The sequence below is a fragment of the Pinus tabuliformis genome, chromosome 1_1 (genome assembly GCF_031772625.1).
Source record: "Pinus tabuliformis cultivar Carrire ecotype Pingquan chromosome 1_1, CPIR1, whole genome shotgun sequence".
In the NCBI taxonomy this organism is placed as follows: domain Eukaryota; kingdom Viridiplantae; phylum Streptophyta; class Pinopsida; order Pinales; family Pinaceae; genus Pinus; species Pinus tabuliformis.
The window spans coordinates 716,620,933-716,909,290 of NC_142297.1; the positions used below are offsets into that span (position 1 = coordinate 716,620,933).

The window sequence follows — 288,358 nt, forward strand, 5'->3', positions numbered from 1 at the left end:
CTCATCTCATGGCAAAAATGTCCTCTGGTTGTTGGAATCGGGTGATATGGAAAATCACAGTTCCAATTGCTAGAGTTTGGTGATAAATGAATCACAATTACCATCGATTTGGAGCTTTGATCAAATGTTCAATGATTTAGGATGATTCAGACTTGGAAAAAAACCTTGTGGACATCACTCCACCATACATAGAACTTGCAACATAAAACTCAGATGTATCACTGTGTTGATGAAGTTTGAAGAATTTGTCCAGTCATATTATATCACAATCTCATTTACAGGTTTTTGTTGAACTTGAATCTTCAGGTTTGAAATTTGGTTTTGTTTAACTTGAATCTTCATGTTGGAAATTCGGTTCAGGTTTGTTGAACCTCACAGATAAATCTAATATTGAATCTGAATCTAAAGACAATTTTGAACTTGACTATGAATTTAATCGGAAAAAAATTGAGGTTTGGTTTAAGGTTTGAACAAAAAAATTATGCAAGCCATGCAATAATTTTGGTAACTTAAGGCATTGGCACCCATCTACTACCAATGCTTCCTAGTCTAAGAATTTTGAATATCAATATGAACAACCTCACAGGTCGAGAGAACTATTTCTTTCATCACACACCCACTTTCCTTATTGGAATCTATTTTCCAATAACTTCTTTTGAATTTTGATTTCCTCCCTAACAACAAAATTGACCAGTTGGTCGCATTGTTATTGTTCATATTTCTAGCTCGATATTGTTGTAGATGATGTAACAATAAGAGTAAGTTGAACCGAATAAATGAGATGAAGTTTTTTTGTACAATAAGTTGGGCAGAGTCAATCCCCAGAAGGAACTTGAACCAGAGAGGATCAATGCAAAGCTGATGATAAGTAAGCAAGCAACCTTGTCCATCGTAACATAGAAATGCATCCCAACTTTTCATATTTCACAAATGTTATTATAATCATCCATTGGGATGCTTCTTTGAAATTGTTGGTCTGAGAAGATGATGGTGCACTAGTGTTGATATTCTCCTCAATACCAAGTGTTACGTCCCCGTATCACACTTATGACCATTTTACCCTCCACTGCATTGTCTTTTGAGAAAGGTAGCCATTCATCCCCTTTGCAATACATTGTAGCCATCCTTTCATGTAACCAAATCACAAACACATTGCATTTCCAAGACAAGTAGGGTATACAAGCCTTCAAGCTGAAAATTTTCTAAACCGATAAAAAACAATTATATCAATGAAAATGTGATTTCTTGTTTTGTCTGTTGTCAAATTTGACGTGCCTGACTCTAATCTAGTGATGGGAATCATCTAATTATGGATATCATATTCCTATTTCAGCAAATATACATTTTCAAACACTATGTTTTGTTTTCTTCTCTATTTGCAAGATTTTGTCACAGAGGAAATATAGAGAAATTGGATAAGTGGAAGAACAATTGGATCAATGAAAATGTGATTTCTTGTTCTGTCTGTTGTCCAATATGATGTGACTTAGTCCAATCTAGTGATGGCCATCATCTAATTATGGATAGAAAATTCCTATCTCTGCAAAAATACAGTTTCAAACAATATATGTTTTGTTGTTTTCTACTCTATTCGCTAGATATTGCCACAAGGGAAAATATAGAGCAATTGGATAAGTGCTTATATTGAAATATGTAAGGGAAAAACAATTATATCCATGAAAATGTGATTTCTTGTTTGATCTGTTGTCAAATATGATGTGCCTGAGTCTACTCTAGTGATGGGCATCATGTGATTATGGACATCAGATTCCTATCTCAACAAAAGTACAATTTCAAACAATATATGTTTTGTTGTTTTCTAATCTATTTGCAACAAGCACACCCTCTTGCATGGATAAAGTGTCAGATGTAGTTCATCTTAAGTGGAGGACAATATTCACATGAATGCATGCACACCCCCCCCTGGATATGCACCCTCCTCAACTCCTCGTGCGAGTAACCTAGCATATCTAGGACTCTACAACCCACTCTAACGGTAGATAATGCATTCATAAACAAACTTTGAAATAGAAAAGCTAACTTAAGTGGATCAATAGTCCAAAATAGGTGCTGGAAGAGGTTGGCACATGCATACTGGAGTTATGCATGCACCCTTACTCTCTCTCCCTACATAACACCAATGCCGCTCCAAAGAACACTAGTGTTGCACCATCATATTGATCTGTTGTGCCCTCACTCTAACTGCATTGGAATAAAAGTATCCTATGATGGAATTGTTGTGCCATAGAGAAGGATAACAAAAAAAAAGATAAAAATATAACGCTGCAAGGCATTTGACAAGGAATCCACATCCTTAGTTAGTCTAAAGATTCAAGATTCAATCTAAGGATCCACATCCTTAGTTAGTCTAAAGATTAGTTAGTTAGTCTAATTTTAGTTAGTCCAACTAAGGATGTGGATCCTTAGTTAGTCTAAAGATTCAATTTTACAAGGGCTGATTGGAAGACTTCAACCTTTTTCAAGTGAATATTATATGAAAGATCGACAATTTCCAGCCTAGGGCAAGCATTAGCAGGAATGGTTATGTCGGATATGGTCGTGTATAAAAAAGGCAAATTTTTTAAAGCATCCATGACATTGTTATCCAAGGCAAATTTTTCTATTGGACAAATGTATATAGTCAAAACTTTCAGATGTTTCAACAGTGCAACTCCTCTTTGGTAAAATGCGCATTTTAGAGCCACATATTTCTAACCTTTCCAAACATGTGAGATGTTCAATACATGCGTTGATATACTTTAATTTGAAGCATTTGACCAAAATCAACTCTTTTAAGTGCACTAAATAGGCCACAAAACATAGTAACTCTTTCAAGCTTACGCTCCCTATTCTTAGTTGTTCTAATTGGCATAGTGGTTCTTGATTCAAGGGAAATTTTCTTAAATTAGTATTTAGTATATTCAGGTATCTTAAACGCCTCTAATAGACGATTCCCCTTGGCAAGTGTTCCAATTGAGCACAGCCTTTGAAGTCGATATGCTCCAGTGTGGAAATCTCTCCCAAAATATCCACTGGGATGGATAAGTTACTGCAGTCTCGCAATGCCAAATGTTGAAGTTGCAATAATTGAGAGAAGGAATTGGGCAATGTGGTTAGTTTAGTAGAGCCAGATAGATCTAAATGTCTTAAGTTTTTAAGTCCCCAGAAGTCAAATGGGAGTGATTGTCCATCTATGGCACCTTTCAATACAATCTTATTCAAGTTTTTCATCAAACTGCCAATCGATAGAAGAAAACGAGAAAAATATGGCATGACGTTTTTTTCCGCAACTGACTGAGCACTGCTTGAAGTACTTGAAGATGCTCCCTGCCCCTCGCATCAATGTTGACCTCATGCAACTCCAAAGGTATCTGCAATGAGCATAATTAGTTAATTAATTTCCAAGAACTGACTGTTTTAGTCTAACTATCACGGATGCACATCGTCAGTGATGCATGACGAACTGATTAAATGATCTAACGCGAGCTTGGGACAAATACTTCTAAAAGATTCTGGGGTTACTTACCTCATCAATAAAATCAAAAAACTTTCCGGTGAGGTCAGCTTTACAACCTTGAAATTCGCAAACTCTCAAATTTCTCAGTGAAATGGTACGAGGAAGGGAAATGAAGGGAGCATTACGCCAGTGAAGCCATACCAACTCCCCAGACATACTAAGAAACCACGATGTTGTTCTAACTAAGGATGTGGATCCTTAATTAAAATTCCAAACCAGGGCTTTTGACATGGTACCACCCACGTCACTGATAGAAATTCAATACATGAAGTTGTATGTAGATTTGTAGCAACACATTGGGCACTGCAAGGGGATCAACCAACGATGAACTACCTGTGGAGTTGTAGCAAAGCACAATCATCACAGGGAGTTGAACTCAAGACAAACTCCATGCTAATATGGATCCTTAATCAAAATGCCAGACCAGGTTATTCAGCAAAGTACCCATGTCATTGGTGGATATGGGATTATTGACTGGTGGATATGGGATTGAAGTCAAGAAGATACAATAGCACAACTTGATGAATATCCAATGAGATTATTGTTTTTAAATATACAATAATACAAGCTGATGAATATCCTATGTTTTTGGTTGTCTTGATAGATGGTCCTTCGTCTATAGATGCCACAATGAAGGGGTATATGTTAGTTGAGATAGGCCACATCTGTGGGCCACTAAGGTCCAATCCATTGAAGTGTGCCACATCGATGGGCTATTAAGATAGCTAGTATTTCCACCTGGCTTCAAATGCATCGGTTAACTCTGTCAACCATATTACAGCATAAACATGTCTATGGGGGTTTTGAAACTGGAGCAGTGCTCTGATTTAACCACAGAGTTCAAAAGATTGTTTGCAGCATTGGATCAGTGCTCTGGTTTAACCACAGAGTTTAAAAGATTTTTTGCAGCATTATAAACACCTTTGACTTTTCGACAAGAATCCATTTACAGAACTCACGCCCTGCCTTCTCTGTTCATCATAGGATCACTTGAGTTTATAGAGTGAAAAACTCCTCTGCTCAACTCAACATTTACAGAACTCACGCCCTGCCTTCTCTGTTCATCATAGGATCACTTGAGAACTCCTCTGCTCAACTCAACATACTACTTGGATCAGTTTTGTCCAAAAACCGACGACTCAGTAGTTTTAGTTTTCGAATTTGTTCGAACTTTTGACAAGCCTTTGACTGCGCAAATCGTTCTCGTAGATCTCTCTTGATTCAACTGAATCTGTCAGTACTAGCTCTCGATCTCAAATTGGTTTTCACCACAGTCCATGCTTTTAGGCTTGCATTGCAATCGCCCAACACCCTTCAAGTATGGCAGGGACTTGCTGCTTTGCAGCTCGTCTAGTTAAAATATATTAATTACAATTTGTCACATATTTGAATGTAAGTTCTTGTAGCAGGACATATTGTCAGTGTTTTTAGATTACCGCTTACAAAATACAACTGCCATCCGAAACATACAGTAGAATACGCATCAAGGAATCGATGCTACTACCCCAGATGACAAAAGTTAATAAATTATCGGATATCTTCAATTCGAAAGATTGGATGTGCAAAAACCTATTTATATCCTGTTAATTTACTGGAGTTGGCGGCCAACTAAACCAAACCGCCATACATATATTAAAAATTCTCAGCATTTATAACTATTCACACTATGATGGCATTATCCAGCATAAAAGTATCTCTATATATAGATGCCTCATAATTGTGTTGTTGAATCCCCTTATTTAGGCCTCTTTAAATCAATGTTGTAATAAAATTTCAAATATAATCTAAATCCAAATTTTCAAATCATAATGATATTTGAGCTACCCAATTTCTCCATATGGCTACCTATTATGAAATTTAGGCGTCCGACCTAATTCTTAACAGTTCTGAGAAGGTAGTTGTGTCTTGTATTGATTAATCTTGTTCCACAGCTGTAGCTTCAAAATCTTGGTGCAAAGGATGAAGGTTTTGAATATCTCTAGAAGTATAGAAAGCATCATCTTTGTTAACATGCTTTTGCTCTTTATTGAACTAGTAAAATCATGAATGGGTGTGGAAACAAACCAACTGACTTTGACTTTCCTTTTAATTCTTCAAAACAATTTCAAAGCTCTTGGTATATATATGGCCCAAACAATACAAATAAAAAGAAATTCCAGTGCATTTTATTGTAGACATAGATGAGTATTGAACAATAACATTGATCTGCATGAAGTTTTCCTAAGATAAAGATAGGGTATTCTTAAGATAGGGATAGCATATTCTGTGACTGCAAAAACATTCAAATGCACTTTTTATGGCATATCCTTGTATTTCACAATCACATGCATCCGATGACAGACAAATTATATAGAGAAGGAAAGCAAAATAAGATGCAAAAAAATGTGTTGCATAAAATAGATGGACCTAATGACAATATACTTAAATTTCTTCATGGTTTAGTTACGCAACCGTTAGTTCCTAGACTAGAATGTAGAAGAACTTTGGTTGTCCCTAGTATTGTTCTGAGTGATATAATTTGTACTTCCCAGTAGATTGAAATTTTGGAATGCTAGTAACTCCCAAAAATGTCTCTCTGATGCTTTGCAGTGTACCCACAATGTCCATCATAGTAGGTTGTCCTTCAGGTGATTCTTTTGTGCATAGCAAACCCACATTTATGCATTGCTTGAGGTAATTGAGATCATTATCTTCTCCAGTGTTCGTACAAGTTCTCAATAGATTCTTGTCCACCACTTCACCTATTTAGTTTGAGAAACCACTAGCCACCCATTTCTGGAAGTGCATTCCTTCCACAAACATGTTGTTGGTGGGCTTCTTTCTAGTTAACATCTCTAATAGCATTATTCCATAGCTATAGACATCACCTTTTGTTGTGACACCCCCACCCAATCCATATTCTGCATTCAAAAATTCTCATCTTAATGTTTTGTTCACAATGTTTATTATTAATATGAAATTCATGACATTATATAGCATGCTATTAGTTCAAATAATACCCGGAGGAATTAGCCTATGATCCTTTAAGTGCATGTGTCGAAGTGAGTGCTGAATCTTTGAGATTTTCAAAACATATGGTAGCAATACCAAAGTCTATTAAATATGTTGTCATATCTTCACCTAGAAGCACATTCATAGGTTCCAAATCACAATGGAGCACCTGCATTAAACAATCGTGATAGAGATATGCCATGCCCTGTGCAATGTCTATTGCTATATTCAACCTTTGAATCAAACTCAAACAACTTTCTTCTTCACCATTGGGATATAACCACTTTTCTAGGCTTCCATTTGGCATTAATGGAAATATTAAAGCTTTGGTTTGGAGATCTGAATAAGTGGTTATGATTCTAATCAGGTTTCTGTGCCTCACTTTACCCAGAACTTTTCACACTCTGTCAAAACTCTTGTAAGCCCCTTCATTTTCCAAATTGAGAAGCTTGATAGCAACACTTGTGCCATTGTTCAAAACCCCTTTATAAACTTTCCCAAAATTACCAACACCTAGCAAGTTGGCATCATCAAATTCATTTGTTGCAATGATGATCTCTCCATAGGAAATTCTCGGATGCTCCGCATTTAAGGATGTCCCAACCTCTCTAAGAATATGTCTTTTGCAATTTAGAATCCAAAATATTCCCAAAAACAAACATAATACAACAATGATTACAACAGCAACAATAGGTAAGATATTTGATATGCCAAATGCTTTTATGTTTGTGACTAGAGCATGGTGACAGAGCTGCCCAAGGTCCACAGAGGCGAGGATTTCCCATAAATCTGTGGCACCAAGCTTTTTGAAAACTCCTCCCTTAGGGACTTCTCCTGACAACTTGTTGAAAGAAAAATTCAAGTGCTTGAGCATTTTGAGATTTGCCAATGACAAGGGTATTCCACTGGACAAAATGTTAAAGGAGAAATCCATGACCTGAAGATTTTGAAGTTCACCAAGTGAAACTCGAATCGGACCTTGAAGTGCATTGTAGGAAAAATTCAGGTATTCTAGTTCTTTGCAATTTCCAAGTGCACTTGAAATGTTACCAGTGAACTGATTAGCAGAAATATCAATGGCTTGAAGCATAGTCATCTTGCTTAGTTCCATAGGCACTAGACCATCCAATAGATTGTTTGAAATGTTGAAATAGAAAGCTAAATTTGCAAGAGGTGCAACTTCTTGAGGTATATGCCCGCTGAGGTTGTTGTATGATAGGTCTCACGTTAGTAAGTTCACACAATTCCCTATATTTGCAGGGAGTTTGCCTGATAACATATTGTGGGCCAGATTTAGATATCTTAGGGAGTTTGCCTAATAACATATTGTGGGCCAGATTTAGATATCTTAGGTGTTGGTTGCTGGCAATAAATTCAGGGATTCTTCCCCAGAGATTATTTCCAAAGAGATTTATGTACCCTAAGCTTTTAAGTTGCCCTATTTGTATAGGGATATTTACTTCTAAAAAGTTGGAATCCAGATATAATCTCTCCAACCTTTGAAGCAAAGTAAGTGAAGAAGGGATTACCCCTGTAAATTTATTGCTGTCTAGAGCAAGCAATGTTAAACTAGTCAGGTTTCCAATCTCTGGAAGTATTTCTCCATTCAATTCATTGAAACATTGAGGGAAACTACTCTCTGTCTTCGCCGACTGCATACGATACCTGTCCATTCGCAGAACGAGACATTTGGTTTCCAGACAGTGGGTAATGATAGGGATCCATCGTAATCGGTGATTGCAGACATGAATCCAAGCAAAGCCTCTTGGTCTGAAGCATTGCTGAGACGAGGATGCCCACGATTAGATAATTTGTCGGTGGAAAATACAGGACTGACACAAAGAATGAAATAAAAGAACAAAATCATTCTCGTAATAAACCAGAGAAATGAAGGCACGTGACGTATCTCCATCTCCTCCTCCAAGAAGATGGTTTCTGAAGTGTAACTAACAATCAGACAGAAACGATGGAAAAGAAAACCATTTTGATTGGAGTTCTCTCATTTATTTATATGGCACAGATTCTTGTATTAATTTCATATTAGGAAAAAATAATTGCCGCGTAAAATTAAAGATAAATCGTTATTACAAGTGCATAATTTATATGATCAAAACAAAAGTGAATCTGACAAATCTGTTGGTATAATTGCATAATTTATATGATAAAAATAAAAGTGAATTTGACATATCTCTGTTTAGTGAACTATGTTTTCTTATTATTCAAATATATTTGAATATTTTATATTTTAGGATAAAGATAGATTTATTTTAATTTTGAATTTGAATTTATAAATATCTAAAGGAATCAAATTTTTTAAGATGTATAAATTTTGAGAAAAAAATTACATTTGTTCAAAAATTTACTCTTCAAGATGTGTAAAATTTGATATTTTTTTTAGCTCTTTACTTAGAACAACTATTTTACAAGTGTTGAGAAGGATCAAATCTTTTTTAATGTGTTAAATTTGAGAAAAAATTGACACCCCGAGATGTGCAAAACTTGACCTTTCTTTTAGCTCTTTACTTAGAGCAACGCTTTTATCTTTCTTGGTTAACTTGCATATCTTTGTGTTTCAATGCTATGCTCTTTTCTTTATTGGCCCAGATCTCACATTACTTATTGCTTGCTCACGCTCTCTTCAACTTGATATTCAAATTGCAACTCAGATCTACATTTTGTTTGCTTGCTCACGCTCTCTTCAACTTGATATTCAAATTGTAACTCAGATCTACATTTTGTTTTGTTTGTTCTGGTTAACACACTCAACACTGTCACCACATCACTTTGCAATTCCAATCTATTAAGACTTCATGTGCCTTAGTTGGCTTACCCTTCTTCACTTGGTCCATTCTAGCTCTCTTAATCTCATAGGTTTTTGCTATTCTCCCCAACATGGAAAATTTTAGGGGCGAATGTTCGCCCTTTGGCGAAATTAAGGGGTTTTAAATTTTTAGTGGACAAATATTTTGTATCATAGTACATTTTTACAAATCACCTCAAATAGCCCACCTTTTTTTAAGGGAGGGTAAAAAAGGTAAATTTAGCCCTTGAAATTATGAGTTACAAACTTTCATTCGCCCTAATTTTCAAGAATAGGTTTTATTTAAGTAAATCCTATGGGCCAAATACCATATTTATAAAAGAGGTATGGTAAATTAATAAAATATAAATAAATGAGAGGTATGGTAAATAAATAAAACATTTTTTATATTTACTCCATAAGTCACCTTATATACATGCAAGGGTGTAAACAAATAAAAATATAAATAAAGTGGAGGTATGGTAAATAAATAAAACCTTTTTTTATACTTACTCAAAAGGTATGGTAAATAAATAAAAATATAAATAAACTAGACGTATAATAAATAAATAAAACTTCTTTTTATATTTAGTCAATAACCCTCTTTCTATTTATGAAGGCTTAAAAAAGAGGTTTTATTTAAGTGAATCCTATGGGCCAAATACCATATTTGTAAAAGAGGTATGGTAAACAAATAAAACTTTTTTTTATATTTACTTCATAAGTCACCTTATATTTACGAACACTCAAAAAATGTGTTATATTTAGGTGAAACCTATGGGAAAAATACTATGGGCCAAATACCATGGGCTAGATTATTATTAATACCATGCAAAAAAACATTATTAACCCTAATATTATTAATAAAAATAAAAATGGCACAAGGTATTGACCCATGGTATTCACGTGGAATGTAGCCTATTTAAATCGGGGAATTAAACCAGCATAGATTCATCTTTACTTTGGATCTACTAAGCCCCGAGAGGTATCAAATATCGTGATATGCAAACTAGCATAGAATGAAAAAATATTTGATCCATGTCGGGGTTAGTGGATCAAGAGTAAAAATCAAATATCGTGAAAAAATATTTGATCCATGTCGGGGTTAGTGGATCAAGAGTAAAAATCAAATATCGTGATATGCAAACTCGCATAGAATGAAAAAATATTTGATTTATGTCGGGGCTTAGTGGATCAAGAGTAAAAATGGATGTTGAAATAAAAAATAAAATAAAAATCAATTATTAATTTTTATAAATTACTAATAGTAATTTTTAAGCTCCAATAACCTATGGTATTGACCCATGGTAATACCATGGTATTCATGTGAGCATAGACTATTTAAAGGGGAAATTCTATCATCTTAATTCTGGGTCTACCAAGTGCTCAGAGGGATAAATAGATTTCATCCCCTAAGAGTGGTAGATGTGGAGTTAAGATGGATATAGGTTGGTTTTTATGATAATGAAGATATTAAATAGACTTAGAAAATTATATTGTAAAAACATTTTAAGGTGAATGGTTAAAGCTACATTTAGTCACTTCACACAATTTAGTAAAAAATACCAATATCTCCATTAATATTGGTTTTTAACTTTTTCTGATTTAACAAAAAGAATTCAAAACAATGAAACCTTATCACTCTTTCCGCATCACCCTCACAGAAGATTTCTCACCATTTTTCAAACATTCTCAATGTGATATCTTCATGAAAAATTTTAGGTACTGATGTTGGATTAGTTGTTTGAAAAATAAGTTGGTTTGTACAACCTTTCACCTTCTGTGCTATTCTTAGTTTGTCCTAATGATTTGTAGCGGTTGGAGCCACTGCACCATATTTTCCTAAAAGGTGGAGATTGTTCACCAAAAAGGAAATAAATCTACATGTTACAACGCTGTTAAAAAATGCGAGACCTATGAGGGTAGTGAATTATGCTAATAAGCAATTTAGATTAGGAGAGACCTAATTAAATTTTATTATTTAATTAAAGATTTCCAATGAAAATAATAATAAATTTACATTTATATATTCATATATTGATTGGAGGGATTCTCACAATGGTCACTTCTTTCAATTAGATCCCCTTCAAGCCCTTGGGATACCTAATACTTTCTGATATAATATAGTTGGGGCTTGGTACTTGTTGGCGTGTTGAGGTAAACAAACTTGATGTGTTTTTTTATCTCACAGTTGGAGTCTATGGAATAAGAAAGAAATTTGATAACTTGAAAAAAGTGGTAGCTTGACAAAAGTTGTGGAGAAAAGATTAATCTTTCCTACCTTGACAGAACTTGTTGTCAATATCAACACCTACAATAACTTTGTTGTGGAATATTATCTAAACTAATAGAAGGATATGAAAGAGTGTATTGTAAGAACCTTGACAAACACGGCCACTGAAACTTGGAACATTGTTTGTAGGAAGAGAAAATTATGTTTCTTTTTCCAAACATGTATGTTAGTATATTACAGTTTAATGAATATGTTTTCTTATTATCATATATGGTTTCATACTTTAACAAAACATTCGCCAAGACTTCACAATGTTTTATTATTCAGTAAAATATTTTCCAAGATCTTACAAGATTTTATAATTCAGTGAAAGATTCTCCATCACTATACAAGATAATATAATCTGGTGGGAGATTCGCCAAAAAAATTATATATACATATTATATTATTGATAAAATCACCTCCCATTTTTCCAATGTATCATGGGGATTAGCCCATTTATTATACATATAAATTTAGGGTGGTTCTTAAAATTTTCCCTGCTCCCCAAGTATTAACACTATATTTATATATTATTTCTTCGTTACCATTGATATTGATCTATGGTATTGGCCCATGGTATCATGGATTCACTCAATCGGGCTACTCCTATTACACGCCAAACTACTTTGTTCCTTTCTTTGCTCATTGCGTAGAGTTTATGTTTCTTGTTACATGCATGGTGCACTTCAAACAATAGTTGTTGGTGCCTTTCACATATGCTCATGTCCATATGCTAGGGATCTTGAATTACAAATCCCTATTTTTGGACATTGAAATATTTTGTCATGGTTAGCGCGCACACACACATTTCTCTTTTTTTTCCCAGGAAAAAAGCGTAATTTTATTAATGAAAACAAAATTACATGTTGCATCTTACTAAGAAACATAGCATCACCAAATCCATGACTCATGGTAATCAGAAACCTACAAAAAGCAAACTAATATACATATGAAGAGAAAAGCTAGGCTTTTCTCCCTTTCTTTTTTTGACCTTGCGCCATTTCGCTTGAGATGACACCGAAGAGACAAGTGCGAGTTGATTCCCAACTTCAAGCCTTGCATTGTCCTTGTCTGAATCTGAATTGTCTGATGAGTGTATACTCTTGTTCCCACTATTATCCCTTTCTTTAGGTATCATGTCTGATTGCATCAGATGGTTTTGAGGTTCAATTGGGTCTTGTGGGGTTTCCCCCTTTGTTTCTAGTTCATTTGGCGTCTGGTTGTTCCCATTGGGTGAGGGTTCATCCTCAGCTTCATCCTCCTCCTCTTCAGACTCAAGCGGGGGAAATTGCCAACCTTTGGGTTGTTTCCCAATCCTCTTCTTTCTTCGGGTATCTTTCTTGGCTTCAGGACACGTATTATGAAGGTGCCCTGTCTGCCTACAATTTCTACACCTGAAAGTTGTGTTCTCATAATCTATAGTCTATGTCCACTTTCGTTGTCTGTGGGTCAGTTGAATGTGATTCAGTAATCCTTTGTTGAGATCTACTTCCACACATATTCGTGTGAATGTGAAGACCCTTTCCTCCATTCTTTGGGTGTTTGTCTTGATGTACTTCCCAATGTTGTTCCGTATGCCTATTAGGACTCTATTGTCTCAGTAATGAAGGGGGAGATTGTGCAGCCGAACCCAAACTGACATCCTAGAAACGACCATGGTATTTACATCAAAATCTAGAAACCAAGGTGTGATGAAGAGGTCTGACGATCCCGAGAACCATGCTCCTTCCCATAGGATAATATCTCTTTCCTCTGATGATGGGAATTTTACAATGAAGAAACCTTTGGAGCATAGGTGTATTTCACACTGTAGAGTCCAATTTTTAAAAATCCAGTGAAAAAGATCTACTGGTTTTGGCCAGAAGCAGTTGAAACAAAAAATAATGGCTTGTGTTTCAAATGTGACACAATGCTCATCTATTTCTGGAGTGTCTATGTTTAGTTCTGGAGTATAGTTCAGTTGCTCCACCATGTATGGACTGGGTGATTTACCAGCTTGTTTTGTTGGTTATGTGTCTGTGTTTTTTCCTTGTAGAATGTTCTTGAAGGATGGTCCTCCATTTATATTCTTTTGTTTTAATACTGTGCTTTTTGATGTGATGTTCCCAATACCTCCTCTTGCACTTTTAATTTTACTGGAAGTCGCAGCTCCTCCTCTAAGTCTCAGGCTAACAGTTATGGAGGATGCTGAGAGGATGTAATAATTCATCAGGAGCAGGTAATCTTGCATTATTCTACCCCCGTATATCAATTTCTCCATATGTGCAGGGTATCCAGTTTTTTGTGTGATGTAATGCTTCAATTGTATCACTCTGCCTGATGTATTCACCCAAATTAATAAGGAATGTTCGACAGGGATATTTAGAAAGATTTGAAAGAAGGCAGAATTTACCAGATGTCGGGCATCGATATCCTTCTTGTTGCTAAGAATCCAATCTACTTCAGATGTTCCATGTGTCCCCGTGCTCTGACTGGTCCGATCGATGAAACAGGTTGAAACAGGGAACGCCCCTTCTGAGCCAAATCACAGTTGTTGATCAGGTTCTATCTTAGTAGAGCGTGAAATAATGTGGCCATCCTGTATCCGTGGGTCTTTTTCCCCTTTTACCGCAGAACCCTGGGAACCCAAATTAGTTATTCTCCCCTCCAGCATAGAGGAAGCGCGCAGGTATGGTAGTTTCGAGTGCTCGGCCACCACAACAATATCGATATGCAATAATTTCATCATATCTGGGCAAAATGTAGTTTGTCCAGATAGGTAAACAGAGACAAATAAAATGAGACCGCAGTGGAGTCCCGGAGAGGGAACTGGAGATACCCAAAGACAAAGGCCACAGTATAATTTGTTGTCGCCTCCGTCCAAGTAACCTTGTTCAACCAATCCAATAAGGGTGTGTCAACTCCAACAATCTCGAGTACGGTTGTGAAACACTTGCACCGGAGCAAAAAAGCCATTATAGCCCTGAGTATGAGACTCGCCGCTTGGCCATGTTTTCCTCCATCTGAATGTTCTCGGTCCCGTGCACTCCATCAACCAAGATGACCTCGCCTCTTTGGAGAAGCTGCAAGCTCCCACCCAGATTTGAGCGCCCACGAGAGGCCTATTGCCTTGGTCCCGTGTTTGCCCTTCGCATCCACCGAGAGGCAGTTCCTGGTTTCCAAACCTCTTCCTGCATTTCCACTCAACGAAACCCTAATACGTACAAGCGCCATTTTTTCCCCACTCCACAAACTCAAATGTTCTTGATTCCACACACACATTTCTCTGTATATATATATATGAAATTGAATTGAACTAAAATAGTTAACATGGATATTTAAATAGTTTATAAATATTATGGATCTTTTTCACATTCAAAAGTGAATATACAGAGAGAAGAAGACATCATTTCTAAAATTAATATAAATATGAGAGTAAAATATTCTTATCACATCTCCCTTATAGTAAGTTATAATATAATTAATGTTATTAATATTTTACAATATTTTTAATTAAAATTAATTAAAGAATTTTGTTTTTAATTATAATTGATATTATTTTTTATTTTAAGAGAAAAAGACTCACGAAAAAAATTACAAATTTTATCCACCTTTGTACATAAATGATTATTTATAATACAAAAAAATTTTGATTTCATTTATGTGTAAGGTGGAAGGTGTATTCGTTTTATCTTTATCAATGTGGCTCCACACACTAGAAGACTCTGAATATCGGTCCAATTCAAGTCAAAGTCTTTGAAAACAAGGGACACAACAACGTATTCTTTTAATATTTAATTTAGCCGAGACTTTGACTTGGACTTTGTTCCTCATTTAAAGTTGTCCACTAAGTGATGTGACAGGAAAAACCAACAACTTCGACGACTTCGACTTGGACTTTGTTCTTTATTTAAATTTGTCACTATCCCTGTCCCTCAGAATTGCGCAATGCAAGACTGGAGGACAGTCACTGGGTAGAAATGCACATTTCCTAAGAGGAAGATAGAGCCTTCCCTTTCAAGATTGCGCAATGTTGTCTTGGTGAGGCAGAGTCCAGGCCAAGGCTGCCCAGACCTGCCGACGGGCAACTGAAAGCGAATGTGAATGTGAATGCATGGCAATATTGAGTGTAAGCATAAGTGAATGGTCGTGCATGCAAACAGTGAATGATAGATTCAGAAAACGGAACAACATGTATGTGGGTGAGGTGAGTCGTTGAATCGGTAATTGTTCATGAAAAAAAATTTCATGCATGCAACACAGGTGAGATGTTGACGAAAACTGAAACAGTTATAATACAAGCTAGTATGTATCAAAACAACAACAAGCGCTCATTGAAATAAAGCATACATCATTCATACAAAGCGAAACACAAAAAGCACCAAAAATGCAACACAAGACATGGAAGGTGGGCATAACCCAAAACAGTTGAGCTGAATGTGCCGACAACTCCTAGATGCGATGTGGGATGTCAAAGCTACAAGGTTGATGTGAGGAATGAGCTCTGCAACGTCTGGTTCATGAGTTTTGATGAAATTGAAGATGTGACGCGCATGCCACAAATCTAGCAAGAGCGACACTTGGTGGGAGGTTTCTGAAATGATCCTTGCATGCAACCTCCAACTGTTAGAAGGAGATCCCTGAATCAAGGGATGCCTTTGCATGCTGCCTTGGGAGAAGTAGCCCATGCATGAAAATCGGTTTTTCTCGGTCCTAGAGGTAAGTAGTCAACTCAACTGCACATGCAAGAGGCTGCTCAACTATTGGGAGAACATGCGTATTTCTGGATGGGAGTTGGGCTGACTGCCCAAGAGAAGCACAATTTCTAGGCAAAGCAGCTGACAACTACCCAGGATTGTGCAATTCCTGACAATTTCTGGAGGGAAGGCTAGTTTCCCTCCATAATTGCACAATTTCTTGAAGGAGCTACTCAGCCTGCAGCTGGACCCAGTCCGGAGAAACATCCTATGAGAGGAATGCATTAAGATTTGATTGACAGGTTGTCTTTCTGCAAGAAAAACACTAAAGCTTGTGTACTTGACGAAGCAAGACAAGGTGTTGTGAAAGGTTGGTAGGGAGGCTCCAAAACGAAGCTAAGGAAAATTTTTGGAGGGTGGTTGTAGCCACTACAACACTTGGCGACACACTGGTAGAACTCTAGCTCTCTGAATGGACCTTGTTCATGAAAAGAAAGTCTAACACCTCTGGAAGTATTGTTAAGTTCTCCTTTCATCTTGGCTTCACACTAGCTTGATTGTAAGATGTACCTACCTTTGTTTAATAAATAATTTTGTTTGTAGAGAGAAAAAGGGGTTGAACCCTAATTACGTCGAAAGGCGTTCTCTTTGTGAGATTGGGTGGGTAAACACTATTTTCCCCACCCAATTAGAGCGCTTTATTTTCACCCTTCAACCAAATTATATTTTGACATGTTTGGCAGAAATTTGGGCGAGTTTTGGTCCATGATCAGTGGGAATCCATCGTCCTAGCGGAGATTTATGAACCCATCGTAAGACTCAGTGAAAACCTGTGCAAACCTGCCAAGAATTTATTAGATTGCGGGTGAAAGGTCATTTGCAGATATGAAAAGATGAGGAACGAGAAGAATTTACGTTTCGAGTTAATGGAGAGATAGAGAATTGGGAAGAAGCACCATGTCTCCAGTTGTAATGGTGTCGCAAGTGGCATCAAGAATACGAATGATAGCTGGAACATGGATGTTCAAATCCCTCGTGGAGGAAGCAAATCAAAAGAAGAGTACGATGGGAGGAGGGGCCATGCCCATGCCCCAATGCCCCACCTGCAATGGCTCCAGGAGGGTTCCATCTATCTGCAAGTGTTGGTTTGATGGCGAGGAGGGATGCACTACATGTGGCCATACCGATATGAAACCTTTCTCCTCCTGTGGTGGCTCTGGAAAGGGCTGACCAATTCCGGTCAAGCTACGGATCACCAATGCCCGCAATAAATTTTAACATCATCACTATTTTATTTATCTGGGGACTCTCTGGACATCGTTATTTATTGCGAACAAGCCTGATCTTAATCAGGTTCGCTGCTATGGTTCGATATCATCTCCAAGCCCCTTCTTATATGTATACTATGTAATATGTTGTAATATGAAAAATTGAATCCAAAAGGGTTCGAATTATTGATTCATCTGTTATGCAACTGCCATGTTCACTCAACATTTTGTGTATTCATACCATTTCATTTATGTTTTGACAGCCAATTCTACTTAATTATTTTGGAGGGGAGAGCAAGTAATGGATAAATTGTGCCAGGAATGAATATATGTGAGTAGATGCATCACGTTTATTTCACACCTGTGTTCTTCCCATTGAATATTGGGGTTTGCAATATGGGCATAAAATTCAATCTTGTCAATTTCAAAGAAGCTAATTTATTTTATGGAAATCGTTGAATCTTAAAATAGTCTAGAATGACTATTAGCTACAGGAAGTCACACCCTAGTAGTTTAATTATTAGTAATTTTGGTTAGAAATGGTTGGAGAAAATGGCGCCATGGACTGCACTACAGAGTGGACTAAATTACTAGGTCTGAGGAGTGATATGCTAAACTTGCATCCAGCCTCATCATCCTTAAATGGGAAGGACCACATGGAATCAATACTTCAATGAAGATGTCAAATGGGGTAGACCACATGGACACAATCTTTCAACTAAGACATCAAGACTAGGGTTTTGCCATATTTTCTTAGGACTTGTCCCTGGCCCTAAATGTATGAAACATACTAGACACTTAGGTGAGCTGGTCCACTAGGTGTCAATATAAACATGTCTCTAGAGTCGTATATCATCTCATGGAAAAAACGTCCTCTGGTTGTTGGAATCGGGCGATATGGAAAATCGCAGTTTCGATTGATAGAATTTGGTGATAAATGAATCACAATTACCATCGATTTAGAGCTTTGATCAAATGTTCAATGATTTAGGATGATTTAGACTTGGAAAAAAAACCTTGTGGACATCACTCCACCATACATAGAACTTGCGACATAAAACTCAGATGTATGACTGTGTTGATGCGTTTTGAAGAATTTGTCCAGTCATATTATATCACAATCTCATTCACAGGGTTTTGTTGAACTTGAATCTTCAAGTGGGAAATTTCGTTTTGTTTAACTTGAATCTTCATGTTGGAAATTTGGTTCAGGTTTGTTGAGCCTCACAGATAAATCTAATATTGAATCTGAATCTAAAGATAATTTTGAACTTGACTATGAATTTAATAGAAAAAAATTGAGGTTTGGTTTGAGGTTTGAACAAAAAAATTATGCAAATCATGCAATAATTTTGGCAACTTAAGGCATTGGCACCCATATACTACCAATGCTTCCTAGTCTAAGAGTTTTGAATATCAATATGAACAACCTCCCAGGTCGAGAAAACTATTTCTTCCATCACACACCCACTTTCTTTATTGGAATCTATTTTCCAATAACTTCTTTTGAATTTTGATTTCCTCCCTAACAACACAGTTGACCAGTCGGTCGCATTGTTATTGTTCATATGTCTAGCTCAATATTGTTGTAGATGATGTAACAATAAGAGTAAGTCGAACCGAATAAATGAGATGAAGTTCTTTTGTACAACAAGTTGGGCAGAGTCAATCCCCAGAAGGAACCTGAACTAGAGAGGATCAATGCAAAACAGATGATAAGTAAGCAAGCAACCTTGTCCATCGTAACATAGCAATGCACCCCAAATTTTCATATTTCACAAATGTTATTATAATCATCCATTGGGATGCTTCTTTGAAACTGTTGGCCTAAGAAGATGATGGTGCACTAGTGTTGATATTCTCCTCAGTCTCAATTACTACATCCCCAGTATCACACTTATGTCCATTTTACCCTCCACTGCATTGTCTTTCGAGAAAGGTAGCCATTCATCCCCTTTGCAATACATTGTAGCCATCCTTTCCTATAACCAAATCACAAGCACATTTCATTTCCAATACAAATAAGGTATATAAGCCTTCAAGCTGAAAATTTTCCAAACCCAAAAAAAACAATTATATCAATGAAAATGTGATTTCTTGTTTTGTCTGTAGTCAATTTTGACGTGACTGACTCTAATCTAGTGGTGGGAATCATCTGATTATGGACATCATATTCCTATTTCAGCAAATATACAGTTTCAAACACTATGTTTTGTTGTTTTCTGCTCTATTTGCAAGATTTTGTCACAAAGGAAATATAGAGCAATTGGATAAGTGGCAGAACAATTGGATCAATGAAAATGTGTTTTCTTGTTCTGTCTGTTGTCCAATATGATGTGAATTAGTCCAATCTAGTGATGGCTATCATCTGATTATGGATAGCAAATTCCTATCTCTGCAAAAATACAATTTCAAACAGTATATGTTTTGTTGTTTTCTGCTCTATTCGCTAGATATTGCCATAAGGGAAAATATAGAGTAATTGGATAAGTTCTTATATTGGAAATATGCAAGGGAAAAACAATTACATCCATGAAAATTTGATTTCTTGTTTGGTCTGTTGTCAAATATGATGTGCCTGAGTCTACTCTAGTGATGGGTATCATCTAATTATGGACAACAGATTCCTAACTCAGCAAAAGTACAATTTCAAACAGTATATGTTTTGTTGTTTTCTGCGCTATTTGCAACAAGCACACCCTCTTACATGGATAAAGTGCCACAGGTAGTTCATCTTAAGTGGAGGACAATGGTCACATGCATGCATGCACACCCCTCCTTTGGATCTGCACCCTCCTCATCTCCTCATGCGAGTAACCTAGCATATATAGGACTCTACAACCCACTCTAATGGTAGATAATGCATTCATAAATAAAAAAATTGAAATAGAAAAGCTAACTTAAGTGGATCAATAGTCTAAAATAGGTGCTGGAAGAGGTTGGTACATGCATACTAGAGGTATGCATGCACCCTTACTCTCTCTCCCTACATAACACCAATGTCGCTCCAAGGAACACTAGTGTTGCACCATCATACTAATCTTTTGTGCCCTCACTCTAACTACACTGGAATCAAAGTAGCCTCTGATGGAACTGTTGTGCCATAGAGAAGGAGAACAAAAAAAAGATAAAAATATAACACTGCAGGGCATTTGACAAGGATCCACATCCTTAGTTAGTCTAATTTTAGTTAGCCTAAAGATTCAAGATTCAATTTAAGGATCCACATCCTTAGTTAGTCTAAAGATTAGTTAGTTAGTCTAATTTTAGTTAGTCCAACTAAGGATCCACGTCCTTATTTAGTCTAAAGATTCAATTTTACATGGGTTGATTGGAAGACTTTAACCTTTTTCAGGTGAATACTATATGAAAGATCGACAATTTCCAGACTAGGGCAAGCACCAGTGGGAATGGTTATGTCGGATATGGTTGTGTATAACAAAGACATTTTTTAAAGCATCCATGACATTTTTATCCAAGGAAATTTTTTCTATTGGACAACTGTATATAGTCAAAACTTTCAAATGTTTCAGCAGTGCAAATCCTCTTCGATAAAATGGGCAGTTTAGAGCCACATGTTTCTAACCTTTCCAAACATGTGAGATGTTCAATACGTGCGTTGATATACTTTAATTTGAAGCATTCGACCATAATCAACTCTTTTAAGTGCACTAAATAGGCCATTGAACATGGTAATTTTTTCAAGCGTGCGCTCCCTATTCTTAGTTGTTCTAATTGGCATAGTGGTTCTTAGTTCAAGGGAAATTTTCCTAAATTAGTATTTAGTATATTCAGGTATATTAAACGCCTCTGACAGGTGATTCCCCTTGGCAAGTGTTCCAATTGAGCACAACCATTGAAATTGATATGATCCAGTGTGGAAATTTCTCCCAAAATATCCATTGGGACGTATAGATTAATGCAGCCTCGCAATTCCAAATGTTGAAGTTGCAATAACTAAGAAAAGGAATTGGGCAACATTGTTAGTTTAGTAGAGCTAGATAAATCTAAATGTCTTAAGTTTTTAAGTCCCCAAAAGTCAAATGGGAGTGATTGTGCATCTATGGCACCTTTCAATACAATCTTATTCAAGTTTTTCATCAAACTTCCAATTGATTGAAGAAAACGGGAAAAATATGGGATGATGCTTTTTTCCTCAACTGACTGAGCGCTACTCGAAGTACTTGAAGATGCTCCCTGCCCCCTCACATCAATGTTGACCTCACATAACTACAAAGGTATCTACAATGAGCATAATTAGTTAATTAATTTCCAGGAAATGAGTGTTTCAGTCTAACTATCACGGATGCACATCATTAGTGAAGCATGACAAACTGATTAAATGATCTAACGTGAGCGTGGGACAAATACTTCTATAAGATTTTCAGGTTACTTACCTCATCAATAAAATTGAAGAACTTTTCGGTGAGGTCGGCTTTACAACCTTGAAATTCACAAACTCTCAAATTTCTTAGTGAAATGGTACGAGGAAGGGAAATGGAGGGAGCATTATGCCAACAAAGCCATACCAACTCCCTAGATAGACTAAGAAACCACGATTTTGTTCTAACTAAGGATGTGGATCCCTAATTAGAATGCCAAACCAAGGAATTTGACAAGGTGCCACCCACGTCACTGATGTAAATTTAATACAAGCAGATTTGTAGCAACACATTGGGCACTGCAAGAGGGTCAACCAACGATGAACTACATGTGGAGTTGTAGCAAATAGCAATCATCACATGGAGTTGAACTCAAGACAAACTTCATGCTAATATGGATCCTTAATCAAAATTCTGGACCAGGTTATTCAGCAAAGTACCCATGTCATTGGTGGATATGGGATTCAAGTCAAGAAGATACCATAGCACAACTTGATGAATATCCGATGAGATTATTGTTTTTAAATATACAATAGTACAAGCTGATGATCCTATGCTTTTGGTTGTCTTGATAGATGGTCCTTCGTTTATAGATGCCACAATGAAGGGGTATATGTTAGTTGAGATAGGCCACATATGTGGACCACTAAGGTCCAATCCATTGAAATGTGCCACATCCATGGGCTGTCAAGATCGCTGGTACTTCCACTTGGCCTCAAATGCAGCGGTTAACTCTGTCAGCCATATTAAAGCATAAACATGTCTTTGGGGGTTTTGAAACTGGATCAGTGCTCTGATTTAACCACAAACATAACCAACTTGACAAGAAAATGGATACCCAGAAAAATTTTAACACTTGAGAGTTATCCGAATTTTTTTCCCCATCGCAGTATTTCACGAATAACCAAACCTCGCAGCTCATGGACACCCAAATCCTTATTTCTTGGATAACCAATACCTGACAATTGCAATAATATTTAGTCTAGAATACCTAACGTTTTTCAAAGTCGTCTGGAATTCTTGAATACACAACATTGGTTAAAGTTATCTTCTTGCCAATGCAATAGATGCAAACCCGAAATTGATGAAAATGAGGAGGAATTCCTCTGCCAAAAGTTGTTCCATAGCAATTGGATAAGTGCTTATATTGGAAATATGTGAGGGAAAAACAATTATATCCATGAAAATGTGATTTCTTGTTTGGTCTGTTGTCAAATAGGATGTGACTGCTTTAGTGATGGGAATCATCTGATTATGGATAGCAGATTCCTATCTCAAAAAAGTACAGTTAAAAGATAGAGCAATTGGACAAGTCCTTATATTCGAAATATGCAAGGGAAAAATAATTATATCCATGAAATTGTGATTTTTTGTTCGGTCTGTTGTTCAGTATGATGTGACTTCGTTTAATCTAGTGATGGGCATCATCTCATTATGGATAGCAGATTCCTCTCACAGCAAAATACAGTTTCAAATAGTATATGTTTGATGTTTTGTGCTCTAATTGTTAAATGGTTATGATACTTATACATAAATTCATCTCTTTGTATATTTTGTTGTTACAGGAGTTGGAGTCCATAGTCGTGGCAGTGTTGCTCTTCCTATTGCAATTAAAAACTTTTTTATCAATAAGGGGTATATATTCATCTCAAACTTTTAGCATGAATTATCTTGTATTAGTGCTTTTAGTGAAAGTAACTGCATGTGGTTCAGTTGTGTTTCATTAATCATATTATCTTAGACTCTTATTGAACTATGCATGATTTCATTTTGATTAAACTTCTAGAATGAATAGGGAAAATTAGATATCCACCGTGCACATTTCCTTACATCGAGTCTAGCCAGTTATCATATCTTTTCAGTTAGCTATCACTTTGAAAGTTTTGGGTGGATAGGAATGTTGATAGTTGGCTTAGCATATCCATTTCGAAAGTTTTGGGTGGATAGGAATGTTGATAGTTGGCTTAGCATATCCATCTCACTGTGTAAGTACAAATTTAGTGAAGCTAGAGCAAGAGTGATTGTTGTTTGCCCCTAGTTTCGCTACAACTAGATTTCTCTTTTTAATTGCCCAGCATAAATGATGTTTGTATGTACATTAGAAGTCAATCTAAAGATTTGTTGCCTGATTTAGGCAAATGCACTCACCCATTGCGGTGAATTATTTATTTTAATTGATTTCATTCCATGAGAAAATTTTGACTACAAAGTACTTCTTCTTCATGAATTGTTGTTCTATATTTGTTTTTGGAATTTGATATTTGTAATTAAACCATACAACACTACACTTCTCAAAATAATTTGTATAAAATAAGTACGACGTTTTTTAGTTACTCACCATTTCTTTTTATATTATATATTTTATAAAAGATATATTATGTATATTTTATATTATTGTATAATAATCTTAAAACCAAAAAAAACAAGGATTAAATTATATATTGATAATTTAAAAAAAATGGTTTTTCCATTAATGTAATTTTTGAAGATTTCATGAGCATATTTTTCTTGTAATTTTTAGAACATTTCTTTATATATTATGTATTTTATAAAAGATATATTATGTATATTTTATATTTGTATAACAATTTATATAAAAAAACAAGACTTAAATTATATATTGATAATTTTTTAAAGAAATTGATTTATCCATTAATGTAATTTTTGAATATTTTCTAAGCATATTTTTCATGTAATTTTAGAAGATTTTAGCATATTTTTCAACCGATAATATTTATTGAAATGAATGCATGATTGACAGCGAGAGCGCCGAGCAGGCATCCAACCAGTGGATTGCACTAATCCGGCGTCCAACCAATGACTCCGACCGCGCCAACATCCGCGCCAATCACAGTTGATGGCTTTGGGGATCCTCAGATGAATGTTGAGTTCTATATTTTAATGCCACATCGCAGCTTCACGACCTGTCCATCGATGGAGCTTCATGCTCGCATGTAGTCTTTCGCTCTGCCTCCCGTCCAGCGACGTGGTGTTCCATCAGGACATCCTTCCTTCTTTAGTCGCACTATCCTGCACTGAGCGAGTTTTGGCCTTCCCTCAGCTCCGCGCGCCCCTGCGCGGGGGAAAATTTCGACTGTCTTTACTGCTCTCCGTCTTGGTCTCACTGAATCTGTGTTTCCATTTAAGAAGACCCTGATTTTTTCTCGGCCCAAGCATTTTTCCGGGAATCTCTTTGCTCATTTCCCTATCCTGTTTCAACATTGTCCACTGATATTATCTCTGTTTATCTGAGCCGGTCTGACCCTACAATTCTGTTATTTCTCCGATTGTGCTAGCGGCTTGGTGGCGGACTGCGTCTGTGGTGTTTCTGCGGTGCTCTTGCTCTCGGCGGCAGCTCTGTGATAAGGTTAGTATATATTCGGTCGAACTCCTAACAGTCTGTATTATTTTTCCTTGTCATTTCTGAAATTTCTTTGGTCCTAGCAGTGTTAGGATAAAAAATTGACTGCTTTCTTGCAAAAAAGTAGCCGTAAAGGACCTGATAAAGGATGTCTCTGTGACGGTGTTTATCATCATCCCTTATGTTATTGAATGAGCTAGATATATTTTGTTAGCCCTCTCTGTTGCTTCGTTTTTAGAGGTATTATTTTATTTATTAGACTTCAGGAGGGTCCTCTGTGTTAGTCTTTCATCCTTCTATCTGTTTAATAGATCAGTGTTATTTCTTTTTGGCAAATATTCTATGCATGTCTTTCTCACTTTTGCCGGGCTCATATTTCTGGGCTTTTTTCCTAAATTGGATCTGGGATCCTATAGTCAATTTGAAGCACTATTGTGTTATATCAAATCCCTGCTCTGATTTTAGCCTAAAAATTGGGCCATGGTGGTGTAAGTGCAAACACTGTTATTGCTGTTGTATCATCTTTCCGAGCCATTCTTGACTTCCTCCGTACGTTCCTACTTCCTCCCTCGACTCCCCTGGTTTTTCCGATCACGAAATTATTAGGCTGATTACCTTTTTCGGTCGACCGACATAGTCATGACGTAAGATGGTGCGGGATTGTTTCTCTTTCCCCTTAAATGGGAGCCGTCACTATTGAAGTCTTCCTGTCCTTTCTTCTGATTTGATGTCTAATCCTTCTTTTATGGATGTCAGTAGTGGAGCTTTCCAAGAAGGCCATGCTCCAGTATGTCCGGGTATTTTATGCTGATCCCTAGATTTGGTCTGATTTTGAATTTTTCCGTAGGCTGTCATTCCCATATATTACCTGGAGGTTTATCTTCCGTATTTCTCGCACATTCGGGCACATTCGGTCACTCTGTCACTCCTCTTTTTAGTATTGTCTGATCAGCGCTCTAACTCCCGCCCTATCCTTCTCATTTATAACTTGGAGGTTTCTTGTTCGTTCCATCTTTCTTTTTTGGCCCTTCTGTCTCTTCCTCATTTAGTGTAGGCTGTTCTCATTGATTGAATGGAAGCTTTTTCTGACGTGTCTGTCACGTCAGCTATGGTGCGGGCCACCATGGAAGCGGAGGAGAAATTTGGCAGGACGTCCGCCAAAGCCGATTGGCAATCTTCCCTGGCCGATATTTTTATTACCCATTCTCTGATTTCGGACCATGACCAAAAAGTTGGCGGCTCTAATCTCCCGCTGCGCAGAAGAAACTAGCGCCCTGCGAAGTCTTCCCCTACCCCCGCGCCATAAATCTGGATAGTTCCTTTCTTTTGGACAGGATAGCTAGCCTTCACTTCCCAGCAATGGAGGACGGCCAGATGAGATCTTGAATTGGTTCTAAATGGAACTCTCTTTTGGGGTATATCCCAACTATCGTCAGGCTCATGAACAACTGGTACAATTTCCATTTTCTAAGTGATCGTGATCTGGAAGTTATCCTTGCTCTCCCTTGGTTTCATGACAAAAGCTTTCTTGCTCTGCATAAATGGTACATTGGCTTCAATCCTCTGCGTAGTACCCCATCGAACAATTTTATCTGGGTGAAGCTTCCGGGTCTTCCCATCGAACTGTGGACTAAGGAGACTTTAGCAGATATAGGCAACGCCATCGAGAGATTTATCTTTGTTGATCCTAAATGTCTCAGGGCAAAGGACAAAAGAGTTGCTTGGATTTTAATCGAAAAGGAATACAGAGGGGGTTTCCCTGAGCATATCGACCTATCTTGGGGTGATTTTAACATACAACAGAGATTGGATTACTAGGGAGTTCCTTTCCGATGCTCCGTATGTCATAAAACAGGTCATTTGAAATTGAACTGTCCCTGTCGCCCTGGTGGAAGACAAAAGGGGAGGGACCATTATATAAATCCTACTGTCAACCTATCGGGGAAGGGTGGGGAAGATCAAAGGGGGAATAGGGACCATGGCTTTGGCTGAGATCTCGGACTTGAGAGTACCTGCCTCTCTCCCCCTCGGGTTTTTCACCGGGAGGATCGTCAAGCCTATCACTGAAGAGGTCTCATTCCTTAGAGTACTTTTGCCGGAATATCAGTTCTCTAAAGGAGAATATCAACATGCGCAGATCATCTTGCAAGTCGAGGTCCCTGGAACTGATAAGTCATTCTCCTTCTAAAAGACGGATGTTATTCTCAGTCAACCCTATGCCCCTTGAACCTTTTCCGGATAAAGCATTACCTTCTCCATCCCCTATTCCACATCCTATCCTAGATATCCCATCCGCTTCGCACATCACATATATTTCATCATCACCTCAATCACCTGAAAATCCCAAATCAGTGCCTCAAGGGAACACAACACCTCCTCCCCTCTCTACTTACTCCAATCCTAACAAAGCCATTGCAAATATAAAAGGAAAGGCTCCTTGTATCTCTGTCACTCCCCTGAACTCTCCCAAATCTTCTCCTGTAAATTCTTTCGAATGTGATCTGGATCTTCTGTTAAAGAGAGAATCCCTCAATCTCCATCCTCTAACTGTTCACAAACCTCAAAAGTCTCCCTCTCCTTCAATCAGCCCTACCTCGGCAGGAAATATCACAGTAAGAAAAAAGCAGAACAGAGGAAGCAGACATTTTCGTGGCAGAAAGGGTAGGCCAGATTTGAACATTCAGGATCTATCTCTGGTTGACATTCGTATCATCAATCTTGCTATAAAGGGGCAGCTTAGAGCAAGCAAGCCCGGGGATATGACCAAATGATCAATATTCTCTCAATGATTATTAGGGGTCTAGGAGTGAACCCAAAATTTTTGGCTCTAAAGGACTTTTTTAGATCCTCAAAATCAAAGATTTTACTCATTCAAGAGACTATGCATGGCTGCCAGGAAACCATATCTTATTTCAGACGCATGTTCCCCACCTGGCACATGGCTGCGACGGGTGCTACTGGACTATCCGGAGGCCTTGCGGTTTTGTGGGATCCGGCTTGGATTTCGGCAATGGCTTTCAATTTCAAGTGTTTTGCTGGAATTCTCCTTCTCGACTATATTAGGGGCTCACCCAGGCCGTTTCACTTCCTAAATGTCTATGCCCCGTATAAAGAATGCTTTCCCTTCTGCGATCACTTTCTGTCCTCTCAGATCTTGGATTTGGATTCTTTGCTGATTGGGGGGGACTTAAATTGCACTCTGAGCAATGATGAGATTTGCGGAAGGGGCAGGAAAAATGATCTGGTGGGAGGTATGATCAGAGATGTTGTCCTCCAGCGCAATTTTGTTGATGTTTATCCTTTCATGATGGGTCCTATGTGGGATAAGGGGAGATCGAATGATGCTTATCTCGCTAAGAGACTCTACCGTTTCCTCATTCATCACAGGTTGATTGATCGTTAGGGATTCCCACTGCAAAGATTATTCCGAGCTTCATCTCGGATCACAGACCTATCTCCATCCAATGGAATCACGTGGGTCATAGGAATGGTTTTCCATTCAAATTCAATAGAGTTTGGTTAGAGGATGCACAGTTTAGTAATCTCATACGGGATATTTGGTTATCTTCTTCCTCTGAAAACTGATCTTGGCATACCCAAACCTTCTTGGATCGCTTGTCTACCCTCAGGAAATGTGTTAAAATCTGGCAGCGGGAAAAGGTGATTTCTAATAGGGAAGCTCTCAAGGAGATAAATGTTAAACTTGAAAGATTATCTGTATGTCTGAATGCAAACAATGTGTCTCTGGATATGAGAGCTCATATAAGGGATCTGGAGAGAAAAAAGCAAAACATTCTAGTAATTGAAGAGGCTTCCTAGAGATTGAAGAGCAGAGCAACCTGGCTTAAAGAGGGTGATAGAAATACAAAATTTTTCCACAGGTATGCAAACCATTGTTTTACAACCCGGCCGAGTCAACTCCGAAACGGCCGTTTCGAACCGAGCCAACACCAAAATTTATGACCCGGCCAGCAACCCGGCTCGGTTGACCGAGTCAACTATGACTCGGTCAACCCGGCCGGGTCCGTATTGACTCGGCCGAGTCAAAGAACCAACGGCTGGGCAGCGTAAAACATGAAAAAAATTAACTTTTTTTGTGATTTTTGGTAAAGTGCAATTCAGTTTATGGATTCCAAAGGGTAATGGTAAATTGTTAAATGCTTTTGGGGTCCATTTCCCCCTCCCAAACCCTATTTAAGACAGCCAAATGCTCTCATTCACTCACAGCAGTCTTATGCATTTGAGTGAGAGTCTTCTTTGAGAATCAGTGAGCAGTTCTTGAGCTTGTTTTGGAGCAGCAATGAGAAGTCTTGGAGGAGCATTGTAGCTGGAGTGAGGAGCTTCTTGGGCAGCCATTTGGAGCAGCATTGAGGAGCTGATTCTTGGAGCAAGCTTGAGGAGGCAGTTTGTGCCTGGAGGTATTTTTTTCCACCTCTATAAATCTGTTTTTGCTTAGTAAATTTTAGGTGCATATCAAGAAAGCTTAGAGAGTGTTTTTTGTCAAATAAATGAACATTGAATCAATTTTTTTTTTTTTTTTTTCATTTTCAGATTGTTTTCCTAGTCAAAAAATGGCACCTAGAGCAAAAGATCCTGCTTGGGCATATGTTGAAATGGTTGATAGTCAGATGCATTGCAAGTTTTGCCATAGGAAAATTAAGGAAGGTCCTGGGGGGATTCATAGGCTGAAACAACACTTGGCAGGGATTAAAGGCCAAATTACCGCATGTCCCTCTGATGAAATTGAGGAGATTAGAAAGAATTTGTTGGCCAGCTTTGAAAAATTTAAAGAAGATAAGGCTAGGCAACAAGAGATACAGGCTGAAATTGGGAGGAAGAGGGAGATACAAAGAATGATGGCTACCAACCCCCACTATGATTTTGAGGGTTCTTCCTCTATCCCTCAAACTGAGGCATCCAACCCTTTCCGTTATGTTCCTCCCTCTTTTGGTTCTGTTCAAGATAAGGGAAAGGGTAGAATGAAGGGTGATGTGACTATCAAAAGTTATTTCACTCCCTCCTCTCCATCAGATGCACATGGTCCTGAAGCTAGTAAAGGTCAAATTTAGCCCACTTTAGATGACCATTGGAAGAAAGAATTGAGGGAGACTGCCTGTGACTACATAGCTAGATGGTGGTATGATGCTGATATCCCCTTTAATGTTGCTCATTCACCATATTATGAGCCTATGTTTGATGCCATACATGCTGCTGGAAAAGGCTTCAAAGGCCCTACTATGCAAGAGCTAGGGGGGTTTCGTTTGCAGAAAGAAATTCAATCCATTAATGAGTATTTGCAAGAGTTCAGGGACTCATGGGCAAGAACAGGGTGTACCATCATGTCAGATGGATGGACTGATCAAAGAAACCGTACCATCATAAACTTTCTTGTCTTCTGCCCACAGGGAACCATGTTTTTAAAATCAGTTGATGCATCTGATAAGGTAAAAGATGGCCACTTGTTGTTTCAGCTATTGGATGAGGTTATTGAGGATGTGGGGGTCGCTAATGTTGTTCAAATCATCACAGACAATGCCTCTAACTATGTTCTTGCTGGTAAACTGTTAGAGGAAAAACACAAGACCATATTTTGGACCCCATGCGCTGCACATTGCATAGACCTCATGCTTGAGGATATTGGAAAATTAGATTGGGTCAGAAACACTGTAGATAATGCCAAAAGCATAACAAAATTTATCTACAATCATACACTGGTTTTGAGTCTCATGAGGAAACACACTGGAGGCAAGGATATTATTAGGCCTGCCATCACTAGATTTGCTACACATTTTTTGACATTGCAATCTATGCTTTCCCAACATAGAAACTTGCAAAAGATGTTTTCCAGTGATGAATGGAATCAAAGCAATTGGTCTAACAAACCAGAAGGCAGAGAATTGAAAAGGAAAGTTCATGATGAAACTTTTTGGAGAAAGGCAGCAGAGATTGTGAAGCTTGCTGAGCCACTAGTTAAGGTGTTGCGGTTGGTGGATGGGGAAAGGTTGGCTATGGGCTTCATTTATGAGGCTATGGATCAAGCAAAGGAGCAAATAAAGACAGCATACAAGGATAGAGTGGCAAAGTATGGGCCCATTTGGGCAATCATTGATGAAAGATGGAACAATCAACTCCATCGCCCTATACATGCAGCTGGGTATTTTTTGAACCCACGGTATCATTATAAAGCTAAGGAGTCAGGAGCTTTGAGGGGGGAGGTCAGAGATGGACTGGTTGATTGCATTGAACGCATGATCCCATCGGAGTCTGATCAGCTGCAGATACATCAACAGGTCACATCCTTCAGCAATGCAACAGGTACCTTTGGGAAGAACCTAGCAAAGATTGCAAGAGAAGCAGATGAGCCAGGTAAACAAAAATTTCGATTTTCAATTTCTTAATGGTTTTACAGTTTTACTTTTTTTATTAAAGACTAAAGTTTGTTAAATCATTTATAATTTGAAAGTTAGATATAATTTGTAATTTTGTTGAGCTTCAGCCTTCATCTAACTCATAATTCATTACACTGCTATGTTTTTTGCAGCACAATGGTGGGAGGCCTTTGGTGGCCAGTGCCCTCAATTGCAAAAGTTTGCAATTTGTATTTTGAGTCAAACTTGCAGTGCATCTGGGTGTGAGCGCAATTGGTCTGTCTTTGAGAGGATTCACACAAAGAAGAGAAACCGTTTGGAGCAAAAACGGTTGAATGATCTAGTTTTTGTCCAATACAACCTTCGGCTCAGACGGAACCAATTGCTGAACAAAAGACCTGATTCAGATCCCATTGTGTTGGAAGACATTGATCCAACATCAGATTGGGTAGTGGAGAGTCGTGCACCAGAGTTTGATCCCGATGAGGATCTTGATGAACTTGAACTGGAACATCAACTTCAGCCTGTTCAGTTGAATGCAGATCCCGATCCACCAGCCTCAGTCTCACAGCCAGCAAGGAGTAGGACTCCAGTTGTAGGTGCTTCCTCTGCTCAGCCACGACAGAAGCGCAGCCGCATATCTACTCTATCTCAGCTTGCATCTGCTGCACAGCCTGCTAGTGGTACTGGCACCACTTCTACAGTTGCAGTTGGAGACGATGATGATGAGGAGGAGGCATGGGGCCCCTTGTTTGACTCTGATGATGATGATCCAGAGATTGGTCGAGATGATCTTGGCTCCTCTGGCAGTAGCTACTAGCCAGTAGTACTAGTACTAGTATTGGAGTCTGGTCACCATCACAGTTTACTTTTGTTGTAGAGGCCATTTCTAGCCTCCTTGGTTATTTGTATTTTGTTTTGAGTCTTTGATCATGTATGACAGTTGACTATGTATTGCCATTGGGTACCATTTTGATATAATGGATTGGTTCATGAGCCTACTTTGATCATATGTTGTCTTCCATCTATATTATAATGTTGTGTGTTTGGAAACATGAATGAAAATCTTTAAAATTATGTTTAAAATATTTAAAATTATGTTTTTTTATAAAAAAAAATAAATATTTAATGTATTTTTTACAACGACCGAGTCATTGAAATCGAGCCGGCCGAGTCATTACCGAGTCAGAGTCGATCCTCGGCCGAGTCGGAGTCGGAGTCGGAGTCGTAAAACATTGATGCAAACAAAAGGCGGGAATTAAATTCAATTTGGGAGATAAAAAATCAGGAGGGAATCTCGGTGGTGTCACAGGAAGACATCACAAAGGAGGCTGTAATTTATTTTCAGAAAGCATACAGTAGAAATAGGGGCAGTGACTTCGAAGACATCTTGTGGGGCATTGAACCCTATCCAACAATGTTTGATGAGGAGCAGAATGACCTTCTATTTGCAAAGGTCACTAAGGAGGAACTTTTGTCTATCATGAAATATTTTAAAAAGGACAAAAGTCCGGGCCCTGATGGATGGACAATTGATTTTTTCATTCACTTTTATGATCTGATCAAGTCTGACCTTCTGGAAATGGTGGAGGAGGCCAGGATCAAAGGCAACATCAACCATATTATATCCTCCACTTACATTGCTTTAATCCCAAAAAAGAAGGTCTCTCACACCTTCATGGACTTCAGGCCCATTTCCCTTTGTAATACCCTCTATAAGATAATCTCCAAACTCATCACTAACAGGATGAGAAATATTTTATCATCCCATTTGACCCAAGAGCAGCATGGTTTCCTTAAGGGTAGGAACATTCTAGAGGCTGTTGCTCTTACTCAAGAATGCCTTCACTCCATGCACACTAAAAATGCTGAAGCTGCTTTATTGAAATTAGATCTCAAGAAAGCATATGACTACATTGATTGGGGTTTCCTTAGGTGTCTCCTTTCCAAAATTGGCCTCAATGACAAATGCTCAAATTGGATAATGGCCTGTGTTGAAAATGTAAACTATACTGTTCTTATAAATGGTTCCCCATCTTCTTTCTTCCCTGCCGCCAGAGGCTTGAGGCAGGGATGTTCACTATCCCCTCTCCTTTTTATTCTGGTCATGGACTCCTTAAGTCTTCATGTAAAAAGGTTGTAAGAGAAAAGAGATGTCGCCCTTTGGCAATCAATTGGGATATTTCTATTTCGCACAACTTGTTTGTTGATGACATCCTGCTTTCTACGATGCTTTGTCGAGCCTCATGGACCTGTTTGTATGATCTATTGGGAAAGTTCCAAAGAGCTACGGGGCTATGTATAAATGACGACAAGTCATCTTTCCATCTGGAGGATGTTAATGCGGAACTTATAGTTCATCTGGTCCAACTCTTCAATATAAAAGCTAAACCACTTAAAGATGGCCTGATATACCTGGGATTTCATTTAAAACTTGTGGGCTACACATCTACTAATTGGATGTGGATCCATGATCGGTACTACATGAGAATAGCTGGATGGGAATTTAAATGTCTTTCTATCGCTGGGAGAGCGATTTTAACTCAAGTAGTTCTGGTCTAATTAATGGTCTACTAGGCACATTTATTTTTCATTCCTGTAAATATAATCCACAAACTAAACAGATTAACAACAAATTTTATCTAGGGGGGAACAAAGAGAGAATAAGATTCCACCTTACTAAACTCTCAAAATTGACTTGTCCAAAGAAGTTGGGGGGTTGGGGAATCATGGACCTTAAAAAGTTTGGCATAGCACTTCTCTGCAAATCTTTATGGAAGGGAGTTTTAGGGGATAGTCTTTGGAGCATAGCCATCAAATCGAAATATATGGACAGTAGAGACATATCCTACTGGTATAGAAAAGGGACAATAGGAACTTCACAGGAATCAGCCATATGGAGGAGCTTTCGAAAAATTGAACAATTTTTTCTTCAAAATCTGGTATGGAGTTTTCAATTGGGGAAAATATCATCATAGGACTTGATCCCATTGCGGGAGGTGACAAGGAAATATCCTTCCCTCGACAGTTACTTCGGGCCTTTCAGCAAAAAGGAATCTTCTATTGGGAGCAGACCATTGATAGATGGCTGGGGTCTCTCCCTATCTGGAAATCGGCCTCGATGTTGGACCTCAATGGTGATCTTGCTCTCCAATGGAATCAGATTACTTGGTCTATGAGGAATAGGGGAATTTACAGATCAGAGGTGGAGGATAAACTAATCTGGAAGGGGTATAGGGGAAGGTTGATTGTATATGTAAAAGATATCTATTTAGAACTTCAACAGGACAGTCCAATTCATCAGGATAACATTTTCCCTATTATCTTTTGGAAATTTGGATGCTCCTATAAGATAATCATATTTGCATGGCTTGTTTTCCATAATAAGAACCTAACGTGGGATAACCTTCAAAAAAGAAACTGGAGCGGGCCTGCTATCTGTCCGATTTGTAAATCTGAAGAAGAAAACAACATGCACATTTTCCTAAACTGTCTTCAATCACAGGGGATATGGAAGAATTTGGTAGTCCATTTTGGTTTCAGTATGGTTTCTTTTCTCTCTCTTAAAGAAGCTTTTGAATGGTGGAGCAATCTAAAATCGGACTGGAGGCCTATTCTGCTATTAACCTTATGGGCTATATGGAAATGGAGAAACAGAGCCCTTTTTCAAAATAGCAAGGAAAATTATAACACAGTTTATGAATCCATTCTCTCCCAGTACTACTCCGGTTATTCCTCCAATACCCTACAGAGATTTGGAAAGTTGAAGACAAAAAATCTTAATCCGACAGGCATACCTCGTGCTTATTTTGATGGGGCGGCTCAAAATGGTATTTGTGCATGTGGTGTATTTATTATTACAATGGAGAACCAACATATTGACATTTTTTGGAACGGTGGAAAAGGGTCAAACAACAAAGCAGAGGCAATGGCATTGGTTGGTCTCCTAATGTTTTGTGACTATCTAAACATCCAGGATTTGCAAATTTTCGGTGTTTCCAAGGTCATTATTGACCATGTGAAGTCTATTCACTCCATAAAAAACCACAATCTTTCGGGGTGGCTGAACAGAATTGACTCAATCTGGAAATCTTGAAAGGACTATTTTATTAGACATATCGATAGAGCAAAAAACAAAGAAGCTGATTCTCTGTCAAAAAAAGGACTTTCTTCTCAAAATGAATTCTAGAAGATGAGCATATCAGTGGGGGATGAATTGCACCATATTCAGGATTTCATTCTGCCGGGTACTTAATACTCTTTCATCTCACTTCCATTCTGGTATGTATCAAGTACCCCCTTTTTTTCCTATTCTACTTGCACTTGAAGTTTTCTGATCCTGCTTACTTTTGTTGATCCTTACAATGCCTCCATTTTATCCTGTATATTTTTTATGAGGTTTTGTGTTTATGGTTTCGATTATGTATTTCACTGCATTGGCTTGGTTGCCTTATCCGGCTACACTTATTAATTATCATAACCGTTAGATGATGTACTGTTATCTATTAATGAATGAATAGTAATCTAGCGTTTTCCGTACTGAAAAAAAAATAAAAATTGCAATAGATGAGCAAACACTGGAAAAGAAACAATCCTGACAGTTCCTCAAACCCAACCCAGCTTGGTTGCCCCCTCTATATGTTGCTCACAAGAAACCCGAACCACTTAAACAAGGAGGCCCTTCCAAACTACTCGAAGAACCAACTATTCAAACAACCTCGAAGAATCCAGTCTAAGCTTTCGGCGTTACTTTGTACCTCTCGGTGCAATGGTTAGTTATCGATCTGCTCAGCTTGTGACAGGTTCTAACCCTCAAATTTCGTTGACACTAACCAAATTTTTTATTTAATTTTCAATCTTCTGTATGCCCCCATCTGGTTTTTAAAAATGTTATCTTGAATATTGGATCCTTTCTGATTGTGAGTCTTCATTGTTCAACAAATCAATTACGAAGGCAACGATGGACCTTCGCAAGTCAACAATTTTATTTTCACCTCCTTGCTAAATTATTTTATTTTCGTGAGTGATTTTATCTTTCTCGCTCACTCACCTTTGAAGGCTTCTTCACCTCTAACTCCAGCGATCTACCCATTACTTTCACAATGAGAAAAAATTCTTGAATAATGGATTGCTGCCATGATGAAAAAATATATCTGTTTAGCTTCGCTTTCACTTCAATTATTTCAACGCAATTTTGTTTTACAGACTTTAATTACTTGTTTACCTTCAGTTTTAGTTCCACTTTCATTACTTGTTTACCTTCCAGTTTCACTTCAATTACTTCATTACGTTCAGGTTTACACTCCCAAACATGTAAAATTTGAGAGGAAAGAGAAAATAATAATTTTTATATTATAAAAAATAAATTACAAATACAATATGAGCACATAAAAAAATAATTATCGCTTACTGCTGTTCTAATTTACATTGAAGTTTCTATGATATCTTTTTACCATGCAATTGTTTACTTGTTTAATATTGAAGTCTCCTTCCCACTTGTGTTGCATAACAAGTAAATAAGTTCACTTGGTGTATCAAGCTGGATTGTTTAAATCAGCTCATTTGGTGTATCAAGTCATACCATTTGCAGATATCAAATTGTTACAACAGATATTTTGGAATCATTTCCGTCCTATATATTATCTGCAACAACATTCTCTAGAATCATGGAATAAGCTAGTTGGCAGTAAATTCGTTCATATCTGCTATCAAGGTTCAAGTTCACACCACATCACTGATATTGAATTGATTTGTTTCAGGTATAAAGTGCACACCTGATTAACAAGTTAAAATCTTTCAGAATCAGTTCATTTGGTGTTACATAACAAGTAAATAAGTTCACTTGGTGTATCAAGCTGGATTGTTTAAATCAACTCATTTAGTGTATCAAGTCATACCATTTGAAGATATCAAATTGGTCGTTTTGATATTATGAAGTCATTTCAATGACAAGAGCAATGTTACTTGGGAGCGGGAGCGGGAGCGACCATTTTCAGAAGCTCCCGGTTTGGGAGCGAATCGGGGAGCGATTTTTTAAAAATATATATATTTTTTAATTTTTGATACATATATGTCAACAAAAACATGTAGAATGATGAAATAGACATAAAAAACATAAAAAAACATAAATTGATCATTGAACCATATCACATCAATCATCTAGAAATTATAATTGTCATCAACCATGTCCACAAGTTAGTAAAATACATATTACAACTGCAACATATTGAGTCTTATAAATCATGATTCATCAAATTCAATATTAAAGTTTCAACTTCAAGCTTTCAGAATTGAAAATTCAATAACATTTATCATCATTGATCACCAAAGTAACAAGTTGTACTTGTAAGCCAAGTTTAACCATTACAAGAAGTAATATCGAAGATATTTCTAAGTCCTAACTTCTAACTGTTAACATGATATGAAATGTTAAAAATTTATAAAATGAAACATGAATAATGAGATGAAATGAAACAACTTTAGTCTTTCACAAAGCATCATATTCATAATTCACAATCATTACCAATGAGTTATAATTGCCAAGGCCCAACTTCAAACTTCAAATTTTCATTGTCATAGTGATATAATGTTTACAAAAAATATCATAATGTCATAATGATATGAAAGAGTCAAGAGTCAAGAGTCAAGGACTCAAAACTCAACAGTTATGAAAACTAAAGTCTAATAGAAACTAAAAAAGACAAGTAAACTGTAAATCTACAAGTGGCCCTTGCCACGAGAGTCTCCGGGAGTATAAGCAGGTCGTGGTGGTCTTCTAGGAGTCTCCCGCACAGACCGACGACCAGAACTAGAGCCTCCACGCGAGGGTGTCGATGGAAGTGGCGACAGCAATGGAACAAGACTCGGGCCCCGAGAACTGCTATTGGATGGTGGAGGTGGAGGTGGCATGGCTGCTGCAGCTGCTTCATTTTCATCCCGTACAAGCTCCTCTTCTAGTTCTTCAATATGTACAATGCCATCCTCCAAATTGTCGTCCTCAGGGTGATTGTCCCAAATTTTATATGTGGGATCTTCATTAGCCCGATCACAGTAATGGCTCAACAACCTCAAGTTGTAGTGCACATAAACCAAGCTTTCTGCTCGGTTTTCGTTGAGTCTGTTTCTTTTCACATTATGTATATAACTGTAGGTGCTCCAACACCTCTCTGCAGAAGAAGAATTTACAACCTGTGAAAGAACTTTTTTTGCCAATTTTGGCAAAAGTCCGTGGCCGCCATATGTTTCCCACCATGTGAGAGAATCAAATTTATCTTTGTCATCCATTGCATGGAAGTTACCATACAAACCACTGCCACTGAAGTATCTGCCTATTTCAAGGTGCACAGCTGCACATTCCTCCCTGTCAGGCACCAACTTTTCTAATGCTTCCAGATATCCTCTAGTTACCTCTTGATCTAAATGGGGTTTGGTCCTAACACCACCCCCTGCTGCAGGTTTGCCCAACCAAGATTCTGAGTAGTATTTTGGCGTAAGGATATACGCCAAGCAATGTAGTGGAAGGTTAAGCCTATTCCACCGTTCACACACACAATCATGAATCAGTTTGTACAAGTTGGGATCTTTATTATGAACAATGTCTTTTATTTCCCCCAACATGGTATCCATTTGCTCATACACCTCGCCAATCACTGGTTTGTCTGTATCTGCAAACCAAATCATGTTATAAATTGGCTTGGTGAAATCCAATACCTGTCTCACAGTTGTCCAAAACTGCCCATCAAGAGCGGCCTCCTCCACCGTTTCAAAACCTGCCATGTCAGCTACATTTGTAGCCCTTTCCTTTAACACCTGCCAATGTGGACTTGATACCATGCTAGCTAATGCCTCTCTTACCTTCAAAAGGCGCCTGAAGGTGAGGTAATAGCTACCAAATCTAGTCCTCGCAATCTTCAGCAACTCCAATCTCGAGTGACTGCGGAAAAGGCCATGGGTATTGCTATGATTTGTAATAAATTTTATCATTTTTTTTCCTTTCTTGTACAAATCACCAATCCATTGGTATTGTTCATTTTTGTTTTTGACAATATCATGCAACAGAAGGTTCAATGTGTGAACCAAACATCCAGACCAAAATATGTTCGGGTATTTATCCTCAATAATTGCTCCCGCTGCCTTACAATTAGGAGCATTATCAGTGATGACTTGGATGACATTGTATGGGCCAATACGCTCAATTGTTTCAAGCAATGCTTCTGCAATGTTGATAGCGGTCTTGAACTTGTCTGAGTAATCATGTGCAGCTAGAAAGATGGGACCACTAACAGACACAGCAAGAACACTTATCAATGGCTTGCCTTTTACATTTGTCCATCCATCAGATACAATGGACACCCCATTGTCAGTCCAAGAACTTGTCATTTTATTCAAAGAATGTGATATTTTTGCTTTTTCATGATCAAGGCCAACAGTTCTTGCCTTGTCATACCCAGGGCTCTTGTATCCTTTAGGGGCATCATTTATGGCAGAAACCATTTCGTGCCAATAAGGTGAGCGTAGAACATTGAATGGTATCCCACATGCATAGAGGAACCTGTAAACTTTTGAATCCACATCATTCCTACACCCCTCATCAAGGAAATCTGATATGGTTCTACGCCTTAAAGATGATGACCCTGTGCCTCCATGTCCATATCCACTGCCTTGGGAGGATGCTGAAGGAGTTCTTTGTGATGGTGAGATTGGTTCAAAGAAACCCCTTGATCTTTTTGTTCTGTATTGGGCGTCCTCCTCTTCCTTTATGTATTTGGCTCTATCTGCTGTTGACACCGCTGCACAAGTTTTGATTCCTATTTGTTTCTCTCCATCCCATGGCCTTTTCCCGCAGAGGTGTCTTCTAGCACGGGTGTATGAGCCTGTGTAATCAGTGTTGCAATGGGAGCAATGAAATTTAGTGGTTCCACCCCCTCTCCCTGTTTCAGCTCTGTGAACATATTTCCACAATGGAGTTTGGTCTTGTTTAGTTTTTTGAGGGTCATGTTCACCCTCCTCCACCTCCTCCTCACTGGGGTTTTCACCCATTTGACTTCCTCCGGCTTCTTCATCCACCTCTTCAGTTTCAGGCCCCCTCCGTTTCCTACTCTCCACCACCATAATAACCATAAAAGGGACCAGGAAGAGGAAAATGCCAATAAATATCCCCAGGTCCATGGTGTTTGATGTTTGTAGGGTTTGAGTCTTGAATCTGCAAATTAATTTAGTTTATTGGGATTAATTCATTTAATTTATTAATTTAATTTAAATACATGATTTTTAAACTCAAACAGCTAAATTAAACTAACCAAATTAACAACCTAACCAGCTAAACTAACTAAATGATTAAGTTACTTACCTCTGCAGGCTTGCTCCTCGCTCCTCAGCTCTGGCTCCTTGCTCCTCAGCTCTTGCTCCTTGCTCCTTTGCTCTTGCTCCAGCTCTCAATCTCTTGCTCAATGAAGTTGAAATGAAATTTTTTTGGCCCATTGGGCTTATAAAATAAAAAAAAATTTCTAAATTTTTTGGAAATTTCGGGTCCGGCGGATTTTTTTTCCGCCGAACCGCTCCCGGCCCGGCTGAAATCGCTCCCGGAGCGTTTTTTAATGCCCGGGAGCGATCAGGGAGCGATCGCTCCCCGATCGCTCCCGGGCATTAAAAAACGCTCCGGGAGCGCGGGAGCGATCGCTCCCTGAGTCGCTCCCTAACAGACCAGGGAGCGTAAATTTTTTTACGGGAGCGCGCTCCCGACCCGCTCCCTCCCGGAGCGCGCTTCGGGAGCAGGTTCGAAGGGGGGGGGGCGCTCCCCCGCAACACTGGACAAGAGTATCAAGTTGGCTCTTTTGATGATATCAATTTGGTTCATTTGGAGACGCTGGAAGTACTCATAAAAACCCAATGCTTTTGACTAATCTGTTTTAAACAATCTTGATTAGATTTGATTAGATTGATTTTCTTTATCACGAAGAATATTTCCTTGGACTCCAAGGTTCCTTTTGTTCATGTTTTCTATTAATATTCTTGAGACCTACCCGGTCTATGGGACGTCTTCTCTTAGAATCAAAAGATAGATGTTAATATAAACAGAAATTTTGATACAGAAATTGTCTCTAAAATATTTCTGCTTGAACGATATTAACTTGTAAGGTTTCACCTCTTAATGTTTAAGATCTTTACTGAAATTATCTAAACATTTTAAATTCCATTACAGGCTCCTTTGAGTATGCAGGCTTCTTTGAGCTCACTTCACTTCTAGTGAGTTAGGTTTCTCTAAGATGAAAGTTTTCTTTTTTTAGAAGTCCCTTGCACAGTTATTACAATTGATCTCGACAAAAGGCCAGTGGTTTCCACGTTTCCTGTAGCAGGGGATCCAGTCCCGACTTATTTCCAAGACACCATTCATGAAAGGGCTTACTCTGGCTATCGAACTGTAAAAGATGCAAGGGCAACTCAAACTGGTTAGGATGCTTTTTCAATTGGTGGTGCAGCCATGAATCCATACTATCCCTTTCTTGGCCATCTGCCAGTAGCTTCAATTCCTCCAATCATGGTACCCTAACCTCCCATTAATGTCAATCAACCTGCCAGCGAAAATTAGGAGAATTGGCTATTAGCCCTCTGTCAACGCCCCTACTCTGTCAACGACTATTGACTGACTGACACTAGCTTAAAAGCATGAAAGAGAGCACCCTACATATCAATAAAAACATCAATATACTGGGTGCAATGTATATAAGCACCGAAGTTTCACTTGTCCATTTCACAAAACCACTCTGCATCCATCATAATTGAATGACAGCTTACCTTTCTTGGTAACAAACAAATTCTATCGTAGAACTCAACAACTTTACATCTAAGATCTTGATACAACCCTACAACAGAGCTTGGAATACATTTACAGAGTTTGGAACAAACAAGCGGATTCGAATGCTCCACTCTACAGTTGAAATGAACTTTAAGGATTTCACATTAAATCTTCTTGGTTACAGTCTACAGGGATGGTATAACGCATAGTTATGGCTCCAGAATTTACTGGTGGTGGTTTACATAGCTTGGAATCCAGACCTGGAAGATGCTACCAGTGCTCAAAATGACCTGAATGAAGAATATAAAGAATATAACTTTTGATTACTTTTTTACAGGAGAAAAGGGTTTTTCATTTCCAGAATTACAGTCAAACAAACCTTACCTGTAGTCTTAGCTAATGTCCAGGTTCTTAGCTAATGCATACCAGATCCTAAACTAAACAACTCACTTTTCTTCCAGCACCTCATATCAGAGATCGACAGTCAATCCTCTGGTGCTTTTGAAATAACCTCACTCTAGGAAACTTAAAACACTAGTTTCTTAAGCTGGAGAACACTAGTTTCTGGTTTGTTTTTTCGCACTTCTCAGCCTTTGGGAATGTTTTTTAAGTTGCAGAGAGCAATAATCTACAGGATTATCCAAGAGAACAATAGTCACTGTGATTGTTGTACTTGTGGACTATTCCATCCTTGAAGCACAGCTAAAAATGATGCTTCCTGTAGCCATTAAGATTGATGGTGGAATTGTCAACCAAAGATTTAGCTCTGTGCTCAACAAATTTTGCTAATAGAATAGCGAACATGCCTTCGTAGAATCCCTGAGATTGCCCACTGAAGTTGATACTTGCTATTTGCATATAGATCATCTACGCATAGTTCTTAGGGCAGTGCAAATCTGAGTTCAAAAGATTGTTTGCAGCATTATAAACACCTTTGACTTTTCGACAAGAATCCATTTACAGAACTCACGCCCTGCCTTCTCTGTTCATCATAGTATCACTTGAGAACTCCTCTGCTCAACTCAACATACCACTTGGATCAGTTTTGTCCAAAAACCGATGACTCAGTAGTTTTAGTTTTCGAATTTGTTCGAACTTTTGACAAGCCCTTGACTGCGCAAATCGTTCTCGTAGATCTCTCTTGATTAAACTGAATCTGTCAGTACTAGCTCTTGATCTCAAATTGGTTTTCACCACAGTCCGTGCTTTTAGGCTTGCATTGCAATCGCCCAACACCCTTCAAGTATGGCAGGGACTTGCTGCTTTGCAGCTCGTCTTGTTAAAATATATTAATTACAACTTGTCACATATTTGAATGTAAGTTCTTGTAGCAGGACATATTGTCAGTGTTTTTAGATTACCGCTTACAAAATACAACTGCCATCCAAAACATACAGTAGAATATGCGTCAAGGAATCGATGCTACTTTCCCAGATGAGAAAAGTTAATAAATTATCGGATATCTTCAATTCAAAAGATTGGATATGCAAAAACCTATTTATATCCTGTTAATTTACTGGATTAAGCGGCCAACTAAACCAAACCGCCATACATTTATTAAAAATGCTCAGCATTTATAACTATTCACACTATGATGGCATTATCCAACATAAAAGTATGTCTATATATAGATGCCTCATAATTGTGTTGTTGAATCCCCTTATTTAGGCCTCTTTAAATCAAGGTTGTAATAAAATTTCAAATATAATCTAAATCCAAATCTTCAAATCATAATGATAATTGAGCTACCCAATTTCGCCATACAGCTACCTATTATGAAATTTAGGCATCCGGCCTAATTCGTAACAGTTCTGAGAAGGTCGTTGTGTCTTGTATTAATTAATCTTGTTCCATAGCTGTAGCTTCAAAATCTTGGTGCAAAGGATGAAGGTTTTGAATATCTCTAGAAGTATCGAAAGCATCATCTTTGTTAACATGCTTTTGCTCTTTATTTGAACTAGTAAAATCATGTGGAAATAAAACAACTGACGTTCCTTTTAATTCTTCAAAACAATTGCAAAGCTCTTGGTATATATATGGCCCAAACTACACAAATAAAACGAAATTCTAGTGCATTTTATTGTAGATATAGATGAATATTGAAAATAACATTGATCTGCATGAAGTTTTACTAAGATAAAGATAGGGTATTCTTAAGATAGGGATAGCGTCTTCTGTGACTGCAAAAACATTCAAACGCACTTTTTATGGCATGTCCTTGTATTTCACAATCACATGCATCCGATAACAGAAACTATATAGAGCAGGAAAGCAAAATAAGATGCAGAAAAATGTGTTGCATAAACTGGATGGACCTAATGACAATATACTTAAATTTCCTCATGGTCTAGTTATGCAACCACTAGTTCCTTGCAATAGACTAGAATGTAGAAGAACTTGGGTTGTCCCTAGTATTGTTCTGAGTGATATAACTTGTACTTCCCAGTAGATGTGTTATATCTGATTGAAAATTTGGAATGCTAGCAATTCCCAAAAATGTCTCTCTGATGCTTTGCAGTGTACCCACAATGTTCATCATAGTAGGTCATCCTTCAGGTGATTCTTTTGTGCATCGCAAACCCACACTTATGCATTGCTTGAGGCAATTGAGATCCTTATCTTCTCCAGTGTTCATACAAGTTCTCAATAGATTCTTGTCCACCACTTCACCTATTCGGTTTGAGAAACCACTGGTCACCCATTTCTGGAAGTGCATTGCTTCCACAAACATGTTGTTGGTGGGCTTCTTTCTAGTTAACATCTCTAATAACATTATTCCATAGCTATAGACATCACCTTTTGTTGTGACACGCCCACCCAATCCATATTCTGCATTCAAAAATTCTCATATTAAAGTCTTGTTCACAATGTTTATTATTAATATGAAATTCATGACATTATATAACATGCTATTAGTTCAAATAATACCTGGAGGAGTGTAGCCTATGGATCCTTTGAGTGCATGTGTCGAAATGAGTGCTGAATCTTTGAGATTTTCAAAACATATGGTAGCAATACCAAAGTCTATTAAATAGGCTGTCATATCTTCACCTAGAAGCACATTGCTAGGTTTCAAATCACAATGGAGCACCTGCATGAAACAATGGTGATGGAGATATGCCATGCCCTGTGCAATGTCTATTGCTATATTCAACCTTTGAATCAAACTCAAACAACTTTCTTCTTCACCATTGGGATATAACCACTTTTCTAGGCTTCCATTTGGCATTAATGGAAATATTAAAGCTTTGGTTTGGAGATCTGAATAAGTGGTTATGATTCTAATCAGGTTTCGGTGCCTAACTTTACCCAAAACTTTGCACTCTCTGTCAAAACTCTTGTAAGCCCCTTCATTTTCCAAATTGAGAAGCTTGACAGCAACACTTGTGCCATTGTTCAAAACCCCTTTTTAAACTTTCCCGAAATTACCAACACCTAGCAAGTTGGCATCATCAAATTCATTTGTTGCAGTGATAATCTCTCCATAGGAAATTCTCGGATGCTCCACATTTAAGGATGTCCCAACCTCTCTAAAAATATGTCTTTTGCAATTTAGAATCCAAAAGATTCCCAAAAACAAACATAATACAACAATGATTACAACAGCAACAACAGGTAAGATAACTCTTTTCATATGCCAAACACTTTTATGTTTATGACTAGAGCATGGTGACAGACCAGCCCAAGGTCCACAGAGGCGAGGATTTCCCATAAATGCCGTGGCACCAATCTTTTTGAAAACTTCTCCCTTAAGGACTTCTCCTGACAACTTGTTGAAAGAAAAATTCAAGTGGTTGAGCATTTTGAGATTTGCCAATGACATGGGTATTCCATCGGAGAAATTGTTGAAGGAGAAATCCATGACCTGAAGATTTTGAAGTTCACCAAGTGAAACTGGAATTAGACCTTGAAGTGCATTGTAGGAAAGATTCAGGTATTCTAGTTCTTTGCAATTTCCGAGTGCACTTGAAATGTTACCAGTGAACTGATTAGCAGAAATATCAATGGCTTGAAGCATAGTCATCTTGCTTAGTTCCGTAGGCACTAGACCATCCAATAAATTGTTTGAAATGTTGAAATAGAAAGCTAAATTTGCAAGACGTGCAACTTCTTGAGGTATATGCCCGCTGAGTTTGTTGTATGACAGGTCTAACGTTAGTAAGTTCACACAATTCCCTATATTTGCAGGGATTTTGCCTGATAACATATTGTGGGCCAGATTTAGATATCTTAGCTGTTGGTTGCCTGCAATAAAATCAGGGATTCTTCCCCACAGATTATTTCCAAAGAGATTTATGTACCCTAAGATTTTGAGTTGCCCTATTTTTATAGGGATATTTCCTTCTAAAAAGTTGCAATCCAGATATAATCTCTCCAACCTTTGAAGCATAGTAAGTGAAGAAGGGATTACCCCTGTAAATTTATTGTTGTCTAGAGCAAGCAATATTAAACTAGTCAGGTTTCCAATCTCTGGAGGTATTTCTCCTGTCAATTCATTGAACTCCAAGATTAGGGCATCCATGCTAGTAGAGAGTTGGCCCATACAAGGAGGCAAACGTCCTGTGAGATGATTCGAGTATAAAAGTATTTGCCGTAGGCTGGAACAATTAGTAAGAGCAGAAAGAATGGGAAAGCTTGTGGTGCTACCACTAACCAGTTTATTATCACCTAAGGAAAGCCGCTGGAGATGAGTCAGCTTACAAAACTTAGTGGACATTACTCCGCTGAGCTGGTTAACCCCTAAGTCAATCTCTCGAAGATTTGTACAGTTGAATAAGGAATCAGGAATCGTGCCATTCAACAGATTGCTTTCCAGATAGAATATCGTCAGCCAGCTATTCTTGCGACACAACTCCGCTGGAATATGACCAGACAACTGGTTTCCAGATATATCCAATTTTTGAAGATTGGTGCAGTTGGACAAGAAACTAGATGGAAGTTGTCCACTGAAATGGTTATCAGACAGAGCTATAATGGTCAGCTTGCTTAGCATACCCAATTCGGAGGGAAGACTGCCATGAAAGTTGTTCTCGTACAAAGTACAAAGCTAAGACATCCAAAGAGGATATGTTTCCCAAGCAGTGCGGTATTGTACCCGTCAAGTTGTTTCTCTTTAAGTTAAAGAATTGTAACTTGGGAAGGATGCAAAGTTCTGACGGAATATTTCCTGTGAGATTGTTTTCGGACGAAGAGAAAAACCGTAATCTACGGCACCCACCGAGAGTGGGTGGAATAGAACCTTGGAGTTTATTGAAATCCAAGTAAAGTATCTCTAACCTAAACAAATTTCCCAATTGATAGGGAATATGACCATGAAAACCGTTATTACTAAGGTCGAGTAATGTAAGAAAGGAGAGATTGCCGAGACGAGGAGAGACTGTACCTTGTAATCCAGTGCTTGAAACATTGAGGGAAACTACTCTCTGTCTTCGCCGACTGCATACGATACCTGCCCATTCGCAGAACGAGACATTTGGTTTCCAGACAGTGGGTAATGATAGGGATCCATCGTAATCGGTGATTGCAGACTTGAATCCAAGCAAAGCCTCTTGGTCTGAAGCATTGCTGAGACGAGGATGCCCGCGACTAGATAATTTACCGGTGGAAAATACAGGACTGACACAAAGAATGAAATGAAAGAACAAAATCATTCTCGTAATAAACCAGAGAAATGAAGGGACGTGATGGATCTCCATCTCCTCCTCCAAGAAGATGGTTTCTGAAGTGTAACTAACAGTCAGACAGAAACGATGGAAGAGAAAACCATTTTGATTGGAGTTCTCTCATTTATTTATATGGCACAGATTCTTGTATTAATTTCATATTAGGAAAAAATTATTGACGCGTAAAATTAAAGATAAATTGTTAGTATAATTGCATGATTTATATGATAAAAACAAAAGTGAATCTGACCAATCTGTTGGTATAATTGCATAATTTATATGATAAAAACAAAAGTGAATCTGACAAATCTGACAAATCTGACAAAAGACTCGACGTTTTGTTTAAAATTATTTTGATTTTATTGAGCTTAACTACGGTGTTTTCAATCACAGAAATGAAATCTTAAAATCCCCATGCTTTTGGTTAAATTTTGATTTTATCTCAATGAACTTAATTATATCCCCATGCTTTTGGTTAAATTTTGATTTTATCTCAATGAACTTAATTATGTTGTCAGATATGGAATCTTAGGAACTCTAGGCTTTTGATTGATTTGATTTTGACCCTAATGAGCTCAGGTATGACATTTTCAATCATAGAAACAAAATTTTGAAAACACATTGTTTTTTATTAGATTTTGATAAAAACCTCATGTTTATTGCATTTTGATTTTTTAATCTGGGAGAATAGGCATTTTGATATAATTGCAATCTGAGGTTTATTTCACTTCGATCATAATGAGCTCCATGCTTTCTTTCAATCACAGAGAAGAAAACTCAAAATCCTGATGCTTTTGGGTAATTTTTGGTGAAAAGCCATATTTAAATATTTTTTATTAAACACAATATTTGATTCTGGGAGAATAGGCTTTTTGTTTTGTTTCAATCACAATTCCAAGTTTGTTTCAATTATAGCTCTGACCTTAAGGCAGTTTCAATGACAGGAATGTTACACACGGAGATATAAAACATAAACGGGTAATATTTGTATTAGAAAAAAGCCACAGCTGAGCTGGGCAGCTTAGCGCAATACAAAAAAAAAGATGTTGTTAACAAAAACCACCATATCTATCTAGCTGTATGTGTTGGGTATAGAAGATCCAAATCATCATTTCACAGAGTATTTAAAAAAGTTTTTGCTAGGATGAACTCTATAAAAGACACCTAAAATTGACATTGTTTTACATAATATGAAACACTAATGAAAAACATGCTTGCTGAGAGCTTCATCTTGACCGGTATTAGTGGGATGAGATTCCTGATAATCGAAGTCCATCTCTTTGATAAGAGCACATGATTCACTCACTCTTGATCTCAAGTTAACTCCACCATCATCTCTGCCTTATTTAAACTTATATGAAGACATTGACATTATGAACACTGACTTAGCCTTCTTTTGGAATTAAATTGGCTAGGGAATCATGTGGTTTGGTGAAGGAAATGCTTGTGGACAACAATCTCTTGATATTGCATGCGATCTTTCCCTTTACCTTTGACAATGTACTATATTCTGTTAGTTGATTTCTTGCTGGAAATACTAATCTATAAGAATACTTGGTACAACCTAGTGTTATCTGTCTAATTATGTAGTCTGAAACAACATCATTCATAAACAACATTGTGCTTCCTTGTGTTGTTTGGCTCTTGACCTCCTTCTCATGTTCGACACAGATGCCTCTTGATAGTCTAAGGAGTCTCAGACAGAGAATCCTCTGCATTTGCATTTGTATTTACATTTGCAATTACATTCGTATTTGTATTTCTCTTAGCTTGCTTTGCTTTGGGATTGGATTTGATTACCACAAGGTCATGTGAAACAACATGTAGAACTCATCCTCATTGTGATCAACCATTAAAACCAACAACAAAAAACAAGAAAACTCTGACAAAATTCTCATTATCTGCCTCCAAAATGCACACGTCTTGACCTGCTAAGACCTAGTCTTGAATAGTCCGATCAGATTGATAGCCTTTAAGATTTTAATACCTTGGATACCTTGGATTTTATTTGTATCGAAGTGTTTGTTTGGATTTATTTAGAATGGAGTTGTGTTGAATGCAACTGACATTTCGTGCTAAATTTCTTGATGTCTTCCTTATTCTCAGGCATTAATGCTCAAAATATACAATGAAACTATCAGAGATCTTTTGGTTACCACTAAATTTGGTAGTGTAGTGGTTCTTGTTTTGCAACGAGTGCCCTAGCTACATCTTTCCCTAACTAGGTTTTTGAGGCCACCCTTTCAGGACACTGATTAAAAAGAATAAGAAATGCAGATCCCTTCATGGAAGGGTGCAAAACTACACCATCATATGGTTGGTTGAATGTCCTTAGACGATGAGAATGGGATGGTGCACAAAGTTCCCCCACACTGGGCACACCACACCAAGGCAGTTCAATTTACTAGCACAAGAGCACCTGATTCACTCACTTGTTGATCTCAAGTTAACTCCACCATTATCTCTGCCTTATTTAAACTTATATGAAGACATTGACATTATGGACACTGACTTAGCCTTCTTTTGGAATTAAATTGGCTAGGGAATCATGTGGTTTGGTGAAGGAAATGCTTGCGGACAACAATCTCTTGATATTGCATGCGATCTTTCCCTTTACCTTTGACAATGTACTATATTCTGTTAGTTGATTTCTTGCTGGAAATACTAATCTATAAGAATACTTGGTACAACCCACTTTTATTTGTCTAATTATGTAGTCTGAAACAACATCATTCATAAAAAAACATGGTGCTTCCTTGTGCTGTTTGGTTCTTGACCTCCTTCTCATGTTCGCCACAAATGCCTCTTGATAGTCTAAGGAGTCTTAGACAAAGAATCCTCTGCATTTGCATTTGTATTTAAAGAATGCTTTGTCCTCAAAGCATAGTAAATTGGATGCTTAGTAGTTAAGAATATTTTTTGGTGGTATCATCTTTATCTAGTTGTAGGGTTTTGATTTGAGTGTTACCAAGGTTCATTTGTTGTGTGTGCATCATAGTCTGAAGTCTTTTGACCTGGTTATTTAACGTGAAACCTTGATACTCGTTAAAATATTTTCCATATTTCCATCATTCTATGTTTCTCTATGTATCTTGCTCCTTTTTTAGTAATTGTAAATCAATTCTTTGAGAGTGGAACTTTCAATGCCATGTTATTTATAACACTCTCCTTACCAATCAAATCCCATGAATTGTTCTTTGCGGTTGGAGGTACAAGTGCCCAATTGAATCAAACATTCAACACTTAGTACCGTACCCATCTAATTGATAGAGCATCCAACCCTATTTGTAATTTCAATTTTTGTATCTGAATAATGATTTTAGGACATCTTCATACTTTTTTGACATTCTATTGGTGATCATAACCATGAGATCCTTGATGGGATACACAAAATAATTAAGTTACTTCGCAAAATTGATGTCTAGACAATTATGAATACCACTGTAATCTACAAGTATATACTATAAATACATCACTATCCTTTTATGATTCCTTTAAAGTTTAAACTTTATTAGTGTTTTAGGTTGTAATTTCCATGGTATATTTACAAGTGAACTATAAGTTTGCTTCTCTTTTTTGGGTACGTGTTGATGAGTGGGGTATATTTTGTAGTGTATTGACGAGGGTTTAAAAAAATCTCATACATCTATAGATATAATTTATGCTTCAGGTTTTTTATGGATAAAACTTAATATGGATATATATTTTATCGTTTTGGTTTTTTATGGATATATATTTTATAAATATTAGTCTAGTGGCCCACATTTTTAAGAAATATTTTTTTGACTTTGTCTAAAAACGGGGGAAATTGTTCTGCTGGTACCTATAACTTCATGGCCAATTTTACAGATATTATCACTTCACATTTGGCTTTCCAAAAATTCAGGAAGGTTATATTATAGAGGACATTATCAAAGGAAAAAAGCATAGATAAGAGTGTGGAAAAATAAAGAAGAAAAGTTTAAAAAAGCAGAAGAGTATTGTGAAGATACCTGTTGTTCATAAAAGGTAATATTCAATGAATCGATTTCTCTGTTGAATCCTTTGAAAAGGATCCATCCAATTTGCAGACCATTATAGGACGATCCACATAAGCTGTGTTAATTAGTTGACAGTTTTTTTGGTACTACCGTTATTTGGCCAAAATAGGATGCACCGAGAACTTGTTTTTGATCCGTGTGTTCTGACTGCAATTTTGATAGGCAGCAGGAGGAAGCTGACCTAAGGGCGTGAGGAATGACCAGTGGAAATTAACAACCAATTACTGCCTCTGTTCCTCTTCATGGGCATCTACGCTAGACTGTGACATGACTGCAATAAATGTGGTCCTCGTCCATTCTGCTAGCTCCTTTGGGCTGCCCTTAATAAGGTTCCACATTTCCATTTTTAGAATTGTGCTGTACGAGGTAACAGTCATCGTCAATCTAGATTATGGTTCACCAGTCTCAACCTGACACACTTTGTGGCGAATCAAAATCCATTCCAAATGATAAAATTTTATAAGGTTTAGGGTAAAGAATCATGATTGTCTTAAATGGGAATAAGTTCCAGAATTAAGTGCATTTTGAAAATTGAAACAGGTATGAGAGCTCAGGTGTTATGTTTAATTTTCATAAGGGAGGTTGACTAATATTCATAAGAGAAGAGGTAGTAAGGGAAAAGAATTGTGTAGCTACCTACTTGGAAGGTGTTAAATAAATTTGAAAATTGAAAAGAAGTGAGAGTTCGAGAGCTTATCTAGTGATAATGGAAATACAGTAAATTAAATAAGAGTATGAAGGGGTGATGGAAGGAAATTAAGTAAATTTAGATAGGAGGTGAGGATATTTATATATTGAGTGTGACCCATTATAGTTAATCAAGTAATTTAATGAAAGAGGTACGAAAGATGGGCTTAAAAAGTGGGGACTTGTGCTGAGGTGACAGTGGGCACTTGTCCTATATGGTGTCACTTGGTGCTTCGTGAGGACCTTGACAAAACCAGTAAACCGGTTGGCATTAGATTCTTTAGGGTACAAAGCTAGGGCAAGAACAACGCTCAAAGTTGTTACAACAAAATATTCATTGTGAGTTCAACATGTCACTCAGGAAAACAGACCTTGGGTTTGTAGGATAACTTACATTCCACAACCAGTTGGGTAAACCCAATTGAGAAAGCAGTGTTTTATATGGAACAATCAAAACTATATTTTTTCAAGATTAAAGTTCTAAGACCACTCAGGACATGCTTAATTTTTATAGGAGCATGTTCAAATTTGCAGAGTCATACCCCTCTCAAAGTTGTCATCTATGAGCTAGGGCAGAGTTATGATCTTGGCATGAAATTGGGAGTGCTTTGCCTTTAGTTCTGAATAAATTTAGTTTCCAACCAAATGGCTGTGCTCCTAGTAACAGTTTAGCAAGCTGCATGTTTCTTACAAAGTGCCAACCAACGTTACTAGCAAGGTGTGGAAACTGCATTTTCCTAACAAAGTACGTCGTAAAAATTACTAACATGGTGTCTCAACTATATTCTGACTATCACAGGACTTGTCTTTTTATACATCCAGAACACAACACCCATCTCTTATTCTATGGTTATCAAGGGTTTACAACCTCTAAAATCCAGAAAATAAATTGGTCTTGTCGCAACAAACAAAACTTATAATGAGGATGTGAATCCTACCTCCAATCTTCTCGTTTTGAATGGAGCAACCAGCGATGGTTATTAAGGTTGGGTTTAGAACCTCTAGAACCCCGATAATAAATTGGTCTTTTTGCAACAAAGAAAACTTACAATAAGGATATGACTTGTGCGTCCAATTTTCTTGACTTTAAATGGTTCTTCATGCCTTTCTTAACTGTCAGACATCTCTTTCAATTTTTCCTCTATTGCTTCGAATACTATATATTGGAAGAGGTTGTGCATCAAACAATGTTATTATCACCTCACATTTATGATATGCCATATTCAGTAAGTTACTAATGGCATCAGAATTTGGATGTTAAGGTTGGTAAGTTGTGATTGTGGCAATAGTTTAGGATTCTGTGTGAAAATTTCTGGAGCTCATACTAGCATAAGAGCACCTGATTCATCCACTCATTGATCTCAAGTTAACTCCACCATTATCTCTGCCTTATTTAAACTTATATGAAGACATTGACATTATGAAAATGCTTGCAGACAACAATCTTGCCTTATTTAAACTTATATGAAGACATTGACATTATGAAAATGCTTGTAGACAACAATCTCTTGATATTGCATGCCAACATTTGTTGTCGTAGATTTTCCCAAATATATCGGGCCTCCTTGGGATGAAAGAAACCCCACTCACTTGCCTAATCCAGCAATAAAAAAGAAATGGACGTGCACAAATTCCACTGAAGATGGCTTGGGCTTTAACCATACATAAATCTCAAGGTATGACACTTCCAAAAGCAACAATTGACATTGGAAAAACAGAACGTCAAGGTCTCACATTCGCAGCAATTTCAAGAGTACCTTCTCTACAAGATCTCCGGATTAGCCTCGCATTCAGTTTCGAAAGTTACAATAAAATGAAGGACAACAAAAACATTACTCGCAGAAAACACGCGGAAGAAATTCTCTGTTCAATGCCACCTCCAGATAATCTGCTCCAACCCATACTTTAACAACACCAAAAGGTTTCCTCTATTTATTTAGCTCATTCTATTTCATAACATACCTTTCATATCTTTCAACAACAACCAAATTTAATCATTATTAATAATTATGCAAATATTAGAATGTCCTTATATTATCTGTACATCTCATTCTAACATTTTCTTTCTTTTGCAATAGGACATATGGACTCAGAAAAAGCACACCTATGCAACTATGAGCAGAATACCAAGCAAGAAATATGCATCTCCAACTACGCATAAATCTCTAGTGGTGTTTAGTATGCCATCATTCACCATGCATTTTCCACTAACAATATATAAATCCCCATGGCAAAGGTAACTTCATTTCCATTCATTCCAAATTCATTTTAACACAACTCACCTGCAAAGTATTACTAATAAATTTCCACAACTGATTTACATATTACAACTTCTAACAAAATATACAGTTTGCAGGTTCATTGCTTCTTCAGGTCTTCGATGCCTCCAACAAGTTTTGATACAACTTCAAATATGGAATGACAAGCACAATGTTCTTTAGAATATTATATTCACTATTTGTATTTTCCATTTGAAACTTGAAAAAGGATGTTTCAAGATCAAATACCATTTTGATAGTTTATGTCTTCACAACCGATTCATTATCAATGGGTTTTAACATATTTTGTTAACAAAATCAATTTATTTCAATGAATATAATGCATGTTTTAAATATGTCTTCATATTAATTAAATTTCCCATTTGAATAATGATTTCTTAAATAACCCCATCCAAATCGATATGGATACCCAGCGCTTGTTCGCGTTTCGTGTGAATTCATTCCTTTACCTTCACCTTCAACTACGCAATTTTAATCCAGATACGAAGGTGTCTAAACAAGTTCAATGGATATTTAAGACTACTTGCATTCCATTTCGTAGCCACTTTAACCCCCAAATACACTTTTCGACATGGCTTCCTCAAATTAAAACTCAAATACATCGACCCTTGCTTTCAAAAAAGCCCGTAAAAGCCCATTCACATTTCAATATTCTTCCACAGACTATACCTTACGACGTCTCCTTTGCAACATTAGGTGCAAATGCTAGTAATAAACCAGAGAAATGAAGGGACGTGATGGATCTCCATCTCCTCCTCCAAGAAGATGGTTTCTGAAGTGTAACTAACAGTCAGACAGCAGAGAAAACCATTTTGATTGGAGTTCTCTCGTTTATTTATATGGCACAGATTCTTGTATTAATTTCATATTAGGAAAAAAATATTGACGCGTAAAATTAAAGATAAATTGTTAGTATAATTGCATGATTTATATGATAAAAACAAAAGTGAATCTGACCAATCTGTTGGTATAATTGCATAATTTATATGATAAAAACAAAAGTGAATCTGACAAATCTGTTAGTACAATGGCATAATTTATATGATAAAAGCAAAAGTGAATTTGACATCTCTGTTTAGTGAACTATGTTTTCTCATTATGCAAATATATTTGAGTATTTTATATTTTATGATTAAGATTTTGAATTTGAATTTACAAATGTCTTTATATTTTATGATTAAGATTTTGAATTTGAATTTACAAATGTCGAAAGGAATCACATTTTTTAAGATGGGTAAATTTTGTTTAAAAATTTATATTTATTTAAAAATTTACATTTCAAGATGTGCAAAATTTGATTTTCTTTTTAATTTTTTACTTAAAATAATTATTTTATAAGTGTTGAGAAAAATCAATTCTTTTTTAATGTGTTAAAATTGAGAAAAAAATTGACACTTCAAGATGTGCAAAATTTGACCTTCTTTTAGCTCTTTACTTAGAGCAACAATTTTCTCTTTCTTGATTAACTTGCATATCTCTGCACAACTATGCGCTTCAATGGTATGTTCTTTCCTTTATTGGCTCAGATCTCACATTACTTATTGCTTGCTCACGCTCTCTTCAACTTGATATTCAAATTACAACTCAGATATGCATTTTGTTTTGTTCTATTCTGGTTAACACACTCAGCACTGTCACCACATCACTTGGCAATTCCAATCTACTAAGACTTCTTGTGCCTCAGTTGGCTTACCCTTATTCACTTGGTCCATTCTAGCTCTCTTAATCTCATAGGTTTTTGCTATTCTCCCTAAATATTAACACTATATTTATATATTATTCCTTCCTTGCCATTGATATTGATCCATGGTATTGACTCATGGTATCATGGGTTCAGTGACTTACCCTTCTTCACTTGGTCCATTGTAGTTCTCTTAATCTCATAGGTTTTTTCTATTCTCCCTAAATATTAACACTAGATTTATAGATTATTGCTTCCATACCATTGATATTGACCCATGGTATCATGGGTTCACTGGATCGGGCTACTCCTATTACACTCCAAATTGCTTTGTTCCTTTCTTTGCTCATTGCGTAGAGTTTATGTTTCTTGTTACATGCATGGTGCACTTCAAACAATAGTTGTTGGGGCCTTTCACATATGGTCATGTCCATATGCTAGGGATCTTGAATTACAAATCCCTCTTCTTGGATATTGAAATATTTGATCATGGTTAAGGCGAACACACACATTTCTCTATATATATGTGAAATTGATATTGAACTAAATTAGTTAACATAGATATTTAAATAGTTTATGAATATTATGAATCTGGTTTACATTCAAAAGTGAATATAGAAAGAAGAAGACATCATTTCTAAAATTAATATAAATATAAATATTATTTTTGCATCTCCCTCATATTCAATTATAATATAATTAATGCTATTGATATTTTAGAATATTTCTAATTAAAATTAATTAAAAAATTTGTTTTTAATTATAATTCATATTACTTTTTATTTTAAGAAAAAAAGACTTACGAAAAAGAATTACAAATTTTATACACCTTTATACATAAATGACGACTATTTATAATACAGTAAAATTTTGATTTCATTTATGTGTTAGGTGGAAGTTGTATTCTTTTTATCTTTATCAATGTGGCTCCACACACTAGACGACCCTGAATATAAGTCTTGTCCCAAAGTCTTTGAAAACAAGGGACACAACAACGTATTCTTTTAATATTTAATTTAGCCGAGACTTTGACTTGGACTTTGTTCCTTTTAAAGTTGTCCACTAAGTCATGTGATAGGAAAAACCAACAACTTCGACGACTTCGACTTCGACTTTGTTCCTTATTTAAAGTTGTCACTAAGTCATGTGACTAGAAAAATGATAATGTGAATGCACGCTGAGGAAATAACTCTCAATCCTAGTCTAAAAAACTTATAACTAGCATTTGCATCTAATGTTGCAAAGGAAATGCCGTAAGGCATAGTGTGTGGAAGAATATTGAAATGTGAATGGGCTTTTTTGAAAGCAAGGGTCGATGATAATGAGTTTGAATTGAGGAAGCCATGCCGAAAACCCTATTCGGGGGTTAAAGTGGCTATGAAATAGAATAAAAGTAGTCATAAATATCCATTGAACTTGTTTAGATACCTTAAATATTGCCTAGTTGAAGGTGAAGTTAAACAAATGAATTCACGCGAACAACAACTGGGTATCCATATCGATATACAAAATTTTAAGGAGAGGTATGTTAATCTTTTCAAACAACATTCTAATGTATTTGCCTAGAAATATGAAGACCTTAAACCATATCACATTGTGATGAACTGAATCCCTGCCAGGATATATTCCTTATGATGCAGAGAAGCCACAGGTGGTTGATAAGGAGGTGAAAACAAATGCTTGGGCTCATGAAGGAGCTATGTATTGTCCTCCAGCCCACACTGTTCCTATGCCTATTATATTCCATGGCAACATCGTACACAGAGACATCTCTTTCTCATTACTCCTAGTATGGTAATATTGACTAACTCTGCCTGTGTCACAAATCATATAAAAATGGATTTCAGTTAGCTCCGTGGTCCTTGGAGAATAATAATATATACAACTTTCATCCATCATGGCCTCTCAACAGTCCAATTACTTAGCTAATTGCAGACCTATCTTGAAACATTCTATATGATGCCGCTTTTATTACAGGGATGCAGAAATTAGATTTTAGAATGGGAATTGTGCTTTGTGCCAGCTATGTCTTTTGGACAATTATGGTTATTCTAAATGGTAATGTGCTAGCATTTTTATTTTATGATGAAAGCTGCATATTATATCAGTTTAAACAAGCATAATCTGATTTTCATGCTACAGTGCAATCTTTTTCATAGGCATTGAATTGTTTTTCTGCAGAGTATCCAGAAGTCTGAATGCCCTAAAGAATTAGAGCCAGCAGACAAGAGGGTTCCAGTACATGTCAATCTGATCAGGAGGGATGAAGACTGTCCTGTATGTTTTCATTCCATTGTCCAATTCATGGCGTGCTAGTTTTTCTAAGGTTATGGTGTTCATGCATGTGCTGTTATACTAATTGTGAAATGGGGGAATTTAGTTGTTTCATACATTGTTTTTATGATCCTTGCAAAACCAAATCCAGTGGAGAAATCAAACAATGTGCGAAGATACAGTTTGTTGTATTTATCATAAGCCTCAATGTTCAATTCAAACTCTGGTGTGATATGAAGACCTTAAACCATATGACATTGTTATCTGAAACTCTATTGTCAGCTAGTATGGTAATATTGACTAACTCTGCCTGTGTCACAAATCATATAAAAATGGATTTCAGTTAGCTCCGTGGTCCTTGGAGAATAATAATATATACAACTTTCATCCATCATGGCCTCTCAACGGTCCAATTACTTAGCTAATTGCGGACCTATCTTGAAGCATTCTATATGATGCCACTTTTATTACAGGGATGTAAAAATTAGATTTTAGAATGGGAATTGTGCTTCAGCGTTATTTTCATTCAAGCGGCATTTGTGCCAGCTATGTCTTTTGGACAATTATGGTTATTCTAAATGGTAATGTTGTGTCAAGTAGTATGTGCTAGCATTTTTATTTTTATGATGAAAGCTGCATATTATGTCAGTTTAAACAAGCATAATCTGATTTTCATGCTACATTGCAATTTTTTTTACAGGTATTGAATTGTTTTTTCTGCAGAGTATCCAGAAGTCTGAATGCCCTAAAGAATTGGAGCCAGCAGACAGGAGGGTTCCAGTACATGTCAATCTGATCAGGAGGGATGAAGACTGTCCTGTATGTTTTTATTCCATTGCCCAATTCATGGCGTGCTAGTTTTTCTAATGTTATGGTGTTCATGCATGTGCTGTTATACTAATTGTGAAATGGGGGAATTTAGTTGTTTCATACATTGTTTTTATGACATTTAAACTCGATAAAGATCAAATCACTGTTCTAGATATATTTCTTGTGTGTCAAATGTGAGTGGCTTTGCAGCTGTTGAATTTTTTTTTTTGTCTGTTTGCTTAGGTGGTCCAATGCATGTTTTGAATGTAGGGAAGTCTGAAATTCTGTTGACTGTCATTCAATGCGCTTAGGAAGTTCCGCTGTTGGAAATTTTGAATGGGCTGCATTGAATTACGCAAGGCTGAAACATTATTGTTGGCATTGTAGCTGTAGTTGTTCTGCATGTTGTTGAATCTCTTTTCAGGGTTGGTTTCATCATCCCCATATGTTAAGGAGAGGGTCCTCTTGAGAGAATTGAATTTGTTGTCATTCTCTATTGCTAATTCTTCTTGTTTTGGGACAACTTCATATCGGAAATCGCTATTGTTGTCATTGTTATTGCTGAAATTGTTGTGAGAGAGGTTGGAGGACTGGACTTGAGGTAATCTGTTGTTGTTTCCATTGCCATCCATGGCTTCATCGTTTAAAAAACCATCTATGAAAGGATCGTCACTCTCCAACGACCTACTGAAAGAGGCAATTTTGGGCAGTTGCAGTTTGTTTTGCTGATCAATATCAGGCAAAGAAGCCATCACTTCATCTGCACTTGGTGATTCATCTCGTTCTACCCCTTGTACTCTCTGAGAATGACCATTTTTCTTGCAAATTCTACACAGCACCCAATCATCAAGCTGGAGAACAGAAGTGCCATCAAAATCAACAATACCAATTTTAGTTGAATGAATCAATTCCTATTCATAAAGAATCAAAACACAAGAACTGTGAAAGGAAAATCATTCATATTGATCAATATTCAAGAAGACATCACTTTGTAGGGTGTGTTATGTGTATTTACACAATTGATTTTTTTATTCAATCAACTATGATATTCTCTGTGCTTTTGCTAAGTTCCTTCATCACCACCATCATTGGGAAATTCATTTCCCTCTTGAAGTATGAAACGAGTAGCAATTCCCAATTGATCTCACACTACCACCACAAAGAAGCTGGCAATCCTGATATACAAATCAAACTAGCCATCCTATCAAGCAATCCATGTAGTTCTCAATCTATAGCTTTGATAACCCAAAACTCAAATATTTTATATCTAATATGCACAGAAATTTTCACATTAATATGTCTGGATCTCATTCTAAGATCTTTACAGATCTGATACAAAGGTAAACTAGATTTTTCATACTATGACAAGTAATATTAGCAAGTCTTGGAGTCTCTCTTATGTAATGTCTCCTCCTTATTTGATAGAGTTGAAGCTGTATGAGCATCGACTGCACTGAAGGGATCATCCAATAGATAGATGTCAGCATCGTTATATACTGCTCTAGCCAACTGAATCCTCTGTTTTTGTCCTCCACTCATATTCAATCCTCTCTCCCCAATCTCCGTCATATCTCCATGAGCAAAACTCTCTATATCCTTGTCTAATGCACAAGCTTTTATTGCCTTCTTGTATTGAATTTTGTCCATTGGTTTCCCATAAAGTATGTTATCTCTGACAGTACCACTCTGAATCCAAGCTGTTTGTGCCATGTAGGCAACATTTCCATATACTTCAACCTGCACGTAGTCCAATCAAAAAGTTTATGGAAGAATTTATGTATATAGAAAGCAAAAAAGCTGCATCTACAATCTTGTTGAACTATGAAATGGTTACTTTTGCTCAAGAAGAGTAGTTAATGTTCAACTTACATCTCCTAAAATTTTTGGGATTTCTACAAGAATTGTATATAGCAGAGCAGATTTCCTTGATCCCTCTGAGCCACAAATTGCTACCTTTTCTCCAGTTTTAATGTGTAGATTTATTCCCTTCAATGTCGGCTTTGTCAATGAAGATTCTGGATCCCAGCTGAGTAGGGTTTGATGAATTTCGATGGTATACTGGGATCCGGCAAGTGCTTTCCTCACAACAGAATCTGGTCTCAGCTCATCATCTTGTAAGAACTTGTCCAGACGATCTAAGGAGACTTTAACCTGAATTAATATAGGCAAAACTTCAGGTAGCATTGTCACTGGATCTTGTATCACACAGAATGTTGCAAGCACTGTAAATATGGTTGTGGCAGTTAACGGTGGATCCCCTATGATAGCACACCCGGCAAAAACTATAGATGCAGTAATGATGCGTGACATCTAGTAGAGTATGGCACCATGTGTTCTATTAAACTGTGCTGAAGACAACCATTTGGACTCCATAGCTCGGAGATTTTCTATCAGCGCTTTAAATTTTTCTTCCCATGCTTGTAGTTTGATTATTTTCATACTATTAAGAATTTCAGATGTTATTCTGAGTCTCTCATCTTATGCAGTCATGAACTCAGCATGGCACTTTTAGAGGGTTTTGGCCAGAGGTTTGTTTAGAATGAGAGTAAGAATGATGATGAGCAAACCTGGAATAGCTGCCCTTCCAACTGTGGCAAAAAGGATGCCAATTGCTACACAAATTTGCAAAGGGACAGTCCAACCCCAATGCAGCCACCACAGAAACTCTCCAAAACGATATGCATCTACAACTATGTAGTTTACAATCTCACCAGTGGCATGTCTTCATCTTCCTAGACTGGACAACCGAAGTTGTTTCTGATATACAGTTGCCATCAAGGCCGAACGCATTCGCTTACCTGTGCGTCTGGAATTGAAGTATTTTTTTTTTGTTTCTGTTTGCTTAGGTGGTCCAATGCATGTTCTGAATTTAGGGAAGTCTGAAATTCTGTTGACTGTCATTCAATGCGCTTAGGAAGTTCTGCTGTTGGAAAGTTTGATTGGGCTGCATTGAATTAAGCAAGGCTGAAACATTATTGTTGACGTTGTAGCTGTAGTTGTTCTGCATGTTGTTGAATCTCTTTGCAGGGTTGGTTTCATCGTCCCCATATGCTAAGAAGAGGGTCCTCTTGAGAGAATTGAATTTGTTGTCATTCTCCACTGCTAATTCTTCTTGTTTTGGGACAACTTCATATCGACAATCGCTATTGTTGTCATTGTTATTGCTGAAATTGTTGTGAGAGAGGTTGGAGGACTGGACTTGAGGTAGTTTGCTGCTCTTTCCATTGCCATCCATGGCTTCATCATTTAAAAAACCATCTATGTAAGGATCGTCACTCTCCAACAACCCACTGAAAGAGGTAATTTTGGACAGTTGCAGTTTGTTTTGCTGATCAATATCAGGCAAAGAAGCCATCACTTCATCTGCACTTGGTGATTCATCTCGTTCTACCCCTTGTACTCTCTGAGAATGACCATTTTTCTTGCAAATTCGGCACAACACCCAATCATCAAGCTGGAGAACAAAAGTGCCATCAAAATCAACAATACCAATTTTAATTGAATGAATCAATTCCTATTCATAAAGAATCAAAACACAAGAACTATGAAAGGAAAATCATTCATATTGATCAATATTCAAGAAGACATCACTTTGTAGGGTGTGTTATTTGTATTTACACAATTGATTTTTTTGGAGTAGTCTACCTAGGTGGAGGAATTGCCCGGTTTCCGTCGCTGCCCGGAAAATCGTCCGGCTCCGGCCGTCGGCAATCCCTCCGTCCTAGCTCCGCCACCCTCCCCTAGCTCCGCCACCCTTCGTCCACTGCTCCACATTCATTTCCTGACATTTCCTGACAGATCGGATCGGAGCTGGCAATCTTGACATTCCCTGATAGATCGGATCAGAGCTGGAATTGCCGCAGCGGAGAGTTGATTCCATTTCCAATTCGAAATGGAGGAATTGCTAAACCGCGGGCTGCTCCCCCAACCAACACGACTCGGCCCCTACAGCTCACTCACCTTCCTCCTCGACTCGGCGCCTGTAGCTCACCACAAAACTCCGGCCCAGGCAATTCCTCCTCTTTGCAGCTCAACACCTAGGGGATGTCCCCTTCAGGTTCAGGCGTAATTGGGTGAGTGCCGATTTTTAAATATTTGTTGGTAAATTGAACAGTGGGTGCTTCACAAGGAGTCCATCCACCACGAGGTGAGCAGAGTTCATTCTATCCACCACAGGCTAATGTCGAGCCACAAGGACATACGGTTAAGATCCATTGTGAAGCCAACCCAGAGTTTTTCTTGGTTGCTCGTGGTGATGTTGCAGTGCTTGCGCTGGAAAACCCACATGATCCTCATCAGGTATGTTCATCAGTTTGAGCTACTTTATTTGAAGCTCGCTGAAAGCATTTGTTCATCTAATAATTGATGATTGATCACTATCCTTATTCCCCTGTTTGATGGAACCTTTTGTCAGCAATGGATCAAAGTAGATTCATGGGGCCTTCGAGTCAAGGATGAAGCTGCCTTCCCAGCGTTTGCCTTGGTGAACAAGGCCACCAAACATGCTCTGAAACATGGGGATAAAGAATGGGACCAGGTAAAACTTTCTGTTTCCCTTTTCCTTTTAGTTTCATTGTTTAATATAGCCTCTCCTCTGGATATGTAGAGAAGTCTTATTCACTGCAATGCTATAAACCACCTTAACTCAGGGTTTTGGAATGCTAGGGTCTTGGGCATTATGGGCTGCAACAGAGCTGTTTACAACGGTGGTCCCCTAATCCATAGTTTTTGTTGAATGTTGTTGAACAGATATACTTGGCAGATTATAATCATGACAAGGCAGAGCAGTCTGTTCTGTGGACCTTAAGTGCAGATGTTGGAAATAGGTATCAATGTCTGAGGCCTGTGAACAACATTAATTTGAATATGGATGCGAAAGCTGCAGATGGCCATGTTGGAGGAATACGTGATGGAAATGAACTCATCCTCTTTGAGTGGAAGAAACAGAGCAACCAGAAATGGAAGCTCCAACCCATCTATTGTAAGCAATCTAACAATAACAAGTTGTCTTTCAAGCTCTTTATTGAAAGTAGCATCATTTCTGTAAGTTTATCAATAGAAAGGACGAAGGGTTCATGCTACTTGAAATTTTATCATTTCTGACATTTTCTGTAAGTTTTTCTGGCATCATTTTCCACATTCTTTTGTTTGCAGGTTTGGGTGTTCATCATAAGTTTGCTTGGCCTTGCACCTCTTGCTGAATGTATAGGCTTTGTCACTGAGTAAGTGAAAAATTGCATGGTATATGTACATAGGTTACGTGTAATCTATACCTTGTACTGCAATTGTTTATACACTTGGAATGGTCACTGCAGTGCAGTGACTTCATAAAATATTATGTTTGTTGGTTCTACAATCTGATGTTTTGTTGTAAATTGTTGCAAACAAATTGCATTCTACACTGGACCAACAAGTGAGATTCTTATATGTATATGGACTATGTACTCATATTTGTGGATACAAGATATGAGCTAATTGATATATATGAGAAAGTGTTTGACATTTTGAAGTAACTGATGCAAATATATTGTTAATTAATTCTCCTATAGTTGGCGGGCTGCTCAACGCCACATGTGGAAATGCAACAGAGATGCTCATTGCAGTGTTTGCACTTTACCATGGCAAGACCAATGTGGTCAAGTATTCTCTACTAGGCTTTGTGCTTTCCAACTTACTTTTTGTGCTTGGCACATCTCTCTTTTGTGGAGGAATTGCCAACATGAAAAAAGAACAACGGTTTGACAAGGCATGTGATATATTTTTAGTTTTTCTTTAACAACCTAGGCCACCAAAACAAGTCTGACCTGCTCATGATATTCATTCATTAGGGCCTAACCATGGGTGTTGTATTGCTATATGACGTAGGTTATTTCTGGAATCAACTCTAGTCTTCTCATGATGGCTTCACTGTGTCTCATGCTACCCTTGGCCCTTCAACAATCTATGGCATATAGTGAAGCAACTGTATCAACATTACAGCTGTCTAGAGTCAGCAACATCATCATGTTGATAGCCTATGTTGCATATTTTTTCTTCCAATTAAGGACACACAGACAATTGTTTGAAGAATGCTCAGAAACAAAGGAGCTTTTTCTCTGAATCCTCAGCAGCAAGAATTCTTTGTCTTCGGTGGTTCCACTCCATCCCCATCTCCATATACATCCATAATATTAACTTTGTTGAGAGACAATTGAGACTTATAGGAATCTGAATTTAGCATTTTCTTGCTCACATTAGTGTAAATCTCCTTGACCACAATTTGGAATGCAGGCAATACATTTGTATTATCTAGAGCCAATTCATAGTCAAATGAATCCATGCATGATTGACTACAAGAAATGGCTTATCTAATCATGATTCAGTGTTTGGAGGCTGCCAATTTGACTCAGAGGGAGAGGTAAGTGACGCTCCAATAGTAATTGGGGATCTCCTTCTAGATTTGCAGGACATCGGCTTGGAGCTTGCAACTTTAGATGAATCTACGTCAAATGGAAAATTTTTGTATCGTCTCAGATCAAAACTAGAATGTGTCTTGGAAAGGAGAGGCAAAAATGGTGATTTTTGTCACTCTAAATTTCTCGATTTCTTAGTGTCATTGTCTGATAGACGACGCGATTGTGTTGAAAAGTGGCTTCACTACAACACTGCAGAATTTTCTGGGAATGCTGATGTACAAAAGTTGAAATTGGAGGCAATTTTATCACTTGCAGAACTGAAACAGGGACTCTCTGTATGTGTTTGTAAATGTTCTGTATGTTTTTGGCAATGTGTTCTAGAGAAGGGCCATTCCTCTGATCACTCTTGTATGGGTAACCATTGTTGCGATGAAAAGTGCACATATTGCTCTCTTGAATCACACCAAGGAAATGAATTGGAGGAATGCCGAAATTTGGCAGGTCATGATGGGAGTCATGATTGCAAAAAGAAAATTCATACATGTATGAAGCTCTGTTCTTTATTTGATAAATCATCTAATTGTAACAAATTTTGTTGCTTGAAGGTTGGCCATGAAGGTTACAAATTGCTACAAATTGGCAAATGCCTACAAATTGGTCATTCTAATAAAATGAAAAGTTATTTGCAGGTGGGATGTTGTCTTTTAACAAGCAGACTTCCAAGGGTTGCCAAAATAAAGTCCCCATATGGATTATTAAGCAATGATGCATTTGAGATTAGGACAAATTCTATATCAGCATATTATTATACAACCTTAACTAATGCATTGACTAGCTTTTCCACTAGGCAATCAACTAGTGTAATGGATTTCACTTCGAGTGGATCTTTTCCAATATAATTGACTACAAGCAATGGCTTATCTAATCATTTGACTATGAATTCTCATGGTGAATCTGATACAAAATTTCCATCTATAAGGGACATTTGTCTTCTCCAATGGTTGACTAAGACAATTGAAGTTGTCGATGTTAATGTAGGTACGATAAATGACTCAAGAAAGACTTGATAGAAATAGTGTGTTAGTGTTGCTTTCATGGCATGTATCCTAAAGGAATTGATCTCAATAGACATTCAAATGCACAAGTTTAATCTAAATGGGAGAATGATATGACTAAAGAGTGCAATTCCTTTGATGAAAAATAAAAGTTGAGACTTAGTTCCCCAGGCATAAAGAAAGAATGTGATGAAATGTCTAATGGTCTACAAGACTAAATTTACCATCTGCAAGTGTTATTGAGAAACATAAATTTACTTGTGACAAAAATCTTCTCTCAACAAGATCATATTCATATTGACTACATTGAAATCTTTGCACCTATTGCAAATATGAACTCTTATCTACTTATTATTTCACACATTATTCATTCTGTATAAGTGTTATAACATACATCAATTGGATGTCAATTTTTTTTTTACATGGTGTTCTCACTGAGGAGATTTATATGGAGCAATTTTTTTACATGTTCTCAATGAGGAGATTTATATGGAGCAATCCAAGGCTTTGAGAAGAGCCACAATCTTGTTTGTCTACTAAAGAAATCCTTTTACACTTTGAAGCAAGCCTCCATAGTGTGGTATAAGAAGATTGATTGATTATTAGTTTTGGTTTCAAGCATCATGAATTTGATTGTAGTGTTTATATTTTGCAAATGATGATACTTACATGTTGGTGACTTAATCATAAATTTGCAAGTGATAATACTTACATGTTGGTGACTTAATCATAAATTGAAGTAGTGTCAACCTAATTTTGGGTTTGAAAAAACAATAATAGAGATATTTAGAATTACAAACCTGAGTGTGTTGTATTTTTCCTTATGGAAACCAAGTTTTGCAAATGGATAACAATATATTTATTTACCTAAATATAAATCGCCATTCATTATACATGTTTAGGATGGAACACTATAAACCATTTTTGGCACCATATCAATCAAGAGAGAAATTGACTGAGTGTGCCTTTGAAAATTAATGGTACTCTCTACAAGAAGACTACTGGAGCCTCATTTACTTGATTCATAGCAGATTTGATATATTATTTGATGTTAGTGTGGTCTAGGATATGAAAGAGAGCTGCTTAGAGGCCACAAAAAGGATTGTTTATGAAAGATACATATTAGCATAGTATGAAGTACTTCATTAAGAATATGAAACTAGTCAGTTACTTTGGTCTTGTAAGAAGCAGACATAACTATTGACCACTAAAATTGAATATAAGGGTGCATTTAATGTTGACAAAATCAATGTGAATCCACATAATGGATGAGGTTGGCTTCTCGTTTGAGCAATAGATTCCAATGTATTATGCAATACAAAATCTTCTTGTTCATAGTAAAATAGTGTATGTGGAGTCTTCATGCCCATTATTTGAAAAAATAAAGATATTGTGAATCTTCTTGTTCATAGTAAAATAATGTATGTGGAGGCTTCATGCCCATTATTTGACAAAATAAAGATATTGTTCATAGTAAAATAATGTATGTGGAGGTTTCATGCCCATTATTTGACAAAATAAAGATATTGTGAATCTTATTTATTGTAAGATAAGTGATCACATCATTAATATTTTTGCAGAGTCATTAACAAAAGACAAGTTTACGAAACTTTGAACTATGTTTTGGATTTAAAAAATTGCAATCATGGTAGAGTGTACATAAGACAATTTCACCTCTAAAAAGTTTCAGATAGTTGTGTTGACAAATGAGCTTTGAAACATCAATTTCATCATACAATTTGACCTTTTATGGATATTGTTGATTCACAATGGAAGGTCAAATTACTAATTGGTTAGATTCATCCAAGGTCCCAAGTTATGCAAGTCGAAGTATCTAAGATAGGTCCCCAAGCTTTGCAAGTCAAAGTATCTAAGATAGGTCCCCAAGCTTTGCAAATCAAAGTATCTAAGATGAAGATCCAAATGCATTTAAGATGATTAATGTTGATTTTTTTTCCTATTTTAGATGAGTTACTTTTAATTTTAAGCCATATATAAATCATACCAATTGTCTTATCATTAAAATTATTTAGTTATCCATTTTATGTCAGGAAATGCTTACTTGTAATTCAACACTGTAAAGATATCTTTGAACACAACATTTTCTTGAAATTCATTATTCTTCGTTCCTGTGGACTTAATTCAACACTGTAAAGATATCTTTGAACACAACATTTTCTTGAAATTCATTATTCTTCGTTCCTGTAAGTCCACGGCTCTCTAACAACCATTACCATTGACTTGAGGACATTTAAAGAACATTGTGATATACTTAAAACCCTAGTTTTAAAAATAAGACATAAATTCCTTGAGAATTCACTTTATTCAGATCCTTTGAAAGCTCATTTTCCATAGGAGTTCACGATTTGTTGTTAACTATCCTCGGCTGCACTTGGAGATGATATAGTGCATAGCAACCTCTCGTGAAATAACAACAGAAATCTTATAAATCAGACAGAGCAAATCAACATTGCCACGATATACCTGAAGTATCATCATCGCGGTTACTTCATAAAAAGTGCCAAACATAATACAAAGAACAATAGCACAAACAAGCACCACCCACATTTGTAATAAACTTTTATTATTATGGGCTGATAAAGAAATAGAGGATACAGAGCTATACAGAGGCCAACCCCAGTCAAGTCGATCACAAACAATGAAATATGATCATCCAGAGGCCAACTCCATTGAATTTGCTATATAATTATTTACATATTTTACATCATCAATACAACGGTATAAGAAGTTCAAGTGATCAGAAGTGCCAGTGGATTCAAATGATTTAAGAAAGAAGGGGGAAGCACTGTATTCACTGATCCAGCGAAAACATACCACTGGCCAGGAATCTCTAAACAGAAAGGTGGGGTGCAGTTCCTATTCGATGAAGGAAAGCAAAAAATACCAACAATTGCCCCAAATTGTCACCTCGTGCTGTACCAATCTCCTACCAAATCACACTCCTTTCAAATTCAGATGTTCAGCAAGAAGTCCAGTAGTATCCAACGCCTTCTCCATCAGTTCGCCCAATTCTTGCAGATAGACTTGGGATCGTGCCTTCTACTATTCAAAGGAAACCTCCAGTGGCTAAAAGGAGTATTTTACTTCCTACAAGGCCAAGAAGTGCTAAGAATCTATGTCAAGCACTAGAATCTATGTTAACACTATGATTCATTAATGGTCTTTACCTGTGTAGTTTGAAGAGTTGTCATTCTGTAGAACAAAGACTATTTATCAGCTTGTAATTTGTACAACTTGTATAAGCAATTCTAGATTAGGTGGATTTAGTTCCTTTCTCCTACCACCATTGTAATTAGCGTTGTCTTCTTTCAGTTCTACCAATTTTGCACACTTCTCTATGATGAGGTCAATTTCGCAATTCTTGGGTCATCAAATGACAGGGCCATGTTCGGCTAGTGTGGTGAATAGTTCTCCATTTCTGGTCTTCTGTTCGATGATCAACAAATCATATTTGGCAAATCCCAGTGGTATTGTGCTTTCCAGATCCTGACATTGCTGTACCCAATTTCTGTATTTAGAAAGGTAATTGTCACAGTGGAAAACAGATGAACGACGATGGTTTTTAGAGAACCATTGTCCATACATACAACCTTCAAAGGCGATTACTTAATTCCATTGCAAGAAGCCCAAAATACAACATCTAAGAATAGGATTTTATCAATCCAAGACTGTAGAGAAAGCTAACACAAACAAACCATGTAAGAGCTTACCGCAGTGATATCCAAGATGCAGCTGCAATCCGACGACGTGATCCGCGTGGAGGCGCAAGTGGAAGCACTACGTCTCCATTTCGAATCCCACTACCACGCCCTTGACCGCACAGCAAGGCAGGACGTGCTGCAAATCCTGACGCCCGCCTGGAGAACACCTCTGGAGAAACCCTACCTTTGGATTGGGGATTGGCACCCCGCGCTCTTCATCAATCTCTTCCACGGCCTTGTCGCGCATTACCTGGACCGCCTCAGTCTCGAAACTGCGACGTCGGAGAAGAATTATTATCGCAGGGGCGGTCTAGCTTACGTGTCGGAGGACTTGTTGAACAAGGTTGAGAACATCAGAATGGTGCTGCGCACCATGGTTCTTGCCCTTTTTCACAGAATGCGCCACGTTCAGCTCGGCCTAGGAGGCCCCATTGCCAAACACTGGTTGTTGGCCCTGCTCCGAGACCACCAAGAAAGTTCCCAGGGATCGAGTCGCCGAGAGGATCAAGACGTCGTGGTGGCAGTGGAGAGTGGATTCACGGTGCATATCCAGGAATTGAATAGGGAATTACAAGATTCAGAAGGCGTTGGACTCTGCATCCTCCAATCTAACGCGTAGAAAATGAATCTGCCAGAGCGGCCTGGAGGGATCCAGGGGAGGCAAGTCCTAACGCCTGCCTGGAGAACACCTCTGGAGAAACCCTACCTCTGGATTGGGGATTGGCACCTCGCGCTCTTCATCAATCTCTTCCACGGCCTCGTCGCGCATTACCTGGACCGCCTTAGTCTCGAACCTACGATGTCGGAGAAGAATTATTACCGCATGGGCGAGCTGGCTTACGCGTCGGAGGACTTGCTGAACAAGGTTGAGAACATCAGAATGGTGTTGCGCACCATGGTTCTTGCCCTTTTTCACAGAATGCGCTGCGTTCAGCTCGGCCAAAAGACTGGTTGCTGGCCCTGCTCCGAGACCACCAAGAAAGTTCCCCGGGATCGAGTCGCCGACAGGATCAAGACAAATTTGTAACTGTTTTGATCGACGGTTCAAGTGTTTGTAATCATCTAACATCTAATCGTACAGTGTCCAAGGATGACACGTAGGCAAAAAGGGGATGGATTTCAGAGGGAAACGCCTTACGGCGTAATTAATTTTAAGCACTCTAGCAATCTGATTTTTTTTTTACTAAGTTCTAACAAAAAAATTTACCACCAGACTAATTTGTGGTGTCGATAGAGAACGCCTATTATATTATGTACAAGTAGTGAACGCTTTCCTGTTCTATACTTTCGCTTTCGGCGACAACACATCATTCAAATCAGTTCAGTGTCAATTCAGCTCTATTTCCTTCTCCATCGTCTTGACTCTTAACCCATCATCACTGGAAAATGGGTCAATGTGTATTCCCTCCGCCTGTCCCAGATCTTATGTAGTGGTTTCTTGAATGCAGTGTCGTGGCCTTGATGGCCCTCCGTATCGATGCCGGCCAATGACAATTGCCATCAAAGTTAGTGGTCAATTTCGTGAACTTATGATCGTGAACCGATGATGAAGGGTTGACGGTATGGTCGGTACATCGAGAGTCATTTGTGCTCAACAGTTTTGAGCCGATGTTTACCGCGTAGTTTAAGGAGGTGGAGGAGTTGTTCGGGAAATTATGGAAATTTGGGTTATAGGTAGAGAAAATTGGGCAAGGATTTTTGTAAATTCAAGTTATAGTTGTTAAACTTCAAAATTTTAGGTGTCCTAAAAGTTTTCGATGGTGTTGAATCTATTTCCACTATAAAAACACGATTCAAACACTGCATCTACAAGATTTTTTGAATTTCTTTTACTCAAATTCCAACTACTTTTGACTGCCTCGTTAGACGACTCCGATGTTCAGTCTTTTGCACTTCTCCTTTGGGAAGCAATTTGACGTGACTCTAGAATCATTCATACTCAACAGCTGGGAAGCAACTTGACTTGAGATGGTTGCAATGTATTTGTTTTTCAAAACAGTCCCATGTTGTCTCAGAATTTCACTCGTAGTGGGCCCTTCTCAGTTACTCCTCAATTGTTACCATTCTGTTAGTTTGACAACGAATTAGTAACTTTAGGTAAAATGTAAATAGACAGTTGTATACCGAATAATTAGTTATGTAACGATAGTTGGTGATATAAAACTATCAAATGCCCATGAAATGTAATGCGGAGAATCATTGATGAATAACAAATTCAGTTTCTAATTCACTTTCTTATCTTGGTTATTCTGTTGAGTTTCTTGTTTTCTTCATTATTTCACTTATTCATCCTACAAGTGGTATTAGAGCCAGTGAATTGAGTTTGGAGTCCATGAGTGCTGTCGAGAGGCTGTTCTCAGCGTGAAGGCTATGTGTCTCTACGTCTCTGCGTTCAGTGGTCAGCGTGAAGGTGTCTCTACGCCCAGCCAAGTTCCACGCTGCCAGACCTGTGTGAAGGAAGCGCCGCGTCTCTGTGTTCAGCGGTCAGCGTGAAGGTGTCTCTGAAATCTGCCTGTGAGAAAGCGTTGAAGAAAAGGCGGATGTGCATTGAAGAACAGGCAATCCAGCCTGCGTGAATCTAGAACCGGCAGTTTTTTGGCGTGCTGGGAACCTGCAGCCGTGTGAAGACCCTGCGCGTGATTCCAGAGAGAGAATCTAGAGTTTTCCTTGCGTGCTGGGAACCTGCAGCCGTGTGAAGACCCTGCATGAAGAATTGGTGCTGCCGGCGTGAATTTACCTGCGCTGCGTGAGAATTCAACCTGCTGCGTGAAGGCTGAAGGGGGCGTGAAGGCTGAAGGTGCTGTTGCGTGCTGCCAGTTGCGTGTTTTATCAAACCCTCTGCGTGATTGCCGTACTGAGCCTGTGTTGGCTGCCAGAACCTGTTCGGAAGAGGAAAAACCTCTGTTTTCAGTGTTGGCGACCAGAACTTGTTCGGAAAATCCGGGATTTTTTTTTTTTTAAAGAAATTTTGTCTCAGAACTTTTCTTTTCAGAAAGCAGTGAGAGTAAAATTCTTTTAAATAAAAAAAAGGGGTCGATGTGAGTAAGTTGAAGGAAAGATTTTAATTTTTGAATTGAAGAAAAACAAAGGGGGAAAGGAAACAAAGGATCTGAAATTAAAAAAACTGTTGAGTTGGGAATTATTATTTTTTTTTACAGTTTTTTAGAAAGACAAACAAAATTATAAATAATTCCTAGAAAGACTGAAACCCTAGGAAGGAGGAAAAATGGCCAAGATGTCGAATGCAAAATTCGAGGTGGAGAAATTCACCGGAAAGAGCAATTTTGCTCTTTGGAAACTGAAAGTTAAGGATCTGCTTGTGCAACAAGGATTGCACAAGGCAATGGATGGGGTAACTAAGAAACCTGCAAACATGACTACTTCAGACTAGGAGGACTTGGATGCCCGAGCTCTTAGTACCATCCGTTTATGCCTAGCGGATGAAGTTCTCTTCAACATTGTTGAAGAGACTACGGTGTCAGGATTGTGGGAAAAACTTGAAAACCTCTATATGACAAAATCATTAACCAACAGAATTTATCTGAAACGACAATTATACAGTCTTCGAATGAAAGAAGGTTCAAGCGTTGCAGAACATTTGAATGTTTTTAATACACTAATTTGTCAATTAACAGATATGGAAGTCAAAATACAGGAAGAAGATAAAGCCATAACCTTGCTGTGTTCTCTGCCTGAATCATGGGATCACTTCGTAACTTCAATCAGCTTCAGCTCTGCTGATTCTTTGAAGTTTGAATCAGTCGTGGGAGCTCTTCTGTCTGAAGAAGTACGAAGGAAATCCAGCACTGAAACAGCTGCATTAGAAGCCATGGTCGCTAGAGGACGCTCAAAGGAAAGAGGAGAAAAACCAAGGGGGTCTTCCAGGTTGAAATCGAAGGGCAAGAAGTGTAAGGCAAAACGTTGGAACTGCGGTAAAGTTGGACACTTGAAGAAGGACTATTGGAAATGGAAGGAATCCGAAAACCTGAAGAACGAAGCGAATCAGGTCGATTCAGGTATGATAGACGAAGTTTTATCTACTGAAGAATTATGTATGATAGATGAAACTTCACCTGAATGTAATGTCTCTCAGAGTTTTGATAGCTGGCTGTTAGACTCTGGTGCTTCGCATCACATGTGCCCACATAGAAATTGGTTTACCTCGTATGAAAATGTAAACGATAGTTCTGTGTTTATGGGTAACAATGTGTCATGTCATACTGTTGGGATGGGAGATATCAGGATTAAGATGTATGATAACACAGTTAGGACATTAACTAGTGTTAGACATGTACCTGATTTGAAGAAACGAAGCGAATCAGGTCGATTCAGGTATGATAGACGAAGTTTTATCTACTGAAGAATTATGTATGATAGATGAAACTTCACCTGAATGTAATGTCTCTCAGAGTTTTGATAGCTGGCTGTTAGACTCTGGTGCTTCGCATCACATGTGCCCACATAGAAATTGGTTTACCTCGTATGAAAATGTAAACGATAGTTCTGTGTTTATGGGTAACAATGTGTCATGTCAGACTGTTGGGATGGGAGATATCAGGATTAAGATGTATGATAACACAGTTAGGACATTAACTAGTGTTAGACATGTACCTGATTTGAAGAAAAATTTAATCTCTTTGGGAGTGTTGGATTCAGATGGTTATAAGTTTACAGGTTAGGATGGCGTCTTAAAAGTCTTTAAAGGAGCCCTTGTGGTTATGAAGGCAGAAAAGGTCGGAAATCTTTACAGGTTAAAAGGAAGTACTCAGGTCAGTGAAGCAGCGGTTGCGTCAGAAAAGGAAGAAGCAGGTACTCGTCTGTGGCATCAGCGATTGGGTCATATGAGCGAGAAAGGTCTTCATATACTGATGAAACATAAATCTCTTCCCGGTCTGAAATCCTTGACTTTAGATTTCTGTAAACATTGTGTGTATGGAAAACAGTGTAAACAGAGATTTAAAGTTGGAAATCATAATAGTAAAGATGTTTTAGACTACATTCATTCTGATATGTGGGGGCCTTCCCCTGTTGTGTCATATGGAGGTGCATTGTATTTTTTAACGTTCATTGATGATTATTCCCGTAGAGTTTGGGTCTATATGCTAAAAAGGAAAGTTGATGTATTAAATGTCTGTAAGCAATTTAAAGTAATGGTAGAGAAAAGAACAGGCAAATCTATTAAATGTCTAAGAACTGACAATGGTGGTGAGTTCACTTCTGTTGAATTTGAACAATACTGTAAGGATGAGGGCATTGTTAGACACAAAACTGCTGTTTATACTCCTCAGCAAAATGGTGTTGCTGAGCGTATGAATCAGACTCTTATGGAAAGAGCCAGAAGCATGATCAACAATGCTAATTTGCAAAAGGAGTTGTGGGCAGAAGCAGTATCTACGGCTTGTTATTTAGTTAACAGATCACCTTCAGTAGCAATTGATTGTAAAATTCCTGAAGAAGTTTGGACAGGTCAATCTTGTGACTATTCACATTTGAGGATATTTGGCTGTGATGCTTATTCTCTTATTCCGAAAAATCAGCATTCAAAATTAGATCCAAAGTCGAAATGTTATGTCTTTGTTGGGTATGACTATGCAGTGAAAGGATATAGGTTGTGGGATCCTACATTGCGGAAGATAGTCATTAGTAGAGATGTAACATTTGATGAATCCTCTTTGTTAAAATCAAATGTTGAAAGAATTGAACATGAACAGGTATCGCCGAGTCAACGAGTTCAGTTGGAGGCTAGACCTTTCGGTGACAGTCGAAAGGAAGGAGAGACTTATGGAGAAAAAGGTGTTGAAGACACAAAGGAAGCCGTTGAAGCTTCTGAACCAGTGCAAGTTTCTGAACCAGTTCGGCAACCAGTCGCTCTGAGAAGGTCTACAAGGAAAAGGAAAACTCCCAAAAGGTATGAAGATTCTACTTCATCTTTTGCTTTGATTACTGAAGATGGGGAACCTTCTTGTTATCAGGAAGCAGTATATGATACAGATAGCGAGAAATGGAAAATGGCTATGGAAGAAGAAATGGACTCCTTAACCAAGAACAATACCTGGGATCTTGTAGAGCTTCCTGAAGGGAGAAATGTTGTTGGATGTAAATGGGTCTTCAAGCTGAAACGGAAAGTTGATGGTAGTATTGAAAGGTATAAGGCGCGACTGGTAGCAAAAGGGTATTCTCAGGTTGAAGGTATAGACTTTCATGAGATTTTTTCTCCAGTTGTAAAACTTGTTTCTATACGTATTATGTTGGCACTAACTGCGTTGCTTAATCTTGAGTTAGAATAGTTAGATGTTAAAACAACTTTTCTACATGGTGATTTGAACGAAGAGATATATATGGAACAACCAGAAGGTTTTGTACGAGGTCGCAGCAGAAGATTAGTTTGCAAGCTCAGGAAATCATTGTATGGTCTGAGGCAGTCTCCCAGACAATGGTACAAGAAGTTTGATTCCTTCATGTTGAGCCAGAACTTTATAAGAAGTGAGTATGATCATTGTGTGTACTTCAAAAGTTTCAATGGCATATTCATTATCTTAGCTTTGTATGTTGACGATATGCTTATTGCAAGCAAAAGCATGGAAGAGATCAACAGGTTAAAGGCTCAACTCTCTAGGAAGTTTGATATGAAGGATCTTGGAGCAGCAAAACATATCTTGGGCATGGAGATACACAGAGACAGGAAAAATGGTAAGCTTTGGTTGTCACAGCAGAAGTATGTGGAGAAGGTACTTGAAAAGTTCTCTATGAATAATGTGAAACCTGTTAATGTTCCTTTAGCTTCCCATTTTAAGCTTTCTTCGTTTTTGAGTCCTAGAGCTGATGAAGAAAAGCAGTATATGTTTCATGTACCATATGAAAATGCTGCAGGCAACTTAATGTATGCGATGGTATCTACAAGACCTGACATTTCACATGCAGTTGGAGTTGTCAGCAGGTTCATGGCAAATCCAGGTAAAGAACATTGGCAAGTAGTGAAATGGGTGCTTCGATATCTAAGAGGCACAAGTGATCATTGCATCGTCTTTAATGGTAGTGAAGGATCAATCTGCGGATATGTAGACGCTGACTATGCAGGTGATTTGGACAAAAGAAGATCTACTACAGGTTACGTCTTTACTCTTGCAGGTGGAGCAATTAGTTGGATGTCAAAGCTTCAAGACACAGTTGCATTGTCCACTACCGAAGCCGAATATATTGCTGCTTCAGATGCTAGTAAAGAAGCAATCTGGTTAAAGGGTCTGCTCGATGAAATTGGAAGAACGCAGGAGAAAGTGAATGTACTTTGTGACAGTCAAAGTGTTATTCACTTGGCTACAAACCCTGCCTATCACAGCAGAACCAAGCACATTGATGTAAGGTATCATTTTCTGAGACATGTGATCGATGGCGGAAAAGTAGCTCTTAAAAAGGTCCATACACGAGAAAATTGTGCAGACATATTCACAAAGCCAGTTACAGTAGAGAAGCTGCGGTGGTGTTTAGCTTCTCTTGGCTTGCAGGAAATATGATGAATGGGAAAATTGTTGTCAAGGTGGAGTTTGTTAGTTTGACAACGAATTAGTAACTTTAGGTAAAATGTAAATAGACAGTTGTATACCGAATAATTAGTTATGTAACGATAGTCGGTGATATAAAACTATCAAATGCCCATGAAATGTAATGCGGAGAACCATTGATGAATAACAAATTCAGCTTCTAATTCACTTTCTTATCTTGGTTATTCTGTTGAGTTTCTTGTTCTCTTCATTATTTCACTTATTCATCCTACACATTCAACCCATATTAATATATGACTACGTGTTTATGAATTCACGTACTCTTGTTGAAATAGCAGGCATTATATAGTGCCCTAGTGCTAGGTTCTATGGAACTAACGGCACCAGTGGTTTTGGGATGTCCCCTGTAATGATTCATTGGAGTAGGGCCAGGGCCGTTATGCATGCCAACTCCTCAAAACATTTTGTCATCCAATTAAACAATTGAAAATATGTAGAAGACGTATCGCATACCCTAACCGTCTTCAAGTCATTGGGTTGGGACTGCAAGTAATCTTTGTAAACTTCAAGAGAATGCGTAAAGGTGAGAGTTCATGCTTGATATGTAGTCGGACGGAGTATTTTCAATGTGAGGTTCTTTATAGACCATTTATATAATGGGGACAAGTATTTGGAGAATGCTTAAAAGGGAGAGTGTTCATGCTTGAGAGGCAGCCTGCCCAAGTATTTGCAATGTGAGGTTCGTTATAGGCCGTTTATATAATGGGCACATACATTTTAAAAGTGACTGGTTGGTTCATTAAGGACTTAATATGTAGGTATGCTATGAGTTTATTAGAATTTAAGAAGGTTGATTGGTAGAAAATGTTCATAATAGTTGGTTTAAAGTTATAGAGGTTCTATTACTAGTCCACTTGGTTTGCAAAGTTAAAGTGCATCTAGGAGGTTTTTAAGTTCTTTTAATGCAAATAGGCATCCAATAATATTTTTTAATGGGGAAGACTAATAAAGTGACATCATGAACAAGGAATCCCAAATCATAAAGAGGGAGGCTTCCAGCTTTATAAAATTCATTCAAATTGTGGAGTGGAAGCTTCAATACTCCATATCCCCATGTAGGAATGAAGTCTTCACATTTACTATTTTACGTTAAGATAAAAAACAACAACAAATAAAAGAAATCTAATAGAAGTTAACTTGGTAATATGAGATAAAATATCACCATATTCAATTCCTTTTACTTGGGAATAACCCTTTACTACTAATTGAGCTTTGTATTTCTCCACTTTGCCTTCTGCATTCTACCTCTTACTAAACACCTATTTGCTACTAAAGGGTTTTCTTCTAACCAGTAACTCCACTAAATACCAAGTCGAATTTTTCTCCAAGGCTTCGATTTCTTTAACCATGGCCTTTTTTCCAAAGTTTCCCATCCTCTAAATCCATTGTCTCCCTAATAGTTTTAGGATCATCATCAATAATAAACAAAGAAAAACTGGAATGAAAATTAGGTGGAGTATACCTTTCTGGCTACCTTTTTTCCTAAACTGATCTCCTCAGTACCAAAGTTTGTGGTTCTTATTCTTCTAATTCTTTTTCTTTTATAGAGTTTGATTCATCATCCTTCAATTCAAATGAGCACTTTTTTGGTTCTCTCCCTTGGTAGGACTTCCTATTGAACAACATCTTTGACTTCTCTAAATACCACATCTCGACTATACACCACCTTCTTAGTTTTTGGGTTCTAAAGCTTATGACCTTAAAGACCATCTTTATATACAATGAAGATACATTTCTCAACTTTCTTATCTAGCCTATTCCTATTCTCCTTTGAAACATGTACATAAGCATTAGAGCCATATAACCTAGGCTGTTTAAGAGAAGTTGTATTATTAGTCCACACCTCATGTAGAGTCTTATCGTCTTTTGCTAATGAGAGTAATCTATTTACTAGGTAACATGAAATATTTATTACCTTTATTCAGAATTCTTGTCCTAACTCAACACCGTTCAGCATGCTCCATGCTTTCTCCATCAAGGTCATGTTTTTCCTTTCTACAACTCCATTTTGATGAGGTGTGTATGAAGTAGCCTCCTGCTTTGTTACACCACATTTATTACAAAATTCTTTGAATTTATTTTTGTAGAATTCTCCGCTATTATCTATCCTCAACACCTTAATTTTCTTCTCTATTTAATTTTCCACAAGAGCCTTAAATTTTTTGAATTTCTCAAAGACTTTATATTTCTTCCTAAGGAAATAAATCCATATATTCTTCAAGAATTCATCTATAAATGAGACAGAATACACATGTACGCAGTGACAAAACCAACACAAGTCTAAACACATCATTGTGCATCGATTGTAATATTCCCTCTAACCTCGTAGAACCAAAGAACAATCTTACCTAATTCTTCTTTCCATATAAAAAATGTTCACAAGAAATCAAAATCCAAAGAGAAATTAGACATACCTTCTACCATACCATTACCATGTGGTACCTAAAGACCTTTTTCTCCAATATGTCGCTATATTTAATGCCACAACATTGTCTTTTCTCAAAAGGCCAAAGGAGTTTTTCCCTCTTTAGTTCCACTTTTAGGAACAATGGAGTTGTTGCACCCATCATTAAGAATTCTTCCCAACAACTAATATAGAGTTACATTCTGAACTCTCCTTAGCAATACCATTGCTCCTCAAACCATCTTGTAGGTATCATTTTCAAACATTGTTTTTACACTTACATCACTAATCTTGCTTACAAAAATAAAATCTATTAGAAATCCTAGGATATGTAGTACAACATGGTGTGTTTTAATCCTTCCACCCATGAGCTTCAACCAGACTTTTCCTTGTCCTATGATTCAGGATGATGACTCATCTCCAGTGAAAACATCATCGTCATCATATTTTCGTATTCACAAAACCACTCCTTGTGAGGAGTCATATGAAAGGGCCTAAGTTGACTAACCATGCCTCATGATCTACATGTGCAATTTGAAAAACCAAATACACTTTTTCTCCTTTATCTAAGGATGTTTTCTCTTCTACAAAATGAGCATCTTCAGGTCTTTTCCCTTTCTTAGCAATTTTGCAGCTACAATCTTTCTTATAATGCCCTTTATTTCAACATCTCCATCATAACTATACAAACTTTCTTGGGGATTTAGAGATTCGTACTTGAGGACTTATTTTTATTTCTATTCTAGGAGTGTCCTCTTATAAACAAGGCATATTTGTTCTAGTTTTCCATGTTTTTTTGTCTCATCTCCTTTGATAATAAATATAATACTATTTCATTAAATCTTAAAGTAATTTCTTTACCACCTATGGAAACAACTAGACTATCACGCAGGTTTGGTAGAGAACATAACAAAGTAATGCACTTACCATCACCTGAAATCTTATTATCAACAATAACACCCACCCCACATTTACACACTTTAAACTGCTCACCAGGGTAAACATGAGATGAGAGTTACTATGTGTGACCTAATTTCCAAGATGCACTTATGGAAAATGATGTCCACATGTTTAGAACCGACTACAAACACCTAGTGCCACATGATCACATTGTTACTAGCTTAAATTGACCCAACGATATTTATTTTCAATTTTGTTTCCTTAGATTTAACACAACTTTCTATTTTTGGTAGTTTTTAAGGTTCTAAACTTCTCAGTCCATTTTGAGGTACTAAACAACATTTTCAAGGAAAACGGAGAGACTCGAAAAGTGTCAAAATATTTTTCACTAACTCTATTTGTTTCCTCGTCGAGGAGATCTTCGAAACAAAGTATCAAGATAGCCAAACGAAGTTTTTATGCCAAAGTTATGACCCTGAGAAGTTGGAGGTCCAAATTATTCATTTATACAAACATCTATTTTCATTAGTTTCATCAGATGTTCATCAAGAAGGCTCAATTCCTTCTCAATCTAGTTGCATCAAACACTAGTTAGCCCATGCATTCAGATAATCATTCATTAACTTATGAATCCATAAGTAAGATCCATAACAAGAGCACATTATACTAAAAGAATTTGCCATGCTTATAACCAACATTTAACCAGAATGAATCCATCACAAACCAGTCATAAAATAAACACAATAATCAATACATCTGATCATTGATCACAATAAGAAAGTAGCTCATCTTAACATATGAAAATTCCAACCAAGTCAGGGACTTACCCGACCATAAATTAGGCTGAACCAAATCTCTCTTTTAGCCAATCATCCTCGTGCCATATTCCAACCATGAATGTGAGATCTTATGGGTTGAACCAAAATAGAACCAACCAGGGCTTCCAAAGGCCAAACCACCTCGACCCTCAACCAAATTGATTTCACCTAAACCAATCTAGAAATCACTAATACCAAAACAAGATCCAATGCCTCTAACTTTCTTCACCATACCTAGAGGATTTTTCCTGTCTCGACCCTTCTGTCAAGAGTTCCAAGAGAAAGCCCATCGTTACCCTCGACCATTGGGAATTTTCCTGAGATCACCACAATCGAAGTCCAAAGTCTAAAAGTCATCTAAAGCTTAAACCAAAACAAGGAACCCAGTACACCATGCCTATCTAGGAAATGGAAAAGCAAGGTTGAAACCACTGTCAATCCAGGAAAATCCCATGCCAATGATAGTAAAACAACCAAATAACCAAATTCATGTACCATGCATTCAAATCTCAACAATGAAATCACACATGTAACATGTTACCTGCAATTTCCACCTATTGTATTTGCTCTTCCAACCTTCTTCTTCGTTGCCCACGAATTCCCTTGCTCGCTTCTCTCCAAGTCCAAGTGAATGCTAGAATGCTCTAAGTGTGTGAGTGTGTAAGAGTATGGAAGAATGTGGAAGAAGAGTATAAAAAGAGAGCTACAATTATTTCTCTCCTCTTTTATTTGTTTTCATTTCCTTTTTCTTTCAATTTCCTTCATTTTCCTTGGCATCCATATTTGTGTCTCTTCACCTTCCTTTTCTCCTATTTTCCTTATTTCTTATATTAAATTGTCATTTATTGCCTCTTTGCCTTTACCAATTTCCATAGTCATTGATAAACCACAAGTGATGCCCACTATAATGTTTTCCTGCAATTTAGCTTGGAATATATGTCCCATGACCTTGGTTTTATTTTATTTACATGGAAAATCAACCCAAGGTTGTTACATCAACATATAATGTATTGAAGGCATTCATATTCTCTATGATCAAGTCTCCATCGTTAATCCTCAAGTTATATAGTTTTTCTTGCAGAAACAATTTGTTCACTAGGGACATAGATTGGTACAAAGCCCCTAACTTGTCCCACAAATCCTTTATTGTAGCTTCCCTTGAAACATTCAATAATATTGAATCTAAGAGACACAATCGTATTGTTTTGTTTTCCTTTTGATCCAACTTGGTCCATTCTCATGTTTACATCTCCATCGACTCAAAACCTAAATCCACAAAGATCTATTGATCTTTGTCCACCAACAAGTCTTCCATTTTGAGCCTCCACAAATCAAAACTCTACCCATTGAATTTCTCGATCTATAGCTTTAAGCCTACTAGCCATTTAATTTTACCTCAAGAATCACTTCCATGGATCCACTACTGTAACAAGTTCTACCATAGATATGATCCAAACCCCTCAAACAAAAAAAGTGTCCCATTGAAGCTAAAATTTCTCTAATACCAAATTTAGGTTTTAACCCTGTATAATTAATCACTGCAAACATGTTCTTAAAAACAAAAAAGATGCCATGAAAAATACACGCATTAACGCAACAATTTTATCCTCGAAACTCAAACCAGGAAAACCAACAAGATATTTGATATATGTTAAAATATTACAATACAATATATACTTTAACATCCATATACCATTAATCCATTTACACTAGATTTGAATACAACCATAGTTTCTTAACCAAAACTACAAACCCATGAGAAAAATCGCTTTTAGCCAAACTCGTGTGCTGGAAACAAATGCAAAACTACCCAAAAAATAAAATTTGGGGCACTATTGCCCCTCCCCTTCCCCACTCCCATGACCCCCCATTGCACATCACATATTGTATAAAGTGTATGGATAGTTGTGCAAAGAATATAACACATATGCAAAATGTCCATTTTAAAGCTTCATTAAAAGCATATCTAATGTTTTTTTCAAGCAGTTTTACATTCATTAACATACCAAGGGTTGGTAGTTCTATTTTTTGTTTTATATGACATTTTGATAGATAACTTGTTAATGGAAGTAGAAAGGGTTGTAGAAAAATTATAATAGAGGTATTTGATGTTTTCGTTATAAGTAGGAGGTTTAAATTCCTATTTAAACCCTTTAAGAAGATATCAAATTTACTTTTATTAAAAGTGATGTTCATTTGATTGTTAAAAATTTTATAATAAAGAATTTTATACATGACAAAGTTAAGACTTAGGGTTAAAGGTCTATGATAGGATTCAGGCTCATGGTCATTTAAGACGTCAAAATTAACTATTTGGTTGGACATAAGGGTATTTAATATCACATATTCCAAGACATTACCATCGAGACCATGAATACAAGTCATCTGGCTGGAGTCTGGTTACTTCGTTACACCATTGAAAATTATAAGGTCTAGAGAACTACAAAGCTTGACTAGCTCAATATCAAGCACATTTTTTGTCAGGTATTCATATTTTATTTTGTATCTATTAGCTAAAAAAGGTCTTCATCTAGCCATAAATGATTAGGGTTGTAATTATTGCTTAGAAGAAAACTTGGTTAGTTGTAGTTATAACATTAATGTCTCCCAATAAGAAGATATTACCTTCATTCCTTAGACATGAATATATTGTTAAAGGGTATAACTAATAGGTTCGAAAAAATAAATTACTATATAAATCATCTTAGCATTGATGTCTTAGATATCTATCGAAATGTATTCATTGAAAAGTTATATCTTATGAGGTTGAATGTGAGGAGAAACATTCTTTTTATATAACATGTTATTTCTCCAATCTCTCTACGATAGGATTTCTTGTTCCCTGCTAACCACAAAAAATAAATCATTCTATGTGAGGGACCTTAGACTCATCACACTCTCAGGTTTCCACTAGAAAAAATAGCAATTTCACTTTGGATCCAACACACCATAGGACCTTTACACCATGGAAATCAACGAAAATTCCAAAAAAGGATTTGTAGAATCCCAAATTCCAATTTGTTATTATCAATATGGTCTCTATCTCTAATAATAGATTTTTTATTTATAATAATTTCCCTCTTCCCTTTCAATCTAGCTTCCTTTACCTTTTGAACTTCTTTTCTTAACTCAACTTTGTTTGTTGGAATGAGGTCTTCATTTATAAATATTTTTAAACCCTTTTATATTTGGAGATTAATAGGTCTTCCATATTTATGGTCATTACAACTTACCTTAACATGGATCAAGTTATCTTTATTTTAGATTATTTTTCCCAACCTCTTTCCTTCTAGGAGATAAGTTTTTTGAATTTGTTAATTATTTTTAATTTCATCTTTAATATTTCTAGTGTTTCCTCATCTTTTTGCTCTTTTACACCAACAATTATGATATTCAAAGCTCTTTTTTATGCTTATGATTCAACTTAATAAACCTATACTTTTCCTCTTTAATGGATTTGATATCCAATTTATTTTTCGTATTACTTAGTGCCAAATTATTATTTATTTTTTCTTCAAACTCTTTAATCTGATCAATCAATTTTCAATTTTTTACACCTCTCCTTCTTGGATTGATTTTTTTATGTTTTCCCTTTTTTTTGTAATCTAGCCTCCATTTTTGTTCTCCTTTTTTCTCATGATTTTATATAATAATAAGGACTATATATAGTGACTTGCTGGGCCTACCCTTGCTAGGTTGAGGTTTTGGCATATGTGGTGAAGTGCTCATAGTTGAAATAAAAAGAACATAAATGAGAAGAGAAGAATATGCACCCATATGTGAACTACAAAGTATAACCATAACCTTGCACAAAGTTGAAGAATTAAAAGCAATACAACTACCACCATAGAAAGAAAATAAATGTAAATCTTTACTACAAATGACTATAGATATTCACCACTGATCACTTCAAATATATCACCTCAAAATCATGTTTCTGTTACTACATAACTTGCAAGTCAATAACATTGTAGTGTTACACATAATTTTGTTACTGATGACAAACAATGTCATTTATGTCAAAGGGGATGCCTAATGAAGCAACAATGTCATTCATAAATCAAAGGAAGTGGTAGGATGCCCTAATCTATTGCATGCCCTCAATTTTGTCATTGATGACAAACAATGTCATTTATGTCAAACGGGATGCCTAAGGAAGCAACAATGTCATTCATAAATCAAAGGAAGTGGTATGATGCCCTAATCTATTGCATGCCCTCATCAAGTGAAGTAAAAGAGGTTTTAATTTTATTGAGTTTTTGTCAAATTCATGATGTCCTAATGAGACTATGGATGGACTTATTGATAGTGTTATGTAAGACCTTTGCAACAGTATATCACTCTTGCAGAAACACCTCCTGAATGAGAAGTTATGATTGTTTGAAGTTGGTAGTTATAATGAGGACCAAAAACACAAAATTTATTAAACACCACAAAATTTATTAAACAACGAACATCTTTTGGGTGGATCTATGGTTATGTGATGAATTTTATGACAAATGTCTCATAAACATGCATACCACATAACCCATTAAAGATCAAGCATCTTCTATTGGATATGGTCATTAAAATTCTCATGAAAAACCAATGATGTATCAACTTTCCCGAGGTTTAATGTGGGTCGCCCCTCCACATTGACCTAGTCTCATAGTGACACATGGACTGTTAATTTTGATGCCATGTGGTCTCCCTTGCACATTCAATTCTAATGTGGTAGACATGAAAAGGATGATGACAGTGACACGTGGTGGGTTATGCTTAAATTAAGATAATGACATGGTAGTAAGTGATGACATGGATTTTTCTGATGATGTGGCAGCATGAGTACCGCAAAGCCTAATGACATGGAAATATTATGACACATGAAAATTTGTGGTTGGATGCGGTGATGACAATGCGGTATCATGACATGTGGCGACTGCCTACAAGTTGAGAGGAGATGACCTTGAAGTAAAGATAAAGTGGCAATGACATGGCTTGACACATCATGATGATAACATTAACAAGTTGACATGGCACCACTAGGGACCATATGTCAAGTACAATTGATGATTTTTTATTTTTCAAATAGTCACAAATGCATGACACATGGCACCAGTCATGGATCACCACATGGTATGATGACATCATGTTGACATCACCATATTGATGGTCATGTGACTCAATATTAATCCTAGGAGTCCACAATGGGGACCTTGACTAATATACTGATGACCTAAGCATGAAACCCATGCTTTAAAAAGTCATTGATACAATAATAAAAAAATATTTTATTTATTCTTTTGACAAGTACATTTTATGATGACTCAAATACATTAATGAAGACCAAACCTAGTTACATTTCCCAACACTCCCTCTTAGCTAGGGAGGTATTAAAAGTATACAAATACGATGGAAGATCTCAAACTATATGAACAATGAAGAGTTTAGGCACCATAATCTCATGGACTAGATTCCTGACTAGGGAAATCTATCCATCGGTCTCTCAACAGTTTAGGCACCACAATGCCACAAACTATATTCCTGACCAGGGAAATCTATCCAAGTGGGAATAAGGTGGACTCAAGCTTTCAGCCTCTCTAGGTACCATTAGTCTTACTTTCTATCCACCAACCCAGGGACCTAGGTGCATATCCATGGTCAGATCTCTACGAACCATGTCACCCCCCCTACTTTGGGACCTAGAATTCAACACAAATTGTTGGCGAGATGTCCTCCTAGACAATGCTTCACTCACAAAGCCTCAACAAATCTCTTCCAATCTCTTATCATCAATACAATCAGTAATATTTGCTAAACCAAGCATGCTTCTTAGATATTCAAACTTCTTATTAAGAAAAGACTTAATTAGTATGTCTGCTACATGTTCATCTATCGAGACATACTCTAACTTCACAATTCCATCCTACACCAAGTTCCTAATAAAATGGAACTAATTATCAATATGCTTCGTTCTAGCATGTAACACAGGATGTTTAGACATCTCGATACAACTTTGATTGTCACAATTAATCACAATAGGGCCTAGAGACTTCTCGAACAAATATGTTAGTAGCTTCCTTAACCAAAAAACCTTCTTTCCGACTTCCCATGCAACCACATATTCTGCTTTAGCCCTACTTAAAGAAACGATATCTTACTTCCTACTCATCCATGAGATCATAGAAGCTCCAAACTAAAACATCCTCTGGTAGTGCTACTTCCATTGGTCTCACTTCCACCCTAATTGGAATATGTATAACCAATTAGCTTGACTTCCTTACTATCATACTTTAGGCAGTGATGTATAGTGCCACGAAGATACCTCAATATGTGTTTGGCAACTAACCAGTGATCATAACTAAAATTGACTAAGAATGTTTATTGCAAATCATATATCTAGCCTAGTATTTACTAGATACATTGGGTAACCCACCAATTGATGATAGGAGGTAGGATCCAACAGACTATAGTCAGATCCCCTCAACTTCTTGAGATTGGTTATCATAGGAGTAGTCATCAGCTTGGAATCCATCATCCCGAATTTCTGCAACAAATTTATAATGTACTTTCCTTACCCAAAATATATCTCCCCAGGTCTCTTCCATACTTCTAGACCCAGGTAATAGTGCATTAGTCCTAGATCATTTATTTCAAATTCAATTGCCAACATCTTCTTACATTATTGAATTCTTCACTCCACACCTGTAATGAATAGATCATCCACATTTAGTAGAATAGTGATGTGATCATGATTCACAACCTTGATGTAGATATTTGGATCAATAAAAATATTTACGAACCCATTTCTAAGTAGATATGCATCCATTCTTGCATACCATTCCCTAGGTATTTGCTTCAAACTATATAGGACCTTCTTGAGACTACAAACATGAGAGTCCTTGTTATTAAATTCAAAGCATTCGGGTTGTTTGATATCAGTGGTCCCATTTAGAAATGTAGTCTTCACATCCATTTGATGGATATTCCAACCCATTGTAGCAACCAATGAAACCAAAGAGCTAATGGTAGTGTACCTTATTGTGGGTGCAAAGGTTTCTACATAATCAATGCCTTCTTTTTTAGAGAAACCCCTTGCAACAAATATTTATTTGTACTTGTCTATACTTCCATCAACAACATATTTGATCTTATGGATCCATTTGGAGGTGACAACTCATTTTTCACTAGGTCTAGGAACGATTTCCCACGCCCGATTCTTCATAATGGATTGATATTCTTCCTGCACCGCTTTCTTCCAAACCTCTTGATGAACATCTTCTTTGAATGTAGATGGTTCAACTTCAATTAAATTCGTCATTTATGCAGCATAACAAGAATATATCTTCGGTATTTTACTTTCCCTAAAGGTTCCTTTCGTAGCTTCATGTCCTTCAACAACTTCTAATGTAGCTTTTAACCAATTTGGCATTTTCCTTGTGGTTGGGATGACCATAGATTGAATAGGATCACTTGGTCCTTCTTCTTCTTCTTGATTTGTAGTATGGTTTTCATGATGATCTTCTTCTTCTTCAAATATTGGAACTTCTTCATCATCAGAATCAATAGGAATATGCTTTGATTTCATGTAGGATTTATTTTCATCGAATAAGACATCCCTTCTTACTTCGATATGTCTTCCTTCCTTAATGTAGATTCTATATGCTTTTGAGGAGAGATTATATCCAACAACTATTCCCTTGATACTTGTATAATTTAACTTCCTTCACTTGTCCTTTGGAACATGGATGTATGTTGGACTTCCAAAGATTAGGAGGTGACTCACACTTGGTTTCTTTCTTGTGAAAACTTCTACGGTTGTAACATTATTAATACTTCAATGAGGACTTCTATTTTGAGTGTACACGACTATCATTACTACTTCTCCCCATAAGAATTTTGGTAGGTCTTGATCAAGGAGCATTATTTGAATGCCTTCTTTAGTTGACCTATTCTTTCTTTCAACCTCTCCATTTTGTTTGAGATAATAGGGAACAATGAGCTCCCTCTTAATTCCTTATTCCTTACAATATGAAATCAATTCCTTAGAAGTATATTCCCCACCATTGTCAGACCTCAGAATTTTTATCTTTCTTTCTGTTAGGGTTTCCACTTCGAATCTAAACTCCTTCAACTTTTCAAATACTTCATCTTTTATTTTGACAAGGTAGAGCTATCTCTTTCTAGAATGGTCACCAATGAATGTTACATAGTAGAGATGACCTCCAAGTGATTTTTCTGACATGGGCCCACACACATCAGAATGAATGAGGTATAATATCTCTTTAGACCTAGTTTCACTATTCGGAAATGGCTTTCTAGTATGCTTTCCCAAAGAGCATCCCTTGCACACATCTTCATGATCTAACTTCATATTGGGGATGCCATGAACCAATTGACTAAGAGTAGGGAAGACCTTATAATGAAGATGACCATACCTTCTATTCCATAGCTCAATGGTATTGATCTCCATATGAACCAAAGATTGAGGAGGTGGTGTGATAACTCTATAAGGCTTCCTTCGCGAACTCCAATAATCATAGCTTTTTCAATGCTAGAGTATTTTCCCCAAACCAATACTTTTCCATCAACAAAAGAAACTTTGTCCCCTTTATCTTCTAAACAATAAATACAAAGAAAATTCTTTTTTAAACCTAGAACATATAGAATGTTGTTGAGGTGTAGCTTCGATCCATTTTCTAGCTTCAAAGATGTTGATCCCAGGCCTCTAACAACATAGCTTTTGTTGTCACCCAATTCCACTACATGAGAATATTACTCCTTTGATAGTGTATGAAGTTGTTTTCTTTCTCCTATCATGTCTTGATGCTCCAATATCAATGATCCATGCATTGTCCTCACTAGGAGAACCTGTAAGAGAAACCAAGAACCCTTGACTTTTGACCTTGTTGAATAAGTGGTAGATGACCTTCTTGATCCAACTTCTAGAAATATTGATACCCATTATTATGTAGTTCATCAAAGAGGGAGAATCCGTGTTCATTCCTGTTGATCCAACAAAGTGATCTTCAACCTTTCCTGACCCTAGCTCTGAAACCATGTTGAGAAATCAATGCAAGTAGATTAGGATTTGATTCCTCTTTCTTGACAATTACTTGTGAGTTATGTTGGCTTCTTTTACTTTATTATCTTATATTTCATCAATGAATTACCATATTATGTATGTATGAATATCACAAAAAAACACAAGGCACAAGACGTAGGCACTATGCCGACGAAAAACCCCCCTTAAGGGGAAAAGCCAGTCAAAAATTCTTTTCTTTCAATAGTATTCCTTGAGACTCTTCAACTTAGACAAAGACCAAAACTTCCCTCCACACCAAGTCAACCTTCCAGATCTTCGACCCCTTTGCAACAACACTTCTAACCCATCAACTTTGACTATGCAACAACTTATGACATCATGCAGCAATTGGCAGCAACAACACTTGGAAGACTTTGATCTCCCAAACTAGGGAACGAAATAGAGAGAGTAGCTCCAAAACTTAGATTTCTTCATTATCCTTAGACTTGAACCAACTCACACTTCCTTTAGACTTCCTTGACCCACTTCACACTTCTCCATCTTCCTTAGAGATATTGAACTTGCCTGAGATGAGATGCTCCAAATGAATTCGATCTCCTTGTTTTTATAGCCTCTATGTGAGGTCTAATTGGTGTCCTTAGGCCGACTTGGTGTGGGGGTTACATAAATTACATTTGACTCAATAATAAACCTTTTTACATGATTGAAAAGCCCAAGAATGGTCTCTTTAAATGTACAATGACTCTATTGACTCAATATTAATCCTAGGAGTCCACAATGGGGACTTTGACTAATATAATGATGACCCAAGCATGAAACCCATGCTTTAATAAGTCATTGATACAATAATAAAAAAATATTTTCTTTATTCTTTTGACAAGTACATTTTATGATGACTCAAGTACGTTAATGAAGACCGAACCTAGTTACATTTTCCAACAAGAGCAAGGTTCCTTTAGGAGAACTTAACTATTGGAAGTTAGATCATGGCCAATAAAGGTAAGAGTGAGAAGAAGAAGTCTCAAAAGAGGAAGGACTGAAATTATGTGATAAATACATCATATCCCAAAGAAGACATCTTCTTCATGATCATGGATGTTGAAAATAGTTAGAAAGAGGAATCGGGTATTGCATATTGTTTCAATTGTTGAAATCAAGGTTATTATACTTCTATTTTTCCATGTCATGTTACAAATAATGAAGATGTTGTTCCTCATCTAGTTGAGGATAACCTTCCAGAGGAAGAAAATGAAAGAAAAATTGAAGAAGAAAAGTTAGAAATAAAATCAATCACTAGTTTGAAGCTTCAATTAGAAAATGAAAGAAAAGATGAAGTTGCTTTTATGAATCAGTTAGAAAATCATGAACAAGAGCTTATGGTGTTGATAAAAGTAATGTTACAAAAATCTATTCAAAATAATTTCTCTTTCGCTCTAGAATAAATAAGAAGTCTCATAATTCTAAATAAAAATTAGAAGTAGTTAATGAAGAAGTATGAAAACCACAATTAAGAAAACACAACTGCGGAGGGCCTTCTAGAAGAAGCAACAAGGATAGAAGAAGCAAGCTAAAAGAAAAAGAAGACCAATGTAAAACTATATAAGTTGAGAATATCTTCTTGAGAAACAATCAAATGATGAATGAAAGAAAAGGGAAACGAGAACGCCTTCTAGAAGAAGCAACAAGGATAGAAGAAGCAAGCTAAAAGAAAAAGAAGACCAATGTAAAACTATATAAGTTGAGAATATCTTCTTGAGAAACAATCAAATGATGAATGAAAGAAAAGGGCAACGAGAATTCTTGGAAATTAGGGACTATGATGTTGCTTCTCTAAATGCACAATTGGAAGACTCTAAAAGGAACGAGGACACTTTGGTGAATTAGTTAAAAGAAAAGATGCAAGACTCTTAAAAAAAGAATAAAAAAAGCATCAAAGAAGAAGAAGAAGTTGGACACTTACTTCTTGAGGTGAAAGAAGTAGGAAAGAGAGAAGGGATTTTGACAAGTCATCTTAAGGAAAGGTGTGAGGACTTGAACAAACTTGAAAAAAAATTCAGTCAACAAGAAAGAAAATTTGAGGAATAAATCATCTCCATGAAATATAGCTTGAATAAGGAAAAGGAATGGAATAAGTAATAAATATCTGGATGGCTAAGAAAGAAGAAGAATGTGAGGAGCTTGAAGATTTTTTTTTATTGAGGGTTGAAGTTGACAAGCTCAACAAGAAATTGAAGAGCTCGCAAGTATTGGATGAAATTCTTAGCTATAAAAGATCGCCATGCAAAAAATAGGTAGGTTATATAGGTAAGTCTCCATACAATGATGAGTAAAGCTCAAGTCTCCAAAGGTTAAATTTGGAAAATTCGAAGACAAAGTTTCCATTCTTCAAAAGCTAAATCATAGTGAAAGTTATAAAAAGATTAGAAGTGTTTCCACTCCATGAAGTTATGCCAATGTTATCAAGATGCCCCATAAAAAATAAGATAGCAATGTAATGAAAGATTCTCAAGTGGGATTATTTTGGGTGGTTGAAAGATTCTCCTACCAACGTTCAACACCTGCAAATAGAATGATAAACTTTATTACAATAGATGAAATATATATATATATATATATATTTCTCATGTGAGATATATAAACATGTACCTATCAAAGAAAATCATCATTATTTGGTAATAAGATATAAGATTTATAAAAATTATATATATATATATTAATGTTATTTGTTATTTTTTATTTATATGGTAATTTTATAACTATATTAGACAATAATGAAATGGTTAATATAAAAAATGATGTTAATGTTCTTTTTTAATAGTGAAATGGTAAATATGAATTTAAAGATAAATACAGATTAATATTTTGAAATTCTATTAATTCATATAAAACGTAAAACAAAATTGTCTAAGCATATCTCATATTATTAAGTATTATGAATAAAATATTTTTACACTGACAAAATATCAATATCAATATCAGCTTACTACACTTGTTTCAATATCAGGTTACTAAACTTGTTTCAGGTGGAAACTAGTTCCTTATAATCACCCATTAAACTTGTATCCAAGAGAACCATGAATAAATCCGGTTCACAAATCAATCTTTATCTGGGTTCCAACTCAGAAATTGAAACGTTGGCGTTGGATGCTAGAGGAGTGTGCGATGAAGATGATGCAGTAGCTGCAGATGTATGTGACGATCCATGCTGTGAAGAGCCGGGATTATTGGAGGCAGCTACAGAACTCACAAAAGCAGGTTTCGTGGGATCTGGTAACAGCATTGCCCCCGTTGAAAGCATCAAGTTCACTGTAGACATAGATGGACGGAGTAATGGGCTGCCTTGTGTACACAGCAGTGCAACATGGACGCATCTCAAGACTTCTGTCTGATCGCCACAGGTTTCATTTATTACTGGATCAACAATGGCCTCAATATTTCCTCGTGTATATAATCCCCATGTCTGCATAATCAAAATATATCGTGCAATTCAGAAAATATATGTATGGTCACTACGATCGATCACTAGTTTATGATGAATTGCACTAAGTAATAGCTGCGGATTATCCATATGCCATGACTATAGTCATGTCAAAAGAGATCAGAATCGGATCAATAATCTTAAATCTCATATGACACGGCCAAATGATCTATGGAACACCTAAATAACATGGTCCGGATAACGTGGATGCTGCCAATTGGAAATTTAATGGAAACGTTAGCTTACCCACTGTAAAAGGATCTGCATTTCAGGTGGTAAATTAAAATCCATGTTCCTTTTTCCACTGATAAGTTCCAGAAGAAGAATCCCAAAACTATATACATCAGCTTTAGCAGACAGTTGCCCATGCATGACATACTCTGGTGCCATATATCCTCTGCAAATAACAATTTCACTTTATAAATACCTCTGCCCATCGTTAAAAAAAAAGTGTACTTCATCATAGGAAAGATGAGTAGTGCAATGCCATTAATACCAATCGTTTACTAAGTATGCCTGTATTTTAATTCCACTATGCTTTTTTCTCTTGGTTGAACATATCTTATTTTAGGTAGTTTTGTTCAAAATTTAACGTGAATTTGTGGCAATTGCAATTTTGAGTTTTGAGTTATGTAATCTGTGTAATTTGAATGTTTTAAAAGTTATTTAAGGTGTTGTTTTAGTATTATTTACAAACTTTTTCAGGTAGATTTTTGACAAATTTTGCTTAAATGAAACAATTTATGACATTTACAAGTCTCTATTCAAAGAAAAGAAAAAAAGAAAAAAACAACCAAAAAAAAGTGATTAATAAATAAAATATCAGGAAGATCACCAAACTCCCACTTCAACTTAAAATAGTTAAACAGCTTTTCTGAAACCAAAATTATAATCCTAAAATACTAAAACATAAAATGGCTAGACACTGTTTCTGAAACAAAACAGTATAATACTAAAATGTAGTTAATGTAACCGAGTGATGCATGGTTAGAAGTTTCACCGAGTTCCAGCAATTCCTGTGCCCACAGAAGTTTCATCTTCCTCAAAGAGTCTCGCCAATCCGAAATCTGCTATCTTGGGATTCAAGTTTTTGTCTAACAAAATGTTGCTGGCTTTAATATCCCGATGGATAATCCGGAGATGAGAATCCTCGTGCAAGTAGAGAAGCCCTCGAGTTATACCAAGTATGATGCTGCAACGCTTCTGCCAATCCAGTTGCCTGCGTCTATCTGGAACTGTATCGACCATGCAGGAAAATAAATTATCATAACCGACTTAAAGTATGTATAAACATTTCAGGGAATGATTTCCATTACGTACACAAATGTTCCATTTTGTCTTCAATAAAATAAACCATACTTACTGAACAGAATTTTATCAAGGCTGTTATTGGGCAAGTACTCATAAACCAACAACCTTTCTGATCCCGCTTCGCAACAGCCAAGTAATTTCACCAGATTTCGATGTTGAACTTTTGCCACCAGCTTAACTTCATTCAAAAATTCCTTCTTGCCTTGCCTAGACTCTAAGGAAAGCTTCTTCACCGCTATCTCTTTACCCTCTGGAGTAGTTCCCTGAGAAATTGAAAGAAAACGGTTAAGAAGATTTTGTGAATTATCCATCTACACTTACACAGATGCCGGCGACCATATTGTAAGACATTTCAAAACCCTCCAAAACAGAATGGACGACGTTTACGTAAAGTATGTTACCTTGTATACAGCACCAAATCCTCCCTCCCCAAGCTTGTTATTATCATGAAAATTTTCTGTTGCAGCTATCAATGTTTCCATTTCAAACACTGTGAAACCTAGGGATAGGTTGGGAATCCTTGCTAGGACAAGCCCCTCGCTGGCCTGTTGCTGATTTTCTCTCATTCCTGAGTATCCTACAAAAATGAAACTTTACTGCTATATCCAAAAAATGAAAAAAACGTAATGATTTAATTCAATGAACCCTATTAGTAGGAAAGCTGCGCAAAACGAAAGCTTCTGCAATACCTCCACTCCGCCTTCCAAATAAGGTAGATTTCATTTTTTTTCGAATTCCAAACAGGAACATGATTAACAGGAGAAGTAAGCCGCCAATAACTCCAAAAATTATGGGTATTTTGCTTGAAGACTTTTCTGGTGGTGATGCAGGTGGAGCATTGATTTGTGGTGCTGGTGAAGGCGAAGGATTAAAGAAAATATTCGCATCATATTGAATAATGCAGCTTCTAGCCAAACCCCTAGCTCCACGTCTTCCAGGATTATGTTTGAACAATTGATCAATCTTTGTTGAGAGACATGTCTTGCAGTCGGCAAGAGATATATCTCCCCAGCACTGGGCCAGACCGTAGATCGTGTGAAACTGCCCGGAGTCTACAATTGAATCTGAGGCATACCGATTCGTTGCAGATCCAGATGTAATCTCGGACGACAAATCAGACAAAAGCTGCCGAGCGGCCTCGGCATAGGCAGCAGGATCGGCGGAGGCGTTATATTCATTGAAATAATTATCTCCAAAAGTATCCATATGTCCAGTGAAGTTATAGTTTCCATTATAACGTAAGAAACAGAACTTGGACCAAACATTACAACCAACGTAATTCCCACAATAATGAAGAACATCGATCTTTGCTTGACGCGAGCAATTGTAGCATTCATCGACTGTTGCATCTCCCCTGCATTGGAGGAGGGCATATATTTTGTTAGGAGTTTGGCCATAAACAGAGGTGTCAAACCTGCCTTGGGATGTCTTGTTAACGTCGACATGCAGATAGTTCAAGGTTGTATTAACGTTGCTCACAAACGTGCTGTCGTTTGTATATTTGGTGGTCAAGTTGCAGTAAGGAGTAGGCCACCACTCATCTTGTAAGCTGCTGCATCTGCGTGTTTTAACGGAAAAGATAACAAGAAGACATATAACCATGAAAGGCCAGTAATGCTTCTCATCGAAGTTGATCATCTTGTTGTTGGGTGAGCGGAGGAGGGGACTTGTCATGATACTTGGAGAGGCTTATGTATAGTCGGCTTGAAGGCACCTAAATCTATCATCCTCCATCTGGAATGAATCTACAGGGCGGCTTCCATTACTAAATGACAAGACCGGAGCCTTTGAAGTATTCTGTTGAGAAAATTCTATTCCTCGACATTCTACAGGAGGCTTGCATTACTAAATCAGAAGACTGGACACTTTGAATTATTCAGCACGACTTAAGTTTCAAAAACATTTATTGGCTATGAAATGTAACATTGGAATATGGCTGACTGCATAGAAATAATTTGAAGATATGAGTTGGAAGGAGGTAGGCAGATGCGTGAAAAGATTAGGGTAATTAAGCAACTACGTAACTTCCATATTAGCACTCGTATGGCTTTATGCAGGCTATCTCTCCGGTATTTTATTTTGAACAAAACTTCACAATGCCTGCAACGTGGTTGAACGAGATTGCATTTCTTTTAAATTGACCGCATCCTGAATTTGTAGCTATGAGTTTAAATCTATCAAATTTCATGCGGGCCAAGATACGCAGGACAACTGGCAGAATTTTGAACGTATGATTATCAGTATGATTATCAATTTAATATATCATATTATAAATTAAGTAATATTTATATCAAATTTTATTGTGTATTTAGTAATAGAAATTCTAGCAAAAATATCATGTGATATTTGTATATTTTGCTATTTTAATGATAGGGATAAATGTGAATCTTTTGAAATAAGTAACAAAGATTGAATAATGAAAATATTTTTAATTTTTAATTTAAAATATTAGATTCATATAAAAATTAGTAGTTTAATTATTTTATATATATATATATATATTTTTTTTAATACAAAATATTAAATGTATATAAAAAATTTAGTTTAATATATAATATTAAATTTATAGAAAAAATAAATTATTTAATAATTATATTGTTATATATTTTTGATTTTTTATATAGAATTTGGTTTAAATAATTTTTTTTATTTAAAATATATTTTAACTTATACTCTAAGGAAATTGAAACAGCTAGATTGGAAAGAGTTTGTGATTACAGCAAATTAATTTGATTAAATATGTTAGAAGAGTTCAACACGCTTGTGATTCCAACCAATCAATTTGACTAAATATATTAAAGCATATGAAAAAAAAAAGGGCGTAAACATAGCATCGTAATATCACTCTAAATAAAATGTTGCCACTTTGTCCAAGTTTCAAGGCAACACGTCACGTCGATGGTTTTGATATATACCTACAAAATTTGCTTTCCATGCCGTGTGATAGATGGGTATAATTATTGCTTAGTCTAATGAGGTTGACAAATGGTTAGGAAAGTAATTAAGTAATTAAGTTATATTTAGAGAAAATTTGGTAATGATTTTTGTAAATTTAAATTATAGTAGTTAAAGTTTAAAATTTTAGGGGTCCTAAACATTTTTGATTGTGCTGAATCTATTTCCACCATAAAAACACCATTCAAATATTGATTTTACAAGATTTTTTGAAATTTTTTTACCTGGATTCTGACCACTTTTAACAGTCCTAGCAATTCCTACATCTAACTAGATGACTCCTATAATTATAACTTCAGTGTATACGGCAGAGTTGGAATTTCAAAACATACTCACATGTTTTCAACTTTCCAGACCCGTTTTCACAAATTTAACAAAGTACTGTGTTGGTTTTGTATTTAATTTTTTTTTATTTTTTTTTTTTAAATTACTAAATTCCATCGCTGTATCAGGGGCGCTCTCACGGTCTCCCCTACACTAATGTCCGAAACGGCTGGGTCAGGGGTCGGCTGCAGCGACAACAATGGCCTGGTTTTGATTTAGATACTTGAAATTCATAGAACAGCGTGACACGTACGTTTGACTAACGCTGATTTAAAGACGTGAAATCCACGGAACAGCCTTTGATCAAGGCTGATTTAAAGACTTGAAATCTACAGAACAACCTGTCACGCTTGAGTAAGACTGACTTGAGTACTGGATCTACTCTTCAACGAGTAATCTAAGCGTTTTGCCAAGAAATCTATCATCATTAACAGAACACATTGGTATGATAAAGTTCAACGATTTAAATTAAGTTAATAATTAAACATTGAAGATCCCCACTTGAATGACTAAAGCGTTTTGCCAAGTAACCGGTCATCAAGATTCAAGAATAAGAGTCGTGAGTACGAATGAATAAGTGGCGTGGATAACATTAAACTAATTGATTAGCAATTGTCTTAAAAGGTGTAAAGAGAGGCCGATAAGATTTTTAAATTGAAAAAAATGTATTTTAGTTTCTATAATCAAGTCATAAATGAACTTTGATTTGGAATATTGAATTTTGAATGATGCAATTTTTTTTGAGCTTCACATTGAAGGTAGCAAAGCATATCTGTAGGTGTTCATAGTACATTATAGATCACTTTACTCAAAATCATAATGCAGAATAACACATAAAAGATTCTATCCATGAGATTAGAGATTGATAATGAAAAATAACACACAAAATATTATATCCATGAATTTGACAATCTTCTTGACATCTAAACAAATTTTTCCAACCTAAATTTACTTTTCTTGTTTTTCTCTTTTGGTCTTTCTCTATGTAATCTGTGTAAAGCTCATATGCATGTAATTTGTGTACATTTTCTAGAATACAATGTCTTCTAAGTTACCAAAATAAAAAACACACTATAAGATATAATATAATTGATAATATTTATTTATTTTTGCAAAAATACTCAATATGCTTCTTATATACAGTGAGGAAATACCAAATTTTTCCACTAAATTCCCATGTAAAAGACAAAAACATAATCAAATTTCAATATAAAAAACAAAAATATAATACTAATTCAATTTTTTGTCAAATCTTAATTGATTCAAATAATGGAAATATTAAATTTGTTCCCTAATTAATTATAATTTTTAATCTTTCTCATATTCTTAAACTTTAAGCTAAAATCACCTATATAAATTTAATAATATAGAAAAAATATTTTTACCTTTCTTACCTTCATGGAAAATGAATATTTCCTAATTTAAAAATATATAAAATAAATTTATAATATTTATACTGTTGGAGCATCTACAAAATGCAGTTGGAGAAAAAGCAAGAGATCATTGTAGCAAATTCCTACCCTTATCTATAGAAACATGTTCCAACATAACTCACAAGCACACTAGCGATCAAATACTGGAGTTGTTGAAGAATCCAAGCCATAAATGCTCTTGTAGATCATAAGCTAACTTGCAAAAATCTCATGGAAAACTTTCTAAGCTGTTTCTTGGCCACCTCCTAGAGGCTAACTATTTTCAACCTAGAGGGGGTGTTTCCAGTCTTCTAATGTGGGATGCACACAGACCCTACAAACTTAAAAAGCACATTGCTGATAAAAAGAAAGAATCATAAAAAGAAACCCTAAAAGTTATGTTTTGTCTTGCATCTTTGCATCTTTCTTTCAGTTTTTAAAATTACAGGTACTACAACCTTGATAGGTGTCACCATGACCTACTGTCATGGTAGTCGGCATACAAGGACAAGTAGTTGCATATTCTAGAAGAAATCATCCTCTAATAGTAGTGGAGTTCTAACAAGGTGGGTAACTTAGACTAAAACTTTCTGAGCATTGTTGGATGCCTTTGATGTATGGTTTGGAAATTTAATAGGTTTAAAATATATGGGGATTTAATATATAATATTTATACTGTTGGAGCATCTACAGAATGCAGTTGGAGAAAAAGCAAGAGATCATTGTAACAAATTCCTACCCTTATCTATAGAAACATTTTCCAACATAACTCACAAGCACACTAGCAATCAAATACTGGAGTAGTATGCTATATCCATGGTTACAGTTGCTACTTATACCGATTGCAAGGCAAGGAAAATCATATCCACTTCCAGTGTCAGAACCCCTTATATATCCGTGTGTAGTTGGAAGGAGTCATTCTGCAACTGCCTTGAGATCTTCGGGACCTCTATATTTTGTAGAAGGCTTTGCTGTTGGCAACTGAACTCTGTGTACTCCTTTGCAAGTCATAAAACAATATATGAATCTAGCCATTTCGGTCAAAAATGTGCTTCAAGTAATGTTAAGAATCACGGTGTTAAGAAAGTTAAATATGTATCTCTCTAGAATGATGGTCCTATGGGAAATGTAACTGCAAGTGAAGAGCTTATAAAGGTACGTGGCATATAAGTGGCCCCTAAATAATTTGGTAAGGATGAAGGAACACATGCAAACAATTAGAAGAGCACAAATGATATCAATTCCAAGAATTCTACGGAATTTCGGAGTCAGGATGATCATATGACAGATCAATGCTTGTCATTGACTTAATCATGACAAACGCCACAACTTCAGATCACATGTATATTCCAAATTTTAGACAGCTGAAGAACCTGCAAATCTGTTATTCATTCTCCAAGTCCTAGGAGTTGATTGATTCTTGACGTCTAACTTACCTAGAGTAATTTACTAAATGACAAAACTCATGACTGCTATAGATATTGCATCAAGAAAACTTCAAATTCAATTTGGGTAATGCAACTCTCATGTATGACCAAGCGGGCTTCTATGGTTTAGCGTTGTTACTTTTCATAAGGCTCACTAACTAATTTATACGGTTTTCCCAATAATTATGCTTTAAAGGCAACACCAAGGGAATTAAGAGAGCAAAACAGAAAAACACATTGTTTTCATTCAAACGTATAACTACTGAAAAAACAATTTAAAAAATGTAGAGACTTGCTAAGGCACGTAAAATCCCTCAATAATCTCAACTATACATATCTTGACGCACAGGATGGCCGAAGCATATTAAACATGGAAAACTTTATGGTGTATGATATATTAGAGCTACAAAAATATTAATTATGTTTTGATTTATCAAACTTTGATTAGATTCCTTTTGAATGGATTTGTTTTAGGGCGGTTTCTAGTCTATTTTATTAGATTCCAACTTTATGGAATCCTGGTGAAATTTTTTTTTGCAAGTATTAACAATTTGAATGTTTATGCCTGGATTCTTGGTTGGTCTATCACATGCTGATAAATAATTTTTATTTGCCATTTTGTCTTAGATGTTTTGGTTTTGGGATTTTGATTGTAAGGAGGATGTTTTCATTTGTTTTTCCTAGAAATGAAAAATTAGAAATGGAGTTTCTTGAAGAGTTTCATGATTTGATTTTTTCAATCAGTGGTGTAGGCTTCTCTAAATCTATGGATGTCATTTTTGGTGCAGTCAATTTTATGGAAAGACCATGCAAAGTTCACAACATTTGCTTAAGAAGTACTGCCCAACTGTATGAATTATACAGTTTGTTGGAGCTTCATAGTGTCAATGGTATGCACTGTCCATTGTGAAAATGCTACAAGGATTTACGATTCCAACTGTGAAGGAGAAACTATTTCTGAAGGAAAAAATGACCCCCTTAATAGGGCCAGCCTCATGAATAGGTCCTTCAATAGTTCTATAAGTTCAATGGAAGAAGATAGAACTCAGGCATTTGAGGAGGTCAAAGAACCTTACATAGAATCAGTTCACATGCAGAATTTGGCTATATTTAACAAGCTGAAAGATGGGATCCCACATAACATGCTGCAGAGGGATCTGAATGAGTTTCCAAAAGATATTACTAAAGGTGAGTCTCCCAGCAGTGATGAGGATAGTTGGGTTGATGTAAAGCTTTTGATTCCCTTGGCTTGGATTCTTCTTGTGAGGCTAAAGCTGCTTATTGTCTTGAAATATTGAATGATAAGAGAAATATTGAAGGTGCAATGAACAAGAAACTAGCAATATCAGTTGATCAGGATCATTGGAAGATCAAAGATCTTAATGATAGGACTGGGCATGAACATCCTACTAGTAACATATATTTTCAAGTGCATTCTCTAGTAGAGAACATGGGAATAGTAAGCACCACTGAATGTTCAAAAGAAAACAAACGGGTTGAAGAAGCTAGACAAGAGGTTATTTCAATCCCTCCTTTTTTTCGCAAACAATTTAAGGTCGAAAAATCCATTCTACAAGGCAAAAAGTGAGATAGTAAATGTTAAGCCGTGAATGTCTCTGACTATTCTGCTGCCATATGCTCAAGGCAAACATTTTGTTGAAGTTGAAGAAATTTGTATCCATGCCATCCCTGTTGCAGTAGTCATGGAAGGAATGGAACACATGGGTTTCAGCAGTCATTTCAATCCTTTTCGTAGCTCAGTTGGAGGCTCTTTACTGGCAATTCTTGTTCCAAGTATTTTACAGATGTCAAAGGGTGGGTTTGGTCAAAGGCAAGAAATGTTTTTTATAGGCCCATTCAATGGCAGTGAAGCGAGTGATTCTTCAGAATGTGAATCTTATCTGTCATGATTTCATCTACCTCCCATTCTTCCTAGTCTTCCATGACAGAATTACCAGTTTCAACAGGAGAACATGCATCTTATGGTAGGTATCCAGATGAAAGATATTTAACCAATTTACTTTTATATCAAGACTAGGTTATTTCTAGTGACAAGGTGTTGATAGAAGGACTTTGAGAAGTGTCTATCTGATTGGGAGAATCACTCCAATTCTAGGCACTCCCTGAGGAAAACTTTAAGGTCAAAGTGGCTAGTGCATATCCAAGGAGGTTTGCTAGAGTGTTGGCAACTAAAAACTACAGGCGTATGTTTGAATGTTGGTCTCACCAATTCAAACTAAATTATTTTAAGATAGATGTTTTTTGAACTAATTGGATGTTATCAAGGCTTGCTCTCTAATTTGTTTGTTTCAAAGCTTATTAGTGTTGAAATTAGTAACAAAACATTCTGAATGTTGTTATCACCAATTCAAACTAGATTCTTTTAAGATAGATGTTTTTTAACCAAATTGGAGGTTATCAAGGCTTGCTCTCTGATTTGTTTGTTTCAAAGCTTATTAGTGTTGAAATTAGTAACAAAACATTCTGCATGCATGCATGCAACTCAAATCTATCCCAAAACAACTGCCAAAGAGATTTGTAACTATAACCTGCAATTATTGCAATGACCCAAAAGCATAATACAATGGATAGAAGCTAAGGAGGACTAATATGGAGTGTTATTTTGTAATGTCTATTTGGAAATGCATCAAAAATTTCTCTTTGACAAAAACATGGAAATATTATTCTTTTTAATATTCAATGACAGATTTAGGTACCTATCACATGATGTTTTCTAAAGGGAGAATGAAATATTATAAGACACAACACTCCAAAAAATCAGAACGAAGCTCTCGACGCAACTTGCCATTTGATGATGACATTCCTGTGTCCAGTATTCTTCTCTAAATTTTGCTGAAATTAAATAAAACACCTTCGATATCACATTTGATTCTTACACGCATGTGTACAAAATTCTAGAAGAACTTTTTTGAAATTAAATAAAACACCTTTGATATCACATTTGATTCTTAGCTGGAAAATCTTACTGCTCCATTTCTGGCTATTAGTTACCTATGACTGCACAAGTCTCACGGCAAGTGCTATTTCATGGACTATAGCATCATTAATGCACCAGATTGCCGTCACCCAGAGAGCCCATCGCATGGATGCATGGATGCACATCTCATCGCTCAGCTGCGGCAATGCCCGTTCCTGCCGGCGTCCGGCGCCGGTGTCCCTGCCCGCCTCCGGTTTGAGGCCAATGCGATTGTAAGCTGTAAATTTAAAAAATTCCAACCTGCAGTTTACCGCTCAAAATTTCAAAATTTAAAATCTGCAGTTTACCGCTGAAAATTTAAAATCTGCAGCGGGTGGTTTGAATTTGCTATTTCTCGGCGCCCATTTGAATTTTGTTGGTAATGCCTCGACCAAAGCGAGTGGAGCTATCCATGGAACTGGGAGGGTCTTTCATCCTGGAATTCAAATGGATCGCAATGAGAGCATGCAGATGCCCTTTTGCCTTTTGCCAGCTATTTCCATGGTGGTTCTTTCACTAAGGGTTCTCTAGCCAAGTGTTGTTGGTTTCATGCGAATGTGCAATGGCCATGCGGCAGGAGCAATTGTCGTTTCTATCAATTACAGGTTGCTACCAAACATAGCCTCCCGCTGCCTGCCAATGATTACCCACTGTTAAATTATTTTGAGAAAATATTCCCGTGGAATCAGAATGGCAATCTTTAGGTAGATACTAGAATGGAGGATCCAGATTATATGATGGATAAGTTAATGGAATGGGTTCACGAAGTTGTAGCTTATGTTTGTTGCAAATATAACCTAGAAATAGCGAGCAATAAATGGAGCGAAAGCCCAAACTTGGTAACAGGCAACTTTGTTGAAGAAATAAATAACCGCAATCCTTGCATATTTCAGAAGAGCGAAGAGGAAGGAGATTGAAGAAACTAGAAGACAGCGAGTGAACTAGACAAGAATTTTGTCCAGTTGATACAGATCCATTTTACACAAGGAACATGTGATCTCGATGGTGGAGGTGAGACAAAGGTAGTGGTTTGGTTTCTATTTCGTTTACGGATTTGTGCATAAGTTCAATAAAACTTCACAGTGAAGCTCAGACATTTGGGCATTTACTCAATAAAACCTGTGCAATAAACTTGAAGCATTTTGCCTGCATGTCTTGGAACATCATGTGACATGCCTGTACTCTATTTCATAGATTTATGGATTGTGTACTTGCCCAATGGTTTGTCGTTGAGCGTTAATGTAATATGTCCCTCGATGATTTTGGCAATTTGTTGGAATATCATATTTGGTCGTGTGTGCCTTATTTTGTAAAATCATAAGGTAAAATCCAGTAACAATCCAATTATTTTGTAAGTAACTATTTTGACATGTAATATTACAATATGCATAATATCAAGGTTATTCATATGTGACATTTTAGTGCCCAAATCAAACACGAAATGGAAGGATGTATGGCTTTCCTTACTACGAGTAGAGGGAATTTCACAACTTTCCAATGGAAAAGTTAATGGGGTTAGTAAGAGGTTATAGTGAAAGTTTAATGTTTCGTTAGTATTACTAAGAGGTTATATATTTAATTTCAAACAAATTTAAAATAATATTATATAAATTTTTTAATTTTAATGGTAAAAAAATAATATTTTTAGCTGTTTGGAATTTTGTTTTTAAATTCAATTGTGATTTTAAAATAAAATTATTATTGTAATAAAATAATAAATATTGTGTATGTAATCATTATGTAAAAAGTATGGAGTGAGTTTTCTATTGGTAAGAATATGTGTTTTTCTATAAAAAGCTAGTTGTTCAAATTCTCCATAAATTTTACTAATAAAATTCTTGTGTGGAGGGGATCTCTTTTCCTAAAAGCAAGCGAATCTCATTCATGAATTTCGTAGTAGAAAAAATTAATATTTGATTATGATGATTAACATCCATTGAGGTCAAACTAGTGCATTAAGGAAATGATTTAAATTATTAGATTTTCTTTTGCAAATCAATTTGGTTTATCAAATTAAGTGTTCAATTAGAATTTCTTAGAAAATTATTTTTATGTTACGAAAATATTAAGGGTAGTGTCTCAAAATCCCCATAATTTTGTTGACTTAAAAGGTTAGGAGGATTGGTCATGTGACCAATCTTTTGAAAATGAGATATAACCTCTATATACTTGGGATATTTGAAGAGAATTTGTTTATTTATCTTCAATTTTTTTTTTAAGAATTTTTTTTTCATTTAAAATCTTTTTAGTGTCACAAAAACTACAAGTTCTTTGAAAATATTTTCGAGAAATAAGCAATACCCTATTTCACTTTAAAACTCTCATAAAAATTGTTTTTATTTTGACAATAAAAATCATAAAATATAATTATTTCTATAAATTTTAAAAATATAACTATTTATAATTTAATTAAAAAAATTTATTCATATACATTTACTTTAATCTTAGATTTATTAAAAATCTAAAAATATCCCAAAACACATTCAATTTGAAAAAAAATTATTCATATACATTTACTTTAATCTTAGATTTATTAAAAATAAAAAAATATCCCAAAACACATTCAATTTGAAATCATTAATAAACATATTTATTTCTCTTATGGTTTATGAAATTAATGTTACAGTGTATTTGTATAAACAAAAAATTAACTCTTTATTTAATAAAAGATATTATTGTTTATCATTTAAGAGTTAATTTTCTAAAATATTGATGTGAAAAAGTTGTTTTATTATTCTTATTATGTGTTTTTTATAATTTCATATGAAATAGATGTGCAATTTCCTCCATGATCAACATGAAGTTGACACATGAAATTTAAAAGAATATTAATAAAACAACTCACTCCATTGAAACCAAGGTAATAGAAAGTAGGTTAGATTGGGTTCATGAGAAGGGGAGTGTAAGTCAAAGGGACATCCTTGGGATCCACCTTATTACCAAACACTATCTTGTTGTTGTTGTTTAGATAGTCAAAGGCAATACGTAAATTCATCACTAATGAGAGGACTAAGTTGGGAAGGCATAGAAAATCCTCCTTTGCAAAGCTTGTAACACCAACAAGCTTGGATGAAATCACTGAACATCCTACTACAAAGTGTCATATTTCTCATCTTCGTCCATCTTTAGATGCAAAATTCAAGTGAAACTTAGTAGATTCCCAATCGTGTTTCCAATGCCACAAGTAAGGCTAAAATTTGGAAAAATCCACAAGCACTTTTGGAAGCTTTCAACACAACACTGATTTTGGCACAAGTCTTTGCACTTCGCATCTGCACACTTTATGGATACATGAGAGGATGGCCTTCTTGGAAAAAAGACGACGTTGTACTCAGGGTATCACTTACATGTATAATTTTTGGTACATGGTACACATCATTGGTCGTGTCCATGACGAGTGATACATTGTGTGCAAGAATACCCACCAATGATTTGTGTAATACTTGATGAAGTGGTTGGAATATATTCAATTATTTTTATATTAATATTTTTTAATCATTGAGATTCACCCCTATTTTAATATGGTGATTTTTAACCTATAAATAGGAATCTTTATAATACCATGATTCAATACCCTAAATCCATCTTAACTCTAGATATAGTAAGAATCAACCGATTCTATCAATATGCAAACCTCTTTTTAAGTGCAAAACATGAAAAAAAGTTCACATCTCGAGATTGATTCCTCTTAACTCTTAGTAGATATGAAGAATTTATGCTCATAAAATGTTCTAATAATAATACTTTTTATTTTATATATAGAATGTTGGCATTCAAATATTTTATTTATGATTCACAATTTTCACATTAAAATGTTAATACATGCTCCCTCATATTCAGAAGTAGAAACCATCTCTCTCTCTCTCTCTCTCTCTCTCTCTCTCTCTCTCTATATATATATATATATATATATATATATATATGAAAATAAATATAAATGTTACATGTTAAACTCCATATTAAACATTAAACAACTACAAATATCCCTCATACCTTAAATGAGGAAGAAACTTCTAACTTCATCTTCCTCTATGTGATGGACACCAAAATAAACTTCTAACTACTGCAAGTGGTGATTTAATTTCAAAGGCATCAATCTCACCTTGATATGTCTTGATGTCCTTCACTTCCATCTTGAACAGGGAATGTGAATGGTTCATGGAACTTGAACTAGGTTGTTATCTTTAAGGTTCTTTCCTAGATTCCTTCTCTAGTTCTTCTTGATCCCATGATGTTCCCTCTATGTTGTAGCAACTACAACCATCCTCCAAAAAAACTATTTGGCTTTGTTTTGGAGCCTCCCTACTAATCATCCTTAGCAGCATGTCTTGCACTGCCTAGGTACTTATGCTTTTAGTTGAGTTTCTTTGGCTTATCAGCTTGTGTTTGCTAACGTGTTTTCCTTTCACCTACAAGCTGACTTCCTATGACTTGGTCTTCAACCGGTTCTTGTGTTGATTTGGAGAATTACACAGAACTAGAGGGAAACTAGCCTTACTCTCTGGAATTACGCAATGCGCATGGTAGCCAACTACTCTCCAAAATTGAGTAGAGCATGCAGGTTGCCTTCCCCAAGAAAATTGCTTAGAGAAAACCATCATCAGGCTTGCTCTCAGAATTTGCGCAGTTCTGGCTGGCAGCCTTGGCATCAGTCTAGAAATTGTGCAGAGCATGAGGGGAAGCCATAGCCACTCAACCCAAAAATTGCGCAAAAGCCATCCCAAGGCTTGATGTCTATTGCATGTGCCCACAAGTTGACTGGTTCCCTCTAGGACTGTGCATTGATCTTTCCTGGTATGCATGGGCATATTTTTCCCAAGAAAGAAAAAATCAAAATGCATCTACATTGCCTGTTATAATCATGTCATCCACATACAAAGAAATCAAAATTATTTTCCCTTGTTCATCATACATGGTATATAGATTTGGATCATTCTTATTCCTATGAAAACCATGCTGTAAGAAAAATGAATCAATATTCTCGTACCAAGACTTGGGTGCCTGTTTTAAACCATAAAGGGCCTTTTTCAATCTACAAACTAAATGATCCTGCCCTTGTTTAACAAACCCTTCAGGATGCATCAACTAAACCTCTTCCTTTAAATCACCATTTGGAAATGCATACTTGACATCTAATTGGTGTAGCTTCCATTGATGTTTTGTAGCTACAACAATTAACATTCTAATAGTATTCAGTTTGGCTACCAGAGCAAAGGTTTCTTCATAGTCAGTTCCCTCTTTCTGTGAATAACCCTATGCTACTAGTCTAGCTTTAAACTTTTTTATGCTCCCATTTGCATTAAATTTAGGTTTGTAAAGCCACTTGCAACCTATGGGTATTTTTCCTTCAAGAAATTCAACTAGTTCCCAAGTATTATTTATGATAATAGTTTCAAATTCTTCATTCATTGCAGCCCTCCACTCATGAGATTAACTAGCTTCTTTATAATTTGCAGGCTCTATAACATTTAAAATGTTTAACATTAAAGCATAGTCTCTCAATCTGGCTGGTAGTTGAGTCTGACTACCTGGTCTTCTCGGTAAGAGACTCACCTCAAATCTTTCTACTTCAGATCTTAACAAGCTCGACTTACTGATTGCATCACCTGCCTGCTGCTGAATGTCCTCACTGCTTTCTTCCATCAACAATGGAATGTTCCACTCTTCAAGGCTATGCTCCTTATTTCCTTCCTCAGCATGCTCATGAAATAGCACATCTCGACTTGCAAAAACTTTACGAGTCAATGGATTAAACAATTTATAAGCTTTAAACTCAGTGAAGTATCCTACTAAGATGAATTTTGTGGCCTTAGGATCTAACTTCTTCTTATCATCCTTTGGAATATGGGCAAAGGATTTGGACCCAAAAACCCTTAAATGATTCGCTATGGGCTTATATCCATAAAGTGCTTCAAAAGCAGTTTTAAAATTGAGACATTTAGTTGGACTCCTAGTTTTCATGTATACTGCAGTGTTGATGACTTCAGCCCAAAAACCATTAGATAGACCCTTACCTTGAAGCATACTTCGTGCGCACTCCACAAGGGTTCTGTTTATTCGTTTAACAACTCCATTCTATTGTAGAGTGTAAGGTACTGTGTACTGTTGAATAATCCCATGATTCCTGCAAAATTTCATGAACTTTCCCAACTTGTATTCTCCCCCTTGATCAAAGTGAAGAATATTGATGAATTTCCCTGTCCTTTTTTCCATCTTATTCTTGAATTCATTAAAGCATTGAAATGTCTGACTCTTATTTCTAATCAAATATACCCAAGAGAATCTAGTGCAATCATGAGTAAAGAGTAGAAAATAATATGCACCACCTAGCGACCTAGTCTGCATAGGTCCGCATATATCTGTATGCAGAAGCTCCAAAATATATTTTTTCTTCCTATCAGAATTCAAAGGAAACTCTCGCCTATACATTTTCCCTAATGCACATCCATCACAATCTAAATGAACATTCTGAAAAGTGGGTAATCCATCAACCATACCTTTTCTTTATAGCAGCATGAGATCTTGTAGGTTGATATGACCAAATCTTTGATGCCAGAGATTCTCGGCTGTCAGTCGGCATATTTGGTAAGTCTATTAACTACCACCATGATGACACTCTTTCCTTCAGACTTAGGTAAAATTTTTATAAAATCCATTGAGACCTCCTCCCAACGCTGACTTGGAATGGCTAAAGGTTGTAATAGACCCGGGGTCATAATTATCTCAACTTTATTTTGTTGGAAAACCAAACATTCTACCACAAACTTCTGAATATCAAATTTAAGGTTATCTAAAAAAAAATCCTTCTTGTCTCTGTGGTAAGTTTTTAAAAATCGTGAGTGCCCTCCTAAGGGGGAGGTGTGCAATTCCAAAAAACTATTTTGCTTGAGTTGGGAATTCTTACAAATATATAAGCGATCTTTGTACCATAATGAATAAGTTTTATCGCTAAATGTATCAGATTTACTGGGATCTTGCTGCAATTTTTGAATGAGTGTCCACACCTATTCGTCATACTTCCATGCATCCCTTGCTTTAGTTATCCAACTAGGTTGGATAATAGAAATGGAACAAAACAATGCTTCCACATCCTCATCCTTTCTTGAGAGTGCATCTGCAACAACATTTTGATTCCCTTTCTTGTAGATGATTTCAAAATCATAACCCAACATCTTTGTGACCCAATTTTCTAAGATAATCTTTGTTAATTACAAGATTATAACCTTAATATTAATTACAACAATCCAAAATATCTAAATATTCTAAGTTCATGCATGTGGAGAATATTTTTAATTACATAAAGTTTTTTCTAAAAATAAAATATTTGCTAGAATATATGCTATCATATAGGCAAAGAAAAGTATATTTTAGAATATCTTCCTTGAAAATAGAAACAGGTCCCTAACTAATAGAACCAAATATTTGTTGGCAAACAGGTCCCTTTGCAAACAAGTTGAATCCTAACTAAAACTATTTTTTTGTTGTCATTCTTTTCCATCAAGCTTCCTGTTGAAAATCACTCATACCACCGTTGTCAACTTTTGTGTTTTTTTGGATTGAAGCTTTCCTTGATATATTGACCATCAACATTTCCTATCTGCCTGTTTTTAGAATTCGCTGATAGTTGGAATGCCAACATTTTCACTTGTCAAAATTTCGTTGACAACAAAGATGTCAGCGCTCCCTACTTCTTTAAAAATTACTGACAGACTGAATATTATCTCCTCCCTGTTCTGATGCAAATAAAAACGCTATTAAGCATGTTGTTAGCGATAAAGCCTAAAACGATGTTTCTTAAGTTCATAACCAAAAATTTCAAAATGACCCCAAGCCTCCTAGCCAAGGGTGTTGGCTGCTTCAAGAAGCACATCCACCTTCTCCAACCTCTGTTCCTTACTTTGTCTTGTCTATGTAGGACCTTTTCTTGTAGTCTTTTGGTCCCTTCTCTTCTTAGAGCCTGCAATCTTCTTTCTATTGATGATAAGGTCCTTCAATGGCATATTATCTACATCAATCACCTCCTTGGTTAAATCTAGGTTGCTTCTCAGTTTAATTTTATACCTTAATTTGTTTGTTGGCCTTGAATGGGGTATTTTGTCGCCTTTAAAAGTTTCAAACTGTGTTTCCTCATCTTGGGTCTCAAATTCAACGTCCTTGCCTTGAATAATTTCTGGAGTTGTTGTGTTTACAGGGGACGCTTCAACAGGCGGACTCACGACCTAGGGAGGACTAATATCAGAAGGTAAGTTTACATGAGATGCAGGGTCTGGCTTACTGAGCATGAGACTCTTTCTTTGGTAGACTTTGGCGTTTTTGGGCTAGAGAATGTAGAAGAGACCTTTGGTAACTGTAGAAGAGTGGGCCTGATTTGGTAACTGTGCAAATACCCAATGAAAGTTGAGGCCAAGAATAGCAAGAACATTAAAAGCACTGCAAAAAATAAACGCATAAAAGCAAATCTCTAACCTGTTCAATGCAATCCGGTAATGGCAGCCAGAAAGTTCAATTTATGACTTGGAAAAATGGAGAATATTGTAAATGGAGCCATTGGAAAATAGATTATAGAGTGCAGAGTTAACGATATATTTATCGTCCTTCAAAGATAGATATCCTATAGAATATTTTTATCAGACACCCTCATAAAACCAAATTCTGAAGTACAGAAGTGTAACAGTACTAGCATGCATGGTGGTAGAGCGTTACCAGTTTCCAACGGCTGCAGGGGATCACCAATCTCTGTTCGCCGCTGCTCTTCTGCGATGGTTGCAGGGTCTGAATCCGATAGCGTATTGCCTCCAGTCCGGTTGGTGTATGGAGTTTATGGATCCCGGCAGAGTTTACGAACATTAATGCGTGGGTTGGTAAACTACGGAGGCGGGTAAACTATGGATCCCGGCAGAGTGTATGAACATTAATGCGTAGGTTGGTGAACCTCATTAAGTCCTCAAACCGGAGGCGGGCAGGGACACCGGCGCCAGACGTGGGCAGGAACATGCATTGCCGGAGCTGAGTGATGAGATGTGGATGCATGGATGCATCCCCATGATCGGCTCTCCGGGTGACGTCAATCTAGTGTCAGAATAATGAGAATAATGTGTGCATATACGGAAACTGTGCATATACGGAAGATGTGCGCATATACGAAAACTGGGCATATACGGAAGATGTGTGCATATACGGAAACTGGGCATATACGGAAGATGTACGCATATACGGAAACTGGGCATATACAGAAGATGTGCGCATATACGGAAACTGGGCATATACGGAAGATATGCGCATATACGGAAACTGGGCATATACGGAAGATGTGCGCATATACGGAAACTGGGCATATACGGAAGATGTGCGCATATACAGAAACTGGGCATATACGGAAGATGTGCGCATATACGGAAACTATGCATATACGGAAGATGTGCGCATATACGGAAACTGGGCATATACGGAAACTGGGCATATACGGAAGATGTGCGCATATACGGAAACTGGGCATATACAGAAGATGTGCGCATATACGGAAACTGGGCATATACGGAAGATGTGCGCATATACGGAAACTGACATATACGGAAGATGTGCGCATATACGGAAACTGGGCATATACGGAAGATGTGCGCATATACGGAAACTGAGCATATACGGAAGATGTGCGCATATACGGAAACTGGGCATATACGGAAGATGTGCGCATATACGGAAACGGGGCATATACGGAAGATGTGCGCATATATGGAAACTGGGCATATACGGAAGATGTGCGCATATACGGAAACTGGGCATATACGGAAGATGTGTGCATATACGGAAGATGTGTGCATATACGGAAACTGGGCATATACGGAAGATGTGTGCATATACGGAAACTGGGCATATACGAAAGATGTGCGCATATACGGAAATTGGGCATATACGGAAGATGTGCGCATATACGGAAACTGGGCATATACGAAAGATGTGCGCATATACGGAAACTGGGCATATACGAAAGACGTGCGCATATACAGAAACTGGGCATATATGGAAGATGTGCGCATATACGGAAACTAGGCATATACGGAAGATGTGCGCATATACGGAAATTGTGCATATACGGAAGATGTGCGCATATACGGAAACTGGGCATATACGGAAGATGTGCGCATATACGGAAACTGGGCATATACGGAAGATGTGTGCATATACGGAAACTGTGCATATACGGAAGATGTGCGCATATACAGAAACTGGGCATATACGGAAGATGTGCGCATATACGGAAACTGGGCATATACGGAAGATGTGTGCATATACGGAAACTAGGCATATACGGAAGATGTGCGCATATACGGAAACTGGGCATATAAGGAAGATGTGCGCATATACGGAAGATGTGCGCATATACGGAAACTGGGCATATACGGAAGATGTGCGCATATACGGAAACTGGGCATATACGGAAGATGTGTGCATATATGGAAGATGTGTGCATATACGGAAAACGGAAACTGGGCATATACGAAAGATGTGCGCATATACGGAAACTCGGCATATACGGAAGATGTGCGCATGTACGGAAACTGGGAAACTGGGCATATACGGAAGATGTGCGCATATACGGAAACTGGGCATATACGGAAGATGTGTGCATATACAGAAACTGGGCATATACAGAAGATGTGCGCATATACGGAAACTGGGCATATACGGAAGATGTGCGCATATACGGAAGATGTGTGCATATACGGAAACTGGGCATATACGGAAGATGTGTGCATATACGGAAGATGTGTGCATATATGGAAACTGGGCATATACGGAAGATGTGGGCATATACGGAAGATGTGTGCATATACGGAAGATGTGGGCATATATGGAAACTGGGCATATACGGAAGATGTGGGCATATACGGAAGATGTGTGCATATACGGAAACTGGGCATATACGGAAACTGGGCATATACGGAAGATGTGCGCATATACGGAAACTGGGCATATACGGAAGATGTGCGCATATACAGAAACTGGGCATATACGGAAGATGTGTGCATATACGGAAACTGGGCATATACGGAAGATGTGCACATATACGGAAACTGGGCATATACGGAAGATGTGTGCATATACGGAAACTGGGCATATACGGAAGATGTGTGCATATACGGAAGATGTGTGCATATACGGAAACTGGGCATATACGGAAGATGTGCGCATATACAGAAACTGGGCATATACGGAAGATGTGCGCATATACGGAAACTGAGCATATACGGAAGATGTGCGCATATACGGAAACTGGGCATATACGGAAGATATGCGCACATCTTCTGTATATGCCCAGTTTCTGTATATGCGCACATCTTCCGTATATGCCCAGTTTCTGTATATGCGCACATCTTCCGTATATGCACAGTTTCCGTATATGCGCACATCTTCCGTATATGCCCAGTTTCAGTATATGCGCACATCTTTCGTATATGCCCAGTTTCCGTATATGCGCAATTTTTGTATATGCACACATCTTCCGTATATGCCCAGTTTCCGTATATGCGCACATCTTCCGTATATGTCCAGTTTCCGTATATGCGCATAGTTTCCATATATGCGCAATTTCTGTATATGGAATTTGTACACATCTTCAGAAGATGTGCGCATATACGGAAACTGGGCATATACGGAAGATGTGCGCATATACGGAAACTGGGCATATACGGAAGATGTGCGCATATACGGAAACTGGGCATATACGGAAGATGTACGCATATACGGAAACATAGGTTTTTGAAGGTGTCCATGCCCAACCTAAGCCAAGGAATAGCTGATGGGAACAAATTACATCAAGCATGAAAGCGAACATGAAGAGCTTTGTTGGCTGACCCTTGGGCAGATGTCGGGCTTTTGTTACTTACCCCTTCAGCTAGAGAGCCAACATGTCGGACCAATTCAAAGGTCTTCCTTCATTTGCCAGTTGATCCAACACAATCACCCAATTTTGCAAGAATATTTTTGTACTCTTGGTCATACAAGCGACATGCGAAGATGAACAAGAACTAATAAGCCTTCAACAATGTCTTTGTCTTGTATACTTGGTTAGGTGTCATCTTAAACTTAGACAACTCTCTCACCCAGCTCTTCAAGATGTCTCTTGAGTTCATGATGTTGCTAGGATGGGTGAAGAGTGCATCCATTGTATTCACTGGCTATGGTAAGCAATACATCTCCTGAAATTTATTAGCCCTGAAGGTAGCAAGTTATGTTCCACTGACACTGTTCAATACCATTGTCTCTGAATCAATATGCGAGACAATCCAGTTGATCATGTCCGCACATGGAAATGCGGGATACCTGCATGCAACCCGGTATAAGCTAGACTTGTGTATGTTGAAATAGACTCTGAGGTCCTTTATATTCTCCTCAAAGGTGACTAAAATATTTCATTTATGTCCTACCATGTAATATTGATCTCCTTGTCTATGAACAACTTAATGTCTTCATAGATAGGCAAGCTCAGAGGCACTTTATCGACTACATCTCCAGTTGCGCTCTCAATGGCGTCCTTTGACCCTGCTCTCTTGGGAGCCATTGTACCTATACTGATGAGAGACTGATGAACACTTGTGATCCATAGAGACATAGAAACACTTATGGAAAGCAAACTATCAGTTGAAAACCAAAAGCAACTTGAGGACTAACAAGCAACACACCTAGGTGACTGACTGGAAAATTTGCGCAATTTTCTCTAAAGTGGTTGGGAGACTAACTGCCAGAACTACGTAGAGCACAACCTAGGCTGTTGGTGAGTTGACTGATTGCTAAAAATTCACAAAGCATAGCCCAACTTGGCCTGCTAACAACTAGAACTGCGCAATGCACAATTTTAGTCAGCATGACTGCAACATGAGAAAATTTCACTGCGCAATCCCGGGGGCCAGCTTAGGCACTATCTCTCATAATTGCGTAGAGCACATCTTGGGAGGCTAGTTTGAGGTAGGCTCTGCACAATTTCTGAGATCAAGGCAAGGCCTTCCATCCCAGAAATGCGTAGTGCAAGCTGGGCAAGGAAAGGTCTCGGCCAAGGTAGCTCATACCTGCCGACGGGCGACTGAAAAGAGCGAGTACTAAATGCATGTGCGAAGGTGGGTGTAAACATAAGTGAATGAACATGCATGCAATAAGTAAGTGCAAGATTCAATAAGAGGGAAAACAACAAAGTGTGTGGAGCGAGTCGCCACAATGACGACCGTCAGTGCAAAAACAATGCCATGCATGCGACAACAGGGAAATGCAATGAAAAACTCGAAACGATGCTTCTACAAGCTAACATGCATTAAAACAACAACAAGCATTCAATAAAACCAAGCAAACAACATTCACACAAACCGAAACAAAAAAAGCAACAGAAAATAAGAAAAATACATGAAAAGTGGACTTATCGAGAAAACCTACAATGAGTGTGTGGAAGGTTCCTAGATGCATTAGGAATGCCAGAGCTCCAAGATCAAAGTGAAGAATATGCTCTAAAGCATCGAATACATATTTTTAACAAGATCGAGGCTTATGACATGCATGCCACAATTCTAGGAAAAAGCGACACTTGGCGGGAGGTTTCTAAAATGACTTTTGCATGTAACCCCCAGTTGCTAAAAATAGATCCCTAAAATCAAGGGATGCTTTTTACTTTTTGATTTTTTCTTTCTTGGGAAAAATATGCCCATGCATACCAGGAAAGATTGCACAGTCCTAGAGGGAACCAGTCAACTTGTGGGCACATGCAATAGACATCAAGCCTTGGGATGGCTTTTGCGCAATTTTTGGGTTGAGTGGCTATGGCTTCCCCTCATGCTCTGCACAATTTCTAGACTGATGCCAAGGCTGCCAGCCAGAACTGCGCAAATTCTGAGAGCAAGCCTGATGATGGTTTTCTCTAAGCAATTTTCTTGGGGAAGGCAACCTGCATGCTCTACTCAATTTTGGAGAGTAGTTGGCTACCATGCGCATTGCGTAATTCCAGAGAGTAAGGCTAGTTTCCCTCTAGTTCTGTGTAATTCTCCAAATCAACACAAGAACCGGTTGAAGACCAAGTCATAGGAAGTCAGCTTGTAGGTGAAAGGAAAACACGTTAGAAAACACAAGCTGATAAGCCAAAGAAACTCAACTAAAAGCATAAGTACCTAGGCAGTGCAAGACATGCTGCTAAGGATGATTAGTAGGGAGGCTCCAAAACAAAGCCAAATAGTTTTTTTGGAGGATGGTTGTAGTTGCTACAACATAGAGGGAACATCATAGGATCAAGAAGAACTAGAGAAGGAGTCTAGGAAAGAACCTTAAAGATAACAACCTAGTTCAAGTTCCATGAACCATTCACATTCCCTGTTCAAGATGGAAGTGAAGGACATCAAGACATATCAAGGTGAGATTGATGCCTTTGAAATTAAATCACCACTTGCAGTAGTTAGAAGTTTATTTTGGTGTCCATCACATAGAGGAAGATGAAGTTAGAAGTTTCTTCCTCATTTAAGGTATGAGGGATATTTGTAGTTGTTTAATGTTTAATATGGAGTTTAACATGTAACATTTATATTTATTTTCATATATATATATATATATATATATATATATATATATATAGAGAGAGAGAGAGAGAGAGAGAGAGATGGTTTCTACTTCTGAATATGAGGGAGCATGTATTAACATTTTAATGTGAAAATTGTGAATCATAAATAAAATATTTGAATGCCAACATTCTATATATAAAATAAAAAGTGTTATTATTAGAACATTTTATGAGCATAAATTCTTCATATCTACTAAGAGTTAAGAGGAATCAATCTCCAGATGTGAACTTTTTTTCATGTTTTGCACTTAAAAAGAGGTTTGCATATTGATAGAATCGGTTGATTCTTACTATATCTAGAGTTAAGATGGATTTATGGTATTGAATCATGGTATTATAAAGATTCCTATTTATAGGTTAAAAATCACCATATTAAAATAGGGGTGAATCTCAATGATTAAAAAATATTAATATAAAAATAATTGAATATATTCCAACCACTTCATCAAGTATTACACAAATCATTGGTGGGTATTCTTGCACACAATGTATCACTCGTCATGGACACGACCAATGATGTGTACCATGTACCAAAAATTATACATGTAAGTGATACCCTGAGTACAACGTCGTCTTTTTTCCAAGAAGGCCATCCTCTTATGTATCCATAAAGTGTGCAGATGCGAAGTGCAAAGACTTGTGCCAAAATCAGTGTTGTGTTGAAAGCTTCCAAAAGTGCTTGTGGATTTTTCCAAATTTTAGCCTTACTTGTGGCATTTGAAACACGATTGGGAATCTACTAAGTTTCACTTGAATTTTGCATCTAAAGATGGACGAAGATGAGAAATATGACACTTTGTAGTAGGATGTTCAGTGATTTCATCCAAGCTTGTTGGTGTTACAAGCTTTGCAAAGGAGGATTTTCTATGCCTTCCCAACTTAGTCCTCTCATTAGTGATGAATTTACGTATTGCCTTTGACTATCTAAACAACAACAACAAGATAGTGTTTGGTAATAAGGCGGATCCCAAGGATGTCCCTTTGACTTACACTCCCCTTCTCATGAACCCAATCTAACCTACTTTCTATTACCTTGGTTTCAATGGAGTGAGTTGTTTTATTAATATTCTTTTAAATTTCATGTGTCAACTTCATGTTGATCATGGAGGAAATTGCACATCTATTTCATATGAAATTATAAAAAACACATAATAAGAATAATAAAACAACTTTTTCACATCAATATTTTAGAAAATTAACTCTTAAATGATAAACAATAATATCTTTTATTAAATAAAGAGTTAATTTTTTGTTTATACAAATACACTGTAACATTAATTTCATAAACCATAAGAGAAATAAATATGTTTATTAATGATTTCAAATTGAATGTGTTTTGGGATATTTTTTTATTTTTAATAAATCTAAGATTAAAGTAAATGTATATGAATAATTTTTTCAAATTGAATGTGTTTTGGGATATTTTTAGATTTTTAATAAATCTAAGATTTAAGTAAATGTATACGAATAAATTTTTTTAATTAAATTATAAATAGTTATATTTTTAAAATTTATAGAAATAATTATATTTTATGATTTTTATTGTCAAAATAAAAACAATTTTTATGAGAGTTTTAAAGTGAAATAGGGTATTGCTTATTTCTCAAAAATATTTTCAAAGAACTTGTAGTTTTTATGACACTAAAAAGATTTTAAATGAAAAAAAAATTCTTAAAAAAAAAATTGAAGATAAATAAACAAATTCTCTTCAAATCTCCCAAGTATATAGAGGTTATATCTCATTTTCAAAAGATTGGTCACATGACCAATCCTCCTAACCTTTTAAGTCAACAAAATTATGGGGATTTTGAGACACTACCCTTAATATTTTCGTAACATAAAAATAATTTTCTAAGAAATTCTAATTGAACACTTAATTTGATAAACCAAATTGATTTGCAAAAGAAAATCTAATAATTTAAATCATTTCCTTAATGCACTAGTTTGACCTCAATGGATGTTAATCATCATAATTAAATATTAAATTTTTCTACTACTAAATTCATGAATGAGATTCGCTTGCTTTTAGGAAAAGAGATCCCCTCCACACAAGAATTTTATTAGTAAAATTTATGGAGAGTTTGAACAACTAGCTTTTTATAGAAAAGCACATATTCTTACCAATAGAAAACTCACTCCATACTTTTTACATAATGATTACATACACAATATTTATTATTTTATTACAATAATAATTTTATTTTAAAATCACAATTGAATTTAAAAACAAAATTCCAAACAGCTAAAAATATTATTTTTTTACCATTAAAATTAAAAAATTTATATAATATTACTTTAAATTTGTTTGAAATTAAATATATAACCTCTTAGTAATACTAACGAAACATTAAACTTTCACTATAACTTCTTACTGACCCCATTAACTTTTCCATTGGAAAGTTGTGAAATTCCCTCTACTCGTGGTAAGGAAAGCCATACATCCTTCCATTTCGTGTTTGATTTGGGCACTAAAATGTCACATATGAATAACCTTGATATTATGCATATTGTAATATTACATGTCAAAATAGTTACTTACAAAATAATTGGATTCTTACTGGATTTTACCTTATGATTTTACAAAATAAGGCACACACGACCAAATATGATATTCCAACAAATTGCCAAAATCATCGAGGCAAGTACACAATCCATAAATCTATGAAATAGAGTACAGGCATGCCACATGATGTTCCAAGACATGCAGGCAAAATGCTTCAAGTTTATTGCACAGGTTTTATTGAGTAAATGCCCAAATGTCTGAGCTTCACTGTGAAGTTTTATTGAACTTATGCACAAATCCGTAAACGAAATAGAAACCAAACCACTACCTTTGTCTCACCTCCACCATCGAGATCACATGTTCCTTGTGTAAAATGGATCTGTATCAACTGGACAAAATTCTTGTCTAGTTCACTCGCTGTCTTCTAGTTTCTTCAATCTCCTTCCTCTTCGCTCTTCTGAAATATGCAAGGATTGCGGTTATTTATTTCTTCAACAAAGTTGCCTGTTACCAAGTTTGGGCTTTCGCTCCATATATTGCTCGCTATTGCTAAGTTATATTTGCAACAAACATAAGCTACAACTTCGTGAACCCATTCCATTAACTTATCCATCATATAATCTGGATCCTCCATTCTAGTATCTACCTAAAGATTGCCATTCTGATTCCACGAGAATATTTTCTCAAAATAATTTAACAGTGGCTAATCATTGGCAGGCAGCGGGAGGCTATGTTTGGTAGCAACCTGTAATTGATAGAAACGACAATTGCGCCTGCCGCATGGCCATTGCACATTCGCATGAAACCAACAACACTTGGCTAGAGAACCCTTAGTGAAAGAACCACCATGGAAATAGCTGGCAAAAGGCAAAAGGACATCTGCATGCTCTCATTGCGATCCATTTGAATTCCAGGATGAAAGACCCTCCCAATTCCATGGATAGCTCCAGTCGCTTTGGTCGAGGCATTACCAGCGAAATTCAAATGGGCGCCGAGAAATAGCAAATTCAAACCACCCGCTGCAGATTTTAAATTTTCAGCGGTAAACTGCAGATTTTAAATTTTGAAATTTTGAGCGGTAAACTGCAGGTTGAAATTTTTTAAATTTACAGCTTACAAGCGCATTGGCCTCAAACCGGAGGCGGGCAGGGACACCGGCGCCGGACGCGGGCAGGAACGAGCATTGCCGCAGCTGAGTGATGAGATGTGCATCCATGCATGCGATGGGCTCTCCGGGTGGCGGCAATCTGGTGCATTAATGATACTATAGTCCATGAAATAGCACTTGGCCAAGTCTCACCATGGCTTGGTAAGTACACTCTGGGTATTCATGAATTTATGATAGTTATGATTAACTTGCTCATAATTTTTCTCTGACGTGGTGCACTCTCCAAATCACCAAAAAGCATGACTTGACCCTACCTTCTGCTAGTGAAATTTAGGTATAGAAAAAGCAGACATAATAAAAGTGTTGTAACATTTATATTAGTCTTATATTTATAGCGCCATTAAAATAAACGGTATAGAAAAAGCAGACATAATAAAAGTGTTGTAACATTTATATTAGTCTTATATTTATAGCGCCATTAAAATAAACAAAACAAAAAGCAAGAAGCTCAATCCCGTAAAAGAGAGAGAAAAGAACGATACTATTCCCGTGTAGTAAAATGATGTGATTGCCTGGAACCTCTTTCCTGGGTTGCAGTGTCCCAAATTTGAAACTTGACCTCTTTGCTATCGATCTCCATCAACTGGGTCTGGAATTGTGAGTGTATCGTTGCGTTGGAGTCAATTAAAATTAGAAAAAAAAAAGTGAAATAATAAATAGAATAAAATAAATAATGTGAATCTGGACCTCATGCAATGGCCTACCTTGCATGAGGTCCACCTAGCGTCAACATTGCAGTAGTAATAAACTTAATAATAATGATCTTGTCGTTTCGGGGAGACCAGGGCAAGGGTTTGTTGGAGAGCACAGACGAGCAATTATATCTCGAACGATCACTCATTCGAGCTCGTGGATTCGTTGGATCTTGAGGACACCTTAAACACTAACCATAACAATCACCATACTTTTATGAATAGCAGGAACGATATCCATGGCAGCAGTAATGGATATAATAATAACCGTCTGGAGTTTATCGCTTTAGAAGACAAGGGAAAGGTTTTGCTGGAGAGCGTGGATGGGTTTTGCGATCTTGTGTTGAATTTTGTATGTTATGAGAGCCGATTGGGATTATTGGAGCCGCAAAATTGTAAGTGACGGAAGTCATCCAAAGAGCTCGACTTTGATCAACGGGGTGCTAATAGTCAGAGACCGACGAGTGCAGTGAGAATAACCCCATTAAAGCTCTGGTGGACGCTTTGGTGGGATTTTCAGAGGTTTATAGCGGAATCGAAGTCGATAAAATGGAGCTCTTCACTAAGATGAATCTAGAACTCGCCAAACAGACGTAAAATGGAGCTCTGCACTAAGATGAATCTAGAGCTTGCGAGATAGAGAACCACAATGGTGGTGTTTCTGGCTTCAGTTCCGTTTCATTTTCTTCAAGCTTTGCATCTTCATATTCAGAAGAAGAATAATTACAGTTAATTCCTTGTTGTCCATTACATTAAATGCCAGAGTGGTTGATTGACGGGTTTGTTGAATGGGCTCGAACTTGAGACAGGTTGATATGGTGGTGGAGTCATTATTATATCCACTAACAAGTGAACGCACAACCCAATTCTTTGGCCTTTTTTCTTCATCATGCCACTCGATACAATCATGGCACTACCGGTGGTTGAAATTTCCACTGCATTCGAAGAATGGGGCCGTTTCACTTCAATAGCGGCAATCAGAGCAACTGCCAGCGGTTGAAATTTCCACTGCATTTGGAGAATGGGGCCGTTTCACTTCAATAGCGACAACCGGAGCAACTGCCAGAAGGCCTATCAGCCTAATTACATGAATAATTAAAACAATGACTATCCCAACGAGAAATCAGATTTCTTTTTCAAGTAATAGGTCAATGGAGTTGTCTATAATGCTACCTTTTGGAGATTCCGGTGACGGAATCCGGCGGAAGAAATTGAGGTTAAATCTTGATTTGTTGCATTTAAAATGGTTTTTTAACTGCATATTTGGATTCAGCACCCTGAAAAACCCCTGGGACACTTTGATTGTGCAGAAACTAGCTATCAAACTTGCGATTCCAATAAATTCCTGCCGGATTTCGACCGGAAAAAACTGCCGGAAAGACTTTCAAAAAGTCAAAAAGTCACGTTATAGACAACTGCATAGGTCAATGACTATCCCAACGAGAAATCAGATTTCTTTTTCAAGTAATAGGTCATTAAATTTCTTTTTCGAGTAATCGGTCATAATTAAAAGTATGAGTAAATTGTGTTGATAGCGTTAAATTAATTTAACAAGGGTTATATAGTAGTTAATTCATGTCGTTTAGTTGTATTTTTGTGTGGAAAATATATGTGTTTCATTTGTTAATTGGGCATGTATTTAAAAAAATGTTATTTGTAAAAAAAATCTAATTTTAGAACATATAAATCATATATTACTTTGGCTTTCACAAGGGAGGCATATTGTCACGCCTCTAATTCTTCACAAATTGGTCTATGTGTGGCACCGACCAAATGCCTAAACATTTTATTTTTAATTCATTTCCCGGAATACGCCTAACACATTCATCTTTTGACATTTTCATCATATTAGTTTGCGGAATAAACATAAATCTTCACCAACAGAAAGAACACAAGAGACACTTCATAAAGATATAATATCAGTAAGAATATTATACTTTATGTTTTTTATACAATCCTCGAAAGTAATACTCGATCGAGTTCATAATTTACAACATGAACCGAACTATCGTGCACCTTGGTTGGTCTACCTTACTCGGCCACAGCACCGAGCAACCCCGCCCCGGCTACTCGAACTCGTTATCGCAATCCACTACCACAACCACATTGCACGTTCACCCAAACTCATTGCCCCACTGCAATGTTGTTCACCTGTCGTGTCGCCCCGGGTCGTAGCCGTGTTGGCTTGCCCAACCCGCGGCCTACACCCATTGTCATTCCAACTCTCCGCGCCCACTACAGTCCTCCGCTACCTGTATTGTAACTCGGCGAACAGACTTGTCGTCCTGTGGCCCGATGCTACCGGGTCTGCAGTTCTTCCGACTGCACCTCACTCAGATTCCCGTTTCTGTGATATGTTTTCTGCTGCTTGTCATCGTGGGCTCATCCCACCTCTTAGCTCACTCGTCGTACCCAATACTTGGACTTGCTTGCTTTGATTACCTGTGGATGATGCCTTTCTCCCACTTTGTCGTCCGCTAATATATACTCATGCCACAATGGTTATGTCGCCCTCCAAGCCGACCTCCCATCATAACACTTAGCCAAATTAACATGTCAGCCTAAGTGTGGGGGTGCCTAACCTTGTCACTCCCCTACGAGGCGAGTTGACACGTGCTCTCCAACACTTAGCCAAATTTTGACTCTCGTGTAGGCGTGCCCCTCAACTCGTTGGTTGACCCGGCTTGTCGTTTGGGTGCGCTCGTTGCAACTCGTCAGTTATGTGTGATTGCCCAACTCATTCACCCACGCGCCCTGACGACTTGTCATCAACTTGTCAGTTAAACGCACCCATCATGTGCACCCGACTCGCCCAAGTGCGATGATCACTCGAGGGCTTGACACATACACTCCTACCACATTAGTTGATATAACCCTTTGGTTTTTGTATATCGTTTTCACAAGACAGTTTTTTATTTTTGTTAACAAGAGGTGTAGAGTAGCTAAATCATAGTTTCTAGCTAAGATTAAAAACATACATACTTTACTCACAAAAAATGTAAGATATATTTATATTATAATTTATAGTTAATATTGAATCAATGACATGTACATTTAAATCAATGCATTGGTGCATGCATACTAAAATGAATGCATTGACTTCAATTGATATCACTGATGCAAGTAATGATGTATTGATATCATAAATGATGTAATAATTTGCATATCTATTTGCTTAAAGTATCATTACCTAAACACATTTTGAAAGTTGATAACAACATAAATGCATGAGACAGAGTTCAAAGTAATAGACAATAATTTGTTGAATTTGATAACCAATCAAATTGTTAATATATACATATATATTTAAAATAATAAATTTACATTTCTAATATTGAAATTTGGAAATTTTGCAATTTCTTTTTGGGTTCAAACCCAAAATAGTATTGGTTTGACTTAAAAAACCCAATGCATAATCTTACCAAATAGCAAGGACAATAGTTAAATAATTTAAAATCCCAATGGGAGTAATCCAATCATTTTGCCAAGTAATCGACCATCGTTAATGGTACGAATACGTTGGGTTGATCATCAAGAGTAGGCAACTCCTATTTCCAACCCTATAGCCTCATTAATGCGGGGCTACATGCACAGGAGATAGGAGTTTATAACACGCGAGGTGGGTACTACTAAACGCGAGGTGGCTATCTCCTGCACATGTAGCCCCGCATGAATGAGGCTATGGGGTTGGAAATAGCATTTTCCATCGAGAGTAGGGATACGTTGGGCTGACAAAGTTCAATGATTTTGATTATCAACGATTTCGCTTATGTGAATAATTACATTGACATCGCATCAAATTGAGTAATCAAAGCGTCTTTCCATGCAATCGATCATCATTAAGAGTACGAGCACGTTGGCTTGATAACATTAAGAATTTAATGTTGTGAATAATTAGAGGGAGGTTTGGAATTTCAAAATTTAGTTGTAAAAATTTGATCACAATTATTAGTTTTTTTGTTCGGTTATTTTAAGTGTTATGCACATACGGTAATTATATTGCAATTTCTAAACATCAACATTTAATGATTAACATAAAATAATTGTAATTAAGTTAAAAGACGTTCTACCTTTGATCTTAAAAAGTTCCAGTCGTGTAAGACCAAAATTTTCTTGGGAAAGAAAGTGTAAGTTATTTATTAAATTGGCTGGTAATTGGTAGCCAATATTTGAAACAAAATTCTGAATTTTTTTATATAAAGTATAAGTTACTTACTAAATTGGGTTAATTGATAGACCAACAAAATTGTTGAGATTTTTATTATAAAAGGAAATGAATATTTGAGGTTGATTTATTTTTATTTTTTGTAAGCTTGGTAGTTCTTTTTTCTATTAATATTTCATGAAAATGTCTTTAATAAAAATTGCAGGTGGCTCAACTTGTCCGCAGGAAACCAAGTTTGTTGGCCATCTGTTTGCATCGAACGATGTCCAAAATTTGAAAAGATTTTTCCTTACCATCCAAGCTACATTGACAACTTTATCTACTATATAATTCTTATTAAAACAGTAAATTCTAATCGTCATATAATCAAAATTTTGTTGATTGGCCTGCTTCAATCATCTAATGAGTCCACCGGGGCTGGGGCTTTCGCGCTTGAACCCGAGATTTCACTTCTCTTCATACCCTGGAGGCTCTATTCAATCCTGTTCATCGTGAGGTTGTTGTGATACAGTTGCAGTTGGACAGATTGGATCTCCCTTTGCAGATTCTTCATGCTTGACTCAACTGGTCTATCTTCCTCTGGTTCTTCTCTTTCCTTATAGGTTGTCATTGCGTGGGCCAGGACATTCTTCATAACCCAATATTGTTGAATTGTTTGGCGGAACAATGTTTGGCGTCCTCTGGTGTTCCCGGGGTCTTTAACCATTGTTTCCCAATCCTCTGCTTCAATCTCTTGATTTACTATGTTATTGTTTAGCTCTCTTTCCCATTCGGATATTACTGCTTTCACCTCCGACAGTGTTTCGACGACGTATGCATTGATTAGGTTTTGCATACTCTCCTTCCTAGTTTTCCTTCCTCTTTTTCTCGGTCCTCTGCTAGAAGTCGGTTCCAATCCTTTCGCCTTTTTTTGGCCTTTCCCGTCCCTATGTTTATTTTCTTTCCCGGTTGGTTACCTTCATTTTCCATCCTGACCTCCTTCTGTATTTCTTCCTCCTTTTCCGAGTGACACACCTTTTCTTGGGCTGGAGCATGGATAAAGTTTCGAGACTCCAAAATTCTCTGCACTCTGCTTGTTATTTTACTTAAAACAGAAACCAAGAAAATAATCTTGTAAGTCAACATAATTTTAAATAGAGTAACCTCAGGCTTCCCCTCTCCCAAGTGGGGCTTCTGGTGTGGCCTTCTTAAGTCGATCCCTGCTTAGAGAACTATAATAGCCCCCATTAACACCCAAGTTCCCCCATCCCTCCTCAAAGAAATGGAGATTTTTGACCTCGTCATTGTTCCGGTGGTTTCCTATTAAAATTTGAAAAACCCAGGTACCTAGCGCCCACGAGGTTTCTTTGCTTCTCCACCCGACTGCAATTGCAACCCAACCTTGTGTGTCGCCACCCCAACGACCAAGGGAATGCTTCTCAGGATGGATGAATGGAATTGCTACCCTACCCTGGGTCCCGACAAAGGAGTTGGATAGGGAATTTATCAGAAATATATCCCTACTGTGACTGCTACCCCAATTATCGCATTTGTTACTGCGCCCCTTGTTCAAGTCCAGACTCGGCACAGGATGGAGGTTTATCAGCCTTGTCGCCAAATCAGATGCAACTTCTACCCCTCCACACTTAACTAGGACATCTTCCTTCCGAGGCCACCTACTCCCCCAAAACAGCTTAATAGGCTTGTTCCTACCGCCACTATGGAAACCCCATAGGATGTCCTAGTAGGCCGCGATACACCGAGACCTATCTTTCCTGAGACCAAGACCAGAGATTCTAACCCGCCTTCCCCATATGAAAATCTAGACAAATTCTCTCCGGGTTACCAAGCGAGAACCCCAAGAGAAACAAAAGGTCTCGACAGAGGCCGCTTTCGGGGGTGTCATTTCCATTAACCAACATTCCTCTTCTAAAAACAAGTTTACCATATAGTCGTTCATGAGAGTCAAGAGAACATATTAGTTCTTGCAGACAAAAATAGTCGTAGCTCAACTGTAGAATTTATCATTGTAGAACACCTGATAATGCAATGTACTAAAGCAAAATACTTGATCTACTTCTACAGTCAAACTTGCAGAAGCTTAATCGATTTTGAGCAAGATCAAATAGAACACATATAACAGAGAATGAGAAATCAATCACACATGAACACAGAAGAATACTCTGGGGAAAGCCTCAGCTAAAAGCCCGCTATCTGTATTATCATACAAGTGGAAATATCTTCGGATTACACAAAGCTTTAGCTCACAAGTTATCCAGCTCCCAGTAAAATCCCTTAATGCTGCTCATAAATTGAATAGACACAACATATGCCTTCCCTCAGTCATCCAAGCCTCCTACTAAAGGGTTTTCTTCTAACCAGTAACTCCACTAAATACCAAGTCGAATTTTTCTCCAAGGCTTCGATTTCTTTAACCATGGCCTTTTTTCCAAAGTTTCCCATCCTCTAAATCCATTGTCTCCCTAATAGTTTTAGGATCATCATCAATAATAAACAAAGCAAAACTTGAATGAAAATTAGGTGGAGTATACCTTTCTGGCTGCCTTTTTTCCTAAACTGATCTCCTCAGTACCAAAGTTTGTGGTTCTTATTCTTCTAATTCTTTTTCTTCTATAGAGTTTGATTCATCATCCTTCAATTCAAATGAGCACTTTTTTGGTTCTCTCCCTTGGTAGGACTTCCTATTGAACAACATCTTTGACTTCTCTAAATACCACATCTCGACTATACACCACCTTCTTAGTTTTTGGGTTCTAAAGCTTATGACCTTAAAGACCATCTTTATATACAATGAAGATACATTTCTAAACTTTCTTATCTAGCCTATTCCTATTCTCCTTTGAAACATGTACATAAGCATTAGAGCCATATAACCTAAGCTGTTTAAGAGAAGTTGTATTATTAGTCCACACCTCATGTAGAGTCTTATCATCTTTTGCTAATGAGAGTAATCTAATTACTAGGTAACATGAAATATTTATTACCTTTATTCAGAATTCTTGTCCTAACTCAACACCGTTCAGCATGCTCCATGCTTTCTCCATCAAGGTCATGTTTTTCCTTTCTACAACTCCATTTTGATGAGGTGTGTATGAAGTAGCCTTCTACTTTGTTACACCACATTTATTACAAAATTCTTTGAATTTATTTTTGTAGAATTCTCCGCTATTATCTATCCTCAACACCTTAATTTTCTTCTCTATTTAATTTTCCACAAGAGCCTTAAATTTTTTGAATTTCTCAAAGACTTTATATTTCTTCCTAAGGAAATAAATCCATATATTCTTCAAGAATTCATCTATAAATGAGACAGAATACACATGTACGCAGTGACAAAACCAACACAAGTCTAAACACATCATTGTGCATCGATTGTAATATTCCCTCTAACCTCGTAGAACCAAAGAACAATCTTACCTAATTCTTCTTTCCATATAAAAAATGTTCACAAGAAATCAAAATCCAAAGAGAAATTAGACATACCTTCTACCATACCATTACCATGTGGTACCTAAAGACCTTTTTCTCCAATATGTCGCTATATTTAATGCCACAACATTGTCTTTTCTCAAAAGGCCAAAGGAGTTTTTCCCTCTTTAGTTCCACTTTTAGGAACAATGGAATTGTTGCACCCATCATTAAGAATTCTTCCCAACAACTTATATAGAGTTACATTCTGAACTCTCCTTAGCAATACCATTGCTCCTCAAACCATCTTGTAGGTATCATTTTCAAACATTGTTTTTACACTTACATCACTAATCTTGCTTACAAAAATAAAATCTATTAGAAATCCTAGGATATGTAGTACAACATGGTGTGTTTTAATCCTTCCACCCATGAGCTTCAACCAGACTTTTCCTTGTCCTATGATTCAGGATGATGACTCATCTCTAGTGAAAACATCATCGTCATCATATTTTCGTATTCACAAAACCACTCCTTGTGAGGAGTCATATGAAAGGGCCTAAGTTGACTAACCATGCCTCATGATCTACATGTGCAATTTGAAAAACCAAATACACTTTCTCTCCTTTATCTAAGGATGTTTTCTCTTCTACAAAATGAGCATCTTCAGGGCTTTTCCCTTTCTTAGCAATTTTGCAGCTACGATCTTTCTTATAATGCCCTTTATTTTAACATCTCCATCATAACTATACAAACTTTCTTGGGGATTTAGAGATTCGTACTTGAGGACTTATTTTTATTTCTATTCTAGGAGTGTCCTCTTATAAACAAGGCATATTTGTTCTAGTTTTCCATGTTTTTTTGTCTCATCTCCTATGATAATAAATATAATACTATTTCATTAAATCTTAAACTAATTTATTTACTACCTATGGAAACAACTAGATTATCATGCAGGTTTGGTAGAGAACATAACAAAGTAATGCACTTACCATCACCTGAAATCTTATTATCAACAGTAACACCCACCCCACATTTACACACTTTAAACTGCTCACCAGGGTAAACATGAGATGAGAGTTACTATGTGTGACCTAATTTCCAAGATGCACTTATGGAAAATGATGTCCACATGTTTAGAACCGACTACAAACACCTAGTGCCACATGATCACATTGTTATTAGCTTAAATTGACCCAACGATATTTATTTTCAATTTTGTTTCCTTAGATTTAACACAACTTTCTATTTTTGGTAGTTTTTAAGGTTCTAAACTTCTCAGTCCATTTTGAGGTACTAAACAACATTTTCAAGGAAAACGGAGAGACTCGAAAAGTGTCAAAATATTTTTCACTAACTCTATTTGTTTCCTCGTCGAGGAGATCTTCGAAACAAAGTATCAAGATAGCCAAACGAAGTTTTTATGCCAAATTTACGACCCTGAGAAGTTGGAGGTCCAAATTATTCATTTATACAAACATCTATTTTCATTAGTTTCATCAGATGTTCATCAAGAAGGCTCAATTCCTTCTCAATCTAGTTGCATCAAACACTAGTTAGCCCATGCATTCACATAATCATTCATTAACTTATGAATCCATAAGTAAGATCCATAACAAGAGCACATTATACTACAAGAATTAACCATGCTTATAACCAACATTTAACCAGAATGAATCCATCACAAACCAGTCATAAAATAAACACAATAATCAATACATCTGATCATTGATCACAATAAGAAAGTAGCTCATCTTAACATATGAAAATTCCAACCAAGTCAGGGACTTACTCGACCATAAATTAGGCTGAACCAAATCTCTCTTTTAGCCAATCATCCTCGTGCCATATTCCAACCATGAATGTGAGATCTTATGGGTTGAACCAAAATAGAACCAACCAGGGCTTCCAAAGGCCAAACCACCTCGACCCTCAACCAAATTGATTTCACCTAAACCAATCTAGAAATCACTAATACCAAAACAAGATCCAATGCCTCTAACTTTCTTCACCATACCTAGAGGATTTTTCCTGTCTCGACCCTTCTGTCAAGAGTTCCAAGAGAAAGCCCATCTTTACCCTCGACCATTGGGAATTTTCCTGAGATCACCACAATCGAAGTCCAAAGTCTAAAAGTCATCTAAAGCTTAAACCAAAACAAGGAACCCAGTACACCATGCCTATCTAGGAAATGGAAAAGCAAGGTTGAAACCACTGTCAATCCAGGAAAATCCCATGCCAATGATAGTAAAACAACCAAATAACCAAATTCATGTACCATGCATTCAAATCTCAACAATGAAATCACACATGTAACATGTTACCTGCAATTTCCACCTGTTGTATTTGCTCTTCCAACCTTCTTCTTCGTTGCCCACGAATTCCCTTGCTCGCTTCTCTCCAAGTCCAAGTGAATGCTAGAATGCTCTAAGTGTGTGAGTGTGTAAGAGTATGGAAGAATGTGGAAGAAGAGTATAAAAAGAGAGCTACAATTATTTCTCTCCTCTTTTATTTGTTTTCATTTCCTTTTTCTTTCAATTTCCTTCATTTTCCTTGGCATCCATATTTGTGTCTCTTCACCTTCCTTTTCTCCTATTTTCCTTATTTCTTATATTAAATTGTCATTTATTGCCTCTTTGCCTTTACCAATTTCCATAGTCATTGATAAACCACAAGTGATGCCCACTATAATGTTTTCCTGCAATTTAGCTTGGAATACATGTCCCATGACCTTGGTTTTATTTTATTTACATGGAAAATCAACCCAAGGTTGTTACATCAACATATAATGTATTGAAGGCATTCATATTCTCTATGATCAAGTCTCCATCGTTAATCCTCAAGTTATATAGTTTTTCTTGCAGAAACAATTTGTTCACTAGGGATATAGATTGGTACAAAGCCCCTAACTTGTCCCACAAATCCTTTATTGTAGCTTCCCTTGAAACATTCAATAATATTGAATCTAAGAGACACAATCGTATTGTTTTGTTTTCCTTTTGATCCAACTTGGTCCATTCTCATGTTTACATCTCCATCGTCTCAAAAGCTAAATCCACAAAGATCTATTGATCTTTGTCCACCAACAAGTCTTCCATTTTGAGCCTCCACAAATCAAAACTCTACCCATTGAATTTCTCGATCTATAGCTTTAAGCCTACTAGCCATTTAATTTTACCTCAAGAATCACTTCCATGGATCCACTACTGTAACAAGTTCTACCATAGATATGATCCAAACCCCTCAAACAAAAAAAGTGTCCCATTGAAGCTAAAATTTCTCTAATACCAAATTTAGGTTTTAACCCTGTATAATTAATCACTGCAAACATGTTCTTAAAAACAAAAAAGATGCCATGAAAAATACACGCATTAACGCAGCAATTTTATCCTCGAAACTCAAACCAGGAAAACCAACAAGATATTTGATATATGTTAAAATATTACAATACAATATATACTTTGACATCCATATACCATTAATCCATTTACGCTAGATTTGAATACAACCATAGTTTCTTAACCAAAACTACAAACCCATGGGAAAAATCGCTTTTAGCCAAACTCGTGTGCTGGAAACAAATGCAAAACTACCCAAAAAATAAAATTTGGGGCACTATTGCCCCTCCCCTTCCCCACTCCCATGACCCCCCATTGCACATCACATATTGTATAAAGTGTATGGATAGTTGTGCAAAGAATATAACACATATGCAAAATGTCCATTTTAAAGCTTCATTTAAAGCATATCTAATGTTTTTTTCAAGCAGTTTTACATTCATTAACATACCAAGGGTTGGTAGTTCTATTTTTTGTTTTATATGACATTTTGATAGATAACTTGTTAATAGAAGTAGAAAGGGTTGTAGAAAAATTATAATAGAGGTATTTGATGTTTTCGTTATAAGTAGGAGGTTTAAATTCCTATTTAAACCCTTTAAGAAGAGATCAAATTTACTTTTATTAAAAGTGATGTTCATTTGATTGTTAAAATTTTTATAATAAAGAATTTTATACATGACAAAGTTAAGAGTTAGGGTTAAAGGTCTATGATAGGATTCAGGCTCATGGTCATTTAAGACGTCAAAATTAACTATTTGGTTGGACATAAGGGTATTTAATATCACATATTCCAAGACATTACCATCGAGACCATGAATACAAGTCATCTGGTTGGAGTCTGGTTACTTCGTTACACCATTGAAAATTATAAGGTCTAGAGAACTACAAAGCTTGACTAGCTCAATACCAAGCACATTTTTTGTCAGGTATTCATATTTTATTTTGTATCTATTAGCTAAAAAAGGTCTTCATCTAGCCATAAATGATTAGGGTTGTAATTATTGATTAGAAGAAAACTTGGTTAGTTGTAGTTATAACATTAATGTCTCCCAATAAGAAGATATTACCTTCATTCCTTAGACATGAATATATTGTTAAAGGGTATAACTAATAGGTTCGAAAAAATAAATTACTATATAAATCATCTTAGCATTGATGTCTTAGATATCTATCGAAATGTATTCATTGAAAAGTTATATCTTATGAGGTTGAATGTGAGGAGAAACATTCTTTTTATATAACATGTTATTTCTCCAATATCTCTACGATAGGATTTCTTGTTCCCTGCCAACCACAAAAAATAAATCATTCTATGTGAGGGACGTTAGACTCATCACACTCTCAGGTTTTCACTAGAAAAAATAGCAAATTCACTTTGGATCCAACACACCATAGGACCTTTACACCATGGAAATCAACGAGAATTCCAAAAAAGGATTTTTAGAATCCCAAATTCCAATTTGTTATTATCAATATGGTCTCTATCTCTAATAATAGATTTTTTATTTATAATAATTTCCCTCTTCCCTTTCAATCTAGCTTCCTTTACCTTTTGAACTTCTTTTCTTAACTCAACTTTGTTTGTTGGAATGAGGTCTTCATTTATAAATATTTTTAAACCCTTTAATATTTGGAGATTAATAGGTCTTCCATATTTATGGTCATTACAACTTACCTTAACATGGATCAAGTTATCTTTATTTTAGATTATTTTTCCCAACCTCTTTGCTTCTAGGAGATAAGTTTTTTGAATTTGTTAATTATTTTTAATTTCATCTTTAATATTTCTAGTGTTTCCTCATCTTTTTGCTCTTTTACACCAACAATTATGATATTCAAAGCTCTTTTTTATGCTTATGATTCAACTTAATAAACCTATACTTTTCCTCTTTAATGGATTTGATATCCAATTTATTTTTCATATTACTTAGTGCCAAATTATTATTTATTTTTTCTTCAAACTCTTTAATCTGATCAATCAATTTTCAATTTTTTACACCTCTCCTTCTTGGATTGATTTTTTTATGTTTTCCCCTTTTTTTTGTAATCTAGCCTCCATTTTTGTTCTCCTTTTTTCTCATGATTTTATATAATAATAAGGACTATATATAGTGACTTGCTGGGCCTACCCTTGCTAGGTTGAGGTTTTGGCATATGTGGTGAAGTCCTCATAGTTGAAATAAAAAGAACATAAATGAGAAGAGAAGAATATGCACCCATATGTGAACTACAAAGTATAACCATAACCTTGCACAAAGTTGAAGAATTAAAAGCAATACAACTACCACCATAGAAAGAAAATAAATGTAAATATTTACTACAAATGACTATAGATATTCACCACTGATCACTTCAAATATATCACCTCAAAATCATGTTTCTGTTACTACATAACTTGCAAGTCAATAACATTGTAGAGTTACACATAATTTTGTCACTGATGACAAACAATGTCATTTATGTCAAAGGGGATGCCTAATGAAGCAACAGTGTCATTCATAAATCAAAGGAAGTGGTAGGATGCCCTAATCTATTGCATGCCCTCAATTTTGTCATTGATGACAAACAATGTCATTTATGTCAAACGGGATGCCTAAGGAAGCAACAATGTCATTCATAAATCAAAGGAACTGGTATGATGCCCTAATTTATTGCATGCCCTCATCAAGTGAAGTAAAAGAGGTTTTAATTTTATTGAGTTTTTGTCAAATTCATGATGTCCTAATGAGACTATGGATGGACTTATTGATAGTGTTATGTAAGACCTTTGCAACAGTATATCACTCTTGCAGAAACACCTCCTGAATGAGAAGTTATGATTGTTTGAAGTTGGTAGTTATAATGAGGACCAAAAACACAAAATTTATTGAACACCACCAAATTTATTAAACAACGAACATTTTTTTGGGTGGATATATGGTTATGTGATGAATTTTATGACAAATGTCTCATAAACATGCATACCACATAACCCATTAAAGATCAAGCATCTTCTATTGGATATGGTCATTAAAATTCTCATGAAAAACCGATGATGTATCAACTTTCTCGAGGTTTAATGTGGGTCGCCCCTCCACATTGACCTAGTCTCATAGTGACACATGGACTGTTAATTTTGATGCCATGTGGTCTCCCTTGCACATTCAATTCTAATGTGGTAGACATGAAAAGGATGATGACAGTGACACGTGGTGGGTTATGCTTGAATTAAGATAATGACATGGTAGTAAGTGATGACATGGATTTTTCTGATGATGTGGCAGCATGAGTACCGCAAAGCCTAATGACATGGAAATATTATGACACATGAAAATTTGTGGTTGGATGCGGTGATGACAATGCGGTATCATGACATGTGGCGACTGCCTACAAGTTGAGAGGAGATGACCTTGAAGTAAAGATAAAGTGGCAATGACATGGCTTGACACATCATGATGATAACATTAACAAGTTGACATGGCACCACTAGGGACCATATGTCAAGTACAATTGATGATTTTTTATTTTTCAAATAGTCACAAATGCATGACACATGGCACCAGTCATGGATCACCACATGGTATGATGACATCATGTTGACATCACCATATTGATGGTCATGGACCCCTCAGGACATGGTCTCATGGCATGGTCAAATTTTAAAAGGGATAAGCTCTAGTGTCTTTGGTTCATGACCAATGTCACATGGTTGATAGTTATGATCATATGGTTTTAAACTCTGGGATTATAGGTGTGAACAAAGGTTAAGAGGGTCATATGGTTAAGTCTCCAATCAACTCCAATGCCAACCCCTATGTGTCCAGGTCCACATAGTTGTGTATATATACAGATGATCATGATTCCAATAAACATAAATTCAAACAAAAAATTAAGTTTGAGTTCTAATGTTGGCTTGGATGGTTTAGTGTTCTATGGTTTCTGTGGTAGTTTTTAATTTCTTCATGAGTTCATTTCATTGTCATTAAAATGTGATGACGAGCAATGACGTTTGGTTTGTATGCAACATGTCTCCGTGATTGGCATAGTTCCTTTAAACACGTTGATCTTGGAAGGATTCATTATCAGTTGTAAACTTTGATAAGTTATGTTAATCCACAACCTTATTTTGTCAATAGTTACAAAGTTGAACTTGGGAAAAGTGACGTGGAAGTTGGATATGTTGATTGGTCTTGGGATTAGATTATGCACCCCTCCATTCTGAGTATGGTCATTTATGAATATAATTAATTTATATGGATGATACTTTAGGAAATGATGAGAAATTCAATTGGTCTTAGACTTGTATTGTGTAGTCGAGGTTGCAAGTTTGAATTTGATAGCTCATGAGGTCAAAAATTTTTTTTTTATTTTTATCTGCAAATTTACATTCTGTCAAATAGTTAAGAGGTCAAAAGAGTACATTTTGTAGAAATATTGTCATCAAAAAATTATTTTGTATAGCATGACCTGAAAGGGCCATTTTTGTCAAACATTTAAGTTTTTATATGGTTTTCTATGGTTTTTGTGGTCATGTTGAAGCCAAATTGAATTTTGAAAAAGGGAAGATGGGAAAATTTTTATTGTGATCAATTCAAGGGTTATGAAGATTAATTTTTGATGTCATGAAGCCACATTATGTGCTTTGGAATTCTTTAAGGGTTTATGAATAGGTTGCAAGTTTATGAGCAAGTGTTATACACATGGCCGAAACAGGCTCTAGGAAAGATGATGTGTGACCAGATTAATTTACAAGTTGTTACAAGCTCATGTGTAGTCCATGACAATGTTGAAATGAGTATGTTTATGGCAAGAAAATGATTTTAATGTTTGTGGACCTAATCTGAAAATTTTGAAACATGGTCCACTGGTTTGTGAAGGAAGTAAGTGCCTCTATCAGAGGTTAGTTCCTTAGTCAAGTTATTACCTACATCATTAGAGGTTGGTGCCTAAATTGGGTTGTTGCCTACATAATTAGAGGTTTGTGCCTAAATCAAGTTGTTGCCTACAACAAGTTGGTGCTTGCATCATTTTGAGTTTAGTGCATTAATCAAGTTGTGGCCTAAAGCAAGTCAATGCTTGCATTTTTAGGGGATGGATGCCTCCTTATGGTTGGTTCTAGTAAACATTGTAAATTGAAGATTGAAGATAAAATGATTTGAGGTTTTCTCCCGTAAGGGTTTCCATGTAAAATTTGGTCTTCCCATGTGTTTATATGATAATTTTTACTTGATGCGCTATTTTATTTACTATTATGATGCATGCTGCTACTATATATTCGTTTATTGTTGAAATGCTTTTAAATTTTTGAAATGGTTGTTGCACTAATTCACCCCCCCCTCTTAGTGTAATATTTAGTCTAACAATTGGTATCAGAGCTATTGAGAAATCAATGCAAGTAGATTATGGTTTGAATCCTCTTTCTTGACAATTACTTGTGAGTTATGTTGGCTTCTTTTACTTCTTTATTCTCTTATCTTTCATCAAGAAATTACCATATTAGGTGTGTATGAAGATCACAAAAAAACACAAGACACAAGATGTAGGCACTATGCTAGGGCAAAGCCCCCCTCGAGGGAAAATCCAGTCAAAATTTCTCTTCCTTCAATAGTATTATTTGAGACTCTTCAACCTAGACAAATACCAAACCTTCCCTCCACACCAAGTCAACCTTCCATATCTCCGACCCCTTTACAACAACATTTCTACCCTAGCAACATCGATTATGCAACAACTTATGACATTAGGAAACAACTGGCAGCAACAACACTTGGAAGACTTTGATCTCCCAAAATAGGGCACGAAACAAAGAGAGAGTAGCTCCAAAACTTTGACTTCTTCCTCATCCTTAGACTTGACCCAACTCTCACTTCCTTTAGACTCTTTTGACCCACTTCACACTTCTTAAGCTTTCTTAGAGATATCGAACTTGCTTGAGATGAGATGCTCCAAATGAATTCGATCTCCTTGTATTTATAGGCTCCAAGTGAGGTTGAATTGGTGTCCTTAGGCTGACTTAATTTCCTTTAGGTCGACTTGGTGTGAAGGTTACATAAATTACATTTGACTCAATAATAAACCTTTTTACATGATTGAAAATCCCAAGAAGGGTCTCTTTAAATGTACAACGACTTTATTGACTCAATATTAATCCTAGGAGTCCACAATGGGGACCTTGACTAATATACTGATGACCCAAGCATGAAACCCATGCTTTAAAAAGTCATTGATACAATAATAAAAAAATATTTTATTTATTCTTTTGACAAGTACATTTTATGATGACTCAAATACATTAATGAAGACCAAACCTAGTTACATTTCCCAACACTCCCTCTTAGCTAGGGAGGTATTAAAAGTATACAAATACAATGGAAGATCTCAAACTATATGAACAATGAAGAGTTTAGGCACCATAATGTCATGGACTAGATTCCTGACTAGGGAAATCTATCCATCGGTCTCTCAACAGTTTAGGCACCACAATGCCACAAACTATATTCCTGACCAGGGAAATCTATCCAAGTGGGAATAAGGTGGACTCAATCTTTCAGCCTCTCTAGGTACCATTAGTCTTACTTTCTATCCACCAACCCAGGGACCTAGGTGCATATCCATGGTCAGAGCTCTACGAACCATGTCACCCCCCCTACTTTGGGACCTAGAATTCAACACAAATTGTTGGCGAGATGTCCTCCTAGACAATGCTTCACTCACAAAACCTCAACAAATCTCTTCCAATCTCTTATCATCAATACAATCAGTAATATTTGCTAAACCAAGCATGCTTCTTAGATATTCAAACTTCTTATTAAGAAAAGACTTAATTAGTATGTCTGCTACATGTTCATCTGTCGAGACATACTCTACCTTCACAATTCCATCCTACACCAAGTTCCTAATAAAATGGAACTAATTATCAATATGCTTCGTTCTAGCATGTAACACAGGATGTTTAGACATCTCGATACAACTTTGATTGTCACAATTAATCACAATAGGGCCTAGAGACTTCTCGAACAAATATGTTAGTAGCTTCCTTAACCAAAAAACCTTCTTTCCGACTTCCATGCAACCACATATTCTGCTTTAGCCCTACTTAAAGAAACGATATCTTACTTCCTACTCATCCATGAGATCATAGAAGCTCCAAACTAAAACATCCTCTGGTAGTGCTCCTTCCATTGGTCTCACTACCACCCTAATTGGAATACGTATAACCAATTAGCTTGACTTCCTTACTATCATACTTTAGGCAGTGATGTATAGTGCCACGAAGATACCTCAATATGTGTTTGGCAACTAACCAGTGATCATAACTAAAATTGACTAAGAATGTTTATTGCAAATCATATATCTAGCCTAGTATTTACTAGATACATTGGGTAACCCACCAATTGATGATAGGAGGTAGGATCCAACATACTATAGTCAGATCCCCTCAACTTCTCGAGATTGGTTATCATAGTAGTCATCAGCTTGGAATCCATCATCCCGAATTTCTGCAACAAATTTATAATGTACTTTCCTTACCCAAAATATATCTCCCCAGGTCTCTTCCATACTTCTAGACCCAGGTAATAGTGCATCAGTCCTAGATCCTTTATTTCAAATTCAATTGCCAACATCTTCTTACATTATTGAATTCTTCACTCCACACCTGTAATGAATAAATCATCCACATTTAGTAGAATAGTGATGTGATCATGATTCACAACCTTGATGTAGATATTTGGATCAATAAAAATATTTACGAACCCATTTCTAAGTAGATATGCATCCATTCTTGCATACCATTCCCTAGGTATTTGCTTCAAACTATATAGGACCTTCTTGAGACTACAAACATGAGAGTCCTTGTTATTAAATTGAAAGCATTCGGGTTGTTTGATATCAGTGGTCCCATTTAGAAATGTAGTCTTCACATCCATTTGATGGATATTCCAACCCATTGTAGCAACCAATGAAACCAAAGAGCTAATGGTAGTGTACCTTATTGTGGGTGCAAAGGTTTCTACATAATCAATGCCTTCTTTTTTAGAGAAACCCCTTGCAACAAATATTTATTTGTACTTGTCTATACTTCCATCAACAACATATTTGATCTTATGGATTCATTTGGAGGTGACAACTCATTTTTCACTAGGTCTAGGAACGATTTCCCATGCCCGATTCTTCATAATGGATTGATATTCTTCCTGCACAACTTTCTTCCAAACCTCTTGATGAACATCTTCTTTGAATGTAGATGGTTCAACTTCAATTAAATTCGTCATTTATGCAGCATAACAAGAATATATCTTCGGTCTTTTACTTTCCCTAAAGGTTCCTTTCGTAGCTTCATGTCCTTCAACAACTTTCTAATGTAGCTTTTAACCAATTTGGCATTTTCCTTGTGGTTGGGATGACCATAGATTGAATAGGATCACTTGGTCCTTCTTCGTCTTCTTGATTTGTAGTATGGTTTTCATGATGATCTTCTTCTTCTTCAAATATTGGAACTTCTTCATCATCAGAATCAATAGGAATATTCTTTGATTTCATGTAGGATTTATTTTCATCGAATAAGACATCCCTTCTTACTTCGATATGTCTTCCTTCCTTAATGTAGATTCTATATGCTTTTGAGGAGAGATTATATCCAACAACTATTCCCTTGATACTTGTATAATCCAACTTCCTTCACTTGTCCTTTGGAACATGGATGTATGTTGGACTTCCAAAGATTAGGAGGTGACTCACACTTGGTTTCTTTCTTGTGAAAACTTCTACGGTTGTAACATTATTAATACTTCTATGAGGACTTCTATTTTGAGTGTACACGACTATCATTACTACTTCTCCCCATAAGAATTTTGGTAGGTCTTGATCAAGGAGCATTATTTGAATGCCTTCTTCAGTTGACCTATTCTTTCTTTCAACCTCTCCATTTTGTTTGAGATAATAGGGAACAATGAGCTCCCTCTTAATTCCTTATTCCTTACAATATGAAATCAATTCCTTAGAAGTATATTCCCCACCATTGTCAGACCTTAGAATTTTTATCTTTCTTTCTGTTAGGGTTTCCACTTCGAATCTAAACTCCTTCAACTTTTCAAATACTTCATCTTTTATTTTGACAAGGTAGAGCTATCTCTTTCTAGAATGGTCACCAATGAATGTTACATAGTAGAGATGACCTCCAAGTGATTTTTCAGACATGGGCCCACACACATCAGAATGAATGAGGTATAATATCTCTTTAGACCTAGTTTCACTATTCGGAAATGGCTTTCTAGTATGCTTTCCCAAAGAGCATCCCTTGCACACATCTTCATGATCTAACTTCATATTGGGGATGCCATGAACCAATTGGCTAAGAGTAGGGAAGACCTTATAATGAAGATGACCATACCTTCTATTCCATAGCTCAATGGTATTGATCTCCATATGAACCAAAGATTGAGGAGGTGGTGTGATAACTCTATAAGGCTTCCTTCACGAACTCCAATAATCATAGCTTTTTCAATGCAAGAGTATTTTCCCCAAACCAATACTTTTCCATCAACAAAAGAAACTTTGTCCCCTTTATCTTCTAAACAATAAATACAAAGAAAATTCTTTTTTAAACCTAGAACATATAGAATGTTGTTGAGGTGTAGCTTCGATCCATTTTCTAGCTTCAAAGATGTTGATCCCAGGCCTCTAACAACATAGCTTTTGTTGTCACCCAATTCCACTACATGAGAATATTACTCCTTTGATAGTTTATGAAGTTGTTTTCTTTCTCCTATCATGTCTTGATGCTCCAATATCAATGATCCATGCATTGTCCTCACTAAGAGAACCTGTAAGAGAAACCAAGAACCCTTGACTTTTGACCTTGTTGAATAAGTGGTAGATGACCTTCTTGATCCAACTTCTAGAAATATTGATACCCATTATTATGTAGTTCATCAAAGAGGGAGAATCCGTGTTCATTCCTGTTGATCCAACAAAGTGATCTTCAACCTTTCCTGACCCTAGCTCTGAAACCATGTTGAGAAATCAATGCAAGTAGATTAGGATTTGATTCCTCTTTCTTGACAATTACTTGTGAGTTATGTTGGCTTCTTTTACTTTATTATCTTATATTTCATCAATGAATTACCATATTATGTGTGTATGAATATCACAAAAAAACACAAGGCACAAGACGTAGGCACTATGCCGACGAAAAACCCCCCTTAAGGGGAAAAGCCAGTCAAAAATTCTTTTCTTTCAATAGTATTCCTTGAGACTCTTCAACCTAGACAAAGACCAAAACTTCCCTCCACACCAAGTCAACCTTCCAGATCTTCAACTCCTTTGCAACAACACTTCTAACCCATCAACTTTGACTATGCAACAACTTATGACATCATGCAGCAATTGGCAACAACAACCCTTGGAAGACTTTGATCTCCCAAACTAGGGAACGAAATAGAGAGAGTAGCTCCAAAACTTAGATTTCTTCAATATCCTTAGACTTGAACCAACTCACACTTCCTTTAGACTTCCTTGACCCACTTCACACTTCTCCATCTTCCTTAGAGACATTGAACTTGCCTGAGATGAGATGCTCCAAATGAATTCGATCTCCTTGTTTTTATAGCCTCTATGTGAGGTCTAACTGGTGTCCTTAGGTCGACTTGCTGTGGGGGTTACATAAATTACATTTGACTCAATAATAAACCTTTTTACATGATCGAAAAGTCCAAGAATGATCTCTTTAAATGTACAATGACTCTATTGACTCAATATTAATCCTAGGAGTCCACAATGGAGACTTCGACTAATATAATGATGACCCAAGCATGAAACCCATGCTTTAATAAGTCATTGATACAATAATAAAAAAATATTTTCTTTATTCTTTTGACAAGTACATTTTATGATGACTCAAGTACATTAATGAAGACCAAACCTAGTTACATTTTCCAACAAGAGCAAGGTTCCTTTAGGAGAACTTAACTATTGGAAGTTAGATCATGGCCAATAAAGGTAAGAGTGAAAAGAAGAAGTCTCAAAAGAGGAAGGACTGAAATTATGTGATAAATACATCATATCCCAAAGAAGACATCTTCTTCATGATCATGGATGTTGAAAATAGTTAGAAAGAGGAATCGGGTATTGCATATTGTTTCAATTGTTGAAATCAAGGTTATTATACTTCTATTTTTCCATGTCATGTTACAAATAATGAAGATGTTGTTCCTCATCTAGTTGAGGATAACCTTCTAGAGGAAGAAAATGAAAGAAAAATTGAAGAAGAAAAGTTAGAAAGAAAATCAATCACTAGTTTGAAGCTTCAATTAGAAAATGAAAGAAAAGATGAAGTTGCTTTTATGAATCAGTTAGAAAATCATGAACAAGAGCTTATGGTGTTGATAAAGGTAATGTTACAAAAATCTATTCAAAATAATTTCTCTTTCGCTCTAGAATAAATAAGAAGTCTCATAATTCTAAATAAAAATTAGAAGTAGTTAATGAAGAAGTATGAAAACCACAATTAAGAAAACACAATTGCGGAGGGCCTTCTAGAAGAAGCAACAAGGATAGAAGAAGCAAGCTAAAAGAAAAAGAAGACCAATGTAAAACTATATAAGTTGAGAATATCTTCTTGAGAAACAATCAAATGATGAATGAAAGAAAAGGGCAACGAGAACACCTTCTAGAAGAAGCAACAAGGATAGAAGAAGCAAGCTAAAAGAAAAAGAAGACCAATGTAAAACTATATAAGTTGAGAATATCTTCTTGAGAAACAATCAAATGATGAATGAAAGAAAAGGGCAACGAGAATTCTTGGAAATTAGGGACTATGATGTTGCTTCTCTAAATGCACAATTGGAAGACTCTAAAAGGAACGAGGACACTTTGGTGAATTAGTTAAAAGAAAAGATGCAAGACTCTAAAAAAAAGAATAAAAAAAGTATCAAAGAAGAAGAAGAAGTTGGACACTTAAAGCTTGAGGTGAAAGAAGTAGGAAAGAGAGAAGGGATTTTGACAAGTCATCTTAAGGAAAGGTGTGAGGACTTGAACAAACTTGAAAAAAAATTCAGTCAACAAGAAAGAAAATTTGAGGAATAAATCATCTCCATGAAATATAGCTTGAATAAGGAAAAGGAATGGAATAAGTAATAAATATCTGGATGGCTAAGAAAGAAGAAGAATGTGAGGAGCTTGAAGATTTTTTTTCATTGAGGGTTGAAGTTGACAAGCTCAACAAGAAATTGAAGAGCTCGCAAGTATTGGATGAAATTCTTAGCTATAAAAGATCGCCATGCAAAAAATAGGTAGGTTATATAGGTAAGTCTCCATACAATGATGACTAAAGCTCCAAGTCTCCAAAGGTTAAATTTGGAAAATTCGAAGACAAAGTTTCCATTCTTCAAAAGCTAAATCATAGTGAAAGTTATAAAAAGATTAGAAGTGTTTCCACTCCATGAAGTTATGCCAATGTTATCAAGATGCCCCATAAAAAATAAGATAGCAATGTAATGAAAGATTCTCAAGTGGGATTATTTTGGGTGGTTGAAAGATTCTCCTACCCACATTCAACTCCTGCAAATAGAATGATAAACTTTATTACAATAGATGAAATATATATATTTCTCATGTGAGATATATAAACATGTACCTATAAACATGTACCTATCAAAGAAAATCATCATTATTTAGTAATAAGATATAAGATTTATAAAAATTATATATATATATATATAGATTAATGTTATTTGTTATTTTTTATTTATATGGTAATTTTATAACTATATTAGACAATAATGAAATGGTTAATATAAAAAATGATGTTAATGTTCTTTTTTAATAGTGAAATGGTAAATATGAATTTAAAGATAAATACAGATTAATATTTTGAAATTCTATTAATTCAGATAAAACGTAAAACAAAATTGTCTAAACATATCTCATATTATTAAGTATTATGAATAAAATATTTTTGCACTGACAAAATATCAATATCAATATCAGTTTACTACACTTGTTTCAATATCAGGTTACTAAACTTGTTTCAGGTGGAAACTAGTTCCTTATAATCACCCATTAAACTTGTATCCAAGAGAACCATGAATAAATCCGGTTCACAAATCAATCTTTATCTGGGTTCCAACTCAGAAATTGAAACGTTGGCGTTGGACGCTAGAGGAGTGTTGGATGCTAGAGGAGTGTGCGATGAAGATGATGCAGTAGCTGCAGATGTATGTGACGATCCATGCTGTGAAGAGCCGGGATTATTGGAGGCAGCTACAGAACTCACAAAAGCAGGTTTCGTGGGATCTGGTAACAGCATTACCCCCGTTGAAAGCATCAAGTTCACTGTAGACATTGATGGACGGAGTAATGGGCTGCCTTGTGTACACAGCAGTGCAACATGGACGCATCTTAAGACTTCTGTCTGATCGCCACAGGTTTCATTTATTACTGGATCAACAATGGCCTCAATATTTCCTCGTGTATATAATCCCCATGTCTGCATAATCAAAATATATCGTGCAATTCAGAAAATATATGTATGGTCACTACGATCGATCACTAGTTTATGATGAATTGCACTAAGTAATAGCTGCGGATTATCCATATGCCATGACTATAGTCATGTCAAAAGAGATCAGAATCGGATCAATAATCTTAAATCTCATATGACACGGCCAAATGATCTATGGAACACCTAAATAACATGGTCCGGATAACGTGGATGCTGCCAATTGGAAATTTAATGGAAACGTTAGCTTACCCACTGTAAAAGGATCTGCATTTCAGGTGGTAAATTAAAATCCATGTTCCTTTTTCCACTGATAAGTTCCAGAAGAAGAATCCCAAAACTATATACATCAGCTTTAGCAGACAGTTGCCCATGCATGGCATACTCTGGTGCCATATATCCTCTGCAAATAACAATTTCACTTTATAAATACCTCGACCCATCGTTAAAAAAAAAGTGTACTTCATCATAGGAAAGATGAGTAGTGCAATGCCATTAATACCAATCGTTTACTAAGTATGCCTGTATTTTAATTCCACTACGTTTTTTTCTCTTGGTTGAACATATCTTATTTTAGGTAGTTTTGTTCAAAATTTAACGTGAATTTGTGGCAATTGCAATTTTGAGTTTTGAGTTATGTAATCTGTGTAATTTGAATGTTTTAAAAGTTATTTAAGGTGTTGTTTTAGTATTATTTACAAACTTTTTCAGGTATATTTTTGACAAATTTTGCTTAAATGAAACAATTTATGACATTTACAAGTCTCTATTCAAAGAAAAGAAAAAAAGAAAAAAACAACCAAAAAAAAGTGATTAATAAATAAAATATCAGGAAGATCACCAAACTCCAACTACAACTTAAAATAGTTAAACAGCCTTTCTGAAACCAAAATTATAATCCTAAAATACTAAAACATAAAATGGCTAGACAGCGTTTCTGAAACAAAACAGTATAATACTAAAATGTAGTTAATGTAACCGAGTGATGCATGGTTAGAAGTTTCACCGAGTTCCAGCAATTCCTGTGCCCACAGAAGTTTCATCTTCCTCAAAGAGTCTTGCCAATCCGAAATCTGCTATCTTGGGATTCAAGTTTTTGTCCAACAAAATGTTGCTGGCTTTAATATCCCGATGGATAATCCGGAGATGAGAATCCTCGTGCAAGTAGAGAAGCCCTCGAGTTATACCAAGTATGATGCTGCAACGCTTCTGCCAATCCAGTTGCCTGCGTCTATCTGGAACTGTATCGACCATGCAGGAAAATAAATTATCATAACCGACTTAAAGTATGTATAAGCATTTCAGGGAATGATTTCCATTACCTACACAAATGTTCCATTTTGTCTTCAATAAAATAAACCATACTTACTGAACAGAATTTTATCAAGGCTGTTATTGGGCAAGTACTCATAAACCAACAACCTTTCTGATCCCGCTTCGCAACAGCCGAGTAATTTCACCAGATTTCGATGTTGAACTTTTGCCACCAGCTTAACTTCATTCAAAAATTCCTTCTTGCCTTGCCTAGACTCTAAGGAAAGCTTCTTCACCGCTATCTCTTTACCCTCTGGAGTAGTTCCCTGAGAAATTGAAAGAAAACGGTTATGAAGATTTTGTGAATTATCCATCTACACTTACACAGATGCCGGCGACCATATTGTAAGACATGTTAAAACCCTCCAAAACAGAATGGACCACGTTTTCGTAAAGTATGTCACCTTGTATACAGCACCAAATCCTCCCTCCCCAAGCTTGTTATTATCATGAAAATTTTCTGTTGCAGCTATCAATGTTTCCATTTCAAATACTGTGAAACCTACGGATAGGCTGGGAATCCTTGCTAGGACAGGCCCCTCGCTGGCCTGTTGCTGATTTTCTCTCATTCCTGAGTATCCTACAAAAATGAAACTTTACTGCTATATCCAAAAAATGAAAAAAAACGTAATGATTTAATTCAATGAACCCTATTAGTAGGAAAGCTGCGCAAAACGAAAGCTTCTGCAATACCTCCACTCCGCCTTCCAAATAAGGCAGATTTCATTTTTTTTCGAATTCCAAACAGGAACATGATTAACAGGAGAAGTAAGCCGCCAATAACTCCAAAAATTATGGGTATTTTGCTTGAAGACTTTTCTGGTGGTGATGCAGGTGGAGCATTGATTTGTGGTGCTGGTGAAGGCGAAGGATTAAAGAAAATATTCGCTTCATATTGAATAATGCAGCTTCTAGCCAAACCCCTAGCTCCAAGTCTTCCAGGATTATGTTTGAACAATTGATCAATCTTTGTTGAGAGACATGTCTTGCAGTCGGCAAGGGATATATCTCCCCAGCACTGGGCCAGACCGTAGATCGTGTGAAACTGCCCGGAGTCTACAATTGAACCTGAGGCATACCGATTCGTTGCAGATCCAGATGTAATCTCGGACGACAAATCAGACAAAAGCTGCCGAGCAGCCTCGGCATAGGCAGCAGGGTCGGCGGAGGCATTATAGTCATTGTAATAATTATCTCCAAAAGTATCCATATGTCCAGTGAAGTTATAGTTTCCATTATAACGTAAGAAACAGAACTTGGACCAAACATTACAACCAACGTAATTCCCACAATAATGCAGAACATCGATCTTTGCTTGACGCGAACAATTGTAGCATTCATCCACTGTTGCGTCTCCCCTGCATTGGAGGAGGGCATATATTTTGTTAGGAGTTTGGCCATAAACAGAGGTGTTAAACCTGCCTTGGGATGTCTTGTTAACGTCGACATGCAGATAGTTCAAGGTTGTATTGACGTTGCTCACAAACGTGCTGTCGTTTGTATATCTGGTGGTCAAGTTGCAGTAAGGAGTAGGCCACCACTCATCTTGTAAGCTGCTGCATCTGCGTGTATTAACGGAAAAGATAACAACAAGAAATATGACCATTAAAGGCCAGTAATGCTTCCCATCGAAGTTGATCATCTTTGTGTTGGGTGAGCGGAGGAGGGGACTTGTCCTGATACTTGGAGAGGCTTATGTATAGTGGGCTTGAGTGCACCTAAATCTATTTTCCTCCATCTAGAATGAATCTACAGGGAGGCTTCCATTAGTAAATCACAAGACCGGAGACTTTGAAGTATTCAGCGCGACTTAAGTTTAGAAAATTCTATTCCTCGACGTTCTACAGGGGGCTTGACTGGACACTTTGAATTATTCAGCACGACTTAAGTTTAAAAGACATTTAGTGGTTATGAAATTTCGTGAAAAAATTACGGTAATTAAGCAACTACTTAACTTCCATATTAGCACTCGTATTGCTCTATGCATTCTATTCTACAAAACTTCACAATGCCTGCAACGTGGTTGAACGAGATTACATTTCTTTTAAATTGACCGCATCCTGAATACTTCACAATGCCTGCAACGTGGTTGAACGAGATTGCATTTCTTTTAAATTGACCGCATCCTGAATTTGTAGCTATGAGTTTAAATCTATCAAATTTCATGCGGGCCAGGGTACGCCGGACAGCTTGCAGAATTTTGAACCTGTGATTATCAATTTAATATATCAAATTATAAATTAAGTTATATTTATACCAAATTTTATAGTGTATCTAATCACATTTTTGTGTGGAAAATAATAGAAATTCTAACAAGATTTTAATCAAATTTTAGGAATTTTTTAGAAAGCAATTACAAATGTCTAACTTTAAAGTTTTTAAAATTTTGGGTATTCTAAATATTTTCTTTAGTACTTTAAATATTTTTTACTGTGCAGAATCTATTTTCACCATAAAAAAAATTCAAACACTCTTATAATAAGTTAAAAATAACTCAAAATTATGATATTTATATATTTTACAATTTTAATTATATTGATAAATGTGTGTCTTAAAATAACTCAAAATTCTGATATTTCTATATCTTATGATTTTAATTATGTTGATAAATGTATATTTTTAAAAATAAATAATAAAAATATTTTTAATTATATATATATATATATATAATTTTTAATATAAAATATTAAATTTATATAAAAATTAGATTATTTAACAATTATATTATTATATATTTTAAAAATTTTAATATAAATTTGGTAAAATAATTTTTGATTAAATATTAATTTTATTATTTAAAATATTTTTTAACTTTACAATGGCTTCAACGTGGTTGAACGAGAATAAATTTCTCTAAAGTTGACCGCGTACTGAATACGCAGCTATGAATTTAAATCTATCAAATTTCATGGGGTCAAGACACCGTGGACAACTTGCATAATTTTCAACATGTGAATATCAATTTATTATGCCAAATTATAAATTGAGTTAAATGTATACCCAATTTTATTGTGTAGCCAGTCACATAATAATGAAATTTTGATAAAATTTGAGGAAAGTTTTGGAAAATCTAATTATAAGCTTCAAAATTTTAAGTGCTTTAAATATTTTTTATTAAAAATTTCAAATGCCCTAAATATTTTTAATCACACTGAAACCATTTCCAATCTAAAATATAAATCAAATACTCCCAAATTTCTTGATCAGCGAAAAATAACTGAAAATTGTGGGGACACAGCCAAATTTACTGTGATTTATGGAGCAATTTAGGTAAAACCCTCCGATACAAAGACGTGCCAAACAAGTGATTCTAACTTCTTTTTTTCGGTTTTTATGCCCCACAACGCACGGAATCGGAGAACCCTCTGGCCATAATCCATAAGTTGCACACGGCGACAAAAATGTGAGGGATTCGGGTACGGTGACAAAGATTTCGGTGGTTTTAATTAAATATGTGATATTTGTATATCTTGCTATTTTAATTATACGGATAAATGTGTATCTTTTGGCATGGGTAATAAAGATGGAATAATGATAATATTTGTAATTGTTCTAAATATATATATATATATTTTTATTTTTAATATAAGATATTAAATTTATATAAAAATTATTAGTTTAATATATAAGATTAAATTTATAAAAAAAATAAATTATTTAATAATTATATTATTATGTATTTTGTATTTTTTTGATAAACAATTGATCAAACTTTGTTCGATTAAATGTTTATTTTTTGTCATTTAGAATATTTTTTAACTTATACTCTAAAAAAATTTGAAACAGCGAGATTGTAGAGAGTTTGTCATTACAACCAATTAATTTGATTAAATATCTCTGTTATCACTCTGATATTTCTTTGAAGTATGAAGAAAGAAAAACCAAAGGTAACCACAAACCACTTTTGGAGATCAGGACCTAGCCTTCCTGATACTCAGAGAAGGCTCTCTCCTTATAATTTGACTTTGTTTTAGTTAAGATGATTTTAGGCCAGTTATTGTTTGCACATGGGTTTTGTTTTGAAAAATTGGTGGTGGGATCACATAGATGAACAGAGATGTGGCTTCTACCATTGGGCTATGGAGTCGGATATCTGATAAACAAGATTGGACTCAACTCTAAAACCAGTGTCTACAGGGCAAGATAGATAAGTTATTGTAGATCTCAAAGGCTAAATGGTGAATGGCTTCAAATCGGACCCAAGGAGAAATTAAGGGTTCCCTAGGCCGGATTTTGGAAAGAATGAAAGAATTCAACCGTGATGGGAGAGTAATTAAGGGTTCTCAAATCCGGGTATCAGAGGAAAACTTGTAAATGAATAATTGTGCAAAACAAAGTGTACTTAAACAAATTCTGAGTGATATTTCCAGTTAATTCATTTAGAATTTAGAACACATTTAAGATTATGAAAACACATAAGAAAGGTAACAAAATCACACAAAGAAAGTACTTCACTGCAAATGGCTCATCTCATGAATCCTATAGCGAAATGATTTTATTACTTGCTCCAGTCTGTTGACTTGAAAATGGTACAATCACCCTTAGGTTCAAGATCAAAATAACTCTACAAATGTAAAATAATCCACCCTAACACTTTGAATTTTGAAGTATTTATACAAAAGGAGTTACAAAATATCTCAAACTGTATTCAGAACTAATCTAAGAAAAAAGAAACATCTTCTTGCAAGAAGATAGAGACAACTATTGAATTGTTTCATGCTGCCCCTTTTATTTTGGTTTTGTTGGCTGTAGACTTTGATATTTAGCCCTTTATTGTGCTAGGCTATTTGGTTTTCATGCTGGATGCTCTATTTTACTTTAACCTTTCACCTGATACACTTTCATCTGATACACTTTAATCCTGCTGACCTATCAATATCCTTTTACCCTGCTATTTCATTTTTTACCAGAGATTTATAATTTACTGTCCTTTTACTACAGTAAATCATTGAGTTTTTCCCATCTTTCTTCATCTGGTAATTGGATATTGATCATTTTTATGTATATCTCATCTGCCTCTGTATATTTGGCAAAAGTGGGCTTATTAATAAACAAGTGTTTTACCTCATGCTGGAGGTAAAACAAGTTTTCAAAAGTTTGGTACAAGACTTTTCCTATTGGCATGCCCTTCATAGATGAAGTGATCACCTGTTCTTTGGCCACTTCCCTGATCTTCTTGTTGTAATATTCATGTGTCATTAATTTTTCATTTATAACTAAGGGATTAGGTAATCCCTTTTCCTTCAACAGCTCAAACTTAGCCATGAACCTGTCAACAGCTAGCTACATGTTCTAACACTTATCTTCTAATTTAACATCAAATTCCTCTTGGTGAAAACTTTTCTAACTTCTAAAATGGTGCCTGTCCTATCAGGTATCTCAAGCTCTTGCAGTTCATATTTATCCTTGGAGTTGAGGAAGTGGATGATTCTTGTTGCTTCCTCTGGAATATCTCCAAGTTCTGTTTTGACCCTTTCAATGACTTCTGTTGTCTGCTTAATCAAATCAATCTGCTAAAAAATGACCTGTATATATGGCCAAATTTCATTGACAGAGTCAATGATAATGACCCATTGTTTCTTTTTAGCTTTTCCTATTGGTTCAATCAAGGTCAATTCTTTTTCTAGGCTCTTTATCCTCTCATTCATCCTTGCAGCCTTTTGTTGTTCTTCCTTATGCATGATCTGGGCAAGCTTGCAATCTGTCTTAAGGCTGTTGACTTTCTCTTTCAATTTGTTCATCTCATTGGTATGAATGGACATTTCTTCCATTGTTTTGACCAACCTGTTCGCTTCTTCACTTGTGGAGGTTGTTGTTATTGATGTTGTTGCTGATGTAGTCGAAGTTGATGTTGGCAATGTAGTGGCCATTGGACCAGTGGGAGTTAATGCTTCTTCCAGAGTGGAAGGTACAATTGTGGTCACTGTTGGAATGACAGTTGGAGGAGCACTATCCATACTAGCTTGTTTAAGCTGAATCAAGCTATCTGGTTCCTTTTCCATCTCCTCCAATTGGTCATTGAGTTACAACACCAAGTTCATCATCTCTTCATGATTTGTCTGGCTTTCCAGGACTTCCTTTGTTTGTGGGTGTTGTAACTGAACTAGCTTGAGTTGTTTCTTGAGGGTTGCAATATCCTCATTCTTCTTCTTGATTAACTGTTCAGCAGCCTTGATGTCCTTTGGGTCATGGCCCATTTCAATAACCAGGTCCTCCAAGGACTTTATCCTGGTGTCTTTGGCGCTGGAGGAGGCCTTTTCTAGTTTGTACTGGGTTGTCACATTGTCCAATGAATCTTTCAATTTGAATGCTACCATGGCCTTTGCTGTGAGGGTGGAGTAGATCATTTCTCCAGCCTGCTTGTGAAATTCGATCTGATCAATGGGATGAACATCCCTGGCCAAGACCTCAAAATTGGTCTTCTTGTAGTCTGTTAAGGTTTTGGGTTGTTGTATAATGGGTTGTAGGAATGACACTTGTATTTTTCCTTCTTTGATGTCAAGGCTGACATCAATTTGTTCTGGTTTGGTGGTGTCATCTTCAGGTATTTGGCATATGTGTCTGCCTTCAGCTTTTCATTCCTCATTTTTGTTTCCTTAAATATTTCTTTGATTTATGTTTCCTTGTCAGCTGACCTGACAAAGGAAGACACCTCCACACTCTTCTATCTCTGTATGATATGTGTGTTGGAAGTAGATGGCTGATGTGTTTCTGCTGATGCATCTGTCTCTGTTGTCTATTTACTGCTCTGCCCCATTGCCTCAGTGTCAATGATTTCTTCTGATGCAATGTTTTCCTCCTTTTCAAACACAGGATTCAATTTGGACCTTTTGTTTAGCTTGAACTGTTTATCAATGGTATCCATGGTAGAACTTGATGCTTCCTCCCTATTTATTTTAGGATTATTCTCCTCATTGAGAGGGGTCTAAATGATAGGTGGGATTTTCATTGGCTCTCCCAACTTTGGAACTTGCAGGAAAGAGCTCTGGTCAAATTGTTTCTCTAAATAAATCATGGTGTTCTCCACATCCACAATTTTGATGTCCATGTCAATCAATGTATTCTCTACCCATTCTGACTGATTAGCATACTATTCAATGTCAGGTCTTGGGTAGTGGATGTAAGGTCCCGGCTTGACCTTTTGTCTGAGCTTGTTTATAACCCCATGAGGGTCATAATGCAAAATGAAACTATTCATGAATTTCATTTCCTGGAACATATTATCAGCCTCAAGTCCAACCTCTCTGGTGTTGTAGACGAATGGGCCCATTTGGTTTCTCATCTTAAACTGCATCTTCTTCCTAGCAGCTAGGAAGTTTACCTCATCTACACATATGATTTGCCTGAAGTATTCAAGGGAAAATATTCCCATTGGGAGGTATTTAGGAAATTTTTAGGGGGCTAGCTCACAGCCATAGATCCCGATTTCAGTGTGATTCTGGTAGAGGTACCAGTCTCCCACTTTGCTATTCTTGGCTAGTTAGAGTACAATTTTAATTTTTGGGTTGATTCTAGGTTGAACCTTAGAAGTCAGCATGTTCATAACTGGGTATACAAAAGATTCTATGAAGTCTTTGTATGAGGTGGAAAAATTGTCGACCAAGGGTGTCCAAAATATAACTGATCTTTCCTTTCCCTTGGTGTCCAATTTCGGGATCTTCAAAGGGAATTTATTTGTGTAGTAATAAAGGAACATATGAAACAACACTGAAGAGTATTTGAAAACTTTTTGAGTGGGCAGTCTAGTGAGTTTTTCATCCATTCTGTTTGCAATGAATTGGGCATAATCATACAAAATGGCAGGAGGCTTGCCTACAGTGAAGATGAACAATAAAGTCATGATGACCTCATCCACAATCTCATCTGATGTGTATGCTAGGATGCATGAAATCATGGTGATTATTCTCCTGCCAGTCTCTAAAAAAATAGTGGCAACATAGGGTGGAATGCCTTTAGGAGTATGGCACTCCTCAATGATGAAATTCTAAAATATTTGTTTGATATTGTCTAGGTCGAGTGTGATGTATAGGTCCAACAGGTGTCTAATGGACAAATGAGTCAGATTAGGACAAGGTTGGATTTACAGCTCCTGGTTGATGGATTCAGCCATAATGGTGAATAATATCTCATGGTTTGGTGCCTCAATAGCCCTATGGCTTGGAATGTAACAGGCATGACAAAAATGTATTATGTCTAGGAATGGATGGACTTCTGGGAATGTATATTTGGGTAGATTGGATTCCCAAAGGTTTATAACATTAGCATGGTTAAGGAACCTATCCTTGGCCCAATAGTGGATTCTCAGAAGGTGGCGTGGGGTGGCTATATCTTTGATTTGGAAGTCTGTGTCTTCCAGGGCCAAGTGGTCAATGTCTAAATGAGGGGTTGTCACTAGTCTAACATCTAGAGAAGTCTGAGCAGCCATTTCTGTAATCGGTTGTGGAAATTAGGCTTATATAGCTATTGGAAGTGAAGTTTTGACAATTCTGTAACAGGGGTAGGGTATCAGCAATTTGTAGGTAGGGGTTTTGGTATTTTAGGAGGGGGAATGTTCTCAATTTAAAGGGAATTCAATTAAATTCATTCAATTATTTCATGAATTTAGTGTACGTTTTTAAATGAGAGGGCCGTTCTGGTTTTTTGTTTAAATACCTAGAATTTATGGTCGGGGCTGCAAACTGGTTTTGAATGGAGGTTTGCAGAGGCTTTTGCGGCTTTCAGGTGTGCTGTGGTGGCGTTTCGGAAGGTATCTGGCAGTTGGTAAATGATCGCAGGAGCTCTGAGGGCGCAGGCGTGCTTTGGAGGCTTCGCAGTGCAAATAAGCGAAAAAGGGCGAAAATGGGGTGTGAGGGCTTTTAACTGGAAGCAGTTAGAATTCACGGGGAAATTAAATGAACAGTCATGGTTTTGCTTTATGGTGGGTGTTATAGATATTTTTGGGCCCTGCAACCCCAGGCATAAAATATCCATAAACTAAGGGCTCCTAAGTCCCTAAAAGTGTTGTTCCAACCCCTAAAGGAACAAGGTCAACTGATTACAGCTTCTCCCAGAAGTTCTCCATGAAAAATCACTCAGAACTGGTCAAAATAGGATCATTGCACTTGCTCCATGGCCAAGGTGCATTGCATCTCACCTAAGTACACTCTGTGGGTGCGTTGCATTTCAAAAAGCCCTTCTATGGGGTGCGATGAGCGGGAAGAGACAAATGGCAGTGTCATTCTTCAAGGTGGAAAAGCATGGAATCTTCTAGAACTTTCTCCTGTGACACTTGCCTCTCTGAATTCGACCAAGGATGAGTAGGAGATCATCAATCTCCAAGTGGAAGCAAGAGCTATCAAAGGGAGGACACTAATCAAAACACAAGCTGACTCATCCCCCTTACAGATATCTATATATGGATCCCTCATCCCATAGATCCAGAGGCTGGAATTTTGCATCTTGTAAGGAATTGTTGTTAGTTTCTTGAGGCAACATCAGTGTGTGTTGGCTGATCTAAGCTTTGTATGAGGTGAAGGAGGGCTTTCTTGCCAAGAGGATGATGCTGGGTCAGAACAGCTGGTTGTAACTCTCTTGGCTCTTTCTTGATTATCAATAAAGCTATTCTAGTTTTCTTCCATACTCTTGTGTAATTTATGTTTTGTGCATTTGTATGGTCAATTTACATCTGATCCTAGATTGTTTATGATTATAGATCCATGTTCTTGTATAGTTTTGCGCTGCTTTGATCCTACAGGTACTCTGTGAAGCTGGGTATACGAGAAGGCAAGTAGCAAAAGACTGTCAGAAGGGAGAGGAACCAAACAAGGAGCCAAGCGAAAGACAGAGGTTGGTCCCCTTATTCTTCTCTCATCTATCTTTCATAAAAGAAAACGAAAGTAGACTTTACTTTGTTTGTTTCTAAGGTAGCTGCCACACCTTAGTGGGATAGAGCAGTTCTGTGTAGACACTTTTCCTTGTAACAAAATGGCGACTCCGCTGGGGAGCGAATAGATTGATTGATTATCTACATTTGTTTACTTTATAAACTCACAGACGGAGCCTGAAGCCAAGCCAGCTAGCCTTCGAACTGCATTTGTTTGACGAATGCAAAGTAGATCAACGCTGCTTAGTCAATCTCCGGGTTTGTTTATGAATTAAACACTTGATCTACAAGCTCTCTAATTGCCCTTTGTGGTGGCCTCAGTAACCTCATTTAGATCTACCCCTGTTGTTGACTTACTGATTACCTTGTTCACGGCCAAAATCCCTGAACTGAACTGCAATCTGTGACCTGGAACCAGTTCAAAGTATCGTTCCTGGTCCATCGCACCCTCTGGTCTGTGACACTGAAATCAACGCACTTCCCGAGTGTAGCAGGTGTGCTGCATTTCAGTTTCCCTGTGTTATAGGTGCGCTGATCAAACTAGGCTTTGTCACTAAATCTTGGTTTCTGTGTTCATCTTTTTCAGTTCTATTCATGAATCTTGCTGCCTGTAATCAGTACACCTCTGTTTGAAGCCCTTTTCCTTACTGTTATTCCGCCTCCAATGTGCAAAGAACTGTCAATGTTTTAGCTGTATTTTTAGTCATTTTCAATTCTCTTCTTGCAAAAAAGTAACATAATCGAGCTTTCGTTCTTTGATCTGAAAGTGTTGTAGCTGTCGTTTTCAACCATAGAAGGCAATCCCCTTGTTTGGTAGTCGATTATATGATTTACTATTGCATATGATTTGAATTGGTAAAGTTTTGAAGTGTCGAAAAGCAATATTTCATTTCAAAATCGCTAAGTGTCTCTCTTGCTTTCACTTCGTTTTGGAAAGAAAATTGTCAAGTACTGTCACTTTAAAATAATTCAAATTTTCACATAAGCTTTATTTTTATCATCTACATATTAAGAAAGATGAAAACAAATACATGCATGTGCATTTGCATTTAGACTGTTTGATTGGTTTGATTTAGGACAGTGCATATAGTGTATGCTCTTTGCTCTTTGTAAAAAGAATATTGTCTATCTTTCCTTAGTAGTTAGGATTTTCATGGCATAAAGAAGATAACAGTTTGTTTATCATCTTAGATTGCATTTTAGGAATTGTAAATAAATTGAATGAATCTAACAATGCTTTGGAACCTAACGCAACATCTAGAGGTCTAGGATAGAGACGTGTTCTGGCGTCGTAAAACGTGGTAACTATCGCTTTCATTGTTGGTTGGGTGATTCCTCCACTTTGAGACGACAAGTGCCAATACGGACTTGTGCTCCCACGTACCATCGAGTATATTTTGGGAGACCACAATAGGCTTTATCCTTTACCCATAGGAAGCCGTGTCTGCCGCCCTATCGATCGCAATGCACTGAACACAGCATTCAGGAAGATTGACTGCCGTACCGTAAAAAGTATTCTGTAGTTTTGCGACTGGTTTGGTAAACCCTCTACCTAGATCTCCAGAGCAGTCCCTTTCGTTCCTTTTCAGACTCTTTAACAGAAAAGGTCCATCTGAGCACTTGTCACTTCAGGCTCATTAAAAATCGAAGGAGACTAGAGTCATCTTTTGTTTTTTCTCGACTCTTTAAAATTGAAAAAACAAGTTGTGTCAAAGTGTCTAAAATTCATTTAATTCGGAAATATACTTCCCCTTTTATTTTTAGTTGATCGAGTAATCCGCAATCGTGGAAGAAAGTCAATTGAAACCCCGTTGTTCACGGAGGCTTATGGGTCAACCATCTTTGTCACCGGAATCGAAACTATTGCGGACAAAGCGAACTCGTTTAACCGGTTCCAAATCTCCTGGTAAAGTTAGAACAAGTGTTCCAACAACATCAGAGACTCCGGTTACTCCGAACATTTCTGGTATCCCTGCCTTTATAGAAGAAGTTCAGCAGCCACCGAAGGACAGTAATACTGATCCTAGTTTGAGGGTAAACACTTGTGATACTGAACCAGTTTCATCAACGACCGATTCAGAGAGTGTTGTTCCCCAAACATCTGTCGCTGCAGATTCCATACCTTCTTCGGCACCAGAAATATTTTACGGACCTGACGGTCTACCTCTTCCACCTAGTTTGATTGCTATAGAAGAGATCGTAGAGGATCCTCCATCTAGTACTCCAACGCAATTTGGAGTCGGGATCACTCTGTATCCTTCTTCGTCAGAAATTAGTCTACCGCCATCGGAAGCTCCTGTAGAATCGCTAGGTAATCTTTTCGATAGACTAGAAATGTCTGAACAACCATCGACATCTAGGACTGTGTCATCCGACACAGCAACGACAGAACTCCCTGCTTTCACTCCAACAATGTTCGCCGGTATACCATCTGTCCCAACTAGCTCTCAGTCGCTAGAAGGGGCCCAGTCAAAGGCTATTTCGACAGTATGGTCTGTTCCTGTTTGTTCATCCGAAATAGTATCCAGAAACTCTTATGTTGGGTCTCAACAAATTGATTTTTCAAGATGTCAATTTGGGCAATCCGCTCCTCAAGGGAAAATCATTCCTTTAAGTGCCGGATTACCACCGTATGGAGGGCAGTATACCCTTTCATTATCTTCCCCAGGAGGACAACCATACGGGAGTTCACAACAAAATTTAGGTTATGCTGGAATTACATCTAGCAGTTGGGTACCGACGCTACCTCAACAACCAAGAGTTGTATATTCGATGCAACAATGTTTGCCTATGTCAAATATACCAACTATGCCAGCTATTGTGGCAGTGTCGCAAGTACAAGCGCTGCCTGTTGTATGTCAACCTCAGGTTTCTCAAGTTGTAATACAACAACCTCTTGCCCCTACGACTCAACCACAATCTCTGACTGGTGGAATGACACAGGCCCAAACGGGTACAATTACCCCTCATCTTGGTCAAACAGTTAGTATCAGGCAACAACACATGGCGTCACAACCATGGATGGTGCAATACCAACAACCGCAATTCCAACAAGTATACCAAGGATCTGAGCAACAGATCTTTGCAAATAGTGGGCAGCCGTATATTCAAAACGGTCAAAACCAACCATTCTACAATGGTTATGCCCACCAACCTTACCAAAGTTACCAGCATCAAATGCATTATTCTGGTATGCAAAGACCAACTGCTCAGGCGATTCCATCTTATCCTGGGTATGCTTCGCCTAACCTAAATCAACAATTACCCTTCGTGGCAACTTTAGAGTTACCGGACCTAAATCAGTTAACAAACAATCCAATCGCTTACGCCCCTTGGTGGCCCGCGATTCCGCATAAACTTCTGTCAGATATTCCTAAATTTAATGGAAATCCGGGTGAAGATCCGTCGAATCATGTGATGACTTTTCATCTGTGGTGTTCATCAAACACCCTGAACGATGATTCGATAAGGCTTCGCCTTTTTCAGAGGACGTTAACTGGTCCGGCAGCAAAATGGTATATCGAATTGCCCAGAGCTTCATTTGACAACTTCAGTACCCTAGCCACAACCTTTTTAACCCATTTTCAGTTACCAATAAGGTACGAAACAGGAATAGAACTTCTTACCAATTTCAAACAGACAACGGCCACTCACATATCTGATCATATTCATGAGTGGCGACGTCGTCGTAGAATGGCGAATACGTATGTTCCTGATCAGCTTTTAGCTGAATGGTTTATTAAGTCTTTGTTACCTTCTATCACGGAAGATGTGGCAAAAGGGGGAGTCGTCACAGAAGAGCAAGTTATTTCTCGTGCGCAATATTTAGACTTGATTTATACTTAGTCTGGCACGCTCTAAAATAAAATACCTGACGCTCCCAGACCGAAATTTTCGGTCCTTCCTCCTCCTAAATCGAACAATGACTCTCATGCCGGCGATGGCGTGATTGGCACGACAGACACGAAATCGACAAGGGCTATATCTAAAAAGGCCCGTAAGAATTCCGGTCAAAATGCAAATGAGGAACTTCTTGCCTCGGAAGTAAATGTCGTCTCGACAGATAAAGGCAAAGAAACCAAGCAACCAGGAGGCAAGAGGAACAAAAAAGGGAAGGAGAAGAAACAGGGATCATCATCACCTGAAAAAACTTCTGCAAACCCGCCTGGAAATAGGAAAAAATATCCATGCATAATTTGTGATGAGGATCATCGGACACTAGATTGTCCGCACAGAGCTGAACTTAAAAAATTATTCAAGAATTCAAAGACCTCAGTAGTGTTAACTTATCCATTTTCGAACCCAGGAACAAATCTGGTTGCTAGTGAAAATGCTTCCCCATCCCAAGTGCTAATGTTGTCGATTTCGAAATAGCAAAATGATGCTTTGATATCGACAAGGAACAAAGATTATGGAAATCCATAGCTGTCGAACAACAAGGATAAAGATCAACCTAGTAGTTCGACAACAACTTCGACAGAAGTTGTGGCACCCATCATTCCAGAACTGACAATAAAACTGCCAAAGGGAGTAGTACAAAAATCGACATTTAATCCTTGTGCAAGAGCAGCACATCATTATAATATAATGGAAGATTTGGCCCAATCGCCATCTTCTATGTCGACACTTGAAGTACTGCGAAATTGCCCATCCCAAAAACAAGCGTTATTATCAGCGATAGGTGGGATAGACCCAAAGGATTCTAATCTTGTGTCCTTTGATCATATAGGATACGATCCACAGTTACCAGCTCAACTAGCTTTCCTCATTCAAGTGAAAGCCCTCAACAAAACCGTTCACCGAACAATTATTGTTGAGGGAGCATCTACATGTATTATGTCGATGAGTTGCTGGAAAACTTTAGGATCTCCAACCTTGTCGAGATCATCGACAACATTAAAAGCATTCAATGGACGAACATATACCCCGTATGGTATTCTAAGTAACTTGCAAGTTGAACTAGGAGGAAAAACAGTAGAAATAGATGTCGAAGTAATTGATGGAAATCTCGATTACAACATCCTACTGGGAAGACCATGGATATATGCTATGGCAGCTGTTGTGTCGACCTATTTTAGGAAGATTGCCTTTCCCTTTCAAGGAGGGATTACAATCGTCGATCAACAAACATTCCTCACCAATGGTTCTCAAGTTACGGGAAGCATTCCGATGATCCATGGAAGCACCCATTCGCTTCAAAATATCGGAGTAGGCCTATTAAAAGACCCTGTATTAATGGGTACTTTTGCCCTCCCGCCTCCAATCAATTTGGCGGAAGTAGCATCGGTAGGAACCTGCAATATGATATCTTCAACACAAAAGATCTCAGAAAAAGATATAAACATGGATCATACGCTGGTGCTGCCTCCAAGCGCAATAGAAATATTGTAGCAATCAATGTTTCTAGCATGGGAGGCAAACCCAAAGCAACACTCATCAAGCGTTTGGATAGATGGGTCTAAAGAATATGGCACCCCTTCAGATCCTTGGTCAAAAGTGCATTGCACCGACGAAGGAATTGTTCAATCAATGTTAATTGAGGGGGCACCGTGGAAATATTACCACCATCGTTCCCTTCTTCCGGAATGTGAAGAAGATTCTCCTAATGACCTTAATCATCCCTCAGTTTTTGATTTCTTATCAAATACTGTAAGCATGGTGGATTCTGAGCGAAACTTGTCCAACATTGAAGAGACTATCGCCATAAATATCTCGACCAAAACAGATGTTGTAGAGAATATTTATGTTGGCAAATGTTGTTCTCCTTCAGAACTAGAAATATATAATGCTCTTTTTCACGAATTCAGAGACGTCTTTGCCTGGTCATATAATGAAATGCCAGGCATTGACTCGAGTATCGTTGAACATGAAATTAAGATGTATCCAGATGTCAAACCAGTACGACAATGGCTAAGGCAGGTGCACCACAAGAAAGCCGCTGCCATTAAGGCAGAAGTTGAAAAACTTCTCCATGCTGGTTTCATTTACCCGATTCCTCTAACCGATTGGGTATCGAACATTGTTCTTGTTATGAAAAACAAGGAACGATTAGAGTGTGTGTCGATTATAGGGATGTAAATCAAGCTTGTCCAAAAGACAACTACCCTACACCCTTTATCGACCAGATAATTGATGAATGCGCCGGATGTGAAATATTTTCATTTATGGATGGTTTCTCTGGGTATAATCAAATAAATATCCGCCCATAGGACCAGTCAAATATTGCATTTATTTGTCCGTGGGGAACATTTGCGTATCGAAAATTACCCTTTGGTTTAAAGAATGCAGGGCAACATTTCAGAGGGCAATGAATTATGCCTTCCATGACATCAAAAACATTGTTCAACCATATCTCGACGACCTTCCGACTCATTCGCGGAAACGGACTGATCATCCGAAGCATTTAAGAGCGATATTTCTACGTTTCCGACACTACAAAATACGACTCAATCCACACAAATGTGTGTTCTGTGTCAGTTCTGGTCGTTTACTTAGCTTTGTAGTCTCAAAGGACGGGATTCGTCTCGACCCATGGAAAGTTCAGGCAATCATAAATTTGCCTCCACCTTCAAATTTGCTTCAGATTCAGAAACTCTAAGGGAAAGAAAACTTTCTGAGGAGGTTCATTCCAAATTATGCCGAACTTGCTAAAGGTTATACCCATCTATTGAAAAAGGAAGTACCCTTTGTCTGGGATCAGGTTGCACAAGCTTCCTTTGATGCTTTGAAAGAATCCCTAATAAAAGCATCATTAATGTATGCTCCAGATTATCTGAAAGACTTTAACTTGTATCTGGCTGCAGCGGATACGACCATCGCAATGGTCTTAGTTCAAGAAGACAATGGAATTGAACATCCTATATATTATTTGAGTAAAAACTTAAATGATACAGAAAGTAAATATTCTTATGTTGAAAGGCTAGCATTGGCAGCTGTTCAAGCGATACAGAGATTTCAACACTATGTCCTCTTTCGAAAAACTACCATTCTATCAGATTGCAACCCCATGACTTATATATTGTCGCGACAGTTGCTGGGGGGAAAATATTCAAAATGGATAGCAATTCTACAAGAGTTTGATCTGGAATTTGTAAAATCCAAATCAAAGAAAGCTCTTGTTTTCGCAGAATTATTATGCGATCTCCCATCGTCGTCCAACGATGAAACATCAGAAGAAATAATCATGGATGAATCTTTGTTTCTGATATCTTCAAGCAATCCGTGGTATGGAGATATAATAATCTATCTCCAAACCCAAAAATATAGGCCTAATACCTCACAAAGTGAACAAAAACGTATTCGATACCAATCAAAAGACTACATGATCGTCGGTGATACACATTACCGTCGTGGTGTCGACACTGTTCTAAGGAGGTGCCTCACTCATGAGGAAGCCGAAAAAGTCCTGAATGACTGCCATTCAGGCGCGTGTGGGGGGCATCAATCAGGTTACGCTACAACACAAATTTTTTTACGAACAGGATACTTCTGGCCAATGATGATTAAAGATTGCATAATCGCAGTCAAAAGTTGCCAATCCTGTCAAATTTTCAGTAGCAAAACCAGAAGACCTCCCGCAACTCTACAGCCAATAGTTGTTGTTGGGCCATTTGCTAAATGGGGCATCGATTTCATGACATGTAACCCCACCTCGACCGGGGGGCATGGGTATATCATAGTCGCAGTTGACTATTTTACCAAATGGGCCGAGGCGATGCCTACATTAAATAACACTGGTGAAACAGCTGCCCTTTTCTTTTTCAATCATGTAGTCGCCAGATTCGGCGTCCCACAAGCTATAGTCACAGATCATGGATTGCATTTTCGCAATCACATGATGATCGAATTAGCTACCAAACTAGGGTTGTCGCATGACAGCTCTACTCCATATTACCCGCAAGCCAACGGACAAGTTGAAGTGATCAACAAAGTCCTGAAGCGCATGCTGCAAAGGATGATCGGAGTTCACAAAAGAAGTTGGAACCTAATCCTGTACTCAGCCTTGTGGGCATACCGAACATCGGTAAGGAATGCAACCGGGTTTACACCTTTCCAACTGGTGTATGGCCTAGAAGCAATCTTACCAATTTAGTGTGAAATCTCGTCCCTCAAACTCGCAATCGACCTTCTCCCGGAACTTCTGAAGAGGAGGCTCGTTTCTTGGAACTAATCCAATTGGATGAAACCTGTCGTGATGCCACTTTGGCTAACGAAGCCCATAAGAAACGAGTCAAAGCGCAGTTCGACAAGAATGTCAAACCCCGTGTCTTCTCAGAAGGTGACTTGGTCTTACTTTATGACCAGGAATCCGATAAATTGGAAGCATGTAAATTCGAATCTTTATGGATGGGCCCCTATATTGTTAAGGGAGTATTAGCAAAAGGAGCCCATGAGTTAATGGATTATGACGGGATTCCACTGGCGCAACCTCGTAACGGGTTGTACCTTAAGCGTTACTATGCGTGATTCAGTATAGTAACCTGTCTGCTTTTGTTACGTTTTTGTTTTCGCTAAAGTATTTGTTTTGGTCAAGTAATCCACTTTTACACTTATTGCAGATGTCAAACCTATTGGAGTCATGGGTTGGATATGCCGACGGAGCAAGTCGTAGTTCGCAGAACCTATCTTCTGCGGCCTGGGCCATTTTTTATCCAAGCGGCGAGTTAGTAAGTTTCAGAGGGGTATGTATTGGTCGATCGACGAATAACATCGCTGAATATAGCGCGTTGATAGAACTTCTCTCTGATGCCATCACACATGGCATACGCCGACTGAATGTCAGGCTAGACTCACAACTCGTCATACTACAACTCACTGGTACCTACTCTGTCCGAAATCTAGCTATTTATCGCATGTTCCTAAAGGTCAAGATTTTGGAAAGGCAATTTGATTTTATTCATTATCAGCATATTTCCAGAAACTTAAACACATTATCAGACTCATTAGCAAATTATGTGTTAGATATACATCTACGACATTTATAAAAGAAGCATTTCATCAATGTTTGCATTTGGATCATGTAACTTAGCCAAAATAAAACTCCGAAAATCAAAAACATATATATAACTGTTTATGGTTTACATATAATGTTTTGTAACCAAGACAAAATCGGTCAAACAACCCAAAACTCAAAACGCTAGGGGGCACCCTAGTCTAATGATGCTCGTGATAACAAGTCATCGCCTGTGCAATCATGCATAAAAGCCTAGTCCATCGACTTGGCACGCCGGTAGTATGTCGCTGCAACATCAAAGGCAGCTCATCAGTCCTCACATCTGGAATACCGAGGGTGAGGCCCTCGATCTGATCCTGTAATGTTGAAAGAGTCTCGGCCATGTTAAGGTCACGAAGGATGGCCTTTCCAACAGCCTCTCCTGCTGGAGTGGCAGCCGACGCTCTCAGGCGCGCTACCGGCCGAACGGGACCAACATCTGCACAAGCACATGAGTTATGATTAGTCTTGATAGAATTAAGCACAGGGACATTATAAAAGAGAAACAATAAATAGGAATATGGTCAAAGAATTTACCAATGGCACCCCACTGTTCGCCAGCCGGTAGTACCAAATCTGGGTCACCCCGGAAGTCCATACCGGCATATGGATACTCAGAATAAACCATCTCCTAACGATCAAACCACCTGAAGAAGGTATCAGAAAAAGAAATCTGAGACTGACCAGCATGTATAGACATATGGTCAACCCATCTCTGCATATGTGGCTTAGTCGGTGGAGGTAAACCGAGTGCAATGTACTGTGGCTGCATCAGTGGTATCTTTTCCAAGGCGAAGGCGGTCAGAATAGAACCGTATCCAAAGTTCTTCAACTTCCCATTTTTCACCTTGGTTAACTGTTCTTTCATCACAAGGAGTACTGCATCACACCAGTTGAACACCTTCGGTTCGAGACATTCCAGGGCGTGCTGCATATAAGATCAGTTGGCCACATGAAGAGCCGCACCACCAGCCATCCTACCAAAAGTGAACAGAATGGTCCTCAAGGACCTGTCAGTGACATCTCGTATGATGATCTTGCCGTCTTTACTTGGCTGAGATCCCTCTCTGCAATACCTGCGAACATAATCTCTCACAGATTCACCTCCACGGGCCGAACCTGATAAAGAGATGGGGGCACCCCGCCTCGATAAGCCGGTCAAAAAATAGATGTCCACTACAGTTAAGGGGATGGATTTGCCCCTAATCTGGAACATCTAGCTGGTAGGATCCCAAGCATCGAGCAAATACTGCAGCAAGTTGATTTGTTGTCTCATGCTAGAGATGCGGAAAAATTTCAAAAGGCCACAGTTCCGTAATGCATTCACGGTGACTGGATCATGTAAGGCAAGCATATCAACTTCTTCGTGCTCACGTTCTCACCATGTAATGGTCATCTTACTCCAATGAATCTCTGAAAACAAACAAGAGAAGAGTTAGATCCTGATTTGGTGAGAAATAGGCAAAAATTTCCATTAAAAAACTGTGCATAAGGTTTCCTCCTTGCGCTCATCGCACCTACAGTGATGCTCTGAGTGCGTTGAATGTCAGTTGGCTAGTGTACTGACTGATATCCAGCGCACCTTTCGATACATGAAGGGTGCGTTGGAGCCAGGGCGTGTTTTTCAAACCCCAGGGGCTTAGAAAAACCAGAAAACAGGCACATAATGCAAAATGGAAAGGATGAAATGAAAGAGCTAAGGTTTAGCTCCTACCTGGTCCAGACGGCGCTGAAAATCGTCCACAGGATCTCCCGGAATCAGCGGATGAAAATCAAGGGGGAAGACACCTCCAAAGCTCCAAAAAGCCAAAGTTCAAATGAAATGGTAAAATGAGAGGTAAAAAACACTTTTAAATTGCTTTTACGTAATTCGAGTAAAGTATTAGTGTCCTAACTCATTTTCTTAACATATATTGTTCATTTCTCACTAGTTTGATGAAGCAATTGAACATGTAGTACGATCTTTGAAGGAACAAAGCTATTTATGGTAAAATAAAAAAACGACCATTATTCGAGCAGTTTTAACGCGGACTTCATGCTCGTTAAAAAATAAACATAAGCAATGAGCACATGTTCCTCCAGAGTTTAAGCTCATTAAAAAATGAACCAATTTCCGGTAAATAACCATCGTGAATGTAATACTTCAGCCTTTAAAGCCTTGGTCGTGTTCTGATCCATCACCTCCACCTTTGTATTGGCCGATCATTCACCTCCATTTGATTGTTTACCCATTTTGAGGAACAGCTGCGAAGAGTGACCATGTTAGCTGTCCTTGTAACACTGTCGTGATTGGAAAACTCCAAGCCTTACCTGGAATCAGGTGCTACCCATTTTTATCACTCGTTCCTCAAAAGATGAGTCTCCTTTAAGCTCTTTTCAATTGACTCGTAAAATATGAAAAGATTGCCGAGCTATTGGCCTCTCTAGCTCGTTAAAGCGACCGGAAGTGCTATCCCTCCTTTAAATTTTAGTCTTTTTGGACCTGAGGGATTATTACACAAAAAGATCGAGCGCTTGTTTTGTTCGGCTCGTTAAAAGTATCGAAAAATCATCCCTTCTGTATTATTTTATACTTTTTCGGACTTAAGGGATTAGATGACGAAAAAGAAATTTTGGAGTTTTCTTTACGCCCTTTTTCAGACTCTCTAAAATTGAAAAGGACTAAGTTATCTTTGTCGTTAAACTCGTTAAAAACATAATAGCGACAAACTTGTCCATGGCAGACAAGGACGAGTTTCACTATCGCTAGGCTCGTTAAAACATAGCGATGGGTTTGCCCGAAGGGAAAATTATAGAACAAGCATATGTTATCCTCCTCAAGCTTGAAAAAAATAAAGAGGTACTGGTCAGCAATGACTGGGGAAAAATTGGGAAGAAAACTTGAAGAAACTTTGTTGGTAGCAAGTCGCTCTTGAACATGACACTTTCACTCCGCATCCATATCGGGTTGGGTTGTTTCATTCACCGGTCACATCACCATGGTCACATCACACCATCCACATTTGGGGTTAATGCTACCAATCCATCATGTTAGTGTCGCCGATATGTTCAAGAGAAGTCATTCAGAGAATTCACCTGTGTCTCACCCGCTGCAATACATTTACGCTCCATTCTTTCATGACCGCCACCCTGAATCTTATATCACCAAACCGTTTTCACCTCCATCAAAATCATTTTCTCCGTTCTGTGTCATTGTGGTGGGATTCATTAAGGCCCTCCTATGATGGATCACTTCTTGTCGACGTCAGCTCATTATCCAAGAAGTTGATCTAGGAACACCCCTTCAGTACTTTGAAGCTTGCATGCCCCAATGGCAAGTTTCTCACTTCCGGCGAAAGGTTTACATCAATGGCCTTCGACCAAAAGATTTTGCGTGCGTGGTGTTCGACGCCAAGTCCTTTATTCACACCACGTGAATTGTACTGCAGTACCTTGAGGGTCATCATCATTATCGGTGATTCCTCTCGCACCTGTTAACAGCTTACATCATTGGCTGGTAATCAGGTGATGTCTTTCCGTGTTCAACTCCAAAACATCTCTCACATGGATCGACTTGTACTTTGAGTAAAGATCGAACAAGATTGAAGACCCCGGATCTAGTTTCATCCATCCGGGTTGCGACATATATTCAGGAACATAAAGACATCAAATGTACATCGTTGCTGCACAGATAATCATCCAATCAAAGGGATGATGACTCTACCAAAATCATCAGTCTACACTCAGACGATTGTCTGTCCTATGTACATGAAAATGAATTTATAAAGCTGAGCATGGGAATGCCCGCCTCAGCTAGATCATGAAAATATTATGAAGATAATGTATTGTACTGTGTCTTATTACAGGTCTCCTCTCGGCTTGAAAGAACTTCGGATCCTCATTTCAAAGCATTTCACCTGACATCTAAAAAAGAATAAATGACCTCATGCTTTAGGGGGCAACTGTTATAGATATTTTTGGGCCCTGCAACCCTAGGCATAAAATATCCATAAACTAAGGGCTCCTAAGTCCCTAAAAGTGTTGTTCCAACCCCTAAAGGAACAAGGTCAACTGATTACAGCTTCTCCCAGAAGTTCTCCATGAAAAATCACTCAGAACTGGTCAAAACAGGATCATTGCACTTGCTCCATGGCCAAGGTGTGTTGCATCTCACCTAAGTACACTCTGTGGGTGCGTTGCATTTCAAAAAGCCCTTCTATGGGGTGCGATGAGCGGGAAGAGACAAATGGCAGTGTCATTCTTCAAGGTGGAAAAGCATGGAATCTTCCAGAACTTTCTCCTGTGACACTTGCCTCTTTGAATTCGACCAAGGATGAGTAGGAGATCATCAATCTCCAAGTGGAAGCAAGAACTATCTGTATCTGGCCTTGGATACAGATTTTTACCTTGACATGATGTTGTTGATATGTGATGGTAAACAATCTCATATCTTGAAAACCAAAATTTGGGTCTGCCCTTCCTTCAGCAACTTGAATTTCTTGGCTATGGGCTGTTGTGTTCCAAGATTCTTCTCCTTTTTCTTCTTGAATCTCCTTGCCTTTCTTAATTTCTACAATTTGAGCTTTGATTGCAGAAATCTCTGCTTTGAGTTGGTGAATTTCACCACTCACTTCTCCCAAAGTCAGGGATCTTACTTTCCCTGGTTTCTGGTGATGCATCTGGAAAGACTTAGTGTTCCTTTCATAGGATGCATCGACAAACAAAGGTTTCTTACCTGATTCTTTTGAGGCTTTTGATTTAAGCTGATCTGTGAATGCTTCTATCAGGCGGTTCTTCATGGCTCCTTCTTCCATTGTCCTAATATGTGATAAAATCTTCATTTCTGCCTCTTCTTCAGCAGATGCCATTAGGACTTTTTCTTTAGGAGGCTTTGTTCTTTCTTCCTCTTCGCTGGAACTGTACAAAAATTCAGAGTCATCTTCATAAAATATATGACATGCACATTCTTCTGAATTATAGCAAGAACATTCAGATGATTCAGAATCAGTATACTGGCCCATATTAACTTGAAATTCTTCTTCTAAAGTGATAAAAGAATCAAGAGACGATTCCTCTAGTTGGTGCTGCTGGGCTGAGTCTTTGATAATAAGATTTGGGCACCTTTCTGTAGCATGGGTCTTTGATTTACATCTCAGGCAAAAGCTTGGGCCTGAATGCTCTTTCTTAACCTGTTTAGCCTTTTGAGCATAAACAACTGTCTTTTTTCCCTTATTAAGCTTTGATTCTTCCCCTTGGGGACATCTTGAAGCTGTATGCCCAGTCTGGCCACACAACCAGCAAGTAATTTTGTTCCATTTTTCTTGCTTGGATGTATGCAAATGGATGTCAGAAGGAGTATAGTAATGGGTTTTTGGGATATATTTGTAGTGGCCCTTCTTTTTATCCCTTGTAGAATACTTCCTTTTATTTTTTGGATAATCCCTTCGATTTTTGTAGAAAGTCTCTTTGAATTCTCTTTTGGCCCTTTTTCTAGACTTTCTCTTTTTGACCAATGGGTCATCTATTGTCAGTCCATATTTGCTGCAAATGGACTTTCTATCTGGTAGTCTGGACAGTTTTTCCAAGGACTTGTTTACCTTAGAGCTGGTACAAAGACTTACCAGTGTCTTTGTAATAAGGGAATAAATTTCTCCCCATGTGTAAGACTCAAAAGGAAACTGGAAAATTTCTTGCAATCTAATATAGTCAACAAATCTAGAGGGTAGAGCAGCTAGATATACCTGCTTCCAGAGCAGGTTTTTGGAATCTTTCACCTCATAGATTCGCTGCATCCAATCTCTATGGAAGTCATCAAATTGAGACATATTATGACATTTGAGGTTCATCAAAATGACCTCATGTTTGTTGGAAATTTCTGTTTCACATCCACACCAATGTTCTAAAATCATTGATGTTAGCGCACCAATAATATTGCTTATTACAATACCATCAGGATTATGAATAACATCTCCTTTTTCATCCTTGAGAACTTCTGCTTCCATGGTTGCAATAAGTTTAGGAGAAGATTCAGTTTCCCACCATCTGAGAAGAGTCCCTGTAAAACATTGGATGATGGTTCTGCAAGCATCTACTTCTGATTTTCCTCTAAGACACATGAGTTTATATTCAGTATACATTAAATCAATCATCTGGAGAATTTGGCCAATGCTCATGTTGTCTATGTTCCACTCTCTGTGGGAATCAGGGAAGAAAGTATGAGCTTCAGGAAATTTTCCCTTCCCTTCAATGTCAGGAGCAGAATATCTGGAAAATCTATGTTCAAGAGGCTCATAGATTGGGAGGATTTGTGTTTCCTGAGACTTTTGTTCTTCAGTTTCTGGTTCCCTAAATAAGGAAGCAATACTGATGTGTTCAAACTCATCAGTCTTTGAGGTGGTTTCTTTCGGGAACAACAGAGGGAATTTCTGTAAATTTCTTATTGGATTCTCAATCTTTATATTTCTTTTCACCAAGAAAGAATTTGGAACTGGCTTTTCAACTTTTGTGACCTGCATCCTTTCAAATTTCTCATTTAAGCCAGTAAGGAGTGTCTTAGTTACATCAATATGTCCAACTAAGTTTTCTCCTATTTCTTTAATCTTATTCAATGATTCCTTGGAGTAAGAACAAGTCATGCTGGAATCAAACTGTAAATTATTCAAACAAGAATTTACACTATTAAGTGAAGACTGTACAATATCTACTTGCTTCTTTACATCTTCTGCTTTAGCCACATTCATTTCTAGACCCTTTAGAGCAGTATTGGTCCAATTTAACTGTTCACTAGCCTTTTGAATTCTACCATCAATTCCTAAGGCATTATCATCTTTTTGAACCAGGGGGATGGCTTTGGCTGCATTTGTTTTTTCTCCCAAGATGATTCCTTTATATGGGGGAAAAGTAGTAGGGGTTTCAACTGTGGATCCATCAATTGCAGTCCATCCATGCTTATCAGTCATACTGCTAGAAATAGCACCAGTTAAAACATTTATAGGAGCAATTTTATTTTTCCATGAGTAGAAAGATATCCAAACGCTATTTACTTCCATATAGTGTTTCCATTCTGTTGCTAACTTTCTTTTCTGATCTGGGGTATATCCTTGGTCAAATTCATCTGCTTGAGGATTTGTATACAAATCCCAATTCAACATTTCTTTCATCCATTTAGAACTGATTTGTGATTTTAAGCATCCATCCATAAGTGCAAAAAACTTATGCATTTCCATGACTGCAGGCTTTTTACAGTCAGAAGGAATCTGTTTGAATCTGCATTCTGGAATCAGTTCTGATTGTTCAAGTTTCCCCAACCCATACCTTGGCTTTGCTGGTCTCATTAAGCAAATCATCTGAGTAAGCCTAGGGTCTTCTTCTTCGATTGAATGGATCATGAGAACATGATCTGAATCGGGCTCAGGCTCATGTGGGAAAGGAATATCAGAACATTTAGGATTCGGGCATGAGCTGATAGAAGTGGATGGAGGAGCAACACCAGTGCGAGGATTATGGTGTAGATGAACATTCTGTTCGGCTAGGGTCAGCAGATTTACGACATTTGTACAATCTGGACATTTTACTTCTAAAGAAGAAAAATTAACAAGCTGAGCTAATTCAAAAAGTTGTGGATGTTTACAAGAAGAAAAGGATGATGATGAACAGGCGGTATCGACAGTGGAAGGATCTCTATAGTATTTGGATGTTTTACAAGCAGCGTCTATTCTTCTCCGATCAATAGTTGACCTGCGAGGAAAGGATATGACTACATTGGAAGCATTTTCAGTTATGTTGGCAGAAGTGATATTTCGGGGAATTTGTGGCCTGGAGTAATTTACAACCCAATGTTCAGGGAATTGCAGATCTTCCCATTTTATCAATAGATGTTCAATCTTTTGGTTCTTTGGGTCAGTTTTGACTACCACACTTGATTTGGAATCTCGACTGGGAGTATGACGGATTGCTGGCCATAAAGTGTTGGTATGTCTGAAACAGGCTTTGGTCTGGATGGCTATATTGTTCCTCTTTCTCTTCATATCAAAACCCGTAGTATGGATTTGCAGCTGTAAGATATCTTTAATGGTTTCATCAAACACATATATGGAAAAGTTTGGGAAACAATCAAAGTATACAGGGCCATCAGACAAAGGGGCTACAATCCCACCGATTATAGAATCTGTATATCTGTTGTGCGTTAGGTCTCTAACAGTAGCAAGCACAAATGTTTTTAATCCTTTATGGACCAAAGGATTGATGCCAACCCGAATGCAACCAAGATGTAGATAATTTGTCTTTAACCTTTTTGCTTCTGCTTGTAAGGCCTGCGGATTTAGCAGTGGTATTGTCTGAATACTCTCAGAGTTCTCCTGGACTTGACTAACAGATTTGTATGTGTATATTTCTAGATAATTCCAAGGGAGATTGAATGGTACAGATTCATTTAATCAATCGTTATCTTTATTTTTAATTGTAATGGTTTAATTTTAAATTCATACGAAAATTAACTACCTCAATAATTTACTTATTTAAATTTTGTAGAGCAGTAACTTTTAGTAAATATGTTTATTTCACTGAATATAAAAAATTGCAAAGTTGCTAATTCTTTAAAATTAAATTTGAAATTTCAAGTATTTCAGTTAAATATTGATAAGAAATCTTATTTACTTAAGTAAATTTGATAAACTTGAAAATATTTATATGAATATAATTAAATATATTCCATAATATATGAAAATATTTATATGAATATAATTGCTTACATTCATAACTTTTTCATAGATGAAAAAGCAGAAAATTGCCTTAATACATAGTCTTGTTTAATGTTTAACATAATTCTTTTAGGTTTGATGCAAAGAATCATTCATCATTAACAAATTTAGTACAATGTCCAAAAATATTAAAGGTAAATTTCTTGATTTTATTGACCATCACACAGTTGTTCAAATGCAACTCTCCGTAAAAACCCTTCCTAGAGTTTCCTTCATAGATTGATGTAGATGGACATTTCCCAATGATTTGATTTATATAACTACCTTAATAATTAATTAATGTAATATAGTGAATTGATGATGTTAATTATCATCAAGTTTTTGAGATTATAATTAGTTTATAGAAACTTAAAAGTGGTAAAGATTACATAAATTCTTTTAAAACCTTTTTTCTAGGTAAAAAAAAAAAACAGTGTTTCAAGATTACCATATTATATTATAACAAATATTTTTAAATTGAATTTTAATTTGGGTTTAGGATAGGTGTTTTAGTTAAAATGTAATGATATTTTTAGCCAAGACCTAGTCTCTTATGTTATCTTAGCATGAATAGTTAGTGATTAAGGCTAGACTTGGAAGCAATTTTGGGGAACCTCTTGTCATTCACGTTGTTTGTTTTTTTCTTGTAGATTTAAGACCTAACCATGACTTTGTAGCTTTTATGAGGAGGATAAAATAAGGTGCATTGTTTTGAATAGTAATATTATAAATTATAAAATTACTTTTCTCTTTCTTATCCTTCTCCAAAAAAATTTAGAGATATTTCATCACCAAGCTTCACATGGTATAAGATAAAAAGGGTGATAAAAGTATCAAATATGAATATTTTTCTATCAAATGTCTAAAGGTTTGCTACTTTATAATTTTTTTCAAGCTCATAATAAGTTGTTCACCCTCCATCTATTTCAATACTATAATTCCAATTGAGTTTAGGAGGAATATGGATTCCAAAATATTTAAATGAAAGATATTTATTAATGATTATCAATTTTATATGTAAATATTTAATATAAATATAAACATTGATTATAAAGAAACACAAACATTTTTATTGTCCTGTAGAAAAGATAAAATAATATATGTATATTTCTTATATAAATTGTGGAGAAGATCTATGTAAAAATATGTATAGCTCTAAACTTTTTGAGTTTCCTAAGGATACAAGCATAGTTTTATTAAAAGTCTTGTTGTTTAGGAGGTTCCTAAATGGAGATTGAAAAAATAAACTATTGTTATACCAATATACAATATTCATGTAATAATTTTTTTTAGACAAATGATATTCTTTTATTAAATTCATTGAAATATGTTTAAAATAGATAGAGTTAAAAATATATATAATAATGTTTTTACTTGATCAAATTTAAGGTTTAAAATCAGAGTTGTCATTCCATTCTATCCATTCATTCAATTGATTACTTTGATTGAGTTAATAAACATTTATATTTTTAATACTCTTAGTTGAGCAACCAATCTTAAGAGGATCCTCAAAATAAGTAGTTGTACAATATTGTTTGTACCATCTCCTAAACCAACCTTAAATAGGATTTTATGTGTATCATTAAGGAAAATAGCATGGCCAACTCCTCTTTTTGGGGAGATTACCTTAACTTCCATTGTCAAAGTACCCCCAAGCCCCTATTTTGTTAATTTTAGCATGGGACAAGTATCTCATTACAAGGGTTTGCGTCCTAGATTTTAAATATGCAAAAATGGATTTAACCTGAGAAACACATTGGATGGGAAGGATATCCATGTTCTCAAATATCGTTTCATTTCTAGCTAGCCAAATGTCCCATGAAGTTATTGAAGGTAGGCATTTCAACAATTTGCTCTAGATTTTGCACTAATGTGTGAGAAATTCTTCAACATATTCCCCTTCACATTAGCTTTTTATCCTTATAGAGAGAATATATTATAAAAGTTAAACATGGAAATTGTTTCTTCATAATATATTAATTGATTTTTCAAAGGACAATTTTTCATTCATAATTTTTTTTCCGTCTAATCTCATGACATCCTGAAGTAGAAGAATTACAACATCTATGCAACATTTATTTTTTTCTTGATCCTCTTGCAATCTTCTTTCTTTTCCCTCCATGCCCAAACTATCATATCAATTAGAAGGGATTAAAGTTCATTTTCATGGGGAGTTGTTACCCAATATTGGTCTAGTACTTTTGTTATACCTTTCCCTAAACTAGGCATCTAGTAGTCAACCTTAACATGAAGAGTACCACTGAGATGTTATAGAACCTCAACCATGGACCTCAGAATATTTCTACCGTGGGCCTAGGACATATTCCTATGTAGGCCCTGTGTTGTGGTTTAACCATGGAATCCACCAAAGTAGATTAGAGATACCTTACAATGGTAATACCATTGCTACTCAAATCATCCTACAAGTTTCCATTTCGAACACTATTTTTAAACATGCATCGTTCATCTTGCTTACAGAAAAAGTAAATATTTTGGCCAATTGTGGCATGTGCAAAACACCAAGGAGTGTTTTAATTCTTTCATCTATGAGCTACAACTTGACTTTTCATTGTCCTATGATTCTATTTTTTGAGTCATGTCCTAGGAAAACATCACTGCCATCATACATTTCTTATTCACAAACCCACTACCTATGAGGGTTTATATGAAAAAATGCAACTAATTCATCCAAGCACGCTCATGATTTGTATGTGTTCTTGAAGAAGCAAGAACACATATCCATTTTCATCTAAGGAGGTTTTTTCGTTTGCAAAAGGATCACCAATGGATCCCTTCCCTTTCGCAACACTTTTGGATCTACAATGCTTCTTGTGATGCCCTTGTTTTCCACGTCTCTAGTATAGATTTATATTTTTCTGAGAGATTTAGATCTCCCTCTTAAGGAAATATTTATATTTCTATCCTAGGAGTGTCTTCTTACAGATAAGGCATCTGCATTCTAACTTTCCATATTTTTTGATTTCATCTCTTTCTATAAAAAGGATGAGATTATTTCATCAAAACTTAAAGTAGTCGCATTACCACTTATGGTAACAACTAGACTACCCCATGATTCTAATAAAGAACACAAAAAACTCATAAACATACGCATTAGAAATCTTAATATCAACAAATAATAGCTGACTTACCATAGTATTGAAGGCATTCATATGCTCTATTCTCCATCCTTTATTCTTAAGTTATACAACTTCTTCCACAAGAACAATTTGTTCACTATGGACTTAAACTATTGCAAAGCCCCTAACTTGTTCCACAATGCCTTTACTATAACTTCTCTTAAAACATTCCATAATACCAAATTTGGGAGACATAATTGTATTGTGTTCTCTACCTTTTGATCCAACTTGGTCCAGCCTTCTGTCAACAACTCTGTTGATATGGTGCATGGATCCATAATGATCCATTAATCTTTTTCCACCAAAAGATATTCCATTTTGAGCTTCCACAACTCAAAACTTTTCCCATTGAATTTATCAATCTCTATCTTTGAACTGATCACCATTTCCTTTCACCACAAGAATTGATACTATAGATCTGCCACTTTAACAAGGTTTTCCACAAGATCGAGCCAAAATCCTTAGCCATAAAGGTGTCCCCTTGAAGCCAAACCACTCTAATACCAATTTTTGGTTTTACCCATGTAAAATTAATTGATGCAAGTAACTTATTAATAGAATTATAAAAGATGCAATTTTGTGCATGCACACACACACACACAGACAATTAACATATATATTTTACCCCAGAAACCCAAACTGGGAAAACCATAAATATTTTTCAGTATATTCTATTTTACAATATTACAATACAATATGCATACACTGCAATATTCATAAACTCCCGGTCGATTATCCTTGGATTATAATACAATTGTAGTTTCTTAACTAGAATTTCAAATTCATGTGTTGAACCACCATGTGCCACATAACTACTAAAAGTGAAAAGTTTGTGCTTAAATTCACCAAAAGTGAATGCAAAAAATCAATTATTATTATTTATTTATTTTTTATGCGGGACATACTCACGGAAATAATATAGCACATACACACCAAAAGGATCTTGTTTCTCTCTCTTGATAATGGTTAAGGACATGAGAGCAATCCATGATGCAAAAGGTCTCGTAATGGTACTCATATTCAACTCAAATTCCACCTAACCATGTTTATTGCTTGGCATCTATTTCTAGAGCACAAAACTCAATGGCACATGTGTCCCACTTGAAGGATAAATAACCCCTATAATGTTTCTATGTGTTCATTCAAGGAATTTTTCATGGCTCTTGAGCATGAGAAGCTTTAATGAGATGCTAAGGTAGTCGTTTTCATTCTTTGATGATGTTCAAGGACTTGCAACCCATCCATGTCCCATGTGGACACATTCATGGTGCTTAAGCATGATAATATATGTTTAAGACCTAAGGTTATTGTTTATGTCATACTTCCCATGGTATCCCACCCAAATGCTAAATAGTTCTAACCATGGCATAAAGGATAATTCCTACTGTGGGCCTAAGAAAAAATCTATAGTGTATTGGAAGTCACTAATTTTGACCCCAAAGCATGACTTAGACAAAGAGACCCAATATTGGTATGCCAAACCTTTCAATACATCTCGTATTCCATTCTTGGACCACATATTTTTTACAAAGTTCCTTCTAATTTTTTTCGAGCCAATTTTAATGGTATAACAAAAATATGTGAACGTTACAAGCATGCACGTGTTAATAATAATGTGAGATTTCGTTGGAATAAAATAAAAGGGAAGAAAGTATAACCACATTATCTCTTAAAAATAAGGTTCATGGTACGCAAGTAGTGTCATTTACTAGAAAACATTGTCGTTTCAAAACTTTTGGTTGTATAGTGTGATAAGGATTGTCAAATTCTTTTTTTCATCAAAACTTTTGAAGATAGAAAACAAATGCAAACTTGAAAGGAAGTTTGATACAATGGATTAGCCCCTTGAAAAACATCAATGTGCTAAGAGTAAAGAGAAATATGGCTATGGAAAAACATAGGCATCAATTAGTCATTGCATTAGTTCCTTACAGGATGAATGTTGTGATGATCTCTACTTCATCACTAGAGATGAATCACGTGAACCCAGTGGAATCCATTCTAATTCGAACATCAATTCAATATTCATCCAATGTTACATCAACAAAGAATAATCAATTTTAAAAAGACACGTAAATTTTGGTAGACAATGAGTATACAAAGGGTGACACTCTTGATAATACCTAAACTCCCAAATACTCAATTGATGACCAGCTCCAAGCCTAAGCCATCAAGCCATCATGACCTTGAGCCAAGGCAAAATCTTGAATTATTATCTCTAATAGATCCATATTTTGGATCCCTAAAGAGGGCCCGCTTCTATATAACCAAATGTCTAGATACTTGGATGTGCATTGTCACAGGTCTTTAGCTCCAGGCTCTAAATGATTAACATTTATATTTTCTAAAACCTTACAGTGAAGTGGTTCATGTGGTGAGGTTTATTTATGAATAATTAGGTTTTCTTCATACCAACCACTAGCATATATATTGCACTCCCAATATTAATCAAATGAATTGTTATGATCTCATAGTGAACTTCTACATTGTCATGGTGATGGGTTCTAGAATTAGTGTCCAAATTGTTGCGGGTGGAAACACCCTAGGATCTTGGGTTGAAAACCTCAATAGAGCAGAGGGCATACATCATAAAGAAACGTACAGACAAGCAGTCTAAATGCTTAAACTACTGAAGTAGGAAGAAGAGGTATTACTTGGAGGTCCTACGTTCGAGGTCGATCCCGTAGGCTCCAAACCCTCCGCTCCTTCCAATGCCTTTAGAACCTGTAACTTATCCAAGAAAGGCATATACAACAGTAGTAATAGAAAGCATGTTCATGATATAGGTGTTAAATCATATAAGAAAGTGAGAAAATGAGCATTAACATAAGATTTCATATGTAAATCATAACATAGATTAACCCATAAACAGAATAAATATCAGGAACAGAACCACATTTCTGTATTGATATAAGCTAAATGAAATGTGGAAAACTACAACCTGAGTCTTCCTCCAACTCCAAGCGTAACCATCCTCTATATCTATCCTGCCCAGGCCTCAACAATCTTCCTCCATCGATATACACAAGGATTCATAAAAGGGATGAAGGACATCTCAAAGAAGGAAACAAAGGTTTCCTATAACTTGGGAGTGCAAGAGGCATAGGGATTTCTTCAGACTTGGTTAGAGATGTAATGAACTATAATATCAATATCTCATCTCTCCTCCCTCTAAGCCTTCCCATGGAGGTTTACTTATACTTCTCCAAATTAGTTTTTTCTGTTGGGAAACAGTTGGGCCACGGGCTATAGTAGGTGAGTAACATGTAAAACCAATAAACTCTGCCTGAATATAAGGAGATTATATATATTTTTTTGTTTTAAAACTTATACACGGGTTGGGTATAGAATGACCCGTGTGTACACACTAGTTATACAGGGAAAAATAGCGTATGGGAATTAATACACTATTTTTTAGAATTTGGACCATGTTTGGAAAGGAAGGGTTTCCCTAGGCCATAACCAAAGCATCAAATCTACCAAGAGTGGTAAATGGTACTATAACACAAATTCCTTACCTCATCTATCTAGTGAATGATGAAGAACTCTTGGGTGTCTCATGTAAATGAATTTTCCCTAGTAATCCTTAAAAGCAGGTTTCTTAAATTAAATATTGATTGGCAATGCATGAAAAATATTAAAGAGCATTTTCAATAAAAAATTGATGTATCAAGATATAAGTTATTATTATTGGCTAGGTTAATCTATGCACTTTAGCTATTGTTAAGAAATTTTAGGCATAAGAATGTTAAAAAGTTCAAAGACCAGTAATCATTTTGTTAGGAGGTTTTATGTCACTTTCATTACAATTGGAAAGAATACTCATTCATAATAATGTAATGTAAGCCATCATGTATTGTCAGAATCAATTATTAACGCACACATATATGATTTTTTAAAATGTCAAACCCATGAAAAAGTATTATAATTAAAGGTAAAGGATTGAAAACCGAGGACAAATAGATTATTGGGCCTTCATCAACACGCTACTTCACTCCAATGTGGAGTTAGCTAAACTTGTTAAGGGACTAGTTGTAATATCCCTAGAATTGCATTTCAACGTTTAACATTTATATAATATGAAAACAATATTAGTTTAATCTGTTTGACATGTGATCATTCCCTTAACATGTTACGGTGGGCATCAAGAATCTGCTAGGGTTCTTAACCGCTTACAATTACCATGAAAGGTACATTTCCCTTGGACAGATAATGTTTCTTGAAATTAGATTCAATTTTGGATGGGCTTGCTGGCTATAATGGTTGCATAGTAACTTTGAGTGATGATAAGTATCCATGTAGTGCTAGAAAAGCGTTCATTTTTAGTTGAGAATTTCATTTTATTGAAGTATGATTATTATGTTAGGGTTTCTAAGGTTTTAGTTGTTATTCCATATCCACTCCTTTGATATCTTAATTTATCTTCCATGTTTTCCTATGTTACACTCACAGATGGGTACTCAATTTGTAAGATTTATATAGACAAAAATATCTCATGTACAAGGTGAGATGTGATGTTGATGAATAGAGCAGGCTTGATGTATCATTTATAGATGACTTAACAAGGAATACATGGATATATTTCCTCAGGGAGAAATCTGAAGTATTTGACAGGTTTAAAGAATTTAGGGCTCTGGTGGAAAACCAGAGAGAGAAGAAGATAAAGGTGTCGAGGACAGATATGGTGGAGAGTTTTGCAAGAAGGAATTTGAAGAGTTCTGTAAGATGTGTTGTATAGCATGGAAAAATACTACTCCATACACTCTTGAGAAAATGGAGTTGCAGAAAGAATGAACAAGACGTTGATGGAAAGAGAAAGAAGCATGCTCAGTGGTGTCGGGTTAGGACAGAAATTTTGGGCAGAGGCGATGGAGACTCCATGTTACTTGGTTAACAAATCACCTTCATGAGTGTTGGAGGATAAGACTCCATAAGAGCTATGGACTGGTAAGAAATCTTCTCTTTCACATCTAAGGGTATTTTGATGTGAGGCATATGTACATTTTCCAAAGGAGAAAAGAACAAAATTGGATAGTAAATCTAAAAAGTGCATCTTTATTGGGTATAAGGATGGTTTAAAAGGTTATAAGCTTTGGAAACCATAAACAAGGAAGGTTGTGTACACCTGATATGTGGTGTTTAGAGAGATGAAATATGTTATTAAACATGAATTCCTACCAAAGGAACCTGAGAAGATGGAGCTTGAGCTAAAGGAGGAAGAATCAAGCTCTACAATAGAAGAGGAATCAGAAGATGAAGAGCCACAACCTCCGGCTGTGAGAAGATCAGTTTGAGAAAGAAGGCAGCCAAAAATGTATAGTCCATCTTCTTTCTGTTCAAATTTTTCTTTATCTATTACTGATGATGATCCCAAAATTGTGAGGGAAGAAGTAGATTCATAGGATGGAAAACTCTGGAAATAGGTCGTGGTTGATGTAATAACATCTTTTCACAAAAGTGAGGCTTGGGATATGGTGAAGTTGTCGATTGGAAGGAAACCCATTCGTAGCAAATGGGTCTTTAATAAGAAGATGCATGTAGAAGGAAAGGTGGAGAAATACAAAGCTCGGTTGGTAGCAAAAACTTATTCCTAGGTGACAAGAATTGATATTGGTGATATTTTTTCCCCTGTTTCCATGGTACCTTCTATTAGATTACTTTTATCTATTGTTGTCGCTTTTGATTTTGAGGTAGAACGGATGGATGTGAAGACAACATTTCTTCACGGGGATCTGGAAGAAGACATCTACATGAAGCAACCTAAAGGCTTTGCGGTGAAGGGTAAGAAAGAATTGGTATGCAAGTTAAAAAAATTCTTTGTATGGGTTAAAACAATCACCAAGGATGTGGTATCAGAAATTTGATACATTTATATGAGGACTTGGCTTCACCAGAAGCAAAGCAGATCACTGTGTGTATTTTAAATTAATTGGTGACCGTGTTATTTATTTGGTCTTGTATGTGGATGATATGTTGCTGGTTGGAATGACCAAGAAATTATCCAGGATTTGAAGACCCAATTGTCCTCCAAATTTGACATGAAGGATCTTGGTGTTGCAAACTATATTTTGGGCATGGAAATTAAACGAGATCAGGAAAAGAGAAAGCTCTGGTTAAACCAGAGGAAGTATTTCAAGACAATATTGCAGAGGTTTAATATGAAGGATAGTAAACTCGTGAAGGTTCCTATTCCTATAGTTGTAAAGTTATATGTCGAATAGTGTCCCAGACACAAGAATAGGAATATAACATGTCCCGTGTTCCATATGCAAGTGCAGTCGGTAGCCTGATGTATGCAATGCTCTGTACTAGACCAGACATTGCACATGAAGTGGGAGTATTGAGAAGGTTTATGTCAAACCCAGTGAAGGAGCATTGGACAATAGTGAAGCGCGTTTTCAAGTATTTGTGTGGCACTAGTGATTATGGTTTGTGCTACCAAGGAAGACCAAGATAGGACAGAGTTTTGGACATTCGTGGCTTTGTTGATGCAGACTGGGCTAAAGATCTAGATCAGAGAAGATCTACAAGTGGGTATGTGTTTAACCTATTTGGAGGTGTAGTCCGTTGGATGAGTAAGAGACAGTCTGTAGTGGCACTTTCAACTACAGAGGCAGAATACATGGCAGCCACTCATGCAAGCAAGGAAGCAGTTTGGTTGTAGAGAACGTGTTCAAGTATGGGGTTAGTAAACCAAGCTATAAGGATAGACTATGACATCCAAAGTGATTTTTGCTTGGCAAAGAACTCTGCTTATCATTCAAAGACAAATCACATTGATGTTTAGTATCACTTTGTGAGGGATATGGTTGAGGACAAAAAGGTGTTGCTGGTAAAGGTGGACACTTTGAGAAATATTTCAAATGCATCGAAAAATTATGTGAGCACTGAGAAGTTCTCTTGGTGTAGAGAAAAAATGGGTGTTGCAGGACTGGATCAATGCCTAAGCTCTCCTGTGGCCCCCAGTGGAAATAAAACAACAAGTGGGAGAATGTTGGGTTGTGTTATATTCTTTCCACGACTAGCCCACACCCGGGATGGTTACAAGGGGGCGGGAGAAACATCTGTACATTGTGTCAGGTGCTGCTAGGGGGTCACAGGGGGGTGGCTACCCTCCTTATCAGGAGGTATGGAGGGGGATGGTAGCCCCCCTACACAGGATTCGGGGCAGCATCTAGGGAAAAAAATTTGGACGCTATATTAGGTGGGAGGACCTACCTATGGTTTTGTGCATCGATTTCGTACATGGTTTTGGGAACAATGGTTTTTGGTCCATGGTATTTTGTAGATCTAGTCAAAGGAACTACAGTTATGTTCTAATCCAAGGTTAATGGATTGGGATTTATGGATGCTTCGGCATATATATATATATATATATACATATCTATATATATATATATATATATATATACATACATATATATATATACATATATATATATATACATACATATATATATATATATATATATATATGTATATCTATATATATATATACATATATGTATATATATATATATATATATATATATATATGTATATATATATATATATATATATATATATGTATATATATATATATATATACATATATGTATATATATATATATATATACATATATATATATATATATATATATATATATATATATTGTAATATTGAAATGAACATAATGAAAAATTTATCTGGTTGTCCCGGTTTTGGGATCCAGGGGAAAATATCTGTGTATATTAGTTTTATGTTTTATGCATCACCATTGTTTATTTTCAGAGTTGTTTGGATTTAAGGGGGCGCCTTTGCTGCTGAGGGGTTTTTTCCGGGCCTGTGGTAGACCCTATTTAGTGGGAGTTCTGCGGGATAAATTCTTGTGGTGAAAGAACATGGTGAGTAGTGGAAAGATAGAGATCGAGAATTTTAATGGTCAGAGTTTTGAGTTGTGAAAACTCAAGATGGAGTATCTGTTGGTGGATAAATATCGGCGGATTGCGGTAGATCAAGGTACTAAACCAACAACAATGTCAGCTGAAGACTGGGTGAATTTGGATCGAAAGGAAAAGAGCACAATACGATTGTGTGTCTCGGATTTAGTATTGATGAATGTATCAGGGGAAGCTTCAACAAAGGCTTTGTGGGACAAATTAGGGGGTTTGTACCAATATATGTCTCTTGTGAATAAACTGTACCAATCTAAGTCTCTGGTGAATAAACTGTTCCTACAAAAAAAGTTGTATAACCCGAGGATGAAAGATGGAGACTCGGTGAAAAAGCATATGAACACATTTAATATTGTGGTAAGTCAGTTATTATTTGTTGATATTAAAATTTCATATGAAGATAAGTGCATCAGTTTATTGTGTTCTCTACCAGATTTGTGGGATAGTCTTGTTGTTGCAATAGGCAGAAATGCAACTGCCTTGCAGTTTGATGAAATAGTCTCATCCTTGCTGTCAGAAGAGATGAGACGGAAAAATATGGAGGGTCGGAATGGTGATTCGTTGTCTGTACGAGGGCGGTCCCAGAACAAAAACAAAAATAATTCCTTGAGTGGGAGATCTAAATCTCCAGGAAAACCTATAAAGGTGTGCTGGAAACGCAGAAAGGAAGGGCACTACAAAAGGGATTGTAAATCTAAAGCTCCTGAGAAAGGAAAGGGATCTTATGATGCTCCTTCTGTAGAGGCGAAAACCACCTCAGATGAAGGTTCAGATGTGTACTTGGCTTTTTATTCAAGTACACATGTAGATCATGAGGCATGGTTGATTGACTCAGGTGCATCCTTTCACTTGACTTCCCATAGAGATTGGTTCTACGAGTATGAGAAATATGATGGTGGTGACGTCTTCTTAAGGGATAACATGAAGGCTAGAATTGTTGGTCATGGAAAAGTCAAGTTGAATTTGCAAGGTGGAAGGATTAGAACACTTACGGGTGTTCTGCATTGGCCAGAAATCTGATTTTTGTAAGCAAGTTGGATGATGCAGGTGTAAAAACAATGTTCGAGAAAGATACATGTAAGATGGTTCGGGGAGCACTGGTATTGATGTGGGGAGTTTAGATTGGAACTTTGTATAAGCTTCAAGGTAGCACTGTTATTGATGGGTGAAATAGTTTTGTGGTTCCTGAAAGTGGAGAAGAAATTCTAGTGGTCTCTGGAGAAAGACCATGCTATGGGATCAAAGGCTTGGACATATTGGAGAGAAGGGCCTTCAAATACTTCATGGTAAAGGTATGATAGAAGGTATGTCTAATATATCTATGGATTTTGAGTTTTGTGAAAATTGTGTATATGGGAAGTAGAATTGGGTGAGTTTCCCCTCTGGTGGTAAGAGGGTGAAAGAGACCTTAGATCTTGTTCACAATGATGTGTTTGGACCTGTGTCAGTTCCATCACTAGGAAATTATGTGTATTATGTATCATTTATAGATGAATTCTCAAGGAATACATGGATATATTTCCTCAAGAAGAAATCTGAAGTCTTTGATAGGTTTAAAGAATGTAAGGCTCTGATGGAAAACTAGACAGAGAAGAAGATAAAGGTGCCGATGACAGATAACGGTAGAGAGTTTTTCAAGAAGGAATTTGAAGTGTTTTGTAAGAAGTGTTGTATAGCATGGTAGAAGACTACTCCATACACACCTGAGAAAAATGGTGTTGCAAAAAGAATGAACAAGAAGTTGATGGAAAGGGCAAGAATCATGCTCAATGGTGCCAGGTTAGGATAGGAATTCTGGGCAGAGGTGGTGGAGACTCCATGTTACCTTGTTAAAAAATCACCTTCATCAACGTCGGAGGATAAGACTCCACAAGAGGTATGGAATAGTAAGAAACCTTCTCTTTCACATCTGAGGGTATTTGGATGTGATGCATATGTGCATGTTCCAAAGGATAAAATAACAAAGGTGGATAGTAAATCTGAAAAGTGCGTCTTTATTGGGTATAAGGATGGTTTAAAAGGTTATAAGCTTTGGAACCTAGAAACAAGGAAGGTTGTGTACACCCGAGATGTGGTGTTTAGAGAGGTGAAAGCGGTTATTAAACATGAAGTCCTACCAAAGAAACCTGAGAAGAGAGAGATTGAGATAAAGGAGGAAGAATTAGACTCTACAATAGAAGAGGAATCAGAAGATGAAAAGCCAAAAACTTCGGCTATGAGAAGATCAGTTCGAGAAAGAAGGCATCAGAAAGGTATAGCCCATCTGCTTTCTGTTCAAATTTTTCTTTATCTATTACTGATGATGATCCCAGAACTGTGAGGGAAGTAGTAGATTCAGAGGAGGGAAAACTCTGGAAAGAGGCCATGATTGATGAAATGGCATATTTGAACAAAAGTGAGGCTTGGGATCTGGTGGAGTTGCCAGCTGGAAGGAAACCCATTGGCAGCAAATGGGTGTTTAAGAAGAAGATGAATGCAGAAGGAAAGGTGGAGAAATACAAAGCTCGGTTGGTAGCAAAAGGTTATTGCTAAGTGCCAGTAATTGATTTTGGTGATATTTTTTCTCCTGTGGCCAAGGTACCTTCTATTAGATTACTTTTGTCTATTGTTGGCACTTTTGATTTTCAGGTAGAACAGATGGATGTGAAGACAACATTTCTTCATGGGGATCTAGAAGAATAGATCTATATGAAGGAACCTAAAGGCTTTGCGGTGAAGGGTAAGAAAGAACTGGTATGCAAGTTAAAAAAGTTTATGTATGGGTTAAAACGGTCACCAAGGATGTGGTATCAGAAATTTGATACATTTATAGGAGGACTTAGCTTCACCAGAAGTAAAGCAGATCACTGTGTGTATTTTAAAGTAATTGGTGATCGTGTTATTTATCTGGTCTTGTATGTGGATGATATATTTCTAGTTGGAAATGACCAAGAAATTATTGAGGATTTGAAGACCCAATTGTCCTCCAAATTCAGCATGAAAGATCTTGGTGCTGCAAACTATATTTTCGGCATGGAAATTAAATGAGATCAGGCAAAGAGGAAGCTCTGGTTAAACCAAAGGAAGTATGTCTAGACAATACTCCAAAGATTTAATATGCAGGATAGTAAAACATTGAAGGTTCCTATTCGTGTAGGTGTAAAGTTATCAGCTGAACAGTGTCCCAAGAAACAAGAAGAGGAAGAGGACACGTCCCGTGTTCCATATGCAAGTGTAGTTCGTAGCCTAATGTATGCAATGGTTTGTGCTAAACCAGACATTACACATGAAGTGGGAGTATTGAGCAGGTTTATGTCAAAACTAGGGAAGGAGAATTGGATAGCAGTGAAGCGGGTTTTCAGGTATTTGCATGGCACTAGTGATTATGGTTTGTGCTACCAAGAAAAACCAGGATTGGACAGCGTTTTGGACATTCATGACTTTGTTGATATAGACTGGGTTGGAGATCTAGATCAGAGAAGATCTACAAGTGGGTATGTGTTTAACCTATTTGGAGGTGCAATCCATTGGATGAGTAAGAGACAGTTTGTAGTGGCACTTTCAACTACAGAGGCAAAATACATGGCAACCACTCATGCAAGCAAGGAAGCAATTTGGTTGCAGAGATTGTGTTCAAGTATGGGGTTAGTACAACGAGCTATAAGGATAGACTGTGATAGCCAAAGTGCAATTTTCTTGGCAAAGAACCCTACTTATCATTCAAAGACAAAGCACATTGATGTTCAGTATCACTTTGTGAGGGATATGGTTGAGGAAAAAAAGGTGTTGCTGGTAAAGGTGGACACTTTGAAAAATATTGCAAATGCATTGACAAAGTCTGTGAGCACTGAGAACTTCTCTTGGTGTACAAAAACAATGGGTGTTGCAGGGTTGAACCAATGACTAAGCTCTCTTTTGGCCCCCTGTGGAAAGAAAACAACAAGTGGGAGAATGTTGGGTTGTGTTATATTCTTTCCACGACTAGCCCACATGGGGGGGGGGTTACAAGGGGGCGGGAGCATTCCTGGTACATTGTGTTAAGCATTGTCGGGGGGTCACGGGGGGTATGCAGGGGGGACGGTAGCTCCCCTGCATATGGTTTGAGGAAGTGCCCCGGGAAAAAGTTTTTGGACGCTATATTAGGTGGGTGGACCTACCTATGGTTTTGTGCATGAATTTTGCACATGGTTTTGGACACGATGGTTTTAGGTCCATGGTATTTTGTAGATCCGGTCAAGGGAACTACGGTTATGTTCTAATCTAGGGTTAATGGATTGGGGTTTATGGATGCCAGCATGTATATATATGTATTGTAACGTTGAAAGGAACATAGTGAAAAATCAATCTGGTAGTCCCGGTTTTGGGATCCAGGGGAAAATCTCTATGTATATATGTTTTATGTTTTATGCTCTCGCCATTGTTTATTTTCTATTTTTAGAATTCTTATGTAGGTAATTTCGGTACAGGGTTAAAACCTACATTCCTCATTGGGTTCGATTCGCAGGTGCAACATGGGCGGAGAAGACTGTTGTTGGTGGGAGTCAACAAATGTTTAAACACGCCTTAATTTGATTAAGCATGGACAACATGACAGAGTAGTGGGTACAAATGCTAGCATGGCGACGCGGCGAGCCCCTCCCTTCGTTGATTTGCCATGGCGCATCTGGATGGCCTCAACATGACAATGTCTTGGTTTTGGACTTAAGACCATGGACTTGGACATTGAAATGACATGTCTACATCGCTTTTGGGTCCAACAAATAAATTAAGTGATATTTGTATCAGCCATTAGGCCTAGAAGTATTTTTAAATGTGAATGAAATAGTGAAACTCAAATTTGATATTGTTTAAAAGAAATCAAAACTTCAAATTTCATTTGGTATATATATATATATATATATATATATATAGGAGGTAAAAGTAGACCATGAAAGTTACAAGATCTAGCTTTAATACCAATTTGCGAAACATAAAGTGAATGGATTAGAGAATATATGAAACTATACAGAACTACTTTGAAAACCAACAAGTATTAGGGAAAAGAGAAAAAATTGAGTTTGATAAATTAGAATGAGGAAACATTAATACATTCCACTCTAGAGGCAACAACCAAGTAGGAAAATTAGAATATTTAGCTTTGACATCAATTTATGAAGATAAATTGAACCCAAAAATAAAAATTAACATATAGATTTATTTTTATACTAAAAATATATATGCAAAATTATAACAAAACAAACTTATGTCACAAAATATAACTCGGAAAATAATAAATAAAAATATATAAAAATCTTATCTTATCCAAACATCATATAAGAGTGTTATCATAACATAAATATGAACACAAATACTTAATACTTATATTATGAAATAGAATATAATCAAAATAATGGGATGACTCAAAACTTCAACACTTCTTCTCTGGAGCTAATTCTTTGAAAATTCAAGGATGCACTTTCCAAATCCCTTCTGATTAATTTAACATTTACTTTTCAGACTCCTTGTGAAGACTTCATTCATCTATTTTCACTATTAATCCACCCTCCCTGTGATAAACTCCTAACTGTATGCATTATAACCTATCAAAAGAGAAAAAAAAAACTTTAAATAGTAAAAAGGTTTATTTATCCAACTTATGACCCACCAAAATAAAAACAAAACACTTGGTTAAAAAAAAATTATAGTGAAGAATCTTATTCATTCACATTCAATGTACAAAATATTTAACTTTTTACATAATGACCCACCAAACAAATACAAAAATATTTTAAAAGGTAGAAAATCTTATTCATCCACTTTCCTTATCCAAGATGCCTAAAATTCCGCATAATAAATCACCTTAAAAACAATAATAATATAAAATCTTATTCCACCATCTTCACTGTATTTTTATCCACCACCCAAAAAAACCTAAATAATTAAACAGAAAAAGAAACTTTCCACATAATCATTTTTATGAACAACCAAAAAAAACAAAAACATTAAACAGTAAAGAAACACAAAAGACATGACACCACCCATTCAAAAAGACAAAAGCATCATCACTCATCATCTGCGTTTTGTTGAGTGGTCTCTCCAAACCCGTGTTGATGCCGGGCCGGTGGCCCATGAGCATTGCCGTCAGATTCGATTGTCTTGTTTTCTGAGTTATTATCACCATGGACTTCGACATTCGAATGACATGTCTACGCGGTTTGGTCCACAATTTTTTACCATGGAAAACCCCATCACAATCTATCCGTAAATATTTTAATTTCCTTTTATTGTCAGACAGGTTGTATTTGTATGTTTCTAAATAATTCCAAGGGAGATTGAATGGTAAAGCTTCATTTAATGAATCGTTATCTTTATTTTACAATAATTCCAAGGGAGATTGAATGGTAAAGCTTCATTTAATGAATCGTTATCTTTATTTTACAATAATTCCAAGGGAGATTGAATGGTAAAGCTTCATTTAATCAATCATTATCTTTATTTTACAATAATTCCAAGGGAGATTGAATGGTAAAGCTTCATTTAATCAATCGTTATCTTTATTTTACAATAATTCCAAGGGAGATTGAATGGTAAAGCTTCATTTAATCAATCGTTATCTTTATTTTACAATAATTCCAAGGGAGATTGAATGGTAAAGCTTCATTTAATGAATCGTTATCTTTATTTTACAATAATTCCAAGGGAGATTGAATGGTAAAGCTTCATTTAATGAATCGTTATCTTTATTTTACAATAATTCCAAGGGAGATTGAATGGTAAAGCTTCATTTAATCAATTGTTATCTTTATTTTACAATAATTCCAAGGGAGATTGAATGGTAAAGCTTCATTTAATCAATCGTTATCTTTATTTTTAATTGTAATGGTTTAATTTTAAATTCATACGAAAATTAACTACCTCAATAATTTACTTATTTAAATTTTGTAGAGCAGTAATTTTTAGTAAATATGTTTATTTCACTGAATGTAAAAAATGTGCAAAGTTGCTAATTCTTTAAAATTAAATTTGAAATTTGAAATTTCAAGTATTTAAGTTAAATATTGATAAGAAATCTTATTTACTTAATTAAATTTGATAAACTTGAAAATATTTATATGAATGTAATTAAATACATTCCATAATATATGAAAATATTTATATGGATATAATTGCTTATATTCATAACTTTTTCATAGATGAAAAAACAGAAAATTGCCTTAATACATAGTCTTGTTTAATGTTTAACATTACTTTTTTAGGTTTGATGCAAAGAATCATTCATCATTAACAATTTAGTACAATGTCCAAAAATATTAAAGGTAAATTTCTTGATTTTATTGACCATCACACAGTTGTTCAAATGCAACTCTCCGTAAAAAGCCTTCCTAGAGTTTCCTTCACAGATTGATGTAGATGGACATTTCCCAATGATTTGATTTATATAACTACCTTAATAATTAATTAATGTAATATAGTGAATTGATGATGTTAATTATCATCAAGTTTTTGAGAATATAATTAGTTTATAGAAACTTAAAAGTGGTAAAGATTACATAAATTCTTTTAAAACCTTTTTTCTAGGTAAAAAAAACAGTGTTTCAAGATTACCATATTATATTATAACAAATATTTTTAAATTGAATTTTAATTTGGGTTTAGGATAGGTGTTTTAGTTAAAATGTAATGATATTTTTAGCCAAGACCTAGTCTCTTATGTTATCTTAGCATGAATAGTTAGTGATTAAGGCTAGACTTGGAAGCAATTTTGGGGAACCTCTTGTCATTCACGTTGTTTGTTTTTTTCTTGTAGATTTAAGACCTAACCATGACTTTGTAGCTTTTATGAGGAGGATAAAATAAGGTGCATTGTTTTGAATAGTAATATTATAAATTATAAAATTACTTTTCTCTTTCTTATCCTTCTCCAAAAAAATTTAGAGATATTTCATCACCAAGCTTCACATGGTATAAGATAAAAAGAGTGATAAAAGTATCAAATATGAATATTTTTCTATCAAATGTCTAAAGGTTTGCTACTTTATAATTTTTTTCAAGCTCATAATAAGTTGTTCACCCTCCATTTATTTCAATACTATAATTCCAATTGAGCTTAGGAGGAATATGGATTCCAAAATATTTAAATGAAAGATATTTATTAATGATTATCAATTTTATATGTAAATATTTAATATAAATATAAACATTGATTATAAAGAAACACAAACATTTTTATTGTCATGTAGAAAAGATAAAAGAATATATGTATATTTCTTATATAAATTGTGGAGAAGATCTATGTAAAAATATGTATAGCTCTAAACTTTTTGAGTTTCCTAAGGATACAAGCATAGTTTTATTACAAGTCTTGTTGTTTAGGAGGTTCCTAAATGGAGATTGAAAAAAGAAACTATTGTTATACCAATATACAATATTCATGTAATAATTTTTTTTAGACAAATGATATTCTTTTATTAAATTCATTGAAATATGTTTAAAATAGATAGAGTTAAAAATATATATAATAATGTTTTTACTTGATCAAATTTAAGGTTTAAAATCAAAGTTGTCATTCTATTCTATCCATTCATTCAATTGATTACTTTGATTGAGTTAATAAACATTTATATTTTTAATACTCTTAGTTGAGCAACCAATCTTAAGAGGATCCTCAAAATAAGTAGTTGTACAATATTGTTTGTACCATCTCCTAAACCAACCTTAAATAGGATTTTATGTGTATCATTAAGGAAAATAGCATGGCCAACTCCTCTTTTTGGGGAGATTACCTTAACTTCCATTGTCAAAGTACCCCCAAGCCCCTATTTTGTTAATTTTAGCATGGGACAAGTATCTCATTACAAGGGTTTGCGTCCTAGATTTTAAATATGCAAAAATGGATTTAACCTGAGAAACACATTGGATGGGAAGGATATCCATGTTCTCAAATATCGTTTCATTTCTAGCTAGCCAAATGTCCCATGAAGTTATTGAAGGTAGGCATTTCAACAATTTGCTCTAGATTTTGCACTAATGTGTGAGAAATTCTTCAACATATTCCCCTTCACATTAGCTTTTTATCCTTATAGAGAGAATATATTATAAAAGTTAAACATGGAAATTGTTTCTTCATAATATATTAATTGATTTTTCAAAGGACAATTTTTCATTCATAATTTTTTTCCGTCTAATCTCATGACATCCTGAAGTAGAAGAATTACAACATCTATGCAACATTTATTTTTTCTTGATCCTCTTGCAATCTTCTTTCTTTTCCCTCCATGCCCAAACTATCATATCAATTAGAAGGGATTAAAGTTCATTTTCATGGGGAGTTGTTACCCAATATTGGTCTAGTACTTTTGTTATACCTTTCCCTAAACTAGGCATCTAGTAGTCAACCTTAACATGAAGAGTACCACTGAGATGTTATAGAACCTCAACCATGGACCTCAGAATATTTCTACCGTGGGCCTAGGACATATTCCTATGTAGGCCCTGTGTTGTGGCTTAACCATGGAATCCACCAAAGTAGATTAGAGATACCTTACAATGGTAATACCATTGCTACTCAAATCATCCTACAAGTTTCCATTTCGAACACTATTTTTACACATGCATCGTTCATCTTGCTTACAGAAAAAGTAAATATTTTGGCCAATTGTGGCATGTGCAAAACACCAAGGAGTGTTTTAATTCTTTCATCTATGAGCTCCAACTTGACTTTTCATTGTCCTATGATTCTATTTTTTGAGTCATGTCCTAGGAAAACATCACTGCCATCATACATTTCTTATTCACAAACCCACTACCTATGAGGGTTTATATGAAAAAATGCAACTAATTCATCCAAGCACGCTCATGATTTGTATGTGTTCTTGAAGAAGCAAGAACACATATCCATTTTCATCTAAGGAGGTTTTTTCGTTTGCAAAAGGATCACCAATGGATCCCTTCCCTTTCGCAACACTTTTGGATCTACAGTGCTTCCTGTGATGCCCTTGTTTTCCACGTCTCTAGTATAGATTTATATTTTTCTGAGAGGTTTAGATCTCCCTCTTAAGGAAATATTTATATTTCTATCCTAGGAGTGTCTTCTTACAGATAAGGCATCTGCATTCTAACTTTCCATATTTTTTGATTTCATCTCTTTCTATAAAAAGGATGAGATTATTTCATCAAAACTTAAAGTAGTCACATTACAACTTATGGTAACAACTAGACTACCCCATGATTCTAATAAAGAACACAAAAAACTCATAAACATATGCATTAGAAATCTTAATATCAACAAATAATAGCTGACTTACCATAGTATTGAAGGCATTCATATGCTCTATTCTCCATCCTTTATTCTTAAGTTATACAACTTCTTCCACAAGAACAATTTGTTCACTATGGACTTAAACTATTGCAAAGCCCCTAACTTGTTCCACAATGCCTTTACTATAACTTCTCTTAAAACATTCCATAATACCAAATTTGGGAGACATAATTGTATTGTGTTCTCTACCTTTTGATCCAACTTGGTCCAGCCTTCTGTCAACAACTCTGTCGATATGGTGCATGGATCCATAATGATCCATTAATCTTTTTCCACCAAAAGATATTCCATTTTGAGCTTCCACAACTCAAAACTTTTCCCATTGAATTTATCAATCTTTATCTTTGAACTGATCACCATTTCCTTTCACCACAAGAATTGATACTATAGATCTGCCACTTTAACAAGTTTTTCCACAAGATCGAGCCAAAATCCTTAGCCATAAAGGTGTCCCCTTGAAGCCAAAACACTCTAATACCAATTTTTGGTTTTACCCATGTAAAATTAATTGATGCAAGTAACTTATTAATAGAATTATAAAAGATGCAATTTTGTGCATGCACACACACACACACAGACAATTAACATATATATTTTACCCCAGAAACCCAAACTGGGAAAACCATAAATATTTTTCAGTATATTCTATTTTACAATATTACAATACAATATGCATACACTGCAATATTCATAAACTCCCGGTCGATTATCCTTGGATTATAATACAATTGTAGTTTCTTAACTAGAATTTCAAATTCATGTGTTGAACCACCATGTGCCACATAACTACTAAAAGTGAAAAGTTTGTGCTTAAATTCACCAAAAGTGAATGCAAAAAATCAATTATTATTATTTATTTATTTTTTATGCAGGACATACTCACAGAAATAATATAGCACATACACACCAAAAGGATCTTGTTTCTCTCTCTTGATAATGGTTAAGGACATGAGAGCAATCCATGATGCAAAAGGTCTCGTAATGGTACTCATATTCAACTCAAATGCCACCTAACCATGTTTATTGCTTGGCATCTATTTCTAGAGCACAAAACTCAATGGCACATGTGTCCCACTTGAAGGATAAATAACCCCTATAATGTTTCTATGTGTTCATTCAAGGAATTTTTCATGGCTCTTGAGCATGAGAAGCTTTAATGAGATGCTAAGGTAGTCGTTTTCATTCTTTGATGATGTTCAAGGACTTGCAACCCATCCATGTCCCATGTGGACACATTCATGGTGCTTAAGCATGATAATATATGTTTAAGACCTAAGGTTATTGTTTATGTCATACTTCCCATGGTATCCCACCCAAATGCTAAATAGTTCTAACCATGGCATAAAGGATAATTCCTACTGTGGGCCTAAGAAAAAATCTATAGTGTATTGGAAGTCACTAATTTTGACCCCAAAGAATGACTTAGACAAAGAGACCCAATATTGGTATGCCAAACCTTTCAATACATCTCGTATTCCATTCTTGGACCACATATTTTTTACAAAGTTCCTTCTAATTTTTTTCGAGCCAATTTTAATGGTATAACAAAAATATGTGAACGTTACAAGCATGCACGTGTTAATAATAATGTGAGATTTCATTGGAATAAAATAAAAGGGAAGAAAGTATAACCACATTATCTCTTAAAAATAAGGTTCATGGTACGCAAGTAGTGTCATTTACTAGAAAACATTGTCGTTTCAAAACTTTTGGTTGTATAGTGTGATAAGGATTGTCAAATTCTTTTTTTCATCAAAACTTTTGAAGATAGAAAACAAATGCAAACTTGAAAGGAAGTTTGATACAATGGATTAGCCCCTTGAAAAACATCAATGTGCTAAGAGTAAAGAGAAATATGGCTATGGAAAAACATAGGCATCAATTAGTCATTGCATTAGTTCCTTACAGGATGAATGTTGTGATGATCTCTACTTCATCACTAGAGATGAATCACGTGAACCCAGTGGAATCCATTCTAATTCGAACATCAATTCAATATTCATCCAATGTTACATCAACAAAGAATAATCAATTTTAAAAAGACACGTAAATTTTGGTAGACAATGAGTATACAAAGGGTGACACTCTTGATAATACCTAAACTCCCAAATACTCAATTGATGACCAACTCCAAGCCTAGGCCATCAAGCCATCATGACCTTGAGCCAAGGCAAAATCTTGAATTATTATCTCTAATAGATCCATATTTTGGATCCCTAAAGAGGGCCCGCTTCTATATAACCAAATGTCTAGATACTTGGATGTGCATTGTCACAGGCCTTTAGCTCCAGGCTCTAAATGATTAACATTTATATTTTCTAAAACCTTACAGTGAAGTGGTTCATGTGGTGAGGTTTATTTATGAATAATTAGGTTTTCTTCATACCAACCACTAGCATATATATTGCACTCCCAATATTAATCAAATGAATTGTTATGATCTCATAGTGAACTTCTACATTGTCATGGTGATGGGTTCTAGAATTAGTGTCCAAATTGTTGCGGGTGGAAACACCCTAGGATCTTGGGTTGAAAACCCCAATAGAGTAGAGGGCATACATCATAAAGAAACGTACATACAAGCAGTCTAAATGCTTAAACTACTGAAGTAGGAAGAAGAGGTATTACTTGGAGGTCCTACGTTCGAGGTCGATCCCGTAGGCTCCAAACCCTCCGCTCCTTCCAATGCCTTTAGAACCTGTAACTTATCCAAGAAAGGCATATACAACAATAGTAATAGAAAGCATGTTCATGATATAGGTGTTAAATCATATAAGAAAGTGAGAAAATGAGCATTAACATAAGATTTCATATGTAAATCATAACATAGATTAACCCATAAACAGAGTAAATATCAGGAACAAAACCACATTTCTGTATTGATATAAGCTAAATGAAATGTGGAAAACTACAACCTGAGTCTTCCTCCAACTCCAAGCGTAACCATCCTCTATATCTATCCTGCCCAGGCCTCAGCAATCTTCCTCCATCGATATACACAAGGATTCATAAAAGGGATGAAGGACATCTCAAAGAAGGAAACAAAGGTTTCCTATAACTTGGGAGTGCAAGAGGCACAGGGATTTCTTCAGACTTGGTTAGAGATGTAATGAACTATAATATCAATATCTCATCTCTCCTCCCTCTAAGCCTTCCCATGGAGGTTTACTTATACTTCTCCAAATTAGTTTTTTCTGTTGGGAAACAGTTGGGCCACGGGCTATAGTAGGTGAGTAACATGTAAAACCCATAAACTCTGCCTGAATATAAGGAGATTATGTATATTTTTTTGTTTTAAAATTTATACACGGGTTGGGTATAGAATGACCCGTGTGTACACACTAGTTATACAGGGAAAAATAGCGTATGGGAATTAATACACTATTTTTTAGAATTTGGACCATGTTTGGAAAGGAAGGGTTTCCCTAGGCCATAACCAAAGCATCAAATTTACAAAGAGTGGTAAATGGTACTATAACACAAATTCCTTACCTCATCTATCTAGTGAATGATGAAGAACTCTCGGGTGTCTCATGTAAATGAAATTTCCCTAGTAATCCTTAAAAGCAGGTTTCTTAAATTAAATATTGATTGGCAATGCATGAAAAATATTAAAGAGCATTTTCAATAAAAAATTGATGTATCAAGATATACGTTATTATTATTAGCTAGGTTAATCTATGCACTTTAGCTATTGTTAAGAAATTTTAGGCATAAGAATGTTAAAAAGTTCAAAGACCAGTAATCATTTTGTTAGGAGGTTTTATGTCAATTTCATTACAATTGGAAAGAATACTCATTCATAATAATGTAATGTAAGCCATCATGTATTGTCAGAATCAATTATTAACGCACACATATATGATTTTTTAAAATGTCAAACCCATGAAAAAGTATTATAATTAAAGGTAAAGGATTGAAAACCGAGGACAAATAGATTATTGGGCCTTCATCAACACGCTACTTCACTCCAATGTGGAGTTAGCTAAACTTGTTAAGGGACTAGTTGTAATATCCCTAGAATTGCATATTAACGTTTAACATTTATATAATATGAAAACAATATTAGTTTAATTTGTTTGACATGTGATCATTCCCTTAACATGTTACGGTGGGCATCAAGAATCTGCTAGGGTTCTTAACCGTTTACAATTACCATGAAAGGTACATTTCCCTTGGACAGATAATGTTTCTTGAAATTAGATTCAATTTTGTATGGGCTTGCTGGCTATAATGGTTGCATAGTAACTTTGAGTGATGATAAGTATCCATGTAGTGCTAGAAAAGCGTTCATTTTTAGTTGAGAATTTCATTTTATTGAAGTATGATGATTATGTTAGGGTTTCTAAGGTTTTAGTTGTTATTCCATATCCACTCCTTTGATATCTTAATTTCTCTTCCATGTTTTCCTATGTTACACTCACAGATGGGTACTCAATTTGTAAGATTTATATAGACAAAAATATCTCATGTACAAGGTGAGATGTGATGTTGATGAATAGAGCAGGCTTGATGTATCATTCATAGATGAATTAACAAGGAATACATGGATATATTTCCTCAGGGAGAAATCTGAAGTATTTGACAGGTTTAAAGAATTTAGGGCTCTGGTGGAAAACCAGAGAGAGAAGAAGATAAAGGTGTCGAGGACAGATATGGTGGAGAGTTTTGCAAGAAGGAATTTGAAGAGTTCTGTAAGATGTGTTGTATAGCATGGAAAAATACTACTCCATACACTCTTGAGAAAATGGAGTTGCAGAAAGAATGAACAAGACGTTGATGGAAAGAGAAAGAAGCATGCTCAGTGGCGTTGGGTTAGGACAGAAATTTTGGGCAGAGGCGATGGAGACTCCATGTTACTTGGTTAACAAATCAGCTTCATGAGTGTTGGAGGATAAGACTCCATAAGAGCTATGGACTGGTAAGAAATCTTCTCTTTCACATCTAAGGGTATTTTGATGTGAGGCATATGTACATTTTCCAAAGGAGAAAAGAACAAAGTTGGATAGTAAATCTAAAAAGTGCATCTTTATTGGGTATAAGGATGGTTTAAAAGGTTATAAGCTTTGGAAACCATAAACAAGGAAGGTTGTGTACACCTGAGATGTGGTGTTTAGAGAGGTGAAAGATGTTATTAAACATGAATTCCTACCAAAGGAACCTGAGAAGATGGAGTTTGAGCTAAAGGAGGAAGAATCAAACTCTACAATAGAAGAGGAATCAGAAGATGAAGAGCCACAACCTCCGGCTGTGAGAAGATCAGTTTGAGAAAGAAGGCAGCCAAAAAGGTATAGTCCATCTTCTTTCTGTTCAAATTTTTCTTTATCTATTACTGATGATGATCCCAGAATTATGAGGGAAGAAGTAGATTCATAGGATGGAAAACTCTGGAAATAGGTCGTGGTTGATGTAATAACATCTTTGCACAAAAGTGAGGCTTGGGATATGGTGGAGTTGTCGATTGGAAGGAAACCCATTCGTAGCAAATGGGTCTTTAAGAAGAAGATGAATGTAGAAGGAAAGGTGGAGAAATACAAAGCTTGGTTGGTAGCAAAAACTTATTCCTAGGTGACAAGAATTGATATTGGTGGTATTTTTTCCCCTGTTGCTATGGTACCTTCTATTAGATTACTTTTATCTATTGTTGTTGCTTTTGATTTTGAGGTAGAACAGATGGATGTGAAGACAACATTTCTTCACGGGGATCTAGAGGAAGACATCTACATGAAGCAACCTAAAGGCTTTGCTGTGAAGGGTAAGAAAGAATTGGTATGCAAGTTAAAAAAATTCTTTGTATGGGTTAAAACAATCACCAAGGATGTGGTATCAGAAATTTGATACATTTATATGAGGACTTGGCTTCACCAGAAGCAAAGCAGATCACTGTGTGTATTTTAAATTAATTGGTGACCGTGTTATTTATTTGGACTTGTATGTGGATGATATGTTGCTGGTTGGAATGACCAAGAAATTATCCAGGATCTGAAGACCCAATTGTCCTCCAAATTTGACATGAAGGATCTTGGTGTTGCAAACTATATTTTGGGCATGGAAATTAAATGAGATCAGGAAAAGAGAAAGCTCTGGTTAAACCAAAGGAAGTATTTCAAGACAATATTACAGAGGTTTAATATGAAGGATAGTAAACTCGTGAAGGTTCCTATTCCTATAGTTGTAAAGTTATATGTAGAATAGTGTCCCAAGACACAAGAATAGGAATATAACATGTCCCGTGTTCCATATGCAAGTGCAGTCGGTAGCCTGATGTATGCAATGCTCTTTACTAGACCAGACATTGCACATGAAGTGGGAGTATTGAGAAGGTTTATGTCAAACCCAGTGAAGGAGCATTGGACAATAGTGAAGCGCGTTTTCAAGTATTTGTGTGGCACTAGTGATTATGGTTTGTGCTACCAAGGAAGACCAAGATTGGACAGAGTTTTGGACATTCGTGGCTTTGTTGATGCAGACTGGGCTAAAGATCTAGATCAGAGAAGATCTACAAGTGGGTATGTGTTTAACCTATTTGGAGGTGTAGTCCGTTGGATGAGTAAGAGACAGTCTGTAGTGGCACTTTCAACTACAGAGGCAGAATACATGGCAGCCACTCATGCAAGCAAGGAAGCAGTTTGGTTGTAGAGATTGTGTTCAAGTATGGGGTTAGTAAACCAAGCTATAAGGATAGACTATGACATCCAAAGTGATTTTTTCTTGGCAAAGAACTCTGCTTATCATTCAAAGACAAATCACATTGATGTTTAGTATCACTTTGTGAGGGATATGGTTGAGGACAAAAAGGTGTTGCTGGTAAAGGTGGACACTTTGAAAAATATTTCAAATGCATCGAAAAAGTATGTGAGCACTGAGAAGTTCTCTTGGTGTAGAGAAAAAATGGGTGTTGCAGGACTGGATCAATGCCTAAGCTCTCCTGTGGCCCCCAGTGGAAATAAAACAACAAGTGGGAGAATGTTGGGTTGTGTTATATTCTTTCCACGACTAGCCCACGCCTGGGATGGTTACAAGGGGGCGGGAGAAACATCTGTACGTTGCGTCAGGTGCTGCTACGGGGTCACAGGGGGGTGGCTACCCTCCTTATCAGGAGGTATGGAGGGGGATGGTAGCCCCCCTACACAGGATTCGGGGCAGCATCTAGGGAAAAAAAAATTGGACGCTATATTAGGTGGGAGGACCTACCTATGGTTTTGTGCATCGATTTCGTACATGGTTTTGGGAACAATGGTTTTTGGTCCATGGTATTTTGTAGATCTGGTCAAAGGAACTACAGTTATGTTCTAATCCAAGGTTAATGGATTGGGATTTATGGATGCTTCGGCATATATATATATATATATATATATATATATATATGTAATATTGAAATGAACATAATGAAAAATTTATCTAGTTGTCCCGGTTTTGGGATCTAGGGAAAATCTCTGTGTATATTAGTTTTATGTTTTATGCATCGCCATTGTTTATTTTCAAAATTGTTTGGATTTAAGGGGGCGCCTTTGCTGCTGAGGGGTTTTTTTCGGGCTTGTGGTAGACCCTATTTAGTGGGAGTTCTGCGGGATAAATTTTTGTGGTGGAAGAACATGGTGAGTAGTGGAAAGATAGAGATTGAGAATTTTAATGGTCAGAGTTTTGAGTTGTGAAAACTCAAGATGGAGTATCTGTTGGTGGATAAAGATCGGCGGATTGCGGTAGATCAAGGTACTAAACCAACAACAATGTCAGCTGAAGACTGGGTGAATTTGGATCGAAAGGAAAAGAGCACAATACGATTGTGTGTCTCGGATTTAGTATTGATGAATGTATCAGGGGAAGCTTCAACAAAGGCTTTGTGGGACAAATTAGGGGGTTTGTACCAATCTATGTCTCTGTTGAATAAACTGTACCAATCTAAGTCTCTGGTGAATAAACTGTTCCTACAAAAAAAGTTGTATAACCCGAGGATGAAAGATGGAGACTCGGTGAAAAAGCATATGAACACATTTAATATTGTGGTAAGTCAGTTATTATCTGTTGATATTAAAATTTCAGATGAAGATAAGTGCATCAGTTTATTGTGTTCTCTACCATATTTGTGGGATAGTCTTGTTGTTGCAATAGGTAGCAATACAACTGCCTTGCAGTTTGATGAAATAGTCTCATCCTTGCTGTCAGAAGAGATGAGACGGAAAAATATGGAGGGTCGGAATGGTGATTCCTTGTCTGTACGAGGGCGGTCCCAGAACAAAAACAAAAATAATTCCTTGAGTGGGAGATCTAAATCTCCAGGAAAACCTATAAAGGTGTGCTGGAAACGCAGAAAGGAAGGGCACTACAAAAGGGATTGTAAATCTAAAGCTCCTGAGAAAGGAAAGGGATCTTATGATGCTCCTTCTGTAGAGGCGAAAACCACCTCAGATGAAGGTTCGGATGTGTACTTGGCTTTTTATTCAAGTACACATGTAGATCATGAGGCATGGTTGATTGACTCAGGTGCATCCTTTCACTTGACTTCCCATAGAGAGTGGTTCTACGAGTATGAGAAATATGATGGTGGTGACGTCTTCTTAAGGGATAACATGAAGGCTAGAATTGTTGGTCATGGAAAAGTCAAGTTGAATTTGCAAGGTGGAAGGATTAGAACACTTACGGGTGTTCTGCATTGGCCAGAAATCTGATTTTTGTAAGCAAGTTGGATGATGCAGGTGTAAAAACAATGTTCGAGAAAGATACATGTAAGATGGTTCGGGGAGCACTGGTATTGATGTGGGGAGTTTAGATTGGAACTTTGTATAAGCTTCAAGGTAGCACTGTTATTGATGGGTGAAATAGTTTTGTGGTTCCTGAAAGTGGAGAAGAAATTCTAGTGGTCTCTGGAGAAAGACCATGCTATGGGATCAAAGGCTTGGACATATTGGAGAGAAGGGCCTTCAAATACTTCATGGTAAAGGTATGATAGAAGGTATGTCTAATATATCTATGAATTTTGAGTTTTGTGAAAATTGTGTATATGGGAAGTAGAATTGGGTGAGTTTCCCCTCTGGTGGTAAGAGGGTGAAAGAGACCTTAGATCTTGTTCACAGTGATGTGTTTGGACCTGTGTCAGTTCCATCACTAGGAAATTATGTGTATTATGTATCATTTATAGATGAATTCTCAAGGAATACATGGATATATTTCCTCAAGAAGAAATCTGAAGTCTTTGATAGGTTTAAAGAATGTAAGGCTCTGATGGAAAACTAGACAGAGAAGAAGATAAAGGTGCCGATGACAGATAACGGTAGAGAGTTTTTCAAGAAGGAATTTGAAGTGTTTTGTAAGAAGTGTTGTATAGCATGGTAGAAGACTACTCCATACACACCTGAGAAAAATGGTGTTGCAAAAAGAATGAACAAGAAGTTGATGGAAAGGGCAAGAATCATGCTCAATGGTGCCAGGTTAGGATAGGAATTTTGGGCAGAGGTGGTGGAGACTCCATGTTACCTTGTTAAAAAATCACCTTCATCAACGTCGGAGGATAAGACTCCACAAGAGGTATGGAATAGTAAGAAACCTTCTCTTTCACATCTGAGGGTATTTGGATGTGATGCATATGTGCATGTTCCAAAGGATAAAATAACAAAGGTGGATAGTAAATCTGAAAAGTGCGTCTTTATTGGGTATAAGGATGGTTTAAAAGGTTATAAGCTTTGGAACCTAGAAACAAGGAAGGTTGTGTACACCCGAGATGTGGTGTTTAGAGAGGTGAAAGCTGTTATTAAACATGAAGTCCTACCAAAGAAACCTGAGAAGAGAGAGATTGAGATAAAGGAGGAAGAATTAGACTCTACAATAGAAGAGGAATCAGAAGATGAAAAGCCAAAAACTCCGGCTATGAGAAGATCAGTTCGAGAAAGAAGGCACCAGAAAGGTATAGTCCATCTGCTTTCTGTTCAAATTTTTCTTTATCTATTACTGATGATGATCCCAGAACTGTGAGGGAAGTAGTAGATTCAGAGGAGGGAAAACTCTGGAAAGAGGCCATGATTGATGAAATGGCATATTTGAACAAAAGTGAGGCTTGGGATCTGGTGGAGTTGCCAGCTGGAAGGAAACCCATTGGCAGCAAATGGGTGTTTAAGAAGAAGATGAATGCAGAAGGAAAGGTGGAGAAATACAAAGCTCGGTTGGTAGCAAAAGGTTATTGCTAAGTGCCAGTAATTGATTTTGGTGATATTTTTTCTCCTGTGGCCAAGGTACCTTCTATTAGATTACTTTTGTCTATTGTTGCCACTTTTGATTTTGAGGTAGAACAGATGGATGTGAAGACAACATTTCTTCATGGGGATCTAGAAGAATAGATCTATATGAAGGAACCTAAAGGCTTTGCGGTGAAGGGTAAGAAAGAACTGGTATGCAAGTTAAAAAAGTTTATGTATGGGTTAAAACAGTCACCAAGGATGTGGTATCATAAATTTGATACATTTATAGGAGGACTTAGCTTCAGCAGAAGTAAAGCAGATCACTGTGTGTATTTTAAAGTAATTGGTGATCGTGTTATTTATCTGGTCTTGTATGTGGATGATATATTGCTAGTTGGAAATGACCAAGAAATTATTGAGGATTTGAAGACCCAATTGTCCTCCAAATTCAGCATGAAAGATCTTGGTGCTGCAAACTATATTTTCGGCATGGAAATTAAATGAGATCAGGCAAAGAGGAAGCTCTGGTTAAACCAAGGGAAGTATGTCTAGACAATACTCCAAAGATTTAATATGCAGGATAGTAAACCATTGAAGGTTCCTATTCGTGTAGGTGTAAAGTTATCAGCTGAACAGTGTCCCAAGAAACAAGAAGAGGAAGAGGACACGTCCCGTGTTCCATATGCAAGTGCAGTTCGTAGCCTAATGTATGCAATGGTTTGTGCTAAACCAGACATTACACATGAAGTGGGAGTATTGAGCAGGTTTATGTCAAAACTAGGGAAGGAGAATTGGATAGCAGTGAAGCGGGTTTTCAGGTATTTGCATGGCACTAGTGATTATGGTTTGTGCTACCAAGAAAAACCAGGATTGGACAGCGTTTTGGACATTCATGACTTTGTTGATATAGACTGGGTTGGAGATCTAGATCAGAGAAGATCTACAAGTGGGTATGTGTTTAACCTATTTGGATGTGCAATCCATTGGATGAGTAAGAGACAGTTTGTAGTGGCACTTTCAACTACAGAGGCAAAATACATGGCAGCCACTCATGCAAGCAAGGAAGCAATTTGGTTGCAGAGATTGTGTTCAAGTATGGGGTTAGTACAACGAGCTATAAGGATAGACTTTGATAGCCAAAGTGCAATTTTCTTGGCAAAGAACCCTACTTATCATTCAAAGACAAAGCACATTGATATTCAGTATCACTTTGTGAGGGATATGGTTGAGGAAAAAAAGGTGTTGCTGGTAAAGGTGGACACTTTGAAAAATATTGCAAATTCATTGACAAAGTCTGTGAGCACTTAGAACTTCTCTTGGTGTACAGAAACAATGGGTGTTGCAGGGTTGAACCAATGACTAAGCTCTCTTTTGGCCCCCTGTGGAAAGAAAACAACAAGTGGGAGAATGTTGGGTTGTGTTATATTCTTTCCACGACTAGCCCACATGGGGGGGGGTTACAAGGGGGCGGGAGCATTCCTGGTACATTGTGTTAAGCATTGTCGGGGGGTCACGGGGGGTATGCAGGGGGGACAGTAGCCCCCCTGCATATGGTTTGAGGAAGTGCCCCGGGAAAAAGTTTTTGGACGCTATATTAGGTGGGTGGACCTACCTATGGTTTTGTGCATGAATTTTGCACACGGTTTTGGACACGATGGTTTTAGGTCCATGGTATTTTGTAGATTCGGTCAAGGGAACTACGGTTATGTTCTAATCTAGGGTTAATGGATTGGGGTTTATGGATGCCAGCATGTATATATATGTATTGTAACGTTGAAAGGAACATAGTGAAAAATCAATCTGGTAGTCCCGGTTTTGGGATCCAGGGGAAAATCTCTATGTATATATGTTTTATGTTTTATGCTCTCACCATTGTTTATTTTCTATTTTTAGAAGGCTTATGTAGGTAATTTCGGTACAGGGTTAAAACCTACATTCCTCATTGGGTTCGATTCGCAAGTGTAGCATGGGCGGAGAAGACTGTTATTGGTGGGAGTCAACAAATGTTTAAACACGCCTTAATTTGATTAAGCATGGACAACATGATAGAGTAGTGGGTACAAATGCTAGCATGGCGACGCGGCGAGCCCCTCCCTTCGTTGATTTGCCATGGCGCATCTGGATGGCCTCAACATGACAATGTCTTGGTTTTGGACTTAAGACCATGGACTTGGACATTGAAATGACATGTATACATCGCTTTTGGGTCCAACAAATAAATTAAGTGATATTTGTATAAGCCTTTAGGCCTAGAAGTATTTTTAAATGTGAATGAAATAGTGAAACTCAAATTTGATATTGTTTAAAAGAAATCAAAACTTCAAATTTCATTTGGTATATATATATATATATATATATATATAGGAGGTAAAAGTAGACCATGAAAGTTACAAGATCTAGCTTTAATACCAATTTGCGAAACATAAAGTGAATGGATTAGAGAATATATGAAACTATACAGAACTACTTTGAAAACCAACAAGTATTAGGGAAAAGAGAAAAAATTGAGTTTGATAAATTAGAATGAGGAAACATTAATACATTCCACTCTAGAGGCAACAACCAAGTAGGAAAATTAGAATATTTAGCTTTGACATCAATTTATGAAGATAAATTGAACCCAAAAATAAAAATTAACATATAGATTTATTTTTATACTAAAAATATATATGCAAAATTATAACAAAACAAACTTATGTCACAAAATATAACTCGGAAAATAATAAATAAAAATATATAAAAATCTTATCTTATCCAAACATCATATAAGAGTGTTATCATAACATAAATATGAACACAAATACTTAATACTTATATTATGAAATAGAATATAATCAAAATAATGGGATGACTCAAAACTTCAACACTTCTTCTCTGGAGCTAATTCTTTGAAAATTCAAGGATGCACTTTCCAAATCCCTTCTGATTAATTTAACATTTACTTTTCAGACTCCTTGTGAAGACTTCATTCATCTATTTTCACTATTAATCCACCCTCCCTGTGATAAACTCCTAACTGTATGCATTATAACCTATCAAAAGAGAAAAAAAAAACTTTAAATAGTAAAAAGGTTTATTTATCCAACTTATGACCCACCAAAATAAAAACAAAACACTTGGTTAAAAAAAAATTATAGTGAAGAATCTTATTCATTCACATTCAATGTACAAAATATTTAACTTTTTACATAATGACCCACCAAACAAATACAAAAATATTTTAAAAGGTAGAAAATCTTATTCATCCACTTTCCTTATCCAAGATGCCTAAAATTCCGCATAATAAATCACCTTAAAAACAATAATAATATAAAATCTTATTCCACCATCTTCACTGTATTTTTATCCACCACCCAAAAAAACCTAAATAATTAAACAGAAAAAGAAACTTTCCACATAATCATTTTTATGAACAACCAAAAAAAACAAAAACATTAAACAGTAAAGAAACACAAAAGACATGACACCACCCATTCAAAAAGACAAAAGCATCATCACTCATCATCTGCGTTTTGTTGAGTGGTCTCTCCAAACCCGTGTTGATGCCGGGCCGGTGGCCCATGAGCATTGCCGTCAGATTCGATTGTCTTGTTTTCTGAGTTATTATCACCATGGACTTCGACATTCGAATGACATGTCTACGCGGTTTGGTCCACAATTTTTTACCATGGAAAACCCCATCACAATCTATCCGTAAATATTTTAATTTCCTTTTATTGTCAGACAGGTTGTATTTGTATGTTTCTAAATAATTCCAAGGGAGATTGAATGGTAAAGCTTCATTTAATGAATCGTTATCTTTATTTTACAATAATTCCAAGGGAGATTGAATGGTAAAGCTTCATTTAATGAATCGTTATCTTTATTTTACAATAATTCCAAGGGAGATTGAATGGTAAAGCTTCATTTAATCAATCATTATCTTTATTTTACAATAATTCCAAGGGAGATTGAATGGTAAAGCTTCATTTAATCAATCGTTATCTTTATTTTACAATAATTCCAAGGGAGATTGAATGGTAAAGCTTCATTTAATCAATCGTTATCTTTATTTTACAATAATTCCAAGGGAGATTGAATGGTAAAGCTTCATTTAATGAATCGTTATCTTTATTTTACAATAATTCCAAGGGAGATTGAATGGTAAAGCTTCATTTAATGAATCGTTATCTTTATTTTACAATAATTCCAAGGGAGATTGAATGGTAAAGCTTCATTTAATCAATTGTTATCTTTATTTTACAATAATTCCAAGGGAGATTGAATGGTAAAGCTTCATTTAATCAATCGTTATCTTTATTTTTAATTGTAATGGTTTAATTTTAAATTCATACGAAAATTAACTACCTCAATAATTTACTTATTTAAATTTTGTAGAGCAGTAATTTTTAGTAAATATGTTTATTTCACTGAATGTAAAAAATGTGCAAAGTTGCTAATTCTTTAAAATTAAATTTGAAATTTGAAATTTCAAGTATTTAAGTTAAATATTGATAAGAAATCTTATTTACTTAATTAAATTTGATAAACTTGAAAATATTTATATGAATGTAATTAAATACATTCCATAATATATGAAAATATTTATATGGATATAATTGCTTATATTCATAACTTTTTCATAGATGAAAAAACAGAAAATTGCCTTAATACATAGTCTTGTTTAATGTTTAACATTACTTTTTTAGGTTTGATGCAAAGAATCATTCATCATTAACAATTTAGTACAATGTCCAAAAATATTAAAGGTAAATTTCTTGATTTTATTGACCATCACACAGTTGTTCAAATGCAACTCTCCGTAAAAAGCCTTCCTAGAGTTTCCTTCACAGATTGATGTAGATGGACATTTCCCAATGATTTGATTTATATAACTACCTTAATAATTAATTAATGTAATATAGTGAATTGATGATGTTAATTATCATCAAGTTTTTGAGAATATAATTAGTTTATAGAAACTTAAAAGTGGTAAAGATTACATAAATTCTTTTAAAACCTTTTTTCTAGGTAAAAAAAAAAAACAGTGTTTCAAGATTACCATATTATATTATAACAAATATTTTTAAATTGAATTTTAATTTGGGTTTAGGATAGGTGTTTTAGTTAAAATGTAATGATATTTTTAGCCAAGACCTAGTCTCTTATGTTATCTTAGCATGAATAGTTAGTGATTAAGGCTAGACTTGGAAGCAATTTTGGGGAACCTCTTGTCATTCACGTTGTTTTTTTTTTCTTGTAGATTTAAGACCTAACCATGACTTTGTAGCTTTTATGAGGAGGATAAAATAAGGTGCATTGTTTTGAATAGTAATATTATAAATTATAAAATTACTTTTCTCTTTCTTATCCTTCTCCAAAAAAATTTAGAGATATTTCATCACCAAGCTTCACATGGTATAAGATAAAAAGAGTGATAAAAGTATCAAATATGAATATTTTTCTATCAAATTTCTAAAGGTTTGCTAATTTCTAATTTTTTTCAAGCTCATAAAAAGTTGTTCACCCTCCATTTATTTCAATACTATAATTCCAATTGAGCTTAGGAGGAATATGGATTCCAAAATATTTAAATGAAAGATATTTATTAATGATTATCAATTTTATATGTAAATATTTAATATAAATATAAACATTGATTATAAAGAAACACAAACATTTTTATTGTCATGTAAAAAAGATAAAAGAATATATGTATATTTCTTATATAAATTGTGGAGAAGATCTATGTAAAAATATGTATAGCTCTAAACTTTTTGAGTTTCCTAAGGATACAAGCATAGTTTTATTACAAGTCTTGTTGTTTAGGAGGTTCCTAAATGGAGATTGAAAAAAGAAACTATTGTTATACCAATATACTATATTCATGTAATAATTTTTTTTAGACAAATGATATTCTTTTATTAAATTCATTGAAATATGTTTAAAATAGATAGAGTTAAAAATATATATAATAATGTTTTTACTTGATCAAATTTAAGGTTTAAAATCAGAGTTGTCATTCTATTCTATCCATTCATTCAATTGATTACTTTGATTGAGTTAATAAACATTTATATTTTTAATACTCTTAGTTGAGCAACCAATCTTAAGAGGATCCTCAAAATAAGTAGTTGTACAATATTGTTTGTACCATCTCCTAAACCAACCTTAAATAGGATTTTATGTGTATCATTAAGGAAAATAGCATGTCCAACTCCTCTTTTTGGGGAGATTACCTTAACTTCCATTGTCAAAGTACCCCCAAGCCCCTATTTTGTTAATTTTAGCATGGGACAAGTATCTCATTACAAGGGTTTGCGTCCTAGATTTTAAATATGCAAAAATGGATTTAACCTGAGAAACACATTGGATGGGAAGGATATCCATGTTCTCAAATATCCTTTCATTTCTAGCTAGCCAAATGTCCCATGAAGTTATTGAAGGTAGGCATTTCAACAATTTGCTCTAGATTTTGCACTAATGTGTGAGAAATTCTTCAACATATTCCCCTTCACATTAGCTTTTTATCCTTATAGAGAGAATATATTATAAAAGTTAAACATGGAAATTGTTTCTTCATAATATATTAATTGATTTTTCAAAGGACAATTTTTCATTCATAATTTTTTTCCGTCTAATCTCATGACATCCTGAAGTAGAAGAATTACAACATCTATGCAACATTTATTTTTTTCTTGATCCTCTTGCAATATTCTTTCTTTTCCCTCCATGCCCAAACTATCATATCAATTAGAAGGGATTAAAGTTCATTTTCATGGGGCGTTGTTACCCAATATTGGTCTAGTACTTTTGTTATACCTTTCCCTAAACTAGGCATCTAGTAGTCAACCTTAACATGAAGAGTACCACTGAGATGTTATAGAACCTCAACCATGGACCTCAGAATATTTCTACCGTGGGCCTAGGACATATTCCTATGTAGGCCCTGTGTTGTGGTTTAACCATGGAATCCACCAAAGTAGATTAGAGATACCTTACAATGGTAATACCATTGCTACTCAAATCATCCTACAAGTTTCCATTTCGAACACTATTTTTGCACATGCATCGTTCATCTTGCTTACAGAAAAAGTAAATATTTTGGCCAATTGTGGCATGTGCAAAACACCAAGGAGTGTTTTAATTCTTTCATCTATGAGCTCCAACTTGACTTTTCATTGTCCTATGATTCTATTTTTTGAGTCATGTCCTAGGAAAACATCACTGCCATCATACATTTCTTATTCACAAACCCACTACCTATGAGGGTTTATATGAAAAAATGCAACTAATTCATCCAAGCACGCTCATGATTTGTATGTGTTCTTGAAGAAGCAAGAACACATATCCATTTTCATCTAAGGAGGTTTTTTCGTTTGCAAAAGGATCACCAATGGATCCCTTCCCTTTCGCAACACTTTTGGATCTATAGTGCTTCTTGTGATGCCCTTGTTTTCCACGTCTCTAGTATAGATTTATATTTTTCTGAGAGGTTTAGATCTCCCTCTTAAGGAAATATTTATATTTCTATCCTAGGAGTGTCTTCTTACAGATAAGGCATCTGCATTCTAACTTTCCATATTTTTTCATTTCATCTCTTTCTATAAAAAGGATGAGATTATTTCATCAAAACTTAAAGTAGTCACATTACAACTTATGGTAACAACTAGACTACCCCATGATTCTAATAAAGAACACAAAAAACTCATAAACATATGCATTAGAAATCTTAATATCAACAAATAATAGCTGACTTACCATAGTATTGAAGGCATTCATATGCTCTATTTTCCATCCTTTATTCTTAAGTTATACAACTTCTTCCACAAGAACAATTTGTTCACTATGGACTTAAACTATTGCAAAGCCCCTAACTTGTTCCACAATGCCTTTACTATAACTTCTCTTAAAACATTCCATAATACCAAATTTGGGAGACATAATTGTATTGTGTTCTCTACCTTTTGATCCAACTTGGTCCAGCCTTCTGTCAACAACTCTGTCGATATGGTGCATGGATCCATAATGATCCATTAATCTTTTTCCACCAAAAGATATTCCATTTTGAGCTTCCACAACTCAAAACTTTTCCCATTGAATTTATCAATCTTTATCTTTGAACTGATCACCATTTCCTTTCACCACAAGAATTGATACTATAGATCTGCCACTTTAACAAGTTTTTCCACAAGATCGAGCCAAAATCCTTAGCCATAAAGGTTTCCCCTTGAAGCCAAAACACTCTAATACCAATTTTTGGTTTTACCCATGTAAAATTAATTGATGCAAGTAACTTATTAATAGAATTATAAAAGATGCAATTTTGTGCATGCACACACACACACACACACACACACATAGACAATTAACATATATATTTTACCCTAGAAACCCAAACTAGGAAAACCAGAAATATTTTTCAGTATATTCTATTTTACAATATTACAATACAATATGCATACACTGCAATATTCATAAACTCCTGGTCGATTATCCTTGGATTATAATACAATTGTAGTTCCTTAACTAGAATTACAAAATCATGTGTTGAACCACCATGTGCCACATAACTACTAAAAGTGAAAATTTTGTGCTTAAAATCACCAAAAGTGAATGCAAAAAATCAATTATTATTATTATTATTATTATTTATTTATTTTTTCGGCGGGACATACTCACGGAAATAATATAGCACATACACACCAAAATGATCTTGTTTCTCTCTCTTGATAATGGTTAAGGACATGAGAGCAATCCATGATGCAAAAGGTCTCGTAATGGTACTCATATTCAACTCAAATGCCACCTAACCATGTTTATTCCTTGGCATCTATTTCTAGAGCACAAAACTCAATGGCACATGTGTCCTACTTGAAGGATAAATAACCCCTATAATGTTTCTATGTGTTCATTCAAGGAATTTTTCATGGCTCTTGAGCATGAGAAGCTTTAATGAGATGCTAAGGTAGTCGTTTTCATTCTTTGATGATGTTCAAGGACTTGCAACCCATCCATGTCCCATGTGGACACATTCATGGTGCTTAAGCATGATAATATATGTTTAAGACCTAAGGTTATTGTTTATGTCATACTTCCCATGGTATCCCACCCAAATGCTAAATAGTTCTAACCATGGCATAAAGGATAATTCCTACTGTGGGCCTAAGAAAAAATCTATAGTGTATTGGAAGTCACTAATTTTGACCCCAAAGCATGACTTAGACAAAGAGACCCAATATTGGTATGCCAAGCCTTTCAATACATCTTGCATTCCATTCTTGGACCACATATTTTGTACAAAGTTCCTTCTAATTTTTTTCGAGCCAATTTTAATGGTATAACAAAAATATGTGAACGTTACAAGCATGCACGTGTTAATAATAATGTGAGATTTCGTTGGAATAAAATAAAAGGGAAGAAAGTATAACCACATTATCTCTTAAAAATAAGGCTCATTGTACACAAGTAGTGTCATTTACTAGAAAACATTGTCGTTTCAAAACTTTTGGTTGTATAGTGTGATAAGGATTGTCAAATTCTTTTTTTCATCAAAACTTTTGAAGATAGAAAACAAATGCAAACTTGAAAGGAAGTTTGATACAATGGATTAGCCCCTTGAAAAACATCAATGTGCTAAGAGTAAAGAGAAATATGGCTATGGAAAAACATAAGCATCAATTAGTCATTGCATTAGTTCCTTACAGGATGAATGTTGTGATGATCTCTACTTCATCACTAGAGATGAATCACGTGAACCCAGTGGAATCCATTCTAATTTGAAGATCAATTCAATATTCATCCAATGTTACATCAACAAAGAATAATCAATTTTAAAAAGACACGTAAATTTTGGTAGACAATGAGTATACAAAGGGTGACACTCTTGATAATACCTAAACTCCCAAATACTCAATTGATGACCAGCTCCAAGCCTAAGCCATCAAGCCATCATGACCTTGGGCCAAGGCAAAATCTTGAATTATTATCTCTCATAGATCCATATTTTGGATCCCTAAAGAGGGCCCACTTCTATATAACCAAATGTCTAGATACTTGGATGTGCATTGTCACAGGCCTTTAGCTCCAGGCTCTAAATGATTAACATTTATATTTTCTAAAACCTTACAGTGAAGTGGTTCATGTGGTGAGGTTTATTTATGAATAATTAGGTTTTCTTCATACCAACCACTAGCATATATATTGCACTCCCAATATTAATCAAATGAATTGTTATGATCTCATAGTGAACTTCTACATTGTCATGGTGATGGGTTCTAGAATTAGTGTCCAAATTGTTGCGGGTGGAAACACCCTAGGATATTGGGTTGAAAACCTCAATAGAGCAGAGGGAATACATCATAAAGAAACGTACAGACAAGCAGTCTAAATGCTTAAACTACTGAAGTAGGAAGAAGAGGTATTACCTGGAGGTCCTACGTTCGAGGTCGATCCCGTAGGGTCCAAACCCTCTGCTCCTTCCAATGCCTTTAGAACCTGTAACTTATCCAAGAAAAGCATATACAACAATAGTAATAGAAAGCATGTTCATGATATAGGTGTTAAATCATATAAGAAAGTGAGAAAATGAGCATTAACATAAGATTTCATATGTAAATCATAACATAGATTAACCCATAAACACAATAAATATCAGGAACAGAACCACATTTCTTTATTGATGTAAGCTAAATGAAATGTGGAAAACTACAACCTGAGTCTTCCTCCAACTCCAAGCGGAACCATCCTCTAGATCTATCCTGCCCAGGCCTCAGCAATCTTCCTCCATCGATATACACAAGGATGTCATAAAAGGGATGAAGGACATCTCAAAGAAGGAAACAAAGGTTTCCTATAACTTGGGAGTGCAAGAGGCACAGGGATTTCTTCAGACTTGGTTAGAGATGTAATGAACTATAATATCAATATCTCATCTCTCCTCCCTCTAAGCCTTCCCATGGAGGTTTATTTATACTTCTCCAAATTAGTTTTTTCTGTTGGGAAACAGTTGGGCCACGGGCTATAGTAGGTGAGTAACATGTAAAACCCGTAAACTCTGCCTGAATATAAGGAGATTATATATATTTTTTGTTTTAAAACTTATACATGGGTTGGGTATAGAATGACCCATGTGTACACACTAGTTATACAGGGAAAAATAGCGTATGGGAATTAATACACTATTTTTTAGAATTTGGACCATGTTTGGAAAGGAAGGGTTTCCCTAGGCCATAACCAAAGCATCAAATCTACCAAGAGTGGTAAATGGTACTATAACACAAATTCCTTACCTCATCTATCTAGTGAATGATGAAGAACTCTTGGGTGTCTCATGTAAATGAAATTTCCCTAGTAATCCTTAAAAGCAGGTTTCTTAATTTAAATATTGATTGGCAATGCATGAAAAATATTAAAGAGCATTTTCAATAAAAAATTGATGTATCAAGATATAAGTTATTATTATTGGCTAGGTTAATCTATGCACTTTAGCTATTGTTAAGAAATTTTAGGCATAAGAATGTTTAAAAGTTCAAAGACCAGTAATCATTTTGTTAGGAGGTTTTATGTGACTTTCATTACAATTGGAAAGAATACTCATTCATAATAATGTAATGTAAGCCGTCATGTATTGTCAGAATCAATTATTAACACACACATATATGATTTTTTAAAATGTCAAACCCATGAAAAAGTATTATAATTAAAGGTAAAGGATTGAAAACCGAGGACAAATAGATTATTGGGCCTTCATCAACACGCTACTTCACTCCAATGTGGAGTTAGCTAAACTTGTTAAGGGACTAGTTGTAATATCCCTAGAATTGCATATTAACATTTAACATTTATATAATATGAAAACAATATTAGTTTAATTTGTTTGACATGTGATCATTCCCTTAACATGTTACGGTGGGCATCAAGAATCTGCTAGGGTTCTTAACCGCTTATAATTACCATGAAAGGTACATTTCCCTTGGACAGATAATGTTTGTGGAATTAGATTCAATTTTGGATGGGCTTGCTGGCTATAATGGTTGCATAGTAACTTTGAGTGATGATAAGTATCCATGTAGTGCTAGAAAAGCGTTCATTTTTAGTTGAGAATTTCATTTTATTGAAGTATGATTATTATGTTAGGGTTTCTAAGGTTTTAGTTGTTATTCCATATCCACTCCTTTGATATCTTAATTTATCTTCCATGTTTTCCTATGTTACACTCACAAATGGGTACTCAATTTGTAAGATTTATATAGACAAAAATATCTCATGTACAAGGTGAGATGTGATGTTGATGAATAGAGCTGGCTTGATGTATCATTTATAGATGACTTAACAAGGAATACATGGATATATTTCCTCAGGGAGAAATCTAAAGTATTTGACAGGTTTAAAGAATTTAGGGCTCTGGTGGAAAACCAGAGAGAGAAGAAGATAAAGGTGCCGAGGACAGATAATGGTGGAGAGTTTTGCAAGAAGGAATTTGAAGAGTTCTGTAAGATGTGTTGTATAGCATGGAAGAAGACTACTCCATACACTCCTGAGAAAATGGAGTTGCAGAAAGAATGAACAAGACGTTGATGGAAAGAGAAAGAAGCATGCTCAGTGGTGTCGGGTTAGGACAAAAATTTTGGGCAGAGGCGATGGAGACTCCATGTTACTTGGTTAACAAATCACCTTCATGAGTGTTGGAGGATAAGACTCCATAAGAGTTATGGACTGGTAAGAAATCTTCTCTTTCACATCTAAGGGTATTTTGATGTGAGGCATATGTACATTTTCCAAAGGAGAAAATAACAAAGTTGGATAGTAAATCTAAAAAGTGCATCTTTATTGGGTATAAGGATGGTTTAAAATTTTATAAGCTTTGGAAACCATAAACAAGGAAGGTTGTGTAAACCTAATATGTGGTGTTTAGAGAGGTGAAAGATGTTATTAAACATGAATTCCTACCAAAGGTACCTGAGAAGATGGAGCTTGAGCTAAAGGAGGAAGAATCAAGCTCTACAATAGAAGAGGAATCAGAAGATGAAGAGCCACAACCTCCGGCTGTGAGAAGATCAGTTTGAGAAAGAAGGCAACCGAAAATGTATAGTCCATCTTCTTTCTGTTCAAATTTTTCTTTATCTATTACTGATGATGATCCCAAAATTGTGAGGGAAGAAGTAGATTCATAGGATGGAAAACTCTGGAAATAGGTCATGGTTGATGTAATAACATCTTTGCACAAAAGTGAGGCTTGGGATATGGTGAAGTTGTTGATTGGAAGGAAACCCATTCATAGAAAATGGGTCTTTAATAAGAATATGCATGTATAAGGAAAGGTGGAGAAATACAAATCTCAGTTGGTAGCAAAAACTTATTCCTAGGTGACAAGAATTGATATTGGTGGTATTTTTTCCCCTGTTGCTATGGTACCTTCTATTAGATTACTTTTATCTATTGTTGTTGCTTTTGATTTTGAGGTAGAACGGATGGATGTGAAGACAACATTTCCTCACGGGGATCTGGAAGAAGACATCTACATGAAGCAACCTAAAGGCTTTGCTGTGAAGGGTAAGAAAGAATTGGTATGCAAGTTAAAAAAATTCTTTGTATGGGTTAAAACAATCACCAAGGATGTGGTATCAGAAATTTGATACATTTATATGAGGACTTGGCTTCACCAGAAGCAAAGCAGATCACTGTGTGTATTTTAAATTAATTGGTGTCATGCGGAAAGAGTCAATTTTGCGGACAAAACCAACCTCCCTAGAAGCTAAGGCTTTCTAGTGACAAACAAGACAATTAAGAACTATCCTTCTCTAAATATGCATTTACAATATAAGTAATCAAGTGTTTAGATCCTACCTGTAGTCCAACGCTGTTGTAGTAGTCCAGCCTCGTCGATCCGGATGAGCTCTTCCTTCTCTTCGAAACCTGCATTCACTAACAAGCAAACAATTAAATAGCACCTGAATAACTCATAAAATAAAACATATTTAACATACAGACCAAGGAGTATATGAAACAACTCATAAATAACAAATTGTTGAGAAGAATGGACTTATTTGTATTAATAGGAAACAAAAAAAACCTTACAACCTGAGCCTTGGTGTTGTGCAGGTCCCTCGCAGGGTCCAGCAAGAGTTCTCCTTTACTCTAATTAGCTCACCCACTTCCAAATGAAAAAAGAAAGGATGGGAATCTCTCCTCACAAGCTTCTACAAGGAAGTCCTAATTCCAGCAGCATCTACCCTTAGGAATGTTCAGCTTTCAACCTCCCCTCCCTCTGGCCCAATGCCTGTATTTATAGTGCTTTGGAGGAAGTTAATTAGGTCCACCATGAATGGGATAAGCCCCTCTTTCAATGGGATAGCTCCCCTCTTCATGGGATAAGTTCCTCTTTCTTTGGGGTGCATGAACCATCTCGAGGCGCTCAATACACGTCAAACCATCTTCTAGAATGCTCTAGATTTGACCACAAGTAACTTTTTTGAAGTGAAATTCGCGCCTTTTGACCTTTACAGGGGTACGCACCCACCCCTTTACAGACAGAGCGTACAAGTACGCAGGTATTGTGAACTTGGGGTGCGTACACGCAGGTAAGGCTAAGAGAAACTACGTAACAAGAGTTAATTGACTTTAAAAGACTTTTCTCTCTTTCTTGGAGTTTGACATGAGGAGCAGAGGTATAAGACTTGCCAAGGAGGATAGTATGACAGTTGATGGAGCCATACTAACTGCAAATAGTCATGGTGACAAATTTTAGTGTAACAGATTGCCCCCTAAAGTGCGAAGCCTGTAGTAGATTAGGGTTTCAAATCATCTAGGAAGGGTGAAGTACTTTATCATTTCAAGGATTATCTTGTGGAGAGCCCGGTCAGGACCTGCAAATATTCAACACAAAATACATATATAAGATCATATCATCGCTGAGGTAGGCATTCCCATACTCAGATTGAAAACTTTAACTAACAATCTAACTACTGCTCTGATACAGGAATGATTTTGCAGTACATCACAATCATAGACTCATGTAGACACAGTATGGACGCAGCCATATGTTTATGATTAGTCTACTATATAATGAATACAAAATTCCTCGCAGCTTGGATGGTGGAAACTAGATCCAGGGTCTTCACTTCCACTTCCCGAAATGGTACGATTCTATCCATGCGAATAAATGAGTTGATGTCGAACATGGTAGAAACCACTTGATTACCAGTCGATGATGTAAACTGTTAACAAGTGTGAGAGAGACCACCAGTGATGTCAATGGTTCTCAAAGTACCCAGTACAATCCATGAGATGCGAATGAATGTGTTGATGTCGAACATCTCACGGAATCCTTCGATCGAAAGTCAATGATGTAAACTGTCGTCAAAGGCGAGAAACCTGCCATTGATGCATGCAGACTTCAAGGTACTGACGATTTCTAAGTCATCTTTCTAGATAATGTGTTGATGTCGATAGAAAGCGACCCGTTGCAGGCAAGCCCACAACACGAAATCATAGTTCAAGTTGAAGAAATGTTGTTGTAAGGACTGACTCAAGGATGGTCAAAATGGATGACAAGTATTTTGCATATGAATGGTTTATTTGCAGCGACCTCTTGAACACATAATGACACGACAGATGGCTTGGTGACAATTGACCCAAAGTTAATACCTAGAAACGGTTGAAGACTTTCAAAGTGGTTTGATCAACTTTTTAGGCAAAGGATTTCCCAACCCAGGTGAATGAAAAAGTGTCGTGTTCAAGAGTGGTGATAAGATTTTTCTGAAACAAAGGATAACAAGTAGGCTCATTCTTCTCTCTTTTCCCCCACCATTTCTGGCAAGTACCTCTTTATTTTTTACAAGCTTGAGGAGGATAACATATGCTTGATTATAAGCTCATCCTTCGGATGAGTCCAACTTAGTTTAGATTCGGACCCTAAGAAGGAGTGGTCCGTTCCTGTTTGTAATCGAACAGGTCCTTTACTGTGAAATTTTAACGAGTCCAGTATAGGAGAAACTCGGCGTTTTTCAATTTTAGAGAGTCTGAAAAACTTAAGAAGACTCCAAGGTTGAACTTTTTCGTAAATTTGTGTCTCCCAAGCCCGAAAAAGTATAAAATAATACTTGAGAGAACCGCTTGATCTTGCGACCAAGGAGTACTTTCATGATTAGTGCCTCTGACCTGAAAAGTAAAAAGCGATCAAGGGCACATCGTTTTATTTCCAGTATCGAATTTGAAACGACAAAAATTCGGCAATCTTTTCGTGTTTTTACGGCCAAAAAAGAGCTATAAGAGGACTGTCTTTTGATTCCATTTTAACGAGTGCAAAAGAGACGCTCGACAATCTTTTCATTTTTTAGGAGTCAGAAAAGGGCTTAAAAGATGACTCTGATATTTTTGTTCGTGAAAAATGACAATTTTCCCTGAAAATCCTTTTGTCCTGCACAAAAACAACACATTACTCATACCTGTTTAAGATAGGCAAAAATACATTGAAAAATATCCTTTCACGGTGAAAAATAAACAAACTTAGCATTCATTTACCCAAAAAACCAATAAAAAGAACTTTTACCATGTCATTTTTACCATTTTACTGTTGAGGGAGAGAAAAGGGCTTTTGGCAAGAAACTTCCCGTGGACTTTGCGGAGAATCCGACCGTCGGAATCGAGCGCCGTCTCTTTCAGGTATTTCACAACATCCTCCTCTTTGTTTTCATCCGTTTAGAATTTCATTTTAGGCCCTAGTTTGATTTTTTGGGGGCTTTGGGGTTTCAAGGTCCGCCTTTCGGGGTACGCAGGTGCTCCATGGGTGACCTGCGTACCCCGACATTTTCTCAATTGGGAAAATGGCAGGTGTACGCAACCTGCCTTCAGAGAACCTGCGTACATACGCTCTGTCTCTGAAGGTGGGGTGCGTACTCCGCGCAAAGCAAATTCAAACCCCCAAATCTCCAAATTGGACCATTAATTTTTGATTTAGTGAATTCTAATAGATGTTTTCTGGTGTGTAGATTGCCCACCATGCTTGATTGGCGCGAAAGAGAACACGAAGATGTCGATTTGGCCGCGATTAATCATCAACCTTCCATTGATGCTTTGAAGGCATGCAGTCTTTACAAATACTGGGCCATACCTGGCATGAGGGCCCAGGTGCGATTCTTAGAGTGGCTGGTTGAAAGGTGGAACGTTCAGGATCAGTGCTTTTACATCGGAGGGCACCAGCTCGAGATAGAGCCCTCAGACATATATTTTCTCATTGGTTTGCCCAAGAGGGGCGAACAATTGTCTCTGTACGGGACTAGGCCGGGTGGCCAGTCCCTTGCTAGTCTCCGTCTAGAGTGGTGCAATAATCAAAACCAGGAGAAGGGGATAGATATCAAATATATATCCCGACCTGAACTTATGGTAATTGCCTTTACAGTTACCAGACTTTGCGGGGCTGCCGCTTTGCACATTTCCACTGGATCCCAGATGCGGATGGCGATTGATTGCTACCGAGGCACCATTTTCAACTGGTGCGATGCTGTGTTGGCCAATTTAAAGGGCCAACTGACTAGGGCAAAAAACGGGCAACTAAAGACTTTTGGTTATGGACCTTTAGTTGTGAGTTTTGCTCTAGAGAGAGTTCCAATGCTGATCTCGCAGCATCTCACTGTTGATGTTGGGCCTCCTCGGGAGCCTATGTTGATGCGATGGGTTGCGATGATGGCCCGTCATCCTGATGAGGGAGCGGGGGTTGTCCGATTTCCTGCGGGTTACTTTCACTGGTTAGAGGACCAGGTCTTTGCGATCCAGGATTTTCCTTATGCTGGGGTCGATTTTCGTGGAGATCCGGACATGGTTCTTCCACAGGGAGAACAATGGGACGACACAGGTACTTCATTTTTCACAAGTTTTTAAATTATCTATTTTTTTGTTTTTTATATATCGTCTCAAAACTAACAGTAAAAATTTTCAAAATGCAGATGTAGGCCCACAGCGTCCAGCCAATCTCCGGCCTTTTGAGAGGAGACAACCAGTTACACCGGCACTGGTCCCACAGGACGAGGCTACAGAGACCTTAGCTGAGTTGGAGCAAGACCTAGAGCATCTGACGGCAGATATACCAGAGACTACTATAGATGATATTCCTATCAGGCTTCAGCGCTATGTAGTCGGAGTCCCAGGACCTTTTAGGAGGTTCTTGTGTAGGGTAGCCCATGCAGTGGTGTCATATAGGGAGCACCACCAGTGATTAGATGGTCACTTGTAGACACATGTGACATTTTGGTTTTTTGTACTTATCATTTTTGCTGATCATAAGGTGTTTTTCAACCTATGATCGAAGACGATGTATTTTTTGACACACTCCTATCTATATATATATCATTATTACCGGCTTATCTGTTGAACATATGTGATGAAATGTTTTTAAATTTACATGTATGATTATTGCAAATGTCTACTTAACATTCGAGAAGCAATTGCATCTGCTAATGTATTTAAAGACCTTGGAATATGTTGATATTCAATGTAATCAAATTCACGTTCCAAGAGACGCACTCTCAAAAAAAACCTTAATAACACTGGATTTCTAATGGCATAGACTCTATTAAGCTGTAATACAACGAGTTCAGAATCTAACCTCACTTTCAAACTCCGAATCCCAAATGAAATAGATTCAGATAATAACTCAATCACTGCACTGTATTCTGCAATGTTGTTTGTTGTTTGACCGAGGCTCACCCCATGCATAGAAACTAAATCGTCAGAGGGCGAATAGATAACCAAAGCTGCGGAAGAGATATTCCGTGTACTACGACAAGCACCATCAGCGAACCCAATGTACGTTTGGAGAGGCGTCGACATCTGCAATATCAAGAGTAAAACCAAGATAAGCCAGAATAATGACGAAAAACACACTCTCTAAGCTAAGCACATTGTCTAAACTAACAAACACACCAGCTAGAAAGAAAAACCTAACCTAACTAAAATCTCCATACCCATCATTTAAGCATAATACCTCTTTAGGTAAAGTCCATTTCTGGGCTTACCCAAAGAGTCCCCGTCAAAGTCTACCAGCTCATAGGCCCCTTTTGCTAGCTTTCGCTTGACAATATAGGGCCCATGCCACATAGGAACGAATTTTCTAGCACCCAATTTATCATTAGCTTGATCATATAATAACACTAGGTCTCCTTCCGAAAAATTTCGAGGGGTCACATTTCGATCATACTGAGCTTTCATATGCTTTGCATGAGTCTCGATCGCCAATGCAGCATCACGTCGAGTCTCATCTAATTTAGCTAAGTATAATAAACGCTTCTCCTCTTCGAAAGTAGCTGGAAGTAATTCGATGGCCATTTTCAGTGACGGGATTTCGCATTCAATGGGCAGCACAGCTTCCAAACCATAAACTAGTTGGAAAGGAGTGAACCCTTTTGATGTTTTCACTGAGGTTCGGTACGCCCAAAGCACTGAAAATAACATGTTGTGCCAATTCGACCGATGAATACCAATGATTCATCGGATCATGATAACTAAAACTTTGTTGATGGACTCAACCAGACCGTTCGCTTGGGGATAATAAGGAGTAGAACTATCGTGACGTAAACCAAGCTGGCCTGTAAGTTTTGTCATCATAATGTTTCGAAAATGGCGCCCATGGTCAGTGATTATCGCTTGTGGGACACCAAACCTAGCAATAATGTGATTGAATATGAAAATTGCAGCTGTCTTGCCATCTGCCTCGAATGTAGGCATCACCTCGACCCACTTAGTAAAATAATCAACCGCAAGGATGATATATGCATGCCCCCCGACCGAGTGAGGGTTACATGTAATAAAATCGATACCCCATTTGGCGAAAGGACCAACGGAAATTATAGGGTGGAGAGGAGCAGGTGGAGCGTGCATCTTTCGATCAAACACTTGACAGTTGTGGCATTTTCGGACCGCAATAATGCAGTCTTTAAACAAGGACGGCCAGAAGTAGCCAGCGCGCAATATCTTTTGGGCTGTGGCATACCCAGACATATGACCGCCACACTCTCCAGAGTGACAGTCATTCAGAACCCTTTCAGCTTCCTCATGAATTAAGCAACGTCGAAAAACCGAATCCGCCCCACGTCGATAAAGAGTATCTCCAAGAATTTTATATTGTTGGGACTGGAATCGAATTTTCCGATGCTCCGACTTTGAAACTTCAGGCCGAAAGGATTGGGTCTGGAGATAGACGATTATATCCCCATACCACGGATCTAAAGTGATGATAAGAAACAAAGAGTCATCCGCAATGGGCTCCTCTGCCACAGTTTCTGTGTCAACACGCGGGAAATCACACATCAATTCTGCAAAGACTAAAGATTTCTTAGACTTGGATTTTTCAAACTCCAAGTCGAACTCCTGCAGGATAACTATCCATTTGGAGTACTTGCCCCCTAGCAGTTGTTTAGTCAAAATATAGATCATAGGGTTGCAATCCGAAATGACTGTAGTTTTGCGGAGTAGAATGTAGTGACGAAATCGCTGGACAGCTTGAACGGCTGCCAGTGCCAATTTCTCCACATGCGAATATTTTAGCTCAGTAGGGTTTAATGTCCGACTAAGATAATATATCACATGTTCCGTTTCGAATTCATCTTCCTGAACTAAGACCATTCCAATGGTGGAATGGGAGGCGGCGAGGTACAAGAAGTAATCCTGGTTGTAGTTGGGAGGATGCAGCAACGGTGCATGGGTCAACGCGTGCTTGAGTGCATCAAAAGATTTCTGAGCTATCTCATCCCAATAGAATGGAACATTTTGTTTCAACAACCGGGTAAAACCCTTTGTAACCTCGGCGTAGTTAGGAATGAAGCGACGTAAAAAGTTTGCTTTCCCCTGCAAACTTTGGAGTTGGCGAAGACTCGAAGGAGGAGGCAATTTGATGATGGCCTCTACTTTCGAGGGATCGACGCGAATACCGGCTTTTGAAACCACAAACCCTAGCAATCGTCCCACTTCTATACAGAAGACACATTTATGTGGGTTCAACCGAATTCGATAATGCCTATACCTCATGAAGATGGCTCGTAAATGGACAAGGTGATCAGCTCGATGTAAAGAATGAGCAGGCAGATCATCGAGATACGGTTGCACAATGTGTTTGATGTCATGAAACGCATAAGAAATCACCCTTTGAAAAGTTGCTCCGTCATTCTTGAGCCCAAAAGGTAATTTGCAATAAGAAAATGTCCCCCATGGACAAATGAAGGCCGTTTTTGGTTGATCAGCAGGTAGAATATTGATTTGATTGTAGCCAGAAAAACCATCCATAAAGGAAAATATTTTACTGCCGGCACAATCATCAATTATTTGATCGATATAGGGTGTTGGGTAGTTGTCTTTCGGACAAGCACGATTGATATCCCTATAGTCGATACATATTCTTATTGTTTCATGTTTCTTGTTAACTGGAACAATATTCGATACCCAATCTGTTAACGAGATCGGATAAATGAAACCTGCTTTCAACAGCTTCTCGACTTCTGCTTTGATTGCAGCCACTTTTCGTGGGTGAATCTGACGCAGACGTTGCTGGACGGGTTTAGCGTCCGGGTAAGTCTTGATTTCATGGACAACAATTGAGGGATCGATTCCTGGCATTTCTTCATACGACCAGGCAAACACGTCGCGGAATTCCTGAAATAGGGCCTTGTATGTTTGAATTTCATGATCTGTACACGAGGCACCTATATGAATGTTCTCAAGAACTCCAGGTTTGACTGAAATGTCAATGGCAATTGTTCGAGAAATGTTTCCCAAATTGAGATCTGAATCAGGATGTTTCATTGGATTCTGAGCATCTTTGACATATTCAGCTGTAAAGATTTTCAAAATCATTTTCAAAATCATCACCCTCAGTTAAAAATGAAGATCTATGATGGAGATCTTCCCATGGTAGATCGTCTACACTTAGGATTTCACGAAGTTGTTCGTCAGATGACACAATTTCGGGAAACGTCATTCGTTCTGAGATTGATGTGAAAAGTGATTCCTCACGGACCACATTCATTTGGTCAATTTCGGTTGAATGCGGGTTGGTAAAAGACTGCACGGCTTCATAAGCAATTTCATATGGACTCAAAGGCATAGAATCGCCAAATGAGTCTATCTCAGATTCAAATGGGACAATCCAAGGATCATCATAAACAATGGTGTCTGATGTAATCATATGAATGGATGCAAATGAAGACACTGTGTTAATTGGAGGAAAAGGAAAAGTTCCCAGTAAACCGGAATCTTTAACTAATCCTACGCCAACATCCTTATAAGGGATAGTCGTTTTACCAACATGCTGGATAGTCTCTGAAGAGGCTGGGTCGGACGAGAAATAGGCCAGCTGGTCTATTGTTACGATCTTGCCATTATGTGGAAACTTTATAACTCGGAAGACCGATGAAACGACCGCTGTCATAGCGTAAGACCAACTGCAACCCAAGAGAAGGTTGTAGTCTAGAGGGGCATCAACCACCTCCACATCTAGACTAACAGTTTTTCCTTCAACCTCTATAGGCAATTCCTGTAGAATGCCAAACGGACGGAACCCGCGGCCATCAAAGGCCTTAAGAATTGTCGGGGATTGGTTCAGTGAAGGAGAACCAAGCGATCTCCAACACTGAATCGACATAATACACGTGGAAGCTCCCTCATCAATTACAGTCTGATGAATAGGCCTGTTTTTTACTATCACTGGGATTTGGAAAGCCATCTGATGAGGCAAACGCGGTGTACTATTTTCTAGATCAAAGATTATTAGGTTCGGGTCCTGAACATCAACAGCTCCTATAACCGACAAAAGTAATTTGCGTTGTGCTGGGCATGATTGCAGCACTTCCAATGCCGACATTGCTGAGGGTGAAACAGCTAAGTCCTCAACAATGTTATAATTCTGGGCCGCTCTCGCATGTGGATTGAAAGCAGACTTTCAAAGTATACCCTTGGCGGGCGGTTTGATTACTAAGTCCGGGTTAGGTTTCTCGATCTGTAGTGGATCGGAATCGGGAGCTGAGGTTGATGGATTAGAATGAGAAGATTCTGCTTCCTTGCCATCAACAGGACTTTTACTACCATAATCTTGCGACCAAGTCGCAATCCGTACATGAGACATCATCAATATGGGTTCTTCACTGGCACTCGAGGAAGAAACTATCATTTTACTCTCCTGCTTTGGAAATGGATCTTTCAAAACAGCAGGAGTTGGGGAACCTTTGACAATTTTTACAACCTCTGCCCGATGAGGGCAATCTCTTGTAAAATGATCCTCTTCACAAATTAGACAAGGATAACGAGGTTTGCGCTTTTTGTCATTGGTTTCCAAATTTTCTGTTTTCTCCTTTGGAGCTTTGTCTGCTTTATTCTTCTTCTTGCCTTTCTCTTTCCCACTATTTTTTGATTTAGCCGTAGATGACTCTACAGCGTGAATGTCGGCAGAAACTTCAGCAGAAGATTCTCCTGTCGGAGAGTCTGGTAAGGTTATAATCGGAGAAGAATTCTTTGAGGATTTCTTCTTACTTTTAGTGTTCACCGTACCAATCATGCCATCAGCAGCATGATACACCGAAGGAGCAGCAGCGATTTGATTTGACTTAGGAAGATCTGGGATCTTTTCGTGTAACGTACCTGACTGAGTATAAACTAAGTCAAGGTACTGCGCTTGAGCAATGACTTGCTCCTCAGTAACTACTCCGGCCTTAGCCACGTCTTCAGTAATCTTCGGTAACAATGATTTAATAAACCATTCAGCTAAGATTTGGTCTGGGATAAAAACTTTCACTAAATGTCTTCGACGTCTCCATTCATGAATATGATCGGAAATATAAGAGGACGTCGATTGTTTTAATGAAGTTAGTAACTCCGTACCATTATCGTATCGGACCGGCAACTGAAAATGAGTTAGGAACGAGGTAGCTAACTGGCTAAAATTATAAAAAGAGGCCCGTGGTAACTCAATGTACCACTTGGCCGTGAGACCAATGAGTGTACGCTGGAAAAGACGTAAGTGGATTGAATCATCCGAGATGGAATTTGAGGCACACCAGAGGTGGTATGTCATCACATGATTTGACGGATCCTCTCCAGACTTACCTTCGAACTTGGGTATGTCACTGGGCAACTTATTTGGCATTGGCGGCCAAAATGAAAGATAATTTATTAGATCGTTCGTTAGGTGCGACAAGTCAGGTAAATCCAAAGTTGCGATAAACGGTAATTGCCGATTAGGATCCCTAAAACTCTGGGTCACAAGACCAATTCCAGGAGGAGGATATCCAGGATAACTAGGAATAGGAATCGCGTTCGGGATATTGTATCCTCCCGGAAAACCAGGATAAATCGGACCGTACTGGGGTTGTTGTGATTGTTGATAAGTGTACCCAGGATACGGTTGATACTGGTAAACCGGCTGTTGAACAGCAGGACCGAATTGGTACTGTCCCTGGTACGGTTGATAAGTGAATTGTGGTTGACTTGTGACAACCGTACTTAAACCAGGTTGTCCTACAGGTATCTGAACCGTAGTTTGAATCGTAGATCCAGACAATGGTAAAGATGTCTGAGGAGTAGTTGCAGAGACAGTAGAAACCGGAGCTGTCGATACTCCAGAAGTAAGTGCGGTAGACTGAACAGATGTTGCGGTAGTTGCAGCAGTCGTTTGAGATGGAGTACTAGGTGCAATGGGCGACTGAGTAACTACCGAAGTTACAGAAGTTTGAATATTTGACTGGACTGGCTGCTGGGGTGAACCAGAAACTAAGGGTTGTCCAGTTTGAGATGACAACTGTATACTTGGCTGCAACACCTGTTGAACTTGTGATGGATCCCACACTATGTTCATTCCGGGGTATTGACCCGTAACAGGTTGAGGATATTGAGATCCGTAACCAGGTTGAGGGTAGGATTGATAATTGAAAGGTACATTTCCCATACCTTGAACATAAGATTGACCTTGGGGTGGTAGATAACCTTGACTCGAGTACTGACCTTGGGGTTGATACCCTTGAGGCACGTACTGATACTGGGGTTGACCTTGAGGTATAAATTGATACTGAGGTTGACCTTGGGGTACATATTGAGGCTGGGGTTGACCTTGAGGAATGTATTGTACCACGGGTACATACTGTCCTTGAGGTTGCCCCCCAGACGCAATTTGTGTACCTTGAGGTTGCCCCCCAGGCGGTAACTGCGCACCTTGAGGTTGAGAACTAGGATTTGAACCTGACATCATGTAAATGTCTCCTACACTCAACGGTTTATTACCATTGTTTCCAGTTAATAACCCATGTTCAATGGGTTGAGGAGATTCTCCCGCAAAAGTACCAGAAAGTGACTGATACCTAGTGGGAACAGAAGGACCACCGTACAAAAAAGATTCAGGCGATTGAGTAAACATGGACGACTGACCAGACATATTTACAGGAGTATAAATACCTCCAGGTGGATAAGGAGTACAAGGTGGAGAAAAACTTGACCCTGAGTTGTCTAAATAATTAGTTAACGAAAGATACCAAGTAGTACTTCTAGGAGGACTGTAAAAAATGGATTCACGCTCCCTTAGATCAATATTAGGTTGATGTTCAGGGATAGGGACGCCTATATCTTCTTCTGGAGCAAGTTCTTCAATAGCTATCAAACCAGAAGGAAGATTTTTGGTGATGACTCTTTCTACCCTAGGTGAATCTGGAGCACTAGAAGTCGGAGTAACAGGTTCAGATATCTCAGGTTCTTCGCCTATATCACTAGTAGATGAAAAACTACCAGCAAGCTCGGAAACTGCAATAGCTTCAGGATTGTAGCCTGTTTCTAGACTTTGGTAATCCGGATGAACTACCAACGAAGTCTCTCCTTCTTTAGGTGACCCTACTTTACTGCCACTAGGAGTTACAAGGACTTTCAAACCTTCGTAATGACCCGGAACCTCTTCAGGAGGTTGGCCTCAAAGTCTACGAGACCTCCTCAACAAATCAGCCACGGTTACAACCTCAGGAGACTGGCCCCGAATTCTAGGGGACTGTCTCGATAATTCAGCCACAGCTAAAAACTTTTAACTACTTCACACGCAAACAAAGTAAAATCTCAAAGCAAACCACCTAAAGTCTCTAAAGAACCAAACAAATTTGAATCATACGCCTAAAGAATCTAGGGCGTCAAACCATGCACAAACAGTAGCCTTCCGGACCGAAAACACTAGTTGGTGATGAAGCCCAACATCGCTGAATTCAGTACAGAAGTGGTGGGTGGAACAGTTACCCCGGCAACCTGCTTAATGAATAGATCGGCACAAGTTCCTCCACTTTAACCGTCTCGAGTGAAGTGAACCCCCCGGAAAATCCAAGTGAGTCTAGCCGACGTCTGCTCCAGGTACAGTGGGATCTTCCCTCCACCGTCACCTCGAGTAGAATCCTAAAGATAATGGTCACTAAGGTTACCAAAAGCAACAAATATACCTGGGGGAACAGTCTACGACTCGATAGCACGCAAGGGCAGAGTAACAAGCTCAATCCCCTTGCCGGCTCCTTGACAATAATCCAAGGTTTACCGACAAGTGACCCCAGTCTCCTCGACAATAATCTGAGGTTTACTGTTTGTAGTACGTGCGTATCTGGCGTCTTTCCCAATGAAGGAGGATTGATCCCCTCACTGGTTCGGACACGGTCTCGTGCTTCTCCTTTAAGAGGAGCTTTCCCAGAGTACAAATGAAACAGTTGGATTTATCCTACCACAAGATGAGCTACTTGTTTGGTTTTGCTGCCTTGGAGAGTTTATTACTCTCCTACTCCAAGACACTAGCCCGATCTATATTGGTGTTTCAGAGCCCTAGTAAATAAAAAGTTACTAAGTTAATTTTACTTTAAGCGTTAATTTTATGGCTTTTCTTTAGGACAAAAGGTAGTGGAGATGAAACTGATGGTGTGTAGACTCGACCGAAAACCGCTAAAAAGATGCACCTAAGATGATTTAAACTACTCTTCCTTTTTCAATGAATCCCCTAGCTAAGAGAGTTGGAGAATGCAAAATTTATAAAGGACAACTTTCTTGGCAAAGACAATCAAAGAAACAATCTCTTTGTCTTTTCCAAAGCATACAACACATGACCACTAATTATTTCATGAAAATTCCTTTCTCTTTTCAAAGACTTCAAATGCTACCAAAGCAAACTTTTTCCAAAAGAATTTTTTGTATTTTTTCCTATATAAACAAAGCATATAAAACTACTTAACAAAAACAACTTTGACAAATCTATGAAAATCAAATCAAGTTTACCTACAAGCAAATATAAGAGAAATTTACCTAAAAGCAAATCTAATGAGGAAAAAAGCCTACAAAATATAATTCCAGGATGTTTTACTCAATCACAATCCAACCAAGGACCAGTTCATGCAGAATCATAAACCAATCAAAAACAAAAATCGAAATCTTTTTGTTCTTTTTCTCAAGAATGAAATTCAAAGCTTTAATCAACAAACTTTCTCGAAATTCGCAAAGAGATAACACAAAGGTAGGTCTCTCACAAAGGTGGATTTTATGAAAGTTCTGACTTCTAAGAAGACTGAAAAGACCAGGGATATCCAAGGTTTTTACAACTTCTAAAGCCAAAGTCACTACAAGACCAATGCAAAAATCAAACCTAGGGCTAGAACTTCTATGAATTTCACTAAAACCCTTGATGCTAACGAAACAAGTTCAGGTGAAGATCTTTGACAGGTAACCAGTGGATCTGGGCAGTAAAAACTAATTAAAAACAAAATCTAAGAGGCAAAATGGAAAAAATTGGAATTTTCTCAAATTTGACAGGGGTACGCAGGTGACCTGTTTGCACAGGTGCGGGTACGCTCTGTGCACAAAGCTGCAGTGCGTACAGGTACGCACTGTGCCTAACTCAGAGGCTGCGTACTGCTGGCAAAACTAAGAAAAATAAAAATCTAACTTAACCCTAAGCTATTCCACCCAAATACACAGTCAGACAGCCAAAAACCAGAAAGCAATCGACTTTTCTCAGATCAAAATAACAAATCAAAAAGAACTCAAAGACATTCATGGATTCCCCAGTGGAGTCACCATTTTGTCATGCGGAAAGAGTCAATTTTGCGGACAAAACCAACCTCCCTAGAAGCTAAGGCTTTCTAGTGACAAACAAGACAATTAAGAACTATCCTTCTCTAAATATGCATTTACAATATAAGTAATCAAGTGTTTAGATCCTACCTGTAGTCCAACGATGTTGTAGTAGTCCAGCCTCGTCAATTCGGATGAGCTCCTCCTTCTCTTCGAAACCTGCATTCACTAACAAGCAAACGATTGTTTAGCACCTGAATAACTCATAAAATAAAACATATTTAACATACAGACCAAGGAGTATATGAAACAACTCATAAATAACAAATTGTTGAGAAGAATGGACTTATTTATATTAATAGGAAACAAAAGAAACCTTACAACCTGAGCCTTGGTGTTGTGCAGGTCCCTCCCAGGGTCCAGCAAGATTTCTCCTTTACTCTGATCAGCTCACCCACTTCCAAATGAAACAAGAAAGGATGGGAATCTCTCCTCACAAGCTTCTACAAGGAAGTCCTAATTCCAGCAGCATCTACCCTTAGGAATGTTCAGCTTTCAACCTCCCCTCCCTCTGGCCCAATGCCTGTATTTATAGTGCTTTGGAGGAAGTTAATCAGGTCCACCATGAATGGGATAAGCCCCTCCTTCAATGGGATAGCTCCCCTCTTCATGGGATAAGTTCCTCTTTCTTTGGGGTGCATGAACCATCTGGAGGCGCTCAATACACGTCAAACCATCTTCTAGAATGCTCTAGATTTGACCACAAGTAACTTTTTTGAAGTGAAATTCGCGCCTTTTGACCTTTACAGGGGTACGCACCCACCCCTTTACAGACAGAGAGTACAAGTACGCAGGTATTGTGAACTTGGGGTGTGTACACGCAGGTAAGGCTAAGAGAAAATGCGTAACCAGAGTTAATTGACTTTAAAAGACTTTTCTCTCTTTCTTGGAGTTTGACATGAGGAGCAGAGGTATAAGACTTGCCAAGGAGGATAGTATGACAGTTGATGGAGCCATACTAACTGCAAATAGTCATGGTGACAAATTTTAGTGTAACAATTGGTGACCGTGTTATTTATCTGGTCTTGTATGTGGATGATATGTTGCTGGTTGGAATGACCAAGAAATTATCCAAGATCTGAAGACCCAATTGTCCTCCAAATTTGACATGAAGGATCTTGGTGTTGCAAACTATATTTTGGGCATGGAAATTAAACGAGATCAGGAAAATTGAAAGCTCTTGTTAAACCAGAGGAAGTATTTCAAGACAATATTGCAGAGGTTTAATATGAAGGATAGTAAACTGGTGAAGGTTCCTATTCCTATAGTTGTAAAGTTATATGTCGAATAGTGTCCCAAGACACAAGAATAGGAATATAACATGTCCCATGTTCCATATGCAAGTGCAGTCGGTAGCCTGATGTATGCAATGCTCTGTACTAGACCAGACATTGCACATGAAGTGGGAGTATTGAGAAGGTTTATGTCAAACCCAGTGAAGGAGAATTGGACAATAGTGAAGCGGGTTTTCAAGTATTTGTGTGGCACTAGTGATTATGGTTTGTGCTACCAAGGAATACCAAGATTGGATAGAGTTTTGGACATTCATGGCTTTGTTGATGCAGACTGGGCTAAAGATCTAGATCAGAGAAGATCTACAAGTGGGTATGTGTTTAACCTATTTGGAGGTGTAGTCCATTGGATGAGTAAGAGACAGTCTGTAGTGGCACTTTCAACTACAGAGGCAGAATACATGGCAGCCACTCATGCAAGCAAGGAAGCAGTTTGGTTGTAGAGATTATGTTCAACTATGGGGTTAGTAAACCAAGCTATAAGGATAGACTATGACATCCAAAGTGATTTTTTCTTGGCAAAGAACTCTACTTATCATTCAAAGACAAATCACATTGATGTTTAGTATCACTTTGTGAGGGATATGGTTGAGGACAAAAAGGTGTTGCTGGTAAAGGTGGACACTTTGAAAAATATTTCAAATGCATTGAAAAAGTATGTGAGCACTGAGAAGTTCTCTTGGTGTAGAGAAAAAATGGGTGTTGCAGGGCTGGATCAATGCCTAAGCTCTCTTGTGGCCCCCAGTGGAAATAAAACAACAAGTGGGAGAATGTTGGGTTGTGTTATATTCTTTCCACGACTAGCCCACGCCCGGGATGGTTACAGGGGGGCGGGAGAAACATCTGTACGTTGCGTCAGGTGCTGCCAGGGGGTCACAGGGGGGTGGCTACCCTCCCTATCAGGAGGTATGGAGGGGGATGGTAGCCCCCCTACACAGGGTTCGGGGCAGCATCTAGGGAAAAAAAATTTGGACGCTATATTAGGTGGGAGGACCTACCTATGGTTTTGTGCATCGATTTCGTACATGGTTTTGGGAACAATGGTTTTTGGTCCATGGTATTTTGTAGATCCGGTCAAAGGAACTACAGTTATGTTCTAATCCAAGGTTAATGGATTGGGGTTTATGGATGCTTCGGCATATATATATATATATATATATTGTAATATTGAAATGAACATAATGAAAAATTTATCTAGTTGTCCTGGTTTTGGGATCTAAGGAAAATCTCTGTGTATATTAGTTTTATGTTTTATGCATCGCCATTGTTTATTTTCAGAGTTGTTTGGATTTAAGGGGGCGCCTTTGCTGCTGAGGGGTTTTTTTCGGGCTTGTGGTAGACCCTATTTAGTGGGAGTTCTGCGGGATAAATTTTTGTGGTGGAAGAACTGGTGAGTAGTGGAAAGATAGAGATCGAGAATTTTAATGGTCAGAGTTTTGAGTTGTGAAAACTCAAGATGGAGTATCTGTTGGTGCATAAAGATTGGCGGATTGCTTTAGATCAAGGTACTAAACCAACAACAATGTCAGCTGAAGACTGGGTGAATTTGGATCGAAAGGAAAAGAGCACAATACGATTGTGTGTCTCGGATTTAGTATTGATGAATGTATCAGGGGAAGCTTCAACAAAGGCTTTGTGGGACAAATTAGGGGGTTTGTACCAATCTATGTCTCTAGTGAATAAACTGTACCAATCTAAGTCTCTGGTGAATAAACTGTTCCTACAAAAAAAGTTGTATAACCCGAGGATGAAAGATGGAGACTCAGTGAAAAAGCATATGAACACATTTAATATTGTGGTAAGTCAGTTATTATCTGTTGATATTAAAATTTCAGATGAAGATAAGTGCATCAGTTTATTGTGTTCTCTACCAGATTTGTGGGATAGTCTTGTTGTTGCAATAGGTAGCAATGCAACTGCCTTGCAGTTTGATGAAATAGTCTCATCCTTCCTGTCAGAAGAGATGAGACGGAAAAATATGGAGGGTCGAAATGGTGATTCCTTGTCTGTACGAGGGCGGTCCCAGAACAAAAACAAAAATAATTCCTTGAGTGGGAGATCTAAATCTCCAGGAAAACCTATAAAGATGTGCTGGAAATGCAGAAAGGAAGGGCACTACAAAAGGGATTGTAAATCTAAAGCTCCTGAAAAAGGAAAGGGATCTTATGATGCTCCTTCTGTAGAGGCGAAAACCACCTCAGATGAAGGTTCAGATGTGTACTTGGCTTTTTATTCAAGTACAAATGTAGATCATGAGGCATGGTTGATTGACTCAGGTGCATCCTTTCACTTGACTTCCCATAGAGAGTGGTTCTACGAGTATGAGAAATATGATGGTGGTGATGTCTTCTTAAGGGATAACATGAAGGCTAGAATCGTTGGTCATGGAAAAGTCAAGTTGAATTTGCAAGGTGGAAGGATTAGAACACTTACGGATGTTTTGCATTGGCCAGAAATCTGATTTTTGTAAGCAAGTTGGATGATGCAGGTGTAAAAACAATGTTCGAGAAAGATACATGTAAGATGGTTCGAGGAGCACTGATATTGATGTGGGGAGTTTAGATTGGAACTTTGTATAAGCTTCAAGGTAGCACTGTTATTGATGGGTGAAATAGTTTTGTGGTTCCTGAAAGTGGAGAAGAAATTCTAGTGGTCTCTGGAGAAAGACCATGCTATGGGATCAAAGGCTTGGACATATTGGAGAGAAGGGCCTTCAAATACTTCATGGTAAAGGTATGATAGAAGGTATGTCTAATATATCTATGGATTTTGAGTTTTGTGAAAATTGTGTATATGGGAAGTAGAATTGGTTGAGTTTCCCCTCTGGTAGTAAGAGGGTGAAAGAGACCTTAGATCTTGTTCACAGTGATGTGTTTGGACCTGTGTCGGTTCCATCACTAGGAAATTATGTGTATTATGTATCATTTATAGATGAATTCTCAAGGAATACATGGATATATTTCCTCAAGAAGAAATCTGAAGTCTTTGACAGGTTTAAAGAATGTAAGACTCTGATGGAAAACTAGACAGAGAAGAAGATAAAGGTGCCGATGACAGATAACGGTAGAGAGTTTTTCAAGAAGGAATTTGAAGAGTTTTGTAAGAAGTGTTGTATAGCATGGTAGAAGACTACTCCATACACACCTGAGAAAAATGGTGTTGCAGAAAGAATGAACAAGAAGTTGATGGAAAGGGCAAGAATCATGCTCAGTGGTGCCAGGTTAGGATAGGAATTCTGGGCAGAGGCGGTGGAGACTCCATGTTACCTTGTTAACAAATCACCTTCATCAACGTTGGAGGATAAGACTCCACAAGAGGTATGGAATAGTAAGAAACCTTCTCTTTCACATCTGAGGGTATTTGGATGTGATGCATATGTGCATGTTCCAAAGGATAAAATAACAAAGGTGGATAGTAAATCTGAAAAGTGCGTCTTTATTGGGTATAAGGATGGTTTAAAAGGTTATAAGCTTTGGAACCCAGAAACAAGGAAGGTTGTGTACACCTGAGATGTGGTGTTTAGAGAGGTGAAAGCTGTTATTAAACATGAAGTCCTACCAAAGAAACCTGAGAAGAGAGAGATTGAGGTAAAGGAGGAAGAATTAGACTCTACAATAGAAGAGGAATCAGAAGATGAAAAGCCAAAAACTCCGGCTATGAGAAGATCAGTTCTAGAAAGAAGGCACCAGAAAGGTATAGTCCATCTGCTTTCTGTTCAAATTTTTCTTTATCTATTACTGATGATGATCCCAGAACTGTGAGGGAAGTAGTAGATTCAGAGGAGGGAAAACTTTGGAAAGAGGCCATGATTGATGAAATGGCATATTTGCACAAAAGTGAGGCTTGGGATCTGGTGGAGTTGCCAGCTGGAAGGAAACCCATTGGCAGCAAATGGGTGTTTAAGAAGAAGATGAATGCAGAAGGAAAGGTGGAGAAATACAAAGCTCGGTTGGTAGCAAAAGGTTATTGCTAGGTGCCAGTAATTGATTTTGGTGATATTTTTTCTCCTGTGGCCAAGGTACCTTCTATTAGATTACTTTTTTCTATTGTTGGAACTTTTGATTTTCAGGTAGAACAGATGGATGTGAAGACAACATTTCTTCATGGGGATCTAGAAGAATAGATCTATATGAAGGAACCAAAAGGCTTTGCGGTGAAGGGTAAGAAAGAACTAGTATGCAAGTTAAAAAAGTCTCTCTATGGGTTAAAACGGTCACCAAGGATGTGGTATCAGAAATTTGATACATTTATAGGAGGACTTAGCTTCACCAGAAGTAAAGCAGATCACTGTGTGTATTTTAAAGTAATTGGTGACCGTGTTATTTATCTGGTCTTGTATGTGGATGATATATTGCTAGTTGGAAATGACCAAGAAATTATTGAGGATTTGAAGACCCAATTGTCCTCCAAATTCAGCATGAAAGATCTTGGTGCTGCAAACTATATTTTCGGCATGGAAATTAAACGAGATCAGGCAAAGAGGAAGCTCTGGTTAAATCAAAGGAAGTATGTCTAGACAATACTCCAAAGATTTAATATGCCGGATAGTAAACCGTTGAAGGTTCCTATTCGTGTAGGTGTAAAGTTATCAGCTGAACAGTGTCCCAAGAAACAATAAGAGGAAGAGGACACGTCCCGTGTTCCATATGCAAGTGCAGTTCGTAGCCTAATGTATGCAATGGTTTGTACTAAACCAGACATTACACATGAAGTGGGAGTATTGAGCAGGTTTATGTCGAAACTAGGGAAGGAGAATTGGATAGCAGTGAAGCGGGTTTTCAGGTATTTGCATGGCACTAGTGATTATGGTTTGTGCTACCAAGAAAAACCAGGATTGGACAGCGTTTTGGACATTCATGACTTTGTTGATATAGACTGGGTTGGAGATCTAGATCATAGAAGATCTACAAGTGGGTATGTGTTTAACCTATTTGGAGGTGCAATCCATTGGATGAGTAAGAGACGATTTGTAGTGGCACTTTCAACTACAGAGGCAAAATACATGGCAGCCACTCATGCAAGCAAGGAAGCAATTTGGTTGCAGAGATTGTGTTCAAGTATGGGGTTAGTACAACGAGCTATAAGGATAGACTTTGATAGCCAAAGTGCAATTTTCTTGGCAAAGAACCCTGCTTATCGTTCAAAGACAAAGCGCATTGATATTCAGTATCACTTTGTGAGGGATATGGTTGAGGAAAAAAAGGTGTTGCTGGTAAAGGTGGACACTTTGAAGAATACTGCAAATGCATTTACAAAGTCTGTGAGCACTTAGAACTTCTCTTGGTGTACAGAAACAATGGGTGTTGCAGGGTTGAAACAATGACTAAGCTCTCTTTTGGCCCCCTGTTGTTACAGGGAAAAGTGTCTATTTAGAACTGCCCTATCCCACTAAGGTGTGATAGCTGCCTTAGAAACAAACAGAGAAAAACTACTTTTGTATCTTTTATGAATTATAGATAGAGAAGAATAGAAGGACCAACCTCTGTCTTGCGCTAATCCTTCAAGTCGATTCCTCTCTTCTTTGATAGTCCTCAGCTACCTGCTCCCTTACTTGCCCAGCTTCACAAAGTACCTGTAAGATCACAGAAGAAGAACACTACACAAAGACATGGATCTATATTCATAAACAACTTAGGATCAGATTTAAGTTAACCATACAAATGTAACAAGCATCAATGATACACAAGCATGGAGGAAAACTCAAATAGCTTTTATTGATAAACAAGAAAAGATTCGGGAGGAGTTACAACCAGTGGTTCCTGACCCAGCATCAACCTCCCAGCAAAGAAGCCCCTCTTCACCTCAAACAAAGCATAGATCACCCAACAATCTGATGTTTGTCTCAAAAAACCAACAGCAATTCCTTACAATATGCAAAATTCCAGCCCCTGGATCTCTGGGATGAGGGATCCATATATAGATATCTGTAAGGAGGATGAGTCAGCTTGTGATTTGATTAGTTTATTCTCACTATCAGTTCTTGCTTCCACTTGGAGACTGAAGGCCTCTTACTCATCCTTGGTCGAATTCAGTGAGGCAAGTGTCACAGGAGAAGATTCTGGAAGCTTCCATTGTCTCTCCACCTCGCGGAATGACACTGCCATTTGTCATTTCTCGCCCATAGCACCCCACAGAAGGGACTTTTGAAATGCAACGCACCCTCACAGTGTATTTAGGTGCAATGCAACGCACCTAGCCAGTGGAGCAGCTGAAATGATCCTGTTTTGACTTATTCTGAGCAGTTTCTGGTGGAGAACTTCTGGGAGAAGCTGTAATCTGTTGACCTTGTTCCTTTAGGGGTTAGAACAACACTTTTAGGGACTTAGGAGCCCTTGATTTATGGACATTTCATGCTTGGAGTTGTAGGGCACAAAAATGTCTATAACAGTTGCCCCCTAAAGTATGAGGCCGTTAACCTTTTGGTGTCGGGTGAAATGCTTTATTATGAGGATCCGAAGTTCTTTCAATGCTGGGAGGAGACCTGTAATAAGATACAATAAAATACATTATCTTCATACTGTTTTCATGATCTAGCTGAGGCGGGCATTCCCATGCTCAGCTTTATAAATTCATTTTCATGTACATAGGACAGACAACCGTCTGAGTGTAGACTGATGATTCTGGTAGAGCCATCATCCTTTTGAGTGGATGATTATATGTGCAGCAATGATGTACATTTAATGTCTTTATTTTCCTGAATATATATCGCAGCCCGGATGGATGAAACTAGATCCGGGGTCTTCAATCTCGTCCAATCCTCACTCGAAGTACAAGTCGATCCATGTGAGAAATGTTCTGAAGTCGAACATGGAAAGACATCGCTTGATTACCAGTCAATGATGTAAACTGTTAACAAGCGCGAGAGGAATCACCGATAATGATAATGACCCTCAAGGTACTGCAGTACAATTCACGTGGTGTGAATAAAGAACTTGGCGTCGAACACCACGCAAAATATTTCGGTCGAAGGCCATTGATGTAAACCTGTCGCCAGAAGTGAGAAACTTGCCATTGAGGCATGCAAGCTTCAAAATACTGAATGGGGTGTTCCTAGATCAACTTCTTGGATAATGAGCTGATGTCGACAAGAAGCGATCCGTCACAGGAGGGCCTTAATGAATCCCACATCAATGACTCGGAACTGAGCAAATGATTTTAATGGAGGTGAAAACGATCTGGTGATATAAGGTTCAGGGTGGCGGTCATGAATGAATGGAGTATAATGTATGGTAGTGGGTGGGACATAGGTGAATTCACTGAATGACTTCTCTTGAACATATCGGCGACACTGACATGATGGATTGGTAGCATTAACCCCAAGTGTGGATGGTGTGATGTGACCATGGTGATGTGACTGGTGAATGAAACAACCCAACCCGAATGGGATACGGAGTGAAAGTGTCATGTTCAAGAGCGACTTGCTACCAATAAAGTTTCTTTGAGTTTTCTTCCCATTTTTCCCCAGTCATTGCTGACCAGTACCTCTTTATTTTTGTCAAGCTTGAGGAGGATAACATATGCTTGTTCTATAATTTTCCCTTTGGGCAAACCCATCGCTATGTTTTAACGAGCCTAGCGATAATGAAACTCGTTCTCGTCTAAAGACAAGTTTGTCGCTATTAATCTTTTTAACGAGTTTAACGACAAAGATAACTCGGTCCTTTTCAATTTTAGAGAGTCTGAAAAGGAACCTAAAGGAAACTCCAAAATTCCTTTTTCATCATCTAATCCCTTAAGTCCGAAAAAGTATAAAACAATACAGAAGGGATGAATTTTCGATACTTTTAACGAGCCGAATAAAACAAGCGCTCGATCTTTTTGTGTAATAATCCCTCAGGTCCAAAAAGATTAAAATCTATAGGAGGGATAGCACTTCCTGTCCCTTTAACGAGCTAGAAGGCCAAGGACTCGACAATCTTTTCATATTTTACGAGTCAGTTGAAAAGAGCTTAAAGGAGACTCATCTTTTGAGGAACGAGTGAGAAAACGGGCAGCAACTGATTCCAGGTAAGGTTTGGAATTTTCCAATAATGGCAGTGTCACAAGGATGGCTAGTGAAATCACTCTTCGCAGCTGTTCCTCAAAATGGGTAAACAATCAAGTGGAGGTGAATGATCGGCCAATGAAAAGTGGAGGTGACGGTGCAAACACGACCAAGGCTTTAATGGCTGAAGTACTACATTCACGATGGTTATTTACCGAGGAATAGTTCATTTTTTAACAAGCTTAAACGCGAGACGAAACATTTGCTCATGGCTTATGTTTATTTTTTAACGAGCTTGAACTATGTGCTAAAACTGCTCGATTAATCCAGTCATATGATAAGAAAGTCTCATATAAAATGGCAATTTTTAGAGTTTTGCCCCACATCCTTTCTTTATGCAAGTTAGGAAACGACCAATCCTAAAAACAGATAAATGACCGCTCTTTGCTTGCACTCCAAAAGGTTTGCATGCCCCCAGGTATAAAACAGAGTTTCAAGGTTACCCCTCAATTTGCAGATAAAACATTTGTTTTATCAGGAAAGGCTTACCTCTTTCAGGTTACCAAAGATTGCTCTATTCACGGTGCAAACAAAACACTTCCTCGGCGATGTCTACCGAAATAGACAAAGGTGAGTGGCGATGCCCGCCAACTCACATAACTTTGACAAGAGAATCTTGTTCTAGAATAACTCCCTCTTCCAATCACGGACGAGAGTACAGACTAGTCATATTTTCCCGTGGAAACCTACCCTATACCCGAAGTTTTCCTGCCGGAGCAGGCCAGGGTGCATGCCCCCTGGGTTTCAGTCATGTCCCCCCCGAATCACTCGCGCTCATCGGGTGGACGGACTGGAGATTGAGACATTTCTTGCATGAAGAGACCATTTAGGGATGGTATATGACTATTTGCTATGCGTGATCCGGGAAATGAAAGCTGGTCTACAAGTTGGACCACTCTTTCTTCGTGCGGAAAACACATTACTCTAAAGAGTGAGGAGACAATTGCTCCCATGCAATAAATATAGTCTCGTCCAAGGAGTAGATTGTAATCCAGGGGTCCTTGAACTACCATTACGTTCATGTGAACAATTTTCCTTCTCAATTTTATGGGCACATTGGGAAGGATCCCTAACGGTCGACTGGTTCCTTTATCAAAGCCTGTTAGATTTCTCATTTCAGGAAAAAGCGATGGCGAACCAAGCGCTTTCCAAGCTGTTGAGGAAAGGATACTCAGAGAAGCCCCCTCATCTATGATGGTACTAGCCATAACCATTCTATATATTTGAACAATAATTCGGAATGGTACACTAGCTGGTAAACGGGGTCTGCCTAGTTGATTCCAGTCGAAGGAGACAACTAGGTTGCTTGGAGGTGGGACCGAATAGACGGCCGGGTACGAATCAGACGAACTTCCTTCCTACGGTAAAGGAACGGGTAAATTGCCCCCATGTTCGTTAGAGTCTGTGTTTATGAAGAGAATTTGGACGGTGTCATCCTTGTTCTCTTCGGTGACTGTATCATCTGAAGATGAAACCTCTGAAGGCAAGACCGGGTCAACTGCCGCCTCAACCTTTTGACTTTCATCTGGTATGGATTCAGATGGTTTATCTTCAATGATAGATGCTTCAGCTGACCACATGAGCGGGCCAGCCGGATTTTCAACTGGTGACGGACTCGACAGGAGTTTTTTATATCCAGGAGGAAGTTGTGACAGTGAAACCAGACGATCGTCCAAAACTCTTCTAGCCTCGTCTAAGAAGGGACAACGGTGGACGGCATGATCGCCTTCGCACAGTTTACAAGGAAATCTATATTTTCCTTTTTGTCCTGGGGCTTCACTTTCACTAGTTGACGGCGTGTTCTCAACATGATCATCAGAGGTTGACGACACCGGGTTGTGCAAACGGCGAGACCAGTCCCTTAAGATCCGAGGGATGCAAGGACAATCTCTGTGATAGTGGTCTCCCTTGCAAATGACACATGGTGATTTAGGCCTAGTCCGTGCAATGTGTGGATTTTCATTAGACGACACTCGTTTGCCCCCATTCGCTTTTGGCTCCTTCTTCTTCTTCTCTTTCTTCTTCTTTTCCTACTTCTCCTTAGGTACTTGACTTTTAGCTTTACCAGCCCCATCAAGCGAAGAGGAAGGAGGAGAGGAAGAATTAGAGGAAGTAGAAGGTTGGTGGGTAACTCTGGACTCGTCTAGTTGCTGATTCGATTGTTCAGGAATAATGGTGTTCTGAATGACAGAGGTTGAGAAAAGCCATACAGGCAAACCAATTGTCAGTCCTGGAAGCGACAATGTGGCCATATGGGGTGCACCAACATCTCCCCAAGAGGAGAAGGGACTAGGATTTCCTCCAAGGGGAATTCCTTGGTTAGTGGACTCCATTTTCTCAACCCAAGATCAACATAGGAAAGGGGTAATGAATATTCCGTTTAAAATAAATTTTAGACGCTTTGACACAACTTCTTTTTTCAGTTTTTAAGAGTCGAGAAAAAACAAAAGATGACTCTAGTCTCCTTCGATTTTTAATGAACCTGAAGTGACAAGTGCTCAGATGGACCTTTTCCGTGAAGGAGTCTGAAAAGGAACGAAAGGGACTGCTCTAGAAGTCTAGGTAGAGGGAGTACCAAACCAATCGTAAAACTGCAGAATACTTTTTACGTTACGGCAATCAATCTTCCCGAATGATGTGTTCAGTGCATTGCGATCGATAGGGCAGCAGACACGACTTCCTATGGATAAAGGATTTAAGCCTATAGGGGTCTCCCAAAATATACTCGACGGTACATGGGAGCACAAGTCCGCACTGGCACTTATCGCCTCAAAGTGGAGGAATCACCCAACCATCAGTGAGAACAACAGTTACCAGGCTTTACGACGCCGGAATACGTCTCTAGCCTAGACCTCTAAATGTTGTGCGTTAAGTTCCAAAGCGTTGTTAGATTCATTGAATTTATTTTAAGTTGATCTTGCTTATGAAGTTTGCCTTTTGGGGTTCACCACGAGATGTAGATGTAATTCCTAAAATGCAATCTAAAGATGATAAACAAACTTTTTATCTCTTTTATGCAATGAAAATCCTAGCTACTAGGGAAAAGAAAGACATAATCTTCTCACAAAGAGCAAAGAGCACACTGTAAATGCACTTTCCTAAATCAAGCCAAACAGACCGTCTATATGCAAATGCACGTGCATGTATTTGTTTTTCGACTTTCTTAGTATATGGATGCTAAAAATAAAGTTGATGCACAAATCTGAATTTCTTTTCAAGTGACAAACATAAACAAGCTTCTTTTCGAAATCAAAAGATAGAGACGATTACGACACCTTACGATTTTGAAATGAATACTCGTTTTTGACACTAGAAAATTACAAACTTGGACCAAAAGCAATAGTAACAGGATAATCGACCATCAACAGCAATCAAAATCTTTCCTACGATTGAAATCGACACTTACGACAGATTCAAATCAAAGGAAGACAGTACAATTATGCTACTTTTACAAAGGAGAACTGTAAATGACTCAACAAACACAAAAAAACATCTACAGTTCTTTTGTACAAAGGAGGCAGAATAACAGCAAGGAAAAGGGGTTTCAAACAGACATATACTGATCATAGGCAACAAAAATCAGAGATAGAACTGGAAAGAATGAAGCACAAGAACCACAGCTGCACAGAGCTAGTCTGATCAGCGCACCTGCAACACAGAGAATCTGAAATGCAGCGTAGGTTTCCCTTTCGGGAAGTGCGCTGAAATTCAGGATCTCTTAACAGTACCTGCGCTGGGCCAGAAACGAGACTATGTCCGGGTTCCGGGTCACAGTTTGCAGTTCAGTCTTTGGTTTTTGGCCGAGTAAAAAGCAATCAGTAATTCAACAATCAGGGGTAGATCTAAGGAGGATCTAAGAGCTATCACAGGGGCAATCCGATAGTTTGTGAATCAGTTGTTTAAATCATAAACAGATCCAGTGAATGGATTGAAGCAGCAAATGTCTACTTTGCATTTGTTATGGCAAATGCAGTTCGAATGCCACTTATAAGTTTATGAAACAAACAAACAAAGAATGATAAACAAACAAACTAATTAGCTCCCCAGCGGAGTCGCCATTTTGTTACAGGGAAAAGTGTCTATTTAGAACTGCCCTATCCCACTAAGGTGTGACAGCTGCCTTAGAAACAAACAGAGAAAAACTACTTTTGTATTTCCTTTATGAATTATAGATAGAGAAGAATAGAAGGACCAACCTCTGTCTTGCGCTAATCCTTCAAGTCGATTCCTCTCTTCTTTGATAGTTCTTAGCTACCTGCTCCCTTACTTGCCCAGCTTCACAAAGTACCTGTAAGATCACAGAAGAAGAACACTACACAAAGACATGGATCTATATTCATAAACAACTTAGGATCAGATTTAAGTTAACCATACAAATGTAACAAGCATCAATGATACACAAGCATGGAGGAAAACTCAAATAAATTTTATTGATAAACAAGAAAAGATTCAGGAGGAGTTACAACCAGTGGTTCCTGACCCAACATCAACCTCCCAGCAAAGAAGCCCCTCTTCACCTCAAACAAAGCATAGATCACCCAACAATCTGATGTTTGTCTCAAAAAACCAACAGCAATTCCTTACAATATGCAAAATTCCAGCCCCTGGATCTTGGGATGAGGGATCCATATATAGATATCTGTAAGGAGGATGAGTCAGCTTGTGATTTGATTAGTGTCTTCTCACTGTCAGTTCTTACTTCCACTTGGAGACTGAAGGCCTCTTACTCATCCTTGGTCGAATTCAGTGAGGCAAGTGTCACAGGAGAAGATTCTGGAAGCTTCCATTGTCTCTCCACCTCGCGGAATGACACTGCCATTTGTCATTTCTCGCCCATCGCACCCCACAGAAGGGACTTTTGAAATGCAACGCACCCTCACAGTGTATTTAGGTGCAATGCAACGCACCTCGCCAGTGGAGCATTGCCGGTGGCGAAGGAGCATTGCCGTCAGAGTCGATTGTCTTCTTTTGTGACTTATTATCACCATGGACTTCGACATTCGAATGACATGTCTACGCGGTTTGGTCCACAATTTTTTACAATGGAAAACCCATCACAATCTATCCGTAAATATTTTAATTTCGTTTATTGTGAGACAGGTTGTATTTGTATGTGTATATTTCTAGATAATTCCAAGGGAGATTGAATGGTACAGATTCATTTAATCAATCGTTATCTTTATTTTTAATTGTAATGGTTTAATTTTAAATTCATACGAAAATTAACTACCTCAATAATTTACTTATTTAAATTTTGTAGAGAAGTAACTTTTAGTAAATATGTTTATTTCACTGAATATAAAAAATTGCAAAGTTGTTAATTCTTTAAAATTAAATTTGAAATTTCAAGTATTTAAGTTAAATATTGATAAGAAATCTTATTTACTTAAGTAAATTTGATAAACTTGAAAATATTTATATGAATGTAATTAAATATATTCCATAATATATGAAAATATTTATATGGATATAATTGCTTACATTCATAACTTTTTCATAGATGAAAAAGCAGAAAATTGCCTTAATACATAGTCTTGTTTAATGTTTAACATAATTTTTTTAGGTTTGATGCAAAGAATCATTCATCATTAACAATTTAGTACAATGTCCAAAAATATTAAAGGTAAATTTCTTGATTTTATTGACCATCACACAGTTGTTCAAATGCAACCCTCTATAAAAACCCTTGCCTAGAGTTTCTTTCACGGATTGATGTAGATGGACATTTACCAATGATTTGATTTATATAACTACCTTAGTAATTAATCAATGTAATATAGTGAATTGATGATGTTAATTATCATCAAATTTTTGAGATTATAATTAGTTTATAGAAACTTAAAAGAGGTAAAGATTACATAAATTCTTTTAAAACCTTTTTTCTAGGTAAAAAAAAAACAGTGTTTCAAGATTACCATATTATATTATAACAAATATTTTTAAATTGAATTTTAATTTGGGTTTAGGATAGGTGTTTTAGTTCAAATGTAATGATATTTTTAGCCAAGACCTAGTCTCTTATGTTATCTTAGCATGAATAGTTAGTGATTAAGGCTAGACTTGGAAGCAATTTTGGGGAACCTCTTGTCATTCACGTTGTTTATTTTTTCTTGTAGATTTAAGACCTAACCATGACTTTGTAGCTTTTATGAGGAGGATAAAATAGGGTGCATTATTTTGAATAGTAATATTATAAATTATAAAATTACTTTTCTCTTTCTTATCCTTCTCCAAAGAAATGTAGAGATATTTCATCACCAAGCTTCACATGGTATAAGATAAAAAGAGTGATAAAAGTATCAAATATGAATATTTTTCTATCAAATGTCTAAAGGTTTGCTAATTTATAATTTTTTCAAGCTCATAATAAGTTGTCCACCCTCCATTTATTTCAATACTATAATTCCAATTGAGCTTAGGAGGAATATGGATTCCAAAATATTTAAATGAAAGATATTTATTATTGATTATCAATTTTATATGTAAATAATTAATATAAATATAAACATTGATTATAAAGAAACACAAACAATTTTATTGTACCGTAGAAAAGATAAAAGAATATATATATATATATATATATATATATATATATCTTATATAAATTGTGGAGAAGATCTATGTAAAAATATGTATAGCTCCACACTTTTTTAGTTTCCTAAGGATACAAGCATAGTTTTATTACAAGTCTTGTTGTTTAGGAGGTTCCTAAATGGAGATTGAAAAAAGAAACTATTGTTATCCTAATATACTATATTCATGTAATAATTTTTTTTAGACAAATGATATTTTTTTATTAAATTCATTGAAATATGTTTAAAATAGATAAAGTTAAAAAATATATAATAATGTTTTTATTTGATCAAATTTAAGGTTTAAAATCAGAGTTGTCATTCTATTCTATCCATTCATTCAATTGATTACTTTGATTGAGTTAATAAACATTTATATTTTTAATACTCTTAGTTGAGCAACCAATCTTAAGAGGATCTTCAAAATAAGTAGTTGTACAATATTGTTTGTACCATCTCCTAAACCAACCTTAAATAGGATTTTATTTTTACCATTAAGGAAAATAGCACCGCCAACTCCTCTTTTGGGGGAGATTACCTTAACTTCCATTGTCAAAGTACCCCCAAGCCCATATTTTGTTAATTTTAGCATGGGACAAGTATCTCATTACAAGGGTTTGCATCTCGGATTTTAAATATGCAAAAATGGATTTAACCTAAGAAGCACATTGGATGGGAAGGATATCCATGTTCTCAAATATAATTTCATTTCTAGCTAGCCAAATGTCCCATGAAGTTATTGAAGGTAGGCATTTCAACAATTTGCTCTAGATTTTGCACTAATGTGTGAGAAATTCTTCAACATATTCCCCTTCACATTAGCTTTTTATCCTTATAGAGAGAATATATTATAAAAGTTAAACATGGAAATTGTTTCTTCATAATATATTAATTGATTTTTCAAAGGACAATTTTTCATTCGTAATTTTTTTCCGTCTAATATCATGACATCCTGAAGTAGAAGAATTACAACATCTATGCAACATTTATTTTTTCTTGATCCTCTTGCAATCTTCTTTCTTTTCCCTCCATGCCCAAACTATCATATCAATTAGAAGGGATTAAAGTTCATTTTCATGGGGAGTTGTTACCCAATATTGGTCTAATACTTTTGTTATACCTTTCCCTAAACTAGGCATCTAGTAGTCAACCTTAACATGAAGAGAACCACTCAGATGTTATAGAACCTCAACCATGGACCTCAGAATATTTCTAGTGTGCGCCTAGGACATATTCCTATGTAGGCCCTGTGTTGTGGTTTAACCATGGAATCCACCAATGTAGGTTGGAGATACCTTACAATGGTAATACCATTGCTACTCAAATCATCCTACAAGTTTCCATTTCGAACACTATTTTGACACATGCATCGTTCATCTTGCTTACAGAAAAAGTAAATTATTTGGCTAATTGTGGGATGTGCAAAACACCAAGGAGTGTTTTAATTCTTTCATCTATGAGCTCCAACTTGACTTTTCATTGTCTTATGATTCTATTTTCTGAGTCATGTCTTAGGAAAACATCACTGCCATCATACATTTCTTATTCACAAACCCACTACCTATGAGGGTTTATATGGAAAAATGCAACTAATTCATCCAAGCACGCTCATGATTTGTATGTGTTCTTGAAGAAGCAAGAACACATATCTGTTTTCATCTAAGGAGGTTTTTTCTTTTGCAAAAGGATCACCAATGGATGCCTTCCCTTTCGCAACACTTTTGGATCTACAATGCTTCTTGTAATGCCCTTGTTTTCCACATTTCTAGTATAGATTTATATCTTTCCGAGAGATTTAGATCTCCCTCTTAAGGAAATATTTATATTTCTATCCTAGGAGTGCCTTCTTACAGATAAGGCATCTGCATTCTAACTTTCCATATTTTTTCATTTCATCTCTTTCTATAAAAAGGATGAGATTATTTCTTCAAAACTTAAAGTAGTCACATTACCACTTATGGTAACAACTAGACTACCCCATGATTCTAATAAAGAACATAAAAAACTCATAAACATACATATTAGAAATCTTAATATCAACAAATAATAGCTGACTTACCATTGTATTGAAGGCATTCATATGCTATATTCTCCATCCTTTATTCTTAAGTTATACAACTTCTTCCACAAGAACAATTTGTTCACTATGGACTTAAACTATTGCAAAGCCCCTAACTTGTTCCACAATGCCTTTACTATAACTTCTCTTAAAACATTCCATAATACCAAATTTGGGAGACATAATTGTATTGTGTTCTCTACCTTTTGATCCAACTTGGTCCGGCCTTCTATCAAGAACTTTGTCGATATGGTGCATGGATCCATAATGATCCATTAATCTTTTTCCACCAAAATATATTCCATTTTGAGCTTCCACAACTCAAAACTTTTCCCATTGAATTTATCAATCTCTATCTTTGAACTAATCACCATTTCCTTTCACCACAAGAATTGATACTATAGATCTGTCAGTTTAACAAGGTTTTCCACAAGATCGAGCCAAAATCCTTAGCCATAAAGGTGTCCCCTTGAAGCCAAACCACTCTAATACGAATTTTTGGTTTTACCCATGTAAAATTAATTGATGCAAGTAACTTATTAATAGAATTATAAAAGATGCAATTTTGTGCATGCACACACACACACACAGACAATTAACATATATATTATACCCTAGAAACCCAATCTGGGAAAACCATAAATATTTTTCAGTATATTCTATTTTACAATATTACAATACAATATGCATACACTGCAATATTCATAAACTCCCGGTCGATTATCCTTGGATTATAATACAATTGTAGTTCCTTAACTAGAATTTCAAAATCATGTGTTGAACCACCATGTGCCACATAACTACTAAAAGTGAAAAGTTTGTGCTTAAAATCACCAAAAGTGAATGCAAAAAATCAATTATTATTATTATTATTATTATTATTTTTTTTTTTATTTGGGACATACTCAAGGAAATAATATAGCACATACACACCAAAAGGATCTTGTTTCTCTCTCTTGATAATGGTTAAGGACATGAGAGCAATCCATGATGCAAAAGGCCTCGTAATGGTACTCATATTCAACTCAAATGCCACCTAACCATGTTTATTCCTTGTTATCTATTTCTAGAGCACAAAACTCAATGGCACATGTGTCCCACTTGAAGGATAAATAACCCCTATAATGTTTCTATGTGTTCATTCAAGCAATTTTTCATGGCTCTTGAGCATGAGAAGCTTTAATGAGAAGCTAAGGTAGTCGTTTTCATTCTTTGATGATGTTCAAGGACTTGCAACCCATCCATGTCCCATGTGGACACATTCATGGTGCTTAAGCATGATAATATATGTTTAAGACCTAAGGTTATTGTTTATGTCATACTTCCCATGGTATCCCACCCAAATGCTAAATAGTTCTAACCATGGCCTAAAGGATAATTCCTACTATGGGCCTAAGAAAAAATCTATAGTGTATTGGAAGCCACTAATTTTGACCCCAAAGCATGACTTAGACAAAGAGACCCAATATTGGTATGCAAAGCCTTTCAATACATCTCGTATTCCATTCTTGGACCACATATTTTGTACAAAGTTCCTTCTAATTTTTTTCGAGCCAATTTTAATGGTATAACAAAATTATGTGCATGTTAAAAGCATGCACGTGTTAATAATAATGTGAGATTTCGTTGGAATAAAATAAAAGGGAAGAAAGTATAACCACATTGTCTCTTAAAAATAAGGTTCATTGTACACAAGTAGTGTCATTTACTAGAAAAAATTGTCGTTTCAAAACTTTTGGTTGAATAATGTGATAAGGATTGTCAAATTCTTTTTTTCATCAAAACTTTTGAAGATAGAAAACAAATGCAAGCTTGAAAGGAAGTTTGATACAATGGATTAGAGCCCCTTGAAAAACGTCAATGTGCTAAGAGTAAAGAGAAATATGGCTATGGAAAAACATAGGCATCAATTAGTCATTGCATTAGTTCCTTACATGATGAATGTTGTGATGATCTCTACTTCATCACTAGAGATGAATCACGTGAACCCAGTGGAATCCATTCTAATTTGAACATCAATTCAATATTCATCCAATGTTGCATCAACAAAGAATAATCGATTTTAAAAAGACACGTAAATTTTGGTAGACAATGAGTATACAAAGGGTGACACTCTTGATAATACCTAAACTCCCAAATACTCAATTGATGACCAGCTCCAAGCCTAAGCCATCAAGCCATCATGACCTTGAGCCAAGGCAACATCTTAAATTATTATCTCTATTAGATCCATATTTTGGATCCCTAAAGAGGGCCCACTTCTATATAACCAAATGTCTAGATACTTGGATGTGCATTGTCATGGGCCTTTAGCTCCAGGCTCTAAATGATTAACATTTTTATTTTCTAAAACCTTACGGTGAAGTGGTTCATGTGGTGAGGTTTCTTTATGAATAATTAGGTTTTCTTCATACCAACCACTAGCATATATATTGCACTCCCAATATTAATCAAATGAATTGTTATGATCTCATAGTGAACTTCTACATTGTCATGGTGATGGGTTCTAGAATTAGTGTCCAAATTGTTGCGAGTGGAAACACCCTAGGATCTTGGGTTGAAAACCCCAATAGAGCAGAAGGCATACATCATAAAGAAACATACAGACAAGCAGTCTAAATGCTTAAACTACTGAAGTAGGAAGAAGAGGTATTACCTGGAGGTCCTACGTTCGAGGTCGATCCCGTAGGCTCCAAACCCTCTGCTCCTTCTAATGCCTTTAGAACCTGTAACTTATCCAAGCAAGGCATATACAACAGTAGTAATAGAAAGCATGTTCATGATATAGGTGTTAAATCATATAAGAAAGTGAGAAAATGAGCATTAACATAAGATTTCATATATAAATCATAACATAGATTAACCCATAAACACAATAAATATCAGGAACAAAACCACATTTCTTTATTGGTGTAAGCTAAATGAAATGTGGAAAACTACAACCTAAGTCTTCCTCCAGCTCCAATTCGAACCGTCCTCTAGATCTATCCTGCCCAGGCCTCAACAATCTTCCTCCATCGATATACACAAGGATGTCATAAAAGGGATGAAGGACATCTCAAAGAAGGAAACAAAGGTTTCCTATAACTTGGGAGTGCAAGAGGCACAGGGATTTATTCAGACTTGATTAGCAATGTAATGAACTATAATATCAATATCTCATCTCTCCTCCCTCTAAGACTTCCCATGGAGGTTTATTTATACTTCTCCAAATTAGTTTTTTCTGTTAGGAAACAGTTGGGCCACGGGCTATAGTAGGTGAGTAACATGTAAAACCCGTAAACTCCGCTTGAATATAAGGAGATTATATATTTTTTAGTGTTTTAAAAGTTATACACAGGTTGGGTATAGAATGACCCGTGTGTACATGCTAGTTATACAGGGAAAAATAGCGTATGGGAATTAATACACTATTTTTTAGAATTTGGACCATGTTTGGAAAGGAAGGGTTTCCCTAGGCCATAACCAGAGCATCAAATCTACCAAGAGTGGTAAATGGTGCTATAACACAAATTCCTTACCTCATCTATCTAGTGAATGATGAAGAACTCTTGGGTGTCTCATGTAAATGAAATTTCCCTAGTAATCCTTAAAAGCAGGTTTCTTAAATTAAATATTGATTGGCAATGCATGAAAAATATTAAAGAGCATTTTCAATAAAAAATTGATGTATCAAGATATAAGTTATTATTATTGGCTAGGTTAATCTATGCACTTTAGCTATTGTTAAGAAATTTTAGGCATAAGAATGTTTAAAAGTTCAAAGATCAGTAATCATTTTGTTAGGAGGTTTTATGTCACTTTCATTGCAATTGGAAACAATACTCATTCATAATAATGTAATGTAAGCCATCATGTATTGTCAGAATCAATTATTAACGCACACATATATGATTTTTTAAAATGTCAAACCCATGAAAAAGTATTATAATTAAAGGTAAAGGATTGAAAACCGAGGACAAATAGATTATTGGGCCTTCATCAACACACTACTTCACTCCAACGTGGAGTTAGCTAAACTTGTTAAGGGACTAGTTGTAATATCCCTAGAATTGCATATTAACGTTTAACATTTATATAATATGAAAACAATATTAGTTTAATTTGTTTGACATGTGATCATTCCCTTAACATGCTACGGTAGGCATCAAGAATCTGCTAGGGTTCTTAACCGCTTACAATTACCATGAACGGTACATTTCCCTTGGACAGATAATGTTTCTTGAAATTAGATTCAATTTTGGATGGGCTTGCTGGCTATAATGGTTTCATAGTAACTTTGAGTGATGATAAGTATCCATGTAGTGCTAGAAAAGCATTCATTTTTAGTTGAGATTTTCATTTAATTGAAGTATGATGATTATGTTAGGGTTTCTAAGGTTTTAGTTGTTATTCCATATCCACTCCTTTGATATCTTAATTTCTCTTCCATGTTTTCCTATGTTACACTCGCAGATGGGTACTCAATTTGTAAGATTTATATAGACAAAACTATCTCGTGTACAAGGTGAGATGTGATGTTGATGAATAGAGCAGGCATGTGGGTAGGTTTAAAAGTAATGGATTTGTCATCTATGAGAATAAATCTTGTATGTTCAGAGTTGGGATGCCACAATATTTGGTATTTAACATATCTGAGATTGGTTTATGAGGTCGAAGACATATTCCACTCTCTTCTGGACGCTATCATAAGGCACTTCCAAGGAAAAAGCCATGAACATCCGTGAAGAGGTTAGTCGGCCATACTTTAGAGGTATGCATTAAGTATATTAAACTTTTGGAAAAATATTTCATAAAATCTTGTGTGCAAAGACATAGGTTAAATATGTTTAATTTTTATTTAAAACATTGCATGGTTCTATGGGTAGAAATATAAAATTATTGTGTTAATCTCTTAGAAAAATAATTGCATGGTTCTTGTGTGTTAACCTCTTGAAAAAGGTTGCATGGTTCTCTTGTGTTAACCTCTTGAAAAAGGTTGCATGGTTCTTGTGTGTAAAAATGAAAGGTAACCATGTTATTTTCTTGAAAAATATTTTCATATGATTATTGTTTGGATAAGTTAACCATGTTTGTAACAAACCTGAGTTAAAAGTTCATGTAATAAAGATTAATAAAGGCAAAGTAAGACTAAGGTCATGGGGCACGTATTCCAAGTTGAATGTTGGAAAAAATATCCTAGTGGGCATAAATTGTTTATTATGGCTAAGGAAATTGGCAAAGGAATTTGCAAAGGCTTTGGGAAGGCAAAGAGGAATTAACTGGCATTTATTTATGAAAATAAAGGAAAATAGGAGAAAAGGGTCACAAATTTGCATGAGGAGGAAATTGAAGGAAAAATAGAGGAAACTAAAGAAATTAGAGGCGTCAATGATAAAAAGGCTTCTTAGGATCATTTCATATCTTTTTGTCAGCTTTTGCTAATTCTAGTTTGGTTCTCTCATACTCTTGCACACTTGGAGAATTCTTGGAGCATTGTAGCATGGGAGAAAGGAAGCCAAGGAAGGACAACGAAACAAAAGGACAAACAAAGAAGGTTATATCAAGGAGGGGTCTCATTCCAATGAAATTTCAAAATGGTGGCAACCATTTCGGAGGCAGTGGAGCATGCAAGGGATAGTTTGCAGCGTCAGGGAAATAGTTCAGTTGGTCAATTCTCAAGACATGTTTCTAGCTGGACATATGGGAAAAGGTGGGAACCTAAAACAATATGATCCAGATGGAGCAACACTCTTCGAGGTGTATGGGGCTGAAGTGTTGCCAATTTTCAGAGAAGCAAGTTGGGAGCCGATTTTTCACCTGTTCACTGAGTATGATCTTGGCCTCACCTCTGATTTCAATGACTTGTTTGATGGCACTAGTGCTAGGGTTGAAGGGATATTGTTTCAAGTAATAAAAGAAAGCATCATGGAGGCAATGAAAATACCGGCTGAGGGGGAAAGATGGTATAAGAAAAAGATGGTGTAAGGAGTAAATCTCAATTATTTCTTGAAGGATGATTCCCATGATCCTTGTTGGAGCATTGGGGTGCACAACAATATTTTAAAATCAGAATAATAACATCCTATGAGGATGATTTAGGTTTTTCTGACATGTGATGGTCGTTCCTCCAAAGTTTTCTTATACCATATGATATTTGTGGTACATTTGGCTGGTTTTAATAGGATGAACATGCCTTTTTACCTACATCAAAGTTTGAATAAGATGGTGCCTTGTGCAATAAAAAGGAGGGTTTGGTATGCACATGATATACAACATTGCAGTTTCATTTGGATCATATACACCCATGAAATGAAAAAGAAAGCATAGTAGCTAAGGAGGAGGATACTGGGACACCCCTTTCCCAGAAGGAATAACAAGGAGAGGACTCTTGATATGAAGGCCAAGAGCAGTCAACAAGTTGCTAGAAAAACTTAAGAAAACCCTAATAGAATAAAAATCCCTAGGGTTTATAGAAGGAGGACTAAAGGACACTAATCAGAAATATAGGAGACTAAGGAAGATGAGATCATGGAGGAAGGTAGAAACAAGGGTGAAGATCCTAAGGAATGTGGCCATATAAAAAATATTCAAGGAGGCCAAGAACCAGAGCCATAAACAAACTAAGGTTGGGATTGAAAATTAGACTAAATCCCAAGCTTAAGGAGCCTATTCACATTGAAGATGAAAATGAAGTAGGGCCCACTAGAGATAAGGAGGGGTTGTTAACAGAATAAGTACCATAAGCTCCAGAAACTGACAAGACCCCACAAAATAAAAGTAGAAGAGTCACGAGGGAAATTGCAAAATAGGAAAAGCTAAGAATACTTGCAGAGTCAGTAGAGGTCATTGGAAACTGTATAGGGGAACTCAGAGTCTCAAACCTTAGGGTTTTTTGCTAATCCATATAGCTATTTTTTCAAATGGAAGGTTTTGGATCAGTTCAAGGGAGGGGAATAATAGAGGAATTTGTTGGAAGTTTCCAAGATTTCTCGATTTCTAGTGATCTTTTCCATATTTGCTTCTGAAGGAAGGAAAATGCATCAAAGAGCTTTTAATGTTTCTCCTTCAGTTAGATGCCCAAGTTGTATCTCGTACATGTCGATATCTCACTAGATCAAGAATAAAACACTATTTTAAGAACGTACAAATTTATGTATTATGAAACTAGAATTATCTTTCTAAATATTGCTTATGTTAGTGAAACTACTATAATTATATGATTTCTTTATTTTCATTTCATGTTCAAAGTTTATGATAAGAACAATATTTGTTGGTTTTTTGCTCCTTGTAGACTGTTTCAAGGAGCAATAAGGTACACGCCCTTGTTTAAATGCATGTTGGATAGAACAACAATAACTATGCATGTCTAAAGATTGTTTCCTCTATTTGGGTGTTGACCTACAGTATACCAGTCAAGATTGAAAAGGATTTTGCCTCTAGGTGGGTAGAATGTGTTGTTGGTGGTATATTAATTTAGGAATTTGATAATTACAAACTGTCGCGTTTTCTCTTTGTGAATGGTGTCAACGGTTGCTACTATTGTTTTTCTTTGTAACAGTAGAAGATTTTGATACAAACTAATGATAATGGGTACATTACCCAAGACACCAGTTTCATTAAGGATCCATAAGGTTTGAATTTCCCAAGACATCAATTTCCTTTTTTGATTAACGATCCATAGGGTTTGCATTGCCAAAGACACTAGTTTCCTTTTGTTATTAAGGATCCTTAATTCCCAAATGGGTTTTATGTTGGACCTTCTCTTATCTCTATTTATTTGATACAATGCATGGGATATGCAATTTGAGTTCTCTTTTTCATAGTAGAATATTTTGATTGGTGGGTGTTATGTTGGTCTTGCTCTTATCTCTGGTTATGTGATACAATGTATGGGCTACATAAAATATATTTCTGGTCTGTTCAGACCTCCTCTAACTGTGATTTTATTGTAGTTTAGAGCAATTGTTACACAATAACTATTCTAAACGTCTTTAAATTATTTTCTCTAATGATTCGGAGTGAAGCAAATGGGCATGATTTTTACAAATAAAGGTTAAATCTGACAGACTTGGATGTAGGCCAAGTCATATATGTTGTTACGTTGAATGGCATCTTTCCCTCTCTTCGTAAAATACTTTTTGGATATAATGGTTTTTCTACAAGTTATGAATATCACTAAATGAAATGTTCATGTATTTTGAGAACTGCTTCATATTGTTATCAATGGATATATTAGCATTTCTACCAAAAGTCCCGAAGGTTGCTATATAAACTGTTAATGTATTCTCAAAAGTGCTTCAAATCGTTATCAATTATGTTTTAATAAATTTCAATGCTAAATTATGATTTCCACATGTCATTCTCGAATTTCCTGTGGAGATAAGTTGGACAAGTTGGTTTCTCACACTAATCAGGTTGTATTGGAAATAGCAATCTATACCTTGACATTGAACCAATAAGGGTCCCTATGCTCCTCAAAGTTATCTTTTGTGTCAGTTTTGGGGGAAATCCAAAGAGAATAAAAGGTTATATGAACATTGTATATGTTCTTCAAGTTATATTTTGTGTTAGTTTTGGGAAATTACAAAGAGAATAAAAAATATACTCTTCAAGATATATTTTGGGATAGTTTTGAGGAAAATATAAACGAAAAAAATACAGATAAATAGTTGGATAAGTAGTCACTCAAACTCTAGGATTATCTATATTTTAGTTGGAACGTTTTCTACTCTCCATATGTACCAAAATATCAATAATGAATAGCTTGAATAGACCAAAAAAGGTCATCAATCAAATCATTGAACAGAGTGATGAATGTTCCTCCACCAAAAATGTTACACTTCTTGCTTGAGTAAGGAGATGGAAAGTAGTGTGTAAGCCAAAAAAGTGATTTTATCCTCCCAAAAAATGTGTCTTCTCTACCAAGCACATTCACATAAAAACACAATACACTGGGAATTGTCACAGTCGCCTCCCACTAAGTAGTCAACTAACTTCTGTCAACATTACCTGCCAACACTTACATGTGACGTTACTATCAACACCTAGCAACACCTGAAATTATAGGTTTTAACCTCGTATAGAAATTACCTGCATACGAATTCTAAAAAACACAAAAAATAAACAATGCGAGAGCATAACACATAAAACACATATACACAGAGATTTTCCCCTGGATCCCAAAACCGGGACTATCAGATTGATTTTTCATTATGTTCCTTTCAATGTTACAATACATATTTATACATGCCGAAGCATCCAATACCATGGACCGAAAACCATAGGTAGGTTTTCCCAACCTAATATAGGGTCCAAAAAAAAATTTCCTAGGGCACCTCGTAGAGGGGGGCTACCTGCCCCCCTGTGACCCCCCTGCTACGCAATCGACGCAACGAAGGGGGGGGCTCTGCCCCCCCTCTAACCCCCCGATTCACTACGTGGGTTAGTCGTGGAAAGAATATAACACAACCCAACAACAATATTGTTGTGAAAACATTATACTAGAAAATAAATAAAATTTCTTTTAAATGACGTAGGCTTTCATAAATTTAGTGTAGTTTCATAAAGTTTTAGTTTTTGCAAGTGCTGAATAATGAGCTTGGCCAAATTGTTGATTTCCATTATTCACAGTGGCTTCCCACTAAGTAGTCAACTGATTTTATCTACTAACGTTTACATGTGACATTACTAACACCACCTTGCAATGCCTGAAATTATAGTTATCAAAACATTGTACTGGGAAATAAATAAAGTTTTCTTTCAAAAGATGTAACTTTTCATAAGGTAAGTGCGGTTTTGAAAAATTATAATTTTTTGGAAGATCTTGATAATGAGGACGAGATTTTATTCACTAATTCTTTTGAGGTTCCTCTATGTACTTATTACATTCTTCTTTAGTATCCAAGTTGCATAAGCCTTGCTCATTTCAATACAACAATACTAATTTCAGAAATTTGAGACAGGACTAGTTGTTTCTCACTAAGATGCATTTGAGGTTCCGTCAAGTACCCATTACGCTCTTCTTGAGTCTTCAAATTGCATTTGTTAAGTTTACAAGGTCTTCATAATTGCAATACCTCAATGCTTATTCCTAGAAAATTGTGATGTTTTTAGCTGGTTGTGTCTCTGTGCTTTCCAAAATTGTATCTTATAATTAAATCTTGCCACAATCATCACTTAATCAAGTAGGAAAAGATGTTAAAAGTATATTGGCATCAATAAAGCACACTTAGGTTTTGACTATCAATTTTTTGTATACCAAAATCCTCAAATATATATTTTTCTTGAATCTCCTTGAATGCAGATGTTTAAAATTCATTATGGAAGTACTTTCCTAGTATTTTCTATTTTGAATTTATTGAATCTCCTAGATGTGATGGGTTTCCATAAATATCACAAGATCCAAAAGATTTCAAATTTTCTATTCATATTATTTTCCTCAGAAGTTAGTCATTGTGTTTAGATGATAGCTTGCTTCAAGTGCTTCATATCTCCGGCACGGTTATTTCTAGTGAGTTTTGACTCTTGAGAAGCAGTCGGAAGCAACCCAAAAGTGTGCAACCTACAACATTTAGTGGTTTAAAAGGTCTATATTTACTGTGTCTAGAATTTAGGTCAATATGCATGTTGACCCTAAAAAATGTTGTTCAATTTCTCTAACTATGTGTACTATACATCTTCAATCAATTTCTGGTTCAATTAATGAAGGGTGGGGTGGGTGCTTCCTATGTGAATGTTTGCTTCTTCTTGGATGTTTAACTATAGATACCGTGTCTATATCACTATGTTCATTGACTTTCAAAAACTTGTTTGATTTCTCAATTATGTGTTATATACATCTTCCCATCAGTTTTATGAATTGTTGAAGGGTGGTGTGGGTGCTTCCTCTTTCAATGTTTGCTTTTTGTTTCCTCTTTGATTGCAAGAGGTGTGCATGGTTAGTTTTTTCCTTGCTTAAGTAGTATAGTTGTGCGTAGGTTGAAGCTAAAAGGGTTGTACCAAGTGATGAACAACAAAATGTTCATAGGAATAGTAATATGGTAGGACCTAGGACTAAGAAGATTTTTGTTGGCGGGTTAACACCCTACTGTTACTAAGGATGACTTCAGAAAGTATTTTGAGTAGTTTGGTAATAAAACAGATGTAGTTGTAAGATGTGATCACACTACACAAACACATCATGGTTTTGGGTTTATTACTTATGATTCAGAGGATGCAGTGACAGATTTCTTCAGCAAATATTCCACCAGCTCAAGGAAAATACTATGGAGGTGAAGTTGGTCATTCCCAAGGACATGTCTCCAAGAAATACAAGAGGTTCTACAGGACGTGGAGCTAGTTTTGGTGCACAATATATGCAAGGCTATGGACCAACTCTTATTGGGGTTTATGGAGAACGCCTGCCTATTGTAGGTACTGGATATCCTCCATATGTTGCAACCCCTAACTATGGACCTACTAGGTATGGAAGTACACCGGGGTATGGGAAAAGTATGAATGGTGGATATGGCGCAACGCCTAAAAAAAATTGCTTCAATAAGGTTTAGTCTGAACCATTAAACTCCTATCAAAGTTGGCATTAGTGAATTGGTATTGATTATTCTGATCCAGCTCACTAAGATATGGATAAACCCTTCTAACAAAGGATTAAACAATCCTGACATGGGTAAGTCTCTAATAATATTTCTCATTTGTTTGTGATTAATATGAGGGTAAACCACAATATTTTAATTTTTGGATACTTTGTTTTGGACAAGTTCGGGTCACAGGGGCTTAACAAAGACAGGGCATGTAGGACAGAGGAAGATGGAGAACCACGGTTAAAGAAGGAAATAACAGGGGATACTGGGAGAATTATGGAGGTAAAATACATCAGTGTGACATGCGGAGCTGAAAGAACAGGAATATCAGTGCTTGGTCTGTTGGATGCTTATTGTGCGTTGAGCTCTATCTATCGGGTAATCTTGGGTTCCTCGCTGGGTTCGATTTGCAGGTGCAGTGCGGGTGGAACATATTGTTGTTGGTGGGAGTCAATGAACGGGCCTCAATTTGATTAAGCAGGGACAACACGACAAAGTGGTAGGTACAAATTCAATCATGGCGATGCGGCGGGTCCCTCCCTTCGTTGATTCGACATGGCGCATCTGGATGGCCTCGACATGGCGATGTCTTATTTTTGGACTTATGACCATGGATTTGGACATTGAAATGACATGTCTACATCGCTTTTGGGTCCAACAAATAAATTAAGTGATATTTGTATGAACCATTAGGCTTAGAAGTATTAATAAATTTGAATGAAATAGTGAAACTCAAATTTGATATTGTTTAAAAGAAATCAAAACTTCAAATTTCATTTATATATGCAAATTTGAATTATACTAAAAATATATATGCAAAATTTGAATTATACTAAAAATATATATGCAAAATTATAACAAAATAAAATTATGTCACAAAATATAATTCATAAAATAATAAATAAAAATATATAAAAATCTTATCTTATCCAAACATCATATAAGAGTGTTATCATAACATAAATATGAACCCAAATACTTAATGCTTATATTATGAAATAGAATATAACCAAAACATTATGGGATGACTCAAAACTTCAAGAGTTCTTCTCTAGAGCTAATCCATTGAAAATTCAAAAATGCACTTTCCAAATCCCTTCTAATGAATTCAACATTTACCTTTTAGACTCCTTGTGAAGACTTCATTAATCTGTTTTCACTATTAATCCACTTTCCCTATGCTAAACTCCTAACTTTATGCATTATAAACTACGAAAGAAAAAACAAAAAGCTTTAAATAGTGAAAAAAATTATTTATCCACTTTTACAGATACCTAATTTTATGCATTATGACCCACCAAAACAAAAACAAGAGACTTTACAAAAGAGTTTAGAGAGTGAAGAATCTTATTCATTCACATTCAATGTACACAAGGTTTAACTTTTTACATGATAACCCACCAAAGAAATACAAAAATACTTTAGATAGTGGAAAATACTTTAGCTCCTAACTTATGCATTATAAACTACGAAAGGAAAAACAAAAAGCTTTAGTGAAAAATTAATTTATCCACTTTTACAGATACCTAACTTTATGCATTATAACCCACCAAAACAAAAACAAAAAACTTTACAAAAAAACTTTAGATAGTGAAGAATCTTATTCATTCACATTCAATTTACACAATGTTTAACTTTTTACATGATAACCCACCAACGAAATACTTTGGTTGTTGAAAATGCCTAACTTTCCACGTAATGAATTACCTTACCTACTCAATGGTGACAAGACCCAACAAAACCCTCAAAAAAACAAGAATTTTTTTTTTTTTAAATATGAGAAAAACTTTATCAACGAAATTTCAAACACTATTTGAAATTAGAGAATATCAAAATATAGATATATAGAGAGGAGGGCAAGACACCACCCAGTGCCTGCGCAATATTTTCGGCGCTAACACATCATTCGGATCAATTTCAGCTCTAGATTGTCATGACTCATCATCGCTGGAAGATGGAACACCCGTCCTGCACTTTGTTGAGTGGCCTCTCCAAACCAGTGTCCTTGGCGGCCCTCCGTGTTGATGCCATCATGACAGTGTCCTTGGCGACCCTCCTGTGTTGATGCCGGGCCGGTGGCCAATGAGCGTTGCCGCCAAAGTGGATTGTCTTGTTTTCTGACTTATTATCACCATGGACTTCGACATTGGAATGACATGTCTACGCGGTCCTTGGTCCAGCAAATAAATTAAGTAATAATTGTAATATTGGGCTCTGAAATTTGACATCGACGTCAAAGGGACAGCTAAAACCTTCGTACGAATCCGCTGGGAAGCAACTTGACATAACGCAGAGAATTAATCATTCATACGAAACAACTTGACTTGCACGAAATGAATTAATCATATTTGTTCTCCCAGCGAGCCGTGCCCACTTGCTTTTCAATCCACATTAATATCTAACAACTAACAGTTTACGAATTATTGGTCTCATTTCTGATGGAATACTGATCCAAAGCAGGGGGACTATTCAAAAACCGAGTGCTAGAGTTTAAAGAACTAATGACCGTAGGGTTTTGGAATGTCCCATGTTTTAGGAAAAATCATGCTGGACAGGTAATCTTCCGAAGTTTGAGTCTATGTAATTTAATCTTAAACGAGAAGAAATTAAAAAGAAATGAGTGCAAGCAGTTTGTGTCCACAATTTTTTACCAGGGAAAATTCATCACAATCTATCCGTAAATATTTTAATTTCCTTTAGTGTGAGAGAGGTTGTATTTGTATTTAAATTTTATAGAACCAGTGTATTTCTAAAAATTCGAAGGGAGATTGAATGGGTAGAGATTCATTTAATCAATAGTTATCTTTACTTTTAATTGTAATTGTTAAATTTTAAATTTATACGAAAATTAGTTACCTCAATAATCTTTCTACTCAAATTTTGTAGACCAGTAACTTTTAGTAAATATGTTTATTTAACTGAATATGAAGAAGGTGTAAAGTTTTTTTCCAAGGAAAAAAACCACGCTTTTCTATTAATCAAGTATAAAAAAGCTACATAAAGGAATGAGTAAACATTCCGCAAAGAGTGCTGGTACCCAAATGCATGGAAGCAATCCGAACACTGCCGCAAGGGCCCGAGTGCTATTGCACCCCACACAACGTTAGAAAACTAACGTGCACAAAGAATAAGAAAAGAGAGAAGAGGAGAGAGAAAGGGAGGCAAACGCTGACATCCCGTAGTGAGTAGGACTCACGCATCAAGTTTTTCGCCCCTTTTTCTTTTCGACCTTACGCCACACTCCTTGAGAGGGTTCGATTGAAGCGATGACTATCTGTGTTTCTGTATTTTGTGAAGCAGGTTCTTTGTCTGAATCTCAATTATCTGAGAGGTGGTGCCGTTTTATGCCGCCCGTACTAGTTTGCATGCTTGTCTCCACAGCCTTGATGTCTGATGAATTGTTGTCTGATGCGTTTCCTTTCTGTTTCTCCATTTCTTGAGTTACCTCAGTTTTCTTTGCTGGGGGTTCTTCCTCTGCTGCTTCTGAATCTTCATCCTCTGAATCTGGGGGAGAAAAATTCCAACCTTTCCTCTGCTTCCCTTTCTGCTTCTTTCTATTCTTTGCTTCTGGACATGTGCTTTGTAAGTGACCTGTCTGTCGACAGATCCTACATCTGAAAGCGGTGTTTTCATAATCTAGAACCTGCAACCAGTTCTGTTGTTTGTAGATCAACCTTATATTTTCCGGCAGCCCTTTACTTAAATCCACTTCCACACAGATGCGTGCGTAAGTGTAGATCCTTTCATCGATCATGTCCTGATCTGATTTGATGTATTTCCCTATGTTGTTCCCAATACCTTCCAGCACCCGTTCATCCCAAAAGTGCAATGGAAGATTGTGTAGTCTAACCCAAACCGGCATTCTAGTTACCGTCATTTTATTTGGATCAAAATCTGGGAACCATGGAGTTACAAACAGCCCTGCTGTTCCCCAAAACCATGGCCCGGCACTCATGACTGTATCTCTGACTTCCTTGGATGTAAATCTAACTATGAAAAAACCCTTTGCACATAAATGAATGTCACACTCCATGGTCCAGCTCGTGAAGATCCAATGGAAAAGATCCATAGGTTTAGGCCAAAAGCTATTGAAACGGCATATTAAAGCTTTTGTTTCATAGGACTTGACGAAATCATCAAGCCCTGAGGAATCTAGGTTTAAAGCTGGGGTTTTCTCTGACTGATCTACTATATATGGCCTGGGCATGTGTCCTCCTTGATCTGGGGGGGGCCCTGAATTTCTACTGCCCTGTAAAATGTTTTTATAGGATCCTCTTGATTGGTGCTGAGCCGCAGCTTTTTTCCCTTTGTCTACCCCAGAAGAACTTGACTGTCCCTGAGGCATAGCCCCTCCTCTCAATCTGAGATTTAAAAAAATAATCTGGCCCAATCTCATAACTTGCCAGAGATCTACAGTCCTGCAAGGACCGCCTTCCACTGACCAGATGCTGGGCCTGAACTGGGTATCCCATTTCTGCCCAAATTTGACGTTTAAGCTGCATGGGGGTGTCTCCTGCATGAACCCATACTAATCAAGATTTCCCCTGAGGGGGCTTAATCAGAATCTGAAAACAAATATTTGTTACCTGCTTTGTCTGTTGGCAATATTCCAGATCTGGCTTCGTTTTGCTTTGTTTTTCCTTTTTCTTGTCTAGATCTGCATCAACCCTATCCGATCTAGGGTTTATGTCTCCATTCTGCCGCCTGGACTCCAGCTGTGCTCGAATATAGGCTTGATCGAGTTCGATCTGGTGCCTCAGATCATTCTGTGGACGGATGTGGCCTAGATCGTATGGATCTGAACCAAAACTGCTCTGATTGAGCCCGTGTGATGTAGAAGGGCGTGGATCTGCCTCATGCAATCTCCCCCTGTCGATTCTCGGCACGATCTGGGGTGGACAGCGTCTTGCCTCTATACGCCGTAAGCCAGACGGGCTTCTTTGTTCCGGGCTGCAGATTTGAGCCTCAAACTTTCGCAGGAACTCCTCGTACCTCCACGCAGCAATGGGGAGCTCCGTTGGTACCTTCACCCCGTCGTTATGAAAACTATACGCAGCACCACACAGATCTGTGTGTTTTCCACCAACAAACTCCGTTTCCCCGATCCGTGTTTCACCCTCGGCCCTTGCGGCAAGCCTGTGAACCGATTCGGCAGCGAGCAGATCTCTGTTCAAAACCCTCGCCATCGCCATCCCGCTCCAAATCCTCTGAGGAAATTTGAGATCAAGTCGATCTACACTTGTTCCTATCCTAGCTTCAAATCTTGAAGTTTCTCTCTCTCCTTGGTAAACAACACAATCCTTGAGTCCAAAGAAGGTGTAAAGTTGCTTAGTCCTAAAAATTAAATTTGAAACTATAACTATTTAAGTTCATATTTATCTTAGACAAATTTTACATAAATTTTAAGATTAGCAAATATTGGTAAGAAATCTTATTTACCTAAGTGAATATGATAATCTTGAAAATATTTCTATGAATATAATTAAATATATTCCAAAACATATGAAAATATTTATATGGATATAATTGCTTACATTTATAACTTTTTCAGAAATTTCCTTTAATACATAGTCTTGTTTAATGCTTAATATATATATATATATATTTTAGGTTTGATGCAAAGAACCATTCATCATTAGCAATTTAGTAGAATGTCCATTAATATTAGAAGGTAAATTTCCTGATTTTATGGATATAATTGCTTACATTTATAACTTTTTCATGGATGAAAAAGCAGGAAACTCCCTTAATACATAGTCTTGTTTAATGTTTAATAATTTTTTTTTTAGGTTTGATGTAAAGAAACATTCATCATTAGCAATTTAATAGAATGTCCAAAAATATTAAAGGTAAATTTCTTGATTTTATTGACCATCACCCAGTTGTTCAAATGCACCTCACCTCCATAAAAACCCCTGCCAAGAGTTTCTTTCACGGATTGATGTAGATGGACATTTACCAATAATTTAATTTATATAACTACCTTAGTAATTAATTAATGTAATATGTTGAATTGATGATGTTAATTATCATCAAGTTTTTGAGATTATAATTAGTTTATAGAAATTTAAAAGAGATAAAGATTACATAAAACTTTTTAAAATCTTATTTCTAGGAAAAGAAAAACAACGTTTCAAGATTACCATATTATATTGTAACAAATATTTTTAAATTGAATTCTAATTTGGGTTTAGGATATGTGTTTTAATTCAAATGTAATGATATTTTTAGCCAAGACCTAGCCTCTTATGTTATTCTAACATGAGTTGTTAGTGATTATGGCTAGCCTTGGAAGCAATTTTGGGGAACCTCTTGTCATTCATGTAGTTTATTTTTTCTTGTAGATTTAAGGCATAACCACGACTTTGGACTCATTGGGGAGAGGGTAGCTTTTATAAGGAGGATAAAATAGCGTGCATTTCTTTGAATAATAATTTGCAAATTTACAAATTACTTTTCTTTTGGGTATCCTTCTCCAAAAAATTTTAGAGATATTTCATCACCAAGATTCACATCGGATAAGATAAAAAGAGTGATAAAAGTATCAAATATGAATATTTTTCTATCACATGTGTAAAGGTTTGCTAATTTACAATTTTTTTCAAGTTCATCATAAGTTGTTCACCCTCCATTTATTTCAATACTATAATTCCAATTGAGCTTAGGAGGAATATGGATTCCAAAATATTTAAATGAAAGATATTTATTATTGATTACCAATTTCATATGTAAATAATTAATATAAATATAAACATTTATTATAAAGAAACACAAACATTTTTAATGTCCAGTAAAAAAAAAAAAAAAACATATTTCTTATATAAATTGTGGAGAAGATCTATGTAAAAATATGTATAGCTCTAGAAGTTTGAGTTTCCTAAGGATACAAGCATAGTTTTATTACAAGTCTTCTTGTTTACGAGGTTCTTAAATGGGGATTGAAAAAAGAAACTATTATTATATCAAATTACTATATTAAAATCAAAGTTGTTATTCTATTCTAGCCATTCATTCAATTGATTACTTTAATTGAGGTAATAAACATCTACATTTTTTATACTCTTAGTTGAGTAACCAATTTTAAGAGGATCTTCAAAATAAGTAGTTCTACAATATTGTTTGTAACATCTCCTAAACCAATCATAAATAGGATTTTATGTGTACCACTAAGGAAAATTGCGCCACCAACTCCTCCTTTTGGGGAGATTACCTTGACTTCCATTGTCAAAGTACCCCCAAGCCCCTATTTTGTTAATTTTAGCATGGGACAAGTATCTCATTATAAGGGTTTGCATCTCGGATTTTAAATATGCAAAAATGGATTTAACGTGAGAAGCACATTGGATGATAAGGATATTGATGTTCTCAAATATCCTTGCATTTCTAGCTAACCAAATGTCCCATGAAGTTATTGAAGGTAATCATTTCAACACTTTACTCTAGATTTTGCAGCAATGTGTGAGAATTTCTTCAACATATTACCCTTCGCATTATTTTTTTATCCTTATAGAGAGAATATGTTATAAAAAATAAACATGGAAATTGTTTCTTTATAATATATTAATTGATTTTTCAAAGGACAATTTTTCATTCGTGATTTTTTTCCGTCTAATATTATGACATCCTCAAGTAAATGAATTACCACATCTATGCCACATTTAATTTTTCTTGATCCTCTTGCAATCTTCTTTCTTTTAAGTCCATGCCCAAACTATCATATCAATTCGAAGAGATTAAAGTTATTTTTCATGGGGATTTGGTACCTGATATTGGTCGAATACTTTTGTTATACCTTTCCCTAAACTAGGCAGGCAGTAGTCAACCTTAACATGAAGAGTCTTACTAAGATGCTAAAGAACCTCAACTATGGACCTCAAAATGATTTCTACTGTGGGCCTAGGACATATTCTTATGTAGGCCCTATGTTGTGGTTTAAACATGAAATCCACTATACTAGGTTGGAGATACCTTACAATGGTAATACCATTGCTACTCAAATCATCCTACTACTTTCCATTTCAGACACTATTTTTGCACATGCATCGCTCATCTTGCTTACAGAAAAAATAAATATTTTGGCCAATCGTGGGATGTGCAAAACGTCAAGGAGTGTTTTAATCCTTTCATCCATGAGTTCCAACTTAAATTTTGCTTGTCCTATGATTCTATTTTTTAAGTCATCTCTTAGGAAAACATCACCACCATCATACATTTCCTATTCACAAAACCACTTCCTATGAGGGGTTATATGAAAAAATGCAACTAATTCATCCAATCACACCTCATGATTTGTATGTGTTCTTGAGAAAGCCAATAACGCACCCCCTCCTTCATCTAAGGAGGTTTTCTCTTTTGTAGAAGGAGCACTAATGGATCCCTTCCCTTTTTCAACACTTTTGGATCTAAAATGTTTCTTGTAATGCCCTTCTTTTCCACATCTCTAGTATAGATTTACTAACTTTCCTAGATATATGATCTCCCTCTTAAGGACATATTTTTATTTAATCCTATGAGCGTATCCTTACATATAAGGCGTCTTCATTATAACTTTACATATTCATTTCCTCAAAACTTAAAGTAATGCTTTTTCTACAAGTTATGAATATCACTAAATGAGATGTTCATGTATTCTAAGAAGTGCTTCATATTGTTATCAATGGATATATTAGCATTTCTACCGAAGTCCCAAAGATTGCTAATGTTAATGTATTCTGAAAAGTGCTTCAAATCATTATCAATTATGTTTTAATAAATTTCAATGCTAAATTATGATTTCCACATGTCGTTGCTCGAATTTCCTATAGAGATAAGTTGGACAAGTTGGTTTCTCACACTAATTAGGTTGTATTGGAAATAGAAATCTATACCTTGACACTGAACCAATAAGGGTCCCTATGCTCCTCAAAGTTATATTTTGTGTCAGTTTTGGGGAAAATCCAAAGAGAATAAAAGGTTATAAGAACATTTTATTTGCTCTTCAAGTTATATTTTGTGTTAGTTTTGGGAAATTACAAAGAGAATAAAAAAGTATATACTCTTCAAGATATATTTTGTGCTAGTTTTGAGGAAAATATAAAGGAAAAAAATACAAATAAATAGTTGGATAAGTAGTCAATCAAATTATAGGATTATCTATATTTTAGTTGGAACATTGTCTACTCTCCATATGTACCAAAATACCAATAATGAATAGCTTGAATAGACCAAACAAGGTCGTCAGTGAAATCATTGAACACAATGATGAATATTCCTCCATAAAAAATGTTACACTTCTTGCTTGAGCAAGGAGATGGAAAGTAGTGTGTAAGCCGAAAAAGTGATTTTATCCTCCCAAAAAATGTGTCTTCTCTACCAACCACATTGACATAAAAACACAATACGTTGGGAATTGTCACAGTTGCCTCCCACTAAGTAGTCAACTGAATTCTGTCAACATTACCTGCCAACACTTACATGTGACATTACTATCAACACCTAGCAACACCTAACAATATTGTTGTGAAAACATCATACTAGAAAATAAATAAAATTTGTTTCAAACAATGTAGGCTTTCATAAATTTAGTGTAGTTTCATAAAGTTTTAGTTTTTGCAAGCGCTTAATATTGAGCTTGGCCAAATTGTTGATTTTTCGTTATTCACAGTGGCTTCCCACTAAGTAGTCAACAGATTTTATCTACTAACATTTACATGTGACATTACTAACACCACCTCGCAATGCCTAAAATTATAGTTATCAAAACATTGTACTAGGAAATAAATAAAATTTCCTTTCAAAAGATGTAGTTTTTCCTAAGGTAAGTGTGGTTTTGAAAAATTATAATTTTTTGAAAGATCTTAATAATGAGGACGAGATTTTATTCATTTATTCTTTTGAGGTTCCTCTAAGTACTTATTACATTCTTCATTAGTCTCCAAGTTGCATAAGCCTTGATAATTTCAATACAACAATACTAATTTCAAAATTTTGAGAGAGGACTAGTTGTTTCTCACTAAGATGCATTTGAGGTTATGTCAAGTACCCATTACGCTCTTCTTGAGTCTTCAAATTGCATTTGTTAAGTTTAAAAGGTCCTCATAATTTCAATACCTCAATGTTGATATTCCCAAAAATTTGTGAGATTTTTAGTTGGTTGTGTCTCTGCGCTTTCCAAAATTGTACCTCATAATTAAATCTTTCCACATTTTTCACTTAATCATGTAGGAAAAGATGTTAAAAGTATATTGGCATAAATAAAACACACTTAGGTTTTGACTATCAATTTTTTGTATACCAAAATGCTCAAATATATAATTTTCTTGAATCTCCTTCAATGTAGATGTTTAAAATTCATTATGGAAGTACTTTACTAGTGTTTTACGTTTTTGAATTTATTGAATCTCCTAGATGTAATTGGTTTCCATAAATATCATGAGATCCCAAAGATTTCAAATTTTCTATTCATTTATTTTCCTCAGAAGTTAGTCATTGTATTTATATGATAGCTTGCTTCAAGTGCTTCATATCTCCAGCATAGTTATTTATAGTGAGTTTTGAATCTTGAGAAGAAGCCAGAAGCAACCCAAAAGTGTGCTACCTACACCATTTAGTGGTTTAAAAGGTTTGTAGTTTTCGTTATTCAAAGTTGGCATTAGTGAATTGGTATTGATTTTTCTGATCCAACTCACTAAGATCTGGATATACCCTTCTAACAAAGGATTAAACAATCCTAACATGGGTAAGTCTCTAATAATCTTTCTCATTTGTTTGTGATTAATTTGAGGGTAAACCACAATATTTTCATTTTTGGATACTTTGTTTTGGAAAATTTCGGGTCACGGGCGCTTAACAAAGACAGGGCATGCATAACAAAGGAAGATGGAGAACCATGGTTAAAGAAGGAAATAACAGGGGATACTGGGAGAGTTATGGAGGCAAATACCTCAGCGTGATGTGCAGAGCTGAAAGAACATGAATGATAGTGTTTGGTCTGTTGGATGCTTATTGTGTGTTGAGCTCTGTCTGTCGGGAAATCTCGGGTTCCTCGCTGGGTTCGATTCGTAGGTGCAGCGTGGGCGGATGATAGGTACATGGACTTTGACTTATTATGTTCCAATGATCCTAGCATTAGGAATAAGGGCCTATATCATCCCTTTCTTGTTGTAATAGCCTCGGGTCAAAATTTCGTGTAACAAAGAATAATAAAGGAGTAATAAGACTAAGGTCATGGGACTTGTATTCCAAGCCGAATGTTGGGTAGAAATCTATAGTGGGCATCACTTGTTTATTATTATGGATAAGAAAATTGGTAAAGGCATTGGAAAAGGAAAAGAGGAATTAAGTGGAATTTATTTATGAAAATAAATGAAAATAGGAGAAATGGGAGATGAAGAGTCACATATTTGCATGAGAAGGAAAATTAACGAAAATGAAGAAAAATAGAGACATCAATGATAAAGAGGATATTGAGGATCAATTCACAACTTTTGTTGGTTTGGCTTTTGTTAGTTTAGTTTTGGATATATCTTCTATTATCTCATACTCTTGTATGCATTTTGTTTTGATGAGTGATCACAGTGGGATGAGATACTTGTTTCACCAACCTAATCTGAATGCTAGGAAAGCTAAATGGTTGGCCAATCTCAAAGCGTCTAACTTTGAGAACATGTGCATTAAGGGTAAAGAGAATAGGGTTGCATATGCTCTTACCAAAAGAGTGAAGGTAAATCACATTGCAACTATTAGCTCATATGGGATAGATTTGCAGGAGAGGATCTTGCAGGTAGCGAAGCAGGATGACAAGTACCATGGACTTGGACTTTTTATGCCTACGCGGTTTTTTGGTCCAACAAATAAAAAATGAGAAGAAATTAAAAATAAATTAAAAAAACTGAGTGCAAGCAATTTGCGTCCACATTTTTTTTACAATGGAAAACCCCATCACAATCTATCCGTAAAAATTTTAATTTCCTTTATTGTGTGAGAGTTTGTATTTATATTTAGATGTGATAGAATGAGTATGTTTATAAATAATTCGAAGGGAGATTGAAGGGGTAGAGATTCATTTAATCAATTGTTATCTTTACTTTTAATTGTAATTGTTCAATTTTAAATTCATAAGAAAATTAACTTTTAAATTTTGCCTATTTAAATGTTGTAGAGCAGTAACTTTTAGTAAATATGTTTATTTCACTGAATATAAAGAATGTGCAAAGTTGCTTATTCTTTAAATTTAAATTTGAAACTTCAACCATTTAAGTTTATATTTATGTTAAATTAACTTTACATAATTTTCAGATTAGAAAATATTGGTAAAAGATATTCTTTACTTAAGTGAATATGATAAACTTGAAAATATTTCTATGAATATAATTAAATACATCCATAACATATGAAAATATTTATATGGATATACTTGCTTACATTCATAACTTTTTCATGGATGAAAAAGTAGAAAATTCCCTTAATACATAGTCTTGTTTAATGTTTAACATAATTTTTTTTAGGTTTGATGCCAAGAAACATTCATCATTAGCAATTTAGTAGAATGTCCAAAAGTATTAAAGGTAAATTCCTTGATTTTGTTGACTATCACCCAATTGTTCAAATGCAACTCACATCCATAAAAACCCTTGCCAAGAGTTTCTTTCACGAATTGATATAGATGGACATTTACCAATGATTTAATTTATATAACTACCTTAGTAATTAATTAATGTAATATATTGAATTGATGATGTTAATTATCATCAAGTTTTTGAGATTATAATTAGTTTATAGAAACTTAAAAGAGGTAAAGAATACATAAATTCTCTTAAAATCTTATTTCTAGGCCAAAAAAAAGTCTTTCAAGATTACCATATTATGTTGTAACATATATTTTTAAACTAAATATTAATTTGGGTTTAGGATCGGTGTTTTAATTCAAATGTAATGATATTTTTAGCCAAGACCTAGCCTCTTGTGTCATCCTAGCATGAGCGGTTAGTGATTATGGTTAGACTTGGAAGCAATTTTGGGGAACCTCTTTTCATTCATGTTGTTTATTTTTTCTTGCACATTTAAGACCTAACTGTAGGTTTTAACCCCATATAGAAATTACCTGGATACGAATTCTAAAACACAGAAAATAAACAATGTGAGAGCATACCACATAAAACACATATACACAAAGATTTTCCCACTAGATCCCAAAACTAGGACTACCAGCTTGATTTTTCATTATATTCCTTTTAATGTTACAATACATATTTATGCACGCTGAAGCATCCAATATCATGGACCGAAAACCATCGCGTCCAAAACCATGGACCGAAAGCCATACGTAGGTTCGCCCAACCTAATATAGGGTCCAAAAAAAAAAATCTCGGGGTGTTGCCCCGAACCCTGTAGAGGGGGGCTACCCACCCCCCTCAAACCCCCCTATGACCCCCCTGCTGCACAATGGGTGCAACAAAGGGGGGGCTCCAGACCCCCTCTAACCCCCCGGTTCACTATGTAGGTTAGTCATGGAAAGAATATAACACAACCCAACAATCTCCCACTTGTTGTTTTCTTTCCACAGGGGGGCATAGGAGAGCTTAGTCATTTTTTAAGCCCTAAAATGCCCATTGTTTCTCTACACCAGGAGAACTTCTCAGAGCTCACATATTTTGTCAATGCATCTACAGTGTTCTTCAAAGTGTCCACCTTTACCAGCAACACCTTTTTGTCTTCTATCATATCCCTCACAAAGTGATACTGAACATCAATGTGCTTTGTCTTTGAATGATAAGAAGGGTTCTTTGCCAAGAAAATTGCACTTTGGCTGTCACAGTTTATCCTTATAGCTCCCTGTACTAACCCCATACCTAAACACAATCTCTGCAACCAAACTGCTTCCTTGTTTGCATGAGTGGCTGCCATGTATTCTGCCTCTATAGTGATAGTGCCACTACAGATTGTTTCTTACTCATCCAACTGAGTGCACCTGTAAATAGGTTAAACACATACCCACTTGTAGATCTTCTCTGATCCAAATCTCCAGCCTAGTCTGCATCAACAAAGCCACGAATATCCAATGCTCTATCCAATCCTGGTCTTCCTTGGTAGCACAAACCATAATCACTAGTGCCATGCAAATGCTTGAAAACCCGCTTCACTACTGTCCAGTGCTCCTTCCCTGGTTTTTACATAAACCTGCTCAATACTCCCACTGCATGTGCAATGTCTGGTCTAGTACAGACCATTGCATGCAAAAGGCTATTGACTGCACTTGCATATGGAACACGGGACATATCTTCTTCCTCTTCTTGTGTCTTGGGACACTGTTCAACAGATAACTTTACACCTACAGGAATAACACCCTTCACCGGTTTACTGTCTTGCATATTAAACCTCTATAGTATTGTCTCGACATACTTCCTTTGGCTTAACCAGAGCTTCCTCTTTGCCTGATCTCTTTTAATTTCCATGCCCAAAATATAGTTTGCAACACCAAGATCTTTCATGTCGAATTTGGAGGACAATTGGGTCTTCAAATCCTGGATAATTTCTTTGTCATTTCCAATCAGCAACATATCATCCACATACAAGACCAGATAAATAACACGGTCACCAATTAATTTAAAATACACTCAGTGATATGCTTTGCTTCTGGTGAAGCCAACCATGGCTTTGGACTCACTAGGGAGAGGGTAGCTTTTATGAGGAGGATAAAATAGGGTGCATTGCTTTGAATAGTAATATTATAAATTATAAAATTAGTTTTCTTTTCTTTTGCTTATCATTCTCCAAAAAAATTTAGAGATATTTCATCACCAAGCTTCACATCGTATAAGATAAAAAGAGTGATAAAAATATCAAATATGAATATTTTTCTATCACATGTCTAAAGGTTCGCTAACTTATAATTTTTTCAAGCTCATAATAAGTTGTTCACCCTCTATCTATTTCAATACTATAATTCCAATTGAGCTTAGGAGGAATATGGATTCCAAAATATTTAAATGAACGATATTTATTGATTATCAATTTCATATGTAAATAATTAATATAAATATAAACATTTATTATAAAGAAACACAAACATTTTTAATGTCCCGTGGAGAAGAAAAAGGAAAAATAAAAAATAAAAAAACATATTTCTTATATAAATTGTGGAGAAGATCTTTGTAAAAATATGTATATCTCTAGAAGTTTGAGTTTCTTAAGGATACAAGCATAGTTTTATTACAAGTCTCGTTGTTTAGGAGGTTCTTAAATGGAGATTGAAAAAAGAAATTATTATTATAGCAAATTACTATATTAATGTAATAATTGTTTTTAGACAAATGATATTTTTTTATTAAATTTCATTTAAATATGTTTAAAGCAGATAAAGTTAAAAAAATATAATGATGTTTTTACTTCATCAAATTCAAGGTTTAAAATCAGAGTTGTCATTCTATTCTAGCCATTCATTCAATTGATTACTTTGATTGAGTTAACAAACATCTATATTTTTTATACTCTTACTTGCAAAACCAATCTTAAGAGGATCTTCAAAATAAATAGTTCTACAATATTATGTGTACCATATCCTAAACCAATATTAAATAGGATTTTATGTGTACCATTAAGGAAAATAGCACCACCAACTCCTCCTTTTGGGGAGATTACCTTGACTTCCATTGTCAAAGTACCCCCAAGCCACTTTTTTGTTAATTTTAGCATGGGACAAGTATCTCATTACAAGGGTTTGCATCCTAGATTTTAAATATGAAAAAATAGATTTAACGTGAGAAGCACATTGGTTGAGAAGGATATCCATGTTCTCATATCCTTGCATTTCTAGCTAACCAAATGTCCCATGAAGTTATTGAAGGTAGGCATTTCAACACTTTGCTCTAGATTTTGCACCAATGTGTGAGAAATTCTTCAACATATTACCCTTCGCGTTAGTTTTTTATCCTTATATAGAGAATATATTATAAAAAATAAACATGGAAATTGTTTCTTCATAATATATTAATTGATTTTCCAAAGGACAATTTTTCATTCATGACTTTTTTCCTTCTAATCTCATGACATCCTCAAGTAGATGAATTAAAACATCTATGCCACATTTATTTTTTCTTGATCCTCCTACAATCTTCTTTCTTTTCCCTCCACGCCCAAACTATCATATCAATTGGAAGAGATTAAAGTTCTTTTTTCATGGGGATTTGGTACCCGATATTGGTCTAATACTTTTGTTATACCTTTCCCTAAACTAGGAATCTAGTAGTCAACCTTAACATCAAGAGTCCCACTCAGATGCTAAAAAAACTCAACCATGGACCTCAAAATGATTTATAGTGTGGCCCTAGGACATATTCCTATGTAGGCCCTATGTTGTGGTTTAACCATGGAATCCACTATAGTAGGTTGGAGATACCTTATAATGGTAATACCATTGTTACTCGAATCATCCTACAAGTTTCCATTTCAGACACTATTTTTACACATGCATCAGTCATCTTGCTTACAGAAAAAATAAATACTATGGCCAATCGTGGGATGTGCAAAACGTCAAGGAGTGTTTTAATCATTTCATCCATGAGTTCCAACTTAACTTTTGCTTGTCCTATGATTATATTTTTTAAGTCATCTTTGAGGAAAACATCACCACCGTCATACATTTCCTATTCATGTTGGGATGGATCCCTGGGGTCAATTTTTGTCAGTTAAGTCAATTTTGTAATAGTTTTTGTTAAAGAATGTAAAGCTTCCACAAAATGTGGAAGTGGAGCGCGAAGCTAAGAAAGAGTCAAAGGGGCATTAGTCCCTTGTATGGGTAGGTGATAGGATGGTTTTGAGACCCACCCATGGTCCGCAAGCCATGATATTGTAATGAAAAGGCTATATATAGTTGAGGCATAGCGAGTCAAATCTAAAGAGATAATTTTTGGTAGATAATCATTGTAAGGGAAAGGTGCTAAGGTAGGAATGGTATGTTTCCTGTACTTAGGTGAAAGGGGAAGGCTTCTATAGCTGAGTGTGCAGAGACCTTGGCAAGTCTGTAGCTGAGTGCGTGAACCCCTCTAGCTGGGTGCACAGAGAGAAGAAGTCTGTATCTGAACGTTTGCATCTTAAAAAAGATTGTTTTGAGCTGAATCTGAGCATTTGTGCCTTGTTTATTGTTTTAGTTAAGTTTGTATATCTCTGCGATCTATTATGAATTATGTGAATTAATGCTTGTTTATTACGCGAAAGTAGTGGATATGTATCTTTTACACATATTAATAACAATTTAATACCTTCATGAAGCGTTGGAAGCTGTTGGAATAGATTTACAATAGTTGATCAATTAGAAGAGTTAGGGTTGCATGAAGGTAGATCTGAGCCTTAAAATCCTTAGGAAGACCATTACATAGGCCTTTGGATGTAGAAACTTGGTTCTATCATGCCCCAATACTAGAGACTGCAGCTTGCGCTACACGGGTTATTGTTGAAAGGGCCAATGGTTAGGGTTTTGTTGATTGGCACAAATAAATCTAAACCTGGGTCAGGCCCCATCAAGCCAACAAATGGTTATGTTGCCGATACCAGGATCTATCTGAGGAATGTGTGATGTCGAATAAGTGGTTCCCTACTAAGAAATAAATTGAGAAGTGGCTTGATTGGAAGGAACACGGGTTTGCATCTCAAGAGAAAAGAAATACGCGGTTATCCAAGGAACAATGGTTGAATATATACCTATACTCAGACGAAACTGAAGCCTTTTTTATTTCTTCCCTTGCGAACTGGATGAGTGGTTGTCTAGATTAGTGGACGGTCAGGGTACGTGGAGACTTGACGGCCCTATTGTGTGGACTCCAGAGGTAGTGAGGCATTTGGAAGCATCAGAAAACAACATCGCGTGGGCTGTTGATCATTGGATTGATCGTACCATAGGAGGATTTTTCATTGAGCTTGTGATTGATATATCCATCAGTTATAGCGAAGCAGGGTGCAAACTATTCAAGGGACCACAAGATAAGTAATTAAAATCTCCGAAACTTGGATTACGATGTTTTTGTGCGAAAAACGAGTTATGCCATTACCTTGATGTTTGGGACTACATGAAGTGGGAAACCCTTCAGAAGGAACGGAGAATCAGGCTCTGAATATAGTTTTCTATTGAGATCCTATTCAAGCGACGACAAAAGAAGTATTCTGAGTACACCACAAAGTTCCCTGCAGTTGGTAAGTCAGGGTATCTCGCAGATACTTCATCCATCCACTCCGCCTCTAGCTCCACCTCCATCGCATACACCTACACAGTCACCTCCATGTCCACCTTCACCTCCACCATTCAACATGGCAAATTCAGTGAAGATGACGATCTTCAAGGGGGTAGGGAGCGAAGACCCCGAGCAATTCGCATTTGTTGCAAATGTTGTGTGGATAGCCCAACAGATCACTGATGATAATTTAAAGAAAGTGCAATTGGTCATGGCACTGCAAGATAGAGTGATGACTTGGTATATCAAGTATTATCAAGATCACCCTGTCGCGACATTAGCAGATACGCAATTAGCATTTAACAATGAGTTTAAGAATCCTAAGTCTCAGGCACAGACTGTTACAAAGTTTAAGGAGATACAACAAGTGGTAAATGAATCCTCATGGGATTTCAATCAGAGGCTAAAATGCCTGATCCGACGGGCTAATATGAACATCACAAACTAACAACACAAAGATTGGTACATTGCTTCTTTTTTGCCTCACCTCATATTACCATTATCGTAGTAGAAGCTATCAATGCAAGAAGAAGCTATGGAGATCGCGATGAGGTTGGAAGCCTCACTAATACAAGATACAAACATTGGAGTACAACAGATTCACTCGCAACTGGAAAGTCTGCACCTGGAGTTGCAAAGCCTCAAGAAGGGAAAGGAAGCACAACCTGAAGTTTGCGCAGGAGTTTGGTGCTTGAAATGCAAGGGTCACGGCCACGACAAGGACCATTGTTCGATTTATCAGAATTATCTTATTGGGGGAGGCCTTGTCCCCCTAAAGCTAAAAAATACCACTGGGCCAAGCACTTGAGCAACGCCATGGTGAGCTATCTGTCAAGTTAAAGGACAACATGCGACAGACAATTTTCATCTACTACAGAAGTTTGTACAGACTCCTCAATAGTTGTTTTGCAATTTCTACAAGTCTGTAGGTCATGATGAGTGCCATTGTTGAAGTTATGAATTAATGATGGATAAAACCCCGACCTATTGAATGCAAGCAGAAAATTGGCCTTAGGATAAGGACGTGAGTGGAGCGCGTGTAGGATTCCAAGGCCATGGACAAGGAAGAGGAGGAGGGGTTGGTAGAGGTCGTGGAAAAGTTATTTGTTATAATTGTGGTGAAGCTAGAAATTTTGCGCACGACTGTCCAAACCCAATGCATCCATCTTATCAATATTGCAGACAATTCAACCATGTGATAGAATATTGCTTGATACTTATATCAAAGATGAAAGAAAAGAAGACACATACCCAGGAACCTACGCAGAATATCCAGATGATGAGTACGACGCCTCACGAAGAAGATCACAATATTAATATCGTAACATGCAGTGGTATAGCCACAGGTGAAGATAAGGGGAAGCAACCAGAAATCCAGGGATGGGTGCACAAGGCTGCTGAAAAGGAAGTTGCGTTTGACCTTAACCGGGCTAAAGAAACTTTCATGGAGACTAAGAATAACTTTGTTGAGGCTTCTACATTGGCGAGTCAGGAAAATCCAATTGGAAATAATGAAGTGAAAGATGTGAATCCTTCGTTGTTAGCCACTTTTCTCAAAACTTGTATGAAGTTGTTGAGGGATCAGAAGGCAGTAGAAGGGCTCTAGGAGCTGATAAAAAATTACGCAGGAAAAATTAAGATTCCTATAGAACAAAAAGCTATGAGGAAACTAGGCAAACACAAGAAGCTGACTAGGCGCGAGATGAGGTTAACCGCGCAAATCAGAGAGTATGAAATGGATCAAGTCATCCTAGATTTGGGTTCTGATGCAAATGTACTACCTAAGAAAACATGGGAGAGGATGGGGAGACCTATGCTACAATGGTCTCCTATATAGCTATGCATGGCCAATCAACATAAGATCATTCCTATGGGGCACCAGTATGGGGTAACAATGGACATTGAAGGAGTGACTATGTTGGATTATTTTGAAGTAATTGAAATATTGGATGACAACAATCCTTACCCTGCGCTACTAGGAATTGGTTTGGCCTTCGACATGGACATGGTGATTAATCTAAAGAAGCGAATGATGACATTTGAGAAGAAGGCGCTCAGGGTTATTATGCCACTAGACCCTACTGAAGGAGCGTGCTATACTGAACCAGTCCGCGATTATGAGGAGGACAATTATTTGTTTCAAATATACAATATTGCTGCGCATGACAAGGATTGGATCAATCCCACTGCAGATGGACAGATCACGTGGGATAGAGACAGCTCCTATACCTCAGACTCAGATGAAGATATCGAACACTAGCATAATAGGTTGCATGAGGTCTCTACGCTACATTGCAATATGATGACCAAATCCCTGCAGTGTGTATCCACGTAGGTAAGAAAAATTTTGCATTATGATGGCTTAAATGATGTTAATATTTTTTTAGATGAGTTTGATAGGGAGGTGCCCGAGGAACATCGTTTCCAGGCACTTGAATTGGCACTGCGTGCTACGCCTCCCCATTGGTGGGGTACGCATAAGGAAATCTTCGTTGACTAGAAGGAATACAAGTGAATGATGAATCTCAGGTTTGGATACGCTAATACCTGGATGACGGAAAAATATAGTGGAAAGGGTGATCCCTGCGAACACTTGGTGCGGTGGACTAAAGCATGGGGAGAAGAGCCACAGTAGGAATGGGTGCACATCTTCTGTCACACTTTAGATACTATTCCCATGAATTTTTATTTGGAAATGGAGCTACGCCATGGGACATCTGAATGGGATATCTTGAGGGAAAGCTTCTTATTAACTTTCAGTTTTGAGGATGGGATTGAGTGCATCGATGAAGCGCTCCAAGAGATTAAAGACGCTATCTTTCGAACACCTGAAGAGTCGGTAGAATGGGTTCACCCGGACTCGAGTACACAGCTACGCCACGGGCTGGAATGCTACAATGTGACTGCTGAAGAAGAGGAAGATGATCCAAGAAAAATAAACATTCCATAAACTTAGGGATAGCGCGAGGTTGAAGGACCTAAAGTAGAGAACCCTGATATATTAGAACCTTTGAAGACTCGGCAAGTAAATATTAGATCTGATGCGGAGCCTAATTTCACGAAGATAGGAGACTATTGGTATGAAGATACAATTGATAAGGTGGTCGATCTGCTACACGAATACCAGGATCTATTCCCAACGAAGTTCTCGAAT

The 288,358-nt window shown here is 36.7% G+C and overlaps 4 protein-coding genes, 1 long non-coding RNA gene and 1 pseudogene across 8 annotated transcripts; 3 read left to right on the plus strand and 3 right to left on the minus strand.

Annotated features, from left to right (window-relative positions):
• Window positions 1-24,670: 24,670 nt before the first annotated feature.
• LOC149215890 (uncharacterized) lies at window positions 24,671-97,502 on the plus strand. The gene is made up of 3 exons (XR_016251039.1): window positions 24,671-25,276; window positions 59,781-59,876; window positions 97,365-97,502. It is a non-coding gene; the product is annotated as an uncharacterized LOC149215890 (long non-coding RNA).
• Window positions 42,218-48,208, minus strand: LOC149215891 (putative LRR receptor-like serine/threonine-protein kinase At3g47570). 2 transcript variants are annotated; one of them, XM_089392632.1, is made up of 3 exons: window positions 47,817-48,208; window positions 45,362-46,298; window positions 42,218-45,262 (listed from the first exon to the last, which is right to left on the minus strand). In XM_089392632.1, the coding sequence occupies exons 2-3, from the start codon at window positions 45,660-45,662 to the stop codon at window positions 44,979-44,981; spliced, it is 585 nt and encodes a 194-aa protein (XP_089248758.1). In that variant the 5' UTR covers window positions 45,663-46,298; window positions 47,817-48,208; the 3' UTR covers window positions 42,218-44,978. The 2 variants fall into 2 exon arrangements, with proteins under 2 accessions (XP_089248758.1, XP_089248757.1); XM_089392631.1 differs by having other exon boundaries at window positions 44,456-45,262; window positions 45,362-48,208.
• LOC149215892 (ricin B-like lectin R40G3) lies at window positions 63,277-64,985 on the plus strand. Its single transcript, XM_089393125.1, has 5 exons — window positions 63,277-63,300; window positions 63,666-63,876; window positions 63,982-64,166; window positions 64,282-64,404; window positions 64,617-64,985. The coding sequence occupies exons 1-5, from the start codon at window positions 63,277-63,279 to the stop codon at window positions 64,968-64,970; spliced, it is 897 nt and encodes a 298-aa protein (XP_089249251.1). The 3' UTR covers window positions 64,971-64,985.
• LOC149215893 (cysteine-rich receptor-like protein kinase 15) lies at window positions 94,661-98,527 on the minus strand. 2 transcript variants are annotated; one of them, XM_089392634.1, is made up of 6 exons: window positions 97,224-98,527; window positions 96,936-97,102; window positions 96,587-96,797; window positions 96,224-96,458; window positions 95,470-95,620; window positions 94,661-95,205 (listed from the first exon to the last, which is right to left on the minus strand). In XM_089392634.1, the coding sequence occupies exons 1-6, from the start codon at window positions 98,206-98,208 to the stop codon at window positions 94,849-94,851; spliced, it is 2,106 nt and encodes a 701-aa protein (XP_089248760.1). In that variant the 5' UTR covers window positions 98,209-98,527; the 3' UTR covers window positions 94,661-94,848. The 2 variants fall into 2 exon arrangements, with proteins under 2 accessions (XP_089248760.1, XP_089248759.1); XM_089392633.1 differs by having other exon boundaries at window positions 96,936-97,111; window positions 97,224-98,526.
• Window positions 98,528-124,802: 26,275 nt separating this feature from the next.
• On the plus strand, window positions 124,803-125,308 carry LOC149215894 (uncharacterized; annotated as a pseudogene).
• Window positions 125,309-148,447: 23,139 nt separating this feature from the next.
• On the minus strand, window positions 148,448-152,315 carry LOC149215895 (cysteine-rich receptor-like protein kinase 15). Of its 2 annotated transcripts, none has more exons than XM_089391112.1 (6): window positions 150,984-152,315; window positions 150,695-150,861; window positions 150,346-150,556; window positions 149,983-150,217; window positions 149,229-149,379; window positions 148,448-148,964 (listed from the first exon to the last, which is right to left on the minus strand). In XM_089391112.1, the coding sequence occupies exons 1-6, from the start codon at window positions 151,930-151,932 to the stop codon at window positions 148,590-148,592; spliced, it is 2,088 nt and encodes a 695-aa protein (XP_089247238.1). In that variant the 5' UTR covers window positions 151,933-152,315; the 3' UTR covers window positions 148,448-148,589. The 2 variants fall into 2 exon arrangements, with proteins under 2 accessions (XP_089247238.1, XP_089247237.1); XM_089391111.1 differs by having other exon boundaries at window positions 150,695-150,870.
• Between the last annotated feature and the right edge of the window lie 136,043 nt (window positions 152,316-288,358).

Excerpts from the sequence above, each read along its gene's own strand:
- LOC149215891 (XM_089392631.1), bottom strand. The coding sequence starts at position 47,426 with ATGCTAAGCAAGCTGACCATTATAGCTCTGTCTGATAACCATTTCAGT.
- LOC149215892 (XM_089393125.1), top strand. The coding sequence starts at position 63,277 with ATGACCATTTTTCTTGCAAATTCG. Across the intron at positions 63,301-63,665 it reads CCATTTTTCTTGCAAATTCG|ATCGGATCGGAGCTGGCAAT; the intron begins GCACAACACCCA and ends ATTTCCTGACAG. Across the intron at positions 64,167-64,281 it reads ACCCACATGATCCTCATCAG|CAATGGATCAAAGTAGATTC; the intron begins GTATGTTCATCA and ends ACCTTTTGTCAG.
- LOC149215893 (XM_089392633.1), bottom strand. The coding sequence starts at position 98,208 with ATGACAAGTCCCCTCCTCCGCTCACCCAACAACAAGATGATCAACTTC. Across the intron at positions 96,798-96,935 it reads GATTTGGTGCTGTATACAAG|GGAACTACTCCAGAGGGTAA; the intron begins GTAACATACTTT and ends TCAATTTCTCAG. Across the intron at positions 95,621-96,223 it reads ACAGGAATTGCTGGAACTCG|AGGATATATGGCACCAGAGT; the intron begins GTGAAACTTCTA and ends TGTTATTTGCAG.
- LOC149215895 (XM_089391111.1), bottom strand. The coding sequence starts at position 151,932 with ATGATCAACTTCGATGGGAAGCATTACTGGCCTTTAATGGTCATATTT. Across the intron at positions 150,557-150,694 it reads GATTTGGTGCTGTATACAAG|GGAACTACTCCAGAGGGTAA; the intron begins GTGACATACTTT and ends TCAATTTCTCAG. Across the intron at positions 150,218-150,345 it reads CCTTGATAAAATTCTGTTCA|TTCCAGATAGACGCAGGCAA; the intron begins GTAAGTATGGTT and ends TGGTCGATACAG.